We start from the raw sequence: 280,363 nt of genomic DNA, 5'->3' as shown, positions 1-280,363 counted from the left end.
ATATATTCACGAAAACCATGTGATAGAGTATTTATAGCAGTGTTGCTTGTGATATTCCCAGATGAAGACAATCCCCAAAGCCATTGGGAATAAAATGGATGAATGAATTGTGGTACATTCACTCAGTGGAAAATTGTCCATCAGGGAGAATGATGTATGTGTGTATACATATTTATATATACATAAAATATATGTATATAAATATGTATTTAAAATATGTATAAAAATATGTGTATTTATATAGGTACCTGTAGATGCAGAGAATGAAGACTCTGCATCTATAGCCAACAATGTGGATGAGTCTCATGCACATAATATTGAGCAAAAATAGCCAAACACAAGGGTACAGTTCAAATTTTATGAAATACGAAAGGAGGTGAAATTAATCTAAGCTGTCATAAATCAGGATGGTGGTTACCCTTGGTGGACAGTGCCTGGAAGGGGTCAAGAAAAAGCTTCTGGGGGAAAAAAAATGATCTGTTTCTTAATGTACTTGTCAGTTACATGGAATGTTTAGTTTGTAAAAATTCATCAAATTCTATACTCACAATGTGCACTTTTTGTTGTTTCTTTTTTCTTTTTTTTACATAATGTGCACTTTTAAATATACTTTTTAATATAATATACTTTAAAATGTATATTATACTTGAATTTTTTTAAGTGTATGATGGGAAGCTTGAGAGTTTCTGAGAATTTGACTCACTTGCAAAAACTCATACTGTGAGAAGTTCATCTGGATCTTGGATTGAGTCCAAGGTCTTGACTAGAAATCCCTAGGGGTTCCCAAAATCACCGCGGCCAGCAACGCATGGATCATCACTGAGCTTTGACTGTATCTTTTTTCAAGGGAAGAAGCCATCCAGTTTGAAGAAAGAGAAAATTTTTATTGAACAGAATGATCAATATCGGGAAGGATGAGATTTTCCTTTAGAGGCAGCTGGTGAATCCTGTAGCTTCTGTCTCTTCAAGAACACCAAAATTTATCTAAAGACTGTGGGGGGGGGGGGGGGGAAACAGGGGTTAGATACAATGTTATACTCTGCCACCCTCCAAGTAAGATACTACTGTTTCCTCCTAATGGGAGATCTGGTCTACCCGTAAGCACTAAGTAGCACGAGCAAATGGAGCAGGAGAAGAAAAGGAGAGTATTAGAGACCAGCAGTGGCAGTAGGCTCTATCTATATCTCTCACTCTCAAGTGAATATACTGTTATTGGTATTTTAATAACTACATAAGCCATGGAGCCCATTATTTGAACAAAATTTATTATTAATTTGATTATTTCCAATGTTGAGGAAATTGTTTAAATATGGGCAGTCTTATAGTTAGTGATGTGGGTTAATTCAGAATAATTAAAAAGTCAACACACACAAAATTAACAGCTAGTGGTTTCACTCTGCTATTCTAATTATAAAAACTCAGGCATTTACTCAAAGACCAGTGTAGAAGGTATCCATTTGGTCATGGTGATATCAAAATATTAGAAACAACCTTAATAGGGGAATGGCATATTCATCTGATGAAATTTGGTAAAAACATGAAAACAGTGAGCTAAATCTATTTAATCACATGGAAAAATCTCCATAATGTATATTTAAATGAAGATTAAGTTGAAGGACAAAGTATATGGTATAATTCATTTATGTTTAAAAGACCTTAAAATATTTATATGTTTAAATGCATAGTAAAAATATGGACCACTGCACCAGGGAATACAAAGCAAAATGGGAAAGTGAGGGAAAATAATATCTTTCTAAGAGTTTTTATTTATGCATTAATTATATAAGTAAAAAATTAAATAAAATATTGCATGCATATGATCAAATATATTAGATAATATATATATATATTCTAACAGTCCAGTGCAAAGCAACTATGACTAACATTCCCTCATCTTTGTCTTTTCAGAACACATACACAAACACACCTATATGAAAGCATATTAATATTTGTGAGTGTTTTTAGTTGCACCTTATTTCATAAACTTGTCTACCTTATAATATAATATCATCTCTCGAACACTTCTCACATCATGTAAATCAACCTACAATTTTATTGTTTATGACTATTTCATTGTGGCCGATTGACTTTCCATCATGATGGACATATTGGCCGTTTCCATTTGGATCACCATGATGACTGTCTCCTTACATACATATTTGTGCAGTTGTCCAATTTCTTCATTAGAATATACTCTTAGAATTGAAATTGTTGGATCAGAGGGTATGGTTATTGATGGCCAAGGTGAGTCAAAGGCAACCTGCACCCTGGCCCCCCTGCAGCAGGCTCTGTTCTCCTTTACCTCTTAATCTCAGGGTGAGCTGCATTCTTGCAACCCCGACTCCTTCATTTCTAATTTTCACCTACCGCAAATTAATGTTATCGCTTATTTTATGCAACGATGCAATCCATCTTAAATCTTGTTTGTAGGAAAACTATTGGGAAAACAAAAGAAGGAGGGGCAAAAAGAAAGAGGAAGAGGAGAGGGAAGAGAGAAAAATGCAAACATGCAATATGACGCTTGTGCTTATTATTGGACTTTGTTCTGATATGAAATAAATAGAACATGCAAATTGATAGAGTCAGAAATTAGAACAAAGGGTACCAGGAGGATTGTGGGGGTGGAGAATGGAGAATTTATGCTCAATTGGTACAGGGTTTCTGTTTGGGGTGAATAGAAAATTTTGCTGTGGATGAGGGTGACACGACACTGTGAATGTATGTAACTCCACTAAATAGTATACCTGAAAGTGGCTAAAATGATTAATTTTAGGATGTCTATATGCTACCACAATAGAACTGTGCAACACAAAGTGTGAACCCAAATATAAACTACATATAATGTTTCATCAAATGCAAGAAAGGTACCACGCTAATGCAAAATGTTGTAATAAGGGAAACTGTGGGACTGTTGGGGAAGCTATATAGGAACTCCGCACCATATGCACTGTTTTTCTGTAACCTCCAGAAAATCAAAAAATTTTTAAATTTAATTGATTTACTCTCCCCTAACCATGCTCTGAGGTAAGTCCAATTATTATGCCCATCTTATATATAGAAGGCAGGCTGAGGCAGGTGAAGTAAATGGTGATGTTTACATATTTAGTATTTAGCAGCTTGGCCCTAAAGGTTGTATTTTTAGCCACTGAACAGCATAGTTTCTTAAAGCAGGAGGGTGGGAGAGGTGTGGGAAGACAGGAAAAAGTGTTGTTTTCCTGCATAAAAATTACACATCTTTTGTGAAAGGGAGTGATAAACCCTTGAAAAAGTCTTCTCTCGAGTAACTAGTAAGTTACTAGTTACTAGCATGGCCAGTGTAATTAATGCAACAAACTATTTATTTCCTATTTACTTGGCTGCTGCTAGGAAGCTCAGCTCCAATTACACAGCCTCATCATATGGTCTGTACAGTGCTAACTTTGCCTCTTGCTTTATTACCCTGATTTTCTCTCAATTTTAACATACGGATTTTTATTATTGTAAACCTAATTACTTTTATTAGCATTTAGATCCTTTTGGATCTAAATGGATAGTACATGAAAAGAGGGAGGGATGAAGTATCTGTTTCTGGAGGAACCAACCTGTGACTCTGAGTACTGGGAGTGGTCCAGGAGAGCAGACAGTAAGATGGGGATTTGGAGTAGGGTCTCTCCCAAACTGTGATGCCAATGAGACCCTATTACTGGTGGTAGGTGGGGAACAGACAGCACTGGTGCAAGGTGGTAACCCAATTACTGAGATTCTCATTGGCGCTGAGGTTGAATTGGGACAATATCCTGGTAGAGGGCCATGCATTAGCTGGTGCCATGTTTCAGGAACTTGAGAAACACGGAGGAACTAGCAACTAAAAGGACAATGGGGTCTGATGGCTACTGCTGAACACCACTGATATTCTATAGAAAGGTGATGAAAAGCTGCAGTTGAGTAATAGGCAGTTGAAAGCTGAGTGGGTAAACCAGAGAACCTCCCTGGTGTCTTACCAAGAGACTCGTCCCCTTGGGTGAGTGGGAGATGAAACTGCCGACTAGCCCAGAACTAGTGACTAGTAGCTGAGAAGTTCCAGAGAAGGTAAAAGCTCCAACAAAATCAGTGTGTGTGTGTGTGTGTGTGTGTGTGTGTGTGTGTGTGTGCGCGCGCGCGTGCGTGTGTCTGTCTGGGGAGGGGTGGAATGGGAGCCTTGGCATATATAAAACAACAGTTACTATTGCTGGTTTCCAAGTATTTTTTTTTGGAAACTCAAAAAGAAAGATTTTTTTTTTGGAGACTCAAAAAGAAAGTTGAACACCATCTGTTACCAGAATCACAATGTGCACAGGGAAAAAGCAGTGACTCAGCAAATGTCCAGATGAAATGTCCCACTTGGGCGTTCACCTCGGTGTCACTGACATGGTGGACAATGACCCCAGGACATTTCCAAATTTAGCAGTTCTGTGAGTTTTGACAAGTGCATTGAGCTGTGGGGCGGAAACGAATGCTGACTTGAGCTGTCACCATGTCTGGGTTAGGTGTGGGGTTTCATCTCTTACTAACTGGCTAAGTCACCCAAGCCAACAGTGTCTGTTTCCACGCTCTTAAAATGTCCATTTTGATGGAAAGAGACATAAGGAGTGACAAGTTCATGATATAGCCTCTAACTTATTTAACAGTGCTATTGGTAAGAAGACTCTGCATGACTTCTTATTAAGATGATGGGTTTGTGTGTAAGTTGTCTGGCCTCCTAAGTAGGATATGCCTCATTTATGTATAGATATAAGATACCAACGTTCACCTCCTGATGTCATTGGGAAGGTTAAATGAGACACTGCATATGAGACACTCAGTACAGTGGCCGGTGTAGACTGAGAACTCAGCAGAATCCTGAATATAAAATTCAAGAATATTTAGGTGGGTAAACTCTCCAACGGCTAATGATTATGCTTTTCTGTTTGCCAGACTTCTTCTTTTTTCAACTGAAATTAACCTCATTTTTTCATCAGGCAGGATTCAAGGAGACATCACCCAAACCAGGAATCAGCCAACTAGGGACCGCCGGCCAAATGCAGTCCATTGCCTGTTTCTTTTTGGCCATGAGCTAATGGTTTTAAATTGTTGGAAAAAAACAACCAAAAGATGAATAATTTTTTTTTGACATCTGGAAATGATAGGAATTTCAAATCTCAGTATCCATAAATAAAGCTTTATTGGAATACAGCTATGCTTATTTATTAGTATATTATCTACACTGTGCTTTTGTGCTAACAACAGCAGAGCTAAGTATCTGTGATGCAGACTCTAAAAAGCTTAAAGCATTTACTACCTGACCTTTTATGGGAAATGTTTGCCAACCCCTGGTCTAAGTCACCACCAGAAAAGTTACCTAGACCCCAGCCCTCCCCGTACATTAATCCTGAGGTTTCCCACTTGAAATGATTTGTAAAATCACCCGCTCCTTCCTTCCCCAGCCGCCTTACTTTTGAGGAGAGCATTGCTTCCATTTTCCATCTCTGTTGTAATTTCTCGTCAATGAGCACCAACTCCGATTCAAAATATAGCCGTCTTTCGTGCAACTTTTAAATAGCTTTTTTCTGTAGATGAATGGAAAGATACACTTGGGAGGATCTACAGGGAAAAGGAGGAGCAGAAGGAGAAATACGAGCACAGAAAGTCTGATGAGTATCTGTGCTGCTCTAATAGCATGTGCTTATACAACACAACCATTTTCAAAGCAGTTCAAATATGGACCAATCTTGGCATTTGTTAATTTGGTGTTAGATCTGGGATATTTGCAACTTCCAAGGGTTCCAACCTGCAATATTCATTCAGCAGATGTTTCCTGAGCACTTACTATATGACAAACACCATTCTTGATGCTACACAGACAGCTGTTAGGGTGCTGGTCTTTTGCATTCTTGCCCAGGCTTGCGTGGGAATTGTGAGTGTTTAGTCTGAAGAGCTTGAACAAGTTTATGAGCATTTGCCCCACAGGGGAGTTTTGCAGCTCCCCACTCTACACAAATAACGAAACTACTCCAAGTGTGGACCCTGGTCTGGCAGCCTCAGCAGCACTGAGAAGCTTGTTTGAAATGCAGAATCCCAGAGCCCAGTTCAGTCTTACCGACTCAAGTCTGCATTTCAGCACATTCCCCAGGTGTGATGCACAGGTCTGTTCACATTAGAGGAGGATGGCTCTCCAGTATACTTTTAATTTTTTAACATGTTCAAACATCTATTGAATAGGAGTCAAATTTCTAAAAATTGTAAAAATAAGATTCTATACTCTTATATGAATAAGATGAGATATTAAACCCAGGATGACATTACATTACAAAGTAACAGGGAAATTAAAAGCAGGGGACATTCTCCAGCTGATTGCTTTGGGGCATGAGAAAGTCTCAGTGTACCATTTACTGCTTTGAAAATGGAGGAGACGATGTGCAAAAAAACCTTGGATGTCAGTCCTGCAACCACAGAAACCGAATTGTGCCAGCAGTCTGAATGAACTTGGAAACAGGTTTTCCTCCCCAAAGCCCCCAGGTAAGAGCTCAGCCTGGCCAAAACCTTGATTTCGGCCACATAAGACCCTTCCTTCACCGAGAACCCAGTTGAGCCCACCCAGATTTTCTGACCTACAGGATCCGTGAGATAATACATTTATTATCTCACTACAGTTGTGGTAATTTGTTACACAGCAATGGAAAACTCCAAAACAACACCTCCATTTTAGAGAGGAGGTAACTGAGAGAAGAGAGAAAATAAGAGAATGTCCTAAGCTACATGGAGAGAAAATGAAGGAGCCAGGATTTCCACCAAGCGGTGTAGCTCTAAAGCCTGTGGTCCGAAACACCACCCCAAAATTCAAGAATCTGAACGATAAAAGATGTAACCCTTAAGAATATCAAAGCAGCTATTATAGGATGTGGTGAAATTTCATGGGAATGTAAACTATAATTATTCAGGTCTCAGGTTATACACAAAAGGTGAAGGTAGCACGGATGCCGTCTTTACATCTATCTCCACAAGACAAGATCAGATTATCCACCGATCCTTATCACTTGTCCACGTCTGCAGGGTACCCACCCCCTGCCTGCCATGTAACCACTCTGCAGTTTTTATTTCAGTGGCTCCCCTTAGCAGTGCAGCATTGGAGGTGAGCCATGCACAATGAGCTTCGTGGAGATGGGCAGGGACGGAAGCTTCCTGAGAGACAACTGTGATGATGTGACATTGGGGCAGAAATTTAGAGCGGCCTCACAGCTGGCTGGTTACACTACTGGGATTTTACAGCCGGAGACCAGAGGCCGCTTGGCTTAGAGTCAGATCAAGCACGCTTGTGAGAGCTAGAGTGAAGAAGTTCTGACTCCCTTTCCCTTAGAAAATTCAATCGAAGTGATGATAGAAATGATAATACCTACCACTGAATAAGCTCAGGATTAATTTAAGTAACTGGTGTGGTTATTGAGCTCTTCCTGACTTTGGAAAGCCAGAAGTCGCACGGGCAGGTGACACCCAGCAAAGAAATATGCAGTGGTCACAGGGCGGTAAGTGGCGTCTTCGTTTGCCAGGGTTGTTAATAACAAAGTGCCAGGCTTAGAGCAACAGGGATTTATTGTCTCACTTTTCTAGAGGCTAGTCATCTGAAATCAACGTGTAGACAGGGCCATGCATTGTAGTCTTTTGGGCTCCGGCGCGGCAAAATGCGATCTCTACCTCCTTCCCGTGGCCGCCTTCTCTCTCTCCTACTCCCTGTGTCCAGATGTTCTCTCCTTAAAAGGACACCAGTCGTATTGGAGTAGGACGTGCCCTAATCCAGTTTGGCCTCATCTTAAGTCACAATGTCTTCAAGATGCTATTTCCCAAGAGGGTCATACTCACAGGATTGGGGTCTAGGACTAGGATCTATCTTTTCTTAGGGGACACCATTCAATTATAACATGCGAAGAAGAAAAATGAAGGAGGGGAAGGGGGCAGTCTGCGATGGACGGTGTCCCTCTAGCTGAGATGATGTTCAAGCAAAGACTTGAAGGTAGCGAGGAGTGGAGCTGCGACTATGCCTCAGGGAGAGTTTTCCAGGTAGAGGGAGTGGCAAGGGCACAGGGTCAGAGGACGCATGGCGGGAAAACACGGTGAAGGCAAGTGAGCCTGGAGCAGCAGAGCTCAGGGAAGTGAGGCTCAAGATGAGTTCAGACAGAGAATGAGAGGGAAAACCAAAGTCAAAAAGCTTTGCAATGGAAGTCATGGATGGGTTTTGCAAGGAGGAGAGTATTTGATTCCTATTTTAAACGAATCCCTCTAGTAGCTCTGTGCATTATAGACCCTAGAGGTAGAATATTCAAGCTACTGTGAAATACGCTGTGGGACCTACACAATTATAAAATGTATATTCCCCATCCTCTTTCCCACAATATGCGTAAATATTGATCACTTGTAAAGTGTCCATTGTTTTAGGAGCTGGGACGAAAACGTATTGGCCCTCCAGAGAGAAAGTCACCACCTATCAAGGAGATGGCATGCGGAGGACTACTAGTAAGCTTTTAATAATTATTATGAAGGGATTGTAGTCATTATGATGGTGAGGGATTCTAGTCTCCCTGGGGAATTCAATGAAAGAAACTGAGAAGAGGCAGCACCTGAGGCAATGAAAAGGAAGATGGAAAGGAGTTTGTCAGATGGAGAGGCAGGAGGCCTGGGGGAGGGATTCTCCTTGGACTCTGTTTTTTTTTTGCATGGGCAGGCACCGGGAATTGAACCCGGGTCTCTGGCATGGCAGGAGGGAATCTGCCACTGAGCCACCGTGGCCCACCCTTGGACTCTGCTTTGTCTCTCAGAACTCCCTATCCTGTTCTAGCCTTGCCAAATTAACCAAGTCTCCTGGGTAAGCCTTGTCACCCCACCCCACACAAGTTTTAAAATACATTTTCTCACTCACCATGGCCAACCCCCTTCTGAATATTTTCATCTTTGGGGGCTTTAGAGACAGACAGGCTTTGACCAAATTTTAGTTCTACTCCTTCCTTAGTTGTATAGCTTTGGGGAAAAAAATTAACCTTTCTCTCTTTCCCGGTTCATTGATTTTTTTTTTTTTTTTTTTTTTTTGCATGGGCAGGCATCGGGAATCGAACCCGGATCTCCGGCATGGCAGGCAAGAACTCTGCCCTCTGAGCCACCATGGCCCGCCCACATTGACTTTTTTTTTGTTTTTTGGTGCATGGTCTGGAATTGAACCTGGGTCTCCTGCATGAAAGGTGGGCAACCTAACCACTGAACTACCCGTGACCCTTCTCAACTCACTGACTTTTAAAATGGATATTTTACAGACTCGACTTCATAAGATTAAGTAAAATAATACATGTAAAAATATAGCAGCATGTTGGAATATAAATGTGGACTAATATAGCACCTATTGCTTTTATTATTGCCTATTGTAATTATTGTTATTGATTATTAATTATTATCACCACTGCTTACCGCCACTAACACAGTATATTGCTTTTGAGCTATTAATTGATTCTCTTCCCTCCATAATCCCTTTTTACCCTCTTTGCCTCCAATCCTATCCAAGAACTAGGTCACGATATGTTCATTGCAACGGAGAAGAGACCCAGCATCAGAAAGAAGAGGAAAAGCAAGAAGAAACATTTTTGTTTTAAGTATCAAAAACACTCTTATTTTTCTCTGCCATGAAAAGGAATCCTTGGACTGAGTGGCCGAGAGACTGTTTCTCTCTGAGAGCACCACCTGGGGTTGGCCATGGATAAATAAAGGTAATTGTTAGGTAAACACATTAGGTCAGCAGTCTGTCCTTGTGAAAGATGAGATGTTTTAAAATGTCTCATAAACACTCAGCTATACTTCTTAATATGGTATATTGTAAGTGCATGTTGAATTTCTCCCTGTGTGGCGATGTTGCTTAATTTCTAAACATTAAATGACTGCTCGGCAATACACGCTAGTCTTAAAATAGCCACCATCTACAGAGCATCTACTATTGCTATTTTTAAAGCATTACTGAGCATAATTTTCACATTATGCAGGGGTTGTTTTTCTGCTTGTGGCAGTTTGCAGCTGTGGACCCCAGAAAAACATGCTCTTAAACTTAACCCATTCCTGCGAGTGTAGACCCATTGTAACCAGGACATTCTGATGAGGTCACTGCAGGTAGAGTGTGGCCCGATGACCAGGATTGGTCTTAATCCTACTGGTGAAGCCTTTAAAGGGAAGGTCACACAGAGGGAGAGAGAAAGCTATGGCAGGAGCAGCCAGAAGCTGAAAGTGAGTGGAACCTGGGAGGGAAAAGAGAAGCCAGGAGAGGCCGCCATGTGTATTGCGAGGGGATAGAAAAGCCAGTGATCAGGGATCCCCAGCAGCCAGCCCCAGAATGCCACAGCCTTCTGGAAGAAAGCTTCGCTTTAATGATGTCTCGATTTTGGACTTCTAGCTTAAAACCTGTGAGACAATAAATTCCCATTGCTTGAGCCAACCCATTGCATGGTGTTGGCTTCAGAAGTTAGGAAACTAAAACGCTGCTCAAAATGGGAAGACAGTTTTTGGAGGTAGAGATAGAGATGGAAAAAGAGTGATGGGTAGAGGAGGGAAGGAAGGAGTTGTTGGAAAGAAAGGAGATAAGGGGAGACAGATTATTGTTGCTAAACCATTGTGTTAGTTAGATTCAGTTGTCAACTTGGCCAGGTGAGCATACCTAGTCTTGTTGCTGCAGACATAAGCCAACGGTACGTGAACCTCATCTGTTGCCAATTACATCTGCAGTCAGCTAGGAGGCGTGTCTGCTGCAATGAGTGATGTTTGACTTGATTGGCTGGTACTTAAATGAGAGATTGCAACGTAGCATTGCTAAGCAGCTTGGCATTCCTCATCTCAGCACTTGCAGCTCAGCCCAGGCCCTTGGAGATGGAGAAAGAAATCACCCCGGGGAAAGTTGTTGGAACCCAGGGGCCTGGAGAGAAGACCAGCAGAGACCATCCAGTGCCTTCCACGTAAGAAAGAACCTCAGTGGAAAGTTAGCTGCCTTTCCTCTGAAGAACCAACAAAATAAATCCTCTTTTATTAAAAACCAATCTGTCTCTGGTATGTTGCATTCCGGCAGCTAGCAAACTAGAACAACCATCTATGCCAGGAAGGAATGCCTGCCTGCGCTGTTGAATGTGATAGCTAAGCCATGCATGATGATTTAAATTAAAATTAATTAAAATAGAAAAATTTGTGCGGTTCAAACGCATAAAATCTACCTGTGGCTGGTGGCTGCCAGCTTGGACAGCACAGATACAAACTATTCCTATAATTGCAGAAAGTTCTACTGGATCCTGTTGCAACACATCTAATTCCCATCAAAAGCCTTCAAATGACATGTCATTATTCTCTTTTCATGCACAAGGGAACTGAGGTTCAGAGAGGTTAAATCCAGGACTCAAGGCAGCCCAGCTATATGTTAAAAAAAAAGTCAGGATTTGAACCCAGGTCTGTCTGACAATGAAACCTGCATTGTCGGCTATAATCGACTGCCCCGTCAGCCCCCCAAAGCGGAACTCACCGTGCCCCGTGCAGTACCGCCACCTGCCTTGGAATTTCTCATCCAGCGAACACCAGTCATAGTCACTGTGGATCGAGATGCAATTGTAGTAGATTACATCATCATAGATAAATGGAAAGATACAGGTACTATTGATAAATTCTGGAAAAGAGAATGCACGCTGAATGTGAGGCGAGCTTTCCAAGAGTGCTGACTTTCAAATGTCCACTGTTGCCATGCTCGCCCCCCCCCCACCTCTCCCCAGCCATATCCACAGTTCCCTGGTCTCGCTGACCACCCCCCACTGTGTGTGGCACAACATTTTGGTGGATGTCCAGGGGAGTGAGATTGCAGCCTGGAGCCGGGAGCAGGCTGGAGGGGCTGGCTGCCTTGCCACATAAGCCCTCTAGGAACTGTACCCCCAATAAACGTCAAAACTCTGGAGCCTTTCCCAGTCTCTTTGTCCCTCTCCTAGGAAAAGAAATCTCTTTCTGCGAAAGTTAGCTGTTGACTATCTCTCAAAGCTTTCCAGTGCTTCCACCCGAGCCACCACTGAACATCTTATCTTGCTGTGACGACAGCAGTCATCGATTTCTGAGTGCTCCCAACTCACTTGACCTATCCATTCTTCATACCACAGGCCACATGAGCCTGCCAATAACCTACTGATGTCACTGACCCTGTGCATGAGAGGTGGCATTGAAATGGCCTAGGGTGTCACACTGCATCTGTGCCCCACAAACCTGCAGTCTCACCTGGAAAAGCCTTCCCTCGTGTTCTCTCTTTACTCAAGTCATATAGAGTCCCAAAGTGCCATCATCTTTCCAGCCTTGGGGATTAGACACGACCCCTCTGCTGGGCAGGAACCCCATACCCCCCGCCTGATTCCCTTTCTCTTACGTTCAGCTTAAACATTAACTTCCATGGAATGTTCTAGAACCTCCAGGCTAGGCTCAGTCCACTTACACGGACCTTCCTTACAACTTCCCCATTCTCATATTTATTTCACTCGTAATTACTTATTCAATGACTTTCACATTTGTCAGAAATTATCACATTTATCCTGTTCACAGCTAGACTCATGATATCTATCACCAGGGACTGGCGTATAATAGAAACGTAGTAAAGATTCACAAGCTGGACGTAATTTTGCTATAAGATTTGTTTTGATTTTCAAACAGTTACGAATTATTATTATTTGTTTTTATTATTTAAATTATTTATTATTTATATTCATTACTTAATATTTATTCTACCATGTATTTATTTGCCAATTACTGATTTTATTATTAAAAAATTATTAATCATTATTTATTATATTTTTAAAAATATAAATATCATTTTATTGTTTACTATATTAAAAATACTTAATCATTATTTTATTATTTAATAATTTTGCTATTTCACATTATTTATTTAGTTCTGCATGGGCAGAATGTCCGGGAACTGAATATTATTCATTTTTAATATTTTGAATTTTTAGTGATAATTACCTTATTTACTATCATTATTTATATAACGAGCTACTATGTAGCTTACCCCATGCCGGGAATGCTGTACACAGTTTACACATATCATTACACTTAATAATAACCTACCACCAGCCCAGTGTACCGAGTCATGTTCTAGCTGACATACAGGTTTGGGGAGACAAGCACAGAGAGGCTGGGAAACTAGCTAAGAAATGCCAAAGCCAGGATTCAAAGCAGGGTCATCAGGATTCGGTTAGTGCTCCTATTTGCTGATTGTTTATGTGTAAGCCCTGGTGGTGTGTGCCGGACATTGTCCTTCCTTTGGGCTGGGAAGCCACAGGTGCTGCTCATTCCGCCTTCTGCTGGGGTCAGCTGGGACCCTGTTTGTTTCGCCTAGACTCCTGGTCAACCCAGAAACGCCGCTGTCCATGGTTCTGAAGGCGGCTTCCCTCGGCTGCCTCACTGTGGAGTGACTCCAAAGCAAGTAATGGATGATGGAAATGTTCTAAAATCAACCAACATTTTTGTAGCCAAAGTTTCCCTTTCATTGGCTCTCACCTTAGAAGCACAGTGAGCTCAAATCTAATAATTAACTTAAAAGAAGACGCAGAAGATCATGTGCATGATTCCATGGATATGAAATGTCCAGAAAAGACAAATCCATAGAGACAGGAAGCAGATGTGGGGCTAGGAGTGGGGACGGGGGTCATGGAAATGTTCTGGAATTGGATTGTCGTGATGTTGCACAACTCTGAAAGTTTACTGAAAACCCTAAAATTTACACTTAAAACCAGTGAAGTTTATAGTATGTAGGTCCTACCTTGATAAAGTTGTTAAAAATGACAAACAAAGAAACAACAAAAAACCACAAGTGCTTATGTTAGTTTTGACAGAGAAGAGATAACTTTTCTTTGAGGGGGAGGAGAGGAAATCAGGGGAAGAATTGGGGGAAATTAGGGGGAGAGCCCCTCAGAAGGTAGAGCCTGAATTGAAATATGTGATTTGGCTGCCATGAGCAGGGAAAGCCTTTTATGCTGCAGTGATAGCAAAGGAAAGGGTAGGGAAGTGCAAGGAATATTGGGAAATACAATATTTTTTAGTGGGTGGGGCTAACGTCTGAGATGCTAACGATGAAAGAGATGCCATCCTACCTTGAACTGGAGGATGTAAATGGGAAATCAGTTCTGAAAGAGGAAAAAAAATGAGTAAATGTTAAACTACTTCTAAAATGCACCGTTCATAGAATAATGGACTTTAAAAATACTCTAAAGCTCATGAGCCAACCATTCTCTTGTTACAGAAATATCTTTTATAATATCACAAACTGGCAGTTTCACAGACACTTTCAATTGTGGGATCTCACATCTACCCAAGATGCCAGCTCTGACTTTTAGACATGAGTAATTGCTGGCTTTCCACATTCCACCCTTTGTACTTAGCACCTCATGTTAGTTATTATAGACACTGATGTTTCAACAGCCCGAGAGGTCATAGCATATATTATTTATTCTATATTATCTAATAACATATAATATATGATAGCATGTAATACAAGATAAAATCATATAAAATGCATGATACAGAAATAGAATAATTGGGTCCATGATATACTTCATGACAATATAGTATATGTGATATGTGATATATGATATGATACATCATGCATAACACATAATATAATACTGATCTTACAGGGGAGTTTCTGATATAAAGTACATACAATTTCTGATACACACAAATAAATAATCTGTTTATATATTTTTATATTTCAATTTATATATATATTCAGTTTCTTATATATAAAGATACATTTCATGTAAATATATTTTATATCTTATACTTTAATACGCATTATAATAACATATTCTACATGATTAATATATGTTCTCGTTATCCCCATTTTTTAGATAGAGAAATGGAAGCTTAGAGAGATAAATCACTTGAACAAAGGCATCCAGATAAGAAGTAGTTCAGGCTCTCTGCTTCTAGAAACGGAATCTCCAAAATCCTGCTTCTGGAACCTGTTCCTGAACTCTGAAATGCCTTTTAGAGGTGCCACCACTGATAAATATAATTTACCCCTCCACCCTGGATTTTCTCAGAAACAACCCAAAAGTTAAATTCCCAGAACTGGAATAGAATCATGTGACTTACGTAACATCACCTTTGGAAAATCTCTCCCAGGGTACTCAGCACTTTCTGCCCCCACCAAAAGCCAGTTGAGCCTCTGGTTAAGCACATGCAGTCCAGTGAAAAATAAAGTCTCACTTGCACCAAGCCCACCCCTATAAGACTACCAGGAACCCGCTGCAATCGACAGAACCTAGCCAGCTTCTTTCTTTCTGTTTATAAAACTACCCACAAGCTCCCCGACCTCAAAACTGCTTTCACCCTCTTTTCTTTTCTTTCTTTTTTTTTTGCATGGGCAGGCTCCAGGAATCGAACCCGGGTCTCCAGCTCAGCAGGCAAGAATTCTTGCCACTGAGCCACCGTTGCACTGCCCCGGCTTTCACTTTTGCTCGCTGAATGGTTTCCTTAAGGGCTGCAGAAAACTTGGTGTCCTGAATAAAATACCGTAAACTGCAACTTGACTCTGATTTGTCTTTTGATCCCACAAAGCCAAACCAACCTCCTGTATGGGCACGAGGCGGTCATTTGAGGATAAAACCAGGGTTGTTAATATTTGCCTATAAATGCCAGGAAGGTAGCTGCCTCGGGAGAGCTCCTTTGTCCAGTCCAAGCTGCTCCCAGTTTTGCCAACAGGATGGCTAAACTTTAGAACCTTTCCTTCTTTTCTGTCTTTAATCTTGCAGGCTTCTTGTTTTATAGATGAAGCCGTGGAGAGAAGCTTTCACATGATTGTGACCACACAGCCAGCCATGTGGCTGATTCCAGAGACTGAGCTATTCCTTTCAGGCAATGGTTCCCAGCAAATGATCCTTTGCTATTGCATCTCTTAATGTGACCAGACATTACCAAATCCTTGCAGTTCCTGGTCCTATCTCGGCATCTCACTTGTACCTCTTCCTTCTCATCATATCACATCTCTGCCCAAACATTCCATTTCTACTAACTCATCCTCCTCCACCAGCAACTTGGCTTGGCGATGACAACGACATGATGGAAGGCTTAGACTAAGCCCAATACGTTCTGAGACAGCCAAGACGAAAACAGGGATGCCCCTGGCACCCCGAGACTGGCCTGGTTCTCACAGCCAGCCTCTTGGACATAAGCAGTCTAACAGATAGTCAACCTCGGACAAGGCTATTGTGAGACCATGATAAAAGGAGAGAAAGCAAGACCACTTCAGACTGGTTTAAGCACAGGCAAAACCACGTTCACTAGAAGACTGTATAATGATGTAGCTTTTGCAGTGTGACTGTGTGATTGTGAAAACCTTGTGTCTGATGCTCCTTTTTTTTAACATGGGCAGGCACCGGGAATCGAACCCGGGTCCTCAGACATGGCAGGCAAGCACTCTTACCTGCTGAGCCACCGTGGCCCACCTTCTGATGCTCCTTTTACCTACCTTATTGATGGACGAGTAAAAGATATGGATTAAAAATAAATAAATAAATAATAGGGGAAGCAAACATTAAAATAAATTGAGTAGATTGAAATGCTAGCAATCAATGAAAGGGAGGGGTAAGGGGTATGGTATGTATGAGGTTCTTTTTCTGTTTTCTTTTTGTTTCTTTTTCTGAATTGATGCAAATGTTCTAAGAAATGATCATGATGATGCATGTACAAATATGTGATGATATTGAGTTGCTGATTATATATCAAGAATGGAATGATCATAGGGTAAGAATGTTTGTGTCAGTATGTTGTTATGTTGAATTAAAAAAAACCCACAAAACTCAAGTTCACTCTGCCCACCCACAAAATACCAAACACCTCCTCCTCTCTCTTGGCTGAGATGAAGGACGGCTGCTTCTCTCCCAATTACAGCTCTCTACTCATTTTGTCTGTCCTCCCGTGCCCAACTGCAGAATTGCCCCCACTTTCTGACAACATCCGATCTTGAGAGGACCACTGCTTCCTTAGACCAGACCCCCTCCAAATCACCCACCTACACCCCAAATCCTGTGTAGGTTCCTTCTAACACCCTTTCTCTGGGACCCCATAGCTCCCCATTGCAGCATGGGTTTCCCATAGCTGCAAAAAGTAACAAAACCTCAGTTACAGGTGCATTCCTGGTAGCGTTTGGCTGTACGGCCTTGGCAGTTCCAAGGATCTTGCCTGCATCTTCCGATGTAATCCTTACAACGAGTGTGAGAGATTAAGATTACTTGTTCTTTACTGAACTCATCTGCTTTCTGAGGAGGCAATTCATATAGTGCAAACTTTAAGGGAGCTAGAAAAGGGAAAAGATAAAAGTTCTCCCAGCCCAACCCCAGTCACTCTGGGATTCTCCTCATTGACAACAGTTGTTGCATCTTGTGAGACCTACAGAGATACTTAACGAATATTCAAGCAAGCTTGTGTAAATAATCATTTCCTCCTTTTTTTTTTGGTTGTTTACACAAAGGGTGGCCTGTTCTACACACTGTTTTCTCATTCCCACTTGACAACAGACCTTGGAAACTTTCCCAAACAGGACGTAATGAGCCTTCTTGTTTCTAAAGATTATCCTTCCATTTTATGGACTAGAAAGTTGAGGCTCACAAGCAGAAGTTACTTGTCCTTGATCACCCAACGGGCAAGGTGAGGCTCCAGGACGTGAACAAAAGTCTCTCCAAATCCCCTCTCAGCACCAGCCACCAGCACCTACTTAAAAGTACTACGTGCAATGGATATAGTCTGTTTCTAGCCTCTCTACCCCAAAAGCACGGCTTCTCACATTTTCCCTTCTTCTTTGCTTCCTCTCCCATCCCCTCGTTTCACCCACCTTGCCCTCTCACCTGCATTTAACCCATGCAGACAGAGACCCAGGGAAACCCAGCCCACCAGGTTTCTCATCACCTCCAGTTGCCTGCAGGCAGTAAGCACCCTGGCAAAAACTGCCCGAGATTTTATACTGTTCCATTCCTGCCCCTCCTACTCCCATCGCTGTCACAGCACACAGACTTACCCCTTAGCGCTTTCTCCACTTCCCTGAATCTCAAGGACTATAGAAACATGGGGGCATCCCTCTTCGAATGCAACAGTTCTGAGAGTGCGACCCATGGACCCCATCAGCATCACCCCGTGTCAGAAATGCAAATCCCCAAGCCGCACCCAGAGCTGCCTGAAACTCTGGGGGCGGGGCAGGGACCTGTGTCGCAATCAGTCCCCCAGGGGATTCCAGCGTGTGCTAACGGAGAACCATCGCTCTAAAGTTTGCCTAACCCTTTGCTACCCATTTGCTCCCTCCACTCTTTTTCTTAAAAATTGTATTCAAGTCCAGGCAGGAAAGCCAGCTATAGCCCTTTTTATACGGCTCAAAGAGGCTCAAGCTTAGCGCCTGTGGACAGCCAGCAAGTGGAAAGGGCAGCGCTCCATCCACTTTAGACTTTCTTCTCCATGTGCCATCTTGGGAGTGATCCGGGGAGAGCCGAAGAGGCAAGAGGATTTTATGCGAGAGAGAAGGGGTTGAAAGAAAGAGCACCAATAGCAAGACGGGTGACCCAAGGCAATTGGCCTGGTGAATCTTCAGGGAAATCCAAGACAAGATGGGCTGGCCCTTGGGAACCTGCATTATAACAGCAGGTAAGGGTTTCACATTCGTTTTTTTCTTTTTTTTTTTATTGCATGGGCAGGCTCTGGGAATTGAACCCAGGTCTCCAGCATGGCAGGTGAGAATTCTGCCACTGAGTCACCACGGCCCGTCCCACATTCATTTTTTGGGGGGTGTGTGTGTGCATGGTCCGGGAATCAGACAGGGGTCTCCCGCATGAAAGGCGGACATTCTACCACGGAAGCACCCCACATTCATTTTTAGAAAACTTTTTATTGTGGTAACAGACATATAACTCAAAACCTCCCATTTTAACCACTGTCAAGTAGACAGCTGCGTAGGATTAATTGCATTCACAATACCGTGCCACCATCACCAATATCCATTACCCCCAATTTTTCATCACCTCAAGCAGAAACTCTGTCTGCATTCAGCACAACTCCTCCAGGCCCACCCCTTACCTACCCTTGGTAACCTGTAATCTACCATCTGTTGCCATGAAATTTGCTTGTTCTAGGTACTTCTATAAGCAAGAGCATACAGTGTTTGCTTTTTGTGCCCAGATCATTTCACCAACGTTCATTGTTCAGCATCTGCTCTGTGCCAAGATCTTTTTAGATATTATTTCTTTTGTGCTCCACAAAAACTACATGGGGCTCAGGCATTGATTAGAGATGCATTTGCCTATTCCAAATAGAGATGAGGACATGGAATATGAGAGAGAGGAAGAAACATTGATAAAGGCTTGGAAACCAAGCTCCTCCTGTCTGACTCTTGCATCTCTGCTTTTCTTCTTGTACCGTTTTGCTGAATGGATGATCCCAATGAAGCCCCAAGTATCTCTGCAGGAGCAAGGACGCCTGCCAATGACGAGTGAGAGGCGTGTGGGGGGCATCGGTGCATTGCACACGTGAGCTGTCAGCTTTGTAAACTGGGATTCGTATCCCCATTTTGACAGATGGGGAAACCGAGGCTCAGAGAGGCAAAGCCATCTGTCAAGGTCACATGATCTCTGAGTGAAAGAGTAGAGATTCAATCCGGGCACTGAGACGTCAAGCCTCCTTGTTTTCCTCCATGCAGGGTTAGTAAGGCCTACAGGTGAGGAGTCTCCACAGGAATTCTGCTCTCTGCAGTGCCACTTATTCAACACTTACTCTTGGGGATATTCATTCATTTATTCATTTGACAAATGTTTCCTTAGTACCAATTATATACCAGATCGGGCACTGTTTCATAAAAGACAAAAGGAATACTGATCCCAAAGACAGAACTTGCATCCTTTCTGATACTAAATTGAGTGATTTGGGAAAGTTTACTTTTGCTTTCAGAATCTCCATGCCAGAGCTCTTAGAAGTTTGGGCTAGATGTACACAATTTGATAGCCCAGTGGCTATTCTCTTAAACTTAATTCTAAGTATAATTTCTCCCAAGGAGAAATGGAAAGCTTCATCCCTGCACATTGTTGAGGTTGTGGGGGATGTGATAAATATGGACAAAGTTGGTGAGGCATGTTCTAGAGATTCACCCTATTTCCAACCCTGTGCCCTACAGGCATGGCCGGGACACTCTGGGCAGTATCTGGAACATCTGACCCTCTGAGAGGGCTGGCGTGGACATCCAAGAGAACCTACTGTTCCTGTGTGGCTGAACTGATTAGACATTATGCCCCAAAGCGCTCATCCAACTGTGATAGAACGTCTTCCAGAATCAACTTTGATATCCAGCCAATTGTACCCGGAAGATTCTGAAGGTGGGGTAGGGATGAAAGGAAAAAAAAACATACCAAAAGCCAAAACCCTACTACACATCAGAGCCTGACTTGTATTCTACAGCTTCCACGTGAATCCCAGTAGTCCCAGAGAAATAGAAATGCCCAATGATGGCAGCAGAGAGGGGCTCATGTGGGGTTTGGTTTTTATCATCTGGAAAAATGAAGAGATACAGCACTGGGTTTAGATTCAGAGCATCTGGATTCAATGCCAGTTCTAGAACCAGTAGAAAAATAGATGAGCTTTAATATCAGACAAAGTTTCATATCCTGGATTTTCAGCTTATTATTGAGGACATTATCTAAATCACTTGACCACTCTCTGTTAGGATGGTTGCTTACTGTCTATATTTCACAGATGCACCACACAACGAGAATAGCAGGTATTCAACCTTACCTAGTATTTGTTGCTTTTAAGAGTCGAGTTATGGTAGATAAGACACATAAATCTTCCTAAGAACCCGGATTTTCCCAGAGTGATTTGAACAGTGAATGAAAAAGTATTTGCAAAGTTCCCTTCGGGGAATGGTGTGAAAGGGGGAAAATTCAACTTCCCCAAGTTGAATTCTTGATATTCTCACAAGTAGTGTGGACAACCAAAGCTATAGGCTGAGCCCCCAGTCTTGGGGTTTGTTCATATGAAACTTAACCCCACAAAAGATAGGTCAAGCCTACTTAAAATTAGGCCTAAGAGTCACCCCCAAGAGAGCCTCTTTTGTTGTTCAGATGTGGCCTCTCTCTCCAGCCAACACAGCAAGCAAACTCACCACCCTCCCCTGTCTGCGTAGGACATGACTCTCAGGGGTGTGGACCTTCCTGGCAACGTGGGACAGAAATCCTAGAATGAGTTGAGATTCAGCATCAAGGGATTGAGAAAAACCCTAGAATGAGCCGAGACTCAGCATCAAGGGATTGAGAAAATCTTCTCCACCAAAAGGGGGAAGAGTGAAATGAGAGTGGTCAAGTGATTTAGATAATGTCCTCAATAATAAGCTGAAAATCCAGGATATGAAACTTTGTCTGATATTAAAGCTCATCTATTTTTCTACTGGTTCTAGAACTGGCATTGAATCCAGATGCTCTGAATCTAAACCCAGTGCTGTATCTCTTCATTTTTCCAGATGATAAAAACCAAACCCCACATGAGCCCCTCTCTGCTGCCATCATTGGGCATTTCTATTTCTCTGGGACTACTGGGATTCACGTGGAAGCTGTAGAATACAAGTCAGGCTCTGATGTGTAGTAGGGTTTTGACTTTTGGTATGTTTTTTTTCCTTTCATCCCTACCCCACCTTCAGAAGTGTCACTGGCTGAGAGATTCCAAACAGAGTCAAGAGGTTATCCTGGAGGTTATTCTTATGCATTGAGTAGATATCACCTTGTTATTCAAGATGTAATGGAGAGGCTGGAGGGAACTGCCTGAAAATGTAGAGCTGTGTTCCAGTAGCCATGTTTCTCGATTATGATTGTCTAATGATATAGCTTTCACAATGTGACTGTGTGATTGTGAAAACCTTGTGTCTGATGCTCCTTTTATCTACCTTGTCAACAGATGAGTAGAACATATGGAATAAAAATAAATAATAGGGGGAACAAATGTTAAAATAAATTTAGTTTGAAATGCTAATGATCAATGAAAGGGAGGGGTAAGGGGTATGGTATATATAATTTTTTTTTCTGTTTTCATTTTATTTCTTTTTATGAATAGATGCAAATGTTCTAAGAAATGATCATGAAGATGAATATGCAACTACGTGATGATATTGTGAATTATTGATTATATATGTAGAACGGAATGATCAAAATAAGAATGTTTGCATTTGGTGTTTTTTGGTATTTAAAAAAAAATAGACCATATGGTCAATAACTTCAAATTGGTTAATTTTCTGTTATTCCTTTATATCATTGACCAAAATCAGAAGAATAAATGGATATAGTTAAGTAGTTAAATGTAAAAAAAAAAAAAGAACCCGGATTTTTCTCTGTAAAATGAGATTGTTAGTTTCAGCCTTGTTTATACCATGGGAAAACCTGAGATTGTGGACATGAATTGAGAGTCAATATAAAAAGTAAAAATGTCTCAATTCTTGGAGGAGTCGAACCACAGCACATGTAAACATGCAGAACTCAATTTTAGTCTCTGGCTCTCATGAAGCTGAGAGTTTCAAGAGATAGAGATGTGGGATTGAAGAGAACGTGGATGGGCATTTTGTTAAGAGCTGGAAACATCTGAATTTGAATGGAATGTTCACCTCTTTTAGCTCTGGGAGACTTTGGGCAACTGGTTTAACCTATTTCAAGCTTGACTTTTTTCTCATCCATATATTAGGGGTCACCAAAGAATCTTCATTTTTTCCTTCCCCAAGTCTGCTCATCCTGCTGTCTTCTTTATCTCAGTAAATGAGACCACATTTACCTGCTTGCCTGGCCCACAAAGGAGTCCTTTTGATTCCACTCTCTCCCTTCTTATATGCAAGCCATCAGCAAATTCTATGGACCTCTCCACGGATATAGTTCCTGAATCTAGCCACTTCCCATTTCTTGCAATGCAAACTTTACTCCAGCCAAACACATTCTTCTCCAGTTTGCCCAACCTCCCTGCCTTTACCTTTGCATCTAGTTCATTCTCTTCACATAGTAGCCAGAGTAAGAGCATGCTGCTGCTATGATGAAAATCCCCAATAGTCTCCCATAAATAAGCCCCAAGGCTCCTACGACAGCCCTACTTGATCTGACCTCTGACCGCCTCCGAAACTTTGCTGTCGTCTTTTCTCTACATCTGGCATCACTTGCTCAAAGTGGCTTCCCTGCTATTCTTCAAACACCCCAAACACAGCCCCACTTCAGAGCATTTATGTCTGTGTTTCTGCTTGCCAGGAACTCTGCTCCACAAAGATATCTGGCAGAATTCACTTTCTCTTTCTTCAGATCTCGGTGTTTCAACATTATCTGCCCAGAAAAGGCTTTCTTTTCCTTCCCCCCCCTTTTAAATTTATTATCTTAGTTATTTTACTGCAGACTTTTGCAATACAGAGAAAGAAGGAAAATGTTCATTACACATTACGTAGCACTGCTTGTATACTGCAAATAGGGCTTTTTTTTTTTTTTTTTTTTAAACTTTCTCTTTCCATCATGCAGCTTAAGTTTCTTTAGGTCATAGTGACTGTTTAAGAGAATATTTGAATCATTTAGAACTCTGGCTGGCAGGTGCCTGAAACTACTTTAAACAAAGAGGTTGGATTTGTTATAAGGCTATGATAATATCATTTTATATGACCTGAAAGTGTGGAAAAGAGGTGGGTTTTGAGAAGTGGAAATGGGACTGAAGCGCTGTTGTGAGCTAAAAATCTTCCCCCTCTTGATCATCTTTTGTGTTTTTGGATCTCGTTGTGGGTTAACATCCCTGACTATGAACAAGTTAGTTTCCCACGCCCCCCCCCCCCCCCCCACCGAGGGTCAGTCTCAACCGCTGTACAATTGACTTAGACTGAGAATGGAAACTGTTAGCTCCGATGACAAATTCTCAGGGGAAAGAAGTCTGATTAGCCCAGCACGTGGCAGGTGACCCCACTCAAGACAAATGAAGAGCTGCAAAGGGGTACACGGGGTAAAATGAAGAAGTATTGATGCTCCTGCCATAACCACATGGATAGAGAGTGTTCATTTGCAAAAAAGTGCAACTTGAGCAGATAAATGCAATGCACTCTCACTGAACTATTTTTCTGTTGCTCCCTATCATGCCTTTTGAAGGAAGCAATAGGGAACATTTGTATGATATTTAGATTTAAATATGAACACATTTACTATGTCAAAACTTGGGGTTAGGTCAACAGCCAGTGCCAGGCTTTCTTATAAGGTGCAACTACTTTATTCTCTTCCGTCTTCCAATTTGTGTAGAAATCCAAGGAGACTCACCCTCTCCGGGTCACATTTATCCTGATGAACTCTCCTTTTAGCCAATTTCTCTGAAGCCCTGAGAATTTTTCATCTGGAATTCGATTCAGTTTTGTTTCTAGTCTTTCAAATAAGAGGTTATTGCTTTATCTTCAGATTTCCTGTGCCCTTCCTGGAATCGGCCGTAACGGTAATAAATCTCTTGCAGTAAGGTTTTATCAACATGCCACGAGCAGAGCACTTTCTGGAAAACATTCTCAGTCTTATGGTGTCCACCTTTCTCTGTATAAATAACAGCCAAATCCCAACAAGCGAGAACAAATGTGGGGTCCACAGCAAATTCAAAATGAGATGGAGCTGATCTGATCATTTTGGCCACGTTTTCCCTACCCTGCCCTCTAGGCTGGATGTTCGCAGCTTTCCTTGTTTAGATCCTCTGCACTCTGTAGCAAAGCCCTCTCTGGTGATGCAGGAAAGGTGAGACGGATATTCCCTGCAAGGCCCTTTTTAAGAGCTGGAGAGTTTTATCCAGAGGGTCTTTGCTTGGGTAAAGCTTGGCTGCGCCTTCCAAGGCCTGCGAGGACGTGTTGGTCAGTGCCTCTCCATGGACTTTTCTCCTTCAGCTGCTTGTCCTGCAACCTGGAGCTGCAGAGCAAGGAAAACCTTCATTTATGCATCTTCTGGATTTAGCTTGATGGTTCCGTTAGAGGACATGAGGAAACTGCTCTTCTTTCTGTGTTGCTGTGTTAAAATTGTCCAGGTGAAAGAGGGTAATTGAGCACCCGGGGCTGGCTTCAGGGTTTTCGGAGTCTACCTCCAGAGCTTTTTCAAAGCAGACTTTGGCCCATTCTTTTTTTATTTTTATCATTAATTAAAATTTTTTTTAAAATACCAAAAAACACCAAACATACACAAACATTCTTAACATATGATCATTCCGTTCGACATATATAATCAGTAATTCATAATATCATCACATAGTTGCATATTCATCATCATGATCATTTCTTGGAACATTTGCATCTCTTCAGAAAAAGAAATAAAAAGACAACAGAAAAAAATTCATACATACCGTACCCCTTACCCCTCCCCCTCACCGATCACCAGCATTTCAATCTGAATTTATTTTAACATTTGTTCCCCCTATTATTCATCTTTATTCCATATGTTTTACTCATCTGTTGATAAGGAGCATCAGACATAAGGTTTTCACAACCACACAGTCACAGTGTGAAAGCTCTATCATTATACAGTCATCTTCAAGAAACATGGCTACTGGAACACAGCTCTACATTTTCAGGCAGTTCCCTCCATCCTCTCCACTACATCTTGACTAACAAGGTGATATCCACTTATTGCATAAGAATAACCTCCAGGATAACCTCCCGACTCTGTTTGGAATCTCTCAGCCATTGACACTTTGTCTCATTTCCCTCTTCCCCCTTTTGGTGGAGAAGGTTTTCTCAATCCCTTGATGCTGAGTCTCAGCTCATTCCAGGATTTCTGTCCACGTTGCCTTGGCCCATTCTTAATGCTTCCCTCCACACTGGAGCAAGGCTCATCCTTCTTCACAGTCCATCTCAGGACACTCCACTGTATAGCGGGAGGGATTTGCAAACCTCGCGCAGGGTTCTCCACGTTGCCAGGTGTGTCTGCCCATGTGGTCATACGCCCTGGCACGGCTGCCCCAGGTAACCAGCATTTCTCAGGTCAGACTGGTCAGCATGTTCGTGCTGGATTAAGTCTTCAGCTTCTTTCAAGCTCTTCAGGGCTTCCTCATTCTGGCGTTTCAGGCGCTGCATATGGGCTGGCAGGTCGTGTATCCCCCATTGTAGGGAGTGTCTAGGAACGGACTCTCCCCTGAGACCCTATTTTCTAAATCAGACACTTCAATGTCTTTGATGAGCAATGCCCATGAAAAGTGACATTTCAACTACGCCAGCCTGTCCTTGAGCAGAAACTTATCAGTATTCCTACTCACGATTGCTGTGCTAAGCAGTTCCTGGTTCCGGCTGAGAGACTCCTCTGAGGTTTGACCTGTGGCTTTTGGGGGCTTCTTAGGCAGGAGAGGAGCTGTCATGGTTGGGGACAGGTGTCAACTTGGCCAAGTTGTGGTACCTGTTCATCTGATTGGGCAAGCGCTGGCCTGTCTGTTGCAATGAGGACATTTCATAGGATTAGGTCATGATCACGTCAGCTACATCCACAGCTGATTCCATTTGTAATCAGCCAAAGGGGAGTGTCTTCTGCAATTAGTGATGCTAAATCCAATCATGGGAAGCCTTTTAAGGAGGACTCGGAGGAGACAGGTTGCATTCCTGCTTTGGCTGGTGAGCCTCTCCTGTGGAGTTCGTCCAGGCCATCCATTGGAGTCATCGGCTTCGCAGCCTGCCCTGTGGATTTTGGACTCTGCGTTCCTACGGTCACGTGAGACATTTTCATAAATTTTATATTTGCAAGTGTTCCCTGTTGGTTCTGTTTCTCTAGAGAACCCTAACTAATACATCTTGGTACCAGGAGTGGTTCTTAAGGAACAGAATCTTAAAAATGGGTTTTTATGAATGGTTTTCTATTCTGACTGGGCTCAGAGACACTAAGGACTCTGATTCCCGTAATCAGAATGACACTCCCAATCCATGGACTGAGCTGGCAAAGGAGATAGTCAAAATATCATCATTCGATTCTCCTAATGCTTCGCTTCTACAAAGCCAGACTCTGGGGGATAATGTTTTTGACACCTTTACAGAGTTTTGTAGAAATAAGAGTTATAGAGATGTTGGTTGGTTATTGTTAGATACACTGTCTACATTAAAGGGTGAAAGGGATGGGCTTAAGGCTTCAAACAAGAAGCTTAAGTGCCGTCTGAAAGATGTAGAGGTTTCTAGGAGTATCCTGAAGGAAAATCTTATTTCCTGTAGCCGTAGACTTGAGATCTCTGAAAGTCAGACTCAGAATCTTATTGTTAGAGTAGCAACTTTACAACGTAAACTGAAATCTCAGTCTTGCATGGTGTCTGCCGTTAAAGTGAGGGCATTGATTGGAAAGGAGTGGGACCCTGAAAAATGGGATGGTGACATATGGATTGATAATGATGTTGGGGGTGAGGTTGAAACCCTAGACCATGCTGAGCCTTCTTTAGATAACCCTGTAATAGTCTGCCCTGAGGACATAGCCGCCCCACCTCCAGCCTGCCTTGAGGAATTGGCCACCCAACCTCCTCCTGAAGGGATTAGCCCTAGAGTGATTAATCCTGTTTCACCAGATGAAACTGCAAATGAAAGCCCTGAAGCAAATGGCTTGAAACATATTTCTAATTCTTTTCATGACCCACCCCCACCACCCCTCATTTCTTCTAGACCTATAACTAGACTAAAGTCCCAACAGGCCCCTAAAGGTGAGGTACAAAGTATCACACATGAGGAGGTACGTTATACTCCAAAAGAACTGTGTGAGTTTTCCAATTCATATAGACAGAAATCAGGGGAATATGTGTGGCAATGGATTTTAAGAGTGTGGGATAATGGTGGGAGGAACATAAGGCTGGATCAGGCTGAATTTATTGATATGGGCCCACTAAGCAGAGATTCTGCATTCAATGTTATAGCTAGAGCAGTTAGAAAAGGTGTTAACAGCTTGCTTGGGTGGTTGGTTGAAACATGGATCAAAAGGTGGCCAACATTACCTGAGGTTGAAATGCCAGAACTGCCCTGGTATAATGTAGATGAGGGGATCCAGAGGCTTAGAGAGATTGGGATGTTAGAGTGGATTTATCATGCAAAGCCTGCTCTTACACCCCAGGAATGCCCAGAGGATGCACCTTTTACCAGAACAGTGAGAAATAAGTTTATGAGACTAGCACCATCATCCCTAAAGAGCTCTGTGGTTGCACTTCTCTGTAGGTCAGATATTACTGTAGGAACTGCTGTCACTGAGCTGGAATCCTTAAACACAATGGGGATGACAGGATCCCGAGTTGGCAGAAGCCAGGTGGCAACACTTAATCACCAAAGACAGGGTAGACGTGGGTATTATAATAGACAACAAACTCAAAGGAGGCATCAAAATTATATGACACGCAGAGATTTGTGGCACTGGCTAGTAAATCATGGGGTGCCTAGAAATACAGTAGAAGGGCAGTCTACTAAATTCTTGTTGGAGCTGTATAAACAAAAGAGTTCTAGGTCAAGGGAACAGAAGTCTAACCTGAATTACAAAAACACAGAGTCACGGCCCCTTAACCAATTTCCAGACTTGAAACAGTTTACAGACCCTGAGACCCTTGAATGAAGGGGAGGCCAGGTCCCTATGGGGGAGAAACCTGTTACACTGCCACAAATTTATACTGTTAACCTTCCTCTAAGTCTTCCCCAAGGAGACCGACGGCTTTTTACCAGGGTAACTGTGCACTGGGGAAAAGGAAATGATCAGATATTTCGGGGATTATTAGACACTGGTTCAGAAGTGACATTAATTCCAGGGGACCCAAAACATCACTCTGGACCACCAGTCAGAGTGGGGGCTTATGGAGGCCAGGTGATCAATGGAGTTTTAGCTCAGGTCCGTCTCACAGTGGGTCCAGTGGGCCCCCGGACCCATCCTGTAGCTATTTACCAGTTCCGGAATGTATAATTGGCATAGACATACTGAGCAACTGGCAGAATCCCCACATTGGTTCTCTAACTCGTGCAGTGAGGGCTATTATGGTGGGAAAGGCCAAGTGGAAGCCACTAGAACTGCCCCTACCAAGCAAAATAGTAAATCAAAAGCAATACCGTATTCCTGGAGGGATTGCAGAGATTACTGCCACTCTTAAGGACTTGAAAGATGCAGGGGTGGTGATTCCCACCACATCCCCATTCAACTCTCCTATTTGGCCTGTGCAGAAAACAGATGGGTCTTGGAGAATGACAGTGGATTATTGTAAACTCAACCAGGTGGTAACTCCAATTGCAGCTGCTGTTCCAGATGTAGTATCATTGCTTGAGCAAATCAATACATCCCCTGGTACCTGGTATGCAGCTATTGATCTGGCAAATGCTTTTTTCTCAATAGCTATTAGTAAGGACCACCAGAAACAGTTTGCTTTCAGCTGGCAAGGTCAGCAATATACTTTCACTGTCCTACCTCAGGGGTATATCAACTCTCCAGCCCTATGTCATAATCTTGTTCGCAGAGACCTTGATCGTTTCTGCCTCCCACAAGACATCACACTGGTCCATTATATTGATGATATCATGTTGATTGGACCTAGTGAGCAAGAAGTAGCAACTACTCTAGATTTACTGGTAAGGCATTTGCGTGTCAGAGGATGGGAGATAAATCCAACAAAAATACAGGGGCCTTCCACCTCAGTAAAATTTCTAGGTGTCCAGTGGTGTGGGGCATGTCGAGATATCCCTTCTAAGGTGAAGGATAAATTGCTGCATCTGGCCCCTCCCACAACCAAAAAAGAGGCACAACGCCTAGTTGGTCTTTTTGGATTTTGGCGACAACATATTCCTCATTTGGGTGTGCTACTCTGGCCCATTTATCGAGTGACCAGAAAAGCTGCTAATTTTGAGTGGGGACCTGAACAAGAGGAGCCTTGCAACAGGTCCAGGCTGCTGTGCAAGCTGCTCTGCCACTTGGGCCGTATGATCCAGCATATCCAATGGTGCTGGAAGTGTCAGTGGCAAATAGAGATGCTGTCTGGAGCCTTTGGCAGGCCCCTATAGGAGTATCACAACGCAGACCCTTAGGATTTTGGAGCAAAGCCTTACCATCTGCTGCAGATAACTACTCTCCTTTTGAGAAACAGCTTTTGGCCTGCTACTGGGCCTTAGTAGAGACTGAACGCTTAACCATGGGCCACCAAGTTACCATGAGACCTGAGTTGCCTATCATGAGTTGGGTGTTGTCTGACCCACCAAGCCATAAAGTTGGGCGTGCACAGCAGCACTCTATTGTAAAGTGGAAATGGTATATACGTGATAGGGCCAGAGCAAGTCCTGAAGGCACAAGTAAGTTACATGAAGAAGTGGCACAAATGCCCATGGTTTCCACTCCTGCTGCCACATTACCTTCTCTTTCCCAGACCAGAGCTATGGCTTCTTGGGGAGTTCCTTACAGTGAATTGACTGAGGAAGAGAAAACTCGGGCCTGGTTTACAGATGGTTCAGCACGATATGCAGGTACCACCCGAAGGTGGACAGCTGCAGCATTACAACCCCTTTCTGGGGTGTCCTTGAAGGACAGTGGTGAGGGGAAATCCTCCCAGTGGGCAGAACTTCGAGCAGTGCACCTGGTTGTTCATTTTGCTTGGAAGGAAAACTGGCCAGAGGTGCGTTTGTATACTGACTCATGGGCTGTTGCTAATGGTTTGGCTGGATGGTCAGGGACTTGGAAAGACCATAATTGGAAAATTGGTGACAAAGAGGTCTGGGGAAGAAGTATGTGGATAGACCTTTCTGAGGGGGCTGAAAACATGAAGATATTTGTGTCCCATGTGAATGCACACCAGAGGGTGACTTCAGCAGAGGAAGATTTTAATAATCAAGTGGATAAGATGACCCGTTCTATGGATACCAGTCAGCCTCTTTCCCAGCAACTCCTGTTATTGCCCAATGGGCTCATGAACAAAGTGGTCATGGTGGTAGGGATGGAGGTTATGCATGGGCTCAGCAACATGGACTTCCACTCACCAAGGCTGACCTGGCTACAGCCACTGCTGACTGCCCAATCTGCCAGCAGCAGAGACCCACACTCAGCCCCCGATATGGCACCGTTCCCCGAGGTGACCAGCCAGCTACATGGTGGCAGGTTGATTACATTGGACCACTCCCTTCATGGAAGGGGCAGCGATTTGTTCTAACTGGAATAGACACATACTCTGGATATGGGTTTGCTTTCCCTGCACGCAATGCTTCTGCCAAAACTACTATCCGTGGGCTTACAGAATGCCTTATCCATCGTCATGGTATTCCACATAGCATTGCTTCGGATCAAGGAACACACTTCACAGCAAATGAAGTGCGGGAATGGGCACATGCTCATGGAATTCTCTGGTCTTACCATGTTCCCCATCATCCCGAAGCAGCTGGATTGATAGAACGGTGGAATGGCCTTTTGAAAACTCAATTACGGTGCCAACTAGGTGGCAATACCTTGAAGGGATGGGGTAATGTTCTCCAGGAAGCTGTGTATGCTCTGAATCAGCGTCCACTGTATGGTGCTGTTTCTCCCATAGCCAGGATCCATGGGTCCAGGAACCAAGGGGTGGAAATGGGTGTGGTGCCACTCACTATTACTCCTAGTGATCCACTAGGAAAATTTTTGCTTCCTGTCCTTGCTACCCTGAGTTCTGCTGGTCTACAGGTTTTAGTTCCAAAATGGGGTGTGCTTTCTCCAGGAGAAACAACAGTGATAACACTGAACTGGAAGTTAAGATTGCCACCTGGCCACTTTGGGCTACTTATGCCTCTGGATCAACACACCAAGAAGGGGATTACATTATTGTCTGGGGTAATTGACCCTGACTATCAGAAGGAAGTAGGACTGCAACTACATAATGGAGGTAAAGAAGAGTTTTCTTGGAATATAGGAGATCCCCTGGGGTGTCTATTAGTACTGCCATGCCCTGTGATTAAAATCAATGGAAAACTGCAACAACACAATCCAGGCAGGACCACTAATGGCTCTGAGACTTCAGGAATGAAGGTTTGGGTCACCCCACCAGGCAAAGAACCACGGCCAGCTGAAGTGCTTGCTGAGGGGAAAGGGAACATGGAATGGGTAGTGGAAGAAGGTAGTGATAAATATGAACTTCGACCACGTGATCAGTTACAGAAACGAGGACTGTAATGCTGTTTTGTTTGTGTTATACTATTTAAGTTGTAAGATATCAAGTTTAAGAATGAATGTTGCCCAAGGATTTGCACCCTATTCTGGAGAGATTTAATGTGTTTCCAGTTATATGCAGGACAGTTGAGTATTGTTAGGTAAAAGAAAAAATGTGTGCTTATTTGTTTTCATTTGGAAATTAAGTATGGTCTAAGGTATAGGTGCCAAGTTGACAAGGGGTGGACTGTCATGGTTGGGGACAGGTGTCAACTTGGCCAAGTTGTGGTACCTGTTCATCTGATTGGGCAAGCACTGGCCTGTCTGTTGCAATGAGGACATTTCATAGGATTAGGTCATGATCATGTCGGCTACATCCACAGCTGATTCCATTTGTAATCAGCCAAAGGGGAGTGTCTTCTGCAATTAGTGATGCTAAATGCAATCATGGGAAGCCTTTTAAGGAGGACTCAGAGGAGACAGGTTGCATTCCTGCTTTGGCTGGTGAGCCTCTCCTGTGGAGTTCGTCCAGACCCTCCATTGGAGTCATCGGCTTCGCAGCCTGCCCTGTGGATTTTGGACTCTGCGTTCCTACGGTCACGTGAGACACTTTCATAAATTTTATATTTGCAAGTGTTCCCTGTTGATTCTGTTTCTCTAGAGAACCCTAACTAATACAGGAGCCATATGCAAGAGAGGATTCCTTGGTGTTGATGCTTCTCCAAGTGAGGATGATTTGGAGATATTGAAACAGTCCAGAAGGTCGAGAGAATCTGTGCCTCCTGGCTGACTTGCCAAAATACGCTGGCAGATTTCCACTTCCGGGTTCTTGGCTGCACCATGAAAAATAATTCAAGGGCACAGCACAGGGGGAGCAAGCAGGCAGGAAAAGCATCAGATACACATGTGAGAGAACGTGCGGGCACTCTCGCAGGATGAGAGGCAAGAAGCCAGAATAGCCTTTCTTAATCACTCTCTAAAATAGTGGCTCCTCCACTTTCTCTCCCCCACTCACCATGATTTAGCATTTTCCGTGGCAGTTAGTTCTACATGATAAAATTCTCTACATCCATATTCATATTGATATCTATGAGCGTCTGTGTTTAGTTATGATTTTTCTCTCCCACTAGATTGTAAACTCTAAGAAGGCAAGAATTTTGTCCCATTCAGTACTCTATTCTTAGTAAACTAAGACAGCGCCTGACAAATGGCACATGTTTAAAAGCCATTTGTTGAATGAATAGATGATGCCTCTCTTTTAGGCTTGGTGTGAGGTCCTGTGAGAAAATGTGGGCAAAGTCATCAGACTTTGATGGCAAATGCTAAGCCATCGTAATTGATCGCCATCGTTGTCTGGTGCCAGCAGCTTGCTTTGTAATCCTTGGAAAGTCATTTATGACCTCATGTGTATTGGAGAGTAGATGGGAATGCTTTTCAAAGTCTTCTCCATTGTTAGTCTTAGAAACTACACGTTTTCATGAAAAGCTAGTATTTCTGGTTCTAAATAGCTGAGCACCAAACCCGAACTGCTGACAGAATTTTCTACCGTGTCTGGTTAACCTAATGCAAACGGCAGGGAATGCCTTACGTGCGGGCCAAATGAAAAATTTGTTACTATACCTGAATATCCTGAAGTTTACTACATATATGGACAGTGTCAATTGTTCATGGAGTGAAAATGCATAAAATATTTTTCTGGATAGAAGCTACCCAGTTTGATGAAAAGTACTGCAAATCTTCAAGTCAGATTTGATTCCCACTTCCGCCACAGGACAAAATTTTCACTGTAAGTAATTAATTCATGTCAATGATGTTGCCCTCTAAATAAAATTAAAAAAAAAATCCATGGAACTGCAGAGCACAAACAGTGACCCTGAAATTAAACCATGGACTAATAGTTAATAGTACAATTATAGAGATGGGCTTGCATCAACTGTAACAAATGTACCACGTCCATGCAAGGTGTTACTAATAGGGTGGTATACAGGAATCCGGTATTTTATGCATGATTGTTCTGTAACCCACAAGTTCTTGTTCTAGTTTGCTAGCTGCTGGAGTGCAGCACACCAGAGACGGATTGGCTTTTAATAAAAGGGGATTTATTTTGTTAGTTCTTCAGAGGAAAGGCAGCTAACTTTCCACTGAGGTTCTTTCTTATGTGGAAAGGCACAGGGTGATCTCTGCTGGCCTTCTCTCCAGGCCTTTGGGTTCCAATAACTTTCCCCGGGGTGATTCCTTTCTGCATCTCCAAAGGCCTGGGCTGAGCTGCGAGTGCTGAGATGAGGTATGCTGAGCTGCTTGGGCTGTGCTACGTTGAGTCTCTCATTTAAGCACCAGCCAATTAAGACAAACATCACTCATTGCAGCAGACATGCCTCCTAGCCGACTGCAGATGTAATCAGCAACAGATGAGGTTCACATGCCATTGGCTCATGTCCACAGCAACAGAACTAGGTGCCTTCACCTGGCCAAGCTGACAACTGAATCTAACCACCACGGTTCTCTAATTAAAAAATGCTGTCCCTACTCACCTGCCTGGATTCGACTCTTGTCTCTGCTATTTACAAACTCTGTGACCTAGAACCGCCTTATGCTTCACTTTGCTGATATGCAAAGTGGAGACAACAATAAAGCTGGATTTGTAAGGGTTAGTTTCCTGGGCTGCTCCAGCAAATACCGTGCCATGTGTTGGTTTGAGCAACGGGAATTTATTAGCTCATGGGTTTGAGGCTACGAGAAAGGGCAAATCAAGGTGTGATCAAGGCGATGCCTTCTTCCTGGTGAGCCTTGGTCCTCGGTTCCCCAACCTCATGGCAATAAACATGGTGACCTCTCTGGCCTCTCCGTTCTTTCCCAGGTTCTACTGAATTTCAGCGTCTTGTTTCCGTGACTTTTTCCCCCCTCTGTCTGAATTTCATTTTCTTATAAAGGTCTTCAGTCGTAGAATCAAGACCCATCCTGACTGACGTGGACTTTAATTGAAACAACGTTATCAAAAGGTCCTATTTGCAATGGGTTCACACCCGCTGGGATGGGTTGACTTTAAGAACACGTTTTTTTCCTGGGGTACATAGCTTCAAACCACCACAGTAGGTGTAAAGCAATTAAAACAATACCTAGCACATAGAACTGTTTCCTTTGGTCATTGCCACTGCAACTGCAACTATTACTACAGCTAATGGTGATAAAATGATAGACTGTTGTTTTTTTTAAACAAAATTATTTCAAAAATATTTTTATGTTATCCAATCCAAACAAAATCCCTACGAGGGGAGCAATAGTATTAACCCAATTTGTAAATGGAGAAACCAAGGTCAAATAAAGTTTGTCCGAGGTCTCATAGCTGGTAAAATAGGGGGATTCACATGCCACGTTGTCAGATCCCAAAGTGCTCTAAGCCACTAAGCTACACCAGCTCTTTGGAAAGGACCTACTAAGTTCACGAAATCGTGCAATATTCCAAGAACATGGCGAGGGGTCCAGGAACGCAAAGCTTCACTTTCTAGGTAGTTTGAAACGTGCTGGACTCAAAGGTGCCCTCTAGTGGATTCCTCAAGAAGAGCACATGGGACCAACATTCCCAGGTTCACAACTCTGCCTGCAGCCCTTTAAACTTAAGAACAGCTCAGCTGAATCTAAAAGTTTTGGTTCATATTTTCCTATATGAACAATTTTAAAGAGGCTGGGCCGCTGTTGAGTGTCACTGAATGTTGCTGTTGAGAAGTGTGCTGCCAACCTGATGTATTTCTTTTACGCATCACTTTGTCTTCTGGCTGGGATGCTTCAGATATATCACTCTTTCAGGTTGCATTGTTTTACTTAGATGTAAATTGACATTGGCCATCCGGAGTCAATTTTCCCAGTTATGGGGCATATCCTATAAACAGGTAGATTTTTTTAATGCAAAAACATTTTAAAATTTGTACATTTATTCTCACATTCAGTGTTCTAACATTTTTGTATTACAGTTAGGTCGTATTGTGTTATTTCATTTCTGAATTTTTACAATTGCTTACTGATTATAAGCAGGTAGATTTAATACTGCTTTTATTTGGGGAAGGTTTCCTTGATTTATAATAATGGATTCTTCCTTAGAAACTACAATTATCTGCATGCCCAGTTTCCTTTGCCTGTCTTTAATGTTTAGTCTTTTTCTGAAATTATTTTTATAGTCTTAACCTTGTTTCATTTTTCACTATTTCCACTCTTTCTTCTGTTTAAATTACTGAGATTTCTGTGGTATTCTTTTGTGAGCCTTTTAATTTAATCTTCATTTTTGTTGATTTTTTCTCTTTCTAACTTTAGTTTCCTAAGCTCCTGTTTCATATCCTCCTGTAATCTAACCATCTCTTTTCTGATTTATTCTACTACTTTTTATGCTTTTATTGGGTGACCTCATCTCTTTCCTTCTGCTTTTAATAATTAGTTACATATTTCATTGGTTTTATGATCATATTTTTCTTTGTGATCACCTTGTCAAAAAAATAATGTTACTCATTTTAATGCTTTATTTTATGGCATCTTTGGAGGCAGACTGGATTCCTCATACAGTAAATCATATTTAATCGGAATGGGATTTTCCTGAATTAAAAGCTGAAAGTTCCTGGGGCATTGGGAGGAGAAAGAACCAGAAATCTTTCCCTGCTTCATGCTGCAAAGTCTCTCTCTTCTGTTGCTATGAAAAGGAACTCAAACTAAGACCCTCTGTGGAGCCCCTTCTCTGGCTCTCAAAGCCCAGCATGGTTCAGGAAGTTTTCTACTTGAGCTTTATGCTTAACAGGATTCTCCACGCATCTTGCCTTTCGAAGTGACATGTCCACCTACAATGGAAGGTATCGTTTTCTGGCTGTTTCCAAGAAACACCTGTTATTTCTGGATCCATCTTCCTCCTGTGCATTTCTCCAAGGGAAACTGTTCTGTTTAATCAGGGGTCTGCTCTCATCCACTCCTTCTTGATGGAAACTTTTGGGAATTTCAAGCCCTTTGTCCTTGGGGAGGGCAGAATTCTGAGGGGCCCCTAGTTCCCCAGCCCTGGAGTACACTCCATGAGCCATCTCCTACCCTTGAGTATATGCACGACAGGTGAATATGATGGGGTGTCATTCGCATGGTTAGGTTAGCTTATATGGCACAATTAGCTTTAAGAAAGAGAGATCAACCTTAAGAGGGACTGAGCTCTTCCTGGCAAGAGTGATTCATCACGGGAGAGAGATTGGATGTGAGGGACATTCCCTGGTGTTGCCTTTTAAGATGGAGGCGCATCGCTTCTCGGCCTTTTGGCTAAGATCAAGTGTAGTATCTGTTCTTATCAGTTTAATATCTGATACGTCCTCTATCCGAGGACAATATATTAAATGGATTTTTGGACTTAGGAGATGGGGTGGGGGCTTGCTCCGTTCACTCCGCGCATCGACCTGGTATTGCAGTATTTCCGGGAACGGTGCACCCCCTTTGGGGGAACAATAAATGTATTCAAAAGTTAAAAAAAAAAAAAAAAAAAAAAAAAAAAGATGGAGGCGCTACGTGCAAGGACCTGAGAGCTGCCCCTGGGAAAGAGGCAACAAGGAAACAGAGACCTCTGGTCCTACACCCACAAAATAACTGAATTTTGCCAATGCCTGAATGAGCTTCCTCAGCTAAGCTTCTGGATGAGAACGTGGCCAACTGACACCTTGATTCCAGCCTTGTGAGACCCTGGGTGGAGGACCCAGGCAGGCTGTGTCCCACCAGACTTCTGGCCACGCAATTGTGAGGTCAGAAACAGGTGTTGTCTTAAGCCACCAACTTTGGGTCATTTGTTACGCAGCAATAAAAACCAATGAGGTCTTCAGACGTGCCTTAATCTTTCCTCAGGCTTTTCCTGTCTTCCCTTTCTGCTTTCTGTTCACCTCTATCTTAGGAATATGGACTCACTATTCAATGTAAGTGAGCTTTCCTCTTTTCATCTGGCTGTTTATTTCCAGAACCTCATAAGCATCTCCAGTCAGGGTGGCCCCCTCTTCCTGGAGGTGAATATTTAGTGGCAATTTCTGCAAACCACACATGAGCAGCTCCTATTTTGTTTTCTTTTTCTCCCCCCACCCCCACCCTCATTTCTCCCAACACAACATCGTGGAACTGAAACTGTTCCTGCAGTTTGGGATGGGTTTGGAGTCACACTGACCTGAATTTTGAGTTTTTCAGGTTTTCTCCATCTTCTAGTTTTGCTGAAGATATAGTTTGTGTTTTAATTTTCCTTATCCTTGGCTTCCAGGTGCTGTGAGAAAGTTCAAAACTAAGCTGCCATAGTGTGGCGTAGAATGTGAGGATTTACGTAATTTCCAGCATTTATTTCTGCCATGTGGGTGTATGAGGGTGTGCCCGTCGATTCTTCTCAATGAGCTGTAAGAATTTTACCTGTGCTTCAGGTATGAGCCGCATCACACCCCATATCTGAATGACGGGTTCACCTTGTCATTCTAGTTGCCAGCTTAATAAACCTAACACCGAATCATAGGAAATTCGAATTTTCCACTGGACATCAATGAATTATTGTAGTCAGTCTAGTTGTTGGGGTGGTTGACTCAAAGAATAAATGCTAAGTATCAATGGCAATTCCCAACTCACAAGGACATACACACGTCTTCACAATGACAATTCCCAACTCACAAGGACACACAAGTCTTCACAGACAGACACTGATTAAAACTTACCTGAGATTTTCAAATGCCTTGGTTTTGACAAATAAAATTCTAAAGCGCACAGCAAGGAAGTTCGGTGGATTTGGGGTATTTTCATGGGGCAGCTTCTGTTTTAATTTCACTCATAATTTCTTCAAAACGCATAGAATCACGATGGGTCAAATAATTTAATCCACAAGTTGGATATATAGAGCAGACACAAAATATCTGGAATGCATGTTGCTTTAAGAACCATCCATAGCCGTGGTGGGTTTAATTTATCTTGTCTCTCCTTTTGGCAGAGAATTCAATATCAGAATCCTTTGCAGGGCAGTGTTCTACTAAGAAATGTCATTCTCAGTTACCACAAGGAATGACCCTGTATGTCAACCCTTCGTCAGCTATTCTAAGAGATGTAATTATAACCTGGTAGCTGCTATCTACTTTTAGTTTTTAAACAGACAATTCTTGAATATTTCAAGAATTAAAATATTCAATATATATGTTCCTATAAAATTGTGAGCATACCCATGTCATTTACTTGTGTCATTTGACTTACATGATCCCATGAACCAGCTCAGTGGTGGATATGAGGTGGTTACATTCATATAATAAAAAAGGGAGAAGCTCCTGAGTTGTTGCAGACAGAAAGTTTGCATTTAATGGCATGATGAAGAAAGTGTGATTCAATAACAACTTTTCTACTTCATGAGTGAGCTTAGTTCACAGCTCAAACTTGAAGCAGAAATTGTTCTTCATTGCAGGTGTTGGGGCTTCGGAGGGTTCTGCTTTGTTCTATGTAGTGATTAAGGACAAAGAGAGACATGAATTCTCATCAAAACTCTTCCCTTGACATGGGTGAACTGGCCTACCCCTTAGTGCATGGTGGAGAAGCTTCAATTTGATCGTAAGAGGGGTGCTGGAATTTTCATTACAAAGTACTGTTGATTCTGAATGTCATTAAACCCAGATGAGCCTGTACGATGGGGAAGAGGAAAGAGAAACATGTCTGCGTGCATTTGAAATCTGGCCTGGAACAAAGCAGATAAACATGATATATAAAACAATAAGTGGACTTTTTGCTCCTGGCCATGGTGGAATACAAGGGGTTGTGTTTACTCTCCTAAATAACTGCACAAAAATACATGAAATAACAGCTCTCAAGACCTTGGAAATCAGACAATGATGGCCAGTGATTTCTGAGGGATGGGAAAGAAATGAGATGACCTCTAGGACTGCCCTAACTTACTGCCCTGAGAAAGTGTCCAGGCAGTGGGCAGCTCAGAGGAACCTGCTGGTCTCCCTGAATTGGGGAGATAAACTGGGAGTCTGGGGAGGCCGACGTGGCCCGAGTTGATAAGGCAGAGCACAGCAGGCGAGAGGGTGATTTAGTGGAGAACTGATAAGCTCACGTAAGTGGAGGAAACAGCCCAAGGCTGGGGAAAGAAACCCCTAAAAGGAGTAGAAGACGGGTGTGTGGAGCTCACCCAGAGCTGGGAAAGCACCTGTTCACAACAGCCAAAGCAGAAAACCTTATAATTTGTGGAGCGCTGTTAAATGTCTTGCCTCAACAGTTGGAAAATAAACCAAAGCACAAATTTAAAAGAGGGCATCACCCGTATATATCCCAGAGTAATCTGGGCAGGGAATAAAGAAATATTTGCAAAGTCCCCTTGGGGGACTGGGGAAAAAGGAGGAAATAGTCACCTTCCCCATTTGGAGAATTCCTGATATTCTTGCAAGCATTGGGGACAACCAAATCAATAGGCTGAGCCCTCAATCTTGGGGGTCGCCCCATCAAACTTATCCCTGCAAAGGATAGGCTAAGCCTATTTAAAATTAGGCCTAAGAGTCACCCCCCAGAGAACCTCTTTTTTTGCTCACATATGGCCTCTATCTCTAAACACACTCAGCAGATAAACTCACTGCCCTCCCTCCCTACATGGGATGTGACCCCCAGGGGTGTAAATCTCCTGGCAACGTGGGATAAAACTCCCAGGATTCGCCAGGACCCAGCATCAAGGGATTGAGAAAACCTTTTTGACCAAAAGGGGGAAGAGAGAAACGAGACAAAATAAAGTTTCGGTGGCTGAGAGATTTCGAACAGAGTTGAGAGTTTATCCTGGAGGTTATTCTTATGCATTATGTAGATTTCCCTCTTAGTTTATGATGTATTGGAGTGGTCGGAGGGAAGTACATGAAACTGTTGAGTTGTGTTCCAGTCTTGAAGACAATTGCATAACAATATAGCTTTTACAATGTGATTGTGAAAACCTTGCGTGTGATGCTCCTTTTATCCAGGGTATGGACAGATAAGTAAAAAAAATGGATATAAACTAAATAAATAATGGGTGGGGGATAGGTAAAATAAATTGGGTAGGTTGAAATACTAGTGGTCAGTGAGAGAGAGGGGTAAGGGGTATGGGATGTATGAGTTTTTTTCTTTTTATTTCTTTTGCTAGAAAGATGCAAATGTTCTAAAAAAATTATCATAGTGATGAATACACAGCCATGTGATGATATTGTGAGCCTTTGATTGCACCCCATGCATGAACAGTATGTGTGTGAAGATTTGTCAATAAAAATATATTTTTAAAAAGTGGATATAAAATGATGAAACGATGAACAGATGGGATGTACAGAAAACTAAAGCAAGATGATAGGTTTAACCCCCCGAATAGCGATACTCATTACATTTAAATGGTCTAAAAACTTCAGTTCAAAGGCATGGATCTGATTGTCAGGTTGGATGAAAAAGCAAGCTCAAACTATATCCTGCTCTAAGCAGCTCTCTTTAACCATAGAGAAACAAATAGGTCAAAAGTGAAAGGATGGGATGAGACATACAAGGCTAACTAACTTGGTGAACAGTGGCTGCATAAATATCAAAGTAGACTCAGAGCAAAGAATAATACTAGGGATAAAACTGTCATTCCATAATAATAAAGGGATCAGTTCACCAAAACAGCACATCAGTCCTAAAAGTTTATGTAGATACTAGCAGAGCTTCAAAATACGTGAAGCAAAAGCAGATCTGCAAAGAGAAACAGACAGGTATACAATTTTAGTCAGAGATCTTAACACCCACTCTCAAAAATTGATAGAACAAGTATAAAAAAAATCAGCTGGGATATATAGTGCTTGAAAAACTTGATCATCCAGTTTGACATGTTCGACATTTATAGACCACTCCACCCAAAAGCAACAAAATGTAGACTTTTATCAAGTGCACGTGAAACATTTACAAAGATAAACAATTGTCCAGATGATAAAACAAGTCTCAAAAATTTAATGGGGTCCAACTCATACAAGATACATTCTCTAATACAATGAAATTCAATTAGAAATAAAGCCAGAAATACATCTGGAAAATTCCGAAATATCTGAAAACTAGATGCCACACTTCTAAATAACTCATCGGTTAAAAGAGAAATTAAAATGGAAATTTAAAAGTATTTTGAACTGGAAGAAAATGAAAACAACTTATAGCAAAATTTGTGAGTATGTAACAACATTATAATTAAAGGGGAATGTACAGTACTGAATGCCTAAGTTAAAAAGAGAGGAAAACCTCAAATGAATGACCTCAGCAACTGGAAAAAGAGGAAATAAAATCCAAATAAACAGAAGAAACAAAATAATAAATGTGACAATGGAAATCATTGATATAGAAGCCAAAACGAAAAACAAACCAAGAAACCAATAAATAACAACAACAACAACAAAAAAAAACCCTGGAGAAAATCAATGAAACCAAAAATTGCTTAATTGTGAAGATCAGTAAAATTAAGGAACCTCTGGCCAGACTGATTAGGAAAACAAGAGAAAAGATACAAATTAACAATATTAGAAATGAGTGAGGTAAAAGTTATTACAGAGTATATTGATATTAAAAGATCAATAAGAAAATATTATGAACTACTTTATACCGGTAAATTCAACAATGAAGATGACATGGAGAAATTCCTTGAAAGAGTCAAATCACAAAAGTTCACCCCAAGAGAAATAGATTACTTGAGTAGTCCTACATCTATTAAAGAAATTGAATTTGCAGTCAAAAACCTTTTCACAAAATTTCCCCATGTCCAGATGGTTTCATAGGTGAATTCTACCAAATGTTGAAAGAAATAATGCCTATTCTACACAAATGTTACCACAAAAAATGGAAGAGACGGGCTTTTCTTAACTAATTTTATGAGGCCAGCTAATTACTCTGATATCAAAACCAGACAAAGACTCATAAGAAAAGAAAAATATAGGTAGATGTCCCTCATGAACATATATGCAAGTTACAGTCAAAATATCATGCTGCCACCACCACCATTTACTACCGAATCTTTTCCAACACCCCAAACAGAAACTCTGTCCCAAGCAAGCATGAACTACCCATTCTCTTTTATAGGAATTCTAGTGCCCCTTCTCAGTATGAAATTGACTCTCCCCTCTACTGGGGTGCTTTATTGTAGGTAACCCTTTGCCCCAGGCCACTCTGACTTCTTTCTTTTTTGAACATTTTTTATTGTGGAAAATAGCACATATACAAAAGAAAAAGCAATAATTTTCAAGGTACATTCCAACAAGCAGCTATAGAACAGATTTCAGAGTTTGGTATGGGTTATAGTTCTACAGTTTTAGATTTTTCCTCCCAGCTGCTCCAAAACACTGGAGGTTAAAAGAAATATCATCTAATGATTCAGCAGTCATACTCATTTGTTAAATCCTATCTTCTCTGTTATACTCCTTCTTCCATCCTTCTTCCACTCTGTGAGGATCTTTGGGCTATGCTCTTTCTAACTTTTTCATGTTGAATAGAGTGTTTATAATAAAGGATAGGGGGATGGATCTAATTGATATTCTGGAGAGGCTGGCCCCTTTGGGTCTCAGAGCTTATCTAATCTAGGAACCCTTTGGATGTTTTAGGTTTCTGGAAAGTAAACTCAGTGCATGAAGCTTTTATAGAGTCTCAATTAGAGCCCTAGTTGTTCTTCAGGATTAACAGAAATGGTGTTGGTTGAGGTTTGGCAAACTGTCATAATTAGCAACATCTAGCTGAAGCTTGTGTAAGAGCAGCCTCCAAAATTGCCTCTAGACTCTGTTTAAACTCTCTTAGGCAATGATATCTTGTTTTGTTACTTTTCTTTCCCCTCTTTTTGGTCCGGAAGGCTTTATCCATCCCACGTGCCAGGGCCAGGCTCATCCCTGGGAGTCATGTCCCACGTTGTCAGGGAGACTTTTACCCCTGGATGTCACATCCCACATAGGGGGGAGGGCAATGATTTTCCTTGCAGAGTTGGATTTAGAGAGAGAGAGAGAGAGAGGCCACATCTGAGTAACAAAAGAGCTTTCCTGGAAGCAACTCTTAGGCATGATTACAGGTAGTCTTAACTTCTCCACTACAAAAATAAGTTTCATAAGGGCAAGCCTCAAAATCAAGGGCTTGGCCTATTTTCTTGGAAGTCCCTGATGTCTGAAAGAGCCCCAGGGCTCTACAGATGGGAAAGCTTAATAGCTCCACATTTTTTCTCCAGTCCCTGAAGGGTCCCTACCAATACTTTTTAATTATCAGCCTACCATAGTCTTGGATGTCGTCAGGTATTAGACTAAGTTACACAGAACTAAAAAGCCTCGTTCCTGTTCTGGATTCTAGGAGTTTGGGTCGTTTAAATGAGGTAACCTGACAGGCTGATTTGGATTGTGTGTTACAGAAAATTTAAATTCTAGACACAATAAACCTTTCTGTCTTGGTCTCATACAGTAGGTAAAGGTCTAGCATACACACACCTTCATTTTTTGCCCTGTTTACTGATTTACCTTAGTCACAAACAGATTCAGCTTCATTTTAATCTCTAATTGAAGCCTGATCTCTTTTTCTGTTACTTAACTGCAATTGTATGTAGCAATGCTGACTTTCTTAGCTGCAGAGCTCCAGCTCTGTAAAAGTGTCACAGAAGCACTCAAAATTCCAGGGAAATACCAGCTTACACACATAGAGCTCTGTGTCTCAGAATCCACAAATAGACTTACAACTTCAGACTAAGTATGGCTGCTATGTGAGCTTACAATCTAGGCTACAATTTTCTTTTCTTTTTTATATCTGTGGTGGTTAGATTCAGGTGTCAATTTGGCCAGGTGAAGGCACCTAGTTCTGTTGCTGTGGACATGAGCCAATGGTACGTGAACCTCATCTGTTGCTCAGTACATCTGCAGTCGGCTAGGAGGCGTGCCTGCTGCAGTGAATGACGTTTGACTTAATTGGCTGATGCTTAACGAGAGACTCAACGTAGCACAGCCCAAGCAGCTCAGCATACCTCATCTCAGCACTCGCAGCTCAGTCCAGGCCTTTGGAGATGCAGAAAGGAATCACCCAGGGGAAAGTTGTTGGAACCCAGAGGCCTGGAGAGAAGGCCAGCAGAGATTACCCTGTACCTTCCCATGTAAGAAAGAACCTCAGTTGAAACTCAGCTGCCTTTCTTCTGAAGAACTAATGAAATAAATCCCCTTTTATTAAAAGCCAGTCTGTCTCTGGTGTGTTGCATTCTGGCAGCTAGCAAACTAGAACAGTACCCTTTGGCTCCCTCCATCTATTGGGCATCATGGATAATGCCCAAAATAAACAAACCATGTCTTACAGTATCTTCGTTTGGTGTACAATCAGCAGCCCTCCCAATTTTAGATAATTTCCACTGGTCCATACTGACAAAGAACCGGCCAACATAACGTCACCAACTATCGAATCAAACTACCCTTTATCACTTGCCCCTCCCCACAGTTAGTGCCCCTGGTAGTGCTGTGGTATTGCTGATGCTTTCCTGTTAACTATTGGCCATAGCATGTGTCTTTAGTTTCCCCCTATATCCCTCTACTATTTTTAAAAAAATATTTTTATTGACAAACCTTCACACATATACAGTCCATACATGGTGCACAATCAATGGCTCACCATATCATCACATAGTTGTGTATTCATCACCATGATCATTTTTAGAACATTTGCCTCACTCCAGAAGAAGAAATAAAAAGAAAAAAGGAGAAAACTCATGCATCTCATATCACTTATCCCCCTTCCTGTCATTGACAACTAGTATTTCAATCTCCCTGATTTATTTTATCCCTTATCACCCCCCTGAATATTTATTTATTTATTATCCTTTTTTTTTTTTTTTACTCATCTCTTCTTCATACGCTGGGTAAAAGGAGCATCAGACACAAGGTTTTCACAATCACACAGTCACATTGTAAAAGCTCTATCTTTATACAATTGTCTTCAAGAACGAAGGCTACTGGAACCAGCTCAACGGTTTAAGGTACTTTTTTTTAGTGTCTTCCTGATATCCTTTATTTCTTTATAACTATCTTGAGTAATTGTTCCATGCTCTGTGTCCCCTCTGGAATTTGGATTTGGGCGTTTGACTGGGCCGTTCTGTTTGGATCTTCACGTGCGTTGTAATTCTCTGCTGTGTTTGGGAGCATTTTATAATCTTAATATGGTTATTTTGTAAGCTGGTTTCCTTCACGCATCTGAAGCTTTTTTTTTTTCTCACATGGGCAGGCACCGGGAATCGAACCCGGGTCCTCGGGCATGGCAGGCAAGCGTTCTTACCTGCTGAGCCACCGTGGCCCGCCCGCATCTGAAGTTTTGACCTTACTTGGTTTTGCGTTGAAGGGTTCCTTTTGCACCTGGTTTGTCAGTTATTCCCCCCAAGTCCAGATCTGGGTCTCGTGTAGGGAATACAGTTCAACTTGAGGGACTACTAGCAGCCAAGCCACGATGCATGGCTTCTCGAGTGGTAGAACAGCCGCCCGCCACATGGGAGACCCAGGCTCGACTCGTGTCCCATGCACCCCCCCCCAGAAAAAAAAGTAAAAAGAAAAAAATACTAAAATAAAATAAGAATATGATAAAAATATGAAAAAACAACCACAAGACGCACCTCAACAGTAGTAGGCCTCAGAGTCAGAAAGGAGACACCCCAAGATATGTTGGGGGTGAACTCAGAAAGGTACCCCCGAAGGGAGAGAAGATTCAAGAAAAAAAAATAAAAATAAGTGTAATAGAATAATTACAAATAATATATAAAATATCACATTTAATTGTAACCATTGGGCTAATGGGCTTATGTTAGCACTAATTAAGGACACTAAATCTTAAATAAACCCTCTGTCTTGGAGTTCCAGAAAAGACCAATAAAAAATGACAGCAAGCCTCTTGGGAAAAAAAAAAAAGAAGAAATAAAAATAAAGATCTATTAAAAATATAAAGTTTGAGAACTAAAAATAATGAAAAAATAATTATACTACTAATAAAATATATAGAAAAATATATTTTAAAAAGAGTATTGGTAGAAAAGTTAAAAAATAAAAAAACATAGGCTGAGAGTGTTAGCCTACCTGCACTTATCCCTTCTCCCCAGCAGGGGGCGATCCTGAGGCACCTCCTCCCTCAGGACCCCCTCCCTACTCTGTAGCACCTGGCCTGCACTTACGCTTCTTGACAGCAGGTGGCGCGCAGGAAGCACCTCCTCCTTCAGGCCAGCCACTCCTGGACTGCTGGGGTTCAAGGAATGCATGCCCGGTGGGGGGGATCACCGCCCCTGGTGGCCTGGCTGCCGGTCTCCACCAGTGGCAAAGGGAAGCCAACCAGCGCCAGACCCTCAAGGTGGAGGATCTGTCCGCCCCCAGGCTCCCTGCAGGTGCTGTCAACTACGGACCCGCGTGGGGAGGTCTCCCCATCACCAGCTGGGGCAGAGGGGCGGTCAATGGGGGGGGTCACTCACCCCCCCCACCCCAGTCCCCCTCATTCTCTCTCTCCCCCTGTCGTGTTCCACGGAACAATAGTGCGCTCAATCCGCTCTGCTCCACCGTCTTCCCAGAAGCCCACCAATTTTCCTATAAGTATTTTCTGAACGAGACATAGCATATTTGTTCTTTTGTTTCTGGCTTATTTTGCACAATGCAAGGTCCCCAAGGTTCGTTCAGTTCATTGTGTGTCTCATGACGTCATTCCTTTTTGTAGCCCCAGGTATTCTTTCATATACATATTTATATATGATATATATGTGACATATATATCACAGTTCGAATTTGGCTTCTCACTTAATTTTTCTTATACTGCTTTAGCTGCCAGATGGTTCTGCCTGCCTGCAGGGTGAGCCAGAGATGAGCTTCCTGGTTCAGTCCTTCAGGCTGCCACCTGCTCGACTGGCACCAATATACAGGCACCCCTGTGGGGAGAGCAGGCTGGCCCCACACTGCGACAGGGAGGGGTGGGGAAGGACCAGCAAGGATGCCGCTAGCTTCCATTTTAAAGCCCTGTTTTCTTGAGTCAGCACTCGCCCAGTTACTGCAACCCTGCAACTGTTTTCCAGAGTTTAAGGCAAGAGGGCTTTGCCCGTTTCTGCTAGTTGTTTATAGATTATTTAGGGGAGCAGCATCTTGAAGCATCTTAGACTGCCTTCTTGGTCTGAAAGAATACTCTGTTGTGTGTATTTTACCATAACGACAACAAAAAGAGTTCTGTTTCCGGAACTTAGCTGCTTTTATTAAACAGTAATTCCTGTAGGAGGAAGCTTCAAGATTTATTCTGAACTTATGGGGATAGAAATGCGAAATTAACTTATTTATTCAAGAGTAAATTTACTCAGCCTTGCACTCAAAAAATCACTGTGGTGGTCATGTGGACACTGAGTTTTACAGGGTGTTATGAGTTAATTGTGTTCCCCCAAAAGCTATGTTGAAGTTTTAATCCCCATTACCTCAGAATGTGACTTATTTGGAAATAGGATTGTTGCAGATGTAATTGGTTAAGATGGGGGCATACTGGAGTAGGGTGAGCTCTTAATACAACGTGCCCGGGGTCCTTATACAGAAAGTAAAAGAGACCCAGAGGCAGAGACACATGGGGAGAAGGCCATGTGACGATGGAGGCAGAAACTGGAGTGATGCAGCCACAAGCCAAGGGATGCCAGGGGATGCCAGCCACCGCTAGGGGCTAGAAGGAGGTAAGGAAGAATTCTTACCAGAGTCCCTGGAGAAATCATGCCCCTGTTGTCACCTTGACATCAAACTTCTACCCTCTAGAACTGGGAGAAAATAAGACTTTTGTTGTATTAATCCATCCCATCTGTGGGGCTTTGATACAGCATTGAGATAAGGGGGTGTATTAGTTAGGGTTCTCTAGAGAAACAGAATCAACATGGAACACTTGCAAATATAAAATTTATAAAAGTGTCTCACGTGACCATGGGAATGCAGAGTCCAAAATCCACAGGGCAGGCTGTGAAGCCGACGATTCCGATGAAGGGTCTAGACGAATTCCGCAGGAGAGACTCACCAGCCAAAACAGGAAGAGAACCTGTCTCTTCTGAATCCTCCATAAAAGGCATCTAGTGATTAGACTGAGCATCACTCATTGCAGAAGACATGCCCCTTTGGCTGATTACAAATGGAATCAGCTGTGGATGCAGCTGACGTGATCATGATTTAATTCTATGAAATGTCCTCATTGCAACAGACAGGCCAGCACTTGCCCAACCAGACTAACAGGAACAACAACTTGGCCAAGTTGACACATGAACCTGACCATGACGGGGATAGAAGTGAGATGGCAGTGGCAGCTGCCTGTCACTGTCATGGCTAAAATTAAGCTCCAAAAGGGGGAAGTGTTGGTAGCTGCTGTCCACCACGATCTGGGGACAGTCACTGTGACCATTTGCATTATCATGCAGTAAGCATTCGCTCTCCCCACATCGATGCAGGTGGAGTTCAGCTCCAGTTGACACTGGAATTTTCCATGTGGTTTAGCAAATGGGAGATCAGCAGATATGAAACCAGCACATTTTAAGATTTGGTGGTGTGTTTGAGCTCATCCTCCTTTCCTCTCACCTTTCATTTGAAAGAACGAACAAATACCTAAGAAATCCACACAATGTTTGAGAGAATTATATTGGAAAAAGTCCCACCAGCTTCACTTAAATGAGACTAGAAGGACTTCCCAAAGAGCAGAATAAAGAGCCACTTTGAGCAAGAGAGCAGAATCGAAAAAAAGAAATTTCCATACTTCCAGGGAATGGTAATATGGAAACATTCCTCCAAATTTCAGAATTTCTAGGACCAAAGTTTATGTGCCTTTCATTCTACCCTTTTTTTGAATATGAGAGTCGGTTGTGAATATTATCCTGTACCTGTTCCAGCACTGTGTTACTGCATGTAAGAGAAAGGGAACAAAAAAAATTGTCTTTTTTTAGGTCATAACTCTCCAAATCAAGGGAATTCAAATCCGGATTTGTGGATTTTGTGAGCCTTATCCGAAATTGGGTAAGAATTGGGTGATCCTAGGATGTGGGTTGGTTTAACTTGTATGTGGAAGGAATATGAATAATTATGGCCCAAAGGTGAACTGTGAAAGTTTTTGTTACTGTTCACCAAATGCTCACTCTTCTCCCCTCGCTGCTAGGAGCAGAATTTGCTTCCATCTCCCAGGAATACTCTCTCTGACCATGGGACTTGCTTTGGCTAATGAGATGTTAGCAGGAGTGAGGCAAGCAGCATCTTTAAATGTGTTTTTGCAGATGGGGCTCGCTTTGTGCTCTGCTTTTATTTCTGAGAAGACTATGCCATGGGTGGTTGCTAATTGCAAGAGGGTGAGAGATATGTTGAACATATGACCCAGTCTTCATCTTGGAGCTAAAGCAAGGCTAAATCAGCCAACTCCCAGCTGACCCACAGATGCATAATTGAAAAACGATGCTTCTTATTTGGGGGATTATTGTGGCAGTAGCTAAACGATACAGCCATTGATGAATGGTTGTGAGGCAAATGTATTCGTGACATTGATGAATTCAGCAGCAGTAGCATCTTCGTGGCTTCTGAATCACATCTGTTGTGTGGCACTCTCTAAAGCATTATTGCAATGTGACCCTGACTTCAGCTCTTCTTACTTTTTCCAGTGATTTTGTAAAACACTAATTCTCTGTTTTATATCCCTTGACATATCTTTAACAGATTCTGCTTCCTGCGCTGACTCAGAAAAGGCTTTCTTTGGCTCAGCCCCTAGCTGGCTCCTTATCACTCTCCCTCTCATTTCCTACGTTATAATCGCATTTCACTCTTTCTATTGCTCACTGTTTAGTTTGCTGCAGCTGCCAGAATGCAATATACCAGGAATGGGTTGGCTTTTTTTTTTTTTTCTTTTACCATGGGGATTTATCAGCTTACAAATGTACAGTTCTAAGGCCATGAAAATGTCCAAATTAAGGCATCAGCAAGAGGCCACCTCGGTTCTGAACGCAGGCTGCTGGCATCTGGGGCTCCTCTGTTTCATGGGAAAGCATGTGGCCGGATCTGCTCTTCCTTCATGCGTGGGTTTTGTTGCTTCAGCTCCTGGTTCCAGGGGCCTCCTCTTTGCACTTGTTGGGTCCTCTCCTACCTTCTCTGGGCCTTTTCTCTGTGCCCTTCTCTTAAATTCATTTACTGACTTCTCTGGACTTTTTCTGTCCTTTATCCTCTCATAAAGGACTCTGCAAAGGATTAAACCCCACCTTGAATGGGGTGGGTCACATCTCAACCGAAATAACCTCACCAAATGTCCCACCTATAGGGCAGGCCACGGTGGCGCAGTGGCAGAGCTCTCGCCTGCCATGCCAGAGACACGGGTTCGATTCCCGGTGCCTGCCCATGCCAAAACAAACAAACAAGCAAAAATGTCCCACCTACCGCAGGTCCTGCACCCACAGGAATGGATTAAAAGTACATGGCCTTTTCTGGGGTACATAACAGCCTCACACGACTGCTCTCACCTATTTCACACTTCTACGTGCACTAAAGAGTGTAACTTGATATTTCCACTTCCTCAAATAACTTTCCACTCCATCTTCAGATAGCCTGGCGACCCATCAGAAATAGTCTGTTTTTCACTTACATCACCCTAATTTTTAGCATAGCATCCATTCATACCAAATATTTCCTTTTTTTCTAATCGAGAGCATTCATGAGACCAAGTTTGTTTTCCTGCACAAAAGGAAGATTTGTGACAGCATTAGTATCTGTTATCAACTTGTTTTGTTCTTGGCTAAAATAAAGTCCTTGGAAGTGTAATTTAAACAAGAGGTTTTAGAATGCTTAAAAGTCTTTAAAAGTTGTTGTTCTGTCCTATGACATTAGTCTTTAAGGAACAGTTTGTAATTCTGATGGTTTTTCTTGCTTGTTAATTTGCTCCACTGGTTGTAATTGGCACCTCCGTATTTCTAAATCAGGATAAATATTTGGAAGTTCGCTCATTAAATCATAAGATAATTGACACTTTCCTCTTCTCCAGCATGTGTATTGGAGGGGTGGAGTCCAAAAATTGCTAGATCCCACAAGAACAAAGAGTTTGTGAGTCTTGTCTCATTTACAATTGCAAATTGAATCTCTGAGTCCAGTTATCTCCGGCCTCAATCTTTATGTTCTTGTTTGAGCCAAAAGTCGAATTGTTTTTCTTAAGCAAATTGTAAGAGTTGGGCTTTAGATATAAAATGGAAATAAAGAGTATTAACCACGGCTCCCTCCGATGTGGGGAATTAAGATAGTGGAATTGGGGTGAAGAGAAGTTATTTTTTATGTGTTAGAAGGAAAGGGTGTTTCTTTTCATTTTAAATGCGAATGTTAAAATATAGACTACTTCACCCACTGCTAGGGCACACAGATTCCCATTATTTTATTGGTACCATCTCATCAATCACTGTTCCACTCAATGTTTTATTTGTAAGGCAAATTATCCAACACTGCGATGCTTCCGCTTCTAAGGCTCACATCTGCTCACACAAACACACACACTTCCCATTTGTCACCTTTGTCACTCACCCGTTTCACAAAGACAAGAAAAGTCCAACTTCATGTCATGGTGTCAGTTTGGTGGGATTAAGAGAAAGGGAAGGGTGGTTGAAATCGTGGTTCAACATCTGGGGATTGCTTGTTGCTACTGCCCTTGGTTGTTAAGAGATTGGACCCTTTGATTTAGCCAAAAATAAAGACAGTGTTTTCCTGGAGAATCTTTACTGGACATTAGAACAAAACCAAGCAAGCACGGAAGTGTCTTCTGGGAGGCCACCATCTTGTTTTCGCTTCCCGCGCCACGCCAAAGCAGCTGCAAGGGGAAGCCAGAATCAGAGCTCCTCACATCAGTGATGTCCTGGCCATCCAAAGTATCTTTTTGGGTTCTACAGGGCAACTTTAGGCCAGTTATCTCTCTCTGTCTCTCTCTCTCTCTCTCTCTCTCTCTCTCACACACACACACACACACACACACACACATCATACTCCTGCACTTCCAAGCTTTCCCTCTCCCTCTTCTTGGACCTGAGAAGAAACAACAATAACAAAGGAGGCCCAAGGCAGCAGCTGCACTCTGCTCAGCATGTCCTCAGCACACCCTCTTTCCAAAGGCCATCAAATCTAAATCCATCTTGCTTCACATCCCCATTAACCTAAGCCAGGCTTTGAAGTGTTATCCTTGGAGATCAACTTGTTTCTGATGTTTTACCTCTATGTCTAGTCCCTGCACACCTTCCAAAGTGCCCCCGCTCTGTCCGCTGGTGTGCCAGTCTGAAAGGATGTATGTCCCCTAGAAAAGCCATGTTTTAATCTAAATCCCATTTCATAAAGGTAGAATAACCCCGACTCAATACTGTATGTTTGAAACTGTAATCAGATCATCTCCCTGGAGATGCGATTCAATCAAGAGTGGTTGTTAAACTGGATTAGGTGATGACATGTCTCCACCCATGTGGGTGGGCCTTGAGAAGTTTCTGGAGTCCTATAAATGAGGAAACATTTTGGAGAATGAGAGATTCGGAGAGAGCAGAGAATGCTGCAACACCACGAAGCAGAGACCCCACCAGCCGGTGACCTTTGGAGATGAAGAAGGAAAACGCCTCCTGGGGAGCTTCATGAAACAGGAAGCCAGGAGAAGAAGCTAGCAGATGACACCGTGTTCGCCATGTGCCTTTCCAGATGAAAGAGAAACTGTGACTGTGTTCACCATGTGCCTTCTCACTTGAGAGAGAAACCCTGAGCTTCATCGGCCTTCTTGAACCAAGGTATCTTTCCCTGGATGCCTTTGATTGGACATTTCTATAGACTTGTTTGAATTGGACATTTTCTCGGCCTTAGAACTTTAAACTAGCAATTTATTAAATTCCCCCTTTTAAAAGCCATTCTGTTCCTGGTATATCGCATTCCAGCAGCTAGCAAACTAGAACAGCTGGAATTCCCATTCAGTGATAATACAATAAAATAAAAGCTAAATTACCATGCACCAGACACTCTTCTAAACGCTTTCCATTCAATAATGTTATTTCATCTTCACAGCAATTCTGTGGGAGGATAAGAACTACTTTTCTCCCATTTTATAGAGGGGGAAATTGAGTCAGGCAATGAGTAAGTGTCATGCCTAAGCTTTTAGAGCTAGGAAGTACTGAAGCTGTGATTCCAGGCCATTCTGTCTGGTCTCAGAGCCAATATCCCTGGTTATTATGCAGTACCACCTCTCCTTATCTTCCAAATGGGAAGCTAGCAGAAGGGAAACCGGAGTCCAAGGGACTTCAATAGAATTGAACCTGAATAGAAAAACTCCTCGAAATTAGATGTTGCTTCCCACACGCCTGAAAGCACTGTCCCAGCCATGCAGTCAGTGGTAGTACCTATCAGAATTGCACAAATACAAGCCTTATTCCGGTCGAGGCTGGGTAATAAATGAATGAGCCCATGACTGAGACACACCTCTCTGGGATAGGTGTATTTTCATCATTCCAGAATAGAATTCAATTTTCCAGAATAGAATTCTTAATTCCTTTTTAAATTATGAAAGTCTGATAGCCAGGCAACTTTGAACACTAATTAATCTGTCTGAGTCTTAGTTTCTGTAAAATGGCAAGGATAATAGTTACCTCGTAGGGTTGTTATAGATTCATAGATGGCGTTGTAAAGCACTCAGCACAGTATCGACCATACTGTAAATGTTCAATAAGCCATAACGAGGAGGCACAGAGCTCAAATCATTTCCCGAATGGCTCCAGAGAGCTGAGATCCCACAGCAGCAGACATTGCCAGTGCAACTGTCAGACCCTCCCTGCCAAAGAGGCTGGTGGGGTGGCGCTGGCTAATCGCGTGGTTTTGAATCACAGAGTGGCCAACTAAGGGTTCACAGAAGGACCCGTATCTCCTGTCACTTCTGCATCAGCCTCTCAGAATGGCTCAGATGTTCTATGCAGCAGCTACAGGGGCAAACCAAATGGCTCCAACGTCTCTCCCCCGTCCTTATTTCCCAGTGGGATGAATAGGCTCACATCTCATCTTAGTCTCTCCTGAGACACCGGCTCGCCCATTATTGTCAAACATGCTAGATAAGGAGGCCCAGTAAGCGGGCTTCTGTTGGAGGGCTCAGGAGGTGGACTAAGGAGAGAGAAATTCTGCTGGTTTCCAGAGGGCCCCGTGTCTCCCTGCCTCAGTGCAAAGCGCTGTACGGGGATTTCAACATGGTGGGCAAATTCATGGGCAACCTCCATTGCCAGTGCTGACGGCCACCGCCCGGGAACAGCTGGCACCCCCTGTCCCCCGCCCTCCACTTAGGAAGCCACGCTCAGGCTCACAAAACACCATCCAGCCATGCTCCCTATGGAAGGGCAGCTAAGCAGGTAACAAAATGTCTCTCCTGGCACAAAACCCACCGCTTGTCCACCTGTGCCCGGTACACTGCTTCACAGTCACCTGCCTGGGGAATAATCTGATTCCCACCGCCCCGCCTTTAGTTTTCCCATTTGATTTAGGCCTGGTCCACATGACAGTGTGATGGTTGCCTTCACCACTCTCTTATAGAAATAAGCTAAAGACAGCTTCTGTGTATTGGCCCATCATGTCGCTTAGTTGGTTATAAGCAGCCTGGGTCCGTTGGCAGTCACCAAACTCAATCCTTATACTCCCAATTGTTTTTAAAAGCTCCCCTCCAAACGCCGTGTTCAGTCATTTAGAATGAACCTGCTTTTCATACCTGGTGAAACTTGGCCGCGCTTTGCCCAGCATCTGATCTTTTTACTGATAAAATAGGACCATGTGCTTACACGGCCCCAAGCCGCTTCAGCCCTTAGAAAGCGGCAGGCACAGAGGCTTCCTGTCCTGGTGAATCCGCACCTAGATGCATAAGTCCCCTCCCCTACACCCTTCTCCTCTTCCCCAGGAGTCTGAGAAAGTCCCCCTGCCCTGCTTCCTCTCCTGTGGCTCCTGCAGGCTACTGACCTCTGGAAATTTTCCTGCTGGGAGGGAATACCCCTCACAAGCAAACCTGCCAAAGCAGTGCCTCCCATAAATAGCTTGCATGTTCCTGCCACCTAGTGGTCACTTCTTTTTCTTGGTCAATTCTGAAATCTTCAAGTTCAAATTCACTATCCACAGGGGTTATGATTATTTTGTTATCTACATTACGTTATCATTATTATGACCTTTATTTTATCACATATTCTATCGTTATTTTATCATCATTATTTTATGGACACAGACTGCTTATGAAACTGATAGAGTGTCATTAAAAGTGAAAATGTCCAAACGTCCTCCAGGGAGGTGCGTTTGATCTCTTTATTCCCTGACACCTCTCCCAGGTTATTTACACTCTCAGACGTTTATAAACACCGTGCTCCTTTGATGTTCACAGCACTGAGCTTTTGTTCCGACCATCCCATCTGCCAGTCTCAGGTCTCTTGCCTCGTTTTAAATCTGCAAGGAAATCAAGCCTTGCACATTTCTTCTCTTGACCATCACTTCCTATTATCCTTGCTAGTTTTAATGTCCTCATGATCAGCCCCTCCACACACCTCTTCCCCCAGTCCTTGCACCTTTTCATGCTTTTATCTTTTCTATCTGTACTACGGCGTAGTGTCTAGGAGCAGTGTTCTGGGGCTAGCCTGCTGGGATGCCCTTTTTCAACCTCTCTGTGTCTCAGTTTTCCCATCTGCAAAATATAATGCCAACAGTACCAACCTCATAGGGCTAGTGTGCAGATTGAGCTATGTACAAAAAGTGCTTAAAATGGGGCATGGTGCACAGAAAATCCTCGACAAGCATTAAATCTTACTGCAATCACTTTCTCTGCTGGACCACCCCAATCTGTCATTCCTTGGAACTTGTCATTACCCAAAAGTCTTTCCAACCCCCAAATTATTAACTCAAACACAATGTCCTGTCCTTTTGGTTTATTTGCTCAACTGACCTCCTTGGAACTCACTGGGGCGTCTCATCTCTGGTCCCTCTGCTTTCTTCTCTCCTTGCCTGCCCCATCCTCACTTCCTTCTTTAACTATTTTAGACTCCAGGGTACAGCATCCTTATTTTTCTTTTGAAAATACTCTCTTCTTATTCCTGTATTTTTTCCACTACACCCAAGAAAATGCTCACTCAGATGAACCCAAACACGCCCCTGCTCATGAGTACCACAGGCTGTGGTGGAAACCTCGTACCATCACCCGCTGTGCAGGGAGACTTCCCCCCGGCACCTCCTGATTCACGCGCCACCTTCCACTCTGGGTGTTGGTTCCGTTCCCTAGATGGCCAATGGGAACCACTGGTAGGAACGTCTCTGTTTCTCTGTCTCTCAGTCTCTCTCCCTCACTCCTCCAAGTCCTCACTGTTCCTGAGTAAGGCACCACCATTTTATTTTTCCAACACTGCCCAGAAAATGTTCAAATGGCAATTTCCTCAAACTACCCACGTGAGTGGGTGACCAGCTTCCCGCCACGCCCTGGCTGAGAAGTTGCCCTCGCCCGGGACCTGTTCCCCGGGCCAGCCCCTTTCTGCCTTCATCATTCTCTTCCACGACCATTGCAAGCACGTCCCACTAATCTTAAATGCCCACCGCTGAGTTTTGTAAAAATTACATTTCTCTAGTACTTTTCAGAGAAAATAACAATAGAAGCTCTCTCAGCTTTGGACTCCTCAAGTCTGAACCTGTTTCTAGGCTCACGCCTGCAATTTCCTCTCACTCTAACAATGGAAGACCTGTTCCTACCAGGGTCAGCTCCACGCCCCTGCCCCAGGCCATCCCAGCTCTGCCCGCTGTCTCCAGCACTTCCCTCCGCTGTCGTCCCCTCTCTCCTGGCTCCCCCAGATAATCAAATAGGGCCCAGCTTTCTCCTGAAGAAGACACGCACACACACACATATATATTATAGATGAATATATATATACACACATTTATTCTCCTGTATTCTTCTTCAACTACCACCTTTTCTCTCAACTTTTCTTTAGTGCCTTGTGTTTTCATCTCTTTCAGATCCAAACATCAGAAAATAGGTCAAGTTATTCGTGCCCATTAGCTCTGCAATTCACTTCATTCTCGCTTTATCCCCCCAACTCCTTAGAAATTGATCTACCGAGTAAATTCAATGTGGTCAGACCCAACAAACTTCTCTCAACTACTATATATTATATAAATTTTTGATAGACCTCTGGCAACTATTATATATTATATAATTCTATAATAACTATATATTATATAATAGTATGTATACAATCATATGTCATACCTATACTATCATTATATGCAACATGCAATATATCATATATTATAGCATCATATATTATATATGTAATGCATTATACATACTATACCGTGTATGTATTTTATATTATTGTATTGTATATAATATATATTATTACATAATACATAATCTATTATATAGTATAAAATACATTAAAGTATATATAGTATATTTTATAAACTATTTACTTGACCTCTCACAGCTATTCTTTACCATTGACCACTCCAAACAGGATATTACACGTTACTGTCATTTTATTCCTCTTACTCCTTCCTCTCTGGTTTCTCCTTCTCATCTTATTTTGAAACTTCACTTCCTCTTTATACTTTACATCAGGGTCCCTCGGGTGTCCTTCCAAAACCTCTTCTCGCCTCACTCCACACTTGGCTTCAACAATTGCATGCGTCCTTTGGCACCAAATACCACCAGCATGCACACAGAAATATTTATTGGTGAAATAATCTTTCCAATTTGCTTTAAAATAATCTAGCAAGAAAAGAAAGGAGAAGGAACAGATGAAACAGGAGTGGAAAAATGCATTGACTTGTTAAGGCTGGGCAATGCGTGCATGGGAATTCATCATGCTGCCTATCCTTTCCTCTCTATGTAGAAGCAAACCAATCTGGTTAAAACGCCATCTGTATTCTGAGGTTTCTCATAAATGTGCCCCTGTCTGTGCCCGTTTGAAAGTATTAGGCACCCCAGGGTTGGAGGCTAGTGGTGGAGACTCAGAAAGTTGGCTATGAGTCAAGAACTCAAAGCATTGGCATGCCTGCCGTGTGTTAAACATTAAGCACTTAACCTATGCAGTATGCAAACAACCCAGAGAATGCTTGGTTAAAACGCAACTTGACTTTCTGTTGAACTGGAGAATAAATATGTTATGCGCAGGCTATCTGTGGCTCTTGTCTCAATAACGACTTGAGTCCCCTGACCCCACTTTGCTGCTGTGTCTTGTTTTTCTGCGTCTCGTGCGGCACCCAGCTTCTTTCCCTGTTCTCAGGAAATCCCCGGCAGGTGACGCCCGAACGGGGCCCAAAGGGGAAGGCTGGGGATCATCAGAGAAGGTGTTCGCGTCCACGGGACTCAGAGAACCAGAGATCGCAGATTGCAGACTCACAGGGTGAGCACTTGGAAAACTGTGCATCAGGGTTATTACAGGGCAGCAGCGATCGCTTTACAGCGAATATGAAATTCTTTTATGTACTCTTCCGCGGGCTAATGGTGGGCGAGTTTTGAAAACAAAAATACAGGAATTATTCAGTATCATTCCAAAATACTGTTATTGGCTGCCAGAGGGAGGGAGTTTGGGATGGAGACAATGGCATGAAGTCATTAAAGAATTAAAGAAGGCTTATAGGCAAGGAGAGAACATCCCTGTTTCTATATGGTCCCTCTATGATTTCTTCCATGTTGCAGCCTTTTGAACACAACAGTTCAGAGGAGAATGGAGATGATTTAGAGGAAGAAAAACCAGGACCACAGCTCTCCTCCCCGAAAGAAAGAATATCTCAAAAGGATGAAAGGGCTTCTTTTCATTCTGAAAGGTTTCCTTTCCGGCCCCCAGTTGATAACTTATCAAAAAAGAAAAAGGAATTTATTATGAAACGCAGCAGAAATTTCCCATACCTCGTGCGCCTTTTGCATTTTCTGATCCAACGCGAGTGGAGTGCCCGCCTCACTTTTCCGTCACTGTCCCTAACCCCCCCTACTATTTCCTTGGGGATTTAGAAAGCCGGGTTAGAAGGAGACCCTGAGGCTTATATTCCCCTAATGCTCAATTTCCTCAGGGAGACTCACCTTTTGGGCATACTCCTTTTTCTTTTAGAATTTGAAAAGAATTACTGCTTGTGCCCAGTATGGAACTTCTTCCCCTTACACAGGCTTGCTAGGAGGACTTGCCCAATCTGAAAGATTAATTCTCTGGGATCAGAAATGCTGGCTCGTGACAGCTTCTCAATTTTTACAATGGAAAACGTGTTTATTACATGAGGCCAATTAACAAGCTACTAGAAATGCTAATGTTCAACCAGCAGTTTTGATGACCTGCAGAACAAATAATGGGCAGCTGACCCTCTGCTGGTGTTAAATCTCAATTACAATATGATGCTGTGGCTATTATAGAAATTCGATTAGCATATTTTGGAGCTTGGGAGCAAATTATTCCCTCAGGGACGGTCACTCCTTGTTTTGTTAAGATTTTGCAAGGTGCTTATGAACCTTATACTGATTTCATTGCTCAATTAAAAGATAACATTGAAAAGTCTGCATCTCAAATTGTGTTAAGAGATTTATTATTGCAGAGACTTGTCTTTGACAATGCTAACTCAGAATGTCAGAAGGCTTTATGCCCTCTTAAGGCTGCTGGAGGACTTTTGGAAGATGACTTAAAATGTTGCAGAGACGTTGACTCAGAACCACACAAAATGCAAATGTGGGCTGAAGCCATAGCTGGGATTAATAGTAAAGAAAATAGTAAAAGAAAAGAGGGAAGTGTTTTCAATGTGGCAAACCAGGGCATATGAAAAAAGATGGTCAAAGTCAGGATAACACAGGAACTAGACCTAAAAGTAATGTCCATTCCACTGGTCCCATCAACGCTTCAGGGTGAGAAAAATCCTCCAGGTAAATGCCCTAAATGTAAAAAAGTTATCACTGAAGTAATCAATGCCGATCTCGTTTCAATATTGAAAGCAATTTGTTGTCAGGAATTTGGTCCCCCTATCCCAGCGATGCGGGGTTAATGCAGTACCCAGTTCAAACTCGCTCCGGCGATGTGTCCAGGATTTGTCCCCCAGCAACCAGAGGGAGCGCAGCATTAGATTTGCCAACAGCTGAAACAGTTTTACTTACCCCTGAAACCAATCCTCGGAAAATAAAAACTGGTATATTTGGTCCTGCTCCCTCTCAACAGTAGGATTAGCGTTAGGACAGAGCAGTTTCACCAATAAAGGTATTTTTGTTCACGGTGAAATTACTGATGACAATCATGAAGATGAACTACAAACTGCGATCTCTGTACAAAGTCCTTATCCAATTATGAAGGTGATTGGGTTGTTCAACTATTGATTCTTCCTTACTGCAAGCTGAACACTTCCCTAATTGTGGAGTGGAAAGACTTGGTAGAACTGAAAAGAAGGCTGTCTATTGGCGAGAGTTGTTAATTAAGGAAAGGCCAGAGTGTGATGTAGAAATAGATGGGAAAAAAATTTAAAGAATTAGTGGACACAAGAGCTAACATTGCTATTATTGCTTTGAAACATTGGCCTGCCGTGTGGCCGTCACACACTTTATACTCAGCCACTTCATGGTACTGGAACTGTAAATACTGCACAACAAAATACAAAAATTTTAACATGTCAACGCCCGGATCGACAAAAAGGATCACAACCATAGGTTCTTGATATCGCAATTAATTTATGAAGGTGAGATCCAATGTGAAGCCAATGATGGGAAGAATGGGTTATAATCCTCTTGCATCATCTACTGGCTGACCAGAATTAGGCCATTAACATTTTTTGTAGGGGCCACTGCTAAACAAACACCTCAGCCCATTCCTTAACAATGGAGGACACCTACGCCTATATGGGTTGAGCAGTGGCTCTTACCTAAAGAAAAACTACAGGCTTTACAGACTTTAGCACGAGGACAATTAGATGCTGGACATATTGTAGAATCCATTAGTTCCTGGAATTCTCCCATGTTTGTTATTAAAAAGAAATCTGGAAAATGGAGAATGCTTAATGATTTATGACAAGTCAATGCAGTTATTCATACAATGGGACCTCTCTAACTTGGATTGCCTTCTCCCAATACGATACCTAGTAATTGGGAGTTAATTGCTATAGACTTAAAGGATTGTTTTTTCATTATTCCTTTAGCTCAGGAAGAGAAAGAAAAATTTGCTTTTATTGTTCCTACCTATAATCGTAAGGAACCTGCTCAAAGACACCAGTGGAAAGTATTACCTCCAGGCATGTTGAATAGTCCAACTATTTGTCAAAAATGTGCAGGCCAAGCTATTGCCCCTACTAGAATTAAATATCCTGAAGCGTATATTATTCGTTATATGAATATCTTGGTAGCCATGCCTAACCTAGAACAGCTTTGACGAGTGTATTTTTATTTAGAGCAATCACTGCTATTTGCTGGCCTGCAAATAGCCTCTGAAAAGATTCGACTTCCTCCTTGTCGATATCTAGGTACTGTTGTAGATAGAACCACTATTGTTCCTCAGAAAGTGCAAATACGTAGAGGTAAGTTAAATACTTTAAATGATTTTCAAAAATTGTTAGGAGATATTAATTGGCTCCATCCACAATTAGGCATTCCCACTTAATGCTCTACAGCATTTATTTGATACTCTTCGAGGAGATTCTCAGCTAGATAGTCCCCCCAAATTATCTGTAGAGGCTGAAAAAGAACTAAGATGGATTCAGGAGTATGGTCACTCTGCTCAAATTGCCCGGGCTCACTAGATATACCTATTTGTTTATTAATTTTTCCATCGGATCATTCTCCTACTGGAATTTTAATACAAGAAGATAAAATTCTTGAATGGATTTTTTTTTTTTTTTGCCTAGTGTTGCACAGAAGAAATTGGATACTCATCTAAGTAAAATGGGAAAGGTCATACTCAATGGTCGTCAAAGAATACAGCAGCTTTGAGGTCTTGACCCTGAAAAAATAGTAGTACCTTTATCAAAAGAACAAGAACAAGCCTTACAATGTAATATTGCATGGCAAATCGGATTAAGTGAATATGTAAATTTATTAACCATGTGGATACTTCCAAAGATCGTTTGTTCTCAACCAATTGCTAATGCTTATACTTATTTTACAGATGCTAATAGTATTGGAGAAGCTGAATATTATGGACCTGATTCTAAGGTTTGGGAAACAGAATATGCTTCAGTACAAAAAGCTGAATTAGTTGCTATAATTCAACTTATCCATGATAAACAAATGCCCTTAAATATAGTAGCTAATTCTCAATATTCTTTAACGGAGGTGCAAAATATTGAAACTGTTACTTTAAAGAAAACTACCAAAGGCATTGATGAATTATTTGTTCAGTTGCAAGAAGTTATCAGATCTCGAACTGAAAAACTTTTTGTTACTCATATTCGATCTGATACTGGCCTCCCCGGACCTTTGACAAAAGGAAATCAGTGTATTAATTCTCTCTTAGTAGGACATGTGGAAGCTTCATCTTGGCATCACTTGACTCACTGTAATTCCAAATGTTTACAAAGCAAATTTAAAATAACTAAAGATCGAGCGAGAAAAATTGTACAAAATTGCCCAACTTGTGGGCCATTAATAACTCAACCTTTTTCTAGTGGTGAAAATCCTCGAGGTTTACGACCTAATAATATATAGCAGATGAATGTTACGCATGTTCCTTCTTTTGGTAAACTTGCCTATGTTCGTATTTCTATTGATACTTATTCTGGATTTATGGTTATTTCTCCATTATCCGTAGAAACAGCTAATCATGTCATCGAACATTGTCTTTTCTTTATTAATTTTATGGGCATCCTAAGGAAGTTCAAAATGGATAATGGACCAGCTTATACATCAAAAGGTTTTCAACAATTTCTTCAAGATTGGAACATTTGCTGTGTTACAGTATTCCATGCAATCCTCAGGGACAAGCAATTGTAAAGTGAGCTAACTTACTGTTTAAAACTCAATTACAAAAACAAAAAAGGGGCAAGGGGCAATACCTCTCCAAGAGTATTGCGTTCTAAAATAATGCAGATTTTAAATTTTTATTTTATTTTTTAAATTTATTTATTAATTAAAAAATTAAGAACAAACAAAAACATTAATGTATCATTCCATTCTACATATATAATCAATAATTCTCAATATCATCACATAGTTGCATATTCATCATTTCTTAGAACATTTGCATCAGCTCAGAAAAAGAAATAAAACGACAACCAAAAAAGAAATAAAACGATAACAGAAAAAAAAAGATTATACATACCATACCCCTTACCCCTCACTTTCATTTATCACTAGCATTTCAAATTAAATTTATTTTAACATTTGTTGCCCATATTCCTTATTTTTTATTCCATATGTTCTACTCGTCTGTTGACATGGTAGATAAAAGGAGCATCAGACACAAGGTTTTCACATTGTGAAAGCTATATCATTATTCAATCATCTTCAAGAAACATGGCTACTGGAACAAGCTCTACATTTTCAGGCAGTTCCCTCCAGCCTCTCCATTACATCTTGAATAACAAGGTGATATCTACTTAATGCATAAGAATAACCTCCAGGATATCCTCTCCACTCTGTTTGGAATCTCTCAGCCATTGACACTTTGTCTCATTTCACTCTTCCCCTTTTTGGTTGAGAAGGTTTTCTCAATCCCTTGATGCTGAGTCTCAGCTCATTCCAGGATTTCTGTCCCATGTTGCCAGGAAGGTCCACACCCCTGGGAGTCATGTCCCACATAGACAGGGGAAGTGGTGAGTTTGCTTGTTGTGTTGGCTGGAGAGAGAGGCCACATCTGAGCAACAAAAGAGGTTCTCTTGGGGGTGACTCTTAGGCCTAAATTTTAAGTAGACTTGACCTATCCTTTGTGGGGTTAAGTTTCATATGAACAAACCCCAAGACTGGGGGCTCAGCCTATAGCTTTGGTTTACCACACTGCTTGTGAGAATATCAAGAATTCAACTTGGGGAGGTTGAATTTTCCCCCATTCTCACCAGTTCCCAAAGGGGACTTTGCAAATACTTTTCTACTCACTGATCAAATCACTCTGGGATTCATTGGGGCATCACTCTGGACAAACCAACAAAATCTCATGTCCTACCTGAGATTCCAAGTACTTATGGTGTTCAATCAAGCTATCAACATAAATTACATCAGGAGATGCACTAGTCAAAATATCGGACTTTAAAGTTTTTTATGATTAGAAGTGAAGGCAACTGTACGGCAGCAGAACAGCACTGGTCCGTGAAGCAAAAGAAGGACGGCGATTTCCACATCAACCTGTATGATGGGAGAATTTGGACACCAAGGCCTGGTGTAAAGAATGGGTGATGGTTTTGGGAAAAGGTCTTGCTTGTGTTCCCACAGGTGATGAAGCCTGTTCCAGGGGAACCCAGCCAGATACATGAAACCTAGACAAGAAACTGTTAACAGAGGAGAACGTGATGGAGAAAAGGATGATATTCAAAATGAAGCAAATGAACATAAAACGTAAAAGAGGTCCTTTGGCAAGTACTACCGGAACCTGTCCACCAGCTTGAGGACAATTTAAGAAATTCGCTCAAGAAGCTAATCACTAACTGATTGTGAAAGACTTATCTCAAAATCTGGAAAATATGTTAATGGCTATGCTTTCCAGTGTGAATTGTGCTGTAAGTTTTAAGAAAGCAATAGTTACGTGAATTCTATTATTGAATTCACATATTGGGTTTATATTCCTAATCCACCACTGTTAAATCGGTTACTTTGGATGATTCTCTTGCTCCTGTATGTATTAATGATTCTATCTACATTCTGGGACCTGAAGATTTTTCCTAATGAAAGAAACTTCCGACTTTTCCTAATGAAGAGGGTTTACTGTGTAAGGTTACTCATATGGTTTATGAAGGGGTTCCTATATGTATGTCAGTGTCCACTGGGAAGGGTTCTGTATGTTTGCCATATGTCAGATATAAATTTTGGGTGGGATTATTGACCTACAGTTTATAATCATAGTTTTCCTTTGCATGCTGTTTCAGGAATAGGATTTCAGTTCAAGAATAGTTCTAGTACAAAAGGAGCCACAGATTGCCGGTCAATACATTTTGGATTGTGGACTGAATGTAACAGCGGAGAGAATTCACTGCTTGTTAGTACTCCCTAAGGCAGGGTTTGGGGATGGGCCCCTGTGGGGTACACCATTTCCACTGAGGCCACAAATTCATATACTTTACCAAGAGGTCATCTCAGTACAGGGTAGCAGAAACGAATGTTAGTTCCTAGCATTGGTAAGAAGGGAGGTACAAAACAAAGATATCTATGGAAATTATTATTAGCTTTGGGAGAAGTTGGTATTTTGGAAGGGTAATCAAACATTTTTTAATACCACTTTGGGACCAACTAAACAAAACAGTACCTATTTAAAGGCTTGTGTTATTAATCCATGTGTGATTTTAGCGGGGAATATAGTTATAAATACTTCTAATCAAAGAATATATTGTACTGATTGTAAATTATATAGTTATTTAAATTCTACCGTAAACTTTTATAATACTTTCATGATTCTGCAAAGAAGGTTAGGAATTTGGATTCCCGTTAGTCATACTAGGTCTTAGGAATCTTCCACTGATATACATATTCTTTGACATGCATTACAACAAATTCTTAAAAGAACAAGATTTATTGGAACTCTAATCATGGTGATTTTAGGTATTATTGCATTAGTTACCACAGCTGCAGTGGCTAGAGTGGCTTTGCATCAAGAAATTCAGGCAGTTCATTTTGTACAAAAATGGCATTCTAATTATAGCAAAACATGGGAACAGCAGGTCAGAATTGATCAGAAAGTTAATGAAAGATTAAACAGTTTGGAACACAGTATGGTTTATTTAGAAGATGAGTTGCAATCAGTTAAGTTACAAATGCGTTTGCTCTGTGATTGGAGTATTACATCTTTCTGCGTTACTCCTTATGCCTATAATCAACCTGAAATTCAGTGGGATAAGGTCAAGAGACATCTTCTAGGTCATAGAGATCATTTAATCCTCGATATTCATAAATTGGAGATGCAGGTTATAAACATGAAAAGCACAGTTCCTCAACTAATGAAAGGAACAGAAGTTGTAGCATCTCTTGCTGATGGTTTACGAAAGCTTAACCCATTATCTTGGATTAAATTAATTGGAGGATCTCATTGGGATCCATTGTTTTGTTGCTAACTTGTTTTACGTTATTTTATATCATCTGGAGAGCCAGATACCAACATCAAAATGAATTGTGATTGAAAACAGCTGCGTTAACTTCTGTTATGCTCGCTTGAAGAAGATAAAAAGGGGGAACTGTTGGAGGCTAGTGGGGGAGACTCAGAAAGTTGGCTATGATTCAAGAACTCAAAGCGTTGGCATGCCATGCCTGTCGGCCCAGTGAGCTGATCACTTAGGCCAGGCTCTTGAGAAAGCTTACATCGGAGTCTGAAACTGTTTGTCCCTGCAGTTCCCGATAAGATGTTTCTTAAGATATTTTTATGTTATGAGAACTTGGTTTAAACATTAAGTGCTTACCTCTGCAGAAACAACTCAGAGAATGCTTGGTTAAAATACAACTTTACTTCCTGTTGAGCTGGAGAATAAATATGTTATGCTAAAGCTATTTGTGACTCTTGTCTCAATAAAAGCTTGGGTCCCCTGACCCCACTTTTCTACTGTCTGATTTTTCTTCATCTCGTGTGGTGCCCCTCTTCTTTCTTGGTTCTCCTGGAAATCCCCGGCACTCCAGAAAGGACATGTTTTAATCCTGATCCAACCTTGCGGGAGCAACCCTTTCATTCAACTCAACATTGTAGGTTGGAATCTTTTGATCAGATTATCTCCATGGAGATGTGACACACCCAACTGAGGGCGCGAATCTTTGATTAGATGGAGAAGTGACCCCACCCTTCCAGGTGGGTCTTGTTTAGCTGACTGGAATCCTTTAAAAGAGGAAAGATTTTGGAGAGAACCAGAAACGACAGAGCTGGCAGAAACATCAGAGCCTTTTACTTTGTTAACACCTATTCCTACCTCAGATCCCACCATAGCTATCATTTATTTTTTCAAAAGGGCTTAAGTTCACAAAGTTAGCAGGTGGAAATCCTGAGGCATGAGTTTAGGTCTTGATAATCAAAACCCCAAGGTTTTTTTTTTTTTACAGGCAGATCACCTTCAACTCACACTCCAGAAAACCTTTTAATGAGGATCCTTCTTCCTCTGACAAAAGCTATAGGTTCTTTTCTATGACAATGATTATACCTTTTAAGCCTCCTCACCACCCCCACTGCCACCCTCCAAATAAATCTCAGCATCAATCAACAATATTTCCAAACATGGTCCCGGTTGTAATTCTTGGTCAGTGAACACCACTTTTTCCCAAATGCATGTCCATCTTCGGTACAGTCCCAGTAGATCATGCGTCGGTACCAAAAGGGAAACACACACTGGGCAAAGTCTACCAAGAAGAAAGAAGCAATCAGAATAAGAAATTTTCCTATTCTTTCTAACACACACACACACACACACAGACACACACACACGCACAGACACACACACACAGACACAGACACGCCTTTTGCCTCCCACTCATTACCATGTGCTCTGCACTATTCCATCACAAAAGCACATGATAATATTGGTGGGGGATTGAGACCCCCATTTACTTTGACATTTTACGGAAAGGTTTTCTTTGCAAAGTAATGTGGTTGAAATGCTCATAATATATCTTTGGCTCAATGGAACTTTTTTACTGTCAGAGAACTTTATGGACCTTCTTTTCCCAATTACTTGGCTTCTGACTCCACTTTCAGAACCATCTCATGGATTTCCCCCAAACAATCTCAGCCACAACCGCCCCGAGACATTCTAAGACAAGACACTCACCTTCTTTACCACAATACTTCCAATAGCCTTGGTAAGTCTTATTTACTGAGCACCACATGTGCTTTGCCTTGAACTTGATGCAATCATAGAAAGTGTCATTCTTGTAGTAGAACGGAAAGACGCACTTGCTATCTAGATAAAACAAAAAGTCTTCATCCGTCTCTGGGAAGGTCAGTTGTGATGCAATAAAGTTAATTTCTTCCTAGGGTTGTTACCTCTTAAATCACCCTCTTAAAACAATTTTTGTTTTAATTGTTCATTTCATTGTTGCCTGTGTTTCTACCGAACCTTATTGCATCACAAAACAGTAGGGCTGTTGGGTCTCTAATGCTAAACAGTTTTTTTTCTTTTATATTCCTGCCCATTTCCCACCCACCCCACCCCAGGAAATAAACCGTCTTGCAATTTTGCTTAACATTTGACTCCAGTTCTAGATGTTCCTAAGCTTAGGAACATCAATGTGGGAATTTATCTACAAAAAAAAGTTTATTTTTTTTCTCTTTCTCTCTTTTCCTCACCCTGTTTCACCATCATACTATTGCTCACACACAAACACACACACACACGTGTGTGTGCACGTTTGATCCTTCCCACTCTTTTCTTCATGCTTATACAGTCGCATACAGATAGAGATTTACATAAGCTCAGGCACAGAAGCACAGATTTTTGCCTCCCACCCCAAATGAATTATATTATTTGCCCATACCTTGAGTTTCTAACTTAATGCATCATAGAAATCCTTTCAGAGTAACTTGTAGCTCTAACTCCTTCTTCGTAATGCTGATTTCTATTCTGTGGTATGGATTCACCACAGTTCAGACAGTATTTTCCATATTCAGAGTTTTTTCATTGTAACTATAGTAACAGTTGTATGTGAATCTTTATGTACTGAAGCATTTGTTTCCGTAGAGTAGGATCTCAGAAGTAAGGTTAGTAGGTCAAAGCATATATTAATTTTTAATATTGTTGGGTATCGTTTTCTCAAAGCACAATAACAGTACATTTTCCCCAACAATGTTAAAGAGTGTTCTTTAATCCGAATTCTCACCAGCATGGAGCCTGAAGGCACTTTTCATGTTCATCCTTCTACCAAGTGAGACCTGATTATGACTTTTTTTTAATTATGACTTTTATTTACATTTTCTCAATAATGATTCAGGGTAAATGTATTTGCAAGTGCATTTTGGCCAATTAGATTCCCTCTTTTGAGAACTGCCTATTCATATCCATTGATTTCTTCTCTTTTGGGTTATTTGTCTTTTTCCTATCAACTTGCAGAAATCTGTTTATATCCTAGAAAACAATCTTTGCTATGTCATATGTATGAAAATGTTTTTTTGGGGGGGAAATATGCTTATCATGTGACTCTATATAGTTGGTCATACAATTTTTTAAAAGAAATAAAATTGAAAGGGAAAAGAAATGAAGCCTATCTTTATTGTTTCTGAGTTTCCTGTGGAGCCTAAAAAATTCTCCTGGTTCCTAGGCCATCCCTATTTTTTCTTACATTTTCTTCTTAAAATAAATGATTTTGTTTATTTTATATTTGAAATTTAATTAGTCAGGTATTTAGTTGTCTATATAATAGGGGAATGCAACTTTATTCCCTTCCAAATGGATATTCAGTAACATACTGGCGATTAAAGAAACGATTCAGTCCAAGGAAGTACAATAAAACTCTGTCATGTATTAAATTCTTATATATGCACAGATCCATTCTGTATTTTCCACCAGATTTCTTTAATTTATTAGAGTAGCTGCATAGCATGGTAGTAAAAAGTGCAGGCTCTGGAGCCAGGAAGCATCACAAAATATTACATGTCATTAATATTATTTGACTGTTCCTAGGCTGATACCACACTGTTTAGATAACAATATTTATAATATGTTTAAACATCTGATGAGAAAAAAATATCTATTATTGTTCATTACATTACTTAATATTTAGGACATTTTTCTATATGAATTTTTAAATCAGTATTTATCTGTTAGGCAAAAAAATTAAAGTAAGAATATTTTGTGTTGGTGAAAATTAAAAATATATATATATTTTTGGTGAAAATTCAAAATATATATATAGATAGATTTTTTTTGCATGGACAGACACTACAATTGAACCCGGGTCTCCAGCATGGCAGGCAAGAACTCTGCCGCTGAGCCACCATGGCCTGCCCCCAAACCAATTTTATTTCTCTTTTTTCTGTATATGTTTGTAAGGTACTTATATTGCATTTTATAAAAAAAGGAAAAAGAAACATTTAGCAGACAAGATCACCGTTTCCTTATTTTTGCAAAATATTTTTAAAAGCACTTTAGTAGGAAGTTTTCTGATAAACTTACCTTTGACTTCTGCAAAATGAATCACATTTTCTGAAAAATAAAATTTAAAGCTGACAGTTATATCACTATTCTGCAACTTTAAAATGGGCTTTTACGAGAAACTGCATTAAATGAAAATGCAGTTTGGGGAAGAGTGACATTGTATTTCATTCTATCTTCTGTTCAAGAACATGGCATGTTCTATGTTTCAAAACTCATTTTATGTTCGTCAATAGGATTTTAACATTTCCTTCATATAAGTCCTATAGATTTCTTGCTGATTTAAGTCTCAAGTATTTTGAATACTGATGTAATAGAATGTTTTCCTTTTCCATCAATGTCTGGCTGGTTCTTACCAGTACAGAGAAAAACTATTGATAATTGCATGTTTAGCCACATTACCAGATTCTCTTATATAACGCCAATAATTTTGCTATAGTCCTAATGATCTTAAAATATACAATAATAAACAATTTTCCTTTTATTTTCTATGGGTTTATGGATTATTTCTTTTTTATAATACCACATGTTAGGACTCCCCAAAATAATGTTAACTAATATTTGTCACATAGACATTCCAGTGTTTTCCTGATTTTAGTTGGAATGACATTCAGATTAAGAGTGCTCATTTCAGTATGGCTAATAATAGTTCAAAATATAGGAATCAATTAAAGATTATCAATCACTAAGGGAATTTTGAAATAAAATGTAACTTTATAATATCATGTAGGCATTCACAAAGATGAACATATGAAAAGATATGGAAATATTTGTACTTCATCCTTAAGTGACAAAAGACATTTTCTGTAAGACTATTTTTCCAAAAACAAAATCGCATTATGTAGCTGTATATAATAAATATTTATCACTCAAAAATGTCAGCAGTGCTTATTTCTGTTAGTAAAATTATGATTTCTCTCTTCGTTTTCCTTAACTATTTTTAACTTTTTCCTTAACTATTTCCTTAACTATTTTTAACACGGAACTTACAAGGACATGAAATAGGAGCGTTTCATGAAAAATATCACTTACTAGGAAAAAAGCATTTAACAACTTCACATTTTACAGCAAGATTTAAAAATAAGCTAATAAAAAGCTTTTAATCAACTTACCTAAAATTGGTGAATATTCATCTGAAAGACACAATTTTAAAAAATTGTTCATTTCATTGTATTTAGCTTTAAAATAAAATGAAAATATCTTGCCACTTTTTATTGTAGTAGTAACACACGCCTGCTAGTTGTGTGACTTTGAACGTGTGACTCAACCCTGCCTTCAGATTACTCTCCACAAAATGAGGATGGTCATCGTCCTGATCCCACGGGATTCTGTGAGGAATGATTGGAGCAGTCATGTAAAGTTCTCAGCATAGTACTGAGAGTGGAGGACACACTTAGTGTGTGCCTATCGAGGTCACCAATGTCAGAGCTATTGAAATGTCAGTGCAAACATCATCACCACCATCATCATCATCACCATCATCATCACCACCACCATCACCACCACCATCACCACCACCATCACCACCATCACCACCATCACCACCATCACCACCATCATCATCACCACCATCACCACCACCACCACCATCATCATCACCACCATCACCACCACCACCACCATCATCACCATCATCACCACCACCACCACCACCACCATCATCATCACCACCACCATCACCACCATCATCACCATCACCACCACCACCACCACCACCATCATCATCACCACCACCATCATCACCATCATCACCGCCATCATCATCACCACCATCATCACCACCATCATCACCACCATCATCACCATCACCATCATCACCACTATCATCACCACCATCATCACCATCATCATCATATCACCACCATCACCATCATCACCACCACCACCATCATCACCACCACCACCATCATCACCATCACCACCATCATCACCACCATCATTACCATCATCACCATCATCATCACCATCATCACCACCACCACCATCATCACCACCACCACCACCATCATCACCATCACCACCATCATCATCACCACCATCATCACCACCATCATCACCACCATCACCACCACCACCACCACCATCATCATCACCACCACCATCATCACCATCATCACCGCCATCATCATCACCACCATCATCACCACCATCATCACCACCATCATCACCATCACCATCATCACCACTATCATCACCACCATCATCATATCACCACCATCACCATCATCACCACCACCACCATCATCACCACCACCACCATCATCACCACCACCACCATCATCACCACCATCATCACCACCATCATCACCATCACCATCATCACCACTATCATCACCGCCATCATCATCACCACCATCATCACCACCATCATCACCACCATCATTACCATCATCACCATCATCATCACCATCATCACCACCACCACCATCATCACCACCACCACCACCATCATCACCATCACCACCATCATCATCACCACCATCATCATCACCATCACCACCATCACCACCACCACCACCATCACCACCATCATCATCACCATCATCACCATCACCACCATCATCACCATCATCACCCCATCATTACCATCATCACCATCATCATCTCCTCACTATTGTCCGTCATTAGTGAGAGCTGTGCTGATCTTTAAGGGAGATTCAGTGGTGTTTCTGATATGGAGAATTGTATATATTTTTTGCCCCCACTTCTCAGTCAACCTGAATTCTACTATTAGAGATTCATGCCTTTGGCAAGATCAATTTCCAAATGGAAACCTCTCCCTCTAGGAGAGAAAAATAAGGACGAGTCTGCTGGCGTGTCTAGGGGACTTAAGTGCACGGTGTATCTTCTACGTTTATCTCCTAGAAAAATGTAAACTTATTTAGCAAAACAAATAAGAGAAAATTGAATCAACCACCATACCAGAAGTTCAGTACAGGGTAACTAAACATGAAGTCTGGATGCTGCCAAACCTCACAAATATCACCTCAGTAAACACACTGGACAGCAAATCCTCACTTCGAGGACTGAGCACTGTGTTTTATTTAATTTATTTATCACACCACTTTATGAGACAGGCATTATTTCCATTCTCTTACAGACAACGGAACTGAAGTTCAGAAAAGTTGATTAATCTCTATAATATAACAAGAGGCGAGTCTAGCAATTCACTTTGAGTCCCACTTGGAGAGACTTAGTGAATTTGAGGGATTTGGAGCTGAACAAGAAAAAGATGTGACCACTAGATGGTAGTAACACACAATATATTTATTGGGGAGTCACTGAAGGGTTGCTGGGGTGTGTGTGTGGGGGGGGGGTGGAGATCTTCCAGAGACTGCGGTGCAGGGGACTAAGATGAAGCAGCTGTCTTGGGCTCATTTATATCACAAAGGAATGATGGATGGAGTGGACTCATTTCAGGACAGGCTCAACCATTTATCAACCAGCCGCTCTCAGTTTACTCACATGCAAAATGGGGAGAGAACCTTGGGACGGCAAGCTCTTCCCAGTTCAAATATCCTAATATTGCTGGGATGGGAGAAACTGCCTGATGACTTTATTTTTTCCCTTAAAGCAGCACTTCTCACCCAGCTTTTTCGTTCTTGGTCATTAACCTTCAATCTTTAATCTCCTCACCCTTTAGAGCTTGAATTTTTTGTTTCGTCATTTCTGCGTGGTTTCTGATGAAGTGATTTATGTAAAGGCTATTTAATTTTAAATCAGCATGTACATAATTAAATGTTAGATATTTGTTGTAAAGTTCATTTAAGTTCATCTTTAAAAATTGTCTTAATCATGTAATAATATCCATCAATCTTAATGTGGAATAAATATAGAACGAAAAAGTCTGATTTTACCCTAAAGCAGGGGATGCACACTGTTTAATGCTCATTAAAATTATGTAAGATAAAAAAGCATAATGCAGCAACAAATAAATTTACAAATGTCATGTTTGGTTTGGAGAATTCATAATATAATGTAAATTGCAGTTGTATCTCATATTAAAATGTTAAAATTCAGCAGAACCTTTATTTGCCAGTAGTTAATAAATCTTGGGTATTACAGATGAAAGAACAATGGGTTTAATTTTGTATTTGTTGTGTGTGTTTTGTTACTAATGACTATTTTGCTATTTGCTCATGTTTATTCATTTCACAATTCGTCTTTCAGCTAAATGTTCTCGGCTACCATGGTGGCTTGTAACTAAAATTTTTTCCTTAATCACATTATTTAATGAATATCCATAATGGGCCATTTCAGAGGTTCCCAATTTTTGCTGCTTATTAGAATCACCTGGGGGGCTTTTAAAACTCCTCTTGCCCAGGTTTCATTCTAATCAATGAAATCAGTATGTATACAGGTAAGCAGTTTTTAAAAGATCCCCAGAAATTCCAAATGTGCTGTAAAGTTGTGCAACCACTGATGAAAACAAGAAGCATAAAAATATTAATGTTGAAATATGACAAATTAATTAGAAACACAAACATGTAATAATTCTATAAATCTACCTTAAAATTACCTTCACCCATTCTGTAAATTGTACTCAATTAATTGAAATTCTTCTATGCATGCCATGATATCTCTAGTACTTTAAAAGCCACGGTTATAAAGAGAAAATACTCTTGTGCTTACATCCATTTCAACCTTCTTAATATACTGGAATAACGTCAACACTCACATATTGCTTATTTTGGGGAAGGGATGCGAAAGTCGGCAAAGTATACTCTGGAGAGAGAGTTGGAGAAATACATGGTAATATTGTGACCTTGAAGGAAGGAATCATGTAACAGAACCAACATAAAGGATGTGAATAAGGACATTTGTGGTTGGGGATCCACAAGACCAACCTCAAGTTCAATGACTTCCTAGAAGGACCCACAAAACTCAAAAAAAACCATTATACTCACAGTTACGGTTTATTGCAACAAAGAGAGATTGAAATCAGCGCGAAATAAGGCACATAAGGTAGAGACTAGAAGAGACCAGCACAGGCTTCAGTTGTCTTCTCCCAATAGAGTTACATGGACAGCACCTAATTCTTCCAGCAACAGTGTGTGACAATACACATGAGGTAATGCCAAACAGGAAAGCTCACCCAAGCCTTGCTGTCAAGGAAGGTTATTACAAGGGCTTAGAGGTTATCTTGCAGGAAGGAGTCAAGGGCCAAATCTTCTTTGGAACGTGCACCGTTGTCCCAACCCAGATCTGCTGGGTGAATCTCTACTGTATGTCTCTTAAGGCCTCAGGTGAGGAGCCAATGAGACTAGGAAGCCCATACGACTCCAGCATGTGGGAAGATCCCAGGATGAAGGAGTCTACACTCATCCAATCAGTGTATCGATCAGTCAGTTGACTAACAAATGTGGACTGAGTTACTATGTGCTAAGGACTGTACTAGACCTGGGAGCGGGGAGGTTGTCAATTAAAGGAGTGACTGAAATGGTGAGCTCTGGACTCAATAAGCTATGACATCTTGGTGTGACTCTTCAATTAGTTTACTTACAAGAATTTAATCTTGTATTTCTCCCTCTGAATTATAATAGCATCCACTTCCTAGATTTCTTGTCTATTCAGGGAGATAGAGCATGGACTCTGTAGTGAAACTTAGGAAACCGATTTTGCTTTTAAAAAACCTGATCTCATGGATAGGGACAAACAAGGGCAATGTAGCTGATAGGGTACAAGCTAACATCTTAGAAGAACAGGAGCTGCTAAGTTTGTGCAGAGATGCAAAATCATCACAATACAAAAATAGTACACTATCACCAGTGCTATAAAATTAGAACATTTATCTCCACTCAAACGTTTCTATGATACTGCAAATTATTTCTGCCTCTCCCCTGGGGATCATTCCTTTGCAGATAGTTTGATGTTCTGTTTACAAAAATATCTGACTGCAGAATGAAGCTGAATATCTTGTGAAAGATGCAAGAGTGCATTAGAGTGATATTGGACAAATAGGAATTGGCCACCTAGACTAGCAAAAATTTTTTTAGAAAGATAAAATAACAAGAATGATGATTCCATAGGTGCTTCAAAGAGAATATTTTAAATTGTAAGGTATTTATAAAGGCACCTAAAATAAATGTAGTCCTCTAATACCCATGCAAAGGAGGCTTTTAAAAATGATCATTTGTTTGAAGTCTTAATCAGAAGAGAATGAAATCTATTGGGAAATCATATGATTTCGTCAGACAGGTTATGCCTCCCAATTATTTTTCACTCTCAAGAATTCATCCATGGTAATAATTAGCATGAAATTCTGTTAAAATATAACTGTTTTTAAGATACGCATGGTTTTTTGCTTTTTTTCTGTTCTCCTTTCTGGTCTAAAGGGCCAACATTCAAAGTTGGAAAGAGGAATTTTTTTTTAAGGATACAAAGGATATAGGGGAGAAATCCCATATCAGATTCCAGTTTGCATGCAATCAAGATACCCATATTTAAAAAAAATGTAAGCCACTGTTTTTCAAATGAGCCCCAATCAACATTGTTTAAAAATCACTCTGAAATTGTGATCCCCAGTTTAAGCAGATTAAGGTAAAATGGACTTTCACCAGTCTTAGTTAACCTCACATACCATACAAAATAACCCTTATAATTGTTTCTATGAAGGGAGTGGGGGTGCAGGTATCAGTTCAGGGCGACAAGTGGGGCTGGCAGGTTATTAACAGGGCACCATTAGTATCACAAAAATTATAAATATGCATATTTGTTACAAAATTTCCCCAGCAATTGGAGGTAAAGTTTCTTGAGAAAAGGGTTTCTAGCCTATCTTGGCTGGTACAGAAACTTCAAAAAAGTAGCAAAACATAGCCAGAAATTACTTCACTGCACTGTTAGAAGACTTAGAAAAGTTTGTGATCATAGTTGGTCAACTTTGGACTACGAATCAAAAGAGCCTGGGTTTTGAGATCAGCCAGAACTAGTCTGAAATTCTGACTCCTTCTTTTATTAGCCAGGGAGCTTTAGTGTAGGAATATCCACTTGTTTATTTCTAAAATGGGCATCATAAAATGGCATCAGTCAGGCTATGACAGGTCATGCTGCAGTAACCAACAACCCCAAGTTATCAGCAGACTAACAGCAACAAAAGTTTATTCTCTCCCACCACTTATACAAACTGAAGGGAGGAGGCTCTGTCTATTCTATTCACCCAGGAACCCGGGTTGGTAGAGGGTCCATCTTAACCCGGTGTTTCCAAGATGGCGGGAATCTGCCCAGAAGGAGCACTTGTCACATGATCACTAAAACCAGTCACGTGATCAACCCTAACTCAAAGAAGGCAGCAAAGTGCAATTCTGGAGGTTTTAAACAACATGAATGGCTAACCCAAACCTTGATCTTCTAGAGTGGTGGGTAAAAATGAATTATGCATTTCTCATAGCACTTTGTGCCCAGCACAAAGCTAATGCTTCTTAAAAATTGCTTTCCTTTCCGGTATATGTTCAAATTTACCTACAGATTCCAGAGCCACTTCCTTAAGGGTTCAGATTCGTTTTAGGTTTGGGGTAGGGCCTGAGAATCTGCATTTTAATTCCCATCTCACACCACCCATATGAAGATGGTCCAGAGACCATTTTCTTGAAAACACTAAGATTTATATGACTTTTATCTGATTCTAATTGGTATGAGGGTTATTGAAGCATTTTAAGAAGAGTAGCATTGCCATCTAAGTCATGTTTTTTGAGCATCACTTTGGCTGGAGTTGGGAGAGGGACAATGATGAGTTTTCATAGTATCCAGATGATAGTGAAAGGTAGCTTGGGACAAGATATATTTTCAGGTTAAAATAGCCAGAATGATTTAATGGATTGCACTCAGGGGATGAGGCAGAGGGAAGAATCAAGGGGATTCACAGGTATCTGGTTTAAACATCTGGTTGGATAATGATTTCCTTAAGCAAAAAGAGAAAGCCTGGGGGAAGGAAAGGACAATCAGCTTATGAGAGCACTTACTGTTAATTAAAGGGTTGGTTCAAACGAGTCATGACCTGCCTGTTAGACACTGAGATTGCATACACCGAAGTACGTGCTGTCTTCAGCAAAACCACTTCCCTTGTCAAAATTCATAATTCGTCTTGGAAAATATTACTCTTGCCTAATCCTTAAGGGTAAATTTTGATTGATTGAAAAGTCCTCTATATATGTTACTAGAATAAAAAAATCATGGAACTGCACAACACAAACAGTGAAGCCTAAGCTAGACCATGGACGATAGTTAATAACACAATTACTAAAATGTGCTTTCATCAACTCTAACAAATGTACCATACCAACGCAAGCTTTTAATAATATGTTGGTGTATGGGAATCTCTTATTGAATGCGTGATTGTTCTATAAACCCACAACTTCTCTAATAAAAATGTTTAAAATCTTCTATGCTCTATGGTTCTCAAACTTGGCTGCAGGTGAGAATCAACTGGGGGGTTTTGGAAAAATGCCTCCTCACTCTGTCTCCCAATATTTAGGTTTAATTGATCTTAGCTCATTCTACTTTTCATTCTGTTTTTGAATTATGATGAAACTAGCATTTTGCTGAACAGTTTCATGAACTTCGACAGAGATTCGTGTATTCACCATCACAATCAAGACACACACTGTTCCATCGCCTCCAAATCTCCCATGTGTTACCCCTTTTTAGTCACCCCTTACCCCAATCTCTATCTCCTGACAACCACTGATTAGTTTGCCATCACTATAGCTTTTGTGTTTTGGAGAATGACACGTAAGTGGAATCATATAGTATATAGGGACTCTTTCAATAAGCAGAATGCCTTTGAGATTCAGCCAAGTCACTGTGTGTCAATTCCCTGTTCCTCTCTATTGATGAGTAGGTATTCCATTGTATGGAGGAATCACAGTTTGTTTATCCATTTGTCCTTTGAAGAGTGTTTGGGTTGTTTCCAGTTTCTGGTTATTATGATAAAATACATTTGTGTACAGATTTTAACATAAATGTAAATGTTACATTCCTTAGGGCAGAGATAGTAAACTATTCCTGTAAAAGGTCAGATAGTAAATATCTGTGGTTTTCAGGGTCATACGATCTTTGTCGTAAGTACTTGACTGTATCATAGCTGAACACAGCAGGTAGAGTCCCCACGGAGACAAGACAGTTGTATAGCTCCCTCCCTAACCCCACTGCTCTAACCAAGAAACCCACCCCCGCAACTCTCCGTCTATCCCCAGGCCCTTGATAAAAATCACTGCCTTACTGCTCTTGTGATTCATAGATAACTCCCTCCCGGCTCCCTTCCGTGACAGTTACAAATGTGACCTTTATAACGCACAAATGCGATCATGTCATGTCTGGCAACAAATTGGTTTTCAAGGGTTCTCTCTGAGGCTAAATCTCAGCTTGGCCAGACCAGTCTGTTGCACGCTGCTGACTCCCACACCTCCTCACATAACCGCGCCTCACAGTTGCATAATTCCAAAGTTCGATCCCACAGCTTGTAATAGTCGGAACATCACATTTTCCTGCATAGCAATTTCTAGTCCTGTAACATGATCACTGAACCAAGCGCCTCTGTGAAGCTTTGCCAGCTCAACCCTTTCTTCTTCTTTAGGCCCCATGTATCGCCAGTTTAGCAGGCACGGCCCATCATTTCCTCTTCTGCCTTCCCGTTAGACTGGGCGAATTGCTGAGTGGGGTTACTCATCCTGTTTTATCTCTGCACCCCATGCACCCAGCGGCATCTGAAACCTACCATGTCATCAATTCTAAAATGCTAAAATGCGATGTGTTCGCATTTTCATGTCTCCGAAGGCGTAGTGTACCTTACTTCTGAAGGCAGGTGGCCGTGGAGACGCGGTTGTCACTGCCTGCACTGAATATGATGGTACGTAAAGGGCTGGCATCAAACCTTGCAGAACTCATGTCAGAGGCTCAAAAGAAACCCCCAAACACAATACAGGTGCCTGCGCACCCCCCAGGAGGCAGATCCTTATAGAGAGGGAAAAGGGGGTGGTCATGAAGCAACGTGGTAAAGACTGGCTAATGTGCCCAGGAACAAAGGGGTTTTGATTCTTTTATGGAATGTGTTAATCAATGCTATATCATCAGGTCTTGGACAAGATAGAAGTAATACAATTACACGGAAAAATACAGGCATCGATGGCCCAGGAAGCCAAACCCTGAAACTAGAGAAATTTTAGAACTGTCTTAACCAACTTATTTCACTTATATACATGAAAGTGATATCTAATTTTTAAAAATCTGTGTCCAATAAGATGACTCCCAGGGATGAGCCTGGCCCTGGTACTGTGGGATCGACAATGCCATCCTGACCATAAGAGGGAAAAGAAGTGTAACAAATTAGGTATTAGTGGCTGAGAGAGTTCAAATAGAATTGGGGGGGGGGGAGATACAAATAAAAAAAAAAGGAAAAAAACAAAAACAGAAAACAAATAGAGTTGAGAGGCTGCTCTAGAGGTCGCTCTTAGGCAAACTTCAGTTAGACCTTGCTACCTATCATAACTTGCCAACCCCCAACTGAAATCATTCCAGCCAATCCTAAAGAACACCTAGGGCATTATATAAGATTCTACTGAGGACCCAGAAACCTACAACCTCCAGATGGGTCCCTGGACCAGATAAGTCCTGAAACACAGAGGGCCCAGCCTCTCCAGAACAGCAGCTAGTTCCATCTCCCTACCCCATATTATTGACAGCCCCTTCCAACATGAAAGAAGTTAGAATAGCCATAGACTAAATACCCGTGAAGAGAAGGATAGAAAGATCAAAGGTGATAGTGGAGTTATACAGAGAAGAGCAGGTTTAACAAACAAATATGATTGCTGAATCATTATATTGCTATTTCTTTTAGTCTCCAGTATCTTAGAGCAGCTAGAAGTAAAAAACGAAAAATCGTGGATTTGTAACCTACACAAAACTCTAAAACTGTCCACAGCTAACTGTTGTAATGCAATGTGCTTTGAAATTTATTCCTTTTTTGTATTTATGCTATTTTTCATAAAAAAGAAAAAAATATTTCTTCTAGCCTCCAGTGTCTTGGAGCAGCTAGAAGGAAATATCTGAAATAGTGCAATGGTAGCCCATAACAAACTCTGAAATCTGTTTTGTAGCAGTTTGTTGAAGTGCTTTGAAAAGCATTGCTTTTTCTTTCTTTTGTTTGTATATATGTTATATTTAACAATAAAAACATAAAAAAAAATCTAGGTCCAAGTCAAAAAGTGTTAGTTTTCAATAACCATCAAATAAAAATCCTAGCAGTGGCCATGGTTTTATTGACAGCCTCGTTTTCTTTCTTGGGGAAAACAAAATAAGGATGCCCCTCCCCTCAGTGACAGATTTGATTGATGAAATTCGGTAGTAGGTACACAAGTCCCCCTTTTTTAAATGCCTCCCTGCCCTGACGCTGTTGCATCATCCCTCACCTTCATACCTGTGACTGACCACACCGAGAACCAGACAGACCCAAACCAGCAGCAGCCCCAGGCGTGGCACCATGCTTCCACATCCAGGGACTGGTGGTAGACCAGTCAGACGCAGGATTTTATAGCCCTGGGACCCAGCCACACCTTGTCTCCTCCTCCCTGTTCCCTCCTTCTCTCCATCTTCCCAGGTCTCCTCCTCCCCTCCCCTTTCTCCTTCTCAGCTCCCACCTCCTTCCTTCACTCTCTCATTCTTCTCCTCCTTCTCTCTCTTCCTCCTCCTTTTTGTATTCCTCCTCCTTCTTCTTTCCTTTCTCCTACTTTCCATTCTCCCTCTCTTCCTTCTCTCTTCCTCTCCCTTCTCCTCCCGCCAATCCCTCTTCCTTCATTCTCTCTCTCTGTCTCTTCCTCTCTCCCTCCATCCCTGCCCCCTCCCTCTTCCAAAGCTTGGCCACCTCCCACACATTGGAAGTAATTTAGAAAAAGAAACTCTTAATACATAAAATACAGATAAAGATACGTGAGTCGTGACGAGGAATTCAAGTTGTTCCCACTAAGATAATCATCAGGGAACACATGCACTCCTCCGGGGCCCTATGGCCACGAGTCAGGGCTGAGAAACCCCACAGAGGCCCAGGGAGGCTGACTGCGGACGTAAGAGACCCGCTTCCCCAGAGCAGGTTCTGTGATCCTCAACCTTCAGCACGGCCCATGCCGGTGGCCTTTGGTCACTTACCCGGGGACTTTGCATTTCTGAGGCATAAACATTGCAACTGTAGGGTGACTACAATTTACAACTCTGAAAAGAAAGATTAACTAGGAATTTTGAATCACATCCTATTGTATTTTCTCTCTCTTTTAAACAATAACTACCAACATTTATTGGATTCTATTGTGTTCTTAATTCTTAATATTTTAAAAGTGGAAAATGTGCTATCAGGATGCACAGGACATTATGTCATTTTGTTTCCATTATTTTTATCAGTAAGACAGGGTAATTTCCCCTAGTGAAGAAAATGGCAAAAGAAATCCCTGCCCCCAAATTACCACTGTTAAAATGTCAACACCTACCAAATTAGAAGCTCTCAATTGTACAAATTCTGTGGCTCTTGTACAACAGCTTAAAAAGTGAGATCAATGCCTACCCAATAATTTAAAAAGCCAAGCCATCTTTGTAAAAACCAAGGTTTTGGAAAACAATTGTTGCCCTCCCTTATTTCTAACATTTCTACATGCATGCATTGCTTTCCATAATTGCTTGAGAAAAATTTGTCCCTAAAACTTGAATCTACAAATGCCTTCATAGAGCAAACTAACTAGCTTTTCAGATAATAAAACCATTTCTGAATAACCATTAGCATCTCCATTTTCATTTCATACACACGCATTTCAACTCTTTCCCTGGAGTCAACCTTTGTGACAGGAATCATGTAAGAAATTCTTCCATTCTCAGAACACGTGAGTTTCATTAGTTCAACTCTTACACACACACACACACACCACTACTCTCCCCAGGGACACAGGTATGTGCTAGACTGTCAGTCTATTACGGGAACTCTGCTGATGCCAGAGCTGAGAAAGAATTCAAGGATGAGACAAGCAAGTCATAGCAATTAGCACCATTTATTAGAGAGAAAGCACACCCTAAAGAAGTAAATGAGGCTGTGCTGGAGGAAGAGATGCGCCTAGTCAGTGGCACATGGGTGTTACTGCCTGGGCTGTTGCGCTGTGATTGGTCGAAAGGGCCTCTGCGCCCTTAGCCAGGTGGGGTTCCTTTCAAGGGGTCTGGAATTTTCCATTTCCCTCCCCCGAGACCCGTTTGATTTTGGTGTTTTCCCAGCCCTTATGGTCCGCACGGTGCTTTCCTGCCCCGAGAATGTCTCCTGCATTCCCTGCTGGCCCCGCAGGTGCGCCCCCCCCCCCCCAGGTACCTGAATCCTGCCAGTTACAACTCCCTCCTTTATTCTTAAGGGGTTGTTGAAAGGCAAAGGCCCGTCTTCCTGTAACCTTTTTCTGGGTGATTGGAGGAGTAGTCCCCTCCCGACAGGGTATAAAACGCTCAGACTCATCTCCATGGAGACGGGGGCCGGCTGGAGGAGGGCGGGTAAGCGTGTGCTTGTCGTGGAAAACCTGCGCAGGTTGGAAACTAATATCCCAAGGGGATTAAATATTCATGGTCCAAACAGGAGAAGGGCGAGGACAGGGATACCAGGTCTTTGGAAGGGGAGGATCTGGGGCTGCAGGTTGGGGTGACTCAGGGAGGGCCAGGCTCTATTAGCATTTTCCCTTTAGCACTGTTGCTTGTTCTCCTAGGAACCTGATGGTTTTCATTAGTTCGTGGGATTTTTACACAGAAGCATCATTCCAGAGCACTCCCTGGAGGTGAGGGCAAACCCACGGCAAAGGACCTTCTGAATAGAAGCTGAAACCCGATGCCCTCATTCAGCTAAAAAATTAAATGCAGTAATGGCATCCATTAGAGAGGCCTCTCGAGTGGGTCCAGTGCCCGGCTTTCCTGAGCTCAGGACAAGGCCCCGGGGCTCTCGGCATCCCCAGGGCACTCGCGCCTCCAGCCTCCAGCCTCCAGCCTCGTGCCTGCAGCAGGATCCGGCTGCTTCTGCCCGATGGCCCCGTGGCGGCTGTTTCCTGAGCCAAACCTTGTTCCTGCCTCTCCTTACCTCCTCCTCCTCTGTAGCCCTGTCCCGTTATTAAAAACAGAGAAAGCAGCGTTCATGAGTCATCCGTAGGATTTTATGGCCTAGAGGCCCGTTTCCTGAGGTCTCTCCTTACATTGGAAGCTGACTAATAAAATCCATTTTAGGCATTATTTGCCTATTATTGAGGAGCCAGGGAATTCTGGGCATACTTTTTCATGGTGCCTACCAGCCGTCCCTGAAATAGAGCAGGGTTTGCCGTATCCTCCTGAGTTATGCCCTGTAACATGTTATAATTTACAGGTTTGGTGGTACACTTTTCCATTCCTTCTGTTAGACGAGTTATCATGTGGTCTCTCACGTCCAGATCTGGCTGACCTCTCTGAGAGTTGCAGTCAGGGTCATTGCCTGGGGCCGCTACTGCTTTTACTGCATACCGAGTGGGCTGCAGGGCAGCTGACTGATCTCGTGTCCCGGTACTCGGTCCAAATTCAGCGTTTTTCTTCTGGTGTACAGCAGGAAGAAAGAATGACTCGTACATCCTCCCAAGTGAAAACTCATAGGTCGAGACCATGTTTTTGAACTCCTCCATAAATAGAGAGGGGTCTTTTGAAAACCTCCCCGGCTGCTTTTTACACTGGGCCAGGTCAGCCGTTGAAGAGGGGACATGGACTTTGATAGCCCCTGCATTTCCCTTTGCTACTTTCCGGAGGGGACATGACCTGTCCTCCCTTTTCATTTTTCTGTTGAGTGACGGGGGCCCACTGTGGGCATGCCCTGCCAGACTGGGGTAAGTTGGCAGTTCGGGGTAGTGGGGCTAGAGGACCCATGGCCCCTTCCTCTGAAGGGGTGGGGGGGAGCATCAAGAGGCACCTTGGGCCTATCCACAAAGTGAATGCAGAACCAATAATCACTCCTTCTCCTTTCCAGCCAATGAGCTGACATCAGGTGGGGAGGTATATCAATAAGCACCAAGAGAAGAAATTCGCACCTGGAGCCAAAGTAGGGGGTAGAGGAGCAGAAAAACCCATAACGCAAATATCTGAACTTGGTGTTCTCTTAAGGAGTCAGAGAAAGAGACAGTCTGTCTAAACATCATGGAAGCAAGGAGACTCCCCAAAGTCAGAGGGAGGGAAGTGGTATTGAGAATCCCCAAAGTGGCACTTCTGAATCTCGCCAGTCACAGAGATCTTGATTCCAAGGTGGAGAACGAGTGTCAGGACAGTTGGAGTTTAGTCCTTGAAGTTAGGAGCACCAGTGAAGACAGAGACGTACGGAAAGAAGAATGAAAACCAAGCCTTGAGAGAGTGGCCAGAAAAGGGAAACTGACAATCAGTTATAAGGAACAATGCAAGCATTTCAGCTCCTTTTGGGAGGACACACAGTTGCATGAAAATATAGAAAATGAGGAGAAGAAGAGAGACAAGAAGGAAGGCAAGTGTGAATGGTCAGGCTTCCCTACAAGTTTGGTAGCGGACAGGCATGACCTAAAAGTGAGGGTCACCTGGCTCCTGGCTGGCTCGCCAAAAAGATGTTACTGGAACTCTACTGACAGCAGAGCCAAGAAAGAATTCAAGGATGAGACAAGCAAGTAAAAGCAATTAGCAAAGCTTATTAAAGAGAAAGCACATGCTAAAGAAGCAAGTGTGGCTGTGCTCAAGGAAAAGACACCCCCAGTCAGTGGCACATGAGTATTTATTTTCTGGGCTGGGGTGCTCAGAATGCAAAATCTCAGTGCTATGATTGGTTGAAAGGGGCTATGCACCCTTAGACCAGGTGGGGTTCCTTTCAAGGGATCTGGAATTTTCTGTTTCCCTCTCTGGAGCATTTAGTTTTGGTGTTCTCTGCCCCTCCCTTCTTCAGGGACTTGTGGTGAGGTTTCATTTCCTGTAATGTTCAGCTGCTCAGTTTTCAACATTGCATTTTCCTGTCCCGAGAATGTCTCCTGCATTCCCTGCCCATTCCTGCAGGTGCCCCCTTGAGCTACCTAAACCCTGCCTGTTACACTTCTTTAGTGACCCAGCGAGCATTGAGTTGCTTTATTAATTCTCTTTGTTGTTTGAGCAGCCTTTGAATATTTAATAGCTGCTTTTATTTCCAGCTTGAACATCTTTTAACCAAAATATGGTAAAGCCATTCCAGAATGTATCATTGGATCTTGACCTTTTTGCTATTATAATTGTACTTTATGAACACAAAATCAAGCTGTTTCTAGACATTGTACACTTGTAATTCCCGAATCACCGATTGCCTTCACCATTCTTGCTCCAGATCAATCAGATGACATTGCATGTCACCAAGTTCCCATTCTGTAAGTATTTCAATTGGGTTCTAACTGTATAAGATCCAAAAATCCCTTAGCAGATGAATAAAGTAGAAGAGACTTGAATTTAACATTAGCCAAACTTGTCATCAACTTAAATTTTTTTCTTTTATTTCTGTATATCTGAGTATTGATGAACAAGCTAAGAATTAGCCTTTTTAATACTATCACTAAACTTCTTTTAAGCACAACAGAATATAATTCAGGGAAAACCTTTTTCTGTTCACATATTTTCTAGAAAGAACTTTATATCTGGAGTTACTAGCTTGAGTCAATCTTAAAACTCCTTCATCTTCTATTATTAAAGAATCGTTCACATCTATAGCAATATATATATATTTGCATTATTTTATTTTATTTTTTCTTTTTCGTTTTGCAATGCATATTTTTAGATGTCCAAGCTCTTAGCCTCCAAAAACTCGGAGGAATGTTTTTTCTCAAAACATTTTTGTAAACTCTGGTGTTTTGAAGTTTGATTAGGGAGAACAAAATGTATTGGAGTATCTCATTTTTCTCTGCCACATTCTTCTTTGTCCCACACTTTATATTCTTTATTATATTTAAGAAAAAAAGATGGTTTGTCATGGTAAACATTAGGAATTTTTCTTTCCTTGAAATTGAGGTGACAAAATTGTCATTATGCTTTTAAATTTTATGTTCACAATATTTAAAGAATTCTAAAATAGGATTTTTTGAAATATATGTGGTCTAAGTAGAATAAATTTGATTCTTAAAGATTTAGTTTAATAGTATGACTCTGGAATTCCAAACAATTATATGGTTTGAGATAGAGATAGGTGTAAGTAGAGGTAGAGATAGAGATATATAGGTGGATATGGATATAAATGTTAATATAGACAAACTCTTCACTTCTATTATTTTGCTTTGTTTATGCTAATTTAAGTAATTTAAGTTTTACCCTAAAGGGATATAATGTTCCTCCTGAAAGTTAACTAGATAATTAACTTTCATAATTTTCATATTAATTGTTGATTTATTTCCTTATTCCATTTATCTACTTGGAAGTTTTTTAAAACTTTTTTTTATTGCATAATATAACATATATGCAAAGTAAAGAAAGAAAAAAGCAATAGTTTTCAAAGCACCCTTCAACAAGTAGTTGCAAGACAGATCCCAGAGTTTGTCTGGGCTACCATACCATCCTCTCAGATCTTTCCTTCTAGCTGTTCCAGAACGTTGGGGGCTAGAAGGAATAAATACATATATTTTTATCATCACCATTGACTTTTTTTCTTTTTTGTGAAAAATAACATCTATACAAAAAAGCAATACATTTCAAAGCATAGCACAACAAAGCAAGGCATTGAGGTGAGAACATGGCGCCAGAGTGACAGCAGAATGAGTTCCCCAGCCCGCGGGGCCAGGCCCCGCCTCCCCACCGACTCCCCGGGGGGCTTTCAGCATGTCCCTGGCCCATCTGTGCCTGGGTTCCTTTGTCTGTAAGAGCAAGAAGCCCTATCAGGGATCAGCTGCCACATCTGGCCAATCTCGATGGTGTCAGTGTGGAAAGGTACCAAGAGAGGGCTCATGGACTTCAGCAGATTTGAAGATCATTTTAAAATAGGAGGGGGAATAAAAAAAAAAAGCTGCTGCCTTTTAGAAAACTAGCTTCCATTCTCCCTTTCTTCCAGTATCACTCCAAATTTCTGGGGCTCTTGGTCCTTCCTTAGTTGGCTGAAACCTCTGCAGCTTCCAGGAGCTGAATATTTTCTCCTCCATTCATTAAAATTCTGGTCCGTGGCCCCCGCCCCCGCGAGGCTCCATCCGCGTACACATGACTGGGTTTTATGGGCCTCACGGCTATGCAGAACTGGTCCTGGGACACCATTATCCTCGAGGTGATCTCATCCAAAGAGCACCGCTGACCTCCACGGTTTCAGTCCTACGGAGAGGCTGCCAATCTCCAGACAACCGTGAGACCTTGGGAGCAGAAACTCAAAGAGGGCTGGCTGGCAGAGAGAGGGAGAGCCAAGAAGGACTCTCAAAGGTACAGCTCGGCCTGGAAATCTGGGAGGGTATGAGAAGGTGGGCTGGGGGCCAGGAATGGGGGAGTCTAGAGCAGCACCGCCCAACAGAAAGAAAATGCAAGCCCCACATAGCAATTGTAAATTTTATCATAGCCACATTTTGAAAAGTGGCTGCTGTAATGATCATTAATTGTAAGGATGTATGTTATTTAATCCAATGTATCAAACCTACTATTATTTTAACATGCCATCAACATAAAAGTCATTATTAATTTGATATTTTACCCTTGTTTTTCATACCTAGTCTTCAGGATGCTGTAAGTATCTTACACTTGTGATTAAGACAAATAGGAACCCCACATTTCATGGGCTCCAGAACCACAAGCAGCTACCATATTGGACAGTGTGCTCTAGAGCTCTGAGAAGGGAATGTCAGAGGAAGTGGGGAAGGGGTCCTTGGGGGAAGAGTCCTTTGAAGGAGTGGGTGAAGTCAGACTGTCTGAGTGATGTAGTGTTCAAGAAAGTTGGTTGTGTCCCAAGTTTGGAGAAAGGAGATGAATGGAAATGAAACTATCCTGAACCAAATGCCTATTGAGTTCCCGGTGGTGGGGCTTTCCATGCAGGAGGTGGCTTTGGGAATCGTCACAGCCTCCCTCCAGGAGAAGGTTTACCCACCCTGTTTTATAAAAGAGAGAGCTGAGATTCAAAGACAACTTCTTGAGCGCCTGTAACTTCTCACTTCCAAGGCAGCCTAATATGTAATAGGAGAGGTGGGTGAGGAAGACGTATACTGACGTTTTACTTCAGACGCAGTCATCTGCCATGTCATTTGCACACGCTATACTCCAGTGACCTTACACTCATGAACCCCTTTAATCCTCAAAATAGCTGCTATCTTGATGTTCTGGAGGCCTGACACCTCACTGGGCTAAAATCGAGGTGGCCAGCAGGACCGGTTCCTTCCAGAGGCCCTCGGGGAGAAGCTTCTAGAGGAGGCCTCGTTCCCTGGCTCTCCAGCCCTCCAATCTCTGCCTCCATTGCACATCCCCTTCTCTCTCCCTCTCACGTAACTCTTCCAAGTACCTTTCGATGACATTGGGCCCACCTGGATCATCCAGGATAGTCTCCCCTTAAGGTCCCTAACCTGATCACACCTGCCGAGTCCCTTCTGCTGTGGAAGGGAACATGTCCACAGATTTTGAGGAACAGAACGGGGGCCTCTCTGGGGGACAGGGAGCGTGTTCTGCTTACCGCAGCGGCTCAGGTTAACTTTCAGAGGCAAGGACAATCATCACCCTTGTCTCCGTTTTCTAGATAAGGAACAACCCAGGAACCGAGCCCCAGACCTTGAAGCCACTTTCTCAGGATCGCAAAGTTATTAAGAGGTAAAGTCTTCAAACCCAGGAGATGGGCTCCAGAGCAGGTATTTTTAAGCCTCACAGTATTCTGCCTCTCTGGATCTCAGTGTGCAGGTGAAAATTGTTGCTTGCCTTTGAGCTCTGGGGAAAGGGGTAGAAATTGATTAGGCAGGGATATAAGCATGCAGCTGTAGGTGGTAAAGAGCTTAGAAGAAGTGGCAAAGTGTCTCACTCCCCCATCTCCATAAAGAGTAGTGAATATCTGACTTGCATGCCATTGGCCATTTACAAAGTGCTCGGCATCCACTGTCCTTATAACAAGATCTTGAGGTGGGTTTTATCCTCCCTCATTTGATGGTTGAGGAGATGATATGCAGGTCTGACTGACTTCAAGGCAATAGCAGCTCTCTTTCCTACCGGCCAGTGAAGTGATGGTGGCAGGATGCCAGTTCCAGCTACCTCATGGCCAAACAAGTCATTTGAATGTGCCGGAGCTCAAGGAATAACTTGGTCCTAACCTGAATGTTCCAGACGTGGGTGTCTGGCTATCAAGACCCACTTTAAAGTTCAATCGTTTTCTTGAACCACCTCCAAAATTTTTTCTATTAATAATCTAAGACTTGATCCAAGTAGTATTTCAGAAGGTTAGTCAAGACCAATTTCTCAAATTTGCAAAAGCCCTTTATGACATGAAGCAGGAAGCCATGCTAATATCTGGGGGAGGGGAGGGGAGGGAAGCAACTCAGGTGGAGAGAACAGCAGGTGCAAAGGTCCTGAGGTGCAAACTAGCTTGGTGTGTGCGAGAAACATTTCAAAGGCCAGAGTAGCTGGGAAGGGAAGGCCATGGCATGTGCTATTCTAAAGGTGATGGAAAGCCATCGGTGGAATTTGAATAAATGGATGCTACCTCCTCCTCACTTTAATACCTCCAGTGGCTTCTAGTTGCACTTAGAAAATAAAGGTCCAATCCCGCCCACTTTACCAAGCATCCCTCTTGTCTTATTCCTCCTGGGCTCATGTGCTCCAGACATGCCAGTTTGCTTTCCGTTCTTTGACCATAGTCTGTTTCTTTTGCAGCTCAGGACCTTTTCACATCTCATCGTCCCTCATATCTACCTCTTCCTTCTTTTCTCCTAAGTCTCAGCTGTCATTTCTCAAAGAAACTTTCCCTGATTTCCCAGTCACACACAACCTTGTCTTGGTTATCTCTTATCACAGATTTCTGTTCTCTTCCTTAACAGCAATCACCACAGTTATTAATTGTATATTCATTTCTACTTTATTCCCTTTGCATCTGTTCCCTTCGTAGACTCTTTTTTTGCCCCACGAAGGCAAGGGTACTGCCTCTTTTACACACCTCTTTTTACTCATCGCCCAGCCCTGTAACCCATACACCATGCTGTTCTATGAATATTTGCTGCTGAATGCATGCATAGAAGCATGCATCGAAGAAGATCTTAATGGCAGTCTTAGCGAGAATAACCTGGACAGAGGAGAAGCTGGAGGCCTTGGTCAGTGAGGGGGACACGACAGCAGTTTAGGGGAGAGATGGTACAGGCCCGACTTTGGTTGCTAACAGCGGGACATAGAGAAGGGGACAGAGTCAGGAACTATTCAGGAAGTTAGAGTCGATTGGGTTTGATGATTGATAGGACCATAGAGAGACAAAGGAGGGGGGGTCCCTCTGATGTTTTAACTTGGGTGGTTGGGAAGAATTCGATGCAATTATAGAAATTAAGCAAGGGCGGGAGGGGAAATTAGGAAATTCAGGGTATTATATCAAGAACCAAATCTTGGCATTTGAAGTGCTTGAGGACATCTAAGTGGGCACATCCAAGAAGCAGCTGAAAATACAATTCCAACACAGAAATGAGGTGTAGTTAGAGATGTGTGTTATGAGCAATGACAAGATTGTGGCTAAGATTTACAGAGCAATTACCACATGTTAGGACCATGCTAAGACTAGAGACAGGATCATACAGCAGTCAAGAGCCCATACGCTGGAATTAGATTGTTAGGGTTCAGCTACAAGCTCTACCACTTACAAGGTTTGTGATTCTCAGCAAGTTAGCTTAAAATTCCTTGCCTCAGTTTCCCCATCTATGCAATGGGGATCTTCTAAGTGGGAATGCAGAAGAGTTTGTGACACTCAACAAGTATTATCTGTTCTTTTTTATGATCTCAGTTATCACAAGTCTAAGTGGTAGGGACAGTTAGTATCCCCATTTTCAGGTGATGAATCTGAGGCTTAGAGATGTTAACGTGGGTCAGGCAGTCTCAGTGGTCAAAGTCTAATTCAGCCTCTGGTGGAAAGACTTGTCCGCAATAGGTAGTGACCAGGACATCACTCAGATGAAGCGTGTTTGAGGCATGGTGTCGGGGTTGAGTGAAGGCTCTAAAGAAGAATATAAGAGACATCCAGAAAGACGCACCAATATGTAATAGGAGAGTCAGTGGCTGCTGAAGGACGGGAGAGAGATGTCCGGGGTGTGCTCTGGGACTCGGGAGCACAGTGGTGCCACCTGCCTGTTGGAGGACCCAAGTCAGTGGCTCCAGGCTTTTGATTTCTAACCCATCTGGATTTTTAAACTAATTTTATTGAGATATAACTAACACACCATATGATTCACCCATTTAAAGTGTGCGATTCTGTGATCTTTATTATATTCACAGATATCTGCAACCATTATGACAGTTGGATTTTAGGAAATTTTCAATTCAGAAAGCACCAGAATCCATTAACCATCACCCTCTGTTCTAGTTTGCTAGCTGCCGGAATGCAACATGCCAGAGACGAATTGGCTTTTAATAAAAGGGGATTTATTTTGTTAGTTCTTCAGAGGAAAGGCAGCTAACTTTCATCTGAGGTTCTTTCTTACGTGGAAGGCACAGGATGGTCTCTGCTGGCCTTCTCTCCAGGCCTCTGGGTTCCAACAACTTTCCCTGGGGTGACTTCTTTCTGCAACTCCAAAGGCCTGGGCTGAGCTATGAGTGCTGAGATAAGGTATGCTGAACTGCTTGGGCTGTGCTACGTTAAGCTCTCATTTAAGCACCAGCCAATTAAGCCAAACATCAGTCATTGCAGCAGGCACGCCTCCTAGCCAACTGCAGTTGTAATCAGCAATAGATGAGGTTCACATACCATTGGCTCATGTCCACAGCAACAGAACTAGGTGCCTTCACCTGGCCAAGTCGACACCTGAATCTAACCACCACACCCTCCCTATACCTCCTCCCCACAGTCCCAGCCCTAAGCAACCACTAATCTACTTTCCATTTCATAGATAGATTTGCTTATTCTGGAGTTTTGTATGAATTGAATCTCATAATATGCGGTCTTTGTGGCTGACTTCTTTCCCTTAGCATTATAGTGTCAAGGTTCATCCATGTTGTCGCATGTGCCAACACCTCATTTCTTTTTATGGCTGAATAATATTCCATTGTATGGATAGACCATGTTTTTTCAATCTGTTTGTCTGCTGCTGGGTGGGTTTGTTTCTAGAGCTGCTTCTATCTGGCGTCTCCCTAGAGCAGTTATGACCTTTACCTTAATTATTAATAAATGCAAAGAATGATTTACAGTTGAGACACACTTTCACATGTAGCATCTAATCGGTCCTTCATTGCCTCTCTGAGAGGCAGGAATTAATACACTTGCAGAGGAGGAAATAAAGGCCCAAAGAGGGGAAGCGGTTTCTTGAGCTTAAGGACGCTGACGCTGGTATAGACAGGTCTGTGTTTGAATCTACAATCTGTCACTTACCAGCTGTAATCTTTGCATAAGTTATTTACTCCCCCAAACTTCAGTTCCTCATTTGCAAAATAGGGATTAAAAAGACCAGTCACTTGACTTGTGAGTCTTGAGCGGCATAAAGTGTGTTGACCATCGAGCACAGTGCCTGGAATATAGTATGTGCTTAAGAAATGTGGGGACTCTCTCTTCCATCATTCCATCTCTGTTATCATGACAAGTATATTTTTTCTGCAAAAAATAAGTTCTTTTTAATCACCCTGTGGGGATAGAAAGAGAAATGGGCACAAATGACCTCAAATATGGGAGGTCGCGGGAAGAGGAAAGAAACCAGGGGAAGCACAATCATTGTGTTCTTTACGCCAGAGAGAAGCAGTCCACTGAGATGAATCGATGGCCCAGTTGCCTGTTGGGGTGGACAGCCTTCGTCCTCTATTCCTGTGAGACACGTGGAGGTGAGTACACTGGAAGCTGAAAAACAGCAAAAGAATGAATGGACTAGGCGGGCCACGGTGGCTCAGCAGGCAGCGTTATTGCCTGCCATGCCAGAGGACCCGGGTTCGCTTCCCGGTGCCTGCCCACGTGAAAAAAAGAAAGAATGAATGGACCAAAGTAAAGATTCCCGGCTCAAGTTGAGACGCTCAGTAGAAATCTCAGACAGACGTGGGGGTTTAGACCTTGGACCTCTGTGATCTGATCAAGCAATGTAACCCCTCTGACCCCAGTTTCCAACTTGTGAAAGGAATGGAGCAATTTTCTCGTGGAGTTATTTTGAAGATTAAATAAAATAAAGGACACAAGCACTATTCATAATCCATGGTACATGGTGGGGGGATGTGAATATTTTAGTTAGAAATGGGGTTACATAATTCCAATGAGTTAACCCTCAGGTCCGTCCAGAACACCCCCATTTCCACTCTGAATATATCTGGGTATCTAAATTATCCATGAAAATTATCCGTCAGAAGGCTGTATGGTAAGCCTGGAAGCAGAAAAGAGACAGACCTTGATGATAAATAGTTCACTGAAGCCACGGTGAGGAACTTCCCACAATTAGAATCCATGTCTTCCTGACAAGCTCTTGGATTAAGGCTCAAGAAACACTCTCACATTTGGGTACTTTATCCTTCTTTAATCTGGATTCCACGGAACCTCTTTTTAATGATCACATTCTATATTTCAGAGATTCCTAAACTGTGGTTGCTGGGAAAGCATTAGAGTACACGAACCCTGAATTATTATTGTTTTAAAAAAATAGCTATTATTATTGCTATTAATAGTAGCAATAGCTATTGTAACAAACAAGCCCCAGAATCTCAGCAGCTTAACACAATATACTTTTATTTCTTGTCTTTGCAAAGTCTAACATGGATGATCCTGGTTCACAGACAGCCCTCCTCAGGGTCATTCAGGGATCTGAGCTCCTTCCATTGTGGAGGCTCCACCATCCCCTAGGGCTTCTGAGCTGATAGACAGGGATCAGGAGAGTCTGGATTTTCTTGCAGGAGGGACTTCAGGGACAGGGCAGGAAGTGACAAACATTACTTTTTCTTGCTTTCATTGTCTGGAGGTCTCAAGACGCTTCGCTGCAAATGAGTCCGGGAAATGCAGTCCAGCAGTGTGTTTGGGGAACACACCCCAGTCTCTACCACAAGGCATACATGCATTTTCCTAGAGAGAAGTTCTTGATTCTCAAAGGAACTGACAAGCCCCAAAAAGGTTAAGAGCCCACAGTTTATTTGTAAAGGGTACAATATTCTTGATTAGTGTCAGTTTTTCTAGTTGTAGTCTTATTTCTCTTTGAGGCCACACCTAGGTTCCTATAGTGAAACTCAAAACCCCCAAATCCTCTCTACACATATTTACAGATTGATTTATTCAACACACATATTGATTGCGTTACTCCTAAGTGCCTGGCACTGTGCTATGGACCATGAACATAGCAATCGATAAAATACAGGCTAGAGCTCACAGTGAGTGAGGGTGAGAGATAGGCAAACAGATACCTGTTTAAAATGATTTTTGGTAAGCCCATTTATAGAGATTTTCTCAGAGTGTTATAACAGAAGAATATTAACCCAGACTGAACCAAGTCTTCATGGATGAGTAGCAGAGAGTAAAGCTAGGAAGAGAGGAAAAGCATTCCTGGCAGAAGGAAGGGCATGAATGATATCTCAGAGGCAAGAGAAAATGTGGAGGAAAGTCAAGGAAATGTTAATCAAAGAGTGACGCCAAAGGGGTCAGCAAGGTCTGGCTTATGGGGGATTGCAACCTGGTTAAGAAGATTAGGCCATCTGCTGGATTACTTTGCAGATGGCTAATAGTATCCATTACATGTTGATTTTTACTAATAACTCTCAAGGACAACCTTAATTCCATGTTCAGGGAACATCTGCCCTTCCCCAGCACCACCAGCATCCATATACTCAGTGGTGTCCATCATTTGATTGATGATGATGATGAAGATGATGCTACCATTGATTGAGCAACAGCCTTGCTTCAGGTTCTCTTCTAAGCACTTTACATATCTTAACTGGCTTCATAAAAACAAAGCCAGACAGTTTTCAGAGACGCAAAGGAGACACAAAGGTTGAAGATGAGAGACTACTTAAGGATCCCTAATTGATCAACCCATTGGTGAGGCTCAAAGACAGAGGTTTGCTATTTTCACTCCCACCCAACCCACCTCCCATTCCCATATGGCCTGTGTCAGATGATATGGAGTAAGAGTCTGATCCAGACTGTTCTAGTTTGCAGGCTGCCGGAATGCAGTACACCAGAGACAGAACGGTCTTTAGAAAGGGGAATTTAATAAGTTGCTAGTTTACAGTTCTAAGGCCGAGGAAATGTCCCAATTAAAACAAGTCTATAGACGTGTCCAATCTAAGGCATCCAGGGAAAGATACCTTGGTTCAGGAAGGCTGATGAAGTTCAGGGTTTCTCTCTCAGCTGGAAGGGCACATGGCGAACACAGTCAGGGTTCCTCTCTCAGCTACAAGGGCATGTGGCAAACAGCGTCATCTGCTAGCTTTCTCTCCTGGCTTCCTGTTTCATGAAGCTCCCTGGGAGGTGTTTTCCTTCTTCATCTCCAAATGTTGCTGGCTGGTGGACTCTGCTTCTCGTGGCTATGTCATGCTCTGCTCTCTCAGAAATCTCTCGCATTCTCCAAAATGTTTCCTCTTTTATAGGATTCCCGTAAACTAATCAAGACCCACCCGAATGGGTGGAGACACACCTTTATCTAGTCAAGTCTAATACCCACTCTTGACTGAGTCACATCTCCAGGGAGATGATTTAGTTAAAGTTTCAAACATACAGTTTTGAATAGGGATTAGAAGAAGCGTCTGCCTTTACAGAATGGGATTTAGATTAAAACATGGCTTTTCTAGGGAACATACATCCTTTCAAACCAACACACAGGACAAAGGACATTGTCCAGTGGCCCCTGGGGGCCAAAATCTCCACCCCACCCCACCCCCATTGACAACCACTGTTCTATCTTCAGATGGTAAAGAGAGGGGGAGAGGAAAGAACATGCAAGATCACTTGGGGCATTTTTGTGGGCCAGGGGAGGTGGTGAATAGCATTTCCACCCACACTTTATGGGTCATAATTTAGTTACATGCCCCATCTAACCACAAAGGAAGCTGGAGCATGGATTCTAGCCATGTGCACAGAAGGAAAAGAAAGCTGGGTTTGGTGAACAGGTGGCAGCTTCTGCCTTCTTTTTTGTAACATGTGCACCCATAAAAAAAACTATCAGACTGTGCTACTCATAGCTGTTCTCCTCTTTATATCATTGAAGGAGGGAGTGGGGGGAAGAGGAAAATAGGGCAAGGATGGAAGCTGCAATCCTGAACTAGCAGATAGGAAGTCTGAGCTCTCATCCTAGATTCTGCTCAGAAACCTGTATTAACGTCCAAGTATTCCATATCTCATGTGGGCCCTTATTTCTTCTCTGTGTAATGAGGAATTTGAGTCAGAACAGCACTTCTTAAGATGCGTTTCAGAAACCTTTTATTCTCTAGATATATTGAGTAGTTAAAAATAAAAAGGACAGTTCCCTGCTCAATGTAGTCTCTACCGCCCTTGGTAATTCAATTCATATTTGCATATTAACCCTTCTAAAGAGCCTTCATTAAAGAAATGTGTTTAATACAGAATTTTCCCAACTGATTTTATCATTTCAGTCATCTCTTGAGCATCTACTATGAGTCATTCTAGATTCTGGGGATTCGTTGCAGAAGAGATAACATTTCTGTCCTTACAGAGAATAATAGACAGGTATAGGGTTGTGTTTCCTACACTTCCTTCATTCAAGGGTCACATCTCAATACGTGTGCCATCTTAATATCACTAGAACTATTATTTACTCAGCATTTTTCTTTAAATTTGCTCCCTCTTCTTCACTTAACTTCATTATAAGAATACTTTAGGTCGGTATTGTATCTGTAAAAGCAGGACTACTTGCTGTACACAAATACAGATAAAAACAAATACTATGAGAACAAAATCCTATTATTGCCCTAGTCAGGCTTTCAGCCTGAGTCCTGCCCTCTTTTTGTTAAAAGGGGGAGATTATTAAGTATTGGAGACGTGGAGAAATACTAGCATTAAATCGATGCTTTCTCTTTTGTGTGACCAGAAGGATTGAAAGTGAGTTGACAAAGCGATTTCTTTCCAGTCTGTGTTAAGCTGTTTAATGTGTGCCCTTACGTCACCCAACATGATCTAATGATCCACCAAGAATATCTTGCGTGATGCCCAGTGGTGTACATTTTCCATGCTGAGAAACAGCATGCTGGGAGAACAATATGTCTTGGGTGCCTTCATTGTTTATGAAACGCTTCCCGCAGTACTCTAGGACCAAAATTAAGCTGGACATGTTTATTTGTCACTGGGAAGTTGGATGCCAAACTTACAGGCAAAGCCTCCAGCCCCTTCAAGAACCCAGTCAAGACCTATGTTTTAGCTCGTGCTTGTAACTGATACCCTCCATGTCTTGTCCTTCTATTCTTCAGAGAGTAAAGAATCATGTGTTTTTCCCTTCACCTACAAGGGGTCTACTTACTTCTCTTGCACCAAAACCAATAGCTTCTCCCCGTGGTGCGCGACCAAAGCAGTTTATGATGGAAAATGGAAGCACTGCACAGCAGAGGGTAAGTGTCTTCACATTTGTCCCTGCCTGGAGAATTCCTAAAATGGCAGATTACAGAAGCGCATGCATGAGTGTGCATGAGAGGACCCAGTTTTTGCACACAAATGATAATGGGTCTGTGTGCACAGAAAATGCTCTGGGATACCAAACAATGAATGTTAATAACAGATAATAATGTTGGTGTTAAAAAGCTGTGCCTCAGTGTAACTCTGTGAATGTGAAAACCTTGTGTCTGATGCTCCTTTTATCTACCATATCAACAAAAGAGTAGAACATATGGAATAAAAATAAATAATAGGGGGAACAAATGTTAAAATAAATTTAGTTTGAAATGCTAGTGGTAAATGAAAGCGAGGGGTAAGGGGTATGGTATGTATAACTTTTTTTTCTCTATTATCGTTTTATTTATTTCTCTGTTGTCTTTTTATTTCTTTTTCTAAATCGATGCAAATGTTCTAAGAAATGATGAATATGCAACTATGTGATGATAATAAGAATTACTGATTATATATGTAGAATGGAATGATATCTTATTGTTTTGTTTGTTTATTGTTAATTTTTTTAATTAATAAAAAAAAAGGCTGCGCCTTCCAGATGAGGATATTGTAATATTGTAAGACTGGTCAACCAGAGGAAACCACTGTGTTCTTTTTCTCTTTCGTAATTTTCAGAAACCAAGAAAAGCACTGGAATTTGAGAGATTCTACTTACTTTTTTCAAAGTCCAAGACATTTTTGACAGTTACATGATTTCTTTGTGCACAGACACAGAAGACATTTTGTGTGTTTTAATCAATCCCCTTTTGTTGTACATCTACATTGTTCCCACTGATAGCCAGATTTTGAATAATTAGGATTTATTTTTCTCTGGTGTCACTGTTCTTGACTCTTTTAGATCCACGATGCCTTCCTGTTTTAATAAATATAATGTAATATCCGTTGTACTATTCTGACATGGCATTTATAAATAGTAATACCTACCTACACTCACGATTTGGAAATAAGCAAAACATAATTCTCCTAACTGCAATATAAAACAGGAATATAAGGAGAAAATTATAACAAAGGAATAAGCATGCATGACCATAGCTAACTCAAAACATATTTAAAATAGCCTGAGGCTTGTCCTTCTAAGTAGAACTTCTTTGACTGCAATAGCTAATAATGACTACAAAGAAATTCCTCCATGCATTGAAGGAAACATAAAAATTTGGAAGCAATGCCACCTGCATTGAAGCTATCACTCAAGTTCAGACAGTACAAATCACAATCCACTGGTTGAAATTTACTTAATAATGAATTTTTCCTTATTTTTTAAAATTCTGGTGAGGAGGACCCAAAACGCAATGGTAAAGCTATGCAAAAAGTGTATATGAGGACAAAATCAGGACCTAGAGATGTCAATTCCTACTATATCACTGTTTTGAACAAATTAAAGAATTGAACAACCTTCTTTCAGTCAACAAACTTCTTTCAGCCAAATCACCCATGGCCCAGTTTAGACAAAGTCTTGCCTTTTGAGCCTCCTTCCTCAGTTCTGTCGTATGAACTGAGTGCTGTTCTTTGGACCTGCCACTGGTAGCTTCTAACAGCTTTAAAAGTCTTACACCACAACTGTGAGTGTGTGGCATCCCGTGTGCATTTCCAAATAACGCCTTGCAGAGTGCTTTTCCTCAACCTTACTTCACAAGTGAAATAGTGAGACCGGACAATGTCCAGAGATATTAACTGAAGATATTTATATAACTAGAAATACGGCACAGTACAGCAGGCTTCTTTGCTAAATTACACATTTTCTCCATATGGATGAAATGTCACTGCTGCACAAACCAGGAAAATAGGAGCCCTATCCGGGTCTCCTTTCTCTCCCACCCAACATCTAATCCATCACCCAGCTATCAGCTCTGCCTTCAAAACAGACTGCAACCTCTTCTCACCACCTGTTCTTCTACCACCTTTCTCTAAGCCTTCAACTCTTGACTGTAGTAAGTTGCTAACTCATCTTCCCAAACTCCCTTTCCCCCGTGTTAGTTTTCTATGGCTGCAGTAAAACAGTACCACAGTCAGGTAGAAATATACTTTCTCACAGTCCTGAAGGCAGGAAGTCTGAAACCAAGGTGTAGGTAGGTACAGGCTCCCTCCGAAACCTGGAAGGGAGAATCTATCCTTGCCTCTTCCAGCCTCTTGAGTTTGCCAGAAATCCTTGGAGATCCTTGGATTGTAAATGCGCCTCTCCAGTCTCTGTCTCTATCTTCATGTTGCTTTCTCCCCCTGCATCTGCATCTCTTCTCCTCTTGCAGAGACAACAGTCAGACTGGTATGACCCCACTTTAACCTGGAAAGTTAAATATCTGCAAAGACCCTATTTCACAGTAAGTTCCCATTCCCAGGGAGCGGGGTTAGGACTTCGACATACTTTCATGAGGACACAGTTCATCTCACAGCACCTACTCCAAACTATTCTGTGCACGTTAGCCAGAATGATTGGGGAAGTCCTGATTCTTCAGAGAAATAAGTTGATGTACATGCATCGATAGATGTATAGCTATAGACACGCATGCACACATATATATTATTTATTAATTCATTCATTCACACTTACACTCACACATATTTATTTTAAAGAATGGGCTCAAGTGATTGTGGGCACTGGCAACTCCAAAATCTGTAGGGCAGTCTAGCAGTCTGGATATTCCATCAGGACTTGACATTGCAGCCTTGAGTCCAAAATCCACAGGGGAGGCTGGCAGGCTAGAAACCCAGACAGAGTATCTTCCTCTCTCAGACTGCTCAGGTGTTTTGCTAAGGCCTTCACCTGATTAGATAAGACCCACCCACACGATGGAGGGTCACTTCCCTTACTTCAAGTCAACTGATTTTAAAGCTGATCCTATCTATGAAATATCTTTACAGCAACATCTAGGCTAGAGTTTGACCAAGCAGCTGGACACCAGAGCCTGGCCAGGCTGACGCACAACCTTAGCCATCACAGTGACCTTTCTAGAACGTGAAGTCAGGTCGTGCTACACCTCTGCTCACAGCCCCCCCCCAGCCCCTGGCAAGTGGCTTGTCAATGCACTTAGAACACCCATCACCTTTGTCTGTAAGACTCTACATGAGCTTGTCCCTCTCTGTCCTCACCTTCTACCACTTGTCACTTGAAATCCAGTCAGAGTGGTTACCTTGCTGTTCTTTGATTACCCTGAACTCCTTCTTTCCTTCGGATCCTTACACTTTTGCTCCCTCTACCTGGAACTCGTTTTCCCCCAGATTTTTGCATGGCTGAGTTCTCTATATCTTGTGGGTCTCTTTTCAAATATTACCTGCTCAGGGAAGCTCTCACTGACGCTTTCCCCTATGAAATTCCCTCTATCTCTCATGGAAAATGACATCTATTCGCTATAAATATACTCTCAGGAACAACATTTGTAGTGGGATATTCATTCTGTTCACATCAGTTGTAATAAGGCACCACACACCCAGATGATAACTTTATTATATTTGACCTCACTGACGTTTTTTTCTATAATGTCAAATTTCTTTGTTTGTAGATAAAAATCTTTACTTGATCTGTTGGTCATAAACTATCATGATTCTTTGTCTCAGCTTACTCCTTACAGGTCTGTTTGTGTTTATTACAGATTCATCTTTAAAAAATTTAATTGTGATAAATATATACAATGTTAAAATTTGCCATTCTAACTATTTTTAAGTGTACAATTCAGAGGCATTAATTTACATTTACAATGTTGTGCAACCATCACCACCATCCATTTCCAAAAGCGTTCATCACCCCAGACAGAAACTATACCCCTTAAACAATAACTTCCCCAACACCTCTTCCCTTAGTCCTGGCTGACTTTGATCGACTTTCTGTATCTATGAGTTTGTTTTCGAGATATCTAATGTGACTGGAATCACACTGACACTTTGTGAAGGATGTTTAATTGGTTTTTCAACAGGTAGGAGCGCCATGGGTTGAGATTAGGAAATTCATTGGAGAAGCATTGGGGAGGATGAGAGTACACAGAGTAGCTTCCATTAAATGTTTGATGAAATAAACACATCCAGTTTCTTCCAAACCCTGTATATGGATGATTGATTGATTGATTGATTGATTAGATGATTGTCTTGTGCACGGCTAGAGAAAGCCAAGCCCGTCACTGCCTCCCTTCCATACAGATTATCCACGGTGCATCTTTCCCTTCATCTACCGAGGGAGAACCTATAACCGCTGTATCTCGGAAGGCAGCTGGCTGGGGAAGCTGTGGTGCTCAGTCACTTCTAGCTTTGATGAGAAGCAACAGTGGAAATACTGCGAAATAACTGGTGAGGTATTGGGCATCACTTAAGCGGGGGTGGCGGTGGAGAAGGGGGGACAGAAGTGATGCTCACGAGGGGATGGAGGGCACGGTGGAAGGCAGAGCAGCGAGGGGAGGTACCGGGTTCTAGGAGCTGGGCATCTTCTCACAGAATACACTGCGTCAACCACAGGACACAAGAATGCCCGAGGCCATCTCCCCCAAGTTCCCAAGGCCAGCACACAAAAAATTGGTGTCCTGAGAACCAAAACTGTGGGCTATAGACCTGATACTGGTTTTCCAGCATTTTTGTTTCTAGAACTGACAATAACCAGACTCCCCTTTGCTGGAACCCATCTGCCTTTCGATGCAGCTTAACATCTTAATTCTGCACCTACTCCTGGCTGGATGATAATGACCACATTCATTCCATCTGATCCAGGATCTTTATAGACAATATTCCACTGAATCTTTCTTCAGCAGATCTATGAGATGCTGTTTTCCCCATTCGATAAATGGTTCCAGAAAAATAAGCCACGGTCTCTGTCCTGGGTCACATCAGCGTGAGAATGTGGATTCAAGTCCACATGGCCCCAGTGCCTATTCTCTCTCACAAAGCATCGTTGCCTCCATAGAGGTTGTTTTTGTTTGCAAGCTGCTGGAATGCAATATACCAGAAATGGAATGGCTTTTAAAAAGGGAATTTATTATGTTGGAAGTCTACAGTTCTAAGGTGAAAATGTCCAAATTAAGGCATCAAGGGAAAGATACGTTAACACCAAAGAAAGGGCCAATGATGTTCTGGGTTTCCCTCTCAGCTGGAAGTGCATGTGGCGACGTCTGCCAGCTTTCTCTCCTCACTTCATACGGCTTCTTCAACAGCCTCCCCGGGGTTCAGTCCTTTCTGTCAATTCTCTCAGTTCTGGTGGCTCTCTAGCTTTTTCCAAAATGAACCCTTTTTCTTAAAGGGCTCCAGTAAGCAATCCCTCCTTGAATGAGTGGAGACTCATCTCCACGGAAATAATAAAAAAGATTCCACCCAGCAATACTGAATGAGGATTACAGGACATGGCTTTTCGGGGGTACATAATAGCTTCAACGGGCACAGAAGTAAAAAGTATGTGGGGCACCTACCCCACAACCACACTTATTCCCGCATAAAATTCTAATTATGTTCTTCCCCTAACACTCCAAACATCCCCATCTCATATAAAACTTTAATTTGTACCCTAACCCTAGCCATCCATCATTTGAGTCCTTAACCGTAAACCAACCTGACCCTTAACCGCCTCATGGCTTTGTTCTAATGCTTTAACCTAATTTTTCATCCAAGGCCAACTCTTACATCATCCTTACTCTCCACTCTAAACTCCATCATTAACCCATCCAAGACATTTTTAAACCTTAAACCAAATAGGGGGATTGGGAAAGATCTCAGAGCTCATAAAGACTGTATAGTTCTAAATCCATTTCAAATCTTGTTGTAACTTAACACAAACCTTAATTTAAACTTCTGTTTGTCCTTCACGCTACCGGAGCTCCCAGGGTCCAATATAAGGGCATAAATCACCAAACAGATGCCTGAGAAAAAGCACCGTTATGTAGAGACCATATTAAATTAAAGGTTGCTTTTAGGCTGGTTTCCCCATTGCATTTAAGTCTTTAAATCCTTTGGTCCGTTTTGTTATTTGCAAAATGAAGAAGATAAGCTTGACAGTACAGGATTTTTGTATAGATCAGAGCTCATTGCATGGTATCTTTAACATACCAGATGCCTGAGAAATGTGAGTTCTCCTCCTTCTCTATGATCTGAATCAAAAAGAGGGTTTTGAAGTAATACCCAAGTTGGAGATCTGCTTTGGCATTTACTAACTATGTGATCTTGAGCCCAATGGATAATAAAGATGACGATAGAAGATAATGAACTTTTACAAGTATTTACCATGTGCCAGGCATTGTGCTAAGTGCTTTACATGCCATACCTCATTTCTCTTTCACAACAACCCTTATAAAATAAATCTGATTATAAATCCCATTTTGGGGTGGTGCATCGGTGGCTCAGTGGCAGAGTTCTCGCCTGCGATTCCGGAGACCCGGGTTTGATTCCCGGAGACTGCCCATGCAAAAAAAAAAAAAGCATTAAATTTTCCTCATTTTTCAGGTGGGGAAAATGAGGCTCATGGTTGTTCAGTTGCTAAGTGGCAGAGCTGTGATTCGATCTCAGGAAGTCTAGATTCAGAGTTTGTTCTTTTAATCAGTAGTCATTACTGCCTCTTAATTCCAATGCTGTTCATCAGATTCTGGCTCTTCCCAAACATCATCAAATCAGTCTGCTGGTTAAGCAAAGCTGAGTTAATTGTCTACCACAGTAAGGGAGATTGCTACCTTGAGAAAGACTTAGGAGCATCTTGGAGGGGGGTGGGGGAGGAGGGCAAAATCAGGATGTTCATGAGGTTTTGGGGTCTGGTGTAAGAGTCTTTTAATGTGGGCATGTGATTAGGATTGCGTATGGCTCAGGATAGAACAGTTTAGAGTTGGTAGTCACAGCAAAACAAGAATTCTCAGCAGGCAACTAAAGAGTCTTGAAGAGCCCCCAGTCTTTTGATGCAACCTATTGAAAAATCAAACAGTCTAAAATTAATGTAAATGTTTTTTTCAGGAAGTTCCTGAAATGAACTTGTTTGTGACTTTTTTTTTTCTCTCCAAGCAAGCTTTTCCTAGATTATGTTTCTAGTCACGCTGATGAAGGCGATGGGATGGCAAAGCCATGTTATAGTGTAGATAACTGTGTGGGTGTAGATGGTTTTGGTTCTCACTTATCCATAAAATGGAAATAATAACATTATCAAGGAGTTGTTTGGAGGGTTCGGTGATATATCGCCTTTAATGAGATAAAGCCTGCACATAATTTGTGCAATAAAAGGGAAAGATAGCCCTTTTCCTCTTCTTGTCCTATAACCTTTCCTTTATCATTTTCAGAGTATGGGGGAAATTCGTTTAACAGGCCCTGCATTTTCCCCTCCATCCACAAAAATAATGTGATCTCCGAATGTGTTGAGGATGAGAAGAACAAGCTCTGGTGCCCCACCACAGAGAACATGGACAATGACGGAAAGTGGAGCTTCTGTGCTGATACCAGTAATCTGGGAGTTGGCTTGGGGTGGGCATGGGTGGGTCCCTCTATTCATTTGCTCAGCCAATGGGCCCTACTGTGTCCGAGGCACTGTGGTAGGCACTGGGAGATGGGGGAAAAAAGGCAGACAGGTCTTGCCCTCATGGATTGTATGAACAAATGGCATAAACTTCATTACATTGTGACAGGCAAAATACAGGCCTCCTTTAAGATCCAAGGGAACAGTGTCAATATGAAAAAATTTTTACCATGAAACCCATAAATTTAATACAAATGTACAGTGAGCACACGCTGAGGTGTTATTTAAATGATCAATGCAAGAATCAGAAAGATGGTAAAGCTAGTTCAAAGAGGTTACAAGAAATATATATATATACTCAATAAAGGAAAGAATGCTGAACTAAAACAAGAGTGCTAAATTAGATGTAGAATCCATTAATGTCCAGAGGGTAATAAAAACTTTGAGGTTACCTTCTCTATCAGTTAGAAATTATTGGCGTATCTATTGAAGACAAATTATTCACAACATATCAATCTTCTATTTACGTCTACCATGACAGATTCTGACCCCAGTCAAAGCAAAAAGGAAGTCAAAGTTTGAGCAGACGTCTGCAAATGCTTACCAATACCTGTTTTTGTATAGCTGCCAATGTTGAGTGGTTTTAAAATTTTTAAATAGTTGAAAAAAAATCAGAAGTGGGATAATATTTTGTGACACCTGGAAATCACATGAAATTGGAATTTCTGTGTCCATCTATAAAATCTTATTGGGAAACAGCCACATCCATTCATTTGTGATTGTCTGTGCTAGAGCAGAAGGGCAGAGTTGAGCAGCTGTGACAGAGACTATTACCTGCACAGCTGAAAACATTTACTGCCTTGTCCTTTACAGAAAATGTTTGTCAATCCCTGAACTAGAGTTTCAGGTGACTGCTGGGGCTTGTTATACCAAGCTCCAGGGCGACATTAAAGGGTCACACAGCAATCTTATTGCCCTATTTCAAGCTTTATTAACAAAGGATATCAAACCTCCATGGGGTGGGGAGGAAGATAGAGAAAGAAAAACAACGCTGGTGACATGTCGTCACTGCCCTGTTCTTGGGAAATGCTCAACAGACCCTATTTGGTGCCATTTTGTTCAGGGACGAAATTCTCCATTCACACCTCCATTTCCTTAAAAGTTACCCAAGACCCCAGCTCAGGGGCCCTGCACGCCACTGGGTTGTGGATGGAACTGTTGGGTGGAATGTTGCCACGGGGATGAGTCAGCTGGGTTGTGGGAGTGGGAAGGGTTCCCACCGGACGGTAGTTGGGTTCTGAGCGTCTCTCCCCATCCTGGCCACAGAACGTTCCTTCTCCCTCCCACTTCCAGAACCTCTCGTACTTTCACTCTGACCTCTCACGTTTCCTCTCCCCACTCCTTTCCCAAGACCAAGGCTAGAACAGCCTCTGAGAGAAGAAAATCCGGCTGTACAACGTTCCTCTGACATTTAGGAGCGGGTCAGAATTTTCTGTGAAACTTTGCTCCTGCTTCCATGTGCCCTGAAGGAGGAAATCAGCCTTTGTGGAGCTAGAAAGGAAAGTGGAGGAAAAATATGTAAAGAAATGACCAGATCAGTGCCCCCAAATACATCCCTGCCAGGTGGACTGGTGCCTGGAGGGTTAATTGGGGTTAACTGGAGGAAGAGATGGGGGTGTGGGCTGACATGATACACTAAGCAGCTTGTGGTTATGGGGCATTGCAGTGGGTCTGTGTGACTGGCACGTGGGTGTGAAAATAGGAAAAGTAATGAGAAATCTAGCTGGAGAGGGCTACACAAACTAAGGCAAGAAGGACTTCGAACACACAGACTGAATAACCCAGATTTTTACCCTATGGGCAAAGGGAAATCAAAGATTTTGAGCAGAGGAGAAACCACCATATATGCATTTATGGTGAACACTGTTTGCGAAGAGGCAGAGGCAGGGAGACCAGTGAGGAGAGAAGCTGGCATATTACAACAGGACGAATGCAATGAAAGACATATTGGGGCAATACAACAGCTCATAAAATGAGGAATTTAACCTAGCCTGAAGGATTTGTAGAAATAAACAAAGACTATCCAGAAGAGAACAAGCAAAAACTATTTATTCAGAGCTTTGCAAGCGAGGGAGTTGGCTACCGTCACTTGTAGAGACTTAAAGGCAGGTAGAGGAGTGGGAGAGCTTAATGGTGGAAAAAAAGGGAAGACTTAAGGTGTGCTTTGATCAGAGGCTGTTGGCATGGGGAAATTGGAGACAGGCTAACTAGAAACAGGTTATCCTGTGTGATTGGTTAGGGGAGCATATTTGACATTCTGTGCTTGATCCTAAGTTGGAAGTAGGGGGCAAAATTAGAGAAACTGTGAGTTATTGATCAAATCTTGTCCATTTTGGGCTGTAACAGGGATTGTGGTTTGGATTCCTGTGTTGATTGCTGCAGGCTATGGGTCAGAGTTCAGTTTTAATTTGTGGTCTAGACATTGTCCATTTGTATGTTCAGTCTCTCAGATTAGAGGACTCCTGATTGAAAAACTAAGATTTAATCTAATTTAACAGTTGCATTTGATGGGAGGTCTAGACTATAAATGGTGTTACGAAGCAAGACCAGCGAGAACAGGAGGGGTCCAGGCAGAGGGAGCTGTACAGGTAAGTGCTCAGAGGTGAGAAGGAAGCAGAAGATGGCCAGGGAGGCAGGGGAAGGCTATGAGGTACAGTTCAGAGAGGGATGTAAGATCAGGCAGGCAATTTCAGGCCATGTTAAGGATTTTATTTTTCTCCTAAGAACACTGGGAAGCCAGAGAGTGTTTTAATCTGACATGACCCATATATTAGTCAGGGCTCTCTAGGGAAATAGAAATGACAGGTGATATCTGTAAATATTGTGAGATTTTATAAAATTGTCTCACGTAACTACGGAGATGCATAAGGCCAAATTCCACAGGGCAGGCTGCAAGCTGGGAACTCTGATAAAGCTTTTCAATGAATTTCCCAGGAGAAACTGGCTGGCTGAAGGAGAGATGAAAATTCTCTCTTCTGACTGCTGAAATCATCATTTCCTTTAAAGCCTTCAACTGATTGGATGAAATGTCTTTGCTGAAGGCAATCTCTTCAGTTGATTGTAGATGTAATCAGTTATACATGCAATCAACTGTACATGCAATCAACTTTATGATGATTTAAGTCCATGAAATGTCCTCACAGTAATATCTGGGCATCATTACAGTCCAGTTGCCACATGAACCTCACCATGACAACCAGATTTGCATTTAAAAGGTCACCTTGCACTATGAAAGCTGAAATGGATGGAGAACAAAATGGATGCAGGAAGATTTGTTGGGGCTATTGCGGTAATTCAGTCAAGAAATGGTGATGAATCAGAATGACAGAGAGATGAGCGTAGTGGATGTGAGATATATTTCATAGGTCAAATCGACAGAACTTGGTGAGAATGAGATCTGGGGAAGGGAATGGAGAGGGAAGAAGTAAAGATGCCCTTCAGGTTTATGATATGCACAGTTGGGTGGACAGTGGTGCATTTGGTGACACCACGAGATGGAACCCTGGAGAAGACAGAGGTAAAGTCAGGGTTGAGTAGGTATCCATTGTAAGGGGAAAGTCAGTAGGTCTCTTACATGATATTGATTGAGTACGTACTAAGAGGCAGATGTCAGCAAAAGGGAGCTTTCTAAAATTCTCTAAGATCTAGAAAGGATGGTTAGACTATGCTTGAGATTAAATCTTGAGTTAGAAATGAAAATAGACCATAACACTCAACATGCATGCAATAAACACATATGCATGTGTATCACGCTACATACACATCTGTCCTTTTACCTATCGATATCCTATCATACTGAAGAAGAGCTACTATAAATACACCCCATATAGGGTAATAGAATGTGGATAGTAGGGCACTGATACAATATGAAATCCCTTTTGTAAAAATGAATGTATAGGTGTGCATACACACACAAACATTATTGACATGCCTGTAAGGTACACAGAGAGGTAGTTACAGCAGGAAGAAGTTACAGCAAAATATTCCAACAATGCTTAATTGTGATAATTTTTATTTTCCTCTTTATAGTTTCCCACGTTTTCTGTTCTATACAGTGAACATGGATTGTCTGATCAGAACATAAGGCTATAACAAATCTTCTGAAATGAGGTTGGCTACAAGGTTAAAATTACACCTGTATTGAGACTGTGATTTAAGAGTTGGAAGTTTATTAACCTTGGCTGGATACATGATAGATTAAGGATGTGGGTGTGCTTATGATGGACAATGGACATAAATGACCAAGGTCATGATTGTGCATAAATACGTAAATTTTTGGAACTGGAAGGCAGTACAGAGTAGACATTAAGATTACAGGTTCAAATCCTGCCTCTGCTATTGACTGGCTGTGCGGCCTTGAGAAAGTTACCTAACCTCTCTGAGACCCTATTTCCCCATGTCTAAAACAAAGAAACAATAATAGCTTCCTCATGAGAGTTAAAGTAGTTAATAAGGAAAATGCTTAGAAGAGTGCCTGGTGTTTGTAAGCATTTGATGGATGTCGGCTATTATTAATTGGGGGAAGGGATAGATAATTTACGAATTTCCCTTCCAGCTGAGTAGAGGGTGGAAAATGTGTCACAGTGTGGAGCTCTGGGATTAAGCAGGGTGTAGATCAAATAGGGGAACCAAAAGCAGCCTCCTATAGTAAAGGATACTCAGAATTAATTCAATAGTTTGAAAAAAGCATGAAAGATCAGCTGCAGCCAGATCACAGAGTGCCTTCTATGTACTGAGGAACTTGGCCTTTACTTGAGGGGCAAGGGGAGTCACACAGGGGGGTTTACGCAAAGGGGAGACATGAGTACCTCAAGTTTTAGAAAAAATCAACTGAGGCCAATGAGATGGATTTGGGGGTGGGTTTAGAGGAAGAGGGGAGTCAGGGGAACCAACTGACTAATAATTTTGAGGAAATTACTAATTTGGGGGGAAATTATTACTAATAAAAATGAGTATGTAACACATGTTGAGTGATTTCTATGAGCCAGACATTGATTTAAAAAAAAAATCATCACAACAAAACTACAAGGTAGTTGCTGTTAATTTTTCCATTTTATAGATGAGAAAATGAGACTCAGAGAGGTTAAATAACTTGTTAAAAGTCACACAGCAAGTATATGTTAAGGTCAGGCCTCTAATTCAGTTCTCTATGACTCCAAATTCCAGGTGTTTGACCAGTATACCACACAGGTTGATTTGCTACCTGTTCCAGTCCATGGCTAGTGCATGCAGTGCCTGTGTGAACTTGACCCTGCCCTTCCCCACCCACAGAAGAATTGCAAAAAAGCACAGGGCTCAGAAGGCTTGACAGTAGAGCGATGAGTTTCAAGCTCCATTTCTTCCCCTGAGCAGTGCCCAAACAGCACAGCCAAATGCAACATTGACCCAATTTTGGATCTAGGGTCAACTCTGAGGTCTAAGTCACTAAACCATAAAGGACCCGAGAGTAATCTTTGTCTTATCCCCTTTTCCCTAGGAATTTCTGCACCGGTTTCTGGCTATCCCTGCCACTTTCCCTTCAGCTATAAAAACAAGAATTATTTTAACTGCACTACCAAAGGATCAAAGAATAACCTTTCATGGTGTGCCACCTCTTACAACTATGACCGAGACCACACCTGGGTGTACTGCTAATGAGAAGGTGAGAGCAGGGATGACACTTGGGTTCATTGCTGATGGAAGGTGAGATCAGGTACTACACCTGGGTGCATGGCTGATGGAAGGTGAGATCAGGTACCACACCTGGGTGTACTGCTGATGGAAGGTGAGATCAGGTACCACACCTGGGTGCACTGCTGATGGAAGGTGAGATCAGGTACCACACCTGGGTGCACTGCTGATGGAAGGGGAGATACATTCCTTCCAGCATGTCTCCCAGAAAGATGGGCTCCATTTCCCAGAAATAAGATGTGTGTGTGTGTGTGTGTGTGTGTGTGTGTGTGTGTGTGTGTGTATGTGTGTGTTGGCTGGGGGTGGGGGGTGGGAATTGGGACAACTCAGACGGCTGGAAGAAACTGGGACTTCTCTGTCAAGTAGGAGAGCAGAATGTGGTGGGGGCTGGGGGGTGCATTGGTGAGCCCTTCCAGACACGGAAAGGTATCATTCTAAATCCCATGTCTGGGAGGCTGTTAATGTGAAAGATAAAGCAAATGGAATTTCTCAAACTAAAGTGTGATATGAAAGGAGATGAACGAGACCTCTCTCTACACCAGAAGCCACGGCACTGTGTAACTGATCCATTCCCCCCATCATTGAGTAGCCAATTAAGAAATAAGTTTGGGCTCCTACCATTTCTTTGTCATTTAAGCCCCTCTCCTACCTAAGCCCATACATCATTCACCAGCTCCTCAGTACTAACTGCAGCCCTTCTTTTCTTCCAGTGTTTTCCCTCTTACTCCCCACTTGGGCAAACTTCAGTAGTCTACATCCTATAGAAATTCTCTCTAGACCTGCTGCATGGCTCAAGTATAACCATTCTGTATATTCTGGAGTTTAAAAGTAAAGAGAAGCCCTCTCATCCAAGTCTGGACAAAGCTCCACTGCCTCTCCTTCCAGGAAAGAAAACTCTTTTAGTTCTGTCAATATTTTTACCTAATGGATGACATCAAATTAATGACTCTTCCTGAACTTGGCCTTGAAAATATCTTCCCTACATGGAAAAGAGGCAAAGGAGTGGGGTTGGGACTCTGGGTGTCAGTCAAGCAGGGTGGATATTAAAACACTTACAGTGGAAGTACTCAGCCCCTGACTTCCATCCATCAAAGCAGAGCCATCTTCTTTCAGGTCCCTCTTTCACCTTACCTATTTCAGTAAAGGGGAGATTGAGAGGCTCACCATTCACTGCCTGACATCCTCCTAAGAGACGGGTTGCAGGAAAGGGTGCCTAACTGCTCTTTGATAAGATGCTTTATCTTACTTTTAGCTGAGTCTGAAAATGAGTACAAGTTACTTTTTTTTTTTTCGCATGGGCAGGCACCAGGAATCGAACCTCGGTCTTCGGCATGGCAGGCAAGAACTCTCCCTGCTGAGACACCATCGCCCGCCCACAAGTTACTTTTTTATTCACACTACACTTATAGCTAATGCATCCCTATTACCTGGCCCATGACCTTTGATTCTATTTTCAAGGAGAGGAAAAACATCTTCAAAGGAAGACTGCTATATTGAGGCTTGACCTGCTTCATCTTTTTCATTGCATATTCCAAGCTTAGATCATCATCTTTGGAAATAACCCTTCCGCCATCTTGCTTCATGACTTGGTCCTTTGCAAAGAATGGAGGGAAAGTGTGGTATAATCAACATTAAAGGAATCCAAAACTAACTCTGGGGGCTGCCTTTTCTGCTTCCTGGACTGAGAGATAGAGTGAGGGATCCAAATTGTGGGGAAGCAAAAGTTGGTGGCAGGATTGGTGCATATCTGGTAGGGAAACTGCATTCCTATGCCCTGGGACTCTTGGAGGTAATTCTAGCCTATTTCTTTCTGGGAAATCACAGATTTGGGTGGAACATTTGTATATGTTTATTAAATAATTAATAAATAAATTGGTAAATAAGTGGAGGGTAGGTAATTCATGCCAGGACAACTTAACTATTCTATGTCCATGCCTGTGGCAGACATCAATAATCAATGACAGAATCTGTTCTCCTCTGAGCCCAGTTCCAAGCTCATGTTCTTTTTTTTTTAATCTAAATAAAACACTCTGAGCACCACTACCACCATCACTCACCACACCTAGATATCAGGAATAGATTTAAGCGTTCAGTCCCATTCTGTACCATTCTGATGGTCAAATTTAAATGATACTGTTGTATAGATATGTAAAAAACCTAGAGATGTAATGGAGGACCTGTTTCACCTTGACTCAGGGACAACCAGGTAATAAATCCTTGCTTGACAACCTACAGAAACACCGTCATAAGTGTAATTCTCTGGTTCCCAGATCCTCTATCCTGCTTCCCTTGTTGAAAGCCTTTCCCTCCTCTCACCCTCCCACTGGCCCCCTCACCCATTACACGCAAGTCCTGCTCTGCTCCTTGAACACCTAAGCTCAATCCAGCTGCTGTCTGTGCCTTTGCTTGTGATTGTCTTTCATCTTGGAATTCTCTTCCCCCTCGACGTCCTGCACCTCACCTCCTCACTTCATTCCCTCTTTGTGCCACTAAGATTCTTCTCTGAGAAAAGACGTGTTGCCCAGCTCTGGGGCAGGCAGCCTTCATCTGTCAGCCCCATCAGAGATGGCCTCAGCTGCTGGGTGGGCTCCCTCACCCAAAGCCATGCCCTTCCCAGGGAAGCCCACAATCCAAGGACTGACCAAGGTCACATCGAAAGGCCCGGCCACTTAAGCCCTCAGGAGACAACTCGGAAGGGCTCTATGTCGAGGGGCCTGGGGGCCCGGGATAAGGTTGCTGGTTCTGCGCTGCAGCTTTGTCCCTCTGCCCAGTCCTGATTCCCTGCACTCCTTCCAACAGGCATCAATCCCAAAGACACCCCCAATATCTACAAACTCAGAAAGAAGAGGAACCCTGGGGAATCCAATCCGACATACCCCGTCTTTAGGAGATGCCCTTTCGGATCATTTGATCTCATTAAGCCACCCTTGCCCCTTCCCCAAATTCTTTGTGTATCTAATCACCCCACTTCATTTTCCTCAAAGTATTTACCCATAGCTGAGCTTCTCTTAAGTGATTGTGTTTTATTCTCTCTTCAAACTGGAGTGTAAGCTCCAAGAAGCCAAATACTTTATCTCTGGGCTGACTCCAGAGCATGGAATAATCTCAGGCTTACAGCACAGATCTGCACTGTCCACTACGGTAGCCACTGGCCACACAGCGTGATTTGAATTTAATTTAATGAATTAATAAAATTAACAAAGAACTAATATATTTATTAATGAATAACATTTTATTAATTTAATAAAAAGAAAGCAAAATGAAGTTCAGTTTCTCAGCCTTATTCAAGGTATTGCAAGGCTCAGTGGCCAGTGTGGCTAGCGGCTGTCAGGGCGGATGGCAGAGCTGGAGAAAGACTCCACGATGCAGACTTTTCCTGCACTGCCTAACATGCTTCTCTCTGGCTCTTGCTGCCTGTTTCTCTGCAGCCCCCTGGTCTCTTTGCTTTTCTTCTACCCTCTCAGGTGCCCTCCTGCTTGTGCCTTCACATGTGTCTGAGATGTTCTTCCCCCGATATTCCAGTTGAGCTCAGTGGCCTCCTGGTCACCTACATAAAATGGCAACACCCTTCTCACCCCCAGAACTTCCTAAGCCCCTTCCCTTCCCTTATTTTCCTCCATAGCACCCTCTGATATGTTATCCTATTTACTCATTTATTTTGGTCCGTGTCTATACTCTCCCATTATAATGTAACTTCCTGAAGTCTGGGTTTTCTCAGGTTTATATATGCCCTGCTGTAGTCCCATGCCTACAAGAGTGCCCCTGCACATGGCTAGCACTTAATACATTTCTGTAGAATCAATGAAGGACAGAAGGAAGGAAAGAATGAAGGAAGAAGGAATGAAGAGTATGAGGTTTAAAACTACAATGGTTTTAGGTTAGTGAAGAATGGCCAAAAGGGAATAGCCCCAGTAGGAGGTTAAGAAATACATTATGCTGGTTCCAATTTTTAAAATTAAAATTCAAATTTTATGAAATGAGGCTATTGAACAAGATGATCATTCTATAGATCTACTTAATGGATTTCAAAGCGAGAAAAATTCCCAGGAACATGTGACATGAATTCTTTATTTTGAGGACCTCTGCATTGCTGAAGCGTCCTGCTCTCCGGGAGGAGTGAGGCATATTCTTTCCCATTTTTACAGCACAGGTCAGTGTGGAGTGGATGGGGGTGAAACAGACTTCTCATCGAGCCGAAGGGCAGAGCGGCACAGAGGCAGGGGGCTTCCCGGAATGGCCCCACGGCAGCTGACTGGGCTGAGGATTTGGAGGGTCCTGTCCTCTCTCTCTTTGTATCATGACATTGTGTGGGAGATTAATACCCCAGGGATGAGCTTACCATAAACCTTTAATCCAGATTTGTGTATTATGAAGGGGAGGGAGACCAAAGAGAGAAACAGACTGTGCTTCCAGGAATCAAGAAAGCTCACTTTGATTGCCATTTCAATTAACCATTTCCAACCCCAGCCTGATCTCAGACCCTATATGTAGCCCACTGATTGATATGCCTCTTTCTCACCAGGAAAGAGAAGCTGAGGGAATTTGAAGCATGAAGGAGGAAGGGTAGACTGGGCTGAACTGTCTGACAGTGTAACAGGAGAGAGAACATTTTAACCCATGAGGAAGCTGGGGGAACACTCACAGGTACTCAGGATTACGTGAAGTAAAAAGACATCATTCTCAACCTTTGGAATGCCTGTAGTTGTAACTGACCTCAGTGACATTTGTCTTTTCATTTACAATTCTTGCTGCTTTGTCTGGTTCTGCAGACGCCCCAACACCACCACCAGTCCAGGTAGAGCTATGATTGGCAGTCTAACCTCAATCCTTCCCGCTGCCCAGCTGGCCCCCACACGCCCCCCACGTGCACCCACTCTCTTTTAAGGGGCTGGGAGGACTTGGTCCCCCACAGGCCCTTGATCTGTGCTGTTCCAGGTGGGGACTGACTGCAGCTTCCAGGGCCTCCTCAGCGAGACATCATCTTCACGAATTCTGCAAAGAAAAGTGCTGGGTGAGGTGCCTATTTTAAGAGCAGCTAACATCATTTTTTGAGCTTTTGCTATTTGCCAGGTGGATCTTTAGGAAATTACTTAAACCATCTAAGCCTCAATTTCTTCATCTATAACATGGGAATCATAGAGTTGCTATTTACCTTAAGTGGTTTGTAAGATAGTTAAATGAGACGATGCTCATAGGACATATTAAGGGTTTGAATAAATAGTAATTACTAGTGTCTTATTTTATCTTTTCAACCATCCTGGAGGGTTAAGTGCCATTTTAGAGATATGGAAGCTGAGGCCAGCAAAGGTTACCAGCACAGACAGCAGATGGCACATCTGAAGGAAGACAGCTTACAACTGACTTTAGTGAACTTACTGGTCCCCTTAGATCTTGAGGTCAGTTTGTCCTTCTCTTGTCTATAGTTGGCCTGAGGACGTGGCTCCCCTCCCCCACCCCGACCTCTTTCAGATGTTCTTCGATGCCAATTGTGCACCTGACCCTGTCCAGATTCAGCAGCCATCCAAAAAACATCTCCTAAATTTCCGCATCAGGCACAGAAAATGCAGAGATGGTGATGGCTCAAAGAACACACTGCACTAGCCTATAGGATTGTGCAGCTTAGGAAGCAAACACAACTCAATATAGCAAGGTTTGCAGGAAGTTTGTAACTTCCTTTGGAGAGGACCAGAAAAACGTCTGTAAGTGTTCACAAGTGGGAGACACACCCAGCTAAAGATGAAGGAAAGCTTCTTTACAGAGGCTGATTGGCATGAGTTCCAGAGGGATGGATAAGATTTCAATGTGTGGACATGAGAGGGAAGAGGTGTGGCAAGTGGAAGGAATATCAGGGACAGAGGACCAAAAGTTGAGGAACTCATGACAGGTACCAAGTTTGCACCAGAGCATAAAAATTCAGAGAGTGGTTGTAGAAGATAAGTCTGATTGTTCGGGGTCAGATCATGGATGGACTAAGAATTTTTGGACTTTGGCCTATAGGCAACAGTTAGATGCTGAGATTTTTGAACCAGAGAATGTTAAAATAAACTTGACACACCCTACTTATGCCTCCTGCAACAATTATCCCTACTCTCATCCATACAAGACTCTAATCTGTTTCTTTTATTCAACTATTCAATTGCTAGGTATTGGAGACGGAATGACTATGTCCATGTCCTCAGAAGGAAACAAACAGGCAATAAACCATCATAAACTACTGTGATGTCACACATCAGTATTAAAGCAGAGGCATGCCTGGAATGTTATAGGAATACAGAAAAGATAGGGGGGAAGGGAGGTGCCTGCCTAAATCATAGCTAAGAGTGAGCCAGGTGACAGGAGGAAGGGGCTTTCAGGCTAAGCAGTGACAGGAACAAAGGCAGGGAGAGACAACAAAAATACTGGCACTTCATGCATGATTTCTTCTCGTTTTCTCCAAAGCCTTGGAAGACATCCTTGTCACCCCCAGTTTGCAGATATGAAAACTGATACCTAAAGAGAGTAAGAACTAACTTAAAGACACCTAATAAGAGACCATTATGAATATGAACCTTGCAAAAACGACTCGAGTCCCAGCTTCTAACCCCTCCATTATCATGATGGGCTATTCTGTTCCTACAATAAGGGCATCCAGTAAATAAGAAAGCGCCGGGAGAGGTGAGAATGAGTCCTGAGCACGAGCAGGAATAGGCCACTGAAGGAGCAGCCTTATGCAAAAGCAAGAAGAGGAGGGAATGACTCAGCTCTTTGAAATGATGTGGGGAGAAAAGGATGGAATTTGTGTCTCCAAAAACCTATCGCCCTTCATCAAAGTCCAGCTGGGGGAAGCCTGAGAAGGGTGGCCAGCTGGGAAAATCACTCGAGGATTTGGAGGTGGAGTCCCACCATAGCTGCCCCCACACGACGTCACCTTCAAAGTCAACGGTGCCGTCTCCATTCATGTCAGCTTCCCGCACCACCTCAGAGATCTCCTGGGGGGTGAGCTTTTCTCCCAGAAGCCTCTGCATGGCCTGCTGCAGCTCCCCCAGAGTGATCTCCCCATCTCCGTTGGTGTCAAACTGAATAGAAGCAGAGGGGCATCATATTAGCAGCAACAATATGATAATAATAATCATAATCAGTGTTGATTGATCACTTACATGAGTCAAGAACTATGACGCGAGCTTTAAAAGCATTGTCCATTAGAATGTCAGCTCTGCAAGGACAGGTATATCGTTTTTCAGTTTTATTTAAAAATTTCCAAGACCTACACATACTCACCAAGCAACAACTTCCTCTCCCTCACCCTGACCCCATCCCATGATCCCTCTAATCTATTTTCTGTCTCTATGAATCTGCTGTTTCTAGATATTTCCTGTAAGTGAAATCATGCGATGTTTGTCCTTCTCTAGGCAGGTATTTTTGACCATCTGGTTCACTTCTCCATGCTCAGTTCCAAGAACACTGCCTTCCATATGGTAGGTATTGATAAATATCCTTCCACATGGTGTTAATGATATTTGTTGAATTGATGAATTATGTACAAACCACTTTGCTGCATACCCTTAACCAATATATTCATAAGTCTTGTACATTCCACCTCTAAAGCCTATCTGGGAGCCAAGTGCCCCACTCTACCTCCGCCAAGACTCACGGGGCTCAAGCCACCAGCCTCTCTTGCGGACCATTGCATCAGCCTTCTGGTGGTCTTCTAGCTTCCACAGTGCTGCTGCTATGGCCTATTAGCCACACCTCAGGACTTTACAGTCACCTTCATTTATAACACATCAGATCTCGTCAACACCTCTGCTTAAAATCTCCTATGCAGGGTGCAAAGGTAGTTCAGTGGTGGAATTCTCACTTGCCATGTGGGAGACCTGGGTTTGATTCCTGGTCCATGGACTTCCCCCCAAAAAACAAACAAGCAAAAGAAACAAAAAACAAACAAAATTTCAACACAATGGTGCTGCAATATCAGGATACTCACATGGAAAAATAATGAAATGTGACCCTGCCATACAGCATACAAAAGGAAAAAAAATCTCCCACTTACGTCTTAATAAAACTGTCCCCACCCCCCCAAAAAATCTCACACTTAGAATAAAATCTTTACCCCTTTCCGTGTCCCAAAGACCCCTACATGACTTCACCCTGCCTTCGGCAACTCTGAGAGCTTATTTATTTTCTGCCACTCTCCCTCCAGCTTCTGCCACTCCAGGCTTCTTGCTCTTCTCAACTCTGCCAAGCTCCTTCGTCTGCTGCTTCCTCTGCCTGAAGATGGGTCTCCTAGGGCAGCACGGCCTGATGGAAGTATAATGTGAGTTTCATGTGATCTGGCAACTCCTTGTAGGGTTTTACCCAAAAGAACTGAAGACAGGAATCAGGTAGATATGTGTACACCAATGTTCACAGCGGCAATATTCACAAGAGGCAAACGGTGGAACAACCACACAACAGAAAGTCATTTAGCCTTAGAAAGGAATGCAGTTTCCATACATGCTGCAACATGGCTGAAGTTTGAAGATGGCATGTTGAGTGAAATAAGTCAGACATAAAAGGTCAAAGAGCGTTATGATTCCCAATTATATGAAATATCTAGAATAAGCAAATTCATAGAGGCAGAAAGTGTTTTAGTGATTACTAGGGGTCAGAGGGAGAAGGAAATGGGTACAGAGTTTCTATTTGGTAATAGACAGTGGGGATGGCAGCACAACATTGTAAATCTAATCAATGCCACCAAATTATTCAGTTAAAACGGTTTAAAATGACAACTTTTATACTACACATATATATGTAAAATGTTGCCACAATAAAATAAAAAAAGAAACTCAATACTTTCAACTGAAAAAAAAAGTTAAAGGGACCAGGTGAAATTAATCTTAATAATCTACTTTATTTAACCCAATATATCCAAAATATTATAATTTCATCATGTAATAAATTTAAACATTATTAATGAGCTAACTTGAATTCTTTTTATATAAGTATACTAAGTCTTATGAAATACAGTATGTATTTTCCACTTACAATTCTCAACTCTGACACTAAAGTATTATAAAAATGCCTGATCTATATTTAGATTTCATAACATTTACAGGTGAAAAAGTATACTCACCTACTCAAGTTGCTCCAAATGAATTATTTTCCTATAACCAAATCGAGTATTTGTGTTTTTAATTTAAAGCTAAATTAATTGACATTAATAAAATTTAATGTTGGGTGGGTAATGGTGGCACAGCAGCAGAGTTCTCGCCTGCCATGCTGGATAACTGGGTTTGATTCTCAGTGCCTGCCCACACACACAAAAAAATTAATTGCACTAGCCACATGTCAAGGGCTCAGTAGCTATAGGTGACTAGCAGCTACCATATGGGACAGGACATTTTCATTGCCGCATAAAGTTCTATTGGACGGTGCAACTCTAGATCTTTACATGAGGCTGGAGAGGAAAACACACAGCTAGTAGGTGGTGATCTTCTGGGAGTTGAACTCATGTTTGCCAGGCTCCAAAATCTTAGCTTCAAAATACTATACTAACCTTTATATTTTCCTCCACCATCTCCCTTCCCCTTTGAAACAGATAACATCCAGTTTTGTCACTGGAACCTCTCCGAAAGAGGACAGGACTTTATCAGGGTTTCATAAGAGTACTTCAGCAAGTACCCTGCCCTCCCTGGGGCTCATTTCTTGGCATCTGTGCAAGTAGCTTAAACCAGATAATCTCTTGAGGTCCTGTTTGGGCTCTCAAATGCTTGGATTCCTTCCTCCTGTCATATGTGCTATAATCAGAGTCCCTAACATTTGTTTTGGAGATTGTAAGAATGTGGCTATGGTTTGTAATTTCCATGAGCCTCAGTTTCCTTCTCTGTATAATTGGTATAAATAACTGCTTACTCCTAATGCTATCTGTGAGGATTAACTTAGATAAAATATTTAAGGGCCTGGTCCATTGCAAGTGCTTGAAATGTGTTTACTTTCCTTCCCCATGTATCCCACCATTGCTTTTGGTTTGGGTGGGCCCTGGCCATGGTAGTGACTACTTGTGGACTTCTGGCGTTCCCTCAACCATCTCCAGCTCCATGAAACTCCTAACTCACCTCCTTGAAGGCATCTCGCATCTCCTGGACCCCAATCATCCCAGCTGTTTCTGCAAGCAGTTTGGGGGTCATCAGCTCCACAAAGTCATCAAAGTCTACACGGCCACCCACTGAAGAAAGAGGCAGGACAAGTGGGGATTTCTATGGCCCAGCCTTCCATGACTTCACATTTACCCTTCAAATCTGCTCAGGAAATTGGCCTGCTCCCACCTCCTGCCTTCTAAGAGCATCCTGTGATCATCCATGTCCCTCTAAGTCAAACCGGGGTGGACAGTGCATGGTGTGGTGGAGGAAACCAATTGTCCGTGTGACCTTGGAGAAATCTCTTCATTGGTTAAGGTCTCTGTCCCCTCCTCTGTAGTTTTATAGAAGGGGGCTATGAATTAAATGAGCACCAGTCTCTTCCAGATATGAACACCACCACGTTCTTGAATTAAACTTTGTTTCCTCAGCTATATGCCCAGAAACAAATTTGATAGCAACTGTATCCCAGTTTTGATCTCAAAATCAGCTGTGATGTTTGTCTAAAACTCCTTGTTTTTTTTCAATACTATTCCCCAGTGATAGCTCCAATTTTGTTTCTAACATCAAATGCAGCTCCAATCTTGCATTCTACTGATGAATCTTAGTGTTAATAGTAATACATTTAATACGGCAAAGCCTTTACCTGCATTAGCACCTTTATCCCTTCCTTTCCAAAATCCTAAGAGGTAAGGAATGATAACATCTTCCCTCGACAGATGAGGAAACGCAAAACCCAAGAGTGGAGTCAACTCCACATTTCAAAACTACCCCAATTAGTAATTAATACCAATACTGGGACTTGAACTGAAATCTGTTTCTAAAAGTCATCCTCTTAACTACTTCGAAATGCTGCCTCCCTAAGTATAGTCTGAACCGTGTCTTCCTTATCCAATCTTCTCATCCCTTTCGCCCTCTTCTCTATCTCCAGTTCTACTCAATTGTCATAGCCTTCTCGATGCATCACTCCCACCCCCACCCCACAGCTTAATTCTCCCCTCACCCCAGTCATTCTTCCCACACCCTGGCCTCACAGTTCATGCGGATTTGCTGGCCCAGTTCAGTCAGTTCCATTTCCGTGGGCATGTAACCCATGGTCCTCATGAGATTCCCCAAATCCTTACAAGAGATGAACCCATCTCGGTCCTTGTCAAACTCAAGAAATGCTTCCCGGAGCTCTGAAAGTTAAGACAGAAGAATTTTCAGGAACTTGGAATAATCATTGGGGAAGGGCAGCAACCTTGGAAATGACCAATGAGGCACTGACTAGAGGCTCCTCAGAAGAGGACGCATTAACATTTTTTTTTCAAAAGGGAGTGATGCATGAAATGTGTTAATAAGAGGAATGCTTCCTGAGACCAAATGATGGCATTGAAACCCTTCACATTCTTGGGTGACATTATGGAGAACCTCCAAATTACCAAGAGAAAACACAACCAGTTTTCTATTCATCCTAAAACACACGTGTGTCACTCCTGGGTCTCTGAGACCCTTGGGGTTGGGGTATCTCTAACTTCTTTGGGAGGTTCTTAAACAGCCTTGAGGAGTTACTTAAAATCCTAGCTGAGTGGGAAGGGAAAGAGACATAATGTTCTCATGTGTAGGGATTTATACTGAAACGCACAAACAGATAGCAGGGTAAGTGGGTGGATGGTAGTGAGGGGAGTTTTGGAGGAGAAGGCATTACCTTCAATTTCATCTTGTCCCAGTGGTCTTTCCTGGAAGATATGCAGTGAAGAGGGAATTTGGAGAAAGAGCAGGAACCCAACACCCCTCTTCTCCAAAGACAAATCCTCTTTCTCCCAAGCTACTTCTCACCCTTTCCTGTTTCTCCTTCCACTCCTCTCATCTTCTTTCTTCCGTCTTCTAACTCCTATTCCATTGCTCTTTGCTTCTTGCCCTCTTTCCCACCCCTTCTCCTCACTTCCTCTCCCCCACCCTTGAATCATATTTCTCCCTTTCTGCCTTTCTCAAGGAGACAACCATCAAGTTGTGCTGAAAGGACCCTTAGAGGCCATCAAATCCAATCCCTTCATCTTCCAGATGAAAAGGAGACAGAGTTACAGCTAATGTGTTCAGGCCACTCATTTTGTGCCAGGTAGTTTCCACAACTATTTTATTAAAGCTCAGGACATCTCTTTGTGGTAGAAGCAAATACGGTTCCCATCTTACCAATGAGGAAGCAAAGGGACAGAGGTTAATGAACCTGCCAAAGGTCACAGGCTTCGTAAGTGGCAGATCCCCTCCTAAGGAAGAGAGACATTTAACTACTCCCTCAAGGTCACACAGCAAGTCAGGCAAACACTGGAATTTAAATCAGGGCTCCTAACTCCCAGGTCAGAATTCTCTGCTGTACACCCCACTGACTCTTTTCTCCAACCTCTATCCTTTTTTTTTATAAGGGTTAGAATCCTGTTGCATGCAGCCAGTGTTCAATGGCATTCAAGATGCTCAGTGCTGGCACCATCAGTTCTACAACTTCTGAGAATTTTCCATCGCTGCTGCTCCCACCCCGCCTAGATATATCTGAAAGGTGAGGTCTCCATATATGGCATGCCACCTGGGAAATTTCCCCAACCTCTGGCCTGTTTCACCCCTTTTTCTCCCTTTATCTTTCAGCCCTTCAGCCTTTCCCCCAGCTCCTCTTTCTTATTATCTCTTTCACTGCAAACTCCCTCCCTCCCTTTTTTTCAGGACCTTGAAATAAAACAATTAAAAGTATGCCCATTAGAATCAAACAGTTCTGACCCTGACACTTACTAATTGTATAACCTTAAAGCAAGGAACTTCATGACTCACAGCCTCAGTTCCCTCACCTGTAAATGGGAACAAAAGTATCACGACCTTGGAAGTTGTTCTGAGAATTAAATGACCTCAGAATGCAAAGCCCTCTGTACAGGTTGATCTCATCGCGCTGACTTAATAATTGGCAGCTATTGGTATCAGCGTCATCATTACAATGTGTGTCCATAAAAAAGAATGATGATCATCGATAATGACATCGTCCTTAGTCCCTTTTATTTTTTAATTCTCCTTTTTCTCTTCTTTTTTGCCCTGTCTTCTGACTTCACCCTAGTCGACATGTCCCCATTATACCCCCTGGAATTTTTCTACCAGCTCCTTTCATGCTCTCTCTAGCTGTTTCCTTAATTCTGTTGCACCCATCACATTCTTTTCTGTCTCCCCTTGCCCTGCCCCTCTGCCTTGCCCACCATTCCCCACCGTCCCCCACCTCACCCGTTGTTTTTCAGCGATGCCTTTTCTCAAGAAGATGCAGGCGGGGCCCATGGGAAACTGCATGGAGGGGACAGGGCAGGGCTCACCAGGCACCAGTCTCAAGATGGTTCCCTCTCTTTCCTGTTGATACCTCGGCCTCCTGATCTTCTCTATCACTCCTTTTGCCAATCCTTCCTCTGCCTCTGACGGACTCTCCTGCAGTCCCTGCATTTTAGAGCTGTGACAGTTGGGTTGGAAATCTCTACCCAGGTTAGGGAGGGATCAGAGCTCTTCCTGTCTCCCCATCTGGCTTGAGTGAGATGGGAGGGGAAAGACAGCATCAGGCTCTGGCCTTGTATTCCCAGGATGGATTGGAAAAATTTTTAAAAATTGGGACTTGAGGGGAGGCATCATCTTGCTCGACTTTCTTTTTACTGTCTCTATAGTTTTGCTTTTTCCAGAATGTCACAGTTAGGATGATATAGTATGTGGCCTTTTTGAATTGGCTTCTTCCACTTAGCAATATGCATTTAAGGTTCCTTCAGTTCTTTTCATGGCTTGATGACTCATTTCTTCTTATCATTGAATAATATTCCATTGTATGGATGTACCACAGTTTGCTTCCCCATTCACTCATGCAGGACATCTTGGTTGCTTCCCGTTTGGAGCAATTATGAATAAAGCTGTTATAAACACTTGTGTGCACGTTTTTGCTTGTCTATAAATTTTTATCCCATTTGGATAAATACATAGAAACGTGACCTCTGGATCATATGGTAAGACTGTTTAGCTTTGTAAGAAATTGACCAATTGTCTTACAAATGTGGCTGCACCAGAAACCTGTCTTTTGGATTAGGGACCCAAAGGATTTGCTGAAATTTCACCCTTTACAGGGTAGTCCCTGGAAACTGAAGCAGCCACTGCAGGTTACACCCCCTTGTCGGTGAGCTGGCTCCCTTCAAAAACAAGAGGAGAAAGGATTGAGCCGAGTCTGCTCAGTTCCTTCTCCCCAAATCACTCAGAGAAGGTATCCTCCTCTGTCATGGTCAGGTTCATGTGTCAACTTGGCCAAGTGGTGGTACCTGTTTGTCTGGTTGGGCAAGTGCTGGCCTGTTGCGATGAGGACATTTCATAGAATTCAATCATGATCATGTCGGCTACATCCACAGCTGATTCCATTTGTAATCAGCCAAGGGGCGTGCCTTCTGCAATGAGTGATGCTTAATCTAATCACCGGAAGCCTTTTAAGGAGGATTCAGAAGAGACAGTCTCTCCTCCTGCTTCAGCTGGTGAGCCTCTCTTGTGGAGTTCGTCCAGACCTTCCATCGGAATCGTCAGCTTCACAGCCTGCCCTGTGGATTTTGGAATCTGCGTTCCTGTGGTCACGTGAGACTTCTATAAATTTTATACTTGCGAGTGTTCCCTATTGATTCTGTTTCTCTTGAGAACCCTAACTAATACATCCTTCCTCAGAGACTTCCTCTAGCTGGAGTCTCTGGGCAATGAAGACACAAGGCTGCTGCACAAACTCAAGAGCATACTAACCATACTCCCTTAAAATTCCCTTAAGATTTGGGATGCCAATAGTCACCAACACTGAGTGTGATCAGGCTGGAAACTAAAGCACATAGGCCCCTCCTTGAAAAGGGAAAACGTGAAATCTGCAATGTTAAGTCTCCCTTCAAGGAAGAAAGCAGCTTCAGTGACATGGAAACGGGGTGAGGCTGATGCATAGTCGTTGGGTTTATCCGAGTGCAGTGGCAGCAACTATCTAGATTTAGGACATATGAGTGCACTTCGTGCAACTCAGAAACAGTGGCTGGGTCTCTGAAGCAAAGATCAAAAGCCATGACTCAAGCTGCATTTTGCTTTCTGTCCAGTTTTTGTCTCATGGTTCTTTTTTTGTCTGTGTGTGTGTTTTTAACATCTTTGTTCCCTAACATCCAGCATCCTAGGAGACAAAAGGCTCCCAAATATAAATTAAGGACATATCCCTAACATAATTCCTGACAGATGAGATGGCATCTTGCCACACAGGTAACAGAAGACCCAAAATGAACTCCTTACCTACAAAGGGGCTCCCTTTTTCACACACCAAGAAGCCTGGAAGGAGAGTGCGAGTGTGACCACGTCCTTCCCGCTTGTCTGCCCAGTCCTGGATCGACCCTCCTCTAGCTGGTTGCCCGAGGGCTGCTGCAGATCCAGGGGAAGACACACAGGCCCAGTTCTCCCTGTGACACTCAGAAGGAAAGCTTTTCCAGAAGGCCCCCTGCCCCTAAGCCCTACAGACTTCCCTCTGCATTCCACTAGCCGAAGTTCCATCTCATTCCCCTACCCAAGCCATCCAGATGGATTACTTTGGACTCTCCATACCACCCTATGGGCAGGGCTCCACTTCCCTGAAGCACACGAAGGAGGGGAAATCAACACTCAGGGACGACTTAGGAAGAAGAGGAGTGAAGGGATGTTAGGGTTGTGCTGTTTTGAAACTTTTATGAACCCCAGAAAGGCTATGCTCTTTTAATCCTAATCCAATTTGTTAGGGACAGACCTATTGTAGGGTGGGACCTCTTGATTAGATTGTCTCCATGGAGACGCAGCCCACTCAATTGTGGGTGAGACATTTTGACTATTTTCATGGAAATGTGACCCCACCCATTCAAGGTGGGTCTTAGTTTACTTAAAAGAGCTCACAGCTGAACAGCGAGCTAACATAGAAAACCACTGGAATCAGAAGCTGAAAGCAATACAACTTGGGAGCAAAGGACCAGAAGATGCCAGCCACGTGCTTTCCCAGCTGACAGAGAAACCCTGGATGTGATCAACTTTTCTTGAGTGAAGGAATCCTCTTGCTGATGCCTTAATTTGGACATTTTTATGGCCTTAGAACTGTAACCTTGTAACATAATAAATCCCCTTTGTAAAAGTCAATCCATTTCTGTATATTGCATCCCAGAAGCTTTAGCAACCCAAACAGGGGTCAACCATCAGTGGCATCTTAGGTTTCACCTCATATGCCACTGGAGACCGATGGTGAGCCATGATCCAATGAGCACCTGCTATGGGCCAGGCATTGTTCTGGGATGGGATTAAGAGGCAGCAATGAGGAAAACAGGTATGGCCACTGCCTGCTCTCATGGCATTATGTCTGGAAAACTGCTGAGGTTCTGAGGCCATGTTTGAGCTTGGCAGGAAATAAGACAGGCTGCAAGGCCTCGGGGTGGCAGACTCCGGAGTCTCACAAGAGTCACTGAACATACTTTCTCTCAGGAGGATGGTGACTGTACCCAAAAAGTGGGGTGTCTGGAGCATGAGCGCTAAGTCAGAGCCCGGTGCTGGCACTCCCAGCTATGTAACCTGAGGTAGTATTTACCTTCTCTGTGCGTCCCTGTCTTCACCTGGGAAACAGTGTCACCAGGAAGAGTTGCTGGGAGGTGTATAGAGTTGGGACCGCTGCCATCCGATACAATGGCCGCTAGTCACATGTATCTGTTTAAGTTAAAAGTGAAATATTCAGGTCTTCATTGCACTGGTCTCATTTCAGGGGCTCAGGAGTCACTGAGCCAGTGGCTCTCGTATTGCAGAGCAGAGAGAGAACATTCCATCACTGCAGAAGGTTCTATGGAATCCATGCTACACACCACAAAAGTGTGAGCTCTTACAGCTGCCCCCCAGGGCCCAGCACAAACTTTGACACAGTAGATGTTGAATAATTATTTATTGAAAAAATTTTCAAATGAATCCCCAACCTCAGTTTAAACTTACCGCCCCCCCCACCCCCATACACACCTGAATCACAGACACCACAGACTTCCACAGATGGTATGTTCAAAAATAGAGGAGGCACCCCTGGGCTCCCTCCACCCCGACCCCAGGCCCCAGAAGAACGGGGACTTAGTAGAAATCTTCCAGGTCGGAGTCTGTGCTTTGCTGGTTCTGAATCTGACTTTGCCTCTTATACAGCTGAGCCACCTGAGGGGGGAGGGTAGGGGGTCGAGTCAGAAGCTCTCCGCCCACCTGCATGCCACTGCAGACCAGAGTTCACTTCTCCGAGAAACTGACAGGTCAGAAGGCTCCCCTGGGGTGACCTGCCCTCCTCCGAGGGCCTCACCTGGGCACTGGTGGTGGCCTCCTCTGGTGTTTTGTCTTCACGGACACGAATAAACCGAGGGAAGCGTAGGGAGATCCCCTTCTCGCTTTCCACCTGGGGGTTGGGGTGACACACCTGGGGTCTAGCCTGCATCCCCTCGCTGCAGCAACACCCTATGCAAAGTCTCCTCCTCCCTCCTTCACCCCTGGCCTCAATTTCCTCATCCATTCAGCAGGGATAAGTAATGGGCTGTTTCAGGATTAAAGAAGTGAATAAACATAAAGGACTTAGACCAGGACTGCACACAGTAAGCACTTAATAAAGGCCCGCTGCTCTAGCTGTTATTTAAGCCACTAATGCATCATCATGAGGTCTGAGAGGCAGAACAGCACAGGGTCAAGGGTGTGGACCCTGGAGGCAGAATGGGCAGCTGCAAAGCCCAGCTCTCCACTCTAGGGAGCCAGGTGACCCCGGGCAGTCACCTCAGCTCTCCTGGGCTTGTTTCCTCCACTGCGGAAGGGGACGCTTGTGCCACCACACTCAAGGAAAGTGTTCAATGCCAGCGCTCTACAGCGACTCTCTGACACAGGGCATGAGCAAGAAAAGCACATAATCTCCTCTTAAGACAATTAGATAAAAAACATGAGTCTCCTTTTCAAAAATAGAAGCCTGTTTCTAATTAGAAATGCTCATGCAGCTAGATTTTGAAAAGCCAGAAGAAACCTCAGACAGAGTGTATTTTTATCTGAGATTTACTGCTCTTCTGACGGAGAAAGACAAGAGCTTTCCTAGTGCTGTGAAAAGGGTTAGTGTCTTTCCCTGGTGGACAGTAAATGCTTTGGTGAGAGATATTAGTCAAGGCACCAAAACATCAAGGCACTAACAACAACGGGAGGTGAGGAAATGAAGCGACTGAAAAGGAAACTGCAGCAGTCAATGGAAATGGCTCAGCAGGAAGAACACGAAACTCTTAAAAGAACAGTGTTTTAAAAAATGATTAAAGAGCTGAATGTGAGATTATGACGGTTAAGGGAGAATTCCACTGTTTACTTTTTGCTACTGGAAAATTTTTCTTAAAAGAAAGAGGCTGTGGACTCCATTACCTGATACCCAAATAAAATGCAAAGCAATTTCGTTCCCTTCATCACCCCCCTGCAGAGCAGGCTTGTGCTGAGGCCTCCTCCTGTGTCCTGACTGCCCATCTGGGATTCCTTTAGGGTCTACCCTAGACCCTCCTGCTGCCCCCTGTTACTCACCAGGCCCCGGGCCGCAGGGTAGATGGGGGAGAGGGAGAGATCAGCACACTTCACCTCCCACACGGTGCTAGGCTCCAGCCAGTAGTCAGGTGCCACGGCACCATCTGCCCGGACGTAGGAGCGTGGGTTCGGCAGCACCAGGGCCTGCAGGAAGCAGTGGAGAGGGGGAGAAGAGAGGGTGCTGCATCTCAAAGCTGAGGCCAAGGCTGGGGTCAGGGAGTGGACAGAGGGACAAAGACACAGGCATCCCTTACAGTAAAAAGCTGGAGGGAAGTGAGGAAGAATGGAAAAAAGGAAGAAATAAAAGGTTGTCAAAAAGACCCACAGAGAGGGGGACAGAGACCCAAAGAGAGGAGTACCCCAAAGAATGGGGTAGGGCTCCAGTGGGTACCAAGAAACACCAGTGCACAGGACAGAGAGACTCCCAAGCTGCCCCACACCTGACAACAAGTACTTCTGCTTACTCAGGACTTTCTTGACAACACCTTCTCAGGAAGACTCAGGGACACGCCCCCCCCCCCCCCCCCCCCCCCAGCAGCACTCAGGGTAGCTCTGTGATTGCCCCCTGAGCTCGGGGAGATTGGGCTCCTTGTCCAGTGTCGCTGGCTACAAGCCGGTGGAGCTGAGTCCTGACCCAACTGGTTGCACTCCAAAGCCAATTCTGCTGCCCACCGCCCACCTGTTCATACCCCCACCCCACTAAGCTCCAGGACAGATGGAGACCATGAACCCTGCCCACAGAGGAGATGAAGAGAGTTCTGTGGCTCCTGGCAGCCACCCCTGCTCACCTGGAGGCTCTGGTAATACTCCTCCAGCTCCTCGTCACTGAAGCCAGTTCCAAGCTGTGGGGAGGGTACAGAAGGTCAGAGGTGCACCCTAGGACTTCCACCCCGCTCCCGCCACGCTCCTGCCACCTAAGCTTCCACTTATAGTGGCAGTTCCCCCCACCCTCACCCCACTCAGTTTTCCAGATTAGCCAAGTCCTACTACTAGACCAACAGTAGCCACAGAACAGAGAGGAAAGGGCTGAGCATCCAGGCCAGTCCCTCGCAGGACACTGAAACAACCCTCCTGGCCACCCGAATCCTACCAGCAGGGATAGGCTCCTTCTACCCCACCTCCCTAGCTCAGGAAGATACTCCCTTGGTCTCCCCTCTTCCCCCTGCCCAATAACTGACTGCCGTCATCTTCAATCTTAATCCTGCCAAGCGTTTTCCTGTAAAGGGTTGAAGTGGGTCACCCACCAAGACACGTTTGAGCCCTGAGCCTGGTCCTTGGAGGTAAACCATTCATACACAGGGTCTTTGAAGATATGATTAGTTAAGATCAGGCCAAACTGCATCAAGGTGGGCCCTAATCCAATGTGACTGGAGTCCTCAAATGGAGAAGAAATTTGGGCAGAGACAAATGTGAATGTTCCCGAGCCAGGGAGACAGCCACGAAGCAGAGCGCAGACTAAGTCGGGGACTGCCGGCCACCACGACAGCCCCACGGGCCGCGGGGGAAGACAGCCCTGCCCAAACAGCAACTTCAGACTTCCGGTCTCCAGGGCAGCGAAACAGTACGTTCCTGTCGTTCAAGCTAACCAGTTTGTGGTGCTTTGTTACAGCAGCCCAGGCAAACTAAGATATCCACAAAAAGAGTGAAAACTAGTAAATCATACTCGGTGCTGGCAATTATGTAGTAAGATGGAATCTTTAAACTACAGAGATGAAATTTCAACTCAAAAGTCCTACTTGTATGGAGAACCTTATATATTTTAGCACCTTTCGTCCCAGTAATAGATTAAAAAAAAAGTGAAACTGTTCCCCAAAATGTAAAATGATGATAGAATTTGTGGCCAAAGATATTTGTTAAGTATAAAATCATTTCTATCACTGACTACTTGGGTTAATGTATGTTAAGTAATGACATTACTCTTAAGAACAAAAGCTAGCAACAACCTAAGCATCCACTACAAGGAACTGGTTCAGGAAATTAGGGCACATTCATTTGAAAACTCTTTGCAGACATTAAAAGTCACGTTTACAAAAGTTCTGAATGGCATGTAAAAATACACTAACATTTATTATGACCATATTTCACTACCTAAGTGCCTGTGACAGCATTTAAATAAAATACTTAGAAGGCATAAAAGCCAAAAAGACAATTACACTTATAGAAGCATCACAACTTTGTTAAAATATAACAGAACATTCTCTCAAACAATACAACAATACCAGTGGTTGCCTCTGGGCAGAGGGACCACGGATAATATTTATTTTGTGTCTTTGGTAAAGTCCTGAATTTGCTAGATACAACAATGTGCACTGCTTTAAAAATTTTTTAAAAGAAAATAAACACTACATTTCCTAGGCTCCCTTGCAGACAGGAACAGGCCGTGGAGCAAAGTTCTGGCCAATCTGACTTAAGCAGACGTTCTTCCTTGGGCCCTTTGCTGCTTGGAGCACACAAGGCCATGAAGGCTGTCACCTCTAAGCTACAGTGTGACAATGAGGTCATGAGCACATGGTAAAAAATGACCATGGGGATAGGAGCCAGGATCGCTGATAACATTGGAAAGCTGCCTGGCCACCTTCAAACTTCTCATTAGGTGAGAAAAAAATAAGTTCTTCTCTTTATTTAGCCACTATTAGCTGCAGCTGAACTCAATTACTGACCTAGCTTCCTTACACCTTTCTATACTAACTCAGGTTTATAGATTAAGCAAGAGATACTTAGAGAATCAGAGAAATAAAAGCTAGGGAAAAAATAATCCTGCACAGGGAGAGCTTGAAGGCTCTCCCCAGGCTGCCCAACAGGAAGTCCCCAGGAGTCTCATCTACCTCCCCCTGCTTTTGCGGTCAGCCCAGCCCCCGGCACCTTGCATATGGCCTGTAGTTCCTCACTCTCCTCATCATAGGAGGCCAGGAGGAAGCCCCCGTACCGGCCGGCCCGCTTCCCCCGGCCCACGTAGGCACCAATCACCACGAGGTCCAGAGTGTCGCCCACTCCGTCCAGGTAGTCCTTCTTCAGCTGGAAGGAAAGGCAGGTGCTAAGGGGTGAGCACCCGAGGGGGGTTCACCACTGGAGGAGAGCTGGTTATGTCAAGAACAGGTGAGGAAAAAAAAGAACAGGCAGGGGGGTGAGGCTGAAAACTTCCAAAACATCACTCTGAGGAGCCTGGACATGGAGAGGAATTCTAGGCTTAAAGAATGTGAAAGAGATGAGAGAGATGGGCACAGAGGTGGGACTGAAGTTGGACAGGGAGACCTCACTCCGTTCACTCTTTCACATAAGAACATTCATCCATTCATTCAAGAAACTAAGTGCCAATTGCATGTCAGGCAGGAGTTTAGCACTCGGGATACAACAAGGAATATTTTCTAAGAGAGAAAAGTTCTTATTCTCACAACCACTTATAGTCTGATCCGGGAGACAGACCCCAAACAAACAATAAATACAGAGGCGGGGGCCAATCAGCAGAACCCGCCAGCTCAACTCTAAAACTTATCCTGCTTCAAATGCTCTCTCTCCACTCAAGCCCCATCATCTCTTACCAGACACAGCCCCCTAACCACTTGATCCCACTTCTGCCCAGCAACCTCACACTCATCCATTAACCCCTTAGTGGCAAGAGACATTTGAAAAATGACAATCAGACTATGTGACTTCTCTGCTCAAAATCTCCACTGGCTTTCCAAAACCCTTAGAGCAAAATCAGTTTTATGTGATTGTAGCCCCAAAGGGGCTGCATGATCAGGCGCTCTGCCCTCATGCTCACTCGTCCTTGCTCCCTAGTCTAAGCACCTTCTCCTGGAACACACCGAGCATGTTCCGACCCCAGGGCTTTTGCACTCACTGTTGCCTCTGCCCCAGATCTTCACATTCCGAACCCTTCCTGTTGTCAGGGTCTTGTCCCAAACGTCACCTCTGTGGAGGCTTTACCCAGTCACCCACAGTACTGCCACTCCCTCTCCGGCCTCTGAGTTGATCTGCTTTTTCATAGCACTTAGTATTGCCTGACTTCATCTTGCTCCTGGTAGACTTCTTCTCTGTCCTGCCTGCCCTGGAAGACTAGCTCAGGGAGAGCACAGGCCTCACCTGGCTTTCTCACCTGGGTATTTGCAGCATTCATGCTGGGCTTGGCTTGCAGTGAATTCACTAAAAAGGACTGCAGGGGGAAGGTCTGAAGCCGGCTGCAATGGGAGCAGGGTTGGGTCTAAAGGGCTCTTGAACTCCACTAGGGTGAAGGGTGGGGACCTGAAACCAACTGCCCCGCCAGGACAGACGTGAAGACCCGGAGCTCCAGCAGGAATCACCTTGAGCCAGTTGTGTGACCTCTTGGCAATCTCATAGGTAGCATCCACATCCAGGGTTTTCACCATCAGCCCCTCACACGAGTCTGAGGAGACACAGAGACATGCCCTCCGTGAAGCCCTGGCTCCCTCGGGCGGGGGCAGGAAGGACCACACCCAAACTGACTGGTGGGGAGGGGCAGGCTGGGGTAGCTAGGCTGCACCCAGGCCGCAGGAAGGACTCTAGACCTGGCTGGGAGGAACGTGGCTGCCCCCACCTTTCACTGACTGCTCCAGGAACTCGGCGATCAGGTCCATGTCCTTGGTGTCCAGGGAGGTGGCAAAGACGAACTCGCCCTCTGTCTCCACAAAGTTCTCCCGGAGCAGCTGCCGGCGTCGGGAAAGGGGTTCCCGGACCAGGGACTAAGGGGTTGGGGTGGAAAGAGGGTATGGTATCACTGGGAATCAAGACCACGAGCCCCATGGTGTGGCTTGTGGTGAAATAGGAACCGCGCAAGCCCTGAGTCCAGTGTAGTTATTGGAAAGCCATGGGAGGGGAAAGCCACATGACATAATGGCATATATTCTACATGTTAATCCAGGGGTGAGCAACCTTTTCTCCAAAAAGGCCAGACAGGGCAAAAGGAGCCACAAACCAGATGTAAATGAATAGGTATGGCTGTATGCCAATAAAATCTCATTTACTGTAACAGGCAGAGTGACAGATTTGGCCTGCGGGCTGTAGTTTGTAGACCCTGGTTTTAAACACTTTCTGCTCAGGGGAAAGCAGTGCTCTCTCATACTGTAAAATGAATGCACCAGCCTTGTGGAAAGTAATTTCCTTTCTACATCTGACTACATACAAAACAAAAGCTAAAACAAATTCTATACACAAAAAAAACTATAAACAAAATTTAAAGGCAAATGCCAAATAAGGAGTATTTGAAATGCTCCTGACAGACATAGGTGCCAGCAGAGCAGAGACCTGGAGAAAAAAAACCTGGAGAAAAAAAAAAAGCAGCACCAAATATATGATACTTTGGAAATCATTTGATATCTGATACCCCCACTCCACATCCACATAACCATGATGGGGAAAATATGAGAATTCTATTATCTTCCTGCAGTTATTTTACAAAGTGAGATGTTATTTTTAATGTGCATTATATGTGTGGTATGGGGTGGGTTAGGCACCGTATTGTCTGCATGGCACCACTAAGGCTTCCCCTGCCCTGGCAAAGGTTCCTCCGCCTGACAGAGAAGGGAATCTCTCAGGGCAGCAGGACATTAGTGAGAACCCACCAGACAAGCAAGTAAAGGACCTGAATCAAATGCAAGTGGCCAACAAATCTGAAAGACGTTCTACTACATAAGTAATTAAGTGAAGAGACACAGGGTGATCGTGAGCTCACTGCTCACTTCCAGGCTGTCAGGGATTGTCCGGGAGGACGGTGATGGGTACAGCCATTACCAAGTACCTCCCTATGGCAGCCCCTGGGCTCCACGCTGACCTGCACCTTTGATCCAATCCGTAACAGATGGGCAGGGACTATTACCAGCTCAATGTTATGAATGAGGAAACTGAGGCACAGAAACGTTCGATCACTTATCTGTCGCCACAGAGCTAGGAAGAGAGAGCCAGGACAGGAAAGCAGGCAGTCTGTCCCCAGATTCTTGTTTAAAACTCCTAGAGCAGCAGTTCTCAAACTTTTTGGTCTCAGGACCTCTTCACATAAGTCTTAAAAAAATATCAAGGACTCCAAAGAGCTTTGGTTTATATGGGTTCTATCTCTTGCTATTTATCATATTAGAAATCAAAATAAAATATAAAAATAACCATCCATTTTAAAATAATGGCATCCATTATATGTTAACCGAAATAATTTGCTTTGATGAAACATATCTGTATTTCCTCCCCCACCAAAAAAAATTAGCGAGAAGAGGGATACTGTCCTACATCTGTGTAAATTATCTAATGCTTTGCTTACTAGAGGCTGGCTTCTCCTATCTGCTTCCACACTCAGACTGTGCGATACATTATTCGGGTTGAAGTGAATAAGGAAAATCTGTCTCATTCAGACATGGGGTTGCAAAAGGAGGGCCTGCGGATTCCCTTGAAAGGGACTCAGGGACCCTCAGGGTCCCTGGACCACATTTGAGAACCACCACGTTAAGAGTGGCCTCCCAGCTTACCTCGACTGGGCTGGCTCTAAAGCTTGCCCCATCCATCCCCCAGCCTCCCAGAACTCACCTCTCCATTGAGGTAGATGAGGTCAAAGGCGTACAAACACACCTGCACCTGGATCTCTGATGCATCCACCTCCTGGGTTGGGGCAGAATGGAGACCAGGAGTAGGGGAAGGTGGGAGGGGCCCTGCCTGGGTCCCCTATTGCACACGCAAACACGGCAATCACCTACCACTCATGCCTTCCTCAGAGCTGGATCATAGCAGCTCTTAGTGGCTAATCCTGACATTCCCCCCCACCCCCACCATTATCAGATATTTGTTTCCCAGCCTCCCTTGCAGCTATTGGCAGTCACATGACACATTTCTAGCCAAGGAGATATAAAGGGGAAGTTTGTTCGGGTACAGGTTGCAGGGATTCCTTTCATAGTAAAAAGACAGTGATGCAAGTAAAGAACCCCTTCCCCCACTTCCTAACTGGGAGCTGAGGTGAGAACATGATGGAGGGCACTGTGGCAGCTACAGGCTGAGAGAACTGCATCTCAACTGGTGTTTGACCCTTCTGGGGACTGGATAGGACCTGAGCTGGCTGGAAGAAAGGCCGAGGAAGTATGGGGCCATGGCAGACGGAGGGGCTGGGGGTACCTTGCGTTTGCGGGTGGTGAGCACTTGGAAAGGCTGGATCTGCTTCTTTTCTCGGTCCCAAGCGACAGCTTCGGTGTCCAGGATGAAGGATGTGACTGAAGGGAGCTTTATCTGAAAGGTGAAGGGGAAACCCAGAGCTGGAGTGAGGTGGGGAACAAGGCCAAGAGACAGACATGGGGAAACCAATTTTCCTTTTCTTTCCCCAGGTCTTGAGATCTCCTGAACAACTGATGTTAACATCAAAGGGAAACAAATGAATACAAATCCTCTTCTTATTGCCCACGGAGAGGGGAAAAAACCTAACTTTTCTGAGGACTTCCTATTTGTCCTGGAAACCCAGTAATCTTTGTCATCTCCCTTCTTCTATCTCCCCACACTGAATTCCCTAGTGAACTTGTTGATTTTACCTCCAAAATCTTTCTGTCATGCCCACTTCTCACCATCTCATTGGGCCTAGCCCAAGTGCCAAGTCCAGCTCAAGCAACTGTCCAAACAGGATCAGAAGGGGCAGTGGGAGATTGAGAAAAAACACAACACAGAGTTGAAGAGAAAGCAGGGGCTAGGTGGTTCATTGCCTGACTAACAATGACCACGAGAAGGCAGCGCAAGTTTATTTTATACTCCTTAACAACAGAATTCTAGATAAGGCAGTGCAATACATGAGAATGTGCCTGGCATAATGAATAGGGATACAGAATTTTCTTGAGAACAGAGTGAACATTAATTAGCCTGCTTGAAACTGCTGAGGCAGAATTTTCCCACAGTAAGGCCAGATTAGATACGGTGCAGCCCAGGCTGGACCTCATTCCACAGGAGACCAAGGGGCTGTGCCTCCAAGGTTATTCTGACATGGCTTTCCAGCAGTCAGAGGCCCGCTTCATGAAAAACCTGACCTGGGCCCCAACACCTGCGCCATCCCATTAGTTCCTCGTCCTCTATGGACCCCTCCAATCTGACCTCTTTACAGCACCCAGGCGGGTCCTGCCAAACTCGCATCTAGTCAGGACACATCCCCGCTATGATCCATTCCGAAGTCCCCCAAAGCTGCAGTCAGCCCTGCCGCTCCCTTGCCTACCCCGGACCCCTCAGCCTGGCTTTTTGGAACTCAGCACACTAGCCCCTCAGTCTTGAGTGTGCCACACCCCTCCCACTACTGACCTTTGCACACGCTGGTCCCTCTGGGAAATACCTTTCCCCATCCATCTCCTTCACTGCCCTTCCTCTCCAATGGGAAGCCATCACTAAAGGAGAGCCATGTTCTGCTCCAGGGGACACCAATTCTTCTGTATCCTGGAGCCATGCACCATGACAGCCCTGTTCCCTGACACCAAGTCTCAGCCAAGTTTAGCTTCTTCTACAGGCTCAGAAAATGTTGGTCCTTTTCTTCAGAGCCCCATCCCCATGTATGCAGCCAACAGCAGGATTCTCTGATGACAGTCTGCCTGCTCTACTGGGCCTGGGGTTGAGGGAAGGCAGAGACTGTGTCTGCCTGGGTCATATCACAGCTCCCAGCAGAGGCCCAGAGCAGTTATCCAGTGACTATCTGTTCAATGTATGAACAATGAGAGAGTGAGAGAGGCCAGACACAAAATATTACATACTGTTTGATGCCACTTATATGAAGCTCTAGAACAGGGAAAACTAACCTGTGGTGACAGAAAGCAGAAGGGGAGTGGCTGCCTCTGGTGGAGAGTGTGGGAGTGGGGCAGGGGAAAGGGACTTGTCTGGAGGCATGAGAAACCTTTTGAGGGTAATGGAGATAAGGAAATGCTTTATATCTTTTTAGGGCACTGGTTACATATGTGTACAACTTTATCAAAACTCATCAAACAATATACTTGTGTCAGTTTGAAACTGCTATGTACCCCAGAAAAGCCATATTCTTTAATCCTGATTCAATATTGCTGGGTGGATCTTTCTGATTAAGTTGTTTCCATGGAGATGTGTAGATACCCATTAACAGTGGGGTCACTTACTAGAGTCCTTTAAGAGGGAACCATTTTGGGAAAAAGTTTCAGAGCTGACAGAAGTGTCAGATCCAACAAAAGACCCAGTTGTTTGGAGATGCAGAAAGTAAACACTCCTGGGGAAGCATTTTGAAACCAGAAGCAAAAGATCCCAGCAGATGCCAGCCACACACCTTTCCAGCTGACAGAGGTGTTCTGAACCCATAGGCCTTTTTTGAGTCAAGTTATCTTTTCCTGGATGTCTTAATTTGGACATTTTTATGGCCTCAGAATTGTAAACTTGCAACTTAATAAATTTCCTTTGTAAAAGCCGTTCCAAGGGGGTGCAAGGTAGTTCAGTGGTAGAATTCCTGCCTGCCTTGCAGGAGACCCGGGTTTGATTCCTGGCCCATACACTCCCCAAAAACAAACAAGCAAACAAACGAAAAGCCAAACAAAAGCAAAAATTCAACAAATGGTGCTGTAATAAGGGGATACTCACATGGAAAAAGAATGAAATATGACCCCCACCATACAGCATACAAATAAAAAAAAAAATCATTCCTTTTCTGGTATATCTGCATTCTGGCAACTTTAACAAACCAAATACAGTACTGTACACTTAAAATCAGAACATTTTATGTAAGTTACACCTTAATACAATTCATTAGGGGAAAAAAATAGCCTGTAGTTCTTAACAGGAGGCCCATACTGACCTGTACTGCTACTCTCACCACTGTTGTCTCTGAAACCTTGGCTCCCTGAGGTTCTATGAAGGAACCAATGCCCTCATTACTGAAGGCCAAGCTGAGAAGGGCTCTTTGGTTAAGAACTCCTAAAACTGCCCCAAGACACCCCACTCATCAACCCACACTGGGTCCAGGGAAACTCCCAGCTCCAGGGTCCATGCAGTCCTGCCCTGTTATGACTCTTGGGCTTACATTCTGAGACTTGGGATGGATCTGCAAGCTGGCTCCCTTGACCTGCATCCTCCCACAAAGGCCAGAACACTTGATTCTGCTTTTCCCGGACTCTTCTGTTCTGAGTGGCCATTGGACCCGGTGCTGGACAATGAACCCAAGTTGGAGTCTGCTGGGGTGGTGGGAGGCATGTGGGAAAGTGCTAATTTTACTCATGGGGTGTCAGAAGCTGGAACCCCTGCTTCCCCTATCTTCTTGTCTGGAAGTGTGGCCACTATCTTGGGTCTATAAGGGGACAAGCATTGGGATGGAAAGCCAATCAGCCAAAGACGGGAGAAGAAAGAGACATGAACTGGGCTCGGGAGGACATCACTGCACATCTGTGCCAGCCTAGGACCACACACCTCCAGGTTTATTTGATAAAACATAACATTTGCTTAAGCTACTGAGAGTCAAGTAGTCTGTTATTTGCAACCAAATGCATTCTGATCTCTCTGATACATTCCTCACTGCATCAAGCCGGCCTGAATAGGCCTCGGTTGTTTGTAACCACTAACAGCAGCCCCTGCCAGGCTGAAGGTGGCAGACACCCACCTTGGGGATGCGGCTGATGATGTCAGGGTACTTTCCAGTATTGTCTTCCTGGTTTCTGCTGAAGATCTTCACCTCCCCACTTTCCAGAACATGGATCTGCAACAGTGAAGGGGAAAGGAAATCAGAGCATAGTCCACCCCAAGGGTCCCTCCTTTCTCCTCTTGCCCCACCCTCAGTGGCAGAAGGTTCCAGAAACTCTAGAAGTCTGGTGCAGCCCCCTGAGCACATCATCTCCTCAACCAACACTCCCATCGTCTGTGGAAACACCCTCATTTCTGTGTCCATCACCCCCAATACCTACTTCCCTTCTCTTGAAGCGCGTGTCTGCTGTGCCCAGACACGGATTGTCAAATATTATTATACTACAGTAGCACTCTAGTTTCTACTGTCACTTTTCTTACTTTTAAATTTTAATGTGGTTGGTCACAATCCTTCAGCAGAGCTACATATATGCCATCTTACATGTGGATTTTTATCTCAAGAAGCAAATTTTAAAAAATTGTCATTGTTGTAAGTTATTTTATTCTTCTCTCTTACTATACTTTTAAGATCCACCTTTGACATTAAGTGTCCATCGAATCTGCTGCTCCTAGCTGCAGCAAAGCCCAACACCAGTGTGCAGCCCTCACACTCTTGCTTAGCCATTCCCCTCGCCAAGAACATCCAGCTGGCCTTAGCTCCCCACCAGGACAAAGGAACCACAACGAGCATCCTGACAGACTGGACCAAGAGTGCCTGTGGCATTGTCACAGGGCACGCTTATCTAACTGCACTAAGAGTTACCCAAGGGCTTCCCCGAAAGGCCATTTCAACAAACACTCCCACCAACAGTGCATAAGTGGGTCAAGAATTCTGACAACTTATTCTTCAGATAAGCCAGTGAAGTGGTTATCATCACACCCACTGCACAGAGATGGAAACCAATGCCTGGAAAGAACTGCCAGGCCAAATAAGCAGCACGTGGCAGAGCTGGTCTTTTATTAAAATATTTTTATTGACAAATCTTCACACACATACATTTCATACATGGTGCACAATCACTGGCTCACAAGATCATCACACAATTGTGTATTCATTACCATAACTTTTTAGAACATTTGCATCATTCCAGAAAAAAGGAATAAAAAGAAAAGGGGTATACATCCTATACCCCTTACCCCTCCCTCTCATGGACCACTAGTATTTCCATCTACCCAATTTATTTGACCCCTTATTCCCCCACTACTATTTTTTATCTCTATATTTTTTCACTTATACATCCATACCCTGGATAAAAGGAGCATCAAACACAAGGTTTTGATAATCACACGGTCATACTGTAAAAGTATTATCTTTATACAATCATCTTTAAGAATAAAGGTTACTGGAACACAGCTCTCTAGTTTCAGGTACTTTCCTCCAGTCACTCCAATATTCCATAAACTAAAAAGGCATATCTAGATAATGTAAAAGAATAACCTCCAGGATAACCTCTTGACCCTGTTTGAAATTTCTCAGCCACTGAAACTTCATTTTGTCTAATTTCTCTCTTTCCCCTTTTAGTCAAAAAGGCTCTCTCAATCCCTTGATGCCATGTCCCGGCTCATCCTGGGAGTTTTGTTTCACGTTGCCAGGGAGATTTACACCCCTGGGAGTCATGTCCCATGCTGGGGGAGAGGGTAGTGAGTTCACCTGCCAAGATGGTTTAGAGAGGCCATATCTGAGCAACAAAAGAGGTTCTCTACAGGTGACTCTTAGGTATAATTTTAAGTAGGCATAGCCTATCCTTTGCAAGAATAAGTTTCATAAAGATAAACCCCAAGATTGAGGGCTCAGCCTATTGATTTGGTTGACCCCACTGCTGGCGAGAATATCAGAAATTATCCAAATGGGGAAGGTAAATATTTCCTCCTTTCTCCCCAGTCCCCCAAGGGGACTGCAAATTCTTTATTCACTGCCCAAATTACTCTGGGATATATTGGGGCATCACACGAATCTGGACCAACCAACAAAATCTCATGCCCTATTCAAGATTCCATGTACTTAGGAGGTTCGACTAAACTGACAATACAAGTTAAATTAGGTAATACACTACCCGAAATATAAAATTTGCACCAAATAAACATCTCTTCTTTTGGTCTCACACAGAAGTTGAAGTTTTAAACTATGGACAATATCACCCTTCACCCTGTATTCTAATTTACTTTAGTCCTATCCAGATCAGCTTCCTTCATATTTCTACTCAAACTCTGATCCCTTTTTCAACTTTTTGAATAGTTCCTGTATGGGGTACTGCTGACTTTCAAAGCTTCAGAGCTCTAATTCTGAGCAGAGCTCTAACTCTGAATGTAGAGCTGGTCTTGAACCCAGTTCTCACGCCCCTGCCATTTGGCCCCTTCCTTTCCCAGTACCTGTGCCCTCTGCCCATCATATTTGTACTCGCAGGTGAAAGCTGCTTCATCGAAGCGTTTCAGAACCTCGCTGATGCCCCGGGTGGGATGTGCCAACATTGGCTTCAGGGGAACCCCTAGGAGGGCAGGAGAGAGCAAATTAGGGTGGTAAAGGGAAGGCAACAAATGAGAGGGACGGAGTATGGCAGAGACTGATAACTGTGCCCCTATCTAACACAGGAGAAACTGAGGAGAAGAAAAATGGGTTTTAGCACCACAGAAGAGGATACAATTTTGCTGGGGAGAGAAGAGGATTTGTCAGGTCCTTAAAGGGTAGCCTATTAGCTGGTTCCCTCTCAGCCGCCCCAGAAAGCAATAGCCAAGGCCAGGGGGAAAGAACAGAGGCAAAGGGCCTGGGGGCTTGCAGGAGGCAGCAGCCCCAGCTTCCCGAGGCACAGAAGCTGGCTCTGTGTAAGGCAGGACTGCAATCAGAGGGGCCTGTGGCTTATACCTGGGCTCAGTTTGCAGTGCTTCGGGAGATGTTCCAGACCGTGTTTCAGTAGCACAGGGACAACCCGGTCCAGGTCAGGCACCTCGCTGGCACAGAGGGTGAGAATAAGGTGAAAACTCTACTCTCTGGCTGTGAGCTCCACACACGTGCCCAGAAGCCTGGGCTCCCGAGGGCCTCTGCCCATCTCTGCCACCAGGCTCTGGGGTCTGGTTTGCTTCTACCCATCTCTGACTCCTTCTGCATCTCTGGCTGTCTCTAGTATGGTCACTACATAGCCCTCTGACTCTGTCCCGTCTGATCTGTGTCTGTCATTATCCCTTACCTGTCACCATTAAACCAGGAGTGTTCTACCTACATGTAACATGGTGGAATCACTTAAGAATATATCTACAGAAGGGCGGGCCACAGTGGCTAAACAGGTAGAGTTCTTGCCTGCTGTGTTGGAGACCCAGGTTCGATTTCCGGTGCCTGCCTATGCAAAAAAAAAAGAGTATCTACAGAAAAAAAAGAAGTTTTTTCAAGGCCAGGCTCCACCTCCAAAGATTCTGATTTAACTGATCAATATGTTTTTAAGATTCCAACATGCAGGCAGAGTGGAGACCACTGTTTTGGCTGGAAGATCTGAGTGGTGTGCTCACCGCTGTCTGCCCAGCCCCCTGGCACAGCGCTGGCTTGGTAAGCAGGCATCATGGAACTGCTTATAGGCTTCCTGCCTCTGCCACCTGCTCTGAGGCAGTCTCCATCTCGCTGTCACACCTCTTCTGCCCCTGGCCAATGTTCCTGCTCACGGCTCTCTCTGGCGCCCTTACCATCATCTTGTAGACTTCCTTGCTGTGGCTGTCATTACCCCTCACTCTGCAACAGTCACGACCCCACCCTGGGTTGCTCTCAGCCTTTCCATATACCTGGCCCCCTCAGTGACTCTGAAACGTCTCGATGCTGTTGTACTCGACAGCTGCCAGGGTCCTTTTTTGCTTCTCCCTGTCCCTACGTCACTGACATTCCAACAACTGCCACCTTCCCCATCTCTGTCACCTGCCTCGTGCCCATCAGCAACCTTGACTATCTCCCCTCCCCATTTCTCTCTGCCCCCAGACCCTCCTGCTCACAAGCCCACCCTACATGCCACCTCCCCTCTCCCCCCTGCCCACTATCCCTAGACATCACCAGCTCACCAGAATGTCTGCTTCAGGATCATGCTTTGCTCCTCCAGCCAAGTTTTTCTGGCCTCTGCTGTCTTGCCCTTCCCAGCATCCACCACAGCTGGGGGAAATTCTAAGAAAAGATTCACTGGAATGTTGAGATGGGCCCAATCCACCCCCCCAGGTCCAGAGGGTGGTCTGTTGTACAGAAAGAAACGTACATAACACCGCACAGGATGCCTTCCATGAGAAGGGGGAGGACAGAGGGTTCAGGGGACAGTAAGGCCTGGAGTGCACCAGGAGGGAGGAACCACCTGGGGGGAAGGAGGTGGGGCAGGGAACAGGAGGTCAGACAGGGGGTAGGAGGTCAGAGGCAGGCTGGGAGTAGGAGGGCTGGGCTTCTAAAAAGGAGAGTGGTGGGCATGGAGAATGGCCAGAGGAGCTCACCTTGGCCTGGGGGTGTGAGGCTCACAGCCTGGGCAAGAGCAGCCAGGACTGACTGCTCTGCCAGCCCGAGGCGCAGCCGTCCACTCAGGGACCTGGGGAAGAAAAGGGAAGTGGGTCTGCTGACACCTTTTGAGTCTTGTTCCCTAAACCTTGCTCCTCCTTCCTCCAGTCCCCCAGCCTCAACCCTTTGTAGACCCCCTTTCCAAAACCCACAAAAATCTTCAGAGTTGGAAGAGACCAAAAGATCACACAGCCCCCCTTAAGAGATGAGAAATGAGAAAACCAAAGCTGGCTAAAATCAATCATAACCACTGACCTGCACAGGGAGCAGATCTCTGGCCCTGAAGGTGCTTTCACTACTGCTCTCAGTAGCTCTCAGCGAGGGGGATAAGGGTCGAGAAGGGAGGGTGATTCAGGGGCAGAGCTGGGCCTGGAACTAGGAAGGCCGCCCAGAGGTGCCAAGGGCAGGGGTGGTCAACAGCCTGCCCCTAATACCAGCCATGGTTTGAGCTGCTGACTCAGGAAAGGGGCTTACTCTCTGTGTGCTTCCATTCGCCCTTCTATAAATTGGGGTGGAGAACAGGGCCTGCCTTACAGAGTCATTGGCAGGAACTGATGGGATAAAGCACTCATTACAGGTTAGGGAACCCAGGAAATGCCCAGTGGACATGAGCTGTTAATGGTTTTGTTTTCACCGTCATGGCAAACGTGTGCGTGTGTGCCAGGCTGATCTGGCTTCCAGGCCACAGCAGGCCTCACCTCAGGTCACAGGGCCTTTTACTCATGAGCCCCAGGTTCCCTCCAGACAGCAACGCTGGAGGATAGGAGTTGGCTTATGAGAAAAAACTTAGACCCTCCCCCCCAGCCCCCATCCCCATAGGCCTGGGCCCTTTGCTCATGCTTTTCTTATCCAAGGGCAGTCAGGTATCAGGTGGTTCTAGCTGCCAGGCCCTCCCTACTTTTAGCTCCTGTCCCATTCACTCACCTGGCAATGAAGCGGGCTTCCGAGTTGCGGCAGGCAACAAAAAGGCCTTTGATGATGTCCATCTTCTTGGTGGTAGACTGCAAGAGGTAAGGGAAGAGAAGCCAGTGGCTGCAGGAAGGGAGGAAACCGCACTTCCTCCCACCAGCCAAGCCACCCAGGGAGCTGCCTCTTCCTACTGGGGGAATACCTGCCCCTGTCCTCACACCATCCCACCTCCCAACTCCCACAGCCCCTTGCTCTCAGTGCAGCAAAGGCTGGCTGTTTGGGCCTTTCTTCCTTTATTCAGCAAATACGGATTAAGTCCAGCCACATGGTAGACACCGTGCAACAGAATCTCGAGATCTTCCCTAGCCTCCAGAGCAGGAAGAAGGAAAGGACGCCCTGAATCACAAGCACAATGGAGAGACCCAGGCCCAAATAGTCGAACCAAAAGCCTTCTCACTGTACATGTGGCTTTTCATCCCCCAGAGAGGAAGAGCAGAGGGCCGGGGGAAAGTGGAGCCACCCTGCCCCACTCACAGCGCTGCCGACGAGCCTGGCGATGTCACAGAACTTGGTGAAGACCCCAGAGGCTGTGAGTGGGGGCGGGGGCAGCATGATTCTTTGAGTGCTGCGGCTGTTCTCAGCCACCAGCCCCACATCACCCTTCTCAGCTGCCTCAGCCCGGACAGACTCCAGCTGCCGACCTTGGTGGGAGAGAGCAGAGTGGGGATAAGCAGGGCAGGGGGGCGCCCCCTTTCTCTAGTGGCTTTCTCCAGTAGCTGGGCTTCCAGCTCGCGCCTGTACTCCCCACTGCTGCTGCTCATCCAGAGGCTGGAAAGGCTTGTTCTACATCTGCCTTCCGTTCGCTCAGGGTAGGAGGCCCAACAGGGGATCACAGGGGCAAGTTGTGTGAACAAGCCAGGCCAAGTGCACTGGCAGGGCAAGAAGAGCAGAAAGAAAAGAGAAGAGGCCGGGATACCCTCGGCCTGTCCCCCCACTGGCACTAACACCCCAGGAGTCACCAACCAGCCTTTTGCTCATTTTTTTTTGGTTACTGTTTCTTTCTGAAATCATTGATTGAAACAGATTGGATATGTTTGGCCTTACTTATTGACCAGAGCTGGGTCCCAAGACCCTGCTCAGCTGCAAAAGCAGGAGGCTGCGAATATGGAGCACTGGATGACCACAACTGCTTCAATCAGTGGTCCCCAACTTCTCAGAACCTACACACCCTTCTCAGGAGAGATATTCTCTGTTGTCCTTTTCCTATTCTGAAATGAAATTCACAGATAATACAACTTGCCAACACATATAATTCAATATAATGTCCTAAGTGTAATATATAAAAGGAAAACAATTCATAATAAAACAGCAAGTATTTCCATCTAGTGATGTGTGGCTGCTGCCAGGAAGGCACCAGAAGACCTACAAGACGGTCAGAACCTCGCAGCTACAGGCAGAACCACCACAATGCAACAGCTACAAGCATGAACAGTCACGGCTGTGTGTGACGTGGGCAACTTGTTGTCAGTGGTGAGGCAACTGTGCGTGTGGGGCTCGGGCAGCCACCAGGGGATCACGAGGAGAGCCGCAAGGGCCTGGAGGACAAGATACCAAGGACAGCAGTGCAAAGCGGCAGCGAAGGCCTGGGCCCCAACAGCATGGCCGGACAAGCAAAACCAGCCTTGGCAGCTGCCAACCTCTTCACTCCTCACTATGTGAGAAAAACAAGTCCTTCTGGGTTTAAGCCAGAGTAGGTGGATTTTCTGTTACTTGCAGCCGAGAGAATTCCTAAAGGATACAGCTCGCACTGGGTCTGGTATGAACTCAGTACTTAATAAATGTACCTCAAATGAACAAGAAAATTTTGAGCTTTACATCTTCAGGCTTCCATGGCTTCATAGCCCTTTTCTATGCCCCAGTCAATAGTTCTCAGTCCCTTTGTCTTCTCATGAAACCTTGAACTCCTGCTTCCTTAAACATTGGTGCTCCCCATAGTTCAACTCTTTTAAAAGCCCCTAATATTCTCTGTGAACCAAGAACTCATCCATCCTTCCATCACCCCTCCTAAGCTGCAGACACTCAAATCTTGGCCTCTGATCTAGATCCAGGGAGTGTCAGACTATTTTCTCATTCCTCGACTGGCCCTGGAGGCCCAAGGATCCATCTCTCTCGTACCTGGTCTTGAGGTGACATTTCACCTGCCTTTCACCAGGGTCCCCTTGAGGCGATGGTTCCACCATTCACTCAGTCACCAATAAATCCTGAAGCATTATCCTTGCCTCCCTCCCCAAGCCCATCAGGCCCCCTCGCCTCCTACATCTCCTCGCTCTATCCCCTCTCTTCTGCTCCCTACAGCCCTAGCTGGCTCCTCTTCCTCCAGGATCCTGGCAGCCTCTTTTCCCACCCTACCCCCACCACCCTGGCCTCCACTCTGCCTGAGTGGCCCCACCTCTCACCAACTCACAGACCTCGGGCTGCTGGTCACCCTCATGGTAAAGCTGAGTATTCACAGCCCTGGGCAGGCAGCCTCTGACCATACCTCCAACCTCTCCCCCATCACCCAGGCACCAGGCCCCCAGCCAGCCTCTCCACACCTGTCCTCCTCTTGTCTCCAACGTTCTTGAACACCTCCTCTGCCCTCCAGGTTCTGCTCAAGTCCTTAAGGACCTCTGCAACCTCCCTGAGCCCCAATCACCAACCCTACTTACAATCCTGTTGTCTTCACCTGCTGAACTTTTCCCCAGCCCCTCCTCTCTGTCCCCACAGCTCCCATTCCAAGTGGGGCCCTGTCATCTCTTACCCTAACCAGTGCCCCCCACTTGCTCTCTCTCCAGCCCTGCAGTCTGTCCCCAGCTGGTTATCTTGCCTCATCTCCCCCATTCTCCATCCTCAGTCTCTCCCCACGTCTCTCCCTCTAAGCAACTCTCCTTTGGGCCCACCACCACAGCCCCTTTCTCACCTGTGGTCTGGGCCACCGCCTTGAGAAGGACACTGTCACCAACGCCAAGCTCCAGGCCCTGCTGGGGTGGCCCAAGACGGTTGAAGCTGAGGTAGAGGATGGGGAGGAGGTCTGCAGGGGACAGGGCCACCACGGAGCGTAGCAGGTTGCTCAGCGTCTCTACCATCCGGAGCCTGGAGGGAGGGGACAGGGCTGTGACTACCTGGTACTTTGGGGTGGGGGTGAGGGAGGATAACAGGAAGCAGGGGGAAGTGAAGAGGAAGAGCCAAGTCTAGGTACAAGGGCCCCAGGCAGAACCACTGCTGGAAGGAGAGGGATTCGGTGCCAAATCCCAGAAGGGAATTAGGTGGAACAACAGCAAGGAGAGCACTGACCTTTGTACTGGGAGCATTTCCCCTGAGCCAGGTGCTGGTTTGAAGTACTGAGCCCTTGAACTCCTTGAACCCTGACACCCCCCGAGTAGGGTATATACTGTTGTCATTCCCATTTGACAGATGAAGCCACTGAGGCACAGAAGGTTTACATATCTTGCCCAAGGACACAGAGCTAGTAAGTATGAAGCTGAGAGTCAAACCAAGGCCATTTGCTCGAGGACGTGTGCTCCCAACCTCTACACCATGCTGCTCCAGAAATAGGTTTCTGTCTATGTCATGGAAAATGTGAAAACTCCTAGGTTTGCATTGGCAAATTCAGAAAGTCTAACTGAAAAGAGAAGCTGTGATTATCTTACAGGAGAGTTCCAAGTAACAAATGTAGGCACACACCGTTAATAACGGCTGCAGATGGAGTCTCCGTGGGCTGCTGAAGTGGACTGAAGAGTGTCCTCCAAAAGTTCATGCTCCCCAGAACCTCAGAATGTGACCTCATTTGGAAACAGGGTCTTTGCAGATAGATGTAATTAAGGTAAAGCTTGAGATGAGATCATACTGAATCAGTGTGGGTCCTAAACCCTCTGAGTGTCCTCAGAAGAGAGAGAAAAGGACACAGAGATACAGGGCAAGAAGGTGAGGTGAAGACAGCAGTGGAGGTTGGAGTAATGCACCTATAGGCCCAGGAAACCCAGGTTCGCCTGTAATCACCAAGAGCTAAGAGAGACCTAAGGCGGGATTTTCCCTCCGAGCCTCTAGAAGGAACCAACTCTACCAAAATGTTAATTTCTGATTTCTGGTCTTCCGAACTGTGAGAAAGAAATTTCTGTTAATTTAAACCACCCAGTTCAGGGTAATTATTATACCAACCCTAAGAAACTAGTACAGGTGCTAAAATTAGTGGGTAAAAATTTGAGGAGTAATAAGATATGTGCATAGTGTCAAAGTAAATTCCTACAAGGTGTTTATTCATTACAAAAGGAACGAGAGCCAAACGCTTGGGAGACAACACCCATAACAAGACACTGGGACACTGTGCACCCAAACAGGATGCACGGAGGAGGCATCACTTCTGGGGTCTTCTAAACAAAAGAATGTGATCCTGAGGACATATCAGGCAAACTCAGATTGAGAGAGTATCTACAGAATCACCAGCCCCTGCCAAAGTATGAGGGTAATGAAAGCCAAAGAAAAACTGAAGAACTGTCTAAGATTTATAGAGACTAAGAACAGAAGACAACTAAATGCAGTGGGGATCTGGATGGGTCCTGGACCAGAGAAGACATGGGAAAATGGTCTCACCAAAATAAAATCTGAAGATTGCTTAGTAGGATTCTGTCAATGTTAATGTCCTGGATTTGATAGCTGTGGATGCTGATGCAAGCTGGTGATAAATATATGTGAACTCTCTGTATGGTACTGTTTGGGCAATTTTCTGTAAGTCTAAAATTATTTCAAAAAAAAAAAAAAACAAAACCTCCAATTCTGGACTATGGGGCCATAAATAGGCAATGGCAGTTTTCTCAGGTCAAGTGATTTCTGACAGTTTCTCCCGAAACTACGTGCTGTGCTGCATAGTCCCACAGCCATCGTGAGACATAATCTTCACTTTACTCTCAACAAAAGTAAGGCCCAGAGAGGTCAGGCCACATGCCCATGAGCACACAGCCAGGAAGAAGAGAGATGCCTGCCCCTACAGGGCTCTGGCCAACATGGCCTCTCTCTGCTGTTTCCACAGGCTGGAATCTGAGCCCTTTGGCTTGGCCTTCCAGGCTCTTTCAGGCCCTGCCCAGACCTCCAAGATTTGCAAGCACAAGGGTAGGAGGTGGGGTAGGGGGTGTTTTATGCCCCAGGGGCCATTACTCACAAGTTCATGAAGAAGCACATATATAAGAACAAAGAAACAAAGCACTAGGAACAACCTCAGTGCTCCACTGAAACATGAAATGCAGGAAGAGAAAATGAAGGAATATTATACCATACGGCAGTTAAAAGGAGCTAGAATCTGCTTAAATCAATACTGAAAGATCTGGAAATAATGGTGTTAGTAGTAAGTAGGAATCAGCATGAGGGGTGTGCTGCATAGGATAATTTTACATAAACTAAATACAGAAGTGAATGCCAAAGTGGGAAGGTCAGGGAGAAAGGGGGCCAGGAATGACCCAGAAAGGAGTAGGGTCAGTGCCACCTGTGCATGGGGGTGGTCAGCACAGAGCATGACTGGGCGTGCAGGGCTCTGCAGGTGAAAGCTCTGCAATGCAATGGGGAGTACCTGCTGCAACCCAGAACTGGATTTCCTTTCACCAACATTGAGAAATGTCAGCAAGACAAGTTACTTTTGATTGCCTTCAGGAGTGGGGCCTGGTTCTCCACCCCATGAATCTGGGCTACCTTTGAGTCTTGCTCTGACCCACAGAATGAGGTAGGAATGGCATCATGGGACTTCTGAGCCTGGGCCTCAAGAGGACTTGTAGCTAGCTACCTATGCCCTCTTATAAGTCACTTCTCATGGGATGAAGCAGCCATTGAGAGAGGCCCTCTCAGACCACCAGACTTGAGACAGCCCTGAGATGGCCTGGCCGCATGAGGGACCCCAGGCAAGATCTGCAGGACCGTCCAGCTAATCCCAGTATGAGCTGCTGACCCAGGACAATTGCAAGCAAATAAGCAAAAACAAAACCAAGTCCATCCTGGCCTGGCCCATTTGCTTCCCATGTTCCAGTGACACCCAGCAGGTTGCAATCCCTATCCCCCTCACCCATCACACCCCATCATTCAACATGTTGGTTCTCACCCTCATCCTTTGTCTGGGCTGTGCCCCACCTTGAACTGACCATCCTCCACCTCTACACCTGACTGTCAAGGTCACCAAGGAGCTCCTGGTTGCTAACTTTAACGGTCAGTCCTCAGCACACTTTGCATTTGGCCTCTTGGCAGCGTTTATCTTCGTTTAGCTTCTAGGACCCCACGCTAGAATGGCTTCCCTACCTAATTCCCATTCATTTTTAATCTTCCTTGGTTCCTTCTCACCTCCTAGACCTCTTATAATGAATGCCTCAAGACTCAGTCCTTGGACCTGTTCTCTTATGCTTTGCCTGCTCCTTAGACCTCTCGTCTAGCCTCAAAGGTTGCCTAAGACAGACATACTGCTGATTTCTACATTTCATCTCCACTACGGTCCTTAATCCAGGCTCATAAATCCAACACGTCAATAAAGACTCAACACCATCCTAGAACATCTAATAGCATGGACATCAGACTTAACAGGCCCAAAGCTCTGTTCTTCATCTCCCTCCTAACTTTGCTCCTCCTGCATCTTCTCCATCCCAGTAGATGGTAAATCCATCCTTCCAGCAGCTCATCCAAAAGCCTTGGGGTCAACGTCCTTTCTTTCTTTTCCTGCATTTAATCCACCAGTAATTCCTGGGAGCGCTGCCTACGAAACAATCCTGAATACAACTCCTTCTCTTGAAGCAAAATAAATTGGTTAAGGAATTCTTAAAATGTCTTCCCACAGAGCATCCTGTCTTTTCTGAAACACTTGTCAACTCAGTGGCTCCGATATCTGATTTTTCACATAACATTGTCTACACTGTTATCAAAGCATTGGTGATATAGCATTTCTCAAAAGAATGTCCCACCAAGGTCTGTGGTGGGAAGACTCTAGAGTGGCCCCAGGATCCCCACCTCCCAGTGCTCACAGCCTTGGGCAACCCCAATCCCTTCAGTGTGGGTGAGGTCTGGCTTTGCTCCTGACCAAATAAATGTGGCAAAGATGATAGAATGTCATTCCCATAATTATGTTACTTTATGTAAGACTCCATCTTGCCACCCAGCTGGTTCGAGAGCCTCTCTGTCTGTTGCTGGTTTTCACAAAGCAAGCTGCCATGAATACTACAGCTACAAGGGAGTAGATTCTGCCAATAACCTGAGGGACCCTGAGCCACAGCTGAGAACCAGTCCTGGCCAAGTCCCCAGCGGCAGTCTTGTGAAGCCTGGAGCAGAGGCTCCAGCCACACCATGCTGACTCCTGACCTACACAAGTGGCCAGATAATAGATAGGTGTTATTTTTAGCTGCTCAGTTTTTTGTAATTTGTTACACAGGAATGGGAAACTAATAATGTCTTCTGTTCAAAATCAGCATGCAGCTTCTGACAAATGAACATGTGCTGCCTTACTAATGGTCTGGGCCATGCATCAGTCACAGCAGCTTCCCAGTGCCCAGGAAGTCCTTTCATCTATTCTAAAGGCCCTGTCACCGCCTCCTCTAGTCACACTGCTGTGCATGGGACAGGCAGTCCTGGTACACGTACCCCAGCTCCACCAGCTTATGACGATTATGCTCTCTCAGGTATCATGAGGTATTAGCTGTTCCTTGGCAAGAATGCACAGAATTGCGTTCTTTCCTCTAACAAACAACAACCACTTTATTATTATCAAACTCATGCCCACACTTCTTTTTGGAGACTCTATTGCACAAGGCAATGACTTTTTCTTTCAATGCCAATTCATGAGGCAATCTTTTGGCAGGATTTTAACATTTAAATGGCAATTAAACTTAATGCATGGAATAGCAAAGAGATGTATGACTCCCCTGAAAGGACAGTGTTGTGAACAGTTACTAAGATGCTCACATGTGCACAGGTGTGACTTCAATGTCCTGGCCACCAGCTGTCCCTGATGCACCTGGATTTCAGGGATGTTAAACTATGAAAACTATGCTTCTTATAATCAATGAAGCATGGGCTAATATAAATCTTTTTTTTTTAATCAGGGAGGCACTATTACATCATGGTTAAGAACTCAGGCCCTTGATTTGAATCCCAACACTAGCATTGACCAGCTGTGTGACCTTGAGTAGGGGACTTCACTTCTCTGAGCTTTCATTTCCTCATTTGAATAACAGGAGGGGGGCTAGCAGCCCCCCTGCTCACAGGGCCATCATGAGGATGAAATGAGACCATATTTAGCACAGTGCCCAATAAAAAGTACTCAATAAAAGTTAGCTCCTCCGGAGAAGATGGCGGCTTAGTAAGGTGCGCGCATCTTAGTTCCTCCTCCAGAACAACTACTAAATAACTAGAAACAGTACAGAACAGCTCCCGGAGCCACGACAGAGACCAGACACACAGTGTACCCCAGTCTGGAACGGCTGGACCGCCTACGAGACTCCGCTGCGGTGAGGTCCCCGAGCGGTGCGTGCTTCTCCGGGCTGCGGCAGCTGGCAGCTGGCCCCCTTTCCTCCCTCCTTCCCGGTCCGGCTGAGAGACTTGGATCGGCGATTCCCCAAGCTGCGGCGGCCGGCGACCGGAGCCCCTCCCACACACGCGGCTTCCTGGGCCAGCTGGGAACCTCAGATCGGCGGTTCCCCAAGCTGCGGCGGCCGGCAATCGGAGCCCCTCCCACACATGCGGCTTCCCGGGCCAGCTGGGAACCTCAGATCGGTGGTTCCCCAAGCCGCAGCGGCTGGCGCCCCTCCCCCACGCGTGGCTTCCCGGGCTGGCTGGGAGCCTCGGATTAGCGATTCCCCAAGCCGCGGCGGCCAGCGACCGGAGCCCCTCCCACACATGCGGCTTCCCGGGCCGGCTGGGAGCCTCGGATCAGCGGTTCCCCAAGCCGTGGCAGCCGGCGCCCCTCCCCCACAGGCAACTTCCCAGAGGGAAAAGAAAGAGTCTCCAACAGTAGTAGAGACTGAGTCCAACCTAACACTAATAGTGGCATTAATGAATAACTTCTGACTACTAAAAATAGGCCCTCAGCTCAGGCGAAACTGATCAAGGCTGAAGTCGCCTATTGGGCTAACTGAAAAAGAGGAAAAGGGGCGAAACAGAGCCCTCTGCGGCTGTTTCTGCAGAGGATTGGTTGCCTCTGGGCTCAGCGCTGGGATTACACAGGTTGCAACTGCCCCGAACGCAGAGGTGGGCTGCTTTCAGGGCTCTCTACCACCTGAACCTTCCCCACGGGAGGGGTGAAACGCAACTCAGGTGGAATCCCTCTCTCAAGGAATTCAGATCCCAGGATTTCACAATTTGAAGTCATTAAAACCAACCTACAACCTTTCCTCTGTCTTCACCACACACCCAGCAGCGAGAGTCTTCCAAAGTTAAAGGAGCCACAACATCTTTTGCTGGTGGGACCCGCAGACAGGCAAGCACCACATACTGGGCAGGATAAGAAAAACAGAGCCCAGAGACTTCACAGGAAAGTCTTTCAACCTGCTGGGTCCCACACTCATGGAAATCTGATTAAATGCCCAGACACCAGCAAAAAAATAACAAATCACACCAGGAAAATTGAAGATATGGCCCAGTCAAAGGAACAAACCAATAGTTCAAATGAGATACAGGAGCTGAGACAACTAATGCTGAATATACGAACAGAAATGGAAAACCTCTTCAAAAACGAAATCAATAAATTGAGGGAGGACATGAAGAAGGCATGGGCTGAACAAAAAGAAGAAATAGAAAATCTGAAAAAACAAATCACAGAACTTATGGGAATGAAAGATACAGTAGAAGAGATGAAATAAACAATGGAAACCTACAATGGTAGATTTCAAGAGACAGAGGCTAGAATTAGTGAACTAGAGGATGGAACATCTGAAATCCAAAAAGAAAAGAAACTATAGGGAAAAGAATGGAAAAATTTGAGAAGGGGCTCAGGGAATTGAATGATAATATGAAGCACACAAATATACGTGTTGTGGGTGTCCCAGAAGAAGAGAAGGGAAAAGGAGGAAAAAAACTAATGGAAGAAATTATCACTGAAAATTTCCCAACTCTTATGAAAGACCTAAAATTACAGATCCAAGAAGTGCAGCGCACCCCAAAGAGAATAGATCCAAATAGGCGTTCTCCAAGACACTTACTAGTTAGAATGTCAGAGGTCAGAGAGAAAGAGAGGATCTTGAAAGCAGTAAGAGAAAAACAATCCATCACATACAAGGGAAACCCTTGTTTCCTTCCTACACATAAGACTATGTGTAGATTTCTCAGCAGAAACCATGGAAGAAAGGAGACAGTGGGATGATATTTAAATTACTAAAAGAGAAAAACTGCCAACCAAGACTTCTATATCCAGCAAAATTGTCCTTCAAAAATGAGGGAGAAATTAAAACATTTTCAGACAAAAAGTCACTGAGAGAATTTGTGACCAAGAGACCAGCTCTGCAAGAAATACTAAAGGGAGCACTAGAGTCAGATACGAAAAGACAGAAGAAAGAGGTATGGAGAAGAGTGTAGAAAGAAGGAAAGTCAGATATGATATATATAATACAAAAGGCAAAATGGTAGAGGAAAGTATTACCCAAACAGTAATAACACTAAATGTTAATGGACTGAATTCCCCAATCAAAAGACATAGACTGGCAGAATGGATTAAAAGTTAGCTCCTTCTACCTGTGGCAGAAATGGCAAACTAACTCCCAACATCCACTCTCCCCTTCTACAGTAATGGAAGCTGGGTGCACCCACTCTGCTGCATTTCTCTGCCTCCCTTGCAGTGAGTGCTCATGTGACCAAGTCCTGGCCAACCAAATGAGGATGACTTGCACAGTGTCCAGGTCTGCTAAAAGAGCATTCGAGCCCTCCTCTTGGCTGTGCCCCCTCCCCCCAGAGATGTGGCCAAGCGAGAGGCATCATGAACCAAGTACACACTGCCAACATCCTGTTTACAACAAAGCAATAAGACTGAGGGAACCCAGGTCTCTGACACCATGAAGCTACCTAGCAGGCCTGGACACTGCTTATGCTGGTAGTTAAAGAGAGATATGTTTCTATCTCATTCTAGCCACCATTATTTTGAGTCTCCGTCCTAGCAACCAGACCTAAAACATTTCTTGTCATTACTATATTAGTTATTATCAATATTATGACACTGTCCCCAGTGTCAGAGAAATGGCAGATACTTAATAAGTGTTTACTGAATGAAATCCAATTAGAGGGCCCAAGGTCATATGTCAGGCATGAGGGTGAGCAGAGCAGAGGTTGAAAGGGTGAGGCAGAGTGAATCAGCAGTAACTGCCTCCCCCCACCCCCTACCCCGACCCAGGCAGGCCTGCTCAGTTACCGAGCAGAAACCTCTTCGATCTTCTCAAATGTCCGGGCCACGGCCAAGTAAGGGACTCTGGGGAAGAAAAAGAGGCATAAGAGCAATTTGTATAACCCATGCTTCCCTCCATCTACCCATCCTCCCAAACCTCCCTGGGGCAGCTTTGCTAATATCCAAATGCGCACAAACAACCCCACTGCCCAAGGTTTTTTCTGTCTCCTTCAAAGCTCCTGGCTACATCTCTAGAACGGGGGAGAGGGAGATTTGGCAACTCCCTCCAACTGAGGCCTCCTGTTAGAGCCTCCCACAGTGCCAAGGACTGAAGTAAGACCATTTGGGAGGGGAGAAGCCTCACTTCTGGCCTGGTTTCCAGCAGGCATCCTCGACAGGATGGTAGTTGTTCTTGGCAGGATTGTAGCTGGTAGGGTTTTGGGGCCTGCGGAGGTAAAAAGGAAAATAAACTGGTTAGCTGCCTGGGCCAAAGAGAAGTTGTTCCTCCAACTAATGCTTACTGAGCTCTGATTCCTAGGCACAAGCGCACAGGAGTGAATAAAAACAGAGTTTGCTAAACTGGAGCTCACATTCTCGTGGGAGAGTCAGAAAAAGACAAACAAATAACTGTTTATTTATTTATTAAAAATTTGTTTTTTTAAATTGCTATAGTTATGTTTATAGTTAAAGGTGTTTTTATGCTTATCATTGCCGTCAAAGATACACATTTTATTAAAAAAATGTTTTTTTTAAACAAAATAAAACCAAGTATGGGAGAAAGCACTCTGGGAAGTACTTCAGAGGCCTGATGGAGGACAGAGGGCAGTAATACGAAAGGTCAGCAGAGTAGACAGCAAAGGAAAGGGCATTCCCAGCAGTGGAACAGCAAGTGCAAAGGTCCTGTGGTGGAGGCACACTTGCAAGTTCAAGAATAGAACAGGGATCAGCAAGGCTACAGTAGAGTGACATGATCTGAATATTTAGGGTCAACTCTTAGAAAGAGGCTGAGGACCCCTTTGTCCATCGTCAGCGAACACCCTCACCTACCCTGGGACAGAACAGAAGGAGGAGGATGCAGTTATGCTAGAAAGGGTCCGGCACTGTGTTGACAGCACTAAAGCTATTAACAATCAGCTCTACAAGGGAGGGATTTTGCCTCCATTTTCCAGATAAGGAAAGTGGGGCACAGAGTGGCTCAGTAACTCACTCACAGTCACACAGCTAGTAACCCAGCTGCAGAGACAGCATCAGGCTCCACTAATGCCTGATGCTAACCCAGGCAGTCATGGCAATCCAGACCCTGCAGTCAGACCCTTTTGAGTTCAAATTCCAACTCTGCCATCGACCAGCTATGTCCTCCTGGGGAAGCAGCTTCCCTGCTCTGACCTGCAGTGTGTCTGTCTGTACAATGCAGCTTCCAAGTCTCTACCACATGTCACCCTGAGGGTTAAATAAGAAAATATATATACTAAAATAGGGGAAGAGAGGTTTGGAAAGGATTCTGGATTTTATGCCTTTCAACTAATTCTGATTCTAATGCCAGTAGTTGAGCTGTACACAGAGCCTTATGAGAATGTGTGCAGTCCTCATTACAGACCCACCTCATTAGAGTCTAACAGTACTGGCTCTCTGGGCTAGTCCCACCATATTCTTGAGAGGTAGCACAGCATGGTGGGTGAAGGATCCCAGAGGCAGACGGCCTGGTTCAAATCCAACTCTGCCACTCACACCTGTATGACCCAAGCAAGGAACTAAAAACAAAATGAATAATAATAATAATAACAGCTACAACCTGTTGGGTATGGCCACAGTCAGAGCCTGGTCTAAATGATTTATAGCCTCAGAAGAAATATAGGCACAGAGAGGTTAAGCCACTTCCCCAAGGTCACAGAGCTAGTAAAGGGGAGCTGGGATTCCTCAAAACTATTTTACTTTTCTCATTTGTGAAATGAGGATAACGAGAGTATTGCCTCACAGTAGTGCTGTGGATGTCACACATGAATGCACATAAGGAGCACTGGGTGCCTAATGCCTGGCATGCAGTGAAGCCAAGAAAAGCATACCCTTTTCGATACAGCCCCATTTTAAAGGTGAGGAAAGTGAAGGTCCTGAAAGATTTGCCTGTGCCCTGGAGGCAGCCGTCAAAGATGCAGGACAAGTGAGTGGGACAGGAATGGTACAAGAAAAGTAGCCACAAGATCACATGAAATGAAAAGGAAACTAGGACAAGACACTGATTTTCTTAGAGACATACATATATAAACACACAAATGTAGACACAGACCCAGGAGGCAAGATGGGGCCGTGGTGAAGAGCCCAGGCTCAGCAACCAGGTAGACATGGGACCCAGGCCCAGCCCTACCCTGCCTTCCTATCGGGTGTTGAAGCCGACCTAACTTCTTGGACCAATTGTTCACTGTCTGTAAAATGGCTAAAATGCCCCCTTCTTCCACAGGATGACTGCAGAGATGAAATAGAACAGCATAAAAGAAACAGCCCAAGAAAAGGAGTTTATTATTACAATGCAGTCACATCTTGAAAATAATGCTGTTTAACCTCATCAATAAGGTCTCAGTTGGAGTGTGAAATTGATAATGTTAAGAATCACGAAAACATTTTTATTAGCATAACTAAATTTTAATCACGGAAAAGTAAAGCTGAAGGAATTTCTTCTGATGTTCATTGTTAGAGGCACAAGACAAAATCAAAGTGATGTGGGACTTACTGCTTGTTATTCTTAATCAATTGGGCTTCCTATTCAGCAGAAACAAAGTCAAGCCCCCCTTTTTGCCTGTTGTGTTCGTTCTTCTAACTTGCAGGACATGAAAAATTCAATAGGGTCTAAAGGCTGCAGTAATAACCATCACATTTCATTTGAAGACACTATCTTTAGAAAAGAAAAAATTTCAGATGGATATTTGATTACATAAGAAATCAACAAGCTTGGGGCTTCGGTGAAGTACTAATGGTTCAATTTAAAGGTTGACACAATACAAATCATAAAGGTTCAATATGTCAGGAGACACACTTCTAACTATAATGATAAACTTTTCTGAGATATTCAATGGAGACTACTTTGAAATCCATAAATATGTTTAATCCCGTATATTCTATCATGCCATAGCTTTTCTTCAGTTAGATGAAAGTTTGCATCTAACCGTTTTATTCATTATACCACTGCAATGTGATTCTCCTTTATGGCATTTGTCACTCTTGCAATATGACACATGCATACCTGTCAATTCCCTACCTCTCTGTAAGTTCCTTATGGGCAAACTTAGTATCTGAAATTGCTAAATATTTTTCACTAATGAATGCTATTGAATCACACGACGCTGAGCTAAAATTTCTGCTCAGTGGAAAACTTCAGACCTCCCTTTATAGTCAAAGTTTCAAATCCATGGGGTTAGTTTCAAGCTTCTACTACATGTGGCTGCTGTACTTAGAGGAATAAAATTTGACTAGTTCTCAAACTATGATACTCAGCAAGCACTTGGTGAGTACCTGGTCTGTGCCAGATTCATGGTTCCAAAGAACTCTAATGATTCTCAATTTAGCAAAGAATCTGCAGAACTGAAGAGTTAATGCAGTGTGTAGCATTAACACATATTTGAGGGACAGAGAGTCTCTGTTTCCCAGAGAAATGGGAGTTTGTATCCCAGCTCTTCCCCTCAGTGGCAGGGACTGGGCAAGTTACTTAATCCCTTGTGTCATTAGTTCCTTCATTTATAAACTGGGGATTGCCACATATGCTTTAAAAACTTATGTGAAGCTTAGAGGTAAATTTAAACATCTATAGACTATCTGGTAAATATATGTATTTCATAAATTGCTACTGCCTCTACCTATTCCCATCTCAGCTATTTATATTGTTTAGGAGCCCTGTGTTTATATTTCTCTTATTTGACACTAACTACACTATTGGGACATGTATTTTTTCAGATACTCAATGAATAAGTTTTATTTTTTAACTTTTTATTTTCAAATAATTCTAGATTCCCAGGAAGATGCAAAGAGAAGTACAGGGAAGTCCAGTGCACCCTTCACTGAGCCTTCCACAATGTTAAGTAGATGCTGTACTCTAGCTACAACTAGAGTACATTCTGAAAACCAGGAAATTGGCATGGGTATCATTCAAAGAGCTTACCCATATGTGTGTGTATGTCTGTGCAATTTAGCATACATGCAGCTTCATGTAACCTCCACTAAAATCAAGATACTTAACTGCACCATCACCACAAGACTCCCATGTACCAACCTCCCATCCCTAAATACTGGCAACTAATGATCTCTTCTCTATCTCTATGTTATTTCATGAATGTTACACAAATAGAATCATACAGTAAGCATCCTTTTCACACTGGCTCTTTTCACTCAGCATTATTTCCTTGAGATCTGCACACATTGTTGCATCGATAGTTTGTTCCTTCTTATCTCTGAGTAGTAGCATTGATAGGGATAAATCGTTTATTTAGCCATTCATTTATTAAAGGACTTCAAGGTAGTTTCCAGATTTTGACTATTATGAATAAAACTGTAATGACCACACATGTACACGCTTGTATGTGAAAAGAAGTTTCTATTTCTCTGGAATAATGCCCAAGAATGCAGTTGTTGGACCATATGCTAAGTCTCCTTTTAACTTTAAAGGGAACTCCAAACTGTTTTTCAGAGTGGCAGTACCATTTTATACTCCCAACAGTGATGTATAAGAAATTCAATTTCTCAGCATCCTAACCAGCACTTAGTGTGATCACTATTTTTATTGCAGTCATTCTGATAGGTGTGGAATGTGGTATGATATTGCACTGTGGTATTTATTTGCATTTCTCTAATGGCTAATGTTGAGCATCTCATTTGCATATTTTCCATCTGCATATTGTTTTCAGTGAAATGTCTGTATATCTCTTTTGCCCATTTTCTAATTAGACTGCTTGTTTTCCAGAGCTCTTTATATATTCTAGATACAAGTCTTTTGTCAGCTGTGTGATTTGCAATTATTTTCTTCATTTATAATTTTTTTTTTTTTTTTTGGCATGAGCAGGCACTGGGAAATGAACCCGGGTCTCCGGCATGGCAGGCGAGAATTCTGCCACTGAGACCCCACTGCACTGCCCTTAACAAGGTCTTTTATAAAGCAAAAGTCTTTATTCTTGATAAGGTCCAATTTATCAATTTTTCCTTTTATAGATCATACTTTGGATTTCAAGTCTGAACTTTTTACCTAATCCTAGATCCTGAATATTTTATCTTATGCTTTTTTTCTAGAAGCTTTAGTATTTTACATTTAAGTTCATGATTCATTTTGAGTTAATTTTATATAAAATATGAGGTTTAGGTCTAGGTGCTTTTCTTTTTGTCTAGGGGTGTCCAATTACTCCAGCACTCTTTATTGAAAAGGCTACCATTCCCCTCTACCGCTTTGGTTCTTTGCATTTGTCAAAAATTAACTGGGCAATTTGCACAGTCTGCTTCTGGGTTCTCAATTCACCAATCTGTCCTGATGGCTGCAGACTTGACAGTGGGGAGAGGGATTCTCTCCACTTTTTTCTTTTTTCAAAATTGTCTTGGCTGTTGTGTCGGTTTGAATCTTATGGACCTCAGAAAAGACTTGTCCTTTAATCCTCATTCAATATTGCTGGGTGGGAGCTTTTTTATTATTCCGAAGAAGATACCAACTGTGGATGGTAACTTTTAATTAGATGGGTTCCATGGAGACATGTCTTCACTCATTCAAGGTGGGTTGCTTACTGGTGCCTTTTAAGAAGGAACCATTTCGGAAAAAGCCTGACAGCCCGCACAGCCAAAGACCTTTAAAGATGAAGAAGGAAAATGCCCCTGGGGGAACTTCATGAAACAAGAAGCCTGGAGAGAAAGCTAGCAGATATCACCATGTTCACCATGTGCCTTTCCAGTTGAAAGAGAAACTCTTACTGTCATCAGCCTTCTGGAATCAAGATATCTTTCCCTGGAGCCTTAGATTGGACATTTTCATAGCCTTGCCTTAATTTGGACATTTTCCTGGCCTTAGAAATATAAACCTGCAACTTAATAAATTTCACTTTTTAAAAGCCATTCTGGGTTTGTCCAGAGTGATGCCCCGATGATTCCCAGAGAGATTTGATCAGTGAGTGGAAAAGTATTTGCAAGCCCTCTTCGGGGAATGGTGAGAGCGGGGAGAAATTCAACTTCCCCAAGTCGAATTCTTTTTTTTTTTTTTTTTTTTTTTAATTTTTATTAATCAAAAAAAAGAAAAGAAATTAACACAACATTTAGAAATCATTCCATTCTACAAATGCACTCAGTAATTCTTAGTATCATCACATAGATGCATGATCATCATTTCTTAGTACATTTGCATCAATTTAGGAAAAGAACTAGCAAAACAGCAGAAAAAGATATAGAATGTTAATATAGAGAAGAGAATTAAAATAATAATAATAATAATATATATATATATATAAAAAGGAAAAAGAAAAAAAAACAAAAACAAAAGATACAAACAAACAAACAAAAAACCATATTTCAGGTGCAGCTTCATTCAGTGTTCCAACCTACTTACATTACACTTAGGTATTATTGTGCTGTCCGTTTTTGAGTTTTTGTATCTAGTCCTGTTGCACAGTCTGTATCCCTTCAGTTCCAATTACCCATTATCTTACCCTGTTTCTAACTCCTGCTGGTCTCTGTTACCAATGATATATTCCAAGCTGATTCTCGAATGTCGGTTCACATCAGTGGGACCTTACAGTATTTGTCCTTTAGTTTTGGGCTAGACTCACTCAGCATAATGTTCTCTAGGTCCATCCATGTTATTACATGCTTCATAAATTTAGTCTGTCTTAAAGCTGCATAATATTCCATCGTAGGTATACGCCACAGTTTGTTTAGCCACTCGTCTGTTGATGAACATTTTGGCTGTTTCCATCTCTTTGCAATTGTAGATAATGCTGCTATAAACACTGGTGTGCAAATGTCCGTCTGTGTCTTTGCCCTTAAGTCCCTTGAGTAGATACCTAGCAGTGGTATTGCTGGGTCGTAATCCATTCTGCCATTCTACGTCTTTTGATTGGGAAATTCAGTCCATTAACTTTTAGTATTATTACTGTTTGGATAATATTTTCCTCTACCATTTTGGCTTTTGTATTATATATATCATATCTGATTTTCCTTCTTTCTACACTTTACTCCATACCTCTCTCTTCTGTCTTTTCGTATCTGACTCTAGTGCTCCCTTTAGTATTTCTTGCAGAGCTGGTCTCTTGGTCACAAATTCTCTCAGTGACTTTTTGTCTATAAATGTTTTAATTTCTCTTTCATTTTTGAAGGACAATTTTGCTGGATATAGGAGTCTTGGTTGGCAGTTTTTCTCTTTTAGTAATTTAAATATATCATCCCACTGTCTTCTAGCTTCCATGGTTTCTGCTGAGAAATCTACACATAGTCTTATTGGGTTTCCCTTGTATGTGACAGATTGTTTTTCTCTTGCTGCTTTCAAGATCCTCTCTTTCTCTTTGACCTCTGACATTCTAACTAGTAAGTGTCTTGGAGAACGCCTATTTGGGTCTATTCTCTTTGGGGTGCGCTGCACTTCTTGGATCTGCAAATTTAGGTCTTTCATAAGAGTTGGGAAATTTTCAGTGATAATTTCTTCCATTAGTTTTTCTCCTCCTTTTCCCTTCTCTTCTCCTTCTGGGACACCCACAACACGTATATTTGTGCGCTTCATATTGTCATTCAGTTCCCTGATCCCCTGCTCCAGTTTTTCCATTCTTTTCCCTATAGTTTCTGTTTCTTTTTGGAATTCAGATGTTTCATCCTCCAGTTCACTAATTGTAGCTTCTGTCTCTTTAGATCTACCATTGTAGGTATCCATTGTTTTTTCCATTTTTTCTTCTTTGTCCTTCACTCCCATAAGTTCTGTGATTTGTTTTTTCAGATTTTCTATTTCTTCTTTTTGTTCAGCCCATGTCTTCTTCATGTCCTCCCTCAATTTATTGATTTGGTTTTTGAAGAGTTTTTCCATTTCTGTTCGTATATTCAGCATTAGTTGTCTCAGCTCCTGTATCTCATTTGAACTATTGGTTTGTTCCTTTGACTGGGCCATATCTTCAATTTTCTGAGCGTCATCCATTATTTTCTGCTGGTGTCTGGGCATTTGATCAGATTTCCCTGGGTGTGGGACCCAGCTGGTTGAAAGCTTTTTCTGTGAAATCTCTGGGCTCTGTTTTTCTTTTCCTGCCCAGTAGGTGGCGCTCGTGGCGCTCGTCTGTCTGCACGGCAGTCGGCCCGGGAAACCGTGCGTGGAGGCGGGGGTCGCTGGCCACCGCGGCTTGGGAGAGTGCCGGTCCTAATTGCCCAGCTGGCCCGAAACGCCAAGCGTGACGGGAGGGTCTCGCTATCCAACGTTCCCAGTCAGACCGGGGAGCCACGTGCGTGGAGGGGACCCCAGTCGCCAGCCGCCCCGGCCGGGAAAACGCGCGCCCCTCGGGTATCTCACTGCAGCAGATTCTCCCTGCCCGTTCAGCTGTTCCAGAATGGGGTACGCTGTCTTTTTGGTCTCTGTCGTGACTCCGGGAGCTGTTTCGTATTGTTTCTGTTTCTTTAGTTGCTTTTCTGGAGGAGGAACTAAGACCCGCGCGTCTTACTAAGCCGCCATCTTCTCCGCAAGTCCCAAGTCGAATTCTTGATATTCTCACAAGCAGTGTGAACAACCAAAGCTACAGGCTGAGCCCCCAGTCTTGGGGTTTGTTCATATGAAACTTAACCCCACAAAGGATAGGTCAAGCCTACTTAAAATTTAAGCCTAAGAGTCACCCCCAAGAGAGCCTCTTTTGTTGCTCAGATGTGGCCTCTCCCTCCAGCCAACATGACGAGCAGTCTCACTACCCTCCCCTTCTCTGCGTGGGACATGACTCCCAGGGGTGTGGACCTTCCTGGCAACGTGGGACATAGATCCTGGAATGAGCTGAGACTCAGCATCAAGGGACTGAGAGAACCTTCTCGACCAAAAGGGGGAAGAGTAAGTGTCAATGGCTGAGAGATTCCAAACAGAGTCGAGACGTTATCCTGGAGGTTATTTTTACGCATTAAGTAGGTATCACCTTTGTTGTTCAAGATGTACTGGAAAGGCTGGAGGGAACTGCCTGAAAATGTAGAGTTGTGTTCCTGTAGCCATGTTTCTTGATGATGATTAGACAATGATATAGCTTTCACAATGTGACTCTGTGAATGTGAAAACCTTGTATCTGATGCTCTTTTTATCTACCATATCAACAAAAGAGTAAAACATATGGAATAAAAAGAAATAATAGGAAGAATAGCTCTCTTTGTCTGCCGGCCCGCCGCGCGGCGCCCACGCCCCGCAGCAGCCGACCCGCCCACCCTCCTCTCCCCTCTCTCTTTGTCCGCCGGCCCGCCGCGCGGCGCCCACGCCCTGCAGCAGCCGACCTGCCCGCCCTCCTCTCCCCTCTCTCTTTGTCCGCCGGCCCGCCACGCAGCGCCCACGCCCCGCAGCAGCCGACCCGCCTGCCCTCCTCTTCTGCCTTCACCGGCTCCTCCGCCACTGGCCTCCACAGCCTTTCCACCCTCACCTTTCCTCCTCCAGAACAGCTACTGGGGGAGTGGAGACAATACAGAGCAGCTCCCGGAGCCACGACGGAGATCAAAGGGACGGCGTACCCCATCCTGGAACAGCGGACTGTCTGGGAGAACCAGCTCCGGTGAGATCACCGAGGGGCGCGGGCTTTCCTCGGTGGGACGGCAAGCGGCCGGAGTCCCTCCCTTCCTCCTTCCCAGGCCAGCTGGCAGAATTGGACAGGCAGTCCCCTTGGGCCGCGGCGGCTGGCGCCCCCACCACGCGAGGCCCCCCGGACCAACTGAGAGAGTTTGGTCGGAAATCCCCAGACTGTGGAGAACAGTGACCGGGGGGTCCCTTCCAAACACGTGACTCCCTGGTCCGGCTGGGAACAGTGCACTCTCCCGTGCTGCGGTGGCCGGCGACCCTCCCCACGTTCGGAACCCTGGGCCGGCTGGCACTCTTCCAAGACGCTTCGGCTGCCGAACCTCCCCTATGGCGAGAATTTTCCAGAGTTAAAGGACCCATAGCAACTTTCACTGGTGGAACCCGTAGACAAACGTGTGCCACTGCGCCACCTACTGCGCAGGATAAGAAAAACAGAACCCAGAGATTTCACAGAAAAATCTTTCAACCTGTGGGATCCAACACCCAGGGAAATCTGACTAAATGCCCAGACGCCAGCAGAAGATAACGGATCACGCTCAGAAAACTGAAAATATGGCGCAGTCAAAGGAACAAACCAATAGTTCAAATGAGATACAGGCGCTGAAACAACTAATGCTGAATATACGAACAGAAATGGAAAACCTGTTCAAAAACGAAATCGAAAAATTGAGGGAGGACATGAAGAAGACATGGGCTGATCAAAAAGAAGAAATAGAAAAACTGAAAAAACAAATCACAGAGTTTATGGAAGTGAAGGATAAAGTAGAAAAGATGGAAAAAACAATGGATACCTACAATGACAGATTTAAAGAGACAGAAGATAGAATTAGTGATTTGGAGGATGGAACATCTGAACTCCAAAAAGAAACAGAAACTATCAGGAAAAGAATGGAAAAATTTGAACAGGGTATCAGGGAACTCAAGGACAATGTGAACCGCACAAATATACGTGTTGTGGGTGTCCCAGAAGGAGAAGAGAAGGGAAAAGGAGGAGAAAAACTAATGGAAGAAATTATCACTGAAAATTTCTGAACTCTTATGAAAGACCTAAAATTACAGATCCAAGAAGTGCAGCGCACTCCAAAGAGATTAGACCCAAATAGGCGTTCCCCAAGACACTTACTAGTTAGAATGTCAGAGTTCAAACAGAAAGAGAGGATCTTGAAAGCAGCGAGAGAGAAGCAATCCATCACATACAAGGGAAACCCAATAAGACTATGTGTAGATTTCTCAGCAGAAACCATGGAAGCTAGAAGACAGTGGGATGATATATTTAAGTTACTAAAAGAGAAAAACTGCCAACCAAGACTCCTATATCGAGCAAAATTGTCCTTCAAAAATGAGGGAGAAATTAAAACATTCTCAGACAAAAAGTCACTGAGAGAATTTGTGACCAAGAGACCAGCTCTGCAAGAAATACTAAAGGGAGCACTAGAGTCAGATACAAAAAGACAGAAGAGAGAAGCATGGAGAAGAGTGTAGAAAGAAGGAAAGTCAGATATGATATATATAATACAAAAGGCAAAATGGTAGAGGAAAATATTATCCAAACAGTAATAACTCTAAATGTTAATGGACTGAATTCCCCAATCAAAAGACACAGACTGGCAGAATGGATTAAAAAACAGGATCCTTCTATATGCTGTCTACAGGAAACACATCTTAGACCCAAAGATAAATATAGGCTGAAAGTGAAAGGTTGGGAAAAGATATTTCATGCAAATAACAACCAGAAAAGAGCAGGAGTGGCTATACTAATATCCAACAAATTAGACTTCAAATGTAAAACAGTTAAAAGAGACAAAGAAGGACACTATATACTAATAAAAGGAACAATTAAACAAGAAGACATAACAATCATAAATATTTACGCACTGAACCAGAATGCCCCAAAATACATGAGGAATACACTGCAAACACTGAAAAGGGAAATAGACACATATACCATAATAGTTGGAGACTTCAATTCACCACTCTCATCAATGGACAGAACATCTAGACAGAGGATCAATAAAGAAATAGAGAATCTGAATATTACTATAAATGAGCTTGACTTAACAGACATTTATAGGACATTACATCCCACAACAGCAGGATACGCCTTTTTTTCAAGTGCTCATGGATCATTCTCAAAGATAGACCATATGCTGGGTCACAAAGCAAGTCTTAACAAATTTAAAAAGATTGAAATCATACACAACACTTTCTCGGATCATAAAGGAATGAAGTTGGAAATCAATAATACGCGGAGGGCCAGAAAATTCACAAATACATGGAGGCTCAACAACACACTCTTAAACAACAACTGGGTCAAAGAAGAAATTGCAAGAGAAATTAGTAAATACCTAGAGGCAAATGAAAATGAAGACACAACATATCAAAACTTATGGGATGCAGCAAAGGCAGTGCTAAGAGGGAAATTTATTGCCCTAAATGCCTATATCAGAAAAGAAGAAAAGGCAAAAATGCAGGAATTAACTGTCCACTTGGAAGAACTGGAGAAAGAACAGCAAACTAATCCCAAAGCAAGCAAAAGGAAAGAAATAACAAAGATTAGAGCAGAAATAAATGAAATTGAAAACATGAAAACAACAGAGAAAATCAATAAGACCAGAAGTTGGTTCTATGAGAAAATCAATAAGATTGATGGGCCCTTAGCAAGATTGACAAAAAGAAGAAGAGAGAGGATGCAAATAAATAAAGTCAGAAATGGAAGAGGAGACATAACTACTGACCTCACAGAAATAAAGGAGGTAATAACAGGATATTATGAACAACTTTACGCTAATAAATACAACAATTTAGATGAAATGGACGGGTTCCTGGAAAGACATGAACAACCAACTTTGACTCAAGAAGAAATAGATGACCTCAACAAACCAATCACAAGTAAAGAGATTGAATTAGTCATTCAGAAGCTCCCTAAAAAGAAAAGTCCAGGACCAGACGGCTTCACATGTGAATTCTATCAAACATTCCAGAAAGAATTAGTACCAACTCTCCTCAAACTCTTCAACATAATCGAAGTGGAGGGAAAACTACCTAATTCATTCTATGAAGCCAACATCACCCTCATTCCAAAACCAGGCAAAGATATTACAAAAAAAGAAAACTACAGACCAATCTCTCTAATGAATACAGATGCAAAAATCCTCAATAAAATTCTAGCAAATCGTATCCAACAACACATTAAAAGAATTATACATCATGACCAAGTAGGATTCATTCCAGGTATGCAAGGATGTTTCAACATAAGAAAATCAATTAATGTAATACACTACATCAACAAATCAAAGCAGAAAAATCACATGATCATCTCAATTGATGCAGAGAAGGCATTTGACAAGATTCAACATCCTTTCCTGTTGAAAACACTTCAAAAGATAGGAATACAAGGGAACTTCCTTAAAATGATAGAGGGAATATATGAAAAACCCACAGCTAATATCATCCTCAATGGGGAAAAATTGAAAACTTTCCCCCTAAGATCAGGAACAAGACCAGGATGTCCACTATCACCACTATTATTCAACATTGTGTTGGAAGTTCTAGCCAGAGCAATTAGACAAGAAAAAGAAATGCAAGGCATCAAAATTGGAAAGGAAGAAGTAAAACTATCACTGTTTGCAGACGATATGATACTATATGTAGAAAACCCAGAAAAATCCACAACAAAATTAACAGAGCTAATAAATGAGTACAGCAAAGTAGCAGGCTACAAGATCAACATTAAAAAATCTGTAGCTTTTCTATACACTAGTAATGAACAAGCGGAGGGGGAAATCGAGAAACGAATCCCATTTACAATCGCAACTAAAAGAGTAAAATACCTAGGAATAAATTTAACCAAAGAGACAAAAAACCTATATAAAGAAAACTACAAAAAACTGCTAAAAGAAATCACAGAAGACCTAAATAGATGGAAGGGCATACCATGTTCATGGACTGGAAGACTAAATATAATTAAGATGTCAATCCTACCTAAACTGATCTACAGATTCAATGCAATACCAATCAAAATCCCAACAACTTATTTTTCAGAAATAGAAAAACCAATAAGCAAATTTATCTGGAAGGGCAGGGTGCCCCGAATTGCTAAAAACATCTTGAGGAAAAAAAACGAAGCTGGAGGTCTAGCGATGCCGGACTTTAAGGCATATTATGAAGCCACAGTGGTCAAAACAGCATGGTATTGGCATAAAGATAGATATATCGACCAATGGAATCGAATAGAGTGCTCAGATATAGACCCTCTCATCTATGGACATTTGATCTTTGATAAGGCAGTCAAGCCAACTCACCTAGGACAGAACAGTCTCTTCAATAAATGGTGCCTAGAGAACTGGATATCCATATGTAAAAGAATGAAAGAAGACCCGCATCTCACACCTTATACAAAAGTTAACTCAAAATGGATCAAAGATCTAAACATTAGGCCTAAGACCATAAAACAGTTAGAGGAAAATGTAGGGAGATATCTTATGAATCTTACAACTGGAGGCGGTTTTATGGACCTTAAACCTAAAGCAAGAGCACTGAAGAAGGAAATAAATAAATGGGAGCTCCTCAAAATTAAACACTTTTGTGCATCGAAGAACTTCACCAAGAAAGTAGAAAGACAGCCTACACAATGGGAGACAATATTTGGAAATGACATATCAGATAAAGGTCTAGTATCCAGAATTTATAAAGAGATTGTTCAACTCAACAACAAAAAGACAGCCAACCCAATTACAAAATGGGAAAAAGACTTGAACAGACACCTACCAGAAGAGGAAATACAGATGGCCAAGAGGCACATGAAGAGATGCTCAATGTCCCTGGCCATTAGAGAAATGCAAATCAAAACCACAATGAGATATCATCTCACACCCACCAGAATGGCCATTATCAACAAAACAGAAAATGACAAGTGCTGGAGAGGATGCGGAGAAAGAGGCACACTTATCCACTGTTGGTGGGAATGTCAAATGGTGCAACCACTGTGGAAGGCAGTTTGGCGGTTCCTCAAAAAGCTAAATATAGAATTGCCATACGACCCAGCAATACCATTGCTAGGTATCTACTCAAAGGACTTAAGGGCAAAGACACAAACGGACATTTGCACACCAATGTTTATAGCAGCGTTATTTACAATTGCAAAGAGATGGAAACAGCCAAAATGTCCATCAACAGAAGAATGGCTAAACAAACTGTGGTATATACGTACGATGGAATATTATGCAGCTTTAAACAAGATAAACTTATGAAACATGTAATAACATGGATGGACCTAGAGAACATTATGCTGAGTGAGTCCAGCCAAAAACTAAAGGACAAATACTGTATGGTCACACTGATATGAACGGACATTCGAGAATAAACTTGAAATATGTCATTGGTAACAGAGTCCAGCAGGAGTTAGAAACAGGGTAAGACAATGGGTAACTGAAGCTGAAGGGATACAGACTGTGCAACAGGACTAGATACAAAAACTCAAAAATGGACAGCACAATAATACCTAATTGTAAATTAATCATGTTAAAACACTGAATGAAGCTGCATCTGAGCTATACGGTTTTTTTTGGTTTTGTTTGTTTGTTTGTTTTACTATTATTACTACTTTTATTTCTTTTCTCTATATTAACATTTTATATCTTTTTCTGTTGTGTTGCTAGTTCCTCTAAACCGATGCAAATGTACTAAGAAACGATGATCATGCATCTATGTGATGATGTTAAGAATTACTGAGTGCATATGTAGAATGGTATGATTTCTAAATGTTGTGTTAATTTCTTTTTTTTTTCCGTTAATAAAAAAAAATAGAAAAAAAATAAATAATAAGGAGAATAAATGTTAAAATAAATTTAGTTTGAAATGCTAGTGGTAAATGAAAGCGAGGGGTAAGGGGTATGGTATGTACAACTTTTTTTCTCTATTATCATTTTATTTCTTTTTCTGTTGTCTTTTTATTTCTTTTTCTAAATCGATGCAAATGTTCTAAGAAATGATGAATATGCAACTATGTGATGATATTAAAAATTACTGATTATATATGTAGAATGGAATGATATCTTATTTTGTTTGTTAATTTTTTTAATAAAAAAAAGATGTAGAAAATTTCCATTACCTTAGAAAGTTCCTCCGCAGTCCCTTCCAACATTTTTAAAATGTTGTTCACCACAGATAAGTTTTATTTATTCTAGAATGCCATACAAATGGAAACAGAGAATATATGTTCTTTTATATCTTGATTTTTTCTCAGCATATTTTAAGATATCCATGAGATTGTATATCTTTGTAGTCCAAATTTTTTACTGCTGAGTATTGTTCTATTGATGAAAATGTGTTTATACATTCTCCATTCATTTGTTTGTGGTCACTTGGGTTCCTTCCTGGTTTGGGAATTATGAATAAAGCTGCTATAGATATTTTATACAAATCATTTTGTGGATAAATATTTTCATTTTTATTGAATAAACCAACCTGGGGAGTAAAATTGTTATATCAGAAAGTAAATAAATGTCTCACTTTTTAAGATTTAAAAAAAAAAAGCCATTCTGTTTCTGGTATATCAAATTCCAGCAGTTTTCAAACTACAACAGCTGTTCTAGGGCCTTTCCCATTCCATACAAATATTAGAATAAGCTTGTCTATGTCTATAAAAACATGATTCAAGGGTGCACAGGTGGTTCAGTGGTAGAATGCTCGCCTTCCATGCAGGAGACCCGGGTTCGATTGCTGAACTATGCCCCCTCTCCCAAAAATAAAGCGACTCAGATTTTGATAGGAATTACATTAAATCTATACATGAATTTAGGAAGAATTAACTGCTTTACTATATGGAGTTTCCCAAGCCATGAATACAATTTCTCTCCAAGTATTTAAGTATTCTCGGATTTCTTTCATCAGTATTTTGTATTTTTAACCATAAAGACCTTGTACATGTTTTGTTAGGCTCATCCCTAATTCTCTCCTTTCCTTTGGAGCTATTGTAAATAGTATTGCATTTTTAAATCTCAGTTGCCACTTGTTCTAAGTATTAAGTAAAAATACAATTGGTTTTTGCACATTGATCTTGTTATACCCTGAAAATTTACTGAACTCTTTTACTAATTTTAGGAGTTTATTTCGAAATTTCTTGAGATTTTCTACGCAGTGACACCATCCGCAAATAGACACAGTTTTATTTCTACCTTACCAATCTTTTTTTCTTCCTTATTATAGTAGCCAGGCTTCCAGTGTAATGTTAAATGAGCTGTGAGAGTGGACACCCTTGCCTTGTTCCCATCTTCAGGGAAACCATTCAGGCTTTCACCATTAAGTATGAAGTTAACTGTAGGTCTCCTAAAGGTGCTCTTTATACAGTTGAGGAAGTTCCCCTTGATTCCTAGTATACAGAGAGTTTTATTATGAATGAGTGCTGAATTTTGTTGAATGTTTCTTCTGCACCAACTGATAACATTATATGATTTTTCTTCTTTAGCCTGTGAATATATTGGATTACACTGATTGATCTTCAAATAATAAACCAGACTTTCATCCCTGGAATAAATTCTCCTTAGTCTTGGAGTAGTATTCTTCTCATGAATAGCTGGATTTAACTTGCTAAAATTTGTTAAGTTTTTGCACTTAAGTTCCTCAGAGGTATTAGACTATAGTTTTCTTCTTTTGTGCTCTTTGTCTGGGTCTGGAATCAAGGTAGTATTGGCCTCATAAAATGAGTTGAGAACTATTTTCTCTTCTTCTGCAAAAGACTGTGTAAAATTGGTGTTAATTTTTCCTTGAATGTTCAGTAAAATTCTCCAATGAAAACATGAGGACCTAAGAGATTTCTTTTGGAGGAGCTTTTAAATTACAAATTCAATTTCTCTAATAGTTACATGGCTAACCTGGTTCTATAATCCTTTCTGCTCGAGTTTTAAAAGTTTGTGGTTTTCATGGAATCAATCCATTTCTCCTAAGTTGGTGGCTTTGTAAGCATAAAGTCATTTGTAGTAGTCCCTTATTACCTATTTAATGGCTGCAGGGTCTGTGGTGCCTATCCTCATTTCATTTCTGACTTCGGTGATTTGTGTCTTGTATAGTTAGTTCTATCTTTGTCAATCTTGTGAGAGAGGTTTATCAATTTATTGATGTTTTAATAAGAACTAGATTTTAATTTCATTTTCCCTACTGTTGTTTTCTTGCTTTTAATTTCATTGATTTATGTCCTTTATTATCTCCCTCTATTTGCCTTGGGTTTATTTTGCTATTATTTTTCTAATTTCTTGAAGTAGAAACTTAAAATTATTGATACGATAGTCTGACCCATAGTGCTCAGAGAACATACTTGTATGAGTTCAATTCTTTTAAATTTGTGAAGACTTGTCTTATGTTCTATCTCGGTGAATGTTTCATGTGTGCTTGAAAAGAACATACATTTTTCTTTTGGTGCTTAGAAGCTTTTTATAAATGTTAACCAGATCTTGCTGGCTGACGGTGTGGCTTATTTCCTGCCCTAGCGGTTCTACAAATTACTCAGAGCGAGACGCTGAAGTTTCCAGTGTAACTGGGGATTTGTCTATTTCTCCTTTCAGCTCTATCAGATTTTGCTTCATGTATATAAAGTTCTATCATTCAGTGTACAGACATTTAGGATTACTATTTATTTTTGGTGGGTTGATCCTTTTATAATTATGTCCCTCTTTGTCCCTAGTAATTTTCTTTGCTGTAAAGTTTTCTTCATATGATATTAAAATAACTATTCTGCAGTCTTTTTTTAAAAAAAATTAATATAAACCTTATATTTATTTTTCCACCTTCTTACCTTCAATCTATCTATATTGTATAAAGTCATTTATGTCTGAAGTTAGTTAGACAGAATATAGTTGGATCATAACTTTTTTTATCCACTCTGCCAATCTCTATCTTCCAAATGGTGTATATAAACCATTTACATTTAAAGCACTTATGTGTCTGTTAGGGCATATATCAGCTATTTCTTTGGTTCCCTTTATTTCTCATTCATTTCTTTTTTCTTGCCTTCCTGAAATATTCTTGAACAGTTCTAAGCACCATTTTGACTTATTTAAAATGTTTTTTAGTGTATCAATTTGTGTATTGTTCTCAGTGACTACTCTAGGTATTCCCACATACATTCATGACTCATCACAGCCTCCTAATGCCAACATTTCACCACTGCAGGTGACGTGTAAAGCTTTACTTCCATTTAGGTCCCTTTACTCCCTCCGCTTTTAAAAAAGAATTGTCTTAAGCATTTCCTCTACATACTACATTAAAACAGTACATCAGATGGTGTTATAACTTTTGCTTCAACCATGAACTAAGATTAAGAAACTCATGAGGTGAAGGACAGTCTATAGTGCTTACTTCTATTCTTACCCATTCCACTTTCTTTCCGTTTTGAAGGTCCCAGGCTTCTGTTATCTTTTTCTTTGGAGAACTTTTAGCCATTCTTTAAGGCTATATCTGCTAGCAACAAACCTTCTTAGTTTTCCTACATCTGAGAATGCATAATTTCCCTTTCATCACTGAAGGACAGTTTTGCCGGATATAGGATCCACAGTTGACAGTTCTTTTCTTTCAGCAGTTGAGAAATATTGTACCATTTCTTCTTGGCCTCTATTGTTTCAAATGAGAAATCTGCTGTTATTTAAATTGGCATTCATTTCTAGGTAGTATATCATTTCTCTAAGTTTTCAGGATTTTTTCCTTTGTCTTTAGTTTCTAGCAGTTTAATTATGATGTGTCTGCTGTAGATTTCTTTGGGTTTATCTCATTTGGGGTCTACTCAGCTTCTTGAATCTTCAGGTTTATGTCTTCCATCAAATTTGGGAAGTCTTCAGCCATTACTTCTGTGACTACTTTTTCAATCCCACATTCCTTTGCCTCTCCTTTCAAGACTCTGATAATGCAAAGGTTAGATCTTTTCTTATTGTCCCTAAGGTTCTGTTCATTTGTTTTCAATCTGCTTTTTTTTTCTATGTTATTCAGAATGAGTAAATTCTATTGATCTGTCTTCATGTTCATTAATTCTCTCACTGGTGATATCCACTCTACTGCTGAGACCACCCAGCAATTTTTTTTGTTTTGGTTACTGTATTTTTCAGTTCCATAATTTCCCTTTTTTTTTAATTATAACTTCTACTTCTTTGCTGAAATTTTCTATCTCTTCATTTGTTTGAAGGGAATTTGCAATTGACTGCTGAAGCATTTTTATGGTGGCTACTTTAAAATCCTTGCCAGATAATTCCAACATCTGATTCATCTTGATATTAGCATCATTTGATTGTCTTTTCTCACTCAAACTATAGTTTTCCTGGTTCTTGGCATGATGAATGAATTTAAATTTTATCCTGGGAAAACATCTTTTAAAAGCAAAAAAAAAAATGGCATTATTTTCCATGTTACAGGCAAGGGGAATTGGAAACCAGATTTCACTCATGCCAGATGGGAGCAGAAGTTTAACAAACTCAAGTCCCCACCACACTTCCTTAGCCCTACAAGAAAATGTCCCAAATCAGGCAAGTTTTTTACTGGCCAGGTCTTAAAGCTTTTAGCTCTCCTCATAAACATCTCTTCCTTCACTCACTGATTCCATTGTATTTACTGAATTACTATGTGCATGGCCTCATGCCAGGCTTTGCGCAAGAAAAAAAGGCTAAAGGAGACACAACCTGCTTATGGTCACCTTATTCCCTTCTTTGAGCTTTTCTGTAATTTGCTATTAGGTTTAAGGTTGGCACGCCCCAGAACTCACACTGTGAGCCTCTCCTTCATTGATCCTCACTCCTCTGGTAATCTCCTCCAATTTCAATTTCAATTCCACCTATATGTTGATGACTCACAAATTTCTAACTCTAGCCTCACATATTGTGGTAGTTAGATTCAGTTGTCAACTTGGCCAGGTGAAGGCACCGCGTTCTGTTGCTGTGGACATAAGCCAATGGTATGTGAACCTCATCTGTTGCTAATTACATCTGCAGTCGGCTAGGAGGCATGCCTGATGCAATGAATGATGTTTGACTTGATTGAGAGAGCGCACAACATAGCATAGCCCAAGCAGCTCAGCATACCTCATCTCAGCACTCGCAGCTCGGCCCAGGACTTTGGAGATGTAGAAAGAAATCACCCTGGGGAAAGTTGTTGGAACCCAGGGGCCTGGAGAGAAGGCCAGCAGAGATCACCCTGCTTCTTCCCATGTAAGAAAGAACCTCAGTTGAAAGTTAGCTGCTGTTCCTCTGAAGAACTAACGAAATAAATCCCCTTTTATTAAAAGCCAATCCGACTCTGGTGTGTTCCATTCCCACAGTTAGCAAACTAGAACACATATCCAATTACATTATTTACAGCTCCACTTAGATGTCTGTGTATGGCTCAACAATTCCAAAACTTTAGCCCCAAACCTACTCTTCACACTGTCTTTTCTGTCCTAATCAATGGCAGCTCAATCCTCCCAGGTTCTCAGGTCAAAACATCTGGAGGCACCCTTGACTCTTCCACTTCTTTCACATTCTTCATTCATCCACTACAAACTTGTCTGCCAATACAGGATTCAATATCCAGCTCTTCTTACCACTTTTACCATTTCTTAATTGGATTATTACAGTAAACTCCCCCCTGGTCCCCCACTCCCTCTGCTTCTACCCTTAATCCTCTTCAGTCTATTCTTACCACTGCAGCCAGCAGGATCCCATTAAAGCTTAAGTCATATGATATCACTGAGTACTCAAATCTATCTCAAGTAAGATTAAAAACCAAAGTCCTAAGAATGGCTTACAAAAGACCCTACCATAACCTGCCCTGTCACTTCTCTGACCTTATCTTGTACTACTTTCCCCTTCACTCACTCTCTCCAGCCACACAGAGGGTCTCAGACATGCTCCGACCTCTGGGCCTTTGTACTTACTCTCAGCTTGGAACATTCTTCCCCATGATTCATTCCTTATCTCCTTTAGGTCTTTTACTCAAATTCCCCCTTCCCAGTGAGGCCTTCCCTTACCTCCCTATTGAAACTTGAAACCTCTTCCCTACCCAAAAACCCCTGTTCCCCTTCCCTGTTCTATCTCTTCTCTGCTGCAATGTTTATCACCATACAACATACTGCTTATTTTTCGTGTTTATACCTTGCCTCTTCTTAAAAAAACACAAACTCAATAAAACAGGGTTTTTGCCTGTTTTGTTCTCTGCTGGATCTCCAGTATCTAAAATCATTGCCTAACAGATTATCAGTCCTTAATAAATACTTACTGAGTGAATAAATTAATCCATCATTGACTAATAAGGAAAAACAATCTAGAAATATTAAATTTAATCAATTTTTCCATTGTACATTTCCCAGGCCTTCTGTGAGCCAAGCCCAATAATACCAGAAGCCAAATCCAAGCAAGAATAATCAGACCCATCTCTGGCCCTGTGGGAAGGCGCTTGTGGTCTCATGGGGGAGGCACTTGACTATGTGATAGGATATAAAAGAACGTCTGCATCAAGTGCTGGGTACACACATCAGCTCTGATGGAAAAAGAGGCATCAGATTTTCCTGAGCAGGTGCAATGTGAGCAGAAACCCGAGGGGAAACTGTGTTGGGTAGACTGGGCTGGAAGAATAATCTAGGTAGGGGGCCAGAAGTTCTCAGAAGCAGTGAGGCATGACAGGACATGGTGTGCCTCAGGAATAAGGAAGAGACTGGTAACCCCAGGAGGCTGTAAAGTAAGTGGGCAGAGCCAGCTAATAAAGTACACTGAGGCATGCAGCCTTTATCCTGGGGCTCTGAGCAAGGCACAGAGGAGGCCTAACCAATTACATTATAGGGTGTTTATCTATGCATCCATCCAATCATTTATTCAACAAATCTTCAACAAGACTTCCTGTGTCCATACCAGATATCATGGGAATTGGCTTAGACATCTCTCAAGGCTTTTAACATAGTTACAATGAAGTAATTAATTATTTAATAACCTATTCAGTGGCCTACAACCACACTACACTGCAAGCAACATGTGGGCCAGGGCAGGGAGGGACAGTGCTATACAGTTCATTCCCAGAGGCAGCCTAGGGCTAGCACAAAAGAGGCGCTCAGTAAATCTTATGCAGGATAAAAGTGCCTGTCAGCTTTCAAAACATACTCTGAATCTAGTGTATTCAGTGGAACAGGAACAGAGGGTTAAGAAATGAGGCCAGAGAGGTGGGTAGGGGATGCAGGTTGAAAGGGTTTAGATTTTGTTCTAGGAATAATGAGGAGCCATTAGAGGGGCAGGGTCAACTGTGGACATCAGAAAGTTCCCAGGGCATATATGGAAGTCAGACTGAGGATGAAAGACTGGAGAGCAGATGGTCAGAGAAGAGGCTGGGGTGATGCATCAGCAAATATGTTGCTGGATGGTTTTTAATTTGGCCTGCAAGCTGACATTTTCACATTTTTAAAGGGAATATATATAAAAAAAGACAAATACATGACACAGTCTGTATGTGGCCCACAAAGTCTAAAATATTTACTCTATGACCTTTTATAGGCAAAGTTTGCTGATCCCCTGGAAGAGGCGGCCCCAGAACTGGGAGTAGGGCCATGGGAATAAAGAAGGGAACATGCCCAAGAGACATTTTTCACACTCAGAGACTGACTCACCCCTTCGTCTCGTCCTGTCTTGGAGCACCTGACCCTTCTTCCTTCACTTCTTTTTTGGTTGCCGGCTTTCGGGGAGCTGGGAATGAAGCCAGGAGATTGTGTTCCTCCTCCTTCTGAGAGTCCCCTACCTCCCACCTACTCTCTACACAGCACTGCCCCAACGCTCAGAGGTGAGGGGGGACGAATCAGGAGGGAGAAGCCCCAGACTTTCTAGCCAGCATGAAGGCCAGAAGGGATCTGCAGCATTCTCTGGAGAAAAACCTACTCCATCTCCCCAACACACAACCTGGGAAGAGGAGGTGGGCAAGAGAAACTCACTGAAGAAACTGCTGAGCGTCTTAGGAGGTCTAGGGGAAGGCTTAGTCTGGTCTGCCTCCTGTGGTTCCTTTTTCACGGCCACCTTTGGCAGAATACTTTCTGCCAATGTCTTTGCTTCTAAAGGAAGAAAGGTCAGATGTAATGCAAGCCATTTCAAACCAAGATATTTTTTATACCCCCAAGGTAATTCTGAAAGTGTAGACCAAATATATGACAAACTCTGCCCTTTTCTTTTCCATAGTGTACATTTTTGAGCTCCTCAGTCCTGATCTTTTTTTTCCCCCCCTCAGGACTAACTATGGAATTTCAACATTTGGCCTGAAACTGGAGAGTTATGAATAGCGGTAAAAAGAAACTTTAGCACAATTAGAAGATGTTCCCACTTCTCCTGCAAGTACAGAAAATACAATTCTGCATCATAAAACTGCCCTTGCAAATGTTGTTTCTAACACAGGAATCTTGTGGGACACCTGGCCTGCAGGAGTTATTGCAAAGACCTGGGAGAGTAACTTTAACCCCAAAATCTGTAACGTGACTTGGTTGTCTAACTTAATTTGTGGCTCAATTAGTAACACTTAATTTGCACCTATGATTTCTAAGTTTTAAATATTCTGTTGAACCATAAAAGGACAACTAGCTCTGTCTTCTTTTCCTATATGCATGGAGGAAACTAATAATAAAAACAATTCTAACACTAAAACCTATGATTCTCCTAGATTTCACATTTAAACAACAAGTTTGAGAATCCATGTTTTATTTAACTCTCCTCCGAAGACGTGTGACCCAAATCAGAAAGACGGGTCTGGGGGGTGGGGAAGAGGGTCAGAAACTCACTGGAGGCCTTGAGGGACTGAGGAGGTGTCTTAGGCTGGTCCCCTTCTTCTGCTTCCTTCTTTATTACCACTTCAGGCTCTCTGAGGTTTTCTGTTGGGGTCTCTGCTTCTGATGACAGAAAGAAAAGACAGACAGTCAAATCAATCACTTTTTTTTTTTTTAACAGACAGTCAAATCAATCACTTTTTTTTTTTTTTAACATGGGCAGGCACCTGGAATCGAACCCGGGTCCTCTGGCATGGCAGGTGAGCATTCTTGCCTGCTGAGCCACCATGGCCTGCCCAAATCAATCACTTTTGACTCCCACAAACAGTTTGAACCCAGGGGTATTCTGACTGACAGGACACCGTGTCCCTGCTAGTTTTTTATTGTCCCATCTGGTATGCCTGTAAGGTGATAGGGGGTGTGGGTGCAGCTCAACCTGGAGAAAGGAGGGACCTCTGAGGGAAACCACCCCCATGTTCACATGTGCAACTGACAAATAAATACAAACCAAAATTCTCATAAGCTATTATTTTAGAATTATTCAACCCAAAGCAGAATCTGAAAGGCTTCAAAATGTATTTGATGACTTGTTATAGGCTTAAAAAAAATAAAGTGAAAAGTCATACGTTTAGAGTAATAAAGACTGTAAAATCTTAGGAAAAATTTGCCTTAATAGAAATAAGTCACATATCCACCCCTCAGAAACTGGCAATGGCTAGAACTGCAGGATTTATGGTAAAAATGTGTTATTAACTAAAAGGTGCCAATAGGAAATAAAATCTTGACCAAATTCAAATATGCCACAGGAGATCTAAGACTGGTAAAAATAAGGGACTTTTATTTTTAAAAAACTGACAATGACAAAGGCTATGATTGGTATAATCTCCTACAAGCCCCAAATCATCAATGGCTCAAATCCATATGGCTGCGGTGCTCATGTGTGGCCCAAGAGAGGGGATAATTCCCATTTTCAAGGGAAACCCAGCGACATCTATTGGGTACCATATGAACTACTGCAGCTTGAGCTATTTCACGTTTCCAACTTAGATCACATTCCTTTCAATGGTGTCATACCTTTGCAAAATTGGGTCCTCCTCAGTTGCTGTGATAAAAAAGCAAGTATTTTACAATACTCATTGTGGAATAGGAAATGAGGTTGGCAGTTTTCAATCTGATTCCAAAGTTTGAGAACTTGTGCCAGGGCCAACCAGCACATACATCCCATTAGTAAGTAACTGTGGTTAATTAAGAAAGAAATAAAAATGCTATTTTTTCTTCTGATTTATGTATATTATTTTTTCAAATAGCTATTTGAGCATTACTTGATTGGCCTACAAGTGCCACAAGAAATTAGTAAGCTACTCAGGATGCTGTGAATCAAGAAAGTTTGGTAACCTCTGCTTTACGGTAAAATTTACAAGGAAAAAGAGAATACTTAGAGGAAAATATTTTCCATAAAATAAATACAAAAATAACAGATAAAAGAAGATAGAAGATAAAAGATAAAACCTGTGCATGAATTAATACCAAACTATTAAGGCCAAACAAATCTATTCCAAAATGCTTTCATAAGAAAAACACCTGTGTTGGTGTGGAGAGTTCTTACCGACATGTTTGGACCCATGGGCAGAAGTGTCAGATCAGTGAGGTCCAGAGAGGCCCAAGACCATCCAGATTCCCCTCCACCCCACCACCACCCTCATGTACACAATTCTCTCCTCTCGACCTCTCACCTTCTTTCTTCTTCCTCTTGCCTTTTCTTTCCTTGTCCTCACTCTGCTCCTCCAGGACATCCTGGATTTTCCGTTTTGGGAGCTGCTTCCGAGCTGGGAAGGAAAAGCACACTGTGGCTGACTTTGCTGGCCTGTCCACCCAGCCCAGGGAGCCCAGACCCACCAACAGGGCCCCAGAGAAGGCACTGGGCTCCCTCCCCTTCGCCACCTGCCCAGGCCTTGGTGCCAGTACAGGCCTCATCCTTCAAGCTCTGTTGTAACCTTGAATGGATCAGGTAATAACTCCGTACCTTGCTCTCCATATCTGCAGGATGGAAATAATTCCCCAAAATTATTTAATGTGCTCACAACATCCCTGACTCTAGTAAATGCTCTCAGTGTCCCACCCACCTCAGTGTGCTCCGGACAGCTTTTCCAGAGCCTCAAAAGACCGGAAGTACTAGGAATTAACAGGCTGGGAGTTTGTTTATAGGATGACTGATATTTGTTTATAAACAAAGTTTCCTTACACCTCAGATGGATAATTCTAAGGACATGACACCATTTCCCAGAGTTTTCCCACAGAATGGGACTCCAAGCACACCCTGTGATAGCCGACTAATAACCTACTCTGCCTTCCTTTCCCGAATCACTGCCCATGTTCCCTGCACCTTCCAAAGAAATGTATGCTTGAATCCTTGTTTCAGAGTCTGCTTCTAGAGGAATCCAACTGAGATAGCCATGGAGAATGAGTCAGTAAAAGGTAGTTATAATCATTTGCACTGTCATCTCTCATCTAGAACGTCATACCTCCTCCTCCCTGGTTTCCCGGCCCCTGGTGGGTCCTTTTTTCTTTGCCCCACAGGGATTGTCCGTCAGCCATGGCTGCTGCTGTCCCTTCCCTGCTCAAAGCCCCTCCATGTCTCCCCAACCCCACTCCAGAATAAAGTCTATTGATACCACCCCCAGTGCCACCTGATCTCTTTCCACTCCTGACTTTCTAATTCTTTCCACATATATAATCCCCTTCATCTTCCAGCAGCGCCGAACTGCCTGTTTGTTGTTTCCACATGTTTATACCATGCTGTGTATCACCTCCAGGATTTGCACATGCTGTTTCCCCTCCACAAAGGCTCTCCCTCCTTCTTTATCTGTACCTCTTATCTTCCTGATCATCTCTTCATGGCTTTGGGGGACATGGCTCAGATGTCCCTCTAGGAAAATGATTTCCTGACACACTCCCAAGGCCAATCTGGGTTTTGCCCTAGGCTCCCAGAGTGTCCTGAGCCACTGTGTCATTTCAATCATGACCTGCCCTCTGGACTCCCAGCCTTCCCATGGCTCTCCAGCACCCCAGGACAGAGCCTGGGCTCCTTGGCCTGAGACACGAGGCCCTATGGCATGCTCCCCTCAAGTTCACCTCCACCATACCCTGTTACTCTCCTTACTCCCCACATCACATTTTATTCTCCAGAAACACTGGATTGTATGTGGTTCCCCAGAAATGCTGGGTGTTCCTACCTCAAGGCCTGGGCACACGTTCTTGTCTGGAATGCTGTTCCATGCAGCCCCCATATCATAGCCACCCCCTATCCACCTTCCAAGACACTGCAGGGGGCTGGCTGACTTCCTAGCTCCCACAGGACCCTGCACTACCTCTATTACATCTCACACCAGCACCGTCCAATGGGAATATAAGTCAAGTCACATAAGCTATTTTAAGCTTTCTAGTAGCCATATTTAAAAAAAAAAAAAACAGGTGAAATTAGTTTTAATAATAGATTTTACCTAACCTAATATACCCCAAATAACATCATTCCAATATGTTTTCAACATTAAAATAATGTTTAATAAGATATTTTACCTTTTTTTTATACCTTCAATATCTATTGGGTATGTTAAAGCTTACAGTACATCTCTATACAGACACTAAAATTTCATGGGAAACACTTGATCTGCATTTAGATTTCATAAAGTTTACAGTTGAATAAGTTGATCCACATATCTAGGTTGTTCCAAACATATCTGAAAGTTTTCGATAACCAGATCAAGTACCAGGTTTCAAACTTAAATTTCATTAAAATGAAATAAAATTTGAAATTCAGTTCCTCAGGCCTCACTATGTATTGGCCGGTGCAGGCTTGTGTCACCCAGTGTAAAGGGTGGGTCTCTAACCCTGCCTCCCCTGGATAAACCTTCCCAATCCCTCTCAGGACAAATGGATGCTCCTCAGTCTCGCTTTCCAGGTACTGTCTCCAGTCTTGTCCCTCACTGTCCCCAATCCTGCACACTCTGCACCAGCACATGGGGCCATTGGCAGCCCTCTTCCCTCCTTCTTCCCTGCTGACTGTTCCCTACCCTTCAGGGATAAGACTTGTTAACACCTCTTCTAGGAAGTCTCTTGTGTGTGTCCCTTCTTTGTGTTCCCACACTGTGCTGTGCTGCCTGCACCACTACAAACAATAATAATCACGATAACCAATCATCACTAAACATTTACTATGGCTGGTGCAGTTCCAAGCACCTTACATGGAAATAACTCTTTTAATTCTCACATCATCTTTGTTTGACAGATAAAGCAGCCAAACCTCAGAGAAGGTATCTGCCCAAGGTCACACAGCCAGTGAACTGTGGAGCTGTGCTCTCAACCACAGTGCTAAGAGCAGAAGTGCCATAAGAATGGCTGTCTGGTGCAGAAATCAAAGTGTGGAGAAAGGCAACTGAATGGGCAGGAGGTTGACCCTACCTGTGCGACGCTTCGGGATCCCTGATAGGGAGACGTCCATGGGAGAGGAGTCAGAGGGAGAAGAGCTGCTCTCAGGAGACGTGACTGGACTTGAGGGTGAGGCTTGCAGGGAGTCTGGGGCAGGCTTCTGGAAAAGAAGGTAATTTTAGAGGAAGGAGAGAGCACTTGGCTTTCTTGTTTCAGAAATAGCTAACGGTGGAGGGGGACTCTAAACCTCTCTCTGCCCATCCTCTCCTCTCTGTCCTGATGGGACCAACCCTAGCTCAGGCCTTGTTCTCTTCCACCTAAGCCATCATTCCACCCTATCATATAGTATCTGGGACCATGGACCCATATCCTGGACTCCAACAGTAATACTCTCTTTTCTCCTAAAGTAACAGAATCTGATTTTTAGCTGGGCATACGCTGGTTCAGCTGAACACCTCATTTCCCAGGCTCCCTTGCAGCTAGATGCGCTCGTGAGGCTGATTTCTAGCCATAGGATATAAGGGGAAATTATGTAAGCTCCTCCTGATTCAAATAATATCAGTTAAGCCAAGTAGAGTGTCTTCCTTTTCCTGCTAGCTGAAGAGGGAAATGATAGTGAGCCATCTTGGACCACCAGAAAGTTTTCTCTTTTTACAGAGAAAGCCTGGGTCTCTGAGACCGTGATACCACCACAGTAACCCTGCACTGTCCTTGCTCATTAAAGAGAGAAATAAATTCCTTTCGTATGTAAACCACTGTTACTTGTCTCTCTGTTTCAGCTGATGACTTATCAATTCTTACAGTCCCTGTGCCAAATAAATGATTATCTCTCAGCTCTAAGCTCACCCCTCTCCGCTCTCCCTTGTGATGCCAACCTGGGGCTCTGTAACCCCCTAGCCTGCCCAGCAGCCAGCTCTGTCAGGCAGTGTCAATACAGAGGTGTTACAGGGAACTGCACCCTGGAGGTGAGTAGGCCTTTCTGCAGCAGTGGCTGCTAGATCCACTTTACAGGTTTTTCATCATTTGAAAAGTCTACTACATGGTGGCCCCATCAGAGACACCAGTATCACTAGTATCTGCCGCTTAGCGCTGCTTCCTCAAAGGTCTGAGTCCCAGGCCATGGGGCACCTCTTCCAAGATCGGAGACCCCAGCACCCACCAGTCAGCACCCTGTCCCAGAGGTCTGAATTTCAGCTCCACAGCCCTAAGCAGTTGCTGTTTCCATGATGGCTTGGGCTTCCCTTTTCACTCCTTCAATTAACTAGTTAACAACCGCATATCTAGTTGACAATTCATTATATGAAATTCCCTCTGTTCCAGTCACTAGCGTGGTTTCTTTCTCCTATGTGGACCCTGATAGATGAAGGCCCCAAAGGAATATTTTGAACACCCAAAGCTACCTCCGTGTCTTCCTGCTCAAAACCCTTCCATGGCTCCCTAGGAGCCTCAGGGCAAAGTCCAAGCTCCCAAAGATACATAGAACTTGTGACTGCGTAAGGGTACACGGCAAAGGGGAATTAATTTTGCAGATAGAATTAAGGTTTCTAATCAGGTGACCTTGAGATGGGGAAGCAATCCTGGATTATTATTAAGGATCATGAGGGTCCTTAAAAGTAGAAGAGGGAGACAGGAGAGTGGAGTCAGAGCAAGACTTGACTATAGAAGAATGGCACAAAGATGTAATCTTGCTAGCTTTGAGGACGGAGAAAGGAGCCACAAGTCAGGGAACATGGGTGGTCTCTAGAAGCTGGAATAAAGCAAGGAAAGAGATTCTCCCTTAAAGCATCCAGAAAGGGACACAATGACAATTTTAGCCCATTAAGACTCATTATGGACTTCTAACCTCCAATAATAAATATCACATTGTTTTAAGCCACTAAGTTTGTGGTCATTTGTTACTGCAGCAAACAGGAAACTAATGCAGGTGGTCAGGGAAGGTCTCACTGAGAAAGTGAGGTTTGAGCAAAAAAAGCCCTGAAGAAAGTAAGGGACTGAGCCATGTGTGCATCTGGGGACAGAGTTTAAAGCAGGGGAAAAAGTAAGAGGTCCAGAGGCAGGAAGGCAGCCTGGCGTGTAAGAGAAGCTGAGCAGAGTGAACTCAAACAGCTATAGAGAAGGTTGGAGACCCAGTGGGCAGGGGGAGAAGAGATGGACCATGAATGACCTTGTAGGTTTTCAGGAAGGACTGGCTTTGCCCTGAGATGAGAACAATGGAGGACTGGGGGTGGGGTGGGGGTGGTGACAGGATTTAATTTTACCACTGATAGTCTGAAAGGGGCACACCTTGAATGGTATCCACACAGCAATGAACAGCAGTAAATGACTTACACAGGAGTAAGAAGTAATTCAATGTATTTAGAGAAGATGAAAATCCCTCTGACCACAGGAGAGACTGAATATATTTTTGAGCCCTTATTTTGTGGAAGGTATTATTCTAAGATCTGTACACGAACTGATTTATTTCACCTTAACAAGAAGCCTTGAGGAAGGCGCTCCTGCAAGCTGCATGTTACAGGTCAGGCAACCAAGGCATAATGAAGTCAAAGCACCTGCCCCAGACCCCAAGGCAGAGGGAGAGTTAGGTCCACACTGACCAGGCTGTCTACTCCAGGCCCACACTCAAACACTAAACTTTTCCATCTCTTAGAAAATGTTTCCAGAATTCTGGGCAGCTGCTGTACTCATACAAAGGCTAATGGGATCCATCATCTCATTCACTTCCTCGGTAAAAGCGAGCAGGCTGGTAAGAGATGGGGACCTACCTGGCCTTTAGGGGGTGTGAGGGCTTTGTCTTCCTCCTCCCCTTCACTGCCCAGGACCCGGGCCACCTTCCTTCCTGGCCTCTTCACTGGGGATTCGTTCTCAGGCAACACTCCATTCCGCTCCTTCAGCGCCACCCTGGAAGTGGGATTTTGGGGTGGTACAGCAGATGAGGGCGGTAATACCCGAAAAACTCCAATTCCTTCACTACATTTCATTCCCTTCCTTTCATTTCAAGCATTCAATGAACATTTTCTAAATGCCTCCTCAGCACACTCTCACCCAATCATCCATCTAGTCATTTCATTTGTTCATCACTCATGCATCACTAGAGACCTCCTGTGTGCCCACCGTATGACAGGCAATGTTGATAAATGTTGATAAGCAGACATAATCCCTGTCTAGGGCAGAGACCAGCCAACAAGATCCATTTGGATCTTCTTCTCTGAATCATACAAGTCCTTGAGTTTTAGCTAGGTACATGGCTGCCTAGTGAGGGACTATACTTTCCAGACTCCCCTGTAGCTTGGGATGGCCATGTGCTGAGTTCTGACCAAAAAGATCTAAGTGGTATGAATAATACATGCCACTTGCCCCTGGCTGCTTGCTCTCCACACTGTCTCATCCCTGGAACTCAGACTGGCTGACCTGCTTTGACAATGCAGATAAGGCCACACCCTAGAGAATAGTCACAAGAGAGGGAACCTGGATCTATGGACAACTTAGTGGTACAAAGTCACCTACTTGCCCTAAACTGACTAATAGCTTAGTTTTATGAGCAAGAAAAATGTAACTTTTATTTCAACTAAGTCACTGTGACTTTAGTTGCTAGTAAAGCAGCCCAACCTCTTCCCTGACACTGTCCCTGAAGTGCTCCCAGTCTGGTGGGGAAGACAGACACACCATCACAATATATCGCAGTGTGTGCTGATGGAGGCTGTTGAAGGTGCTGGGACACAGCTGATCCCAAAAGGTTTCTGCATTCACAGAGTTCACTGCCTGGATGAAGAGACAACATATACACAAATAGGTTCCTACTTAGGTCAATGATGGCACATTCATTTTATGAAACATCATTAAAAAGAACGAAGTGGGTTTATATGAAGCATTATGGAAAGGGCTCTAAGTTTGTTTTGTGAAAAAAGAAACAAAGCAGGTGAACTCTATGGGAGGAATAACTGTTGACCCTGTTCAATGCTAATTCGTGGGGTCTTAGAGCCATGCCTGCCACACAGAAGATACTCAGTAGGTATCTACTGAATAAATGAATATGTATAGCTTCAGCCCATGAATGTAAAAAATATACGAATGTCTGCCGATATATATGCAATATGCATATAAAATAGTCCTTTTTAACTTTTTTTATTAATTAAAAAAAATTAACAAACAAAACATTACATATCATTCCATTCTACATATACAATCAGTAATTCTTAATATCATCACATAGTTGCATATCATCATTTCTTAGTACATTTGCATTGATTTAGAAAAAGAAATAAAAAGACAACAGAAAAAGAAATAAAATGATAATAGAGAAAAAAAAAACTATATGTACCATATCCCTTACCCCTTGCTTTCATTTACCACTATTTCAAACTGAATTTATTTTAACATTTGTCCCCCCTATTATTTATTTTTATTCCATATGTTCTACTCTTCTGTTGATATAGTAGCTAAAAGGAGCATCAGACATACGGTTTTCACATTCACAGGGTCTCATTGTGAAAGCTATATAATTGTTCAATCATCATCAAGAAACATGGCTACTGGAACACAGCACCACATTTTTAGGCAATTCCCTCCAGCCTCTCCACCACATCCTGAACAACAAGGTGATATCTACTTAATGCGTAAGAATAACCTCCAGGATAACCTCTCGACTCTGTCTGGAATCTCTCAGCCATTGACACTTTGTCTCATTTTACTCTTCCCCCTTTTGGTCCAGAAGGTTCTCTCAATCCCTTGATGTTAACTCTTAGCTCATTCTAGGGTTTTTCTCAGTCCTTTAATGCTGAGTCTCAGCTCATTCTAGGATCTTTGTCCCATGTTGCCAGGAAGGTCCACACCCCTGGGAGTCATGTCCCACGCAGAGAGGGGGAGGGTGGTGAGACTGCTCATCATATTGGCTGGAGAGAGAGGCCATATCTGAGCAACAAAAGAGGCTCTCTTGGGGGTGAATAGTCCTGCTTTTGCTATTTAGAAATAAATGGTGTCTATTATTGTGCATCAATATGTCCAGCACTGTGCCAGCTGCCAGAGATGTAAGAGCAACCAAAATGAGAGTCCCTGCTAGCCAATATATAAGTAAGGGGAATACTTATTCATTCAATAAATATTTACTGAGCACTTACTATGTGTCAGTAACTGTGTTAGGTGCACATATTCTTATACGCATTTTTAAAAGGTTTGGGAGGAGATACATTAAACTGGCAAAAGTAGTTCACCAGTGAATAGGCAGTAAACACTTGAAGGACTTCAAACTCTTTCCTACTGTCTGAGTTGAATTATTTGCAATTACAGTGTATAATTCCTCATATAGGTATCTTTCCTAGACATTTGTACACGTGCTCAAGAAGACACACATGTAGACTACTGCAGCACAGACTGCTATAGCCACAAAAGGGAAACAACCCAAATATCCAACAGTAGAAGAATGTTAAACAAATTCTATAATATATCCATAAAATGGAAAATAAGGCAGCATGTAAGAGGAATGAAAGAGGAAAAACTCACACTAAAGAGAAACCCTATGAACGTACCTATGTAAGAAAGCCTTCAGTACATGTTCTGACCTTCAACAACATGAGCGAATTCACACTATAAAAATGTTGAATATGAAAGAACCATCAGCCATAGCTTTAGCCTGGATACACTGAAGAGACACTGTGTATAGTCAATCTGGAAAAGTTTTTTAGTCATCATGTCAACTTAAGAAAATTCATATTGGAAAGAATCCATAGAAGGTATGACCATATACACCACAAGAGAACTTACAATTTAAGTGTAATAAAGTGGAATCATCTTCATCTACTGCTCCAACTGATAAACCAGAGGATTTATATGTGAGAGAAATTCCATGTAATAGCTAATATGGATGTGCAGCACGCAACTAGATAAATGAAACTTGAGGACATTATGCTGAATGAAATAAGCCAGAAACGAAAAAACAATTATAATTATGCCTCACTAATATGGACTAACTATAATGTGCAAACTCTGAGAATTGAAACCAAGAGCACAGATTATCAGATGAAAGTCCATTGTAAAGATTCCTAGATTGCAAGCCCTTACAGCAGTCACATCTATTCCAGAGTTGTAACTATAATTTCTAAATTCCGAGACACTGAGCTCTTTGTGTACATCCTGGTCATTCCCTGGAACTTTGGGTATTTATATGACACTGAGACTCAGAGCGAGAGTTCTGCAGCTATGAAACTCAGCATTACCCCATACAGCAATGGTTAAAAACACTGAAAACGTGATCAGACTTCAATCAGAGATATGAATGAAGCTGATGTGGGTAGGACTAAAAGAAATTAGACTAAAAGGTAAAAGATGATATTGACTGTATTTTAAGACTTCAACTTTGGTGTGAGACCAAAGGAAGAGATGTTTATTTGGTGAAAAATGTATATTGTCAGTAGCTATCTAATCTAACTTGTGTGGTCCAGCTTATTCAAACACCATAATTACATGGAACCTTGAACAGAGAGTGAGATCTTTTTGGTTTGTACAGGTTAGCATGATGTCTCGATACATCCCAGAGTAATCTGGACAGAAAATGTAAAAGTACTTGCAAAGCCTCCTTGAGGGGCTGGGGGAAAAGGTAGAAATATTAAACTTCCCCATCTGAGAAAGACCTGATATTCTCTCAATCATTGGGGACTGCAAATTTTATGGGCCAGGCCCTTGATCTTGGGGGTTGCCCTTATGAAACTTATTCTTGCAGAGGAGAAGCTAAACCTACTTATGATTTTGCCTAAGAGTCACCCACAGAGACCTTCTTGTGGCTCAGATGTGGCCTCTCTCTCTTTAAGCCAACTCTACAGGTGAACTCCCTGCACTCCCCACTACATGGGACATGACTCCCATGGAATGAGCCTGTCCCTGAAACTGTGGTAGGGGGAGTCTTCGAGACCAAAAAGGGAAAGAGAAATGAAGCAAAACAGAGTTTCAGTGGCTGAAAGATTTCAAATAGAGTTGAAAGGTCATTCTGGAGGCTTGGTAAGCAGTATATAGGTATCCCTTTTCAATTTTTGGTATTATTGTAGTTAGAGAGAAATACCTGAAACTGTTGAATTGTAATCCAATAGCCTTGATTCTTGAAGACGACTGAATAAATTTAGAGCTTTTAAGTTGTGACTGTGTGCTATCAAAACCTTGTGACTGGCTCTCCCTTTATCTAGTCTATGGACAGACGAATGAAAAAAGGGGGACAAAAAAATAAATAAATAATGAAATAATGGGGAGGAGTGAAGGGTATGTATGGAATATTTTGGGCATCTTTTTTTTTTTTTTAACTTTTTTTTAATTGTAAAATATAACATATATACAAAACAAAGAAAGAAAAAAGCAATAGTTTTCAAAGCACTTTCAACAAGTAGTTCCAGGACACATCCCAGAGTTTGTCATGAGCTATCTACCATACCATCCTCTCAGATTTTTCCTTCTTGCTGCTTCAGAACATTGGAGGCTAGAAAGAATAAATATTCTTTTATTATCACAATCAACTTTTTTTTCTTGTTTTGTGAAAATAATATATATACAAAATAGCAATAAATATCAAAGCACAGCACAACAATTAATTGTAGAACTGACTTCAGAGTTTGGTTTGGGTTACAATTCCAAAATTTTAGGTTTTTACTTCTAGCTGATGTAAGATATTGGAGGCTAAAAGATATGAATATAATGATTCAGCAATCATACTCGTGTGTTAAAGCCTATCTTCCACCATCTCCTTTGCTCTTTCTCTCACTGTTAGGGATATTTCTCTCATTGTTAGGCTATACCCATTCTATCTTTTTCATGTTGGAAGGGCTGTCAGTTATTAAGGGGTCAGGAGACAGAACTAGCTGAAGTTCTGGAAAGGCTGACCCCTCTAGGTTTCAGGATGTATATGGTCCAGGGTCCCATCTGAAGCATGCAGGTTTCTGGAAAGTTACCCTAGTGCATGGAACTTTTGTAGAATCTTATATATTGCCCTAGGTGTTCTTTAGGATTGGCTGGAATGGTTTTGGTTGGGGTTTGGCAGTTATGATAGGAAGCAATGTTTATCTGAAGTTTACATAAGAACAACCTCCAGAGTAGCCTCTTGACTCTATTTGAACTCTACCACTGACACTTTATTATAACACTTCTTTTTCCCCTTTTGGTCAAGATAGAATTCTTGATCCCACGGTGCCAGGTCTGGATTCATCCCTGGGAGTCATCTCCCACATCATCAGGGAGACTTTCACCCCTGGATGTCATGGCCCACATAGTGGGGTGGGCAAAGATTTCACTTGCAGAGTTGGGCTTAGAAAGACTGAGGCCACATCTGAGCAACAAGGGATCCTTCAGAGGTGACTCTTAGGCATACCTACAGGTAGGCTAAGCTTATCTGCTACATACTTAAGCTTCACAAGAGCAAGCCTCAAGATCAAGGGCGTGGCCTACTGATTTGGGTGTCCCCCATGTTTGACACAGTATCAGGGGTTTCCCCAGTGGTGAAGTTTAATAGCTGCATATTTTTAATCCCATCCCTCAAGGAACTTTGCCAATACTTTTTGATTATCTGCTTAATATATTCTGGCATATATCCTGGCATTACATTAAGCTTTTCAGGATTAAGGGCCCTCATTTTTATTCTGGGCTCCTTGAGCTTTGATTGTTTAAACAAAATAAACCTTTCTTCCTTTGGTCTCAAAGAGTAGGTGATGTTCTAAAATATAAACAATGTCTTCCTTACACCTGTGTTCTGAATGACCTTAATCCGGACTTGATCGCCTTTGTTCTTATCTCTGAATACCAGGTTACACATAAATAAAACAGTCCCTAAAAATCCAGAAATAGTAATTATCACTCTGGACAAAATGTGACTGCTATAAGAGCTTACAATCTAGGCCCGTTTTCTTACAAGCATTTTCTAAATGAGACCATACCATGTTTGGTCTTTTCTTTCTGCCTTATTTTGCCTCATCAAATGTCCCATATGTTCATTTACAATGTTGCCTATCTTAAAACTCCCTTCCTTTTTGTAGCAGTACAATATTCACTCATATGTGTACACCATCATTCACCAATCTACTTCTCAGTCAGTGCATCCTTCAACCACCATGGTCAAAAAAGTGGAGTCATACAGTATCTATTCTTTTGATTCTGGCTTCATTCACTCAGCATTATGTTCTCAAGGCTCATCTATCTTGTCATGTGCTTCAGGACATCTTTTTGTCTTACTACTGCATAATATTCCACCATATGTATACACCACATTTTGCTAATCCATTCGTCTGTTGATGGGCACTTGGATTGTTTCCATCTTTTGGCGACTGTGAATAATGCTGCTATGAACATCAGTGTGCAAATATCTGCTTCTGTCACTGCTTTCAGCTCTTCTGAGTATATAATAAGTAGTGCTACTGCCGGGTCATAAGACAACTCGATATTTAGTTTCCTAAGGAACCACCAAACTGTCTTCCAAAGTGGCTGTACCATTATACATTTCTACCAGCAGTGCTCAAGTGTCCCAGTTTCTCCACATCATCTCCAATATTTATAGTTTCCTATTATTTTAATAGCAGCCATTCTTATAGGTGTGAGGTGGTATCTCATCGTAGTCTTGATCTGCATATCCCTTATAACTAATGAAAATGAGCATCTCTTCATGTACTTTTTATTTTTAGTATTTTTATTGTAAACAACAAACAAATATTCTTGACATGGTTACAATCGATGGCTCACAAAATCATCACATAGTTGTGTATTCATCACCAATGATCATTTTTTTGAACACTTGAATCTCTCTAGCAAAAGAAAGAAAGAAAAAAAAACTCATACATGCCATACCCCTTACCCATCCCTCTCATTGACCACTAGTACTTCAATCTACTCAATTTATTTTAACCTTTGTTCCTCCTATTATTTGTTTATTTCTTATCCATATATTTTATTCATCTGTCCATACCATAAGGTAAAAGGAGTGAGTATCAGATACAAGTTTTTCACAGTCACATAGTCAAGAAACATGGCTGATGGAACAGAACTGTAGTTTGAGGTCCTCCCATCTAGCCACTCTAATACACCATAAACTAAAAAGGGAATAACTATATAATGTGTAAGAATAACCTCCAGGATAACCTCTTGACTCTGTTTGATATCTCTCAGTTACTGACACTTTATTTTGTCTCATTTCTCTCTTCCCCCTTTTGGTCGAGAAAGTTTTTTCAATGCCTCAATGGCAAGTCCAAGCTCATTCTAGGATTTCTGTCCCACAACACCAGAGAAGTTTACATGGCCCTGGAAGCCATGTCCCACGTAAAGTGGGGGAAGGCAGTGAGTTCGCCTATCGTGTTGGCTGAGAGAGAAAGAGGTCACATCTGAGCAAGAGAAGAGGTTCTCTGGGGGTAACTCTTAGGCCTAATTTTAAGTAGGCTTCGCCTATCCATTGCGGGGATAAGTTTCATAGGGGCAAACCTCAAGATTTTCAGGGCTCAGCCTACTGATTTGATTGCCCCCCCGCTTGCAAGAATATCAGGAATTCTCCAAATGGGGAAGCTGAAGTTTTCTGCCTTTCTCCCCAATCCCCCAAGAGGATTTTGCAAATACTTCTGTATTCACTGTTCAAATCACTCTGGGATTTATCGGGGCATCACACTAACCTGGACAAACCAAAAAAATCTCATGCCCTATTCAAGGTTCCATGTATGTGTGGTGTTAACTAAACTGTCCATATAAGTTAAATTAGGAAATGCACTAAAAATGTAAATTTTGTACCAAATAAACATTCCTTGCTTTACTCATACAGAAGTTGAAGTTTTAAACTATGAATGACCATCTATTTTCAACACCCTGCAATACTGACATTCCTTTGTTTTTCCTCATGCAAAAACATTTTTTAATTTGTACATTTAGTCACTATCATTGTACACTCCAGGCATTCCTACATTACACCATCTCAGTCCTTATTGTCTTTCCTTGTGGTTTCATATGGGTCCCCAACCCTTCTCCCTCTATCGTTCTCACATTCAGCTTCATTCAGTGTACTTAGATTATTGTGCTATAATCAGGTAGCATTATGCTATCCATTTCTGAATTTTTAGAATTAGTGCTGTTGTATAATCTGTATCCCTTCAGCCCCAATTAGCCAATCTCTACCCTATTTCTATCCCCTGATAACTTGTATTCTTAACTGAAATTCTCCAAGTTCACTCATTAATGGTAGTTCATATCAGTGAGACCATACAGTATTTGTCCCTTTGTTTCTGGCTAATCTCACTCAGCATAACAACCTTAATGCCCATCCATGTTGTTACACGGTTCATGACTTTATTCTGTCTTACAGTTGCATAATAGTCCATTGTACATATATACCACAGCTTGTTTAGCCACTCATCTCTGTTGATGGACATTTGGACTGTTTCCATCTCTTGGCAATTGTAAATATTGCTGCTATAAACATTGATGTGCAAATTTCTGTTTGTGTCCTTGCCCTCATGCCCTCTGAATAGATACTTAGCAATGGTATTGCTTGATCCTATGTAAATTCTATACTTAGCTTCCTGAAGAACCACCAAACTGCCTTCCACAATGGTTATACCATTTTACATTCCCACTAATAGTGGAAAAGTGTGCCTCTTTCTCTACATCCTCTCCAGCACTTGTTTTCTGTTTCTTGATAATGGCCATTCTAGTGGGTGTCAGATAATATCTCATTGTGATTTTGATTTGCATTTCCCTAATAGCCAAGGGAAGTTGAACATCTTTTCATGTGCCTTTTAGCCATTTATATCTCCTCTTCGGTGAAGTGTCTGTTCATGTCTTTTGCCCATTTTGTAATTGGGTTGTTTGTCTTTTTGTTGTTCAGTTGAAGAATCTCTCTAAATATTCTAGATACTAAACCCTTATCTTATATTTCCAAATACTGCCTTCCATTGTATAGGCTGCTTTTTTATTTCTTGACAAAGTTCTCTGATGCACAAAAGTGTTTAATTTTGAGACGTTCCCAATTATCTATTTCTTTCTTCAATACTTATGCTTTGGGTATAAGATCTAGAAGACTTCTCCCTATTACAAGTTTTATAAGATAGTTTCTTACATTTTTTTCTAAAAGTTTCATGGTCTTAGCTCTAATGTTAAGGTCTTTGATCCATTTTGAGTTAATTTTTGTATAAAAATTATTCAAAGATATAGAACCTCTTTCATTCTTTCGCATATGGATAATCAGCTCTCCAAGCAACATTTATTGAAGAGACTGCTCTGTCCCAGGTGAGTTGCTTGACTGCCCTATCAAAGATCAATTGTCCATAAATGATAGGGTCTATATCTGAACACTCTATTCAATTGCATTGGTCAGTATATCTATCTTTATGCCAGCACCAGGCTGTTTTGACCACTGTGGCTTCCTAATATGCCTTCAAGTCAGGCAGTGTGAGACTTCCAACTTCAATTTCCTTCTCAAGATTGTTTCAGCTATTTGGGGCACCCTGCCCTTCCAAATTTGGTTACTGGTTTTTCTTTTTCTGCAAAGTAAGTTCTTGGGATTTTAATTGGTATTGCATTGAATCTGTAAATCAATTTAGGCAGAATTGACATCTTAACTATATTTAGTCTTCCAATCCATGAACACAGTATGCCCTTCCATTTATTTAGGTCTTCGGTGATTTCTCTTAGCAATTTCTTGTAGTTTTCTTTGTATAGATCTGTTGTATCCTTAGTTAAATTTACTTCTAAGTATTTTATTCTTTTAGCTGCAAGTGTAAATGGAATTTTTTATTTCCTCCTCAGAATGCTCATTACAAATGTATAGAAACACTACAAATTTTTGAGTGTTGATCTTGTAACCTGACACTTTGCTGTACTCATTTATTAGCTCTAGTACTTTTGCTGTGGATTTTTCGGGGTTTTCAACATATAGTATATCATCTGCAAACAGTTAGAGTTTTACCTCTTCCTTTCCAATTCTGATGCCTTGTATTTCCTTTTCTTGTTTAATTGCTCTGGCTAGAGCATCCAATACAATGCTGAATAACAATGGTGACAGTGGACATCCTTGCCTTGTTCCTGATCTTAGGGGGAAAGCTTTCAGTCTTTCCCCATTGAGGATGATGTTAACTGTGGGTTTTTCATATATTCCCTTTATCATGTTGAGGAAGCTCCCTTCTATTCCTATCCTTTGAAGTTGTTTCATCAAGAAAGGATGTTGAATTTTGTCAAAAGCCTTCTCTGCATCAATCGAGATCATGTGGTTTTTCTGCTTTGATTTGTTGATACAGTGAATAGCATTAACTGATTTTCTTCTGTTGAACCATCCTTGCATAGCTGGAATAAACCCCACTTGGTCATGGTGTATAATTCTTTTAATCTGCTGCTAGATTTGATTTGCAAGAATTTTGTTGAGGAGTTTTGCATTTATATTCATTAGAGAGATTGGCTGTAATTTTCTTTTCTTCTAGTATCTTTGGCTTTGGTATGAGGGTGATAATGGCTTCATAGGATGAGTTAGGTAGCCTTTCCTCCTCTTCAAATCTCTGAAGAGTTTGAGCAGGACTGGTACTAATTCTTTCTTGAATGCTTGGTAGAATTCACATGTGATGCCATCTGGTCCTGGACTTTGCTTTTTTGGGGGAGCTTCTGGATGACTGATTCAATTTCTTTATCTGTAATTGGTTTGTTGAGGTCATCTATTTCTTCTCAAGTCAATGTTGGTTGTTCATGTCTTTCTAGGAAGTTGTCCATTTCATCTACATTGTCTAGTTTATTATCATAAAGTTTCTCATAGTATCCTCTCATTACCTCCTTTATTTCTGCAGGGTCAGTGGTTATGTCTCCTTTTCCATTTCTGATTTTATTTATTTGCATCCTTTCTCTTTTTCCATTTATCAACCTTGCTAATGGTCCATCGATTTTATTGATTTTTTTCAAAGAACCAACATCTGGTTTTGATTTTCTCGACTATTTTCATGTTCTCAATTTCATTTATTTCTGCTCTAGTCTTTATTTCTTTCCTCTTGCTTGCTTTGGGGTTAGTTTGTTGTTGTTTCTCTAGTTTTTCCAACTGAACAGTTAAGTCCTCAATTTTTGCTCTTTCTTCTTTTTTGATATAGGCATTTAAGGCAATAAATTTTCCTCTTAGCACTGACGTTGCTGTGTCCCATAAGTTTTGATATGTTGTGTCTTCATTTTCATTTGCCTCAAGATATTTACTGATTTCTCTTAGAATTTCTTCCTTGACCCACTGGTTGTTTAAGAGTGTGTTGTTGAGCCTCCATATATTTGTGAATTTTCTGGCACTTTGCCTGTTATTGATTTCCAACTTCATTCCTTTATGATCCAAGAAAGTGCTTTGCATGATTTCAATCTTTTTAAATTTATTGAGACTTGCTTTGTGACCCAGCATATGGTCTATCCTTGAGAATGATCCATGAGCACTTGCGAAAAAGGTGTATCCTGCTGTTGTGGGGTGTAATGTTCTATAAATGTCTGTTAAGTCTAGTTTGTTTATTGTATTATTCAGATTCTCATTTCTTTAGTAATCCTCTGTCTAGATGTTCTATCCATCGATGAGAGCAGGAAATTGAAGTTTCCAACTATTATGGTAGATGTGTCTATTTCTCTTTTCAATGTTTGCCTCGTGTATTTTGGAGCACTCTGGCTCAGTGCATAAATATTTATGATTGTTATGTCTTCTTGTTGAATTTTCCCTTTTATTAATACATAGTGTCTTTTTAATTGTTTTACATTTGAAGTCTAATTTGTCAGTTATTGTATAGCTACTCCTGCTCTTTTCTGATTGTTGTTTGCATGAAATACCTTTTCCCAACCTTTCACTTGCAATCTGTTTTTGTCCTTGTGTCTAAAATGTGTCTCCTGAAGACAGCATATACATGAGTCCTATTTTTTAATCCATTCCACTAGTCTATGTCTTTTGATTGTAGAGTTTAATCCATTAACATTTAGTGTTATTACTATAAGGGCAGTACCTTTGTTCTACCATTTCGCATTTTGGATTTTATATGTCATATCTAATTTTTTTCTCTTTTTACCTTTACTGATAGTCTTCATTTCTACACTTTTCTCCACACCTCTCTCTTGTCTTTTCCTATCTGCCTCTAGTGCTCCCTTTAGTGTTTCTCGCAAAGCTGGTCTCTCAGTCACAGATCTCTCTGATTTTTTTTGGTCTGCAAATGTTTTAATTACTCCTCATTTATTTTTCTTTTGCATGGGCAGGCACCGGGAATTGAACCTGGGTCTCCAGCATGGGAAGCAAGAATTCTGCCAGTGAGCCACCGTCGCACTGCCTTCCCCCTCATTTCTGAAGGACAGTTTGGCTGGATATAGAATTCTTAGTTGGTAGTTTTTCTCTTTTAGAATCTTAAATATATAGTACCACTGTCTTCTCGCCTTCATGGTTTCTGCTCAGAAACCTACACATAGTCTTATTGGGCTTTCCTTGTATGTGATGGATTGCTTTACTCTTGCTGCTTTCAAAATTCTCTCTTTCTCTTTGACATCTGACAGTGTGATTAGTAAGTGTCTTGGACTAGGTCTATTTGGATCTATTCTGTTTGGGGTATGCTGTACTTCTTGTATCTGTAATTTTAAGTCTTTCGTAAGAGTTGGGAAATTTTCAGTGATAATTTCCTTCATTAGTCTTTCTCCTCCTTTTTTCTTCTCTTCTTTTGGGACACCCACAACACATATTCATGTGCTTCATATTGTCATTCAATTTCCTGAGTCCCTACTCATATTTTTCCATTCTTTTCCCTATATTTTCTATTGCATGTCAGATTTCAGATGTCTTGTCCTCCAGTTCACTAATCCTTTCTTCTGCCTCTTCAAATCTAATGTTGTAGGTTTCCATTTTTTTTCATCTCTCTTACTGTGCATTCATTCCCATAAGTTCTGTGATTTGTTTTTTCAGACCTTCAATTTCTTCTTTTGTTCACCCATTGCCTTCTTATATCCTCCTTCAAACTACTGATTTGATTTTTGATGAGATTCTCTATGTTTGTTCGAACACCCTGAATTAGTTGTTTCAACTTCTGCATCTCATTTGAATTGCTGGTTTGTTCCTTTCATTGGGCTATATATATTCAATTTTCCTAGTATGACTTGTTTTTTTTGCTGATGTCTAGGCATTTAAGTTCCTTTATTAGTTTATTCTGGAGATTGTTTTCAGTCTTTTACCTAGGATTTTCTTGCTGATGGCTCTGTTCTCTATCTGTCCTTTGACATTATGTTCAGCTAATTCTAGACTCTAGCATAGGTTTTGTTTAATGGGTCAGAATTTTTCAGGTCTTATTTTTCTGCTTCTTGCCCTGCCTATATGGAGCCTTTTTTTTTTTCTTTTTCTTTTTCTTTTTAGGAGGTTCTATTTAGATATTATAGACTCCAGTTAGATTTTTCCAGACCACCCTGGCCTTCTCTCAGGAGAAAAGAGTCACCTGTATTGGTTTTCCCTGAGGGTGAGACCCAGCAGGTTGACAGCCTTTCCTATGAAACTTCTAGACTCTGTTTTTCCTATCCTTCCCAGTATGTGATGCTTATCTGCCTGCAGTTTCCTGCCAGCATAAAGTGATGCGCTGCCTTTAACTGCAGCAAATTCTCCCTCTTGAGGTGTGGTTGAGACAGAGGAAAGGTTGTAGGCTGGCTTTAATTGCTTCAGTTTTCCAGTTCCTGGGGCCTGAATTCCTTGAGGGAGGGATTCCATCTGAGCTAGGCCCCACCCTTCTTGTGGGGAAGGCACAGCCTCCAAGGAATTAGTTCCTTTCATCTGACCAGCCTCTTTGTCTCACAGACAAGCTTAATTCTGCCTTTGTCTGGGGTAGCTAGAGCCTGAGAAGCCTTGTACTTCTATTTAACGAGGTGTTAATTAGTAGAAACAAAGCTAAAAAAAAAAAAAAATCTTTTTCAGAGCAGGATCCCCAGTCCTTAGGTTTGTTAATCAAGAGCTTAAGTTGGTACTTTGCTCTATGTATCGCCAGGTTCTATGTGCTCCCCACCCCCTTTTTTGGGGGACCAGCACTTTTCAAGTATTTTGCACTGTACAATCCAAAAACCCTCTGGTCTTTTTTTTTTTTTTTTTTTTTTTTACTATCAGCCCTGCCCCCTCTGTGCCAGGAAACAAATTCTTAGTACCTTTGGCTCTTATTCAAGATTTATATGAGCTGGGGGCCTATTTTCAGTAGTTAGAATTTGTTAATTTATTCCGCAAATGGAGCCTGGTTGAGCTAAGTCTCTGATGCTAGTAAAATCTCTTTTCTTTCCCCTCCAGGAACCAGTCTGCAAGGGAGGGGCGCTGGTCTCCATGACTCGGGGAACTTACAGTTCTGTGTGGGATTGCAGCTGGTCCAGCTTGTCCAGTCGGATGTATGCTGTGTGTCCGGTCACTGATGTGGCCCCAGCAGTTGTTTGTACTGTTCCTGACTATTTACTAGCTGCTCTGGAGGACAAACTAAATTCCACACATCGCTAAGCCGCCACCTTGGAACCTCCCCCCGCTTTCATTTTTTAGTATCTCTTCATGTGCTTTTGAGCCATAGGTATTTGCTCTTCAGAAAAATGCCTATTCATATCTTCAGTCCATTTTAAAATTGGGTTGTCTGTTCTTTTGTTATTGAGTTGTACGATTTCTTTATGCATACAGGATATCAAACCTTTGTTCAATACGTGATTTCCAAATATTTTCTCCCACTGAGTTAACTGTCTCTTCACGTTTTTGACAAAATCTTTTGAGGTACAAAAGCATTTGATTTTGGGGAGTTTCCACTTACCTATTTTTTCTTTTGTGGTTTGTGTTTGGGTGTAAAGTTTAAGAAGCTACCTCCTATTACTAGGTCTTGAAGATGTTTCCCTACATTTTCTTCTAGAAGCTTTATGTTACTAGTTCTCATATTTAGGTGTTTGATCCATTTTGAATTAATTTTTGTATAGAGTGTGAGGTAAGGGTCCTCTTTCATTCTTTTGGCTATTGATATCCAATTCTCCTATGCTCATTTATTGAAAAAACTACTTTGTCCCAGTTCAGTGGACTGGGGGCCTTGTCAAAAATAAGTTGACCATTGGTGGTCTATTTCTGCACTTTCAATTCGATTCCATTGGTCAATACTTCTATCTTTGCACCAGTACCATGCTGTTTTGACCACTGTGTCTTTATAAGTTTTAAAGTCAGCTAGTGTTAAATCTCCCACTTCATTTTTTCTCTTTAGGATGCTTTTAGATATTCGGGGTCTCTTTTCTCTCCAGATGAATTTGGTAACTAGCTTTCTCAAGTCTTCAAAGTAGGTTGTTGGAATTTTGATTGGTACTGCGTTGAATCTGCAGATCAATTTGGGTAGAACTGACATCTTAATTATATTTAACCTACCTATCCATGAGCAGGGAATGCCTTTCCATCTATTTGGATCTTTGATTTCTTTTAACAATGTTATGTAATTTTCTGTGTACAAGTCCTTTACATCCCTAGTTATGCTCATACTTAGGTACCTGATTCTTTTGGTTACTACTCTGAATGGAATTTTTTCCTTAACTGTCTCCTCAGGTCATTGCTTGTGTACAGAAATGTTACTGATTTTTGCACATTCATTTTATATCCCACCACCTTGCTGAATTTATTAGCTCAAGTAACTTTGTTGTAGGTTTCTCAGGATTTTTCTAGGATCACGTCACCTGCAAATAATTAACGTTTTACTTCTTCATTTCCAATTTGGATGCCTCTTATTTCTTTGTCCTGCCTAATTGCTCTAGATAGAACTTCTAGTACAATATTGAATAACAGTGGTGACAGAGGGCATTCTTGTCTCGTTCCTGATTTGAGGGGGAAAGCTTTCAGTCTCTCTTCATTGAGTACAACGCTATCTATGGGTTTTTCATATATGGCCTTTATTATATTGAGGAAGTTACCTTTCATCCCAATCTTTTGAAGGGTTTGTATTAGAAAAGGATATTAAATTTTGTTGAATGCTTTTTCAGCATCAATCAAGATGATCATGTGATTTTTCCCTTTCGACTTGTTAATGTGCTGTATTACATTAACTGGTTGCCTTGCGTTGAACCATTCTTGCATTTTTAGTATAAACCCCATTTGGGCGTACTGTATAATTCTTTTAATGTGTTGTTGAATTTGATTTCCTAGTATTTTGTTGAGAATTTTGGCATCTATGTTCATCAGGAAGATTGGCCTATAGTTTTCCTTTCTTGTAGCATCTTTACCGGTTTTGGTATTAAAGTGATGTTATTTCATAAAATGAGTTAAGTAGTGTTCCTTTTCCCTCATTTTTTGGGAAAATTTTAGCAGGATTGGTGTTAGTTCTTTTTGGAATGGTTGATAAAATTCTCCTGTGAAGCTATCTGGCCCTGGGCTTTTCTTTGTAGGAAAATTTTTGATGACTGATTGAAGCTCTTTATTTGTGATTGGGTTTGTGGAGATCTATTTCTTCCTGAGTCAGTGTACCACCAAAGAATGAGAACTTTCACAAATATATGGAGATTAAATAACACACTTTTAAACAACCAGTGGGTCAAAGAAGAAATTGCTAGAGAAATTAGTAGCTATCTGAAGCAATTTGTTTGTGTGTTTCCAGGAATTTGTCCATTTCATCTAAGTTGTCTATGGGCATATAGTTGTTCATCGTATCGTCTTATGATTTCTTTTATTTCTTCAGGGTCTATGGTAACGACCCCCCACTCATTTCTCATTTTGTTTATTTGCATCCTCCTTCTTTCTTCATCAGCTTTGTTAGTGGGTGATCGATTTTATTGATTTTCTCAAAGAAACAATTTTTGGTTTTATTGGCACTCTCTGTTCTTTTGTTCAACCATTCATTTAACTCTGCTTTAATCTTTGTTATTTCTCTTCTTCTATTGCTTTTGGGTTAGTTTGCTGTTCTTTCTCATGTTCCTCTAGGTGAGTAGTTAAGTCCCCGATTTTTGCTCTTGTTTTTTAATATAGGCATTTAGGGCAATAAATTTTCCTCTCAGCACAGCCTTTGCTGCATCCCATTAGTTCTGATATGTTGCACTTCCGTTTTCATTTGACTTCAGATAGCTACTAATTTCTCTAGCAATTTCTTCTTTGACCCACTGGTTGTTTAAGAGTGTGTTATTTAATCTCCATATATTTGTGAAAGTTCTCATTCTTTGGTGGTTATTGATACCTAGCTTCAATCCACTGTGATCAGAGATGGTGCTTTGAATAATTTTGATGTTTTTAAATTTATAAAGACCTGTTTTGTGCCCCAGCATATGATCTATCGTAGAGACTGTTCCATGAGTTCTAGAGAAGAATGTATATCCTGGTGTTTTGGGGTGTAATGAACTATCTATGTCTCTTAGATCCAATTCATTCATCAAGTTTTTAACTTCTCTATTTCCTTGTTGATCCTGTCTGGTTGTTCTATCTATAGAGGAGAGTGGTATATTGAAGTCTCCTACTATTATTGCTCCCTTCATTTTTGCCAATGTCTGTCTCATGAACTTGGGAGCTCCTTGATCGGGAGTGTGCTGGTTTAAAAGGATTTATGTACCCTAGAAAAGCTGTTTTAATCCTGATCAATCTTGTGGGAGCAACGGTTTCTTCTAATCCCTCTTCAGTACTATAGGCTGGAAACTTGATTAGGTTATGTCCACAGAGATGTAACTCGATCAATTGTGGGTATTAAACTTGATTAGACGGAGACATGTCTCCACCCATTTTCCATGGGCCTTAATTAGTTTACTATAAAAGAACAGACATTTCAAAGAGCGTTCCTTTTGGAGAACGAGGAGAGAATGACATAGACACATGAAGCTAGCGACTTTTGGAGATGAAGGAGGAAAACGCCTCCCAGGGGGCTTCACGATGCAAGGGGCCTGGAGAGAAAGCCAGCAGATGCTGCCATGTTCGCCATGTGCCCCTCCAGCTGAGAAAGAAATGCTGAACATCATCAGCCTTCTTGAACCAAGGTATCTTTCCCCCAATTGATCTTAGACTGGACATTTCTATAGACTTGTTTTAATTTGGACAATTTCATAGCATTAGAACTGCAAACTAGCAGCTTATTGAATTCCCCTTTCTTAAAAGCCATTCCGTTTCTGGTATATTGCATTCCAGCAGGTAGCAAACTAGAATAGGAAGCATAAACATTTATGATTGTTATTTCTTCTTGGTTAATTGTCCCTTTTATTACTATACAGTGTCCTTTGTCTCTTATGATGTCTTTACATTCAAAATCTATTTTGTCTGATATTTCTATAGCTATTCCTCCTTTCTTTTGGTTATAATTTGTGTGGAAAATCTTTTTCTATCCTTTTACTTTCAGTCTATTTGTATCCATGTGTCTAAGATAAGTCTCTTGAAGCAGCATATACCTGGATTATATTTCCTAATCTGTTCTATCAATCTGTATCTTTTAATTGGTAAGTTTAGTCCATTAACATTCAAACTTATTACTGAAAAGATGTTACTTGAATCCACCATCTTATCTTTTGGATTTTGTCAGATCTATGTACACTTTTTCCTCTTTCTCTTTTTATCCTTTTAAGTTACCCTTACTGGTACTCTTCAATTCTGTGCCCTCCTCCAAACCTCCCTCTCCTTTTCTGTTTTTTTCCAATTGGCAGAACTCCCTTTAGTATTTCTTGTAGGACCAGTCTCTTGTTGACAAATTATTTAAGCATTTGTTTGTCTGTGAAAATTTTAATCTCTCCTTAGTTTTGAAAGACAATTTGGCTGGGTACAGAATTCTTGACTGGAAGTCTTTCTCTTTTATGATCTTACATATATCACGTCCACTGCCTTCTCACTTCCATAGTGCCAATTGAGCAATCTGAACTCAGTCTTATGTGCTGTGCCAGTTTGAAATGATGTATGTACCCTAGAAAAACCATGTTTTAATCCTAATCCCATTTTGTAAAGGCAGCTGTTCCTTCTAATCCCTGTTCAGCATTGTATGTTTGAAACTGTAATTAGATCATCTCCCTGGAGATGTGATTTGATCAAGAGTGGTTGTTAAGCTGGATTAGGTGGAGGCGTATCTCCACCCATTTGGGTGGGTCTTGATTAGTTTCTGAAGTCCTATAAAAGAGGAAACATTTTGGAGAATGAGGGAGATTCTGAGAGAACAGAGAATGACATAGCCACAAGAAGCAGAGTCCACCAGCCAGAGACCTTTGGAGATGAAGAAGGAAAATAATGCTAGCTTCATTAAACAGGAGAGAAAGCTAGCAGATGACACCATGTTCGCCATGTGCCCTTCCAGCCAAGTGAGAAACCCTGACTGTGTTCACCATGTGCCTTCTCACTTGAGAGAGAGAGGTCCTGAACTTCATCAGCCTTCTTGAACCAAGGTATCTTTCCCCGGATGCCTTTGATTGGACATTTCTATAAACGTTTTAATTGGGACATTTTCTTGGCCCTAGAACTGTAAATTAGCAACTTATTAAATACCCCCTTTTAAAAGCCATTCCATTTCTGGTATATTGCATTCTGGCACCTAGCAAACTAGAACATCTAGTTTCCCTTGTATGTAGTAGACTGTTTTTCTCTTGTTCCTTTCAGGATTTTCTGCTTCTCTTCATCTGACAGATTGATTAGTATGTTTTGGTTTTTGTGAGCTGTATTGTGAGGGTCACATTTCATTCTTTTTCATGTAAGTATCCCCTGTTGCACCATTCATTGATCTGTTTGTTTTTGTTTGTTTGCTTGTTTCTTTGTTTGGGAAGTGCATGGGCTGGGAATTGAACCTGGGTCTCTTGCATGGCAGGTGAGAATTCTACCACTGAACTACCCTTGCACCCCTAGTATGTGTCTTGGAGAAGGTCTATTTGAATTTATTCTATTAGGAGTTCATTGAGTTTCTTTGACTTGCATATTCATGGCCTTTATAAGGGTTGGGAAGTTTTCCCCATTATATCCTCAACTAATCTCCCTAGTTCTTTACTCTTGTCTTCTCCTTCTGGGACACCAACGATTCTTATATTTGCATGCTTTGTTTTGGCCGTCTTTTCCCTGAAATCCAATTTAAAATTTTCCATCTTTTTTGCCATTTGCTCGAGTGTTCAAAATCAGTTGTCTTGCCCTCTAGCTTGTTTATTCTTTCTTCTGCCTCTTCAAATCTTCTGTTGTGTCTCTAGTATATTTTTTAGTCCGCAACATCTTTAATCTCTGTGATATCTATTTTTCTATTTATTCTTTCCTCTTCATGCTCTTCTAGTGTATTCCTGATCTCCTTTACATCATTAGCCATCCCATTTATTTTATTTAGGAAAGTTATATGAACATCTTTGATTAATATGTTCCAAAGTCTGCGTCTTCTCCAGTGTTTTAATTTGGTCATTAGGCTGGGCTATAACTGTCTGCATCTTGATATGCTTAGTGGTCTTCTGTCATCTTCGTGGCATGTAAATATCTTGATTGATATAAGCTGATTTTCTTCAGTAGTCCAAAGCCTTGTATTTGTGGGACGGACAAGGAGCAGGACACGAGGTGCGGGACGGGGCACAAAGTATGTGATGTATTCCAGCACAGGTACAGGCACAGGTTGGGGACACTATGCTGGTGCCTTTGAATATAGAGTGTTTGTCATAGGGTTGTAGAGTTACAGTGCAGGAGCCATGGGTATGTGATGCAGCTCAGCAGACCCTGGAGCACAGGAGCAGACTGCAATGTGGGGAAAACAGAGGTAGAATGTTCCTAGTTCCGGTCTCCCTGTCTGTGCACTCCTGAGGGCTCCAGGCTTCCATTTGGAAAGGTTAGGATGTGTTCTAGTTTGCTAGCTGCCGGAATGCAACACACCAGAGATGGACTTTTAATAAAAGGGGATTTTTTCATTAGTTCTTCAGAGGAAAGGCAGCTAACTTTCCACTGAGGTTCTTTCTTACGTGGGAAGGCACAGGGTGATCTCTGCTGGCCTTCTCTCCAGGCCTCTGGGTTCCAACAACTTAGCCTGGTGTGATTTCTTTCTGCACCTCCAAAGGCCTGGGCTGAGCTGCGAGTGCTGAGATGAGGTATGCTGAGCTGCTGGGCCTGTGCTTTGTTGCGCTCTCTCATTTAAGCACCAGCCAATTAAATTAAGCATCATTTATTGCATCAGGCACGCCTCCTAGCCGACTGCAGATGTAATCAGCAACAGATGAGGTTCACATACCATTGGCTCATGTCCACAAAAATAGATCCAGGCACCTTCACCTGGCCAAGTTGACAGCTGAATCTAACTACCACAGGCTGTTTACCAGTTGGACAGTCTCCAGTTCTCTGCATCTCAGTTCTTCAGCTTTTGCAACCTGGATCTCCTTATGTACTGCAGAAGACCCTCCTGGAATTGCCATCTCAGTCACCTTCCCATCCTTTCTCTAGCTGTTCCTTGGAGCAGGGTTGAACTTGATCTATCCTATTTCGCCATATTCCCAGAACCCTGGGTGTAGCCCTTTTACAGAACTTTGTGCTATCCAACTCAAAAAGCCTCGGGGTTGTTTCTTTCTTCCCACCAGCCCCACCCCCTCTCTGCTGGGGCAAAAACTCCTAGTACCTTTAAAGCTTACTGCAGGTTTCTCTGTGCTGAGGGCCTATTTTCAGTAGTCAGAATTTGTGAATTAATTCTGCAAGCGAAGCTTGGTTGAGCTAAGCCCTTGGTGCTAGTAAAGTCTGTTTCCTTTCCCCACAGGGAACCAACCTGTTGCACCCATGGGGGAGGGGTGCCAGCCTCCGTGGCTTGAGGGACTTACAGTTCTGTGTGGGGTCTCAGCTGGTCCACCTTGTCTAGACTGGTGTACGCTGTGTGTCCAGTTGCTGATTTAGCCCCAGCAGTTGTTCTGTACTGTTCCTGGCTATTTACTAGCTACTCTGGAGGACAAATTAAATTCCACACCTCACTAAGCTGACATCTTGCCCTCATCCCTGGGTGTTTTTTTTTTTTTACTTTATTTTTTTTCTTGGAGTAATGAAAATGTTAAAACATCAACTGTGTGACGAATGCACATATGATACTGTGAACCACTGATTGTACACTTTGGAGATTATATGGTATTTGGGATTTGAATATACATCTCAGTAAAATTGAATTAAAAAAAAAATAGATAACCTTCCAATAAGTCACCCAGCCCCACAGACTGTATGTGCTCACAGACATCACTTGTCTTTTCAATCACTGCTGACTCTGAAACAGCAGTGCCCTCTGGAGGCAGTCTGGTGCGGTGGGTAGGGACATGGGCCCAGGGCTATTATTTCTTAGCTATGTGGCCCTGAGCAAGCTACTAATCTCTCTGTGTTTTAATTTTCTCATCTGTAAAATAGAGCAAAAAGCAGTACTCACTTCACAGGGCTTATTAAGAAAATTAGATAAAATAATAATAATAATCAATGTGGAAAAATCCTTCATTTATAATTTATTCTTTAAACAAAACAGAACAGAAATCCTAGGTCTATAATCACTGTTCACCATCATTTAGACACACACAGGCATCGGTGAATATAAGAAAACTCAGTACAGTAGTAACTGCTAAAACAAGGAAAAAGAGAAAAGTCTTTACTAGGAGAACGAAACCTCTTGGAGAAGTGACAGATAATTCATGCTTGAGAAGTCATTCAATGAAAAATCATGGGAACCATTTGCATACAGCAACACTTGTAGGATATAGGAGTAGTCACAATGTATAAAGCACAGCTGGTATCAAAAAAGGAAATCCTCAGTGATGACTCATTCCTGAGTCACCATTAATAGTCTTACACTAGGGAGAAAACAATCCTAAAGCCAAAGTAGAAAAACCTTCAGCTGGATTTCACACCGGAAAACTCCAAACTGGAAAACAAAAAATCTTTTAAGAACTCTTGAGCAGCAAAGAATTCAGCAAATAATTTTTCAGCACATAATTTAGAATTTTGAAAACGACTACTGAAAATATGTAGAATAATGATTTAGGATTGTGAAGTGAAATGGAAATACTGAATGCAAAAGTTTTTAAGAAGTGATAAGAAATGAGATTAAACTCAGTAGATTAGTACTTGAATATATGTAAGCAGTAAAAGCACTGAAAAATCTAATACAATACGTGGGTCAAGTTCTAGTTTTTCTTTATGTCATTCTAAATGCATAGATACAGATAAATAAGAAAACAATTGAATAAACTGCAAGCAGTAAACAAAAACACTTAGATCACAAAATTATGTGACAAGACTTATTTTAATATTGTGTATGTTCATGACAAGGATGAAAGCAAACATGGATAAACAAACACACTTTAGAAGGAGAAGGGGAAAAAAGTCTACTCATATATGAAAAAAATCTCAAGTCAAAATGTTAACAAAAGAATGCAAACTGAGGAACAATATACACAGTATGATCTAATATTTTTAAAAATTAGAAAAAAACAGAAAATAAACTAAATATGCAAGTACATACATCAATGTAAATAAACAGCAAAAGAAATGGATTGAAAATCAAAATTGCTGAAAAATTACTACTTCATTCCTATCACTTTTAGGAACCTTTTAGTACCTTTTAGGAACCACGCACTGCTCTAAGAGTTGTACATGTGTTAATTCAATGAATCCACACAAAAAGCCTCATATAGTTTATTATATCCTTTTACACACAAGTATACTGGAACACAGGGAGGTGAAGTTACTTCTCCAGGGTCCCCCAGTAAAGCTATACACTAAATCTAGCTCCAGAGTCCATGCTTGGGCGAGCTGATGGGTCCGGGGTGATCACATGACCCAAGCAAGGCCAAGCTGGGTCCTCTCTGGGAATCTGAGACATAGATACTAGTAGAGAGAACACTGCTCTCTTCCACTTAGATGGGACAACATAAAGATGCAGCTAGTGGACAGCTCCTCTGCCTTATGGAGAAAGCCTGCTCTAGACCAAGGCCAAGACATGTGAAACAGGACCCCATTTGGTTTATAACACAAAGTCAATAGATTTGGTTCATCCTGACCCTGATACTTACTTTGGAGGGGGCTCTGTCTCTCTGCTACTGTTGGATGCTTCCTTCTCTGGTTTCTTGGCTTTGCCCTCTTTCATGGGCTGAAAAAATGACCTACAGGAACACAGGAGGGGAGAAAAAGGAAATGATGAATGATAACCACACCAAGAATCCCTCCATGTTCAGGGCACATCAACCTCCACAGTTTTTGATGTTTCAGCACATAACAGAGGATTTCAAACACCCCTCTGACTGACAAGGAAATTGAGAGTCAGACAGAGAAAAGAGATCACACTCAGCTTATTTTTCTGCCCCAACTCACCTGTAGGATACAACACACCCCAATATTCACTCAGCAAATATTGATTAAGTACCCACTCTGTGCCAGGCCCTGTGCTAGGCTCTAGGGATTTGGCAGCAAACCGACACATAAAGTTCCTGCCCTCAAGGACATGGCATTCTCATGAAAAAGGAAATATTAAACAAATAGCTAAATAACAAGTGCTCTGAAAACAAATAAAGTAAGTTATGATTTCCCTTTGAGAGTGGCTAGACTTAGTGGACTTGCTTCCAGAGTAGAGCATGGAAAGGGGAAAACTGTAACTTTACAGTGGAGAAACCTGACCAGCACCATCGTACTAACTAACACAGGCAGGCATCACGTACTCCTGGCATAAGGCCATGAGAAGGGCCCTTCACCTCTGCAGTCTTCTTTCCAAACAACCCACAACTCCAGTCTATTTGTGAGAAAAACATCTGTCAAAGCAGACTGGAAGGCATTCTACAGGATCCCTGATCAGTAATCCTCAAGTGTCAAGGTTGTGAGAAACAAAAAAAGTCAGAAACTGTCACAGATTAGGCATGCTGGATTGAAATTGTTGTGTACCCCAGAAAAGTCATGTCCTTAAATCCTGATTCAATATTCCAGCACAGGGTGGAAACGTTTGGTTAGATTGTTTCCATGGAGAGTGACCCACCCAACTATGAGTGTGGCCTTTTGATAAGGTGGAGCTGTGACTCTGCCCATTCAAGGTGGAACCTGATTAGTTTACTGAAGTCCTTTAAAAGGGAAAACATTCTTCAGTTGCTTCAGAGCTGACAGAAATGCAGATAAGCAGACACCTAGACAGACATTTGGAGATTCAGAGCCCATTAGACATCACTATGTGCCTTCCCATGAGAGGCTAAGCAAGCCAGAACCCAGAGCTGTGTCCCGGAAGAGCTAAGTGAAGGCCCACAAACGCTTAGCGAAGAAACCACTGGCATCAGAAGGTGGAAGCAACAGAACTGGGAACAAAGCCCAGCAGATGCCAGACATGTGCCTTTCCATATGACAGAAATCGGCCTTCCTTGAGTCAAGGTATCTTTCTATGGATGCCTTAGTTCAGACATTTTTATGGCCTCAGAACTCTAAACCTGTAACTTAATAAACCCCCTTTATAAAAAGCCATTTCTGCTATAGCATTTCCAACAGCATTAGCAAACCCAAACACCAGGGGAGAGAAGAGAGACATGACAACTAAATGCATGCAGTATGCTGAACTGGATCCTGGGATAGAAAAAGTCATTAACAGGAAAACTGGTGAAACCCAAATGAAACACAGTGCACGATCCTGGATGGGATCCTAGCAAGGCAGGAGAAGTGGCTCAAAAGGACATACTGAGCTAACAATACGGTATTGATGTAGGTTCCATAATTGTGGCAAATGGACCACTGTAATGTCTGGTGTTAATGAGGGGGGAAATCAAGTGAAGGGTAAATAGGAACTCTGTACCATTTTTTCAACATTTCTATATAAGAAAAATTACATATCCAAAATAAAACGCTTTATCTTAAAAAAAGAAGTAAAAATATAAAATAAAGAAAAGCAAGGGGACAGAAAGTAATCAAGGGCGCTATCAACTCAGGATTTTTTATTTCTTGAGAAAAATGCATCCACAGATTTGTTTAAGGCACTATCTCCCAGGCTTCTGATAATCACAGCAAAGCATAAACACTAACTAATATTCCAGCGGTCACAGAGCCAGCGAATGGTAGAACAGAGTTCCAATCCATAATCCCAGGCTGTTTCCCTCTCCCCTCTGCAAACCGCCTCTCATTCATGTGATGGCGGGGTCTTGCTCTCTGTCGTGATGCCCAGGTGTGAGTCTGTCTGGCACCCATTCCCTCCTTCTGGTAACAGCCACTCCATTCTCTTTCTGCCCTGCCACCAGCCAAATTCTCAGAGTACATAATTTATTCTTTACCTTTTTATTCTGCAATACGTTCAAACTTACAAGACAGCTACAAAATAATACAACCCCCAAACAGAGGACTCCAACATACCCCTAACTCTGTTTCCCAAATCAAACAATTTTAATTTTTTGCCACATTTGCCATATCATTCTATCTACCCATCTATCAATCCATTTTCTAAATACTTGAGAGTACATTTTATATATCAAGCCCTTTCAACATCTGATACTGCCTTGTACATTTCCTAAGAACAAGGATGTGTGCTTATATAACTATTTTAAGAGCAGCTATCAAGTTCATGCAATTTAACATTGATATAAAGTTTACAGCCTATGTTCCATTTTTTTAATACATTCCAAAAATGTCCTTTTGAGCCTTTGCTCCTCCCTTGCTAGGATCTCATCCAGGATCATGCACTGCATTTAATTATCGCTGTCACCTTTGTTGCTCTTTTTTTGTTGTTGGGGAGGGAACATACATACAATATAAACTTTCCCATCTCAGCCACTCCCAAGCATTCCATTCAATGGGATTAATCACACTCACAATTCTGAGGCACTTACCATCTTTCATTACTAAACTTCCCCATCTCCCCAAACAGAAAACCTACACCTGTTATGTATTAACCCCACATTTCACATTCCCCCTACCCCCACCCCTGGCAACCTGTACTCTAATTTCTATTTCTATAAGTTTGCATATTCTGTTATTTTCTTTGTTGTTGCCATGGGACTTAAATTTAACATCCTAGTTCTGTAAAACTCTCATCTGCTTTGATATTAATTTACTTCAATAGTACGCAAACTATTTAGGTAGTTCTTGTCACAAATTATATGTTTATATCTTATGAATCCCAAACCACTTATTTATCTTTACATTTTATGCATCTGCCTTTTAGATCCTGCAGGAAATAAAACGCAGAATTAGAAACCAAAACTACAAAGTACTGGCATTTATATTTACCCATGTCATTACCCTCACTGAAGATCTTTATTTCTTTCGTGGCTTCAAACTATTGCCTACTGCCCTTTCCTGTCAACCTGCAGAGCTCTCTTTACCATCTCCTGTAGGGCAGGTCTAGTGGCAAGAAACTCCCTTAGCTTTTATATGGGACTGTCCCAATCTCTCTCTCATTTTTGAAAGATAGTTTTGCCAGCTATAGAATTCTTGGGTGAAAATTTTTTACTTTCAACATTTTATATATGATATCCCACTGCCGTGTTTCCATGCCTTCTGTGTTAGTTAGATTCAGTTGTCAACTTGGCCAGGTGAGCATACCTAGTCTTGTTGCTGAGGACATAAGCCAACGGTACGTGAACCTCATCTGTTGTCAATTACATCTGCAGTCAGCTAGGAGGCATGTCTGCTGCAATGAGTGATGTCTGACTTAATTGGCTGGTGCTTAAATTGAGAGATTGCAACGTAGCATTGCTAAGCAGCTTGGCATTCCTCATCTCAGCACTTGCAGCTCAGCCCCGGCCCTTGGAGATGGAGAAAGAAATCACCCCGGGGAAAGTTGTTGGAACCCAGGGGCCTGGAGAGAAGACCAGCAGAGACCATCTTGTGCCTTCCACGTAAGAAAGAACCTCGGTGGAAAGTTAGCTGCCTTTCCTCTGAAGAAACAACAAAATAAATCCCCTTTTATTAAAAGCCAATCCATCTCTGGTGTGTTGCATTCCAGCAGCTAGCAAACTAGAACACCTTCCAATAAAAAAATCAATATAATCTTATTTAGGTGTACTTGTACGAGACACACTGCTCCTCTCCTGAGGCTCTCAGAATTCTCTTTATCTTTGGCATACAACCGTATGATTATAATACATCATGGGGTGTGGGTTCATTTGGGTTTATCCTGTTTGGATTTCATTGAGAGTCTTAGATATGTATATTAATTAAATTCGGGAAGTTTTCAGTCATTATTTCCTTGAATATTCTCTCTACCCCTTTCTTTCTTTCTCTGGGACTCCCACAACGCATATATTGATATACACTAAATGATTTCAACTGTCTTATCTTCCAGTACTCTGATTCTTTCTTCTGCCAGCTCCATTCTGCTGCTGAATCCCTCTAGGGAATTTTTTATTTCTGTTACTGTGGTTTTCACCTCTGTTTCTTTCTCATAATTTCCATCTCTCTACTGATATCCTCTGTGTGTTCATCAACTATTTTCCTGAATCCCCTTACTTCTTTGTCTATGTTTTCCTTTAGCTCTTTGAGCATATTTAAGATCATTTTTCTAAAGTCTTTATCTGGTATGTTCCAGTCTGGTCCTTCCTGTTGATGATTTCTAATGCTTTAATCTCTTCCTTTGTCTGGATCATAAAGCTTACTGTTTCTTTCTATGTTTTGTAACCTTTTGTTGAAACACAGACATTTTGATATTTTAAAGTGTTCACACTGCAGCATCTGTTTTTATGCCTGTATCTAGATAGTGTGTTTTTCTTGAATGACAGGAGCTAACAAAAAAAAAAAGGGAGGGAAAAAGAAAATACCTTTCCCAGTCTTTGCAAATTGACCTGTATAAGTGCCCTCCTTTGGGGCTTATCCATACAACAGGTTGTATAAGGATAGCTTCAGGCCACAGTATAGGGGCTTCCCTGATATTTTCTGTACATGCTTGTCTTATCCTATATGTGGCCCTAGAACTCCCCATTTACAATTCCAAATAGCCCCTCTTTCCTAGGAAACAATTTCCTCACCGTGTTAGGCACAGATCTATACACCCTATAGCCAGCAATCCCTTATTCCAGACAGTACAACTTGACTGCTCTCCACAGTACTCTGCAGGAGAGCTCTCTGAGCCACCTTCTACATGCAAGGCAAGTTCTGATAGCGAGTTCCTTGGACCACCACCCAAGTGGGCCAAATACACATGTTCCAAGTATCTGTACAAGGGTCACTCTGCTTCCTCTAGTATTAGGGCCAGGACTCTGAACTGGGAGTGTGGGCAGGCTCTGTGTTAAGCCAGTGATGGAGGAGGGGAGGGGCCAGCCAGAAACCCAACAGATCCTACCACTTTTAAGAAAACTTTTTCTTGATTTGACACTAACCATGTTACTGAAGCCCTTTATTTTTTAGAACCCCAAGAAAGATGTTTCTGCCAGTTCTAACTGGTTGTTCAAATCTTCTGTGAGGGGATGGAACCCTGAACCAACTTGCTCCACCACCATTTTGAGCCTCAGAACAAGATGATGTGAATGCATCTGCCCTTTCACCCATCACCAGGGGCAAGCACGTGACCCAATCCTGGCCAATCAGACCACTGCATTCCTGGGCTACAGTGGCTGGTTCAGCCCAAACTGGGGCAATGAAACTCTAGATATTGTTGGGATACCTAGGAGAAAGACATCCTCTTTCCACAGGAATAGACAACTCTAGGATGTTGTAAGCCCAAGGAGAAAAGCCTGCCTGAGAGTGATGCCACACTAAAGAAAGCAAATCTGAACAATGGAGAGACAGATTCCCAGAGAGAAAGTTTCAGCAACTGGATCCAATCCAGCCTGAGGCCATTACTCCATTTCAATCACATAAGCCAAGTAACTCCCCTTTTTTGACCCCCGCTAAAGCCAGGGTTAATATAGGTGTGATAAAGGTTAAAAATCTATTGAGTAGGGCCACGGTGGCTCAGCAAGCAAGAATGCTTGCCTGCCATGCCAGAGGACCTGGGTTCGGTTCCCGGTGGCTGCTCATGTAAAAATAAAAAACAAATCTATTGAGTACATGGAAATACTAGTGGTCAGTAAGAGGCAGGGGAAAGAGGTATGGTACATGTGAGTTTTTTCTTTTTTCTTTTTATTTCTTTTTCTGGAACAATGCAAATGTTCTAAAAAATGATCATGGTGATGAATATACAACTATGTGATGATACTGTGAGCCACTGATTGTACACCATACATGGAATGCTTGTATGTTAAGAATGTAGTTATGTGGTTATAAGTTATGAGGTTTTGCTGTGATAATACAAAATAAATTAATATATTAATTAATTAATATTATTTATTTATATATAACTCGGAAGCTGGTATATTAAATCATCAGTCAGTTGACTGCATCTGTGGCTGATTACATCTGCAATCAACTAAGGCGTTCCCCCCCACCACCAATGAGATAATCCAATCATGTTAGGAAAGTTGAAAGCTTTTTAAGGAAGAAGTGACTTTTGACTGCTCCTTCAGTCAGCAAGCCTCTCCTATGGAGTCTGTCCAGACCCTTCATCAGAGCTGCCAGCTTCACAGTCTGCCCTATGGATTTTGGACTCTCATTCCCACGGTTGTGTTAGATACCTTTATAAATCTCATATTTACAGATATCTCCAGTTGGCTCTGTTTCTTAGAGAACCCTAATACAATAGGTTTCTCGACTTTTGCCCCACCGACATTTCAAGTGGGGCCATTCTTTGCTGTGGACCGTGCACCGTGGGAGGTTTAGCGGCATCCCCACCTCCTTCCACCAGAGGCTAACGCACTCTTCCAGCGGTGACAATCAAAAATACTCCAGATGTCTCTGGGGTGCTGAGGGTGGAGGAGGCAAATCACCCCTGGTTGAAAACCCTGGGTTAGAGTTTCTGTCCTTCACAACTGAAAATCTTTTGACTAATACACTACCCTTTTTCCACATCTCACTTCCCATTCTCCATACTGCCCAATGCCTGGAAATTCCAACTTGAAATCTGACTTAAGGCTAAGATTTAAAGAAAGAAGCAAAGAACTTGGAAAGTATGAGCCTGAGAACATAGGGATGCGGGAGGCAGGGTCCTTACATGATACTTCGCTGCATGATGGCGTCAAAATTCCCCTTCCTGCCTTCTTTTCTTCTCCCGTCAGCTGTTCCTGAAACAGAAATCCAAAGACTTGTTGAATATATTGGTTGTATGGGGACCAAAACACATAAGCCCCCTTCTTTCATTAAGAAAAAATGAAACCAAAAGTATGAGTTGCCCCTTCAAGAAGAAACTCCCATTTTTATGAACCATAGTGAGATTTACAGGTGAAAAACAAAAGTTCCAAATCAGAGAAAAACGTAGGCCTCCTATAGTAGGGTAAAGCATTAACCCAGAAAAACATGTTCTTAATCTTAAACCACTCCTATGGGTATGAATCCATTATAAATAGGAACTTTTGAAGATGTTATTTTTAGGGAAGTTGTGCCCAATTGAATTGGGTTTTAATCAGAATTACTGGAGTCCTTCATATGCAGAATAAAATTCAGGCATAGAAAGAGGGAGTCCTGGGAAGGAGCAGGAAGTCAGCAGCACCTGGATAAGATGACCACCATGTGCACTACCACGTGGGAGAAAAGTCAAGGACCGAGGATCACTGGCAGCCAGCCCTAGAATGCCACGGTCTTCAGGGAGGAAAGATCACCTACTTAAGTCTCAATCTCAGACTTATAGTCTCAAAACCATGAGCCTCCCCAATACTGCCCTACTTTGTCATTCACCTGGAAAAACTCCAATGCTGATTAAACCCAACTCTCCTCCATCTACTCTGTGCCTGCACTTGCAGAGCTGACAGTGACTGGGGAGACACATGCTCACAGTTTCATGGTGGCCTTCTTGCTGCCACAAAAGACACTACATTTCCCTAGTCCATTCAACTGTCCTGCTCTCCCAGACCATATTTCACACATGCTTCTCAACCTCCGACACCTCCATCTTCTCTCTCAGCTGACAGCCTGGCTTCCTATATCATTGAGGAGAATGGAAGCAACTACAGGAGAAAGACTACATGCTCCCACCTCCAGATCTACCTATGTGACTTCATCTGTACCCATGTTTTCTGACTTCCCACCATCAATCATATGTGCTCTAATCTAAAGCCAACCCCTCCACTTACACACCAAGTCACATGCTTTCTCACCTACTCAAAAACAATGTTCCAGCAATCCTCCCCTTTCTCTCCGACATCACAGACTCTTCTAACTGTTGATCACTCCCTACAGCTTACAAATTTGCTGTCATTTGTCCACCTTAAAAAAAAAAAAAAAAAAAAAGATGGCAGCATAATGAGGTGTAGAATTTATTTCATCCTCCAGGGCTGCTAAAAAATAGCCAGGAGAGACTTCTGGGCCAAGATGGTGGCTTAACAATGCACGTGTTTTAGTTCGTCCTCCAGAACAACTACTAAATAACCAGACACAGTACAGAACAGCTCCCGGGGCCACGTCAGTGACCAGGCACACCACGTACCCCAATCTGGACCAGCTGGACTGGCTGCGAGCCCCCCCAGAACCGTGAGTTCCCCAAGCCATGGTGGCTGGTGCCCCTCCCCCACAGGTGGCTTCCCAGAGGGGAAAGGAAAGAGACTTTACTAGCAGCAGGGGCTGAGCCCAAACAAATGCCAATTGTGGAATTAATTAAATTCTAACTACTAAAAATAGGCCTCCAGCTCAGGTGAACCTGGTCAAAGTGGAGGTCGCTCATTTTTGCCCCGGAGCCGAGGGGACAAGGCTGATAGAAAAAAGAAAAAAAAAAGGAGGAAACAGAGGTTTTTGTGGCTGTGTTTCTACAAAGACTAGACTGCCTTTGGATACAGTGGTAGGGCTCCTCAGGCTGCAAGTGCCCGAAAGCATAGGCAGAAACAAGCTGCTTTCAGGGCTTGTCTCCAGCCTGTGCCTTCCCCAGGGGAGGGGTGAAGCCCAATTCAGGTGGAATCCCTCTCTCAAGGAATTCAGACACCAGGGCTTCGTAATTTGAAGCCATTAAAACCAGCCTACAACCTCTCCTCTGTCTCCACCACACCCACAGCCAAACTTAAAGGTACTGCATCATCTTATGCTGGTGGGACCTGCAGGCAGACAAGCACCACATACTGGGCAGGATAAGAAAAACAGAATCCAGAGACTTCACAGGAAAGTCTTTCAACCTGCTGGGTCTCAACCTTGGGGAAAACCGACGCAGGTGACTCTTTCCTCCTGATAGGAGGCCAGTTTGGTCTGGGAAAATCCGGCTGGGGTCTATAATACCTAAGTAGACCCTCCTAAATGTGGGGGGAAAAGGCACCATACAAGCAGGGCAAGAAACAAGAAAACAAGAACTGAAAATTCTCCTCTGTTAAATAAAACCTAAGCTAGAGGTCCAGATAAAGCTGAATTGAATGTCAAAGAACAGATAGACAACAAATTCATCCAGCAAGAAAACCCTAGGTAACAGAAGTGCAAGCAATCTCCAGAATAAACTAATTAAGGTAACTAAATGCCTAGACGCCAGCAAAAAAATAATAAATCACATTAGGAAAACTGAAGATATGGCCCAGTCAAAGGAACAAACCAACAATTCAAATGAGATACAGGAGCTGAAACATTTAATTCAGAATATACAAACAGACATGGAAAACCTCATCAAAAAACCAAATCAATGAATTGAGGGAGGATATAAAGAAGGCAAAGAATGAACAAAAAGAAGAAATTGAAAGTCTGAAAAAACAAATCACAGAACTTATGGGAATGAAAGGCAAGGTAGAAGAGATGAAAAAAACAATGGAAACCTACAATGGTAGATTTCGAGAGGCAGAGCATAGGATTTCTGAACTGGAGGATGGAACATCTGAAATCCAGCAAGAAAAAGAAACTATAGGGAAAAAAATGGAAAAATATGAGCAGGGACTCAGGGAACTGAAAGACAATATGGAGCGCACAAATATACATGTTGTGGGTGTCCCAGAAGGAGAAGAGAAGAGAAAAGGAGGAGAAAAACTAATGGAGGAAATTATCACTGAAAATTTCCCAACTCTTATGAAAGACTTAAAATTGCAAATCCAAGAAGTACAGCGTACCCCAAAGAGAATAGATCCAAATAGACATACTCCAAGACATTTACTAATCAGAATGTCAGAGGTCAAAGAGAAAGAGAGGATCTTGAAAGCAGCAAGAGAAAAGCAAACCATCACATACAAGGGAAGCCCAATAAGACTATGCATAGATCTCTCAGCAGAAATCATGGATGGAGGCAAGAAGACACTGGGGTGATATATTTAAATTATTAAAAGAGAAAAACTGCCAATCAAGAATTCTATATCCAGCAAAATTGTCCTTCAAAACTGAGGGAGAAATTAAACCATTTTCAGACAAAAAAATCACAGAGAATTTGTGACCAAGAGATCAGCTCTGCAAGAAATACTAAAGGGAGCACAGAGACAGATATGAAAAGACAGAAGAGAGAGGAGTGGAGGAGTGTAGAAAGGAAGACTACAAGTAAACGTGAAAAGGAAAATTAGATATGACATATAAAATCCAAAAGGCAAAATAGTAGAAGAAAGTACTACCTGTGCAGTAATAACACTAATTGGTAATTGATTAAACTCCCCAATCAAAAGACATAGACTGGCAGAATGGATTAAAAAACAAGACCCATCTACATGCTGTCTCTACTCAAAGGACATGAGGGCAAGGACACAAACAGACATTTGCACACCAATGTTTATAGCAGCATTATTTACAATTACCAAGAGATGGGAACAGCCGAAATGTCCATCAACGGACAGGTGGCTAAACAAACTGTGGCATATACATACAATGGAATATTATGCAGCTGTAAGACAGAATAAAGTTATGAAATATGTAACAACATGGATGGACCTTAAGGACATTATGCTGAGTGTGATTAGCCAAAAACAAAAGGACAAACACTGTATGGTCTCACTGATATGAAGTGACATTAGTGAATAAACTTGGAATATTTTCTTGGTAACAGAGATCATAAGAACATAGAAATAGGGTAAGTAAGATACTGGGTAACTGGAGCTGAGGGGATACAGATTGTGCAATAGGACTGAATATAAAAACTCAGAAATGGACAGCACAACACTACCTAACTGTAATACAATTATGTTAAAACACTGAATGAAGCTGAATGTGAGAATGATAGAGGGAGGAGGGGTGGGGGCATAAATGAAATCACAAAGAAAGACAATAAAGACTGAGATGGTATACTCTAGGAATGCCTAGAGTGTATAATGATAATGACTAAATGTACAAATTTAAAAATGTTTTTGCATGAGGAAGAACAAAGGAATGTCATTACTGCAGGGTGCTGAAAATAGACGGTAATTAATATTTTAAAATTTCAACTTATGTGTGAGACTAAAGCAAAAAATGTTTATTTGGTACAAATTTTATATTTTGACTAGTGCATCTCCTAATATAACTTATGTAGATAGGTGGTTGAACAACAAAAGTACATGGAACCTTGGGTAGGACATTAGATTTTATTGGTTTGTCCAGAGTGATGCCCCGATGAATCCCAGAGTGATTTGATCAGTGAGTGGAAAAGTATTTGCAAAGTCCCCTTCAGGGAATGGTAAGAATAGGGGAAAATTCAACCTCCCCAAGTTGAATTATTGATATTCTCACAAGCAGTGCGGACAACCAAAGCTATAGGCTGAGCCCCAGTCTTGGGGTTTGTTCACATGAAACTTAAACCCACAAAGGATAGGTCAAGCCTGCTTAAAATTAGGCTTAAGAGTTACTCCCAGGAGAACTTCTTTTGTTGCTCAGATGTGGCCTCTATCTCCAGCCAACACAACAAGCAAACTCACCACTCTCCCCCTGTCTATGCGGGGCGTGGCTCCCAGGGGTGTGGACCTTCCTGGCAACGTGGGGCAGAGATCCTGGAATGAGCTGAGACTCAGCATCAAGGAATTGAGAAAAACCCTAGAAGGAGCTGAGACTCAGCACCAAGGGATTGAAAAAACCTTCTCAACCAAAAGGGGGAAGAGTGAAATGAGACTAAGTTTCAATGGCTGAGAGATTCCAAACAGAGTTGAGAGGTTATCCTGGAGGTTATTCTTATGCATTAAGTAGATATCACCTTGTTATCTAAGATATAATGGGGAGGCTGGAGGGAACTGCCTGAAAATGTAGAGCTGTGCTCCAGTAGCCATGTTTCTTGATGATGATTGTATAATGATACAGCTTTCACAATGTGACTATGTGATTGTGAAAACCTTGTGTCTGATGCTCCTTTTATCTACCTTGTCAACAGACGAGTAGAACATATGGAATAAAAATAAATAATAGGGGGAACAAATGTTAAATTCAGTTTGAAATGCTAGTGATCAATGAAAGGGAGGGGAAAGGGGTATGGTATGTAAAATTTTTTTTTTCTTTTTCTGTTTTTGTTTTATTTTTCTGTTGTCTTTTTATTTCTTTTTCTGAATTGATACAAATGTTCTAAGAAACAATCATGATGAATATGCAATTATGTGATGATATTGTGAATTACTGATTATATATGTAGAACTGAATGAGCATATATTAAGGATATTTGCGTTTCTTTCTTGTAATTTCTTTTTAATTAATAAAAAATTAAAAAAAAAACAAAACTAAAACACAGTAACCCAAAAAAAAAAAAGGAAGAAAGAAATGCAGCTTACAGGTCAAAAAAAAAAAAAAAACAGCCAGGAACTGTATGGAATAACTGCTGGGGGTACTTCAGAGGCCATACACATGTCATACATCAGTCTGAATGAGTGGAATGGCTGAGATTCCACACAGAACCGCAGGTTTCACAAGTTATAGAGGCCGGCACCCCTCTTCCACGAGCACAACAGGCAGGTTCTCCAAGGGAAAAACAAATAGACTTTACTATAAGCAAGGAAGCTAGCTCAACCAAGCCCCAACTGCAGAACTAAGTAACAAAGTTGGATTTTGAAAACAGGCCCCAAGCATAGATAAACCTGGAGTACTAAAAGAACCAGGAGTTTTCACCCACAGAGAGGGGTTAGGGCTGATGGGGAAAATAAACAACAGAGACTTTTTGAGTTGGACAGCACAAAATACTGTGGAAAAGGGCCCAAGTAAAGGGGGCATATAGGGCCTGTGGATACATACAGCCATGTACCAACTCCAGTTCTTAATTGGAAAACTGGAGAAGCTGGGGTCCGGCTCTTAAAAGGTTTTTTTCTATTTTTATTTATTTATTCTGTTTTAATTCTTAACATCTCATTAGATAGAACTGCACGCATTCTCAGACTTCAGCACTGCCCCAGGCAAGGGCAGAATTAAGGCATGTCTGAGAAGCAAAGTAACTAGTGCCCTGTTGGGACAATCCCCTAAAGGGTGTATTTTCCCCAAGAAAAGGAAGGCAGGGTACAGCTCAAGTGGCAACTCTCCTTCAGGGAATTCAGGCCCCAAGGGCTGGAAAACAGAAGGAGCCTGAGCCCACCTTCTACCTCAGCCTCTCTTCCAACCATACCACTAGAAGGGGAGGCTGCTGAGAATTAAAAGCACATCACTTTTCAATGGTGGGAAGCTGTGGGCTGACAAGCGCCACATTCTGGGCAAGATAGGAAAAGCACAGTCTAGAGGCTTCACAGGAAAGTCTGCAAACCTGCTGGGTCTCACCCTCAAAGAAACTAAATACTGATCACACTCTCCTCTGATGTCAGTCTGTCAGGTCTGGAAAAATCTGACTGGAGTCCTCACAAAAAGGAGGGCAAGAAAGAGAAAAACAAGAGCTGAAAATTTCTGATCAGTTAAACAGAAAGCATGCTAGAGGTCTAGAGTAAGCTGAATTGAATGCCAAAGAACAGATAGAGAACAAAGCCATCCAACAAGAAAACCCTAGGAAAGAGTGAAAACAGCCTCTAAAATAAACTAAGTAAGGAAATCAAATGCCAAGACACCAGAAAAAAATAACGAGTCATATTAGGAAAATAGAAGATATGGCCCAGTCAAAGGAACAAACAACACTTCAAATAAGATATAGGAATTGAAACAACTAATTCAGGATGTTCAAACAGACATGCAAAATTCCATCAAAATCAAATCAACAAGCTGAAGAAAGATATGGCAGAAGAGATGAAGGATATAAAGAAGTCATTGAACGAACATAAAGAACTTAAAAAAATTGACAGAACAAATGGTAGAACCTATGGGAATGAAAGCAAAACAGAAGAGATGAAAAAACAGTGGAGACCTACAACAGCAGATATGAAGAGGCAGAAGAAAGGATTAGTGAACTAGAAGGGCATCTGAAATCCTATACACAAAGAACAGTTACAGGAAAGAAGAGAAAAATATGAGCAGGGTCTCAGAGAAATGAATGACATCATGAAGTGCATGAATATACCTGTTATGGGTGTCCCAGAGGACAAGAGAAAGGAAAGGGGGCAGATGGAAGAAATAAACACTGAAAATTTCCCCTCTCCTATGAAAGACATAAAATTACACCTCCAAGAAGTGCAGCATACCCAAACAGAATAGATTCAAACCGAACTACTCCAAGACACTTACTAATCAGACTGTCAAATGTTAAAGACGAGAGAATTCTGAAAGCAGCAAGAGAAAAGCACCATCACATACAAGGGAAGCTTAATAAAACTATGTGCTGATTTCTGAGCAGAAACCATAGAGGTGAGAAGGCAGTGGTATGATATATTTGAGATTCTGAAAGAGAAAAAACTGCCAACCAAGAATTCTATACCCAGAAAAGCTGTCCTTCAAAAATGAAGGGGAGATCATGCATCTATGTGATGATGTTAAGAATTACTGATTGCATATGTAGAATGGTATGATTTCTAAATGTTGGGTTAATTTCTTTTTTTCCGTTAATTAATAAAAAGGGGGAAAAAGTGGATTAAAGCAGCACAAAGAAAAAAAGACCTCTGGTAAAGGTAGCCATATGGGTAATTATAAGTGCCAGTGCTATTGTTCTGTAACTTTCTGGTATGTAACCCCACTTTTTACAGGTGTTAAAATGCAAATGCACAAAAGTTATGATATATCTATGGTTTTGGACATACAATGTAAACAGATAAAATTTGTAACAAGTACAAAGGTAGAGGGATTGTGGAATATAGGAAGACTGCATGTATAGCTATTGAAAGTAAGCTGATATCAAATAAAAATAATTGTTATAAAAAAAAATGAAGGGGAGTTTAAAATATTTCCAGACAAACAGTCACTGAGAAAGTTTGTGACTAAGAGGCCAGCTCAACAAGAAATACTAATGGGAGCACAACAACTATGAAAAGACAGGAGAGAGAAGTCTGGAGAAAAGTGTAGAAATGAAAACTATCTGTAAAGGTAAAATGAGAAAAAGATAAGATACGACATACAAAATCCAAAAGACAAAATGGTAGAAGAAACCACTGCCATTACATAACATTAAATTTATTGGCTTAAACATCCCAATCAAAAGACACAGACTGGTAGAATAGTGTGGGAAACTGCTTATGGCACCGGCAGTGTGCCGGCCATCTTGTGGTCTGACGCCATCTTAGGGACTAACTCAAGTTAAGTTTTTATCTCAAGTTAAGTTTCTATTTCCTCACTTCTGCTCTGCCTTTCCCCGAAATCAGCTGACCAGCCTTGGCTGATCTGCCTTTCCCAGCTTAGTCTCTGCTGATTGGTTGCTTAACTGCAGGATAATGCCCAACCTCTGCTGACGTCCGATACAAGTCACCTCCCCTTCCTTACTGCATAAATACCCTGAATTCGCCCTCAATAAACGAGACTTGATCAGAATCCTGTCTTGTCTCCATTCTCTGTGTCTTTTGTCCCCCATTCTCACTCCCTCCCTCAGGTCCAGGTTCGTCTGTCCCACCAGTCGGGTCAAGTGGCGCCCAACGTGGGGCTTGAGTACGAGGGGTCCAGTGAAGAACGCTGACAAGTGAAACCCCGGCCGGGTGGAAAAAGCAGGCTCAAAGGAGTAGCCTGGAGGACACGGCAAGGGAACCTGCCCTGCCGTCAGGACCTCTGTAAGTAGTGGGGACGCTGTAGGAGCGGACCTCTGTAAGTAGTGGGGATGCTGCGGGGGAACCTGCCCTGCAGAACGGACCTCTGTAAGTGGTCAGCAATTATGGGACAAGCAATTAGTCAGCATGAAACTTTTGTAGAAGGTTCAAAAGATGCTTTAAAGACACAGGGAGTAAAGGTTAAAGTTAAAGATTTGTTACAATTTTTTGAATTTTTAAAAAAGAAGTTTGTCCCTGGTTCCCACAAGAGATAAGGCGCCTCCTGGAATTTGGGAGGGCTTTTAGATTTATGTTTTATAATGGGTAACTCACTGTTGATACAACGGGAATATTTATCTTTACTTAAGAAATTGTTACACTCCACGGACATGGAGGCTTCTGATGCTCTACTTAAGAAACTTTTTAAACATGTCACACAAAAATGTTATTGGTTTCAGCATAATGGCTGTAATGTTTCCTATTATTATGATAGATTTAAAAGATTGCTTCTTTACCATACCTTTAGCAAAGAAAAAGTTCTTAATAAGCTGCCTTTATATAAAAATTCATATACATCTGAATCAGAAAATATTCAATAAGATCAATGCAGAAAAAGAGTCAGTACTCATTAATGGTTCCTATGGAATTGTAACAGATTGGTCCCCTAAGGGGTATGCAATTCAGGATTGTGGTTCTGACTCAAAGTGTTCTGTTGCTACCTTGGTTTAATCTAAATCATTATTCTACTGAAACTTATACCAATGCTGCAAATAAAATCTTGTGACAAGGAACGGGAATGGGAGCTCCATCTCCTTTTGTTAACTTAAATCCTCGACAAACAGCAATTTGGAAATTAGCCATGAATTCAGCTCCTATTCATATTTGAAAAGGAAATATATTATCAGAACTTTAAAATTGAAAATTCTTGTTAAAAACTGTATATTAATGTTTTAAATCTGCATTCATTAAAGTATTTTAAGTATTTAACATTATTCTAACAAATTCAACTTTGATGGTAATTATATGTAATAAAATATTTGTTTAAAATAATAACAAGCATGAAAAATATAAAAGACATTTTTATCAATAGGAAAAAGAATTGCTTTATCTTAAGATAAAATGAATAACTTACAAAATGAGAAAAATGTAGGACAAAGCCTGAACTAATGTAATAATTGCTGAGGGTTTATACAAATGAAAATTATGATCAAAATCAATAAAAAGCTAATGAGTCTAAAATAACGATGTTTTCTTGGACTCTTAGCCTGTTCTAATGAAAAGATATAAAGAATTTTTTTCTAAATAATCAATGTAAAAGGCAAAGAGTCTGTGTTTTATTAAAATAGCTTACGTTCATTTATCATGTCCTTATCTGTATAAAAAATATTGATTTTCTTCTGGGTATCATTATACTGGCAAAAAACTGTTTCTTTTCTTGCCCTAGACCAGGTGACTTAATCTATTAATTTGAATAATATTACTATAAATAAATCTATTATTCACTAAAGCATATTCAAATCATATAAATGCCTAAATTCCTTTAAGCCAAAATATTTTAATGCTTTATCCAGTGTTTATATAAACTACTTAGGTATAAACTAAATTTATCCCAAAATAACCATGACTTAAGTTAAGAACAAATCAAATTTAAAAGCTAAACACAAGGAAAAATATACTTGTGGCATCTATTCTATTCACCTAATGTTGCCATTACATGCAGCTCATGTTGCTATCACATGACCTTGAAAAGAAACAATTACAATGTGCACTCTAGTTGGGAGGACTGGCTATCCTCCGGAAGGAGATATACTTTCATAAAGATATCTAGGTCCCAGAAAGCTCCTCTTGGTCCCTAGCCAGTTCCCAGAGGACCAAACTGGGCCTGATCATGTGAGCAAATTGGAATTGAGCCACTATTGTAAAAAAACATATATCATAAAAACTGTATGCAATAAATTTAAAATTAGCAAAACACACAACCAATTATAAAAAATCCTCATCCCTACATTCCTTTTCAATTAATCCTATAAATTCATTTTATAAAATCTGGTCAATTTACTATGGGCACATGTCATTATTAACACTCTGCTTTCATTTTTTCTACCTACCACTTTAAGAATTCTTAATTATATGTTACAGAACCTGTTTAATATTTTACAAGAAAATTCTAATTTATTAATCGCATAGTGTGTAAACTCTATCTTCAATAGTTTTTGACAAATAGTGTTAAGTAACTTTAAAGGACAAATGAATAATCATTTGCTATGTCAAAACTTTTATAATTTTTAAAAAATAAATGCAATGAATTTTGCCTAAAATAGTTCCGGCTTCCCCACTAGCTATTACCGTCTTTACTAATGATAATATTAATGGGAAAACTACATATGCCACCCCAGTGGAAAACAAATTAAAAAATGCCTTATACCTCAGCCCAGCATACTGAATTAGCAGCTATAATTCAAATATTGCAAAGTTTTCCACAATCTCTTAATATTGCTTTACAGTCAGGATTGCCCTCTCCTGTAGCCATTCCCTTCAATCACTATAAAATCATTATAAACCTTAAAAATTGTTTCTTTACCATTCCTCTACACCCAGCAGATCAAAAACGCTTTGTGTTCAGTGTACCATCCACCAATTTTAGGGAACCCATGAAAAGATACCAATGGAAAGTTCTGCCCCAAGGTATGGCTAATAGCCCTACCCTGTGCCAGAAATTTGTGAGTATAGCCATCTCAGGTACTAGAGAAAAGTGGAAAGCTCTGTACATTATTCATTATATGGATGATATATTAATAGCAGGAAAAGACGATCAGGATGTTTTAAAATGTTATTATGATTTAACTAAGGCTTTAGCATTTCACGGACTCCAAATAGCCCCTGAAAACGTTCAGTTACAAGATCCATACACATATCTAGGGTTCCACTTATATGGGAATAAAATCACCAACCAAAAAATGGAATTAAGATTGGACAAATTATCAACATTAAATGACTTCCAAAAACTTTTAGGAGACATTAATTGGCTCCGGCCTTACCTAAAATTAACTACTGGAGATCTCAAGTCATTATTTGACCTCCTTCAGGGAGATTCTAACCCTAATTCCCCTAGAACCATTACCCCCGAGGAACGTGGAACAATTAACAAGGTAGAACAAACTATCCAATCACAATTTGTTACTTTCATAAATTACACTCAACCATTAGTTCTAATAGTTTATCGGACAGCTTATATACTTACGGCTGTGTTCTGGCAAAAGGCACCTATTATGTGGGTACATCTACACGCTTCTCCCGCAAAAACTATTTACCCCTACTACCAGGCAGTTGCCGATATCATTCTCTTAGGTCGAGAACAAAGTATTAAATATTTTGGTAAAGATCCAGACACAATTATTCAACCATACACTATAGCACAGGTTAATTGTTTTTTCAAACTACAGACTGTTGGCCTATCGCCTGCGCCTCTTACTCTGGCCAAATAGACAATCATTACCCTAACAACAAACTTTTGCACTTCTTTAGCACTCATGACTTTGTATTTCCCCTTAAAACTTCCTTGCAGCCAATTGAGGATGCCCTCTTAATATTTACTGATGGGTCCTCATCAGGGATCGCTGCTTACGTTGTCAATAATGAAATTATTCAATTCCAGACTCGCTGCGATTCTGCTCAAAAAACGGAACTGCAAGCAGTTGTAGCAGTGTTCTCAGCCTATCCAAACAGATCCTTCAATCTTTATACAGATAGTGCCTACATTGCTCAATCTGTGCCACTATCAGAAACTGCAGCTCAAATTAAAAATGCTTCTCAAGCAGCCTGTTTGTTCAACTACAATCCCTCATTCAGAATAGAACCCAACAATTCTTTATTGGCCACTTAGAGCTCATACTAATCTCCCTAGGCCACTGTCCTTAAGAAACCAATTAGCTGACCAAGCCACACGTGTCGCATGCTGTGCATTGTCCTCAGCAACCAATTACCTAACCTAATCGCAAAGGCTGTGGAAGCTCATAAACTGCATCATCTCAATGCTCGCACCTTAAGACTAATGTTTCATATCACCAGAGAGCAAGCTTGCCAAATAGTTACAGTGTCCAGGCTGCATCACACATCTGCCTACACACATTTAGGGGTTAACCCCCGAGGTTTAGTGCCCAATGCATTATGGCAAATGGATGTAACGCACATCCCAGAATTTGGCAATCTTAAATATGTGCATGTTAGTATAGATACCTTTAGTGGATTTATATTTGCTACGTCCCAGACTGGTGAAGCAGGAAAACAAATTATTGCACACATGTAGGCAGCCATGGCTGCGCTGGGGACCCCACGGCATATAAAAACTGATAATGGTCCTGGATACACAGGTCAAATGTTTACAAAATTCTGCCAACAACTACAAATCAAACATACCACAGGCACACCATATAACCCACAAGGACAAAGAATAGTAGAACGAGCAAATTTATCCTTAAAAAACACCATTGGGACTTCCGGAGAAGATGGCGGCTTAGTAAGACACGCGGGTCTTAGTTCCTCCTCCAGAAAGCAACTAAAGAAACAGAAACAATACGAAACAGCTCCCGGAGCCACGACAGAGACCAAAAAGACAGCATACCCCATTCTGGAACGGCTGAACGGGCAGGGAGAATCCGCTGCGGTGAGATACCCGAGGGGCGTGCTCTTTCCCGGGCCGGGGCGGCTGGCGACCGGGGTCCCTTCCACACACGTGGCTTCCCGGTCCGACTGGGAACATTGGATAGCGGGGCCCTCCCGCCACGCTTGGCGTCTCGGGCCAGCTGGGCAATTTGGACTGGTACTCCCCCAAGCCGCGGTGGCCAGCGACTCCCCCTCCACACGCGGTTTCCCGGGCCGACTGTGAGATTCGGATTGGCAAGTTAAAGGAGCCACAGCATCTTTTACTGGTGGAACCCGCAGAGAGATGAGCGCCACAAGCGCCACCTACTGGGCAGGAAAAGAAAAACAGAGCCCAGAGATGTCACAGAAAAACCTTTCAACCAGCTGGGTCCCACACCCAGGGAAATCTGATCAAATGCCCAGACACCAGCAGAAAATAATGGATCACGCTCGGAAAATTGAAGATATGGCCCAGTCAAAGGAACAAACCAATAGTTCAAATGAGATACAGGAGCTGAGACAACTAATGCTGAATATACGAACAGAAATGGAAAACCTCTTCAAAAACCAAATCAATAAATTGAGGGAGGACATGAAGAAGACATGGGCTGAACAAAAAGAAGAAATAGAAAATCTGAAAAAACAAATCACAGAACTTATGGGAGTGAAGGACAAAGTAGAAAAAATGGAAAAAACAATGGATACCTACAATGGTAGATTTAAAGAGACAGAAGCTACAATTAGTGAACTGGAGGATGGAACATCTGAATCCCAAAAAGAAACAGAAACTATAGGGAAAAGAATGGAAAAACTTGAGCAGGGGATCAGGGAACTGAATGACAATATGAAGCGCACAAATATACATGTTGTGGGTATCCCAGAAGGAGAAGAGTAGGGAAAAGGAGGAGAAAAACTAATGGAAGAAATTATCATTGAAAATTTCCCAACTCTTATGAAAGACCTAAAATTACAGATCCAAGAAGTGCAGCGCACCCCAAAGAGAATAGACCCAAATAGGTGTTCTCCAAGACACTTACTAGTTAGAATGTCAGAGGTCAAAGAGAAAGAGAGGATCTTGAAAGCAGCAAGAGAAAAACAATCTGTCACATACAAGGGAAACCCAATAAGACTATGTGTAGATTTCTCAGCAGAAACCATGGAAGCTAGAAGACAGTGGGATGATATATTTAAATTACTAAAAGAGAAAAACTGTCAACCAAGACTCCTATATCCAGCAAAATTGTCCTTCAAAAATGAAGGAGAAATTAAAACATTTATAGACAAAAAGTCACTGAGAGAATTTGTGACCAAGAGACCAGCTCTGCAAGAAATACTAAAGGGAGCACTAGAGTCAGATACGAAAAGACAGAAGAGAGAGGTATGGAGTAAAATGTAGAAAGAAGGAAAATCAGATATGATATATATAATACAAAAGCCAAAATGGTAGAGGAAAATATTATCCAAACAGTAATAACACTAAAAGTTAATGGACTGAATTCCCCAATCAGAAGACATAGACTGGCAGAATGGATTACGACCCAGCAATACCACTGCTAGGGATCTACTCAAAGGACTTAAGGGCAAAGACACAGACGGACATTTGCACACCAGTGTTTATAGCAGCATTGTTTACAGTTGCAAAGAGATGGAGACGGCCAAAGTGTCCGTCGACGGACGAGTGGCTAAGCGAACTGTGGTTTGTACCTACGATGGAATATTATGCAGCTTTAAGACAGACTAAACTTATGAAGCATGTAATAACATGGATGGACCTAGAGAACATTATGCTGAGTGAGTCTAGCCCAAAACTAAAGGACAAATACTGTATGGTCCCACTGATGTGAACCGACATCCGAGAATCAACTTGGAATATATCATTGGTAACAGAGACCAGCAGGAGTTAGAAACAGGGTAAGATAATGGGTAATTGAAGCTGAAGGGATACAGACTGTGCAACAGGACTAGATACAAAAACTCAAAAATGGACAGCACAATAATACCTAATTGTAATGTAACTATGTTAAAACACTGAATGAAGCTGCACCTGAACTATAGTTTTTTTGTTTGTTTGTTTGTTTGTATCTTTTGTTTTTGTTTTTTTCTTTTTCTTTTTTATATATATTTATTTTTATTATTATTATTTTAATTTTCTTCTCTATATTGACATTCTATATCTTTTTCTGCTGTTTTGCTAGTTCTTTTCCTAAATCGATGCAAATGTACTAGGAAATGATGATCATGCATCTATGTGATGATACTAAGAATTACTGAGTGCATATGTAGAATGGAATGATTTCTAAATGTTGTGTTAATTTCTTTTCTTTTTTTTTAATTAATAAAAAAAACACCATTGAAAAAATAAAAAAGGGGGAGTGGTATCCCATTAAAAGATCACCCAGAAACTTAATATCACATTCTCTTTTAATTCTAAATTTTTTAACCTTGGATCAGGATGGACGTTCTGCTGCAGAACGATTCTGGCACACAAAATCGAAAACACAGTTTGCCACGGTCCTCTAGAAAGACCCATTAAATAATACGTGGCATGGACCAGATCCTGTTCTAATATTATCACATGAATTACTGGCTCTTACTGCCAATTGGTTTCCTAGCCCTGCTGTTTGCAGTCAGACTAGTGACAGTTGCCCCTAAGGATTGGAATCCATTAGAAAGAATTTTGATCGCTGTAGCATATTTGTGCACAATAGGGTGCACTGCTACGTTAGCTTGTCTTCCTTTCTAAGAGCCGGCCAATAGCACTGTAATCAAAGATGGCTCCATCAGGAATGATACCCTGCATACTTATCATCTTGGGTTTACTCCTGAAAGGTTCTTATGGTGGCTGGGATGATCCACGGGCCATCAGAAAGCTGGTAAATAAAATTCATACCTGCACTTGCAACTGCTATGAGGAAATTGAAGCCACACCTTGACGGGAACGTACACGTTGCAGCGAAATTGTGGTGAGAAGGTAACCTACCTATTAGTTGGTCACGTCTCCAAGGTAGGGAATTATCAAAGATGGGTTTGTTTGAAGCCTCCTAACCTAGAATTCCCTGTTAATGGGGTATTACCAAAATGTAATTGTACCACAATATATCCCTCTATTAATGCTCAATGCTATACGGCATATTCGCAGTGCATAGATAAAAGTAATAACAAAACTTACTATTTTACAAAATTGGCTCGTACGGATTTAATGTTTAAGCTGCCTGAAGGCTTAGGTACCTCTAAGCTTCAACTAACTAACTGTGGCGGCAGCAATGCCAGAATAGGGAAGGAGGTGTGCTGGCCACCTACACCTCCAATACACATGTCAGACGGAGGAGGCCCACAAGATCAGGTCAGAGAGCTCATAGTCAAGAAGAAATTGCAAACAATGATTGATCACTTGTATCCTCAGATTCACTATCACCCGTTAGCTAAAGTAAAAACCCAAGATATAAATTTAGACCCTCAAACTTTGGATATTTTAACTGCTACTTGGAAGTTACTTAATATCTCCAAGCCAGATTTAGCTTCTGATTGCTGGCTCTGCCTACGAATGGGAGGCCTCCTGCCCCTTGCCTTGCCACTACGCAATAATACCTATGGCAACCTCTCTAGCTCTTACAGTATTTCCATACCTTTTCGAGTGCTGCCTACGTTTGAAAACAGCACTCTTTGTTTCTCCTCGCTGTCTTCTAATGATAATAATGAAATAGATCTCGGCGTGCTCTCTATCGGCTGTCAGGAGACAATCCATATCTCTGATCCCCTCTGTCCCACTAACGGCACTGTATTCATATGCGGCAGTAGCCTTGCTTATTCTACACTCCCACAAAAATGGACTGGATTATGTGTCTTAGATATACTCCTTCCTAACATTGATGTCATTGACGGGGAGGAGCCAGTGCCTATCCCCAGACTAGATCTTATTGCTGGCCGTCACAAAAGGGCCGGGCAGATGCTTCCCTTCCTGGCTACGTTAGGCATTGCTGGAGCTTTAACAGCTGGATCTGCTGGTTTAGGGATTTCTATCTCGCAATATACTAAATTATCCAAACAGTTAACTGAAGATGTGCAAGCTTTATCAGGCACTATTCAGGATATTCAAGATCAGTTAGACTCCCTTGTCGAGGTAGTCCTACAAAATCGGAGAGGATTAGATTTATTAACCGCAGAGCATGGGGGAATATGCTTGGCTTTACAGGAACGCTGCTGCTTCTACGCCAACAAATCAGGCATCGTCAGAGACAAAATTAAAAATCTGCAAGAAGATCTGATGAAAAGAAGAAGAGGACTGGCTGAGACCCCTCTGTGGAGCGGGTTCAATGGACTGTTGCCTTATTTTCTCCCATTTCTAGGACCTTGCTTGTCTTACTAATACTAGTTTCGTTAGGACCTGTCCTCTTCAATAAAGTGGTGGCCTTGTTAAAACAACAAATTGAAGCCATAAAAATCAGCCCCTTCAGGTCCACTATCAGAGACTAGACGCAGCAGATCGCAATGGTAATCTTGATGAATACCTATAAAAAACACTCCATCTGCACATTCCAGAGTGCTGGACTGGGTAGCCAATGACGGGCAACTGGACACCTTAGTCTGAGCAATCTACCACCTAAGCCAGAGGCCTGGCCCTACGCTGCCCTAAGCCTCCATGACGGGTAAGGTTTCAGGTTGCCTACTTTGTGGTGTCCCGACCTAAGACAGGCACAGTCCCCTTGGGATAGGATGTTGTCGCAGTCTCCATCTTTTTAAAAATAATAAAAAAGGGGGACCTGTGGGAAACTGCTTATGGCAACGGCAGTGTGCCGGCCATCCTGTGGTCTGATGCCATCTTAGGGACTAACTCAAGTTAAGTTTTTATCTCAAGTTAAGTTTCTATTTCCTCACTTCTGCTCTGCCTTTCCCCGAAATCAGCTGACCAGCCTTGGCTGATCTGCCTTTCCCAGCTTAGTCTCTGCTGATTGGTTGCTTAACTGCAGGATAATGCCCAACCTCTGCTGACGTCCGATACAAGTCACCTCCCCTTCCTTACTGCATAAATACCCTGAATTCGCCCTCAATAAACGAGACTTGATCAGAATCCTGTCTTGTCTCCATTCTCTGTGTCTTTTGTCCCCCATTCTCACTCCCTCCCTCAGGTCCAGGTTCGTCTGTCCCGCGGGTCGGGTCAGAATAGCATTTTTAAAAGGAGCCATCTATATGCTGTCTACAAGAGACTGACGTTAGACCCAAGGACAAAAACAGATAGAAAGTGAAAGGTTAGAAAAAAATACTTCACACAAACAACAACCAGAAAAGAGAAGGGGGTAACTATACTAATATCTGACAAATTAGACTAAAACAAATAAAAGAGACAAAGAAGGATGCTATGCATTAATAAAAGGAACAATTCAAAAGAAGACATAACTGTCATCAATATTTATGCACTAAGCCATAGTGTCCCAGCATACATGAGGCAACACTGACAAAACTTAAGGGAGAAGTAGACACCTCTACAATAATTGTTGGAGACTTCAATTTATCACTCTCTTCAATGGACAGAACACCTACAAAACAAAGAGGCTTAATAAGTAAACAGAGATTTTGAATAATACGATAAATGAGCTGGACTTAAGAGACAATTCAGTACACTACATGCCATTAACAACAAGAAACACATTTTTCTCAAGTGCTCATGAATTATACTCAAGGATAGACTACATGCTGGGTCACAAAGCAAGTCTCATTAATTTATAAAGTTTGAAATGATAGAAAACACTTTCTTGGATCATAATGGGATGAAGCTGGTAATCAATAACAGGCAGAGGACCAGAAAATTCAAATATATTAAAGCTAAAATACACACTCTTAAACAACTAAGGGGTCAAGGAAGAAATTACAAGAGAAATCAGTAAATGTCTTACTTAAGGCAAATGAAAATGAAAACACAACATATCAAAACTTATGAGATGCAGCAAAGGCAATGCTGAGAGGGATATTTATATTGCCCTAAATGCTTATACCAAAAAAGAAGGAAGAGCAAAAATCAAGGAATTAACTGTTCACCTGGAAGAACCAGAGAAAGAATAGCAAAGCAAACAGAAAAAGAGAAGTAACAAAGATTAGAGCAGAGATAAATAAAATTAAAATATGAAAAAATTGGAGAAAAAATAACAAAACCAGAAGTTGATTTTTCGAGAAAATCAATAAAATTGATGGTTCCTTAGCTAGGCTGACAAAAGAGAGAGAGAAAGAAAGAGAGAAAGAGAGGATATGCAGATAAAATTAGAAATGGAACAGGGGATATAACTAGTGACTCCGCAGAAATAAAAGAGATAATAAGAGGACATTAGAGCAATTATATGCTAATAAACTGACAATGTAGATGAATGAAATGAACAACTTTCTAGCTAAAGGCATGAGTAACCAACATTGACACTGGAAGAAATAGACAATCTCAATAAACCAATCACAAGAGATTCAATCAGTGATCAAGAAGCACCCCAAAAAGAAAAGTCCAGGACCAGATGGCTTCACACATGAATTCTACTAAGCATTCAAAAAAGAATCAATTCAGTTCAACAAACAGTAAACAATCACAGCTTGGGGGGGGGGGGGTAGTAAATGAGATAATGAATAGAAAAATGCCTCATACAGTACCTGACACATAGCAGTGCAAAATAAATTTTAACAATTATCATCAGCACTAATGCTTGATGGGGAAGTAATTCCCTTCATAATTTCAGAAGGTTAATTTAAGGCTGTACCCTAGTGCTAAGTAAAATAAAATGGCTATCAGCATTGGCATTGCTAAGAGGGACCCCCTTTCTGAGAAGGGATTTTCCAGAAAACAAAAAAATTGAGCTGCAGGGGCTTTCTGAGAAAATGGTACGTACCCACACAGGGCTGCTGATAAGCAACACCTAGTGACAAACCAGTTTTAGTCCAGTAGAGATGGCTTATGAGAATGGACAAACATAGCACACTAATCAATGTATATCTGCACCCCATTTTGTGCGATCTTCCCATGCAAATAAAATGTTAATTTAACGTCAGCCAATCAGAACATTTCTTTGTTTGCTTCCCTGTTCACTCTACATGAGTTTCTTCTTTCCATTCCCTTGGCAGAGCTTCGATCTACTTTATGAATTGGATGTTGCCCTATTGATGAATTGCTCAATGTTGTGAGATCCTAAATTCCATGAAAAGTTTTAAACATTTTCTCCTAAATGTCCCCTATTATATAGCTATCATCCATCATTATGTCTACTAAAACGCTGATATAATATTTGCAAACATCTTGGAATAATAAATTATATGTTAATTGCCAAAAAAAAAAAAAAAGAATTAGTACTGATCCTGCTCAAACGCTTCAAAAAAACTGAAGAGGAAGGAAAGCTACCTAACTCATTCTATGAAACCAACATTACACTAATACCAAAGCCAGAAAATGATACAAAAAAAAAAATTAAAGACCAATCTCTTTAATGAATATAGATGCAAAAATCCTCAATGAAATAATGGCAAGTCGAATCCAGCAGCACATTTAAAGAATTATATACTGTGACCAAGTGGGATTTATTCCAGGTATGCAAGGCTGTTCAACACAAGATAATCAATTTATGTAATACACCAGATGAGTAAGTCAAAGCGAAAAACCACAATCATCCTGACTGATGCAGAAAAGGCATTTGACAAAATTCAAAATCCTTTCTTGATGAAAATACTTCATAGGACAGGAACAGAAGGGAACATGCTCAACATGATAAAGGGAATATATGAAAACCCCAGAGCTAACATCATCCTCAATGGAGAAAGACTGAAAGCTTTCCCTCTAAGAACAGGAGCAAGACAAGGACCCCCACTGTCACTGTTGTTATTCAATTGTGCAGGATGTTCTAGCCAGAACAATTAGACAAGAAAAATAAATAAAAGGCACCCAAATTGGAAAGGAAGAAGTAAAACTGTATTTGCAGATGACACAATACTATATGTCGAAAATCCTGAAAAATCTACAGCAAAGCTACTAGAGCTAACACATGAGTATGCAAAGTGGTCAGGTACAAGATCAACAGCCATAAATCAGTACTGTTTCTATACACTAAATATTCTGAGTTACTGAGCTATTTCAGTATAACCGGTGATTCCCTGAAACTTCAGGTATGTATGTGAGACCTGAGACTCTGAGTTAGAACACTGAAGCTATGAAACTCAGCATTACCCCACACAGCAACAGTAAAAATGCTGAAAGTGATCCAATTTAAACTAGAGGTATAAATGGAGGTGATTTGGACAGGACTAAGGTAAATCAGAATACAGGGTAAAGGATGATATGGTCCGTATTTTAAAACTTCAACTCTGTGTGAGACCAAAACAAGAGATGTTTATTTGGTGCAAAATTTATATTTTTGGTAGCACACTATCTAATTTAACTTGCACCATAATTATATGGAATCTTGAATAGGGAGTAATATCTTGCTGGTTTGTACAGGTTAGTGGGATGTCCTGATACATCCCAGAGTAATTTGGGCCAAGAAAAAAAACGAAGTCCCCTTAGGGGATTGGGGAAAAAGGAGGAAATATTCAACTTCACCACCTGGGGAATTCCTGATTTTCTCATAAGCACTGCACAACTAATTTAATAAGATGAGCCCTTGATCTTGGAGCTCACCCCTATGAAACTTATTCCTGCAAAGGAGAAGCTAAGCCTACTTATAATTACACCCAACAGTCACCCCCAGAGAAGCTCTTTTGTTGCTCAGATGTGGTCTCGCTCTCTCCAAGCCAACTCAGTAGTTGAGCTCACTGCCCTCCCCTGATACGTGGGACATGATTCCCAGGGGTGTAAATCTCCCTGGCAACATGGGACATAACTCTTAGGGATGAGCAGGGACCTGGCATCATAGGATTGAGAAAGACTTCTTGACCAAAAGAGTGAAGAGATAAATAAGACAAAGTTTCAGTGGCTGAGAGATTTCAAAAAGATTTGAGAAGTTATCCTGGAAGTTATTCTTATGCATTATATAGATATCCCTTTTTAGTTTATGGTGTATTGGAGTGGCTAGAAAGAAGTACCTGAAACTATTGAGCTGCATTCCATAGGCTTGATTCTTGAAGATGACTATAGAGCTATATAGCTTTTACATGAGACCACGTGATTGTGAAACCCTTGGTTGAGGCTTCCTGTATCCAAGGTACAGACTGATGAGTAAAAAAATAAGGACAAAAAAATAATTAAATAATGGGGTGGGGGGATAAGGGGTAAAAAAAAAATTGAGTAGGCTGCAATACTAGTGGTCAATGAGAGGGAGGGGTATGAAATGCATGGGTTTCTTCTTTTTTCTTTTTCTGGAGTGATGCAAAATGTTCTAAAAATGATCATGGTGATGAATACACAACTATGTGATAATAAAAAAAAACACCTGAATGTGCTGATGAATTACGTGATGATATTGAGTCATCTATTGTGCACTTTGGATGGATTGTTTGCTGTGTGAGTATATCTCAATAAAATTGCATTTATAAAACAAACAAAAACAAAAACAAATCTCTCTGACTCCACAAGCTCCTACAGCTATCCCCCATTTGTCTGCTCCCATTTTCAAGAAAGTCATAGAAAGAATTGTCAAAAGGTACTGTCTCTGGCTCCTCTCCTCCAATCCCCTCTGGAACCCTCCCCAAGGAAACTTCCCTACTGACACTGCTCACCAAGGTGATCAAGAACCTCCAGTTGTCCCCATAAGGCTACTGGCTACAGTATAGGCAACACAGGCCTAAACATAAGTCCTGTGAAGTGTGCACTGTGCCTGTTTGGGATATATATGAAGGACATAAAACTGTGTCTGGCAGTGAACGCACAGGCCAACATGCATGCCTTTGTTACTAAAAACTGGGGTAACAAGAGCATAATGACTTAAGAATTCAGGTTTTGTAGGCAGGATCTTTTAAGACCTGGAGGCCAAGATCACAAAGAACGATGTAAAGGGGGTTTTTTTTTTTTTTTTTTTTTTTTTTTTTTTTTTTTTTTTTTTTTTTTTTTTTTTTAAAGGAAAGACAGAGAGAAGGAAGGAAGGATAGAAGGAAGGAAGGGAGGAAGAAAGGGAAACATCTTTTAAACATTTTCTTGTTTTATTGTATTTTGTTTCTCCGTTTTTGTTACATGGGCTGGGGCCGGGAATCGAACCGAGGTCCTCCGGCATAGCAGGCAAGCACTTTGCCCGCTGAGCCACCGCGGCCCGCCCCTAAAGGGGGTTTTTGGCACAGAGAAGTTTGGGGTGTCATGCCAGAAAGCTCAAGTCTGAGTTTCTTTTTGTATTCAATTTCCTGACCTGTCTGCTCTCCTAGCTATGTCCTGTCAAATATTTTACACCTTACCCCTAAATATGTTACCTCCCCCCCCATCCTCAGAGACTTAAAAGAGATTCATTTCCCTCAAAAAAGAATTGAGGAAGCTGAGCTGGGATAAACAAAGTGCTTTGTGCAGGACCACACAACCAGTTCATGAATGATACCAGAAATGGAGGATCCCAGTTCCAGGAATCACCTGGGATTTGTGTTTAAAATATCTGAATGGACAGAAGTGAAGGCAGTTCAATAGTGGGTTTATAAGTAATATTGACAAAGTGAAGGTGAACATGACTGAAAAGGGTTGTATAGACTCATGTATTCCACTGATTAACTACTACAAATTAAGTTCTTGCATGAACTACTTCAAAGGTATGAACCTTGTACAAAGAATCAATAATAGAGGGGTATAAGGGTAAAACTATTATTGCATGTTATGGTCTGTATTTACCAGGAAGACATCAACAAACCACAGCAATACTAGGGGTAAATAACTGGAGGGTGGGAGTGGAGGGACGGGGAAGGACAGAAGGGGAGGTTCGGATTTTCTATTTGGTGAGGGTTGGTTTGTAGGTTATTTTTCGCTTTGGAGCAATTAAAATTATCTAAAATTGAAGAGTGTTGATTATACAACTAAGTGAAGATAATGTGAGACAGGAATTGTTGACTTTGGACATTATACATGCTGCCCAATGGATTGAGTGACTGAAGGCTACACTGAATGAGAAGTAGAATGGTGAACTGTGGTGTGTGTGTGTGTGTATATATACACATATTCCATATATATGATGGAATATTGTGTGGCTACAGAAAGGAACAAAGTTGTGAGGCATGCAACAAGGTGAATGAACCTTGGGGACATTAAGTGGTGCAAAATAAGCCAGAAACAAAAGCACAAATATTGTATGGTCTCTTTTAGAAAATATTCATAAGAAAATCGGGGCCTAGATTGTAAGCTCTTATAGCAGTCACATTTAGTCCAGAGATGTAAATATTATTCCTAGATTTTGACATGCTGTGTTACATATGTATAACTTGGTATCTCCCTGGAACTTTGGCTACCTGAGTGACACCTAAGACTCAGAATTGGAATTCTGCCTTCTGAAAGTCAGCACTGCCATCTATGTACAACAACTGTTAAAAAAACCAAAAAAAAAAGATCAGGCTTCAAGTAGAGATAAGAATGAAGACAATCGGGTTGGGACTAAGGTAAATCAGAATACAAGGGAAAAATGACATTGTCTGTATTTTAAAACTTCACCTAGTACATGAGACCAAAGGAAGAGAAGATTATTTTGTCCAAAACCTAAATCTGATGTAGCACATAATCTAACTCAACCTGTCTGCATAGCTCATTTAAACAACTCAAACACATGGAGCCAAGAATGGAAAGGAGGACTTGTAAATCTGTATAGCTTAAAGCAATACCCAGATGCATCCCAGAGTATGTTGCACAGATAATTAAAAAGTATTGAAAAAATCCCTTGAGGGATGGAGAAAAAATATGTAACTATTAAGCTTTACCACTGGGTAAACTCCTGATACTGTTTCAAACATTAGGGACTCCCAAGTCAATAGGCCAAGCCCTTGATCTTAAGGCTTGCTCTTGTGAAGCCTACTTCTGTAGCAGAGAAGCCAAGCCTACTTATTGTTATGCCTGAGAGTTACTTCCAGGAAACCTCTTTTGTTGCTCAGATATGGGCTTTCTCTCTCTAAGCTCAACTCTGCAAATAAAATCATTACTCTCCCCAATACTTGAGACATGACATCCAGGGGGTGAACGTTCCCCTTGCAATGTGGGTCATGACTTCCAGGGATGAGTCTGGCAGTGGCACTGGCACCATGGGATCAATAATACTTTCCTCACCAAAAAGAGGGAAAAGAAATGTAACAAAATAAGGTATCAATGGCTAAAAGATTTCAAATAGAGTCGAGAGCCTATTCTAGAAGCTACTTATGCAAGCTTCAGGTAGATATTGCTAATTACCAGTTTTCCAAACCCCAAAGAAAACCACTCCATTCCTGTTAAGCCTTAAGAATACCTAGGGCTCTATCTGAGATTCTACAAAAGTTTCACACACAAGTTTCACACACTAAGACTACTTCCCAGAAACTTACAACCTCCAGATGGGTTCCTAGGCCGGATAAATCCTGAAACCCAGAGGGGTCAGCCTCTTCAAAAACATCAACTCGATACATCTCCCTATTATCGACAGCCCTTTACAACATGAAATAGTTAGAATGGGCATAACTCAAATACCCCTAAAGATTGGGAGAAGGATCAGAGGAGGAGGAGGAGTTAGAACAAAGACAGGATTTAACAAACGAGTATGACTGCTGAATCATTATACTGATACTTCTTTTAGTTTCCTATGTCCTGCAGTAGTGAGGAGAAACCTATAATTGTAGAACTGAAACCCATACCAAAGTCTGAAATTTGTACTATAACTACTTGTAACAATGTACTTTTAAATTTATTGCTTTTTTGTATATATTTCACAATAAAGAATGTTAAAAAAAATCCCCACCCACCCCCTGACCTCTTGCATCAGAATCTCTGGAATGCTGGGGGAAATCTACAGTCGTAGATTCTAAGGGGTTCTAAGACAAGAAGAAATTAAGATGTTTTTCGACTCTACTTTCCCTCACGCCCCTTGGTAGGATGCCTAATAAGTTATTCAAAAGGGGAAAAATGGGGATAAGGCCAAGAGGTAATGCCTTAACCCCTTTTCTGCTGTATCCCTCTTCAAGGCCCCCTGACTTTCAGAGACAGCATCCCTCTCCAAACGCTGTTCTCCAGGCCAAGTGCCCTTCCCCTGACCCTTCAAGCTTCCCCTGCTCCTAAGAAGGTCAAGATTCAGCGGTCTTCCCTCCCCAAGCTCCTCTATTCCTTCCCCTCACTTTGGGCAACAAGACAAAGCTGGTCTCGCCTCCTCCGGCCCTTCATAGCAGTAGCTGGCCCCGTCCCGTCTCAGATTGCCAGTTCGAGTACTGACTGGCCCCGCCCCCGTCCTCTCTGGCCCCGCCCCCTCAGGCCTCTCTCGTATGCCTCCGGGCTGACAGGCTTTGGCCCTGGTCTACCTTCTCTCAGGCCCCTCTCCGTCAGACAGCCTCCCCCCGTCCCTTCCGGCGCCCCGCAGCCCGCTGCCCGCGCTCACCTCTCCCCACCACGCCCTCAGCATCCCCCACATCCACTCCCTTGCAGCGACCCGGGCCCGGCAAAGCCAAGCGCACCAAGCGTTCGTCACGCGCTGCCTCCAACCCCCCCAGCCCTTCGCAGGAGGCCCCACCTGCCTCGCGCCGGCCCCGCACACTGCTGTCCCGGGTACCACGCTTAGAACCACTCGCCGCGCCACCGCAGCCCAAACTCGCGCCACGGAATTCGCGCGCAGAATTTGGCGGCCGGGGGCGGAGCCGAGCCGAGGGGCGAGGCCTGGGTGACTTCCGCAAGCCAGAAGTTGCCGTCGCTTCCCGGGGGACGCTGGGAGTTGGAGTTCCCTGACACGGAGGCAGTCGGAAGAAGAGGATAAGCGGGGCGATCCTTCACGCAGAGCACGCTGGGAAACATCCTGCGCCTGGGTGAGCAGGTGTGGCTCCTGGTCGCTGGAGTGACCCGCGGCGAGTAAAGGAAATTCGGAGAACGCCGCGGCGCGAGGCACGACGGGAAGAGAGGCGGCAGGCTGCGCAGGGCATCCCGGGAGCGAGGGCCGCGCCGTGCTCCGACGCGAGGCATTGTGGGAGGTGGACGCTGATCCGGAGCGTAGGTGAGTGGGGAGGGGCGGGAAGGGTGCACAGCTGGAGGAGGGGAAAGGCCCAGCTGGGTGGGACGGCCGGGCTGGGAGGGGCCGCGGTGGATGGGGCCGGACTGGCGAAGTGGGAGCGAGCTGGAAGGGATTACACGAGGTAGGGAGGAAGATGCACCTGGATCCGGGGAGCATCTGGGATGAAGAAGCCCGTGTGAGGATAAGAGGCCGAGTCTAGGACGAAAATACACATCTGGGGAGGATGGTGGCCGTAGCTGACAGAACGGAGACGCAGCTGAATGCATCTGACAGGGGCGCATCTAGGGAGGAGAGGGGTCACAGATGAATTATTTGTGACACTTTTGATAATTGGCCACAAATGGATAGGGCAAGCACCTGTGGGCGAAGAGGCCGTAACTGGATGTGGGGAGCACACTTTGAATGGAAGCATCTCTGGGAAACAGGAGTCACAGTCGGATGGCACGTGGGGTCACATTTGGGGGACCAGCACCAGCTGCAATATTGGAGGTTCATCTCTGGAGCAAGCCCCACGTGCTTGAGGAGCACGTCTGGGGATAAGGGGTCCGTGACTGGATGTGGGGGGGGGGGGGGGCAGTACATATAGTTGTGGAGCATCTTTAGAAGGGGATACAGCTGAATTCAGGGCAGGTGGAGTTACAACCAAGTGAAGGTACATGGGGGAGTCCCACATGAATGGGGATTATGTGGGGGGTAACCGCCAAGTGTTAGAGGCTCGTTGTGGGGGGGGGGGGGACTCAGCTGTAGTTGGGAACACGCTTGTCGTATTTTGAGTGGCCGCAAATGGACCCAGGACTCACTTCTAGGGAAAGGGGACCAGTCTTGGAATTAGGGATCAGGGTGACAGGCCCTAGCTGTTCCAGGGGTAGCCGCCAGGAAGAGTGTGTCACAGATGGCCAAAAGATGAGGGGGGCGCTGTTCATATCTGGAGATAAAAATGGGTGTATCCATCCCTGACCCCACCAGAGTATAGGTACCAGCGCTTAAGGGGCAGGTGAAGAGTGGTGGAAGTGGGACATCCCAGGAAGGAACGGAACTGATACCCAGTTGTCACTCCCTCTCAGGCGCCCCAGAATGGAGCGGCTGGAGCCCCCACCCGGCTCCGTGGCGGGGCAGGAGGAGCAGGAACTGCGGGAGCGGGCTTTTTTCTCTTGGGCGGAGTTCAGTCGCTTCTTCGACGCATGGTGCCTGCAGCGGCGGGCCCTCTTCTTCGTCAAGAGCTCCATGCACCTGGCGCGCTGCCGCTGGGCCGGTGCACCCCCGCTCTACACGCTCATCGACGTGCTCAAGTACAGCTATGTGCGGCTCGTGTGCAAGGACCTGCGCGCTCCCAGCCGGCCCGCAGTAGGGTGCGTGAGCCTGAGCCGCTGCCCGGCAGGGAGGGAGCAGGGGGGTCTGGAGGAGGGGTGGAGAGACAGTCGCACCGAGACAGACAAATATACCTTCCAGAGAGACGGTGAGAGACCAAGAGAGAAACATGCTGAGAAAGGGAAACAGAGGAAGGGACAGAGCAGGCATTACAGGCTTTGCCAGAGATCTATAGAGAGGCAGAGAGTGAGATGGAGACCCACCCCATAGACAAAAAATTCCAGAGACCTGGAGACTTGGAGTCAGGGAAAAATTGGGAGAGACCCTGGTTTTGCCCACTTAGAACAGAACAGAGACTTGGAGATTGAGGTGCAGGGAAAGCCACAGGGACAAAAATAAAGATCTGTCCCTTGAGGCCAGGCCTCATGCTGGGTGCTGGGAACAGGGAGAGCCAGGGACAGGGGGTAAGAAAGTGCCCTACAGGCAAAGTCCCAGCCCTCTGGAACTTTCAGGGAGACTGACAGTAAATGGACAGTCAGTCTCTCAAGTAATTCTGTACAACTGTGTAATGCTATAAAGATAAGGAGCAGGTGAGAAATCCACAAGAGAGCTAGGGAACCACCCAAGTGACCAAGGCTATTTTTAATGACCCGTTTTAAAATGGAAACATTCTCCATACAATGTAGGGTTTCCAGCTTCCCTTAGAAACACAGGAATTGGCTGAGCCCCTATTCCTGTGTAGCAGATAGCCACCCCCTGTATACAGGCATTGGTGCTCAGGATTACCCCAACCCCACCTCTCTGCTGCCTCATTCTTTGCAGTGTTGCATCCTTGTTTTGCCTCCCTGGCCCCTGTAGATGCATGGGTATGAGACCCTTGGCTGGGGAGCCATAGATGAGAGAGGAATGCTTAAACACACAGGCTCTGCCTTCAGGCTGCCTGAGATGGGACCCCGACTTCTGGATGGGTATCTCTCAGCCTCAGTTTTCTCATCTCAGAAATGGGAACATGGCAGTAGCTATCTCATGGGACTGTTGTGAGGTTATGGTGAGATCACACACAGGAAAGCACTTACCCAACTTCCTGGAATGCAGGGCAGCTGGTTAAATGATAACTGTGAGGGGGGTCGAGGGCGTGGACTCTGGAGCCAGCAGCCAGGATCAGATAGGGCGTGCACAGTGTCGTATGGTACATAGGACAGCTCTTATACTGATTAACCAATGCCCTCAAGCAAGTGGCTTTGCCTCTCTGGGCCTCAGTTTTCTTTTTGGAAAGTGGGGAAGTAATAGTATCTATCTCAGGATTTAGTGAGGATTTAGTAATACATATCAAATGTATGAAGGGCATCTGGCACAGAGTGAGTACTCTCTAACAGCTAGCTCCTCTCATCCATAGCTGTTTAAATGTTTACTATAGGATTACTCTTCTTTCTTATTTACTCCCTGCTTAACAGATCCAGAGATGTGAAAGCAGAACAGCGTCAAACATATAATCATGCAGAAATCCAGAGCTCACAAGCAGGTCAGGCCTAATCTAGAATTTCTCTGTTAACAGAACCCAATTCAATATAACAACATATATTAAAGACCTACCATGTGCATGCCCTTCACTGGGCACTTGGCACCCAGAGCTGATCTCTGCCCTTGAACCTAATAGAGAAGACAAAGACAAATGAAACAAAATTATAAGCTCACCAGTCCCCAGTAGGGAGAGAGAGGTTGAGGAGGGCAGAAAGGAGAATAAAAGAGGCATGGTAACCTGGGTGCTTACCAGGTAGTTCTGAAAAGCTTCCCAGAGGAGGTGACTAGTGAGGACATTGAGGGTTTTATTTATGTATGTATTTGGTTTAACAAACTCATGATGCTTACTGTGTGCAGGCGCTGTCCCAAGCATTCTACAAGTATCAGAAGGGGGCAGGGGCCAGGAGGGATGGGACTGGGGACTGACCGGCTGTGCAGCAAGGACAGTGCGCTGTGCTCGGGCCTGGTGACTGGGAGGGCAGTGGGGTCACCCCTGCATAGAGGATGTGGGGTGGTGGATGAACCAGTGTAGACTTTATGCCTTGAGGTTCCTCGTGTCTGAGCTCCCCTTTGCTCTCAGCTGCTCAAGCAGGACCTCTTCAGCATTATAGCTGGGGCATAGCCCATGGGCCACCAGGCAAGGCAGAGGAGTTAATGTGTGAGAACAGGCAGGTGTTTCTGCAAAGTTGTCAGGGTCCAGAGCTGGCAAGCCTGAGTCCAGGGCCTGGGGCTTTATCCTGGGGGCCCTGAGAAGCACCAGGAAGGCTCGGAGAAGGGTTAGCTCTGGGTGTGGAATGAGGCCTTCTGGGCCACTTGGGAGAATGGAGTGAAAGAGTCAGATTGGAGGCTGAGAAGAGCTGGGCCAAGGGTCCCGGGAACACAGATAAGGACTTTCTTCCAAGCTACCTCCTGCCCCCTTTTTGCAAAGGTTTTACAGTGACCTCCTCTGAGTCCCCATCGCTGCAACTTCCTCTCTCCTGCTCGAGTCTCTCCCTCCCTTCCCTGTACCTCTCTCTCAACTCTTCCCTACCCAGAACAGATTTTTCATCCTTGCTCAACCTTAGAAAACAGAAAAGATTTTAAAAACCTGAAAGATCAAGAATAAATAAATTATGCATTGGAACGCAAATCAAAGCAAAAGTACTATTAGAAAGAAAAAAAAAAGAATGTTTTCCTAATAACAGCTACCATTTGTTGTTTACCAGATGCTAGCTTCCTTCCTCACCACTTTACATAATTCATTCCTCTTGACCAGACTGTGAGGTAGGTATTATTATTATTAGCCCCAATTTCCAATGAAAAACTTGAGGCACAGAGAGGTTAAAGAATTTTCCCAAGATAGCACAGCTTGTATGAGAGAGAACCAGGATTCAGACCCACACAGTCAGGTGCAAAGCTCATGCTTTTAATTACCACCCTATCTTGTCCGTCCTTCTCTCTCCTTCCCTCCTTCCCCCATCTTTATTTAAATCATAAATTATCAATATGCATTGAGTGTTCCAGCCTCCTAAAGATTTTTCAGTCCTAGGAACCAACCTATTTGTCCATTCATCCAAGAGGGTTTGTTGTTTTGTTTTTGAGCACTTACTGTGTGGAGTGTGTATATGTGTCTTAGATGCTATGGTATCAGCGGGGAGCTTGTGTTCTGGTGGGCAAGATGGGCATCAATGAAATCATCATCCCAGTGTGTGATGGAATCTGTCCTAGTCTGGGTATGTTCAGGGAAGGCCTCCCAGAGGAGGTGACCCTAGCACTGAGGACTGAAGGACAAGTAGGAGTTAACTAGGTGAAAAAAACGAGGAAGAATATTCTGTGAAGAAGAAAAGAACTTATATTGGTGGCAGTGTAAATAGGAAAAAGTGGATGTATTAGAAGTTTAGGGGCACAATGGACAAGACTTGGTAACGGATGTTTAGGATGGGGTTGGGTGGGTGTCTGAATTATAAATGTAACTCATTCATTCATCACATTTACTGAGTTTTATATAATGGGGTTCACTCATTCATTCATCATATTTACTGATAAAAATTACATATTTATCAGGTGCCGGTGATACAACAGTGAACAAAACAGACAAAAATCCTGCCCTTGCAGGATGTACATTTAGAGGTAGGTGGTGTTATTCCCCAAGATAGGAGGGCAGAAATTGCCAAAAGGGTGCTTTGAGGCCACAAATAGATCATTCTGTGAGATGCTGGGACCCACAGAGGGAAAGGGCTATCCTCTGTTGAAATGACAGTGTCACAGAAGAGTTAGCCTCCCCTGTTGCAGGGGCCAGAACACCTAGGCTGAAAGAGACCAACCAGAAAGTTTCATAAAAACCCACGAATTATTCTAGGAAAATTAAAAAAGCTCATGCACTTTGCTGCTTTGGTAGGTCAGGTTGCATAATAGCACCTCCTTTTGGTGCCACCTGCTATCACCATGGCCTTGATACCTTTTTTTATATGATAATGATTTGCACTAAATTATGATTTTTCTATATTTGTACTATTGTTACTTCAAATTAGGCAAAAAGACTCAAGCTCTTAAAGTAGATAAAGGCTCATGTCTTGTACTTTACCTCATGTCTGTAGGGAAAAAGGAGAGTGTCAAGAATCCCCTTCTTGTCTAATGACAAAATTCTTAAATATTTATACCAGTTGTTCTCAACCACTTGGCAAGTTTACCCTCCTCAAGGGGCATTTGGAAAAATTGTGGGGTATTTTTTGTTGTATGCTACTGGCATTTAGTACCTGGAAGCAGGGCTTCCTTACTACATTCTGCACTGCGGACATCCTGTATTGTAGCAGCCCATAAACTAGGAAGCCCTCAGGCCAAATCCGACCTGCAGCCCATTTTTGTAAATAAAGTTTTATTGGCACACAGCCACACTCATTCATTTACATATTATCAATGGCTGCATTCACAATATAGTAACAGAGTTGAATAGTCACAACAGACGCAAAGAAATATTCACTGCCTGGCCCTTTACATGAAACTTTGTGACCACTGCTCTGTAACGAAATCTCTCACCCAAAAGTGCTATCACCCTTCCATGCAAAAACAGCGAACCCCATTTCAGAAACATATCAGTTTAGTCATCAGAAAAATATGCCCTGATTTCTTTTCACTATTCTATTTCATTTTTTACAGTACTGATCATAATTCCAGAATTGATTTCTTGTAATGGGCTATGCCCTACAGTTTGAGAACCACTCACTCTCCTAGACAAACTCTTGTGTGTTCACTGAAGCCTGGTTTGTAAGAAGGCAGGCAGAACTGGAAACGATCGAATGGTTGGCAGAGTCATGAAATGGACTATTATACAACAAATAAATAAAATGAAATAGAAAAGTTTTGAAAGTATGACGTTGGATGAAACAAGGAACCCCAAAGGATACGTCCAGCATGATACTTTTATTACTTCCCGTTGTGGTAATAAAAAATTACCACAAACTCAGTGGCTTATAGCAACCCAATCTTGTACAGTTTTAGGGGTCAGAAGTCTGGCATGGTTCTCACTGGGCTTAAATCAATGTGTCAGTAGGGCTGCGTACCTTCTGAAGGTTTAGGGGAGAATCCATTTCCTCAATTTTTCCAGCTTCTGGAGGCTACTTGCCTTCCTTGGCTTATGGTCTCTTCCAACTTCAAAGTCAGCAACATGACATCTTGAAATGTCTCTCTGATTTTGATCCTCCTGCCTCCCTCTTTCATTTATAAGGACCCTTGTCATTTTATTGGTGACCCTCCCCCAGATAATCTAGAATAATCACTCCATCCCCATGTCCTTAAACTGATCACCTCTGTGAAGTCCATTGTGCCACGTGAGGTAGCATAGTCACAGGTTCCGGCAACTGGGATGTGGACAGTTCCGAGAGACCATTGGTCTGCCTCCCTCAGTGCTCTGTGTATGCGGTTTTTCTATGTAAACTTTTTAAAGCATAGAATAGGTAACAGAATAGTGCATGCATCCTATGTGTGCAACTTAAAGAATTTTCACAAAATAAATTAGACATATAACCAGCACCCAGAACAAGAAACAACACCTCCAGCCCCAGCAAGACCCCCTTGTGCCCCTCGTGGGGTTAACTACTCAAGGTAACCACCATCCAGTAGTTTAACAGCATTTGTTAGTTTTGCCTGTTTTTGAACTTGACCTAAATGGGAATCCTACTGTGTTTTCTCTTTTGTGTTTGGCTTCTTTGAACAATGTGATTCAGCTGTGTAGTCGGGGGTAGTAATGGTTTGTTCATTTTTATTGCAGATTGGTGTTTTAGGAGCATGTCACCATTTATTTTCCCAGTCTGTCATTGGATATTTGGGTTTTTTCACATGTTTTGCTAACATGAGCATTCTACCCCGTGTCTTTAGGTTCCCTTAGACATGTGTTTATCTTGAGTGTAGTTGCTGTGTCACAAGAGAGGCATATGGTCACTTTTAGTAGGTACTGCCACACGGTTTTCCAAAGTGGTTGTACTATTTTACACTTCCGCCAACAATGTAGGAGAATTCCAGGCGCTCCACGTCCTCGTCAACATTTGATATTTACAGTCTTTTCACTGTGGCCGCTGTGGTAGGTATGTTGCGGTATTTCCTTAGGGTTTTACTTTGTGTTTCCTTGATGACTAATGAGTTTGAGTTCTCTTTTTTTCACATCTATAAGATTCAAAACCTAGAAACTTGTCTTCTGTTGCTTATGGACATGTAAAAACGTGTGAGAATGACAATACTCAGTTTTGATGGTGACTCCCTCTGGGGATGTTGGAAGGTCGGAGAATTTGTTGGGGCAGAGTTCCCAGAGGCCCCAACTGGTGATGCTGTTCATGCAAAATCAGAAGTGGATGCAGGAGTATCTGGAATGTTGTATTTCCTAAAATTGTTTGAGGTAAACATAGAATATTCATTTCTTTTTTATAAAACTGGGGATGGAGGGAACAGAATTGTAGCAAACACATAGTGCTTAATATGTTCCAGGCACTGCTTTCAAGTGTGTTACCGACATCAACTCTTTTTATACTCCTAATAATCCCATGAGAAAGGTATTCTTATTATTTACCCTCTTTTAACATGGAAGGAAACTGAGACTTTTAAGTAATTTGCCCAAGGTCACACAGCCGGCATATTCTTAAGCCCCTCTACTCTTCTCTGTGTTTGAAACAATCTTAATTAAAAAAAAAAAAAAAAAGGAGAGAGAAAAAGGAAGACGAGGGCAGCAGGGTGATGTGACGGCGGCGGTGGTCCTTCCTCCCGCAGGCCCCCCCAGCCCGGCTGCCCGGCCTTCATCATCGTCAAGCTGAGCCCGCTGCGAGACCGCCTCGTGGTGACGGAGTGCCAGCTGACCCACTCGCACCCGGCCTGCCCGCTCGAGTTCGCTCACTACTTCCGCCCGGGCCACCTCCTGGCCAACGCCTGCCTGCCGGTGCGCACCACCAACAACATTTCCAAGCAGTTCGTGGCCCCGGCTGACGTGCGCCGCCTGCTCTCCTACTGCAAAGGCCGTGACCACGGCGTCCTGGACGCCCTCCACGTGCTGGAGGGGCTCTTCCGCACCGACCCCGAGGCCAAGGTGGGGTCTTGGGAGAGGCGGCAAGGGGGCGGGGGAGAGCCACGCGGAAGACTCACGGGTCCCTCATCCATCCATCTATCCGCCCATTCATTCGTCCACTGCTTTCATTCATTCATTCCTTCATTCCATCAGTACTTGTCAGCACCTCCTGGGTGCTTGGGGATGTGATTCAGCAGGAACAGGACATGCAGCTCAGCTCTGGCCGAGCTTCCTCTGGCGCAGCACTGCCCAACAGAACCTGCTGCTCTGGTGGAAAGGTTCCCTGGCTCTTCGCTGTTCAGTATGGTAGCCATCCCCACATGTGGCTATTGAGCACTTGAAATGTGACCGTATACCAAGGAACTGGAATTTTAGTTTATGCAATTTTAATTCATTGAAATGTAAATAGCCACACGTGGCTGGTTTTAGTGGAAGAAATCAGCAATAGATACATGTAAATGTACTACAGTGTTAGTAGGATAAGGGGCTAGGAAGAAAGGGAGCTGAAGTGATGGATGGTGCATAAAAGATAAGTATACAACTTGATGAAAACTCCCAAAGTGAAAACACCCGTGCACCCGCCACCCAGATCAGGAATTAGAGGAGAGGTTGCAGTGTCATAAAGGACAGGGTGAGGGTAGGGAAGAGTGGCTGTTGCAAGGGATGCTATTTTAATTTGAGTGGTCTGGGAACCCTCTGTAAGGAAATGGTGTTGGAGCAGAGAAGACCAGAAGGAAGGGAGGGGACACCATTCTGTCATCTTGGGAAAGACAGTTCCAGGCAGAGGGAGCAGCAAGTGCCAAGGTCTAGAGGCTGAAGCAAGCTTGGTGTGTTGGCAGAGTAGCGAAGATGCTGCTTCTCCACGAGGAATCGTTCTGTTGCTTTGACCCAATTTCAGGGCTGGAACGATCATAAAGTTAAAAAAGAAAAGGAACAAGAGAAAAGTGTGTGGGTGGCGGGGGGCAGTGTGGAGTACTGGTTTCTCCAGTTGGCTGTGCTTTTGTCTTATTCATGGAACAGGCCCCAGCTCAGGATGGAGCCAAGATATGAACCCACTCTCAGGTCCCATCTCACAGCCAGTAACCATCCCTGATTGAAGTCAGAACCCAAGCCAAGTCCTCTCTAAAAAGAAAACCCCTTTTCTGCCCTAATTTCCCCCTATTCACACGCAATACCAATAATAATTTTAGCTAACATTTATCAAGCACTTGCCATGTGCCAGGTACTACCTTAAATGCTTTATATATTTTAATTCATTTAAATCTCCCCAGGGTACTATGTAGAGTCTGCCATTCTCACTGAGCTTATAAATGAGGAAACTGAAGCACACAGAGGTCAAGTCAATGGCCTGAGGTCACAAAGCTCTTTAATGGCTGAGCTGGGCTGCAAACCCACACTGGATCCAAGGCGGTACTCTTTACCATTCTGCTATCCCCAATTTGGAGATGAGGTTCAGGTTCCTTTGCATTAGTTTCAACCTCCTAAGGGTTGAGGCCCAGCCCCAGTCAGTGTGCAGCTCTGTAAAATGGGGACACACTGGTCTTTGCTGAGCTATTAACTTTACCCACTGCCCACCATTAAATAAATAAGCTTTCAACCCTGGAAACATCACATGTAGAGTTGCCCCTGTGAGAAGCAGCTCTTTCATAAATGAATGTCTTTCATGTGATGGGATTGTCCTTTCAACTTCCATTTTGAAGGCAGTCTTGAAATCTAGGCTAAACCAAGTTGGCTTCTGAGTCTGGATTTTGACCTGCCTCAATATTTATAAAAGAAATGAGGAAGAAGTTTGGAAAACCAAGATACAGAGATCACTGAAAGGGTTATCCTTTTCCTGTATACTGAAATATTTATTTTTTAAATATATAATACATATATAAGTTTCTAAATTCAAAAGAGACAAACGGGAATATGGTAAACAGTTCCCTTGCCACCTGCTGCCTCTCTGGTTCCCTCCTCAGGGGCAGCCCGACTTATGTATCCAGAGGTATTCTGCAGTCGGATAGAACTTTCTGCAATGAGAATTGCTATATCTACACTGTGCAGTACATTTGCCACATGTGGCTATTGAGACTTGAAATGTGCTCAGTAATTTTTTATTTTAATTATTGAAATTTAAACAGCCCCATGTAGTTAATGGCTATGGTTCTTGGACAGTAGAGCTCTGTACTTAGGCTAACCAATTGTGTGTCTGCACTTTTTTTACCTTATTTTCATTTGCCACCATCTCCACCACCACCACCCCCAACATACTTCCAAGGTAGGATGTAGAACATGTGGTTTTGCACCTGGCTTTATGTGTTGGGGAGAGCCAGTTGTCAGCATATTTTATTCTTCCTCTGGGGCTGATTACTTTCCGCTGAGAAAACTCCAGTCTCCTGTTGGGAGGGCACAGACCAAGCTGCCAGCTTCTGGGGGAAGACAACTGGGGGTCTGTCCAGGCAGGAAAATACACTGAATTCTCCTGTTGGGGTTCGGCTCCCCCGTCCTCAGATGGACCTGGTGTCCCCAAGGCCATTGACTGTTTTCTGTTTTACCTTTTCCGTAGAATAAACCTCCATCATCTGAGGATAGGAGAAGAGGGAAAAGATGGGATTTAGAGATCTATCTGCTTTCTAAACAGCCCTCAACTTACCTTTATCTCACCTCTCTCCCTTCCCACCATGGCCTGGCGTTACCATTTCTGTTTGAGGATTCTGCTATTAGTTCTCAGCATCCCACAATTTCTAGTGTGTGTGTGTGTGTGTGTGTGTGTGTGTGTGTGTGTGTGTGTGTGTGTTTTGGTGGGGGCTGGGTAAGATATATCCATCTACTTTCCTTTGCCTCTATCCTCATGGATTTATGCCTTTAAAAAGAAAGGGCAGGCAACAGTGGCTCAGTGGCAGATCTCACCTGCCATACCAGAGACCTCAGTTCAGTTCCTGGTGCCTGCCCATGTAAAAAAAGAAAAAAAGAAAAGAAAAGAAACCCTTTCCTAGAGGTACTGGAGGTTCGCGAAACAGTGCAATTAGAGGGGCGTGTTCAATCTGTCACCTTTACCCAGAAATTTCACTTGCTTTTTCTCCATGTATAAAATTTGTTTAAAAGATTCTCTATTATCTTCCCAAGATGAGGCTAAGCAACAATTGGATATCATTCTTCCCACTTTCCCTCTGTCTACCAAAAAGGAGATTCCTTTGAAAAACTGAGTCCTCAGGACCCCCTAAGTTGGGTTGGCTTGCTTTGTCTCAGGCGGGGGTAAGACACACCAAGGCCACAGCCATGGTTTGTGAGTGGGATAAGGTGACTGTTATCACGTTTTAGCGCCTGCTCAGAGGAGTGATGGAGCACTGAGGCACCCTATCCCTTCACATCTCCTTGACTTCAATTGTGGCACATTCCAGGGTAACCAGGAAACTAAGCAAAAGCAGACTTCCTGGACAAAGAAGGACCTTGCAGAATTGTTGCTCCTTTCCCTTTTTGCTTCCCCTATGGCGATGTGGAGGGTTTGCCTCCTGAGAAAGGTGGGCCCTGATCTGAGTGTGATCCTTTGAGTAACACTAGATGATACCAGATGCTGGACGTATGCTTGTTCACCACTGAAATGCTGTTTATTACTTATGAAGAAATAAGATTAAAACCAAATTACCAGGAGTCTTAAAACTGGATATAAAAATAGAAGATTAATAGTAGAAGATTATATTGGAACGTATTTCAACATAAAAAGATATTGAGGCCTTGTCACATTGAGGTTTGAGAAAAACTGAACACTGAAGATATGCAATGACTTTAGGAATAAAAAGGACAAATCTGATCTGTTGTGGGAGGAGGTATTAAACAGGAAGCAATTTTCCAGCTTTCTAAGGACTATAAAAGCCATTTTAGATGGAATGCAAAACAGATCCGACCCCTTCAATAGGCAGTTCTACAAGAAAAAGACAATAGTTTGGTCACTAAAATATTGACTTATAGTTAGACAAGGTAAAGTCTCTATGGAGATATCTATCAAAATAACAAAAGCGCTCACCCTTTGGGAATTTGTCCTGCAGACACAGTTGCCTAGGAGCAGAATGATTTACATACAACATTAGTCATTGAGGCATTGTTCATGAAAGCGAAAGATTAGAAACGGCCAAAACTCCGACAGTGGGTAATGGTTACATAACTTGTCGTTATGAGTACTATATGGCTATAGAAAAAGATTGAGGACAACTCTAGGAACTAATTTGGAAAGATCTCTAAGATACATTTTTAAGTTTTTAAAAAAGGCATGGGGATAGGACAATATATAATTTGCTATGTTTTGTAATAGTGGAGTATTTTATATATAAAACGGAATATTGGTTTGTGTTCACAAAAAGAAACTCTCAGAGAATACCAAGATGTAGGTGGGAGTAAGAATAACAAATAGAAAAAGGGCGTTTAGAAAATAGAAGTAGCAGTAAGACCTTACACTACGTGCTTTATATTATTTCACTTTTGAACCATGTGAATTTATTATTCGCACATTCAAATAATTTTTAGAAAGTAGATGGAAAATAGACAATGTGCTTACCCCCACTTGTAAAAAAGAAAAGAAAACTGTCAGTCAGGATGGCCCAGGATTTACTGTTGTGGGGCGCACCAGAAGAGAGACCACACAAGTCAAAGCAATTTGCAAGCCAATTAGGAGTCTTTATTAGCCGGCTGGCGACTGCCTCAGAAACTCAAGAAAGAGGAATCAGAGAGCAGTCCCGAGGAGTTCTCAAGGGGGGCTTATAAAGGTAAAAACCACAAGCGTATCCACAGAAGCAGGAAAAAGGGCATTATCTTTTTGAGCCACATCTTGGTTTGCAGCTGTAAGCAAGCAATTTTATCTACAGAAGCAGAGAAATGCCATTTGCTCTTGCACAATACATCCCATTCTTTTTGTTTCTTAACAATGATTATTGTTCAATTTTTAACTCCTGGGAACTTCCTGCCCTGGATCTTGTGACTCCGGATACCTTCTTCTTGCTAGGGCCTGATTTATTGCCTGATATTGTAAGAATTTGAGAATTTTGCCACGCAAAGGAGGACTCCAAGAGACGTTCTCTCATGCAACACGCAAGGGGTTTATTTTCCACACATGTGTGGGGCTCGCTGAACACGCAGGAACAGAGAGCCCCGAACTTAAGTCTGCAAAAGCTTTTTAAAGGGTAAGATGAGGGGGGTGGGGGTTGAGCATGGGTCACAGGTGCTGTTTTGCAAAAAAGCAGATAAGAACAGTTTTACAATAAGCATTTCTTAACAGTTTTACAACAAGTAACCTTGGCGCCAGGATTGTTTATCTTCAGCCTGATGGGGCCCATAATTCTTTTCTTTATAATTCTTAACTCACACTAAATGCATAGCCGTGAATATAAAATGACACAAATGCTTTTGCTGGATATTTCAGAAGCTAAAATATATGTAAATAGCTAAATTAAGCAGGAAAAATTAGCTACTGTTAAGCTTTGTAAAATTCCCTTTTACAATATATTGCTCCTGACCCCCCACATTACTGTAATAACAAGCAGCCTAGGGTGCACGGGTGGTTCAGTGGCAAAATGCTCCCCTTCCGTGCGGGAGACCTGGGTTTGATTCCCAAACCATGCCCCCCCACCACCAAAAAAAGAAAAGTTGTAAGCAAGCAGCCTACAAATCTCAGCAGCTTCATTTATTGAAGTTTATTTCTTGGCTATGCTGCATGTCCACCATGAGAACCCCTTACCTGAGTCACTCAGGCCTAAGGAGGACAGGGATTCATCCCCAGCATAACTGCCATATCTTTTGGGAAGGTTTCTGCCCACAAGTGACACATCACTTTGTGGTCTCACACACTTCACTGGCCAAAGCAAGTCACATGATCCTACCTAACCGCCAGGGGCAGGGAGATGCAATCTGACCACATGCAGAGGCAGGAGCCGGCAAACAGCACAAAAGCCCACCCCAGGGTTATAGGGTTTGTTTCACCAAGGGTCTCCCAGAGTCCTGTCTGAATATGGGGCTCATGGTTCCCACTGATCCAAAGTTACCCAGGCTCCCTGCAGCTCAGTTCCAGCTCCTCTGTGTCTTTGTACCTCCCGAAAGGAATGTTCTCTATGCCACACTGCCTGTATTTTACATCAGCCCAGCCATTTTGGGGATAATAGAGTAACATCTAGAAGCACACTTGCATTTATATTGATATGTGCTAAAAACTTTATATACATTCTGGCTTTGCTATTTATTGGCTGTGGGACTTCCAGCAAGTTATAAGCAAGTTATTTTAATTTCTCTAAGTTTTAGTTTCTTCATCTGTAAAATGGGGATAATAATAGATACTACCTCAAAGCATTGTGAGGGTCATTGTGTGAGGTATGTGTGTGTGAAAAAACTTAGGACAGTGTCTGGAAAGTGTTAGCTACTGGGCTTTTCTTTTTATTCCTTGAATTTATTCTTCAGGTCCATCTGTTGAGAATAATATCACTCTGACCAAATGGGAAAGGAAGGATGGGCGTGCTCACAAACAGGAAGAGGTGTGGGTGGGAGGTATTCCCAAGTGGCATGGTTTCTGATGTTAGCATTTGTAGACCCTGCCATCCGCGGTAGATGGATGACATTACCACCAAAGCATTAATCTGAGGCAACGCAATTTGGGTCCTCCAACTCTGCTCTTCCCTGGGCCTCTGCATCTATAAATGCACTGCCATCCACTGTGTCTCTCAAGCCAGAAGTTCATGAGGCAGGCCTGTCTCATCACTTTGGTGAAAGCCATGGGGCATGGTGGTCAGGACACAAACTCTGGGCTCAGGCTGGCTGACTGGGTTCCAATCCCAGCCCTGCCACTTACTGCCCGTGTGACCCTGGGCAAGCAGCTGAACCTCTGTGCCTCAGTTTCCCCATCTGAAAAATGGAGATGGTCAGAATAATACCTGTTTTATAGGTGTGAGGATTGAAAGAGTTCATGGCTAGGAACTGTGCCTGGCACATAGTAACTGCTTCATGTGTTTTTTCTTTGGTCTGATGGCTGTTTCTTCCTGCTCTAAGGTGTGTCTCATTCATCCCTCTCAGTGCCCGGACCCAGCACCTGGCATATCACAGGTGCTCAGTAAATATTTATTAAATGAATGAATTAATTTACGTGTTGCTCACCGTCATCAAATGTCAGCCACACTCGTTACATGTCACCCACACAAATCTCCTCCCACCCACTGTTCCCCTGCCCCCAGACATTCCTAACGGCCTGGACGTGGATCCCAGCCCCGCCACTTGAGCACGTGGCTCCCCTAGTGTAGTCAGGGGTCCTCAAGACTGCCCTCAGTTTCCATAATTCACTAGAAGGATTCACAGGACTCAGAAAAGCTGTACTCATGCTTATGGTTTATTACAGTGAAAGGACACAATAAAATCAGCAGAGGTTCTCAAAGGTATGGTCCTTGCCCAGCAACTAGGTAGAAACTTCTGAGCCCTGGCAATATGCTGCTGGTTAGAATATCTTAGTTTACCTGGGGACTTAGGCTGCTGCAGGTAGTCCCTGCTAACAGTGTGACTTATGGTAGAGCCAGAGACTGAGGAACTAAGAGCAACCTTTTGGACAATCAGCCATGCTGGGTGCTGGACCCCCATAAAATCAGGGGACCCCAAGGCTTGGTACACTCCTTGGTTGGCAACACTCCATGTGTGCTGTCACACATGGTTGCGGGGAGACTGAAGCACTGTCCACTGCTTCTCCTGGGCAGGGACAACTGGAAACTCCCACTTGGTCTCTCCTGAACCCTGCTGTAAACACTTTCAGCCTCTGCTGATTTTAACGTGTCCTTTCGCTGTAATAAACCATAAGCATGGGTGTAACAGCTCTTCTGAGTCCTCTGACTCCTTCTAGTGAATTATGGAATTGCATTCCAATGTGATGCAGAACATGTGATTTTAGGATTAGGAAAACAATGTCTTTGTTCTCTTTCCACTCTAGACCTTTTTTTAAAAAATACTATTTATTGCAGTAACCCGTATACAACACAAAATTTCCTATTGTACTTTCAAGTATATAGTTTAGTGGTGTTAAGTGCATCCACAATGTTGTGCTACTTTCACCACCATCTATTACCGAGACTTTCATCACCTCAAACAGAAACTCTGTGCCCATTAAACAGTAACTCCTCCACCCCCTCACACCCCTACCCCCCGCAACCTCTAACCTACTTTCTGTCTCTACTTTGTTCTGTTTTGTTTCCTTTAAAGCTGAGCACTGTGCAATGCTTTTTAATGGGACTTGTAGGATGAGGTTGGATTATGGCAGAACAGTTTGTGGACAGACCTGTGGTTAAACTGGATTCAGATGCACAGGTCAGCTCTTGTAGGCCCTAGCTAAGGGAGCCCTGGCCACTGGCCCTATAGAAGGGCCCTGGCTCCTAGCTGCTAATCCCCTCTCCCCATCAGGTGGCTTCATTGCAATAATAATGAAAAGGTAAAAGTGTGTGAGGCCAGGGGGATAAAGGGGATGGGGGATGGATAGAAGATGAGTCACAGGAGCCCATAGCTGTGGTATGGACTCTTGATTTTACGTGAAGTATGATGGGAAGTTCTGGAAAAGTTTTTCCGGCAAGAGAGGAGTGATCTGATCAGAGTTTTGGAAATGCCCCTCTGGCTACTTGTGTCAAAGTTGGAGGGTGGAGGTTGGGAGCCCCGTAAGGAGGCAGGTGCTGATGGTAGCTTCCATCAGCATGGTGGTCTGGGGATAAGGAGAAGCTGACAGGGTCTGGACTCCTAGGACTTGGGAATGGATTATATGTGCAGGGTGGGGAAAGTGAGAAGTCAATTCTAGGCCCAGAGCATTAGGATCTGTGCCATCCAGTGGAGGATAGGGCCGAGGGCTCAGATGGGCTTTCAGAAGAAAGGCAGGAGTCTGGGGGTAGGGGGTGGGGAGGGGGGAAGAGAATTAAGTGTGGCTTCAGGTTGCTAGATGTGGGGTGTGAATTATCCATCCAAGGGGCCCTGTGGTTGTAAAAGCTGGTGGGGATGTGGGTCTGGAGTCTGGAGATGCACACTGGGAGTTAGCTTGGAGATGATGAAAGCCATGCAAATGGATGAAAGAAATAAGGGAAAAGAGGAGAGGATAGGGCCATCAGTGGGGTGCTGAGGTACCAGCAGCATTTAGAGGTTCAGCAGGCAAGAATGGGCAGGGAGAAGAGACTGAAGAAGAGCTACCCAGGAGGAAGGAGGAAAACCAGGAGGTTGCAAAGTGACTGAAGCCAAGAGAAGCCTATGTTTCACGCAAAGGGCAGGATTGCTGTACTGAATGCTGCTGGGGAGATGAAGTAAGATGGCAATACAGTCACAATTTGATAAATGCCAGGCATCACGCTGGACACAAATTATCTCATTTGGCCTCAGGACAACCCTGCCATACAAATATTATCCTCATTTTGCATTCAAGGAAACCAAAGCTCAGTGAGGTGAAGTTCTTGCCCGAGGTCACACAGCTAGTAAGAGACAAAGCCAGGATTCAAACCCAGAGTCGCTTCACTGAACTTCCACTCCAGAGATGTGGCGGCTGGACATAGCCAATGACTCATTCATTCAATCGCTCACGCATTTAAGATGTATTGAGGTGGTGCTCAAAGCATCAGGCTGCAGCAGGGAAATGGAATGACATCACAGCATGCATGAGGTTTACATCTTAGGGAGAGCAAAGAGGCAGTGGACAAATCAGTGAAAAAAACAACATACCAAAGGTGAATGCCTCAAAGAAAAAGGCCAGAGAGAGATGGGGTGTCTGCTAACATGGGATGGTCAGAAAAGACCTCTATAAGGAGCTGATCTCTGAGCAGAGATAGTAACTATACTAACAGTGGACACTTAGAGACCACTCCCTATTTGTTGAGTGAATAATAATAGTAATATTATTTATGCCAGGCAGGGTTCTAAATCCTTTAATTAATTTTATCCTACCACTCACAGTAAGATTCTTATTTATTATCATCCTTTTACAGAGGAGATAGAGGTTAGGGAAGTTGTGGGAAGCCACACAGCCGGGGAAAGCGGGGGCTCCAGGATCTCAGCCTAGGTAGTCTGGACCCAGTTTACAAAAGAATGAATATTCATTCACAGAAGAGAAAATGGGGCACAAAAGAGGTTAAGGTTAAGGTTCCTTAACGTAGGCAATCTGGCTCCGCGCCCGTGCTTTCTTAGTGCCGAGGGCAGTGAGTTCCGGGCGAGGGTGCATAAGAATCACCTGGAGGGTTTGTGAAAACCCAGATTGCTGGGCCCCACGCCCAGAGTTCCTGATTCGGGAGGCCCCACTTTTAGAGCCTCTGTCCTAGACTGACTCTCAGCGAATGGAGGAATGAATACTCAGTTCCCAGCAGGGGCAACTGAGGCTTGTGCAGAACCGACACATCCATTAGATGGTGGTGCCGGAATCCATACTCGGCAACTGGGCTCCAGAGTTGCCTCCCGCCGGCCAGAAGAACAAGCGCACGAACGCATGAAAGAATAAGATAGCTGTTTCCGCAAAAAGGGAAACTGAGACCCGGGGGCGCAGGGCGGGGACGACCCCTGCCCCTCCTCCTCACTCCTCCGTCCTCTGTCCCCCCCCCCCACTCCAGGTGAAGCTGGTGTTTGTGGAAGACCAGGCGGTGGTGGAGACCGTGTTCTTCCTGACGTCGCGCACGAGGGCGCTGCTGCGGCGCTTCCCGCGCATGCTCCTGGTGGACCGGCTACCCGGGCTGCAGGGCGCGCTGGACCTGCTGGCCGTGCTGTGTGTGGACGGCGCGGGCCGCGCGCGCCAGGCTGCCTGCTGCGTGGCGCGCCCGGGCACACCGAGCCTGCTGCGCTTCGCGCTCGCCTCGCTGCTACAGAGCGCGCCCGACGTCAAGGGCCGCGTGCGCTGCCTCACGGCCGGGCCCGAGGTGGCCGCGCAGCTGCCCGCCGTCCGCCAGCTGCTGCCGGGCGCGCGCGTGCAGATCTGCCGCGCGCAGGGCCTGGAGACGCTCTTCAGCAAAGCGCAAGAACTGGGCGGTGCCGGGCGCGAGGACCCCGGCCTCTGGCCGCGCCTGTGTCGCCTGGCCGGCGCGTCCTCTCCCGCCGCCTACGCTGAGGCGCTGGCCGAGCTGCGCGCCCACGGCCCGGCCGCCTTCGTCGACTATTTCGAGCGCAACTGGGCGCCGCGCCGCGACATGTGGGTGCGCTTCCGCGCCTTCGAGGCGGCCCGCGACCTGGACGCTTGCGCCTTGGTGCGCGGCCACCGCCGGCGCCTGCTGCGTCGCCTCAGTCCCTCGCGCAGCGTGGCGCAGTGCCTTCGCGACCTGGTGGCCATGCAGTGGGCCGACGCGGCCGGGGAGGCGGCGCCCGAGGGCCCGGACAACGGGGGACAGCGTTTGGAGGGCGAGCGAGGGTGGGGGCTCCAGGTGGAAAAGGAGAGGGTGAGGGCCCCAAAGCCTGGGGACTGGGGAGGGACACTAAAAGAAGGAAGCATTTGGAGGGAGGCCCAGTTGGAGAAGGAGTGGGTAAGAGGATTGGAGACCAGAGACCGAGGAAGGGCATGGTTTGAAAGTGAGAAGGAAAGGGGATTGCAGATCAGAGATTGGAGGAGGGTCCAGTTGGAGAACCAGAAGTTGAGGGGACTGGAAGGAGGTGTATGGAGAGAGTTGGAGAGAGGGCCAGAGATCAGAGGCTGGAGAGGGGCCCAGGTGGAGGGTGACAAAGACTGGGGGCGGCAAGGTTATGTCTGGAGGGGGACCCAGGGGGAAGACCAGGGGGTAAGAGGGCTGGAAGGATATGCCTGGAGGGTGACTCACTTCCAGGACCGAAGGATTAGGGTGCTGGAGACCACAGACCTGAGAGGGACCCAGTTTGAGTATGAGAGGGCCAGGGGTCTAGAAGGGAACACATGGAGAGGAGCCCAGTTGCAGGATGAAAGAAGTGGACTGAAATCCAGGGGCTGGATAGGACCCCAATTGGGAGGGGACAGGGGGAGGGGGCTGGAGGTCAGAAACTGGAAGGACATCCATTTGAAAAAAGCCCAGGAGATGGTCCCTGAGAATGGAGACCAAAGGGGTTCCCAGAGGGGAGACGAGAAGGGTAGGAGACCAGAGATTAGAGAAGAGAGGGGATTGAGGCTGGGGGTCAAAAGAAAAAGGGGCTTAGAGGATATAGTTCTGGTCCAATTGGGGGACACAAGGGTTCCAGACCTGGAGAATGGAGATGAAAAGGGACTCCAGTCTGTGGGCTCCAAGAGCAGAGGAGGACAAGGAATGGAGTGGGGGGACACAAGAGGGATGTATCTAGGGCTGGGAAATGGAGTCCTGTACGACACTTCCTTGGGGGCTGTGTTTGAGGGGGAGTCAGAGTGGGCAGTGACAAGGAGGGTACACCTGGCTGTGGGAGACAGCCTGCAGAAACGAGGTGAAGGAGAAGGTCCCAAGGAACCAAAGAGGCCTTGCCAACCCTCTGGAGGTGGGGAGTTGGACTGGGAGCCCCTGGCCAAATTCCAAGCAGCCTGTGGGCCTGACCTAGCAAGTCTGGTAGCTGAGGAGCTGACCTTCGCCAGGCAGCACGGGACCCAGGGTTTCCATTGGACTGGAACTGGCTTTGCCCTTAAGGATGGCACCTCAGACTTCTTCCTGGATGGGGCCCTGACCCGCTGCAGCTGCTCCATCCACGCTGCCCGGCATCTGCCCTGCCGTCACCTCTTCGCAGCTCGCCTCCTCACTGGGGCAGCCTTATTCCACATGGACCTGCTCAGGGATTGCTGGGGGAGAGCCCCAGAGCCCTGACCTTTCCTGCCCCTGCCCACCACCTTCCCCTCTGAAGGTGAGAGGGCGTCCTGCAATTCCAAAGATAACAGGGCTGAAGCCCAGGGGGCTCCTGCCCCCTGACCCCAGGCTCTCTGGCCATCTGGGTCATCCAGGGACTTGGTCTTGGCAATTGGCCCCTCTGGGGAAGCTGACAGTGGTCTTGGGTCCTGAAACATCGCTGTGGGAAGGTGACACTGGCCAGGGTGGCTCCTGAGAGAATGTGTGCTAAGAGGTATAGACAGGGTCAGGTCAGAGCAGAAGGAAGAAAGGGGACAAGGCTGGGGGGCAGGGAGAGGAGCAATGTTGAAAGAGATGGGGGGAATGGGGGCAGGAGTGGGCTGCTCAGTCTAGGGAGTGAAAGGCTCAGAGGAAGAAAGAAAAGGGCAAGAAGAAATGAAGGAAAGGTGAGGGTGGAGGTGGGGAGAAGAGGGAGACAAGTGGAGGAGAGAGGGCAGAGAAAAGGGCAGCAATGGAGAAGAAACAGAGTAGAGCTGGGGCAAGTGGTAGAAGAGAGGGGGAGAAGAATACCAGGCTGGAGGAAGAAAGAACAAGGAGTCAAAGGAAAAGTATGGGAGGTGAAAGAAGAAAGAAGGTAGACATGATTTGGGAATTTATCCAATGCTGGAGGCTTGACCCTCCTCCACCTCTAGTTATCATTCCCAGGTGAGAGGGATGACTGAACATCTGGTGGGATGGGCTGGAGGCTCTCCATTGGGTGGGGAGAGGGGGGGGAGGTGTGTGACTTGTGCTTCAAGGTTGGAATAAAGCAGTATTATTTTGTTTTTTTTTGTGCTGAGATATTGGCTTCCAGAGGCAGGGTGGGAGGCCCAGATCCAGAGGGATATTGAAATGGCCCAGCCTTCTTTCTTTTTTTTTTTTTTTCATTCCTTTATTCTTCCTACCACCAAGTCCTATCACTCCATTCCACCAAGATGGAATGGAGGAACCACAAATGAGTCCATCCCCAAGGCAGCTCAGGTCTCATCTTCCTCGCCTAGATCAGGGCACCATGATGGCAACCTCTCAACATCCATCCATTCTTCCCTCAAGTGATTAATTAGTCCAGGGTAAATGTGGCAATCCAGCCACTGTACCAGTCATTGGTTAAGAACTGGTGCAGGACCCAGTCCTGGCTGGTGAGCCCACTTGGGGTAAGTACAGAGGCTTCTGATGAAAGTTCTCTCCTAAAAAGAAGACCCAGAGTGAGATGGTCTAGCCCTGCTTGCAACCATCTTGATACAGTGTGAGAATGAAGCCATCACTGAGGATGACACATTTAAGAGATGAAGGAGATCTGGGTCTTTGCTTGGCCCAGTTGAATCCATGGAGTCTGCTCTACCTTGAGTCTTCTTAGGTAAGAAACTATATTTTAATTATTTATGGCAGGTCAGGTTGGGGTTTCTGGTTTCACAAATGATGAGGCAACTGGGGACTGAATTCTGTTGCAGGCAATAGAAATCCAGGTTGAAATAATTCAGTCCTTTTCAAACTTTAATGTGGGATCCCAAATTCTAGCAAGTTTTTGTATGATACTGTTGCTGCTGGATCAGGGAGCTTAAAGTAAAAGGTGACTCAGGTCATGGTGAAAGTGAATGGCTTCGAGGGCAACCGAACCAGTGGCTCAACGTCAAGTCTCTCCCTCTTGCTTCTTCTCCTTTGTGTGATAATTTCCTAAAGAAAGCCCTCTTTCTTTTAGCTGAGAAAGATAGTTATTGGAAGTCCCAACCTCATATCTTCATACCTTGATCCTAAAGACCTACCAGTATCTATATATAAATTCTCAAGGAGGAGGTCGATTGGACTTACTGTGTATTTGGCTATCTTATGGCTACATTAATGCTGTGCAATAACCATAACACTTCATGTATAGCTTTTGTGTGTGTGTGTGTGTGTGTGTGTGTGTGTGTGTGCGTGCGTGCGCGCGCGCATGGTACAGGAATCAAAGCTGGGTCTCCCGCGTGGAAGGTGAACATTCTACCACTGAACCACCCTATGTATAGTTTTTGTGTCTTGAGTCACCTCAGGGGTCAGCTAGACCCTTGCTTTTCAAAGGGTGGTGCATGGAACACATCATCAACCTTCTTTGCACTGCTCTGCTAGCATTCTGTTGGCCAAAGCTAGTCAAGTGATGGATTCCAAGCCCAAGTGATCCAGGCAAGTCTCTGCAGATTTACAGGGCAAAGGGTTTGGATTCAGGGAAGAGTGAAGGGTCAAGGCCATCACTGCATTGTCTACCACATAACAGCACCTGCTGAAGCCTGAACCAAGCACTGTGGCCAAGGAATGGAGTATTCTGACCCACTGGTTCTCCAACTTGAACATGCCCCAGGTGATTTCCTGGAGGGCTTGTTAACATACATATTGATGGGCCCCCTTCCAGGAATTTCTGATCAGAGGAGGGACCCGAGAATTTGCATGTCTAACAAGTACTCAAATGATGCCGATTCTGCCAGTCCAGGGACCACAGTTGTTCCATGGTCTGTTCAGTCAGCGTGGACATAGGTCATCCTTGAGGCAGGCTGACAGAGAAGACAGAAAGGTCAGAATCAGGCAGGAGGAATCCTGAGCAGGCAACGCAACAGCAGTCCAGAGGAGACTCCAAAACCTCTCCATTTGCCTGTTTTATCATTAGATTCTTAAATGTGGGTTATCTGGTCCATGAAGGAATCAATTCATGAATTGATTCACCAAAGAGTACAGTTTCCTAAGGAGAGAAAGAACTCAGCCACTATGATGAAGGGCCAATGTAGGCAGGTCAGAGTGTGAGAGATGTAGGCAGTGAGGTCGGTAGGGACTTTCAGGTGGAGGAGGAGGTGAGTCTTGATCCTGGAAGCAATGGGAAGCTTTTGAAAGATTTTAAGCAGTCTCGTGGCTGAATTGGATTACATTAAAAAAAAAAAAAATTCCCCTGGCGGCCTCACTGTGACAAATGGGTTGGACTTGGGTCCAGAGCAGGAAAAGATTTACGGTTAGTAAAAGAGGCCAAGGCAGAAGGTCCTTCACAGAACTTGACCTTGAAGGAGGCATATGCCAGGAAAAGAAAATGAAAACAGCACTGTTCATGGCAGAAAGAACAGCTGATGAACCTTTATTTTGCTATTCTGGACAGCAAGAGAATACCCAAAGGTAAATGACCCTTGACCCCATATGTGCCCCCCAAATGTCCAGCTCACAAGTAACATCATTCCCTCTGGCCTCTGCTCAAATGTCACCTCCTCCCAAACGCCATCCCCGAGCAGTCCGCGAAAGACACCCCATCCCCATTCTCTGCTTTATTCTTCACAACACTTATCGCTACCTGAAATTCTATCACACGGTTATTTACCAGTCTAACAGTGTGGTTACATGTATAGAGTGTGTGGTTTCTTGCTTAACCTATGTTGATTATTCTCATCTCTCACTGCTAGAATTCTTATCTGTAATAATAGTACCTACCTCGTAGGGCTTGGTGAGGATAAATGAATTAGCGTATGACTCCGTGTTTTCTGTTGTCATTAATAATAGTCCGTCCCACAAAATATAAGCTCCTAGAAGTTAGGGACCTTGTCTATTTTGTTTTCCACTGTATTTCCGGTGCCTAGAGCACCGCCTGGTGCAGAGAAAGCACTTGGAAAATGCGAGAATTAAAATGGCAGACTGGCCGGAAGGGCTTGTGCTTCTTTATCTTCATCGATACCATGGTGACAGTCGAGCCAGCCCTGAGATTCCCGGCTGCGGGTACCTCGTTCCGACCCGCATCCCGCTCACCAATTGGCCACCTGTGACGCATCCGTCTCCGGCCGTAGCAGTCAGAAAACTACAATTCCCAGCAGGCTGAGCGCTGGCAGAGCCTCCGCGCTCAAGGGCCTTGGCTAAGCGTGGCGCCTGCGCAATAGAATCTGCTGCCCGTCTCAGACTCCGAAGCTCCTTCTGAGCATGTGCGGGCCGGGGGGCATTTAGGCGAGTGGGGAGAAGGGCGTGGGGATGGTGGGCTTCGGCGCGCTGAGCGTTTTGGGACCGCGTCGTTTCTCGGGTTCTCCGGCTCGCAGGGGTTTGGGCCTCGGTGCCATCTCTTCTTAGGGGGGCCTAGGGGAGCCCGCCCCCGTCTCTATGGTAACAGGCCGGGTTCGGCCGGCGGGAGGCCCCAAGGGGAGCTCGAGGTTGGAGTTGCCATAGTAACCCTGGGATTGGGGCGCGGGGGTGAGCTGAAGAAGATTTGGGGTGTCGCGGGAGGAATTAGAGTAGCAGCGCGGGAGCTAGGGGGGTAGTGGGGGAAGGAAGGATGTGCTGAAGGAATTGGTTTCAAGTAGGGGATTGGGGATGATTTTAGGGGAATTGGGGTTGTTTGGAAGGAATGGGAGTGCTCTGGTAAACCCGTGCCTGGTAAGTGAGTGGGGAGAGGTGATTGAGAACCGGATGTCCTGGGAGAGGTGAGATGCAGCGAGGAGAATCGTGGAGCTAAACTCATTGATCATTCAGCAGTTGTCCGTAGCGCCCCTGCTCGGTGCCGGGCGCTGCTAGGGCTTGGGAAAACAGTGGTGAACGGGACAGACGTGACTACGGAGGAAATTGGGATTTTATGAAGGCGTTGGAGTGGTATAGAAAAAGGGGAAGTGGTAATCTCTACAGGAGCGACTGGGGGCGAATGGGAAGAACTGGAGCTATAAAGAGAAGGTGGAGGGCTTGTAATGGAATTGGGGTGTTATATACATTAATCTTGTCACTATTTATAGAAGTCCAACTAAATGCCAGCCTCGGGAGTCCCTGAGGATTCCTCAATGAACAAAGTATTATGGGTGAGAGTTGCCCAATTTAGGGGGAAGAATGCTCAGTTAAATCTGACTTTCAAATAGACAACAAATAACTTTTAGAATTATGCATTGTCTATCTGAAATTCAAATTTAACTGGGCATCCTGTGTGTTATCTGGCAGCCCTGACTATAGAAAATAGAGTTTGGGGGGGAAGAATGGCTTATTATAGGAGACAGGCCTTATGGAGTAACTGGGTTGTTGGAGTAAGAACTGGAAATAGTCAAGAAAAGTAAAGGTATTGAAGCCTATACTAATGTCAGCCCTTCTGTGTGCTGGGGTGAGGGGTGGAAAGTGCTTTATTTAAAAAAAAATTGTTATTATAGAAGAATTTTACTAGAATGGATAAAATGATATGGTGAAGCTACTTGTACCCATTTCTGCTTTACACTAGTGCCAAATTGCAATATCTCAACAGCCCACTGAAGTAGCATTTCATTTATTTTTAACTGTGAGAAATAACATATACGAAAAAAAGTAAGTTTCAAAACACACTACAACAATTAGTTATAAAACAGATTTCAGAGTTTGGAATGGGTTACAGTTCCACTATTTTAGGTTTTTCCTTCTAACTGCTCTAAGATACTGGAGATTAAAAGAAACTCAGTATAATTATTCAGCGGTCATACTCATTTGTTAAATGCTATCTTCTCTGTTATAACTCCACCTGCTCCTTTAATCTCCCAACCTTTAGAGGTATTTGGGCTATGCCCATTCTAACTTTTTCATGTTGGAAGGGGCTGTCAATAATAGGGACTGTGGGCATGGAACTAGTTGATGTTCTGGAGAGGCTGACACCTCTTGGTTTCAGTACTTATCTGGCCTAGGAACCCATCTGGAGGTTGTAGGTTTCTGGAAAGTGATCATAGTGCATGGAACATTTGTAGAATCTCGGATAAAGCCCTAGGTGTTCTTTAGGGTTGGCAGGAATGGTTTTGGTTAGGGTTTGGCAAACCATGATAGGTAGCAATGTCTAACTGAAGATTGCATAAGAGTAGCCTCCAGAGTAGTAGAACTCTCTCAGCCACTGATACCTTATTAGTTACACTTCTTTCCCTTCTTTTGGTCAGGATGGCATTGTCAGTCCCATGATACCAGGGCCAGGCTCGTCCCTAAGAGTCATATCCCACTTTGACTTTCATCCCTGGATGTCATGTCCCACGTAGGGGAGAGGGCAATGATTTCACTTGCAGAGCTGGGCTGAGAGAGAAGCCACATCTGAGCAACAAAAGAGGTCCTCTGCAAGTAACTCTTAGGCATACCTATAGGTAGGCTAAGCTTCTCTGCTACATACCTAAGGTTCACAAGAGCAGGCCTCAAGATCAAGGACTTGGTGAGCATGGTTAGTTGGGGATGAGGTTGCACTGGACTCTGGGAGCTTAGTAGGGAGGCCGGGAGGGCAATCGGCAGCCCCTCTTCTCTTCCCCCTGCCTAGCTCGGCATAGCCAGAGGGTAGCTGGATCTGGGCCAGGAGTTCCACTCATGGCACCAATTCAGCGGCTTCTTCGATGGTAGGTGCAAATGGCACAAAGTACTGTTCATCATCACCAGCCTCAAGCTGCTGGTCTTTGTGCACCAGTACCCATCACCCTACCTGCCCAACCTGACCAAGACCCTGTGTTTCTGCTTTATCTACCTCATCTACAAGCACAGCTGCACCTGTGTGGGCCAGAGCAGGGTGCAGTGCAACAAGCAGTGAGTTGGCCCCTGACAAGACCTTCCTCCTCCTCCACTCCCCCTGCTTCTGTCAGATTTATTTACACTGCCTATCATCATGTGTGTCATTAAAACCCTTCTGGGGCTCCAGAGGCCAGGGGAGCACCTTATAGCGTCCAGGGAAGAACAGGGCAAAGAGGTGAGAAATGACGGTAGATAACTGTCAGGAACTGGCTCTGTGGCAGCTGTCAGCACCGCCCCCCACTCTGAAGGTGGCCTCCTCGAGGCCCAATCCCTGGCTGGCCACTGCGGACAGAGAGGAACATGGCAGTCCTCTTCTCCAGCAATGGAGAGGGTGGGGAGGCACAGTCGAGCACTGATCATGGCTTTTGATCAGTGAATTTGGATGCGGGGTCTCTGCCCTGAGCTGCTGTTTCAACCTGTTGAAACATTCCAACGCCCAAGAATGGAGGCAGTGGAGGTGGTGGTAAGGCACAAACCGTAAGTCTGCGGGAGCAGTTTGCTGAAGAGTACCATCTGTGGGCAGGCCAGAAAAATACAGCTTCGGGTAGTGGTAAAAAAAAAAAAAAGCTTTTTTGAGGTAGAATGGGCATAACCCAAATACCCCTAAAGAGTGGGAGAAAGATCAAAGGTGATGGTGGAGTTATACAGAGAAAGTAGAGTTTAACAAACAAGTATGATGGCAGAATCTGGCTGATATTTCTTTTAGTCTCCAGTATCTTAGAGCAGCTAGGAATAAAAATCTAAAATTGTGTAACCCATACCAAACTCTGAAATCTGTTCTGCAATAAATTGTTGTGCTATGCTTTGATATTTATTGCCTTTTTGTGTATAAGTTATTTTTCACAAAAAAAGGAAAAAAGATGATAAAAAGGTATATATTCTTTCTAGCCTCCAATGTTCTGGAGCGGCTAGAAGGAAAAATCTGAGATAATGGTACAGTAGCCCATGACAAACTCTGGGATCTGTCCTATAGTTACTGGTTGAAGAGTGCTTTGAAAACTTGCTTTTTTCTTTCTGTACTTTGTATATATGTTATATTATACAATAAAAGTTAAAAAAAAAAAAGAAGAAGGCTTTTTTGGCATCTTTTCCTAACCTACTTTCCAGGGCTCTTTGGGGATGGTCTGCCTCCCTTCATGGAACTGAGAAATACTGACTTGGGAAGTCCTCTCTGGGGTGACCTTTATCCCAGAATTTGTCTTCCAGGCAAAAGCAGATAGAAGCAGTGAGAGGAGTTTGAAAAAAAAACCTATACAGTCAAAACAGAAACAAACAGAGCAGATCAAGATTCAGGAGAAAAAAATAAAGGAAGCTTTCTGTTGGGGATGTAACAATTCCACAGTAGTATACAAATTATACCAATCTTAAAAATTACATATAAAAGGCAAGAATCAGATGAAGAAGAGCTGACGAATCTGATCAGTTAGGCCTGGGCAATTCTAAAGGGCTAGAATAAGTTGAGCAGAGTGTCAAGGGAGAGCCTTAACACAAAGCCGGTCATCAGTAAAACACTGGGCAGGAGAGACTGACCTTCAGAGTAAACTCATCAAGATAATCAGATGCCCAGATATCAGCAAAAAATTACAAGCCATACTAAGAAACAAGAAGATATGACCCCAAAGAACAAATTAAAACTTCAGAGGAGACACAGAATTTGGAACAACTAATCTAAGATGTTCAAGCAAATCTCCTAAATCAGTTTAAGGAGATGAAGGAAAATATGGCTAAAGAGATAAAGGATATTAAGAAGACACTTGGTGTAAGTGTAAAGAAGAATTTCAAAGTATAAAAAGAAACATCATAAAGTGGAGATGGTGGCACATTATCGTGAGTATAATTAGCAGTTCTGAATTATGTGTGACTGGTTGAAAGGGAAGTTTTGGGTCATGTGTGTTACTAGAAGGAGAATTAGAAGATAATACGTGGAACTATTCAACGCAGAGAACCCTGTTGTCAATCATGGACTGTGGTTAATAGTACAAACATAAGAATGCTCTTTCATTATAACAGATATGCAATACTATTACAAGGTGTTAATAATAGGGTGCTATATGAAAAAAATGCACCTAATGTGAACCGAGGGCTGTAGTTAACAGTGATATTTCAATGTTCTTTCATCATTTGTAACAAAGGCATCACACTAATGCAAAGTGTCAGCAATGGGGTGGGTATATGGGAATGTTGTATTTGTTACATGACTTTTCTGTAAACCTACAACTCCTCTAATTAAAAATAATAACTAAAAAATACGTCTTGTTAAGTGAAAGAAACCATACACAAAGTACTACATGTTGTGTGATTCCATTTACATAAAATGTAAATATAAATAAATCTATAAAAACAGGAGTTAGATTAGTGGTTATGTAGGGCTGGGAAAGGATAGAGGGATTGAGAGGTGACTGCTAAGGGATAAGGGGTTTTTCTTTTCGGAGTAACAAAAATGTCCTAACATTGATTGTGGTGATGAATACACAATACTAAAAGCCATTGATTGTACATTGTGGATGGATTGTATGGTTTGTGACTATATCTCAATACAACTGCTCTAAAAATGTGAAGGCATGTAACCTACAATCAGTAGAAATAAGGTAGTAATGATTGTACAGATCAGAAACTGAGGCACGTAGAGGTTAAGTTATAAGGAACACCAAACTGGCACATGGTGGAGCTGGAATTTGAACCCAGGCAGTTTGGGTAGCCAGACCCCAGCTCTTCCCTGCTTAGAATCTTCGCATGGCTCCCCCCTCACGCAGAGTAAAAGCCAGAGTCCTAACAGTGTCCCACAAGGTCCTGCCCGATCAGCCCTTCTTTGACTTCATGTCCCATTCAGCACCTTTGAGGAATTGGAAATAGGAACTCTTTCCCCTATCAGCAGCAGCCTGAGCCTGGGTGCATATTTTAGTGAGCAAAATTGTGGTTGGAATTTAGCCTCTACTCACCCACACAGGTTCTGCCTTGTGCAGTGAATAGCCTGTGCAGTGGGGCCATTCACTTGCCCCAGGACCTTTGCACTTGCTGTTCTCTTTGTCTGGCTCACTCTTACTCCAGATAGCCATATGAGTCCCTCCCTTCCTTCATATTTGTTTTCGGAGCTCTTTTCAGTGACCATCCTACTGAAACAGCACTTTGTCCCTGTGTAGAAAAGAATTAACCTGTTAGGCTTGAGATTGCTATCCCTGGGAAGGCCTGTTTGCAAGATTGGTTCTTGATTGCGAACAGGGATTTCAGGAGGGTTCCACCAATTCATACATAAG

The 280,363-nt window shown here is 42.8% G+C and overlaps 5 protein-coding genes, 1 non-coding gene and 1 pseudogene across 9 annotated transcripts; 3 read left to right on the top strand and 4 right to left on the bottom strand.

Annotated features, from left to right (window-relative positions):
• Positions 1-18,414: 18,414 nt before the first annotated feature.
• On the bottom strand, positions 18,415-26,376 carry LOC143658307 (protein IFIT1 homolog B pseudogene; annotated as a pseudogene).
• A 10,995-nt stretch (positions 26,377-37,371) lies between these two features.
• On the top strand, positions 37,372-37,562 carry LOC143660434 (U2 spliceosomal RNA). The gene has a single exon (XR_013164038.1). It is a non-coding gene; the product is annotated as a U2 spliceosomal RNA (small nuclear RNA).
• Positions 37,563-68,385: 30,823 nt separating this feature from the next.
• On the bottom strand, positions 68,386-69,484 carry BSPH1 (binder of sperm protein homolog 1). Its single transcript, XM_077130456.1, has 3 exons — positions 69,472-69,484; positions 68,954-69,085; positions 68,386-68,525 (listed from the first exon to the last, which is right to left on the bottom strand). Exons 1-3 carry the CDS (start codon positions 69,482-69,484, stop codon positions 68,386-68,388), a joined length of 285 nt encoding a protein of 94 aa, XP_076986571.1.
• Positions 69,485-95,115: 25,631 nt separating this feature from the next.
• ELSPBP1 (epididymal sperm binding protein 1) lies at positions 95,116-114,716 on the top strand. The gene is made up of 6 exons (XM_077133577.1): positions 95,116-95,200; positions 99,767-99,904; positions 104,085-104,231; positions 107,183-107,341; positions 112,892-113,056; positions 114,388-114,716. Exons 1-5 carry the CDS (start codon positions 95,131-95,133, stop codon positions 113,047-113,049), a joined length of 672 nt encoding a protein of 223 aa, XP_076989692.1. The 5' UTR covers positions 95,116-95,130; the 3' UTR covers positions 113,050-113,056; positions 114,388-114,716.
• Positions 114,717-119,435: 4,719 nt separating this feature from the next.
• On the bottom strand, positions 119,436-128,341 carry CABP5 (calcium binding protein 5). The gene is made up of 5 exons (XM_077131305.1): positions 126,417-128,341; positions 124,867-124,897; positions 124,214-124,357; positions 123,159-123,268; positions 119,436-120,140 (listed from the first exon to the last, which is right to left on the bottom strand). Exons 1-5 carry the CDS (start codon positions 126,624-126,626, stop codon positions 119,877-119,879), a joined length of 759 nt encoding a protein of 252 aa, XP_076987420.1. The 5' UTR covers positions 126,627-128,341; the 3' UTR covers positions 119,436-119,876.
• Positions 128,342-130,128: 1,787 nt separating this feature from the next.
• LIG1 (DNA ligase 1) lies at positions 130,129-249,217 on the bottom strand. Of its 4 annotated transcripts, none has more exons than XM_077131301.1 (28): positions 248,650-248,730; positions 221,883-221,952; positions 214,912-215,001; positions 190,791-190,926; positions 188,062-188,185; positions 185,337-185,429; positions 183,619-183,726; positions 182,785-182,901; positions 182,467-182,542; positions 159,480-159,560; positions 159,143-159,199; positions 150,707-150,879; positions 148,282-148,448; positions 147,763-147,839; positions 146,778-146,869; positions 146,364-146,463; positions 145,189-145,274; positions 144,699-144,814; positions 142,309-142,404; positions 138,849-138,959; positions 138,270-138,341; positions 136,297-136,441; positions 136,043-136,125; positions 134,604-134,756; positions 132,530-132,583; positions 131,742-131,885; positions 130,507-130,599; positions 130,129-130,367 (listed from the first exon to the last, which is right to left on the bottom strand). In XM_077131301.1, the coding sequence occupies exons 1-28, from the start codon at positions 248,693-248,695 to the stop codon at positions 130,290-130,292; spliced, it is 2,838 nt and encodes a 945-aa protein (XP_076987416.1). In that variant the 5' UTR covers positions 248,696-248,730; the 3' UTR covers positions 130,129-130,289. The 4 variants fall into 4 exon arrangements, with proteins under 4 accessions (XP_076987416.1, XP_076987418.1, XP_076987415.1 ...); XM_077131303.1 differs by lacking the exon at positions 248,650-248,730 and adding an exon at positions 249,039-249,217 and having other exon boundaries at positions 130,130-130,367; positions 188,062-188,188; XM_077131300.1 differs by having other exon boundaries at positions 130,130-130,367; positions 188,062-188,188.
• Positions 249,218-249,557: 340 nt separating this feature from the next.
• ZSWIM9 (zinc finger SWIM-type containing 9) lies at positions 249,558-271,403 on the top strand. The gene is made up of 4 exons (XM_077131304.1): positions 249,558-249,651; positions 250,595-250,879; positions 257,595-257,907; positions 268,452-271,403. Exons 2-4 carry the CDS (start codon positions 250,605-250,607, stop codon positions 270,618-270,620), a joined length of 2,757 nt encoding a protein of 918 aa, XP_076987419.1. The 5' UTR covers positions 249,558-249,651; positions 250,595-250,604; the 3' UTR covers positions 270,621-271,403.
• Positions 271,404-280,363: the final 8,960 nt, after the last annotated feature.

Source organism: Tamandua tetradactyla, chromosome 16 (assembly GCF_023851605.1).
Source record: "Tamandua tetradactyla isolate mTamTet1 chromosome 16, mTamTet1.pri, whole genome shotgun sequence".
Classification (NCBI taxonomy): Eukaryota; Metazoa; Chordata; class Mammalia; order Pilosa; family Myrmecophagidae; genus Tamandua; species Tamandua tetradactyla.
The sequence above is the reverse complement of the archived record's forward strand: the minus strand, read 5'-3'. Positions and strand labels throughout refer to the sequence as shown.

Excerpts from the sequence above, each read along its gene's own strand:
- BSPH1 (XM_077130456.1), bottom strand. Across the intron at positions 68,526-68,953 it reads GAAGTATTGTGGTAAAGAAG|ACTTTGCCCAGTGTGTGTTT; the intron begins GTGAGTGTCTTG and ends TCTTCTTGGTAG.
- ELSPBP1 (XM_077133577.1), top strand. The coding sequence starts at position 95,131 with ATGAATCGATGGCCCAGTTGCCTGTTGGGGTGGACAGCCTTCGTCCTC. Across the intron at positions 99,905-104,084 it reads GAAGCACTGCACAGCAGAGG|ATTATCCACGGTGCATCTTT; the intron begins GTAAGTGTCTTC and ends CCTTCCATACAG. Across the intron at positions 107,342-112,891 it reads GAGCTTCTGTGCTGATACCA|GAATTTCTGCACCGGTTTCT; the intron begins GTAATCTGGGAG and ends CCTTTTCCCTAG.
- CABP5 (XM_077131305.1), bottom strand. The coding sequence starts at position 126,626 with ATGCAGGGACTGCAGGAGAGTCCGTCAGAGGCAGAGGAAGGATTGGCA. Across the intron at positions 124,898-126,416 it reads GCATCGCTGAAAAACAACGG|GAAAGACCACTGGGACAAGA; the intron begins GTGAGGTGGGGG and ends CATATCTTCCAG. Across the intron at positions 124,358-124,866 it reads GGGACAAGATGAAATTGAAG|AGCTCCGGGAAGCATTTCTT; the intron begins GTAATGCCTTCT and ends CTTAACTTTCAG.
- LIG1 (XM_077131300.1), bottom strand. The coding sequence starts at position 248,695 with ATGAAGGGCCGGAGGAGGCGAGACCAGCTTTGTCTTGTTGCCCAAA. Across the intron at positions 145,275-146,363 it reads ATCCTGAAGCAGACATTCTG|CGAGGTGCCTGACCTGGACC; the intron begins GTGAGCTGGTGA and ends CCTCTGTGCCAG. Across the intron at positions 130,600-131,741 it reads ACCCTGCGGCCCGGGGCCTG|GTGGAAAGCGAGAAGGGGAT; the intron begins GTGAGTAACAGG and ends CCCAACCCCCAG.
- ZSWIM9 (XM_077131304.1), top strand. The coding sequence starts at position 250,605 with ATGGAGCGGCTGGAGCCCCCACCCGGCTCCGTGGCGGGGCAGGAGGAG. Across the intron at positions 250,880-257,594 it reads CCCAGCCGGCCCGCAGTAGG|GCCCCCCCAGCCCGGCTGCC; the intron begins GTGCGTGAGCCT and ends TTCCTCCCGCAG. Across the intron at positions 257,908-268,451 it reads GCACCGACCCCGAGGCCAAG|GTGAAGCTGGTGTTTGTGGA; the intron begins GTGGGGTCTTGG and ends CCCCCACTCCAG.